Below are 288,358 nucleotides of genomic sequence, written 5' to 3'. Positions count from 1 at the left end.
AGGTAGGTAGAAAGGTTCTGTAAACAAGGATGTTATTTTAAAAATCAGTGCACTGCTTGAGCAGGAACCACAATTCCCCTTATGTGATTGCAGATTTTAAAGACACAATTCCCCATACTGGAATATCCCCAAGAGTAAAAGTGGATGAGGAAACTCCTGCTGCGTTGGACCTTGGAGACATATTTTCTTGACAATATTCAATCATCAATTCCTGATTTAGATAATTTCATTTCAATTTCGATAGGCCTGCTTTGTTAGTCTCTTCTCTTAGATGTGTTTGTTCCCAATTAAAAATAACATTGGGAATCAGATTATGATTCCTAAACTCATTTCTCCTGGAAACTTTATCCATAAACTGTTTCCATAGTAATTGGAAGACATCCATCATGTAGCAGTAGAGGTTCTGTTTTCAATGAAATAGTGTCCACAAAATGCATTGAAACTGGGCAGTTAATAACCACCACATTTTCTGTTCCTGCTTTCAAACTCAACTTCTGTAAAAATGTTCAAACAATTCATCAGTATTCCAGATGGCTGCCAGGTACACTTTAGTTTTTTTGTTCTCGCTATAACTTTGAATCCAGTTATGAAACATCACCAGATTTTTAACCATCAAAACCTTCTTCCTTTTCCAGAGTATGCCTGAGTTGAAGGTGTCCAATTGTACAGGACACCTAGTGTACCCTATTTTAATTGTCTTACTGCCCTCATGTCTTAAAACTCTTTAATTAATTAACACCAGCTATATTATGTATCACAGACTGCTGGATCATTGAAAGTTTTTCAGGACACTGTTGACTTTTGCCTAGAGATGCATTACCAGTCATCCCACACTGGTGCCAATGAACTGGCAGGAGTCAACAGATTTGTGCTTTCATTCCTTTTTTTCAAACTCACACAATGATAATATTAAAGCCTCTTCAGAGATCTGAATAGTGTATGATGGTGATGTGTCACATAAACAAACTCCAAGCAGCCTGGTATATCCATGGAGGTCTCAGCAGTTTAAGGTTTATCAGCACATCCATTAACCCAATTAGCAATGTTCGGGTAGATCCAAGGATTCCTGTACAGGACAGTTTACATGTCCCTTAAATTTCCTCTTCACATTTACTAGTAAAATACTATGACCTAAGCAGGTCAGGGTGGATTTGAGTGTAGGGCCTGGATATACTCAATCCTTGCCCCTTGGACCTCATAAAAAGGGTGAATGAACTACTAACCAAGGAAAACATCAACCATATTTATTAGCACCAGCAGCGCTGTGTGCAAGCAGTGACCCCATGTTCCTCGCAGCAGCATTACAAAGGGCCTCAGAGGGATTTCAAATTTAAAAGGCAGGTTTCCTGACTCCATCATTAATTTATTTTTATTTACTTTTTGAAACTCTTCCAGAGTCCTCCAGTCTTACCTGCCAGCTATATTAGAGTTTCCTCCTTACCACTGATGCCAGGATGATTTGCTTCTTCCAGTTTCTGCTTTGTCCAGGGTCCTTTTCCTGGACTCAATAACTGCTGCCACCATCCATGGTAGAACTTGGCATTGTCAGATGCAAGGTGTTTGCACCCAAATTGCCATTGATTTCTTTAACTCAGAGAGGAATCTGCAGCAAAGGCAACATATAATATTTTACACTGGGCCCTTAAGGCAATAGATCCCATGATAAGTAAGATTATACAACTTCAGAAGAAACGAACCTTCAGATTAACAGATGCAATGTTCTGAAACAAGTATTGTATGTGACGGGTCATAACCAAAGGAGCACACCTTTAAATTCATTCTACCTTTCAACCTCTTATATTCCTGTCCAGATAGGGTGAATGCCATTCCTTTACACACGGTCAGATGCTGCCACTCATATAATTTTAGTTCTGAGCAGGTTCAATCTAAGAAGACATTTGTGAAGATATTAACCAGAGACAGAATGGAAGCAATGACATTTTTGAGGCCTGATGACCTCTCTCCCTGGCTCTGATTTTTTTCTGTAAGTTCACTCAGAGGTTTTCCAAGCATGACTCTTTTGTGGTGGGCTTTTTGATAGTACTGTCCCTGGATTAGCTATCCTCACTGGCAGTGCTGTGCAGCTTCTGTGGGACCAAGGTGTGTTGCAAAAAGGGAGTAATCTGCCCAATGATGCAGCTAATGGACAATCTCACTGGGACATGCCCCGCTGAGGAAAACCTGCTAACACTTTCCTTTGACAACTTCAAACTGTTCCTTTACTTAACCCAGATTTGACAGATCGAGGCAGCTTGCTGCTCAATTCGAAGAGGTGATCCAAAGAGTCTTCTTCACTGCACTATGTGTAACAGAGCCTCCAAGCCATGAACTCTGTATGTGAGTTTTTTTTTCCTTTGCCCAACACTGCACAAATCTGAAACCTTCTTTTCTATTTCCTTATTAGGTTGTGCAGCAGCCCTCTTACAGCAGCTGGCGAGCCCAATTTTCCTATGCAGCCAACCAGCCTTCAGGCTTCACTCCATGCATACGTTTTCTATCTCCATTAATTAATGAGGGAATCTTAAATCAGATCATTGGACCAGGCTGCCTCACTCTCTGCTGCTGCCACAGGTGCACACAGACCCAGTTTCTTTGGGACTGGGAAATCAGGGCTTTGTATCTATATGATAATATCCCTCTTCTAAGATGCTCCTGTTCTGCTACTGTTACTGCTGCTTATCGCTGACATAACTATTTGCACAAACAATGATTTCCATATTTATTGTAGTCCCACTATTAATTACAGAAAAATAGGCTGCATGATTTTTCTGGGAATGCCTAAAAGGACATTTTCACAAACCAACTAACAACTTTGTTACATAAGCATGCAAAGAATTTCCTTTTCAGATTCTAATCCACGGATCAAATCAGCATTGCAGATAAGAGGGAAACCATTATGTAGACAACCAAGGTGAAATTATACAAACTACAGCATCATTGACCTGCTTTAAATAGTTTTTTTTACATGTTGTAAGAAACTTAACATCTGTCTCATTTATCACTTCCATCTGTTTCTATCTAGAAATGGAGAGTGCAATCACAGAAACACACCTACACCATGGGAGGTAAAAAACTCCTCAGATCAATAACATTTCAGATAATGTTACAGTTTTACAGTGTGATACTTGAAGGAATGTATCCTGCTGGGGTTAACGTTTGTGGAGCAAATTGTACTTACTGCTTTATAGCTCATTGACTAGATCTAATGAAATGGCAAATGGCAATGGGGCAACTGCTGGATAATTTGTTGTATACAATGAAATTCCAGTCTAGATCTTTGCTTCATGCAGTATCAATACCTGATTTCACCACAGTACATAACTCTAAAACTAATTCTTCATTAAAACTTAGATTAGAAAATTTTATTATATTAAATATGTTGTGAGATCCACTTTCTGTTTATTTAAGGGAAATATGTAAGCACTTCTTAAAAATACAGTTTCAGATACATGCAGTTTGTAGAAGAGGAACAATATGATAATTCATTTCATTCACACAATATTAAATGTAATTAATCTGAATTACAGTTAATCCACATAATAGTACTGTCAAAATAGTTTAACACAGAATTGGGTTCAATTGCTATTTATTCCCAGAACGAACAAAAGAGATTCCTGTTTCTATAAAGCTACATTAGCTGCAAAGGTTTTTGGAGCAGTGATTTTCTGTTTGGCTTGTGGTTTGGATGCTGGTGCAGTGTCAGCTGCTACTGTGTACCGCTCTCACTTCTGAGTCTGAAGATTAAGAGTTCAATGGAAGAGTGTGAAAAAATATATTATTGAGTACATTGTGGGCAAATGTAAAGATATTAACGTTAGTAGGGCAAATGGAAAGGCTACATATTATTTAAATGGTGACAGATCAAGAAATTTGATGATCAAAGAGATTTGGATGTTTTTATACATTGATCACTGAAAACAAACATGCAGATGCAGCAAGCAATTAAAAAGGCAAAAGATACATTGTCCTTCATAGCAAGAGGATTTAAGTATAAGAGCAACGATATCTTGCTACAATTAAACAGGACCTTGATCATGCTAGAAGGGTCAACATTGGCCTATTCCTGCTCCTATTTTCTGTTTACTTGAAACACAGAAAAGTCCCACTTCAGGGACTTGAGCACAAAAATCTAGGTTGATACGACCATGTAGTACACAGGGAGCTATGTAATCTTGGGGGTGCAGCCTTTGAAGTTGGGTGTTAAGTGAAGGCCCAATCTGCTCAGTCAAATAGGTATAAAAGATTCTAGATTATGACCTTGAAATAACAAGGGGAATTATCCCTGATTTCTTGACAATATTTTTTTCCTCATACAATGTTACTAAAATGAGCTTGGGGTCATTAGAGTCATAGTCACAGAGCAATACAGCACAGATACAGGCCCTTTGGCCCAACGAATCCATGCCAACCATATCCCTCCAGACCTCTCCATGTACCTATCCAAGTGCTTCTTAAATGATACTATTATACCTGACTCAACCACTTCCTCTGGCAGCTCGTTCCATATACACACCACTCCCTGCGTGAAAATGTTGTCCCTCAAGTCCCTTTTAAATCCTTACCATCTCACCCTAAATCTATGGCCCCCTAGTTTTGGACTGGGAAAAAGATTGCCACCGTCCACCTTATCTATGCCTCTCATAATTTTAAACACTTCTATAAATCGTCCCCTCATGCTCCAACATTCCAAGGAATCAAGACCTAGCCTGAACAACCTCTTCCTATAGCTCAGGCCCTCTAGTCCTGGCAACATCCTCGTAAATCTTTTCTGCACTCTTTCCAGTTTAACCTCATCTTTCCTATAACAGGGTGACCAAAACTGTACCCAGTACTCCAAGTGCAGCCTCACCAACAACTTATACCACTGCAACATAATGTCCCATCTCCTATACTCAGTGTCCTGACTGATGAAACCCAGCACGCTGAATGCCTTTTTCACCACACTATCTACCTGTCTACATTATGACATTGCTGGTAGTGGAAGCTTGCTATGTGCAAATTGGCTGCTGTGTTTCCTACATAACACCAGTGACTGCACTTCAAAAGCACCTAATTGGCTGTAAAGTGCTTTGAGATATTCTGCAAGGTGTATGAAAAGCTCAATATAAATACAAGTTTCTCTTTCTTTCGAAATATATGAATGTAAATAGATAAGATTCAAGATATCTTTATTAGTCATACATACATCAAAACACACAGTGAAATGTATCTTTTGCGTAGAGTTTTCTGGGGGCAGCCCACAAGTGTCACCACACTTCCGGCGCCAACATAGCATGCCCGCAACTTCCTAACCTGTACATCTTTGGAATGTGGGAGGAAACCGGAGCACCAGGAGGAAACACATGCAGACACGGGGAAAACGTACAAAGTCCTTACAGACAGCAGCCGGAATTGAATCCGGGTCGCTGGTGCTGTAAGGTGTTACGCTAACCACTACAGAAAGTGTTTGTGGAGACAGCTTTATTCTGTATTTCCTTGGCCAAGTTACATATCTTAATATCTCCTTAAGTGACTTGGCCCCAAGGTTTGTTTGATATTGCCACTGAAATGCTTAGGATTTTTAATGACAGTAAGACCATGTCCAAGTTATTGCCTCCTTTCAATATAATGAAACACTTCCTGAATTTCACCACCTTTCCTCTGGAATCCTGTGCATGTGGTCATTTGTCATTACTAATCTGTCACATATTTTAGAAGGTTATCAATGTGAGTAGTGGGATAAGCTAAAAAGAAAAGCAAAGACAGCAACAATCCATTTAAGACAGATTGACATTTTCATTAGTATATGCAGTCTAAAATATCACATCGTTGAACTGCATAACAGTAAGCCATTTTCCATGGAGCCAAGCCAATGCCAAATGCCATAGGTAACTTAAAAACATGCACAGAGAACACTGTGCTCAATAAATCACTCGGTTTTCTATGGTGATTGCACTTTTATTTACATATTCACCTATATTAAAGCTTTACTTTGCATTGCCCACAATTTCCTGCAGTCTTCTGCCGCATATTTGTTGCGACCAGACATGTGAACTTGAGCAGCCTGTTCCACAGGGGAATTGAGGAGTTTTCTTCTTTTTTATTAATGGGGCTGGATTGTGAAGACAGAGGCCCCTTCCATCATTCCTTTCCTTCCTACATTTTTTAAAAGTTCTCCTTCCCTCTCCCGGAATGGCTGATGCTTAGTATAGATTCATAAGCACAGATGAAATATAGTGCAATCATATCCCCTCTTAACCTCCTCCTCTCCAGGAAAAACAGACCTAGCCTCTCCAGTCTCTCCTCAGAACTGAAACACTCCACCCCAAGCAACACCCTGATGAATCTCCTCTGCACCCTCGCCATCACATATTTCCAGTAGCCTGCCAACATTCCTCATGGAGTTCTCCATCCTCGTGGAGGATGGCCACCTGGGTGAGATTGTTAGGCAACCATATATTCTCAGCCCAACAAGTAGTTCACTATAATCAAAGAACAGAATGGATGTGAGTAGCATATATACTAATTAATAAAAGATCTAAAAAAGAAAGCAGCTAGATGTTTTACGCATGACAAGTTCACCATACTGACCTTATGATCTCAAACATGACTTATTTTGAAAAGGCTTTACTTTCATAGAACCTGGAATATAGAACTTTACAGCACAGTACAGGCCCTTTGGCCCACAATGTTGTGCCAACATTTTATTCTACTCTAAGATCTATCTAACCCTTCCCTCCCACATAGCCCTCCATTTCTCTATCATTCATGTGTCTATCTAAGAGTCTTTTAAATGTCCCTAATGTATCTGTCCCCATAACCTCTGCTGGCAGTGCATTCTATGCACCCACCACTCTCTGTGTAAAAAACTTACCCCTGAGATCCCCCTTATATCTTCCTCCAATCACCTTAAAATTATGCCCCCTCATGTTAGCCATTGTCGCCCTGGGAAAAAGTCTCTGGCTGTCCACTCGATCTATGCCTCTTATCATCTTGTACACCTCTATCAAGTCACCTCTCATCCTCCTTGTCTCCAAAGAGAAAAGCCCCAGCTCGCTCAGCCTATTGCTGCTTTTAGTATATATCTTTTAAGACCATCATTGATCCTATTTCTGTGTTTGGATAAGCATCCACTAATGAGCGATGAATTTATCAGACTGAAAAGGCAAAAGGGATATTGTATTCATAAGTAAATATGACAGAAATCAAAAGTTCTATTGTGGTAAGTGGTCAACACATTTCTACATGCTCTCTGTGGGGTTTGGATCGCAAATGATGGGAATTGGAAGAAATATACAGCACAGTGCCCTCTACAGGTTTTGTAGGACCACAATGGATCGGTCAAACAACCATGTGTCTTCTCAACCAATCATATTGAGGAAGCACAACTGAGAAGTACAGGGGTCCATCTTCCCCAGATACACGACTCTGCTGAAGCTCATTTCCTCCTTCAGACCACAAGAGTTCTGGACAAAATCCCCATGGTTGTTTTCCCCTTCTCCTGGCTATTCCTTTAAGGTGTCTAGTATGGTGGAGCAGTCAATGCTGGTTTAGTCCACATTTATCTCAAAATGCTATCATGATAAAGGAATATCAAAAACTTTTGCCCTGACCAATTCTCCCCCACTCTCTCTCCAATTTAAATCTAACTTGTTTTCTCACAATCACAGTTCTAAATCAAAGTCGTTTCAATCTGAAACATTAAATGTGTTTCTCTTTCCGCAGTTGCTACCTAAGCTGCTGAGCATTTCCTGAATTTTCTGTTTATACATCACAATAAAGTTGTCGAAGCAGGCACAAGAAATGCAACAAACAAAGCTTTCACTGGCAATTAAATGGGCTGTAAGCATTCAGTAAGAAGGTTCAGATGCAGTGTCTTCAACCTGAAATGTTAACACTGTTTCTTTTTCACAGATGCTGCTTCATCTGCTGAGTGTTTCAAGCATTTTATGTTTTTATTTCAATAAGGAATTTGCTGCTATCACTTATTCCAACCAACAATCAGATGAACAGGATTTGGAGAGTTCTTTGTTGAGGCTTCAGACTGAATGATTTGAATGCATTTGGAGATAAATTTGAGACAGCTTTGGAGAATTTCTGAGCTACTCTCTCAAGACTTCACCAAAACATTTTGTTTCAGGAACTTTCTGAGGGCTTTACCTAAAAAGAACAAAAAAAAGCTGGAGCTGCTCTACTACTCCACCTTACTAGTTACCAGGAGTAAGCGAAGACTTAGTCGTGAGGACGTAGCTTGGATCTCTTGGGATCCAGAAGAGGCAATGAGCTTCAGTAGAGCAGCACCAGTTACTTCCGGCAGGATGGAAGGCCTGCAGAAGGAGACCCTATTCACACTGGAACCAGAGGCAGAAAGCGAGGAGGGTACTTCACAGAACACCCCCACCCAAGGCCACTGTGTAAGGAGGCTGCACTTCCCCAGTGAGGTCACCACTGAGACCTGTAACCTTGAGAGATAAAGGCTTAGAGCTAACACAGGAAACCAAACAGGAAACCATGGATGAACCGGGAGACCCACTCCCTACTGAAGGAGAGGACTGCTGCACACAAATCTGGTGATCCTGATCTGTACAAGAAATCGAGGTATGACATTTGAAAAGCTATCAGGGGTGCCAAGAGGCAACATCAACTCAAAATAGAGTCCCTGACCAGCTACCAGTTATGGCGGGGCTTACATGCTATAACAGGCTACAAGATGAAGTCGGGCTGCATAGCTAACAACAGCGCATCCATTCCTGATGAACTTAACGCATCCTATGCACGTTTTGAACAAAAAGGAAGTGGATTGTCACCATCCACCCTGACAGCCACCAACGCAGCTGAACCTGTGATCACAGTGGAGGACATAAGATCAGTCCTTCAATACAATAATTCCAAGCAAGCTTGTCACCAAACTCCAAGACCTAGGACTCAACACCTCCCTGTGAAACTGGATCCTTGACTTCTAACAAACAGACCGCTATCAGTGAGGATTGACAGCAATACCTCTGGCATGATTATTCTCAACACTGGTGCCCCACAAGGCTGCGTCCTCAGCCCTCTACTCTACTCCCTATACACTCATGACTATGTGGCCTGATTCTGCTCTAACTCCACCTACAAGTTTGCAGATGGTACCGCCGTTGTAGGCCGTATCTCAAACAGCAATGAGTCGGAGTACAGGAAGGAGATAGAGAGCTTAGTGGAATGGTGTCATAACAACAACCTTTCCCTCAATGTCAACAAGACAAAAGAGCTGGTCATTGACTTCAGGAAAGAGGGCGGTGTACATTCACCTGTCTACATCAATGGTGCTGAGGTCGAGAGGGTTGAGAGCTTCAAGTTCCTGGGAGTGAACATCACCAACAGCCTATCCTGGTTAAATCACGTAGATGCCACGGCCAAGAAAGCTCACCAGTGCCTCTACTTCCTCAGAAGGCTAAAGAAATTTGGTTTGTCCCCTTTGACTCTCACCAACTTTTACGGATGCACCATAGAAAGCATCCTATCTGGATGTATCACTGCTTGGTACAGCAACTGCTCTGCCCAGGACCGCAAGCTGCAGAGAGTTGTGGACACAGCCCAGCACATCACGGACACCAGCCTCCCCTCCTTGGACTCTGTCTTTACCTCTCATTGTCTTGGTGTAGCAGCCAGCATAATCAAAGACCCCACCCACCCGGGACATTCTCTCTTCTCTCCTGTTCCATCAGGTAGAAGATACAGGAGCCTGAGGACATGTACCACCAGACTTAAGGACAGCTTCTACCCCACTGTGATAAGACTATTGAACAGTTCCCTTATACAATGAGATGGACTATGACCTCACGATCTACCTTGTTGTGACCTTGCACCTTATTGCACTGCACTTTCTCTGTAGTTGTGACACTTTACTCTGTACTGTTATTGTTTTTACCTGTACTACATCAATGCACTCTGTACTAACTCTGTACTAACTGCACTGCGTGATGAATTGACCTGTACGATCGGTTTGTAAGACAAGCTTTTCACTGTACCTCAGTACAAGTGACAATAATAAACCAATAAACAGCACTGCCTGTGGCAGTTAAGGTCACAGCAGTTCTTAACCTTTTCGCTGCTGGAGCCTTACAGGTTGCCACCAGCTTTAGCAGTCATGTCAAAATCCTCTGTGTTGGGAGATTGTTGAGTCTCTGTACACACTGAGGAAAGATCATTTATCACCTTCTCTTGCAGAAAAGACCTGAAGCACAATGCTCTAGGATACAGTAAACCTGTGGGATTCCCCTTAGTCCAGGGACCATTATTGGTACATTGTGCCCATGTATCCCCTCATTTAAATCTTGCCCCTGGCAACATGGCATTCATGGTGACTCTTCCCCCAGGCAAAGTATGTTGGCAACTATAGAAGGCGAGACCATTTAGTGTATTTGAGTGAGGAAAGGCTTGGGGGAGCTTGGGGTTGATGCCCTCTGCAGGCTACTGTTAGGATTCCTGTCCTACCCCAGCCTATAGGTTAAAGGTGGTGCTAACCTCTGAGCTTGTGCATATGACAACAGTAGCGATTGAAGCAATGGCACCTTCTTCACTCTCCTCCTCCGCCTTGTCCTTCTCCTCCTTTAAAGCGTGAAAATGCTCTTCCTCTTCTCTTCATCCTCTGTGAGGGGTGATCATCTGATCAAAAATGAATCTTGATTTTGGGAGCCTACAATGATAAAGCTTAAAGGGTTGGGGGTGCAGTGTGTGGGGTAACTGTAGGAGGACAAGAACATGTGGTGTTTGAAAGGATAGGCTGGGGGAACTAGGAATTGGGAACAGCTGCAGATGTGTAAGGAAGCTGGAGTGGCCACATACCTATCAGTGATCTGCCACCTAATCTGCTTGTGGTCATGGCATCCACCACTTGTGAAAAAGGGACAGAAAAAAAATAAGAATATCTTTTAAATCTCCAGTAATAATTAAATCTGTTGGAATGAGGCTCAATACCCTGTGTACATTTTCAGAGCTAAAGAGTATTTTTGGCTGCAATTAAGGCTTAATAGATTATTAAAAATTCACTTCCATTTGAATGGATGCCCTAACTTTTCCCAGAGCTTTTCATAAGTTTCTCATATCTCAATGTATTTCAAGGTATCAAGCACTGTTATAGTGAAGCAGGGAAAGAACAGGCAAATTCAGAGAGCAAGTTCCTGAATTCTGAGTATACGGTATCTGCAGATGCCAGATGTTACTGTCCAATTTATTCCATAATGGCTGTGAGCATTAGTAGACTCACAATTGATATTACTACAAACCTTCAAAATAAAATGTGAAATAAGATTTATCTTCTCGGTTTGGCACCAAGAGAAGTTGTGGAATATAACTGCAAGTGTGCCACGATGTAGCAGTTGGTGAGTCATTACTTTTTTTGATTTGTTTATTTGATTTGTCAATGATTTTATAATATAGAAAATTTCCTGTAGCCTTTCTATGCATTTAGCATATGTGACACTATCAGCATTTAATCTTTGAAAATAACTCTACTGAATCATTTTCTTTAGGAATATTTAGGCATATTGCACCTGTGCTAAAATACAGTTGAGATAGTTCTGAAACAACAAGCACTGACATTTGTCAGAAAACCTTATTAAATTAGTAGACAGTCACTGTTTTAAAATTGGTGACAGCTGGACCCTGATCTCTAGGCTATAACAATTTTGTGGATGTCAAATTGTAGTCTATGAATTCTGCAAACTTCAGATGAAAAGAATATGAAGAATTCTGTACATTGTTCACAGGAGGAGCAAACCAAGCTCCTGACTTCCTGCTCAGACATAAGTTAAAGTTCCTGGAGAAGTGTGAAGCTCCCTCAAAGTCCTAAGCAATGCTTCTCCTTGCATCATTTATCACTGACATAGATAGATACATCAATTATTGATACTATGGAGATTAGCAGTGTAGTAATAGCTCAGCTTCCCAAAATTAATTTATTCCGTGAGGTTTTTGACACAATAAAAAGACATTTAATTGAATGTACAACTATTCATTGGGCCAGATCCTATTGATAGCAAGCTGGTGTTTGTGTGCATGTGACAGCATGTTTTGAACTTCCATGTCTGTGCACTATAGAGTGGAAGTATAGAATGCATTGGAGGTCAGGTGCGCAGGTGTATGACCTCTCACTGTGACCCTTAACTCATCTCTAAATACAGGGGCAGTTCCATATTATCCTGAGCTACACTTTGTAGTGAGACTGCAGCAAACTCAAGCAGTACAAAAGCTATTGGGAAGAAGAGAGATAGATGAAGAGAGATAGAGAGATACAGATAGTTTTCCACAAATGTGGGCATTGCTGGCAAAGCCAGCATTTATTGTCCATCTTTAATTGTCCCTAATTGTGAAGAGTCAGCTACATTGGTGGGTCTGAAACCTGGAGTCACACATAGGTTGGATTGGGTAACAACGGAAGATTTCCTTCCATGAAGGACATTGGTGAACCAAATGGGATGCTATAACTATACTGTGGTTTCCTGGTTGCCTTTATTAACATTTTTTAAACACAGTTCCAGATTTCTTTAAGTACTTGAATTTAAATTCCCCAGCTGCTATGGTGGGATTGAAACTCATGTTTCTGGACCAACATTCCAGACTGCTAGTCCAGCAACATAACTGAACTTTGACTGCTAGTCCAGTAAATTAACTGCTGCGCTACTGCATATAGCTGGATGATATAGACTGTTCTTGAAAAGTTAAGTCTACTGAACCTTGCCAAATTCTAGTGCACACTGAGGGAAAGAAAATGTCAATGGAAATTGACACTGGTGCTACAGTATTAGTAGTGTGTGAGCAGGAATCTATGTGACAGTGGCCAGCAAATATCAAGGTGCCATCTCAGTAGCTACACTGGGGAAAGGATTAAGGTGATAAGGATAGGTGATCTTATAGTGAGAAACAGAGAAAGTGAAGCAAAACTCCACTTTCTGATTTCTCCTGGGCAAGGATCCTATTTGGTGGGCAGCAATCGCCATCAAAGATAAAGTTGGATTGCAGAGAGATCAAGAACATCAAAGTACCCTGAGGTATTTTGTGATGAAGTTGGTTGCCTTCAAGGTATGACAGCCAAGATTCATCAAAAGTAGAATGCTGCACCTCAATTCTTCAAAGCATGAACTGTACTTTGCAGTCTAAACGAAAAGGTTAAGGCAGGACTGAAGAACCTACAGTAAGCAGGTATCATTGAAGCAGTTGAAACTTCTGATTTGGTGTCTCCTTTTATTCCTATAGTGAAGACAGGTAGCACCATTAGGATGTGTGGAAGTTATAAAGCAACAATCAACAGAGAAGCAGAGATGGCCAGATACTCTTTATTTCTGACTGCTGTTTTGTTTGTTCAGCCAGGAGAAGAGCAGATCTTTAGAACTCTTCATATGATATGCTAACTAGAAGATCAAGTTGGGTCAATAGCCACTTCCTGCCCATCTGTGGAAGAGTCTATGATCCCCATATTGGCCTCAATAGTCACCTCAGAATCCACAAAACCACAGTGGAAGAAAGTTATCCTTGATCCCAAGGGATGGCCTAAGACAACAACAAAGAAGAAGAAGAAGAAGAAGAAGAAGAAGAAGAAGAAGAAGAAGAAGAAGAAGAAAAGAAGAAGGTTACATTGAAATTTTGGAGACACAAGAGACTGCAGATGCTATAATCTGGAGCAAAAGACAGACTGATGGAGGAACTCAGCGAGTCAGGCATCATTCATGGAGGCAGAGGGATTGTTGATATTTTGATGCAGACCCTGCATCAAGAATGGGAGTGTAGAGGGAAGATAGCCAGTGTAAAGAGGAGAGAGGGAGGGTTGAGGCAGAGGCTGGCAGATGAGAGGTGGAACCAGGTGAGGAGGGGGATGATGGGCAGATGGAACCAGGTGGGAGAGGGGGAGGGTAGAGTTGTAGAGTCATAGAGCTATACAGCACAGAAATAGGCCCTTCGGCCCAACTCGTCCATGCTGACCAAGGTATCTTACTGAGCTAGTCCCATTTCCCTACATTTGGCCAATGTCCCTCAAATCCTTTGCTATCCATGCCCCATCCAAGTGTCTACTAAATGTTGTAATTGTACCCACCTCTACGGCCTCCTCTAGCACCTCGTTCCACATACCTACCACAGTCTGTGTAGAAGAAATTGCATCTCTGGCCCCCTTTAAATCTTTCTGGTCTCACCTTGAACCTATGCCCTCTAGTGTTAGACTTCCCTACCCTGGGAAAAAGGCTGTGACAATCCATCTTATTTATGCCCCTCATGATTTTGTAAATCTCTATGAGGTCACCCCTCAGCTTCCTTCGCTCCAGGGAAAACAGTCCCAGTCTATCTAATTGTCCACAATGGCCAGCATGAGCTCTCGGTTGTATGCCACTTCAACTTCCCTTCCCCTTCCCACACTGACCTATCTGTCCTTGGCATTTTCCACTGCCAGGATGAGGCTAAAAACAAACTAGAAGAACAACACCTCATATTCCTTTCTCTCTCCTTCTGATTGACCCAAGTTCTCACATTACCCCCCCATACACCTTTTCGCAACCCCCTCTCCACTGCCCCATCGTCCAGTTTTTCTCCCCTCCCCTATCTGTCTGCCTATCACCCACACATGTAACATACTGGGTCTCCCATCATAAGACCATAAGACATAGGAGCAGAATTAGGCCATTCGGCCCATCGAGTCTGCTCCACCATCTCATCATGGCTGATTTATTCTTCCCTTTAAACCCCATTCTTCTGCCTTCTCCTCGTAACCTTTGACATCCTTGCTAAACAAGAACCTATCAACCTCCACTTTAAATATACCCAATGACTTGGCCCCAACAGCCATCTGTGGCAACAAATTCCACAGATTCACCACCCTCTGGCAAAGAAATTCCTCTTCACCTTTGTTGAAAGGGATGCCCTTCTATTCTGGGGCTGTGCCCTCTGGTCCTGGACTCTCCCACTACTGGAAACATCCTCTCTACATCCACTCTGTCCAGGCCTTTCAATATTCAGTAGGTTTCAATGAGATCCCCCCTCACCCTTCCAAGCTCCATCGAGTACAGGCCCAGAACCATCAAACGCTCCTCGTATGTTAACCCTTTCATTCCTGGGATTATTCTTGTAAAATTCCTCTGGACCATCTCCAATGCCAGCACATCCTTCCTTAGATATGGGTCCCAAAACTGCTCATAATATCCCAGATGTGGTCTGACCAATGCCCTATAAAGCCTCAGCATTACATCCTTGCTTTTATATTCTAGTCCTCTCGAAGTGAATCCAAACATTGCATTTGCCTTCCTTACTACAGATTCAACTTGCAAGCTAACCCTAAGAGAATCCTGCACTAGGATTCCCAAATCCCTTTGCTCCTCCAATTTCTGAATTCACTTCCCATTTAGAAAATAGTCTACGCCTTTAGTCCTTCTACCAAAGTGCATGACCGTACACCTCCCTACACTGTATTCCATTTGCCACTTCTTTGCCCATTCTCCCAACCTGTCCAAGTCCTTCTTCAGACTCCCTGCTTTCTCAACACTACCTGCCCCTCCACCTATCTTTGTATCATTTTCAAACTTGGTCACAAAGCCATCAATTGCGTCACCCAGATAATGAACATGAAACGTGAAAGGTAGTGGACCCAACTCCAACCCCTAGGGAACACCATTAGTCACCAGCAGCCAACCAGAAAAGGCCCCCTTTATTCCCACTCTTTGCCTTCTGCCAATCAGTCAATCTTCTATCCATGCTAGTCCCTTTCCTGTAATATCACGGCTCCTATCTTGTTTAGCAGCCTCATGTGCGGCACCTTGTCAAAGACTTTCTGAAAATCCATCCACTGACTCTCCTTTGTCTATCCTGCCTGTTACTTCCTCAAAGAATTCCAACAGATTTTTCAGGTGAGATCTCCCCTTAAGGAAATCATGCTGACTTTGGCCTATTTTATCATGTGCTTCCAAGTACTCTGAAACCTCATCCTTAATACTGGACTCTAACATCTCACCAACCACTGAAGTCAGACCAACTGGCCTATGATTTCCTGCCTTTTGCCTCCCTCCCTTCTTAAAGAATGAAGTGACATTTGTGATTTACCAGTCCTCCAGAACCATTCCTGAATCTAGTGATTCTTGAAAGATTACTACAAATGTCTCCACAATCTCTTCAGCTACTTCTTTCAGAATCCTGGTGTGTAGTCCATCTGGTCCAGGTGACTTATCCACCTACAGACCTTTCATTTTCCCAAGCACCTTCGCCTTAGTAACAGCAACTACACTCACTTCTGGCCCCGACTCTTTTGAATTTCTGGCATGTTGCTGGTGTCTTCCACAGTGAAGACTGACACAAAATACTTATTCAGTTCGTCTGCCATTTCTTTGGTCCCCATTACTACCTGTCCAGTGTCATTTTCCAGTGGTTCAATGTCCACTCTTGCCTCTCTTTTACTCTTTATATATCTGAGAAAACTTTTGGTATCCTCTTTTATATTATTGGCTAGCTTACCTTCATATTTCATCTTTTCTACCCATATTGCTTTTTTTTTAGTTGCCTTCTGTAGGTTTTTAAAAGCTTTCCCAATCCTCTTGCTTCCTGCTAATTTTGCAGTATTGTATGCCCTCTCTTTTGCTTTTATGTTGTCTTTAACTTCCCTTGTCAGCTACGGTTGCCTCATCCTCCCTTCAGAATACTTCTTCTTTGTGATGAACCGATCCTGCGTCTTCTGAGTTACTCCCAGAAACTCCTGCCATTGCTGCTCTACCGTCATCCCTGCTAGGGTCCCCTTCCAATCAACTTTGTCCAGCTCCCCTCTCATGCCTCTGTAGTTACCTTTACTCATCTGTATTACTGATACATCTGATTTTATCTTCTCTCTCTCAAACTGCAGGGTGAATTCTATGATATTATGATCACTGCCTCCTATGGGTTCCTTTACCTTAAGCTCCCTAATCAAATCTGGTTCATTGCACAACACCAAATCCAGAATTGCCTTTTCCCTAGTGGGCTCGACCATAAGCTGCTCTAAAAGCCATCTCATAGGCATTCAACAAATTCCTTCTCTTGGGATCCAGTGCCAACCTGATTTTCCCAATCTACCTACATATTGAAGTCCTCCATGACCACCATAACATTGCCCTTCTTACATGCCTTTTCTATCTCCTGTTGTAATTTGTATGCCACACCCTGGCTACTATTTGGAGGCCTGTATAGAATTCCCATCAGAATCTTTTTACCCTTGCAGTTTCTTTAGAGTTAAGGATTCTACATCTTGTGATCCTATGTCACTTCTTGCTAAGGATTTGATTTCACTTTTTACCAACAGAGCCAATCCACCCACCCTGTCACCTGCCTGTCTTTTTGATATGATGTGTATCCTTGGATGTTTAGCTCCCAGCTGGGATCTTCGTTCAGCCAGGACTATGTAATGCCCACAATGCCATACCTGCCTATTTCTAAGTGCACTATAAGCTCATCTACCTTATTTTGTATACTGTGTGCATTCAAATATAACACCTTCAGTCCTGTATTGACAACCCTTCTTCTCAAATTTATCTCCATGTTGCCTGAAGTTAAATTCTTATCGCTTTCTGAACTTTCTGTCTTATTCTTTATTCTGGAGACTTCAGTAACCTCTTTTCCCTTTACTTTATCCATACTTTTCCAATCTGTTGAACCAACACCCCTACTCTTTAGTTTAAAGCCCTATCTTCCTCCAACCTGTTCAAAGGCAAAGTCAAAGTCAAGTTTATTGCCATATGCACAAGTACATGTAAGCACAGGTGCAATGAAAAACTTGCTTCCAGCTACCCATTGCCCCTCCCTTACCTGGTTCCACTTATCACCATCCTTACTTATCAGATTCCAGCATCTCCAGTTATCATCTTCCAGCTTCTGTCTATCTCCACCCTCCCTTCCTCCTACCTGGCTCCATCTGACCCTTTCATTCTCTCTCCTTATCTGTCTCTTCCTATTTATTACCCACAGGCTGCTGTCTCCCAATTCCGTCACTCCCCACCCCCATGTGGTTCAATCTGCCCATCATCTCCCTCCTGACCTGGATCCACCTATCAATTGCCAGCCCCTGCTGCACCCTCCCTCTCACCTCCTTATACTGGCTATCTCCCCTCTACATTCCCAGTCCTGATGCAGGGTCTCCACCCAAAATGTCAACCACCCCTCTACCTCCATATGGATGCTGCTCGACCTGCTGAGTTCCTCCAACGGTTCATTTTTTGATCATTGAATTTTTAGCAGGGAACAAGCCTGAGGCAAATGACATTGAACCAGCACAATTTTTCAAGATTCAGTTAGAAAGAATCTCTGCTGTGAAAGCATAGCGAAAAGTCTGGTACTTCTTACCTCTTTTGGATGTGGCGGGTGAGGGGAATGGTGAATAAGAAGGGTGAACAAAAGGATGATTAACATTTGAAAGATTAAGTAACATCTCTGAACTGAAAGAAAACTGCAGTGCTTTCAGTTTACCCTGACACCGTTGCAATTCTAGAACTATTCTCTCATTTCAACACCAAATATTTGAAATAGTCAAGGTAATTTTCATAATACCAATCGTAAGCATTGCTTCTGGGTAGTCTGCAACAAAAACCTGGGCATGCAGAGAGTACAGGTTATGAGAGGGTTTTGCTCCTGTGAGCCGTTTGTAACCCAAACAGTTCGCAAGTCACAAATGCAGTTGGAAGCTGAGTTTCTACATGCCTGCAACCCCACTGCAGCCAGCAAATCCAAACAAATGCTGGTTTGTATGTCTGGGTTGTACATAAATTGGGTGCTGTAAGCTGGGGAGGACCAGTATAAATAATTTGCTCATTTAAATTAATGCCTAGAAAACTGTGCATGCCTGAATTTCAAATCTGTTTCTGCAACGAAAATTTCCCATTTTATAACACTTTTACAAAATGTTCTCAGGCTCTTCATGAGTGCTATGATAACAAAACAGGAATGGATTAAGCAAAAAAGTAATGTCAAATCAGGTGAATGACCAAAAGCTTGGTCACAGAGGTAGGTTTTAAATTGTGTCTTAAAGGAGGAAAATGAGGTAAAGATTTTGAGGTAAAGGTTTTGGATGGGAATCCAGACTTAAGATTTTGGCAGTGAAAACATGATCATTAATGGTGAAGGGGTTATATTCATGACTATCTGTCCAGAAAGAGAAGGCCATTGGTCAAAGAGAAAGATTGGATAGAACCCATGTAGAGTGAATAAGTATGAATGGTATTGGTTTATTCTTGTCATTTATACAGTGAAAAACTTGTCTTGCATACCGATCGTACAGGTCAATTCATTACACAGTGCAGTTACATTGAGAATACAGAGTGCATTGAGATAGTACAGGTAAAAACATTAACAGGACAGAGTAAAGTGTCACAGCTACAGAGAAAGTGCAGTGCAGGTTGGCAATAAGGTGCAAGGTCACAAGGTAGATCGTGAGGTCAGAGTCCATCTCATCATGTAAGGAAACCGTTCAATGGTCTTATCACAGTGGGATAGAAGTTGTCCTTGAGCCTGCTGGTATGTGCCCTCATTGGGTTTCAATATTAGCAGAAATATCTGGAAATAACTGGAAACATGGGCTGCAAGGATAGTGTTCTTCAGGCTGATGATGTCACCAAACACTGACACCTGCATGCCTCCATGCACCCATAAAGCTGGGAGGACATTTATTTTGTTCTTTATAAATTTTAACACAGTGCTGCCTGGTTCCCAGTGCATGATATGCTGGGGAATTCTCAGGGTGAAAGGGCTTAGATATCTTGATCAGTTGAACAAATGGCTGGAAGAGAATAATTTTTCAAGAATACCATTGCTTAAGAACTTGAGTTCCAGTGGTATCCACAAATAAGGTTGACCTAATGGCGTGCAAAGACTCTTTTTGAATGAGATCATCTGCCATTGTCACACAGATACAAGTGGCTGGAAACAGAAAGATAAAGCTGACTACAATTGTTCCTGAGAGCAAGGCCGCAAGACTTTGCAGTATTTTATGTAAACTTGTGCAGCATAACCAAGGGACGATGTGTGACATTCTGGCAATATCAAACCAATCATTTTCCAAAGAACTTTCTGCTTATGGTGCAGGACAATTATCCATGCTCTATTAAATGAGATCAGCAACAAACAGTAAACACACTAAGCACACCAGAAATATTAGATATTAGCATGCTCAATTGATTGTCAGTCACATATGGGATGGTGCCATGATAGCTCACTCCTGGGATAAATTGACCTTCCTAATGCAGATCTGGAACCTTATTTCAACAAAGTCACTTGCTTACCTTTGATCATTCTGCTACCCAACTCCTCCCAAACTGCACTGGCTCCCCCATTATCCATCTGTGTTGGTCCTAACCTCTTTACCATCTGACCTCGCAATCTGTTGAGGGCCACCCCTTTGGTTTTAGTCTCCAACCACCTCACCAATTCTTATCACGTCACTGCTTCTGATCCTCAAACGTAATTAAGAACCCTGTTCCATGGAGTCCTTAGTAATCAATAGCATGATTCTTTTTCCTCATTCTCTTCTCTTCCCTTGGTGTAAATGCATAGGCTCTGACTGGACCTGCAATCACCAGCCACCTCAGCCCCAGAATATGGAAAACAAGTAATACGAAATCAGTAACGCTGGAAGAACTGATGAAGGATCTTTGACCTGGTTTCTCTTTTGCACACAAGCTCCTTGATTGGTTGAATTCTTCCAGCATTTTGACTTTCGTCCCAGAATATGGTCTCAGACCTGGCTGGTGGCACATTCCAGAAAATGGACAATGCCAATTCCCAAGGTCTCAACCACAACTGGAATTGGAATTGGAATTGGAATTAGTTATTATTGTCACATGTACTGAGATACAGTGAAAAATTTAGCTTTGAAAGCTATCCATACAGATCATTTCAAAACATAAGTAGATTGAGGTAGTACAAGAGAAAAGCGATAACAGAATGCAGAACACCATAGAAAGCATCCTATCTGGATGCATCATGGCATGGTATGACAACTGCTCTGCCCGGGACCGCAAGAAACTGCAGAGAGTTGTGGACACAGCCCAGTGCATCACAGAAACTAGACGCCACCCACCCGGGTCATTCTCTCTTCTCTCTCATCAGGCAGAAGATATAGGAGCCTGAGGGCACATACCACTAGGCTCAAGGACAGCTTCTATCCCACTGTGATAAGACTATTGGACAGTTCCCTTATACAATGAAATGGACCATGACCTCGCGATCTACCTTGTTTGACCTTGCACCTTATTGTCTACCTGCACTGCACTTCCCTGTAGCTGTGACACTTTACTCAGTATTCGGTCATCGTTTTTACCCTGTACTACCTCAATGCACTGTGTAATGAATTGATCTGTATGAACGGTATGCAAGACAAGTTTTTTGCAGTACCTTGGTACAAGTGACAATAATAAACCAATTCCAATACCAATATAATGTTACACTTACAGTTACCGAGAAAGTGCAGCTTGTAGCAATGAGTTGCATAGCTACTGGAAGATCTCGGCCTTTTTTTGTGGTTTATATTAAATATAGATTTTCTCCACAGGCTCATTACTTAATTTAATTTAGATCTTCTGCGTTACTTTTAAAAATATAACACATGTTCCAAACAGAGAACAAAATTGCTAATTGATTTGAAAGGTGAAGGACCACTTGTTTTTCTCTCTCAACTGGTGCTGCCCGACCTGCTGAGTATTCCCAACATTTCAAGTTTTTACCTTTAAGATGAGATTGAATATTGTGATCTCTGACACAAGTCTATTTACCTTACACTCAACCCAAGGAAATCTGAAATATGGAGTACTTCTGCCGGAAATCTAAAGGAGCTCTTTGGGAAAGGCCTTAGTGGAGTAAATTATGGACCTTGTTTGTTCACACAGATTTATCAGTTTAAGCAATTGATGCAAAGATGAATGATGTTGAATTTTACACATAGAGACTTTTTCATATAAATGAGGCATCTTTTTATCAATTTTAGGCGTATTATTGAATTAAAAATGCTGGAGAGCGTGTTGTTAGCATTACAATAAAAGAAAAACGAGTTTGTGGCATTTGTCCTGCAAAATATGTGTGTGGTGTTTTGTAATTAGTTATTGGATTTATAATAGTCACTTTTCTAGTGGTTACAGTATTTATGTATAATTACTTTCATATTCATTGAAATTGCAAAGTAGCTTACTAATTAACTATTTCAAATATATAATTATGCTGCATCTTTATACAAGATTTGCTTAATTATGCATTAATGCCACTCCTTTTGTGCACATGTCTTATTAAACACTCTTATAGTCACTCTTGTGCATCCTTGCAATTTATTTTTAAAATAAGAACCCAAATTAAGCAGCTTGGTCTCCAGTTAACCCAGCTGAGGAACAACAAATAAGCTTTTCTGGGGGGAAAATCACGCTTAAATGTTAAATTACATAACTTCGTATATTTTTAGTTGAGAAATTAGACAAAAAACACATTGTTACAATGGACACAGATTATTTTCTCTCATGGAAGAAATAAGAATGAGGAAAAATAATGTGTAAATTAAACATAGACCATTTAGAAATAAAACAGAAAACAGTTTTCACACAAAAGATAGTAAAGGCTTAGAATTTTAAACCAGAAATCTGTGGACTCTGGAGCAACAGGAGTTTTCGCATCTGAAATAAAAACAGAAAGTGCTGCAAATACTCAGTAGGTCAGGCAGCATTTGTAGAGAGAGAAACAGAGTTAACATCTCAGATCGATGATCTTTTATCAGAGCCACTCAGTGCATAAGGACTCCATTTTAGGAATAGCCGAATCCACAGGAAATCTAACTTTCAGAATGGCAGAGATATCCTGCTTGAACCTATTCCCGTAAGTAACAAATGATGGTACTGCTCCAGATAGTGAACCATCTGGCACATTGTGGCCACAGCTTTTCATTCCTCTCCAGAAATCAAACTTGATACATTTTTACCCACTCTCCAACAGTGCTCATCAAACTCTTGAAATGGACCTACTCACCAACCCTTATTTGACTGTTATGCATTGCTCTTTAGATGGTGGAAACCTATTTGTTCATTGTTCATTGTAAGTTGTTATTTTCAATCCCTTGAACCCATTATTCAAATCACTGCCCATTTTCCCCATAATATTAAATATTCAGATATGTGTAGTTAATGTAATCTATTGGTTAGTGTGAAGGCAAGAAGAAAACATATCTGGCTGCCTTGTTTATTCAAGAAATGAGAATAATTTCAAAGCGTTAGTTTAATCACCAGTTGTAATTTAAAATCCTCCAGAATGGTTTGTTTACTGAATGCTGAAGGACTTAAGTAAGGATTTTGATGTCAAATTCAGACTTTAATACATTATAGTTAATGCTAAAAGGTTCTAAGTCTTTGAGAGATGGAGATATAGTCCTGCCGATCAAATAAACAATGATCTTTTGACATTATACTATTCAGGCATATCTCAATTTTGTTAAGTAGTGAGCATACATATATTGTACCTAAAATAAAATCTACTTTGCCACTGTGCAATTTACCAGATTTTTTATCCAGATTATTTCTTATCGCACTGATTTAATGTGCTCAGATGCTCCTAAAGCTGAAATATCACAGGACTTTTTGATTAGCACCTGCTGCCAAGGCACCAAATCCAACAGAGGTCAGGAAAACTTAAAAGCAACGACAAAGGAAATGTCAACACATAACTTTTTTCAGTGTTTATAAACCAGCTAATAGCAGTTACTGAATGCAAGTAACATTATTTTCCCCTCACCATTACCCACTGCTAATTTCTACTTAAATACTACACTTAGTCCTTGAAACAGTTAAAATAATGAGAGTATGGCAAATTCTCAGCATTTTTCAGCATGAGTGGCTTTGCTGTTGTTTGATTGTTTCCAGCGAGTAATCACAGAAAGCTGAAAGGAAACACAGAAGGCACAGAACCCTCACAGTCCTGGCATTAGACACCCTTGGTAACACAACTACTGCCTCAGGACCAATTACCTGGTTATAACTGTCGACCAGTGCATACAGAGAGATGGTTACTAAGTTCTGTCATCTGTTAGCATCTGAACTGCAGGAGCAGTCCGCTGTGAGCACAACTCTGTCTGTGGCTCTCAAAGTGAACACAGGCTTACATTTTTTATGCTTCTGGCTCCTTCAAAGCTGCCAGGGGAATTTGACACAAATTAGCTGGTCCATTGTGCTCCAGTGCATCCACAAGGTCACTGAGGCTGTGCAGCGGCAAAAAAAGTCTCTCACTGTGCATTTTGGCACCCATTCACTGCAGCAAAGATCCAGCTCGCAAGGAGTCTTTATCCTGACAGATTCCCAAAGGTCCAGAACGTCATAAATCACTCTTTCACACACACACACACACACACACACACACACACACACACACACACACACACACACACACACACACACACACACACACACGCACATTACTAATCGTGTATTGTGTGTTACTGAGCTAAGCATGGTCCCCAGTAATGCCTGGCATCCTGGGAGCTGCAATGACTCATGTGATATCTCAATACCTTTCACAGGGATGACAAGCTGAATGGATGCCGAGTGATTTTGTCTATTATTTCCTACTTTAGTTGATAACAACAGTTATTCTTCATTATTATTCATTATCTGGAAGCCATAGGTAAAGTCGGCAATCACTACCCAGTCACCACGCTGGTGTCCTTAGAAGATGCAGCGGGCTCTTAAATCCCTCCAAAATAATGTCAGGTAGGAAGATATTCTTCGTAAATTTAGATACTGATTGCCTAGATTGCATTCTGTTGAGAGCTTATTTCTCCTGTCACAGAGAGTAATATAGGACAACAGCTCTCTCTGAGAGAACTCATCTGGCATGGTGACATGATGGCTGGGAGTGAGCACACAAGTGGGGTTAGTCATGGAAGATGGTGCATCTCCTGCTGACTGCAGGTGCACCCTCTCCAATGGTAACATGCAGCTTTGGAAATCCAAATAATTGAAACAAGCCTAACACTGAGGTTTACTCACAGAGGTCTGTGGCACATCATTTGAGGATTGCCATGTGGATATTCATTGCTAGTTGCTAGATAAGCCCAGCATGGGGATTTCCATCAGAACAGGTACTAGATTAAGGTAGTCAGGCACAACAGACATGTGGCACATAGAGAGCTGCCTAAAGCTATACAAACAAATCCATGAATCCACGGGGTCAAAACCTATGGTGTCCTGCACAAAACACCACCACATAGGGGCAACATTTTTTTACATCACTACCACACAGCTTCCTCCAGCATTTTCCAGCCTATCAAAGACAGAGACGTGCTATTTCATATAATTTCAGCTACATAATGGCAGGCACACAGCCCATAATTTTCTATCCATTAATTACCCAACCTGGGTACCCAACTGTATGCACATATATGCCCCACCCTAACTTCTCTTTACAAGATTCGTTTGCATTTTCTCTCCTTAAATAGGATGCTTTTATCCCTCTCATCTGGTTTCTTCCCTTCTCACTGCAATTCCAAAGTCCACAAATAACATCAAATGTAATTGCAACCCTTTGTACACTCCCTCCTCCTCCTTCCTGTCTTTACTGCAATCTGTGACACCATCACCTCACCAAATTTATACCCCAGTGCCCAGATTAATAAGAATCATTTGTTTGGTTTTACTTTTGCCTGGTCAAATCATGTAGATGCCATGACCAAGAAAGCTCACCAGTGCCTCTGCTTCCTCAGGAGGCTAAAGAAATTTGGTATGTCCCCTTTGACACTCACCAACTTTTATTGATGCACCATAGAAAGCATGCTATCTGAATGCATCATGGCTTGGTACGGCAACTGCTCTGCCCAGGACCGCAAGAAACTGCAGAGAGTTGTGGACACAGCCCAGCATGTCACGGAAACCAGCCTCCCCTCCTTGGGCTCTATCTATACCTCTTGCTGCCTTGGCAAAGCAACCAGCATAATCAAAGACCCCACCCACCCGGGTCATTCTCTCTTCTCTCCTCTTCCATCAGGTACAGGAGCCTGAGGGTACGTACCACCGGGCTTAAGGACAGCTTCTATCCCACTGTGATAAGACTATTAAACGGTTCCCTTATATGATGAGATGGACTCTGACCTCACGATCTACCTTGTTGCACTGCACTTTCTCTGTAGCTGTGACACTTTACTCTGTACTGTTATTGTTTTTACCTATACTACCTCAATGCACTCTGTACTAACTCAATGTAACTGCACTGTGTAATGAATTGACCTGTACAATCGGTATGCAAAACAAGTTTTTCACTGTACCGAGGTACAAGTGACAATAATAAACCAATACCAATACAAGTTATAGCCAGGGGGTGTAGTGGACAGTGGGGAAGGCTATCAAAGCTTGCAGTGTGATCTTAACCAGCCAGGAAAATGGGCTGAAAAATGGCTGATGGAATTTAATGCAGACAAGTGTGACGTGTTGCACTTTGGGAGGACAAACCAGCGTAAGACTTCTGTGTAAATGTTCGGGCACTGAGGTGTGCGGTAGACCAAAAGGACCTGGGAGTACAGGTCCATAGTTCTTTGAAAGTGGTGTCACAGGTAGATGTTGCTGGGACTTGAGGACCTGAGTTATAGGGAAAGGTTGAATAGGTTAGGACTTTATTCTCTGGAGCTCAGGAGAATGAGGGGAGATTTTACAGAGGTATATAAAATTATGAGGGGTATTGATAGGGTGAATGTATGCAGGCTTTTTCCCCTCAGGTTGGGTGAGACTAGAACTAGAGGTCATAGGTTTAGGGTGAAAGGTGAAATATTTAAAGGGAATCTGAGGGGAAACTTCTTCACTCAGAGGATGGTGCGAGTGTGGAACGAGCTACCAGTGGAAGCGGTAGATATGGGTTCAATTGTAACATTTAAGAGAAGTTTGGATAGATGCATGGATGGGAGGAGTTTGGAGGGATATGGTCCAGTGCAGGTAGATGGGACTAGGCAGAGGTTAGCATAGACTAGATGGGCCAAAGGGCATGTTTCTGTGCTGTAGTGCTCTATGACTCTATGACTCTATTACAGCGTAGTCCAACAACAGCTTTTCTTTACTCTTCCATATTATAACCTCTGGGGAAGTCTGACCAAAATCTACCATTGGCCCCTTTTTTGATCTGTCAGCAGATTACTTGGAGGTTACCAAATGCAGGAAAGGTTTTTATGTCTAGACTCTTCATCTTTGTGACGTACTGAATATAAACAACAAGCCCCTTCCTCCATTAGCTCCACCATGACCGATCCAGTAGAGGAACTCAGGTTGGTCATAAACTGCAAGTTCGCGGGTATGGGGGAAGGGAACAGTTTCAAGAGGTCCAGGAGGAGGTAAAGAAGTTGATTGATGGTGAGGCAGGGGTGGGAGAGTGGTGCTGGTGTGAAGTAGGGTCAGTCAGGTCATTGTGTCAGAGGCATCAAGATCAGCTTGAAGTGAGTGAGCTTATGATCAGCTACTGATGGAGGTGGAGAGGTTGGAGGAAGTTGTCTGGGGACCAGCAATAGGCTTACTATGAGGAAGGGATGATGGGACCAAGAAGTAAATAGAAAGCTAAAAGAGACCTAGCTGTAGGGCCAGTCTCTGAAACCTGGGATCTGATCAGACCAGACCAATCCCCTTTAAGTTGTGTTGAAACAGGCATCACACAGGCCATGGGCAGTAATTTAATTTGACCACTTTTGAAGAAAGATGTGTGCATATCCTTTATGTTGTTTGGAAGGGGGAGAGAGAAAGCACATGAGCAAGTGTATCCCTAACCCATGGTGCACCTGCCTTGGGAAGACCTGCTTCTGCACAAGTGGCCCATGGTGTTTGTGGGGCACAGATGTACAGCTGAATTTTCAGAGATAGTGTCAAAGTATGTGTGGCAATCATTTGATAGGGTGGCAGTCATTTGGTGGTCTGACACATGTCCGCTGATCTCTGTGTGGTGCATGTCACATGCTCAGGCACCTCAGAACACTTTTGCAATCTGCGCACTATAATAAGGATGAGGAATTTTACATTAAATACAATCATACAGTGCATAAAAATATTGGTCAATGCATTAAAATTTCTAGCCATCACAGTTTAACAGTTCATTTTGGGGACTAATTTTCATAAACAATCATGGTATAAATATTTAATTGCCAGTTTTACAGGTCATTTCCCTGTTTGCTCAAGTTTCTTTATTTTATATAAACTAACATGAAAAAGAAGAAATTTCTTTTGGATTAGGCTTTTTATGCAAATGCTTAGCAGCAAACAAAAAAAATTTTCATTTATTATTCTTTTGGTATATTTGCATTCACAAGCTATTTCGCTATTTACAATTGATGATGAGTTGAAATTAAGTGATCAAATTGCTTTAAGTAACTAAATTGTTCCATTGCAACATATTTGAAAACAAAAGGCAAATGTACTGAATAATGTGAGATCCAATGATGTTGCATGATCAAGTTTAAGTGTCTGGAACTTTAAGGACCAACAGTCTGCACTTATCAATACATCCGACTAAGAACCAGCCGCAAAATCTGTTGACAAGATAATGCCAGTAACGATGCCTAGAATATTGTAATACATGAATCAGCCATTCATTCCATCAAATCTGTACCCAAGCCTTCAACCAGCTAGTCTAGCCTCATTCTTCCTCCTGCTCTCAATAGCACATACTTTCTTCCAAACAATTATCTAATTATTGTCTAATTCCATTTAAAAGTGTTTATGGATTATCTTTCAACAATAATTTTAGGCAGTCAATTTTGTATTCGATCAACATAGTCGACCTTAATTGAACCTATAGCCTGATCAAGACAACCTAAACATTCAGGGACTAAGAAATGGTTAGTTAGTATCAATATTACAGTGATAAAGCTCTTCCTGACATAAGCTGTTTTATCTTTCCGATATCACAATCTTCCTCAACGTCATAATGCTACAATCCTTTTAAAATACCACCAGCTCCTGGAAGTCTTTAGACTCCAGGTGTTGACAATTTAAGGATGAATATGGAGATGATGACCTTGGAATGTATGTGCCTGTGGATTTGAACGAGGACGGTGATGGGCTCAGCTGTGAAGCCCTGCACAGTTAAATAGCCTGCCAACATACTGTCTAAACTCATTCATGAAGAATGACCACTTGGCTGAGGTACCACAGGGTAATCAGTGTGTACCCCAGCATGAGTCACTAGGAGGGACAAGAAAGATTACCACTGGCAAGAACGGAGGAAATATCTTAAAAGAAAAACCAAAGTCAAATCTTCTTCAAAAGGTTTTAGTTATTTTTTACAACCGATCATATAGATTCTTTAGTTCAATTTAAATAGGCCACAGTGTAGTCACTAAATAGTGTGAGCCCACTGAGAAATGGGAAGGATGGAGGGGATTGGTGTGTTGGAGTTGGGTGCAGGATTGTTTTGCATAATTAACCTGTGCCCAGTGATTGCATCCTAACTTCATATTGCTGCTCATTAAAATGATTTCTGCATCCAGCCAGCACTAACCACACTGCTCATTGGCAGGACACATCAGCCAATACTCTGAGTGGCCAGCTCCAGTTAAAGCTAAGCCTGCTCTTCCTAAAGCCAATAGGCAATTCTTCATTTCAGCACACTTTGTCATAGGAGTTTTGCTCAGAGCTTGGTAATCATTCTTTCCAACCTGAAAGTGGTGACCAACTCTGTAGACATAATTGTAGGTGGTCAATGGCTCAACATCCATCTCAGGCCAAGCGGCACCCAGCCTACATCTGAGTACTGTAGCAATGCTCCAAGCATTAACATGCAAGGCCTGACTGTAGCTACCATGCCTGTCAATTACAATGTGAAAGGGGTGTGCAGATTTTCACAGCAGTCAAGCAACCTGTCTTCCAACAGGTCACTAGATTTATCAATGTGACAACCTGAGGGTATGTCTGGGGCTGCAAACAAAGCCAACATTGTCCTCATGACACTGCCATTACTTGCTTCAAAGATTCCAATGCCTTTGCTGTTACCTGTTAGACAGAAGGCTGAGGCTTCTATCATGTTGAGATGATGTGGCAAACAGCTGGAGCACCTAGGCCCAGAACTGCTTGAGACCATCAGCTGTTTCCTCCACTCAGACCCAGAAACCTCCCTCCATCTATGCTGGAGGCTGACTGGGATACAATGAAGACATAAGAGACTACGGATGTGTAGGCAGAAGCGATTAGTTTAGTTGGGCATTTTATTACTAATGTAATTGGTACAGCACAACATTGTGGGCCAAAGGGCCTGTTCCTGTGCTGTACTTTTCTAGGTTCCATGTTGCATTTTGTTCACCAATAGCAATGATGTTCATATGCCACAGCTTTCACTGGGGCTGGCTATCCAATGCTAAAACAGTGAGTTTATTGAATCTGGATCTTTTATGTTTTCTCTAGACCATTGCCTACCTTGTCTCCTTGATGTTATTTCCTTCAAAAATTTAGAATGCTTACCATGAGGACTAAAATCTTAACTGTGCTCCTGAGTTCACTAAAGTTAACATGCACTTATATCTGAACAATGTTCTTGCCTTGAATTGAAAAAGGTGACTTGGCAAAGTTTTGCAGTCTGCTTTATTGCAGGACATTAAATCAAATGAGGCCCAGCAGCTAACCCAGGCGTTTTGCATGACTGTTTTAATCTTGATGACGCCCCACCTATTAATGACCATTATGTTACAGAGCTCCCTGTAATCACCAAGAGTGCTTCCATTGCTGGGTATACCTTTCATAATTCAATATCTCAAAGAGCCTTTCTGCTACACCAGACCTACAAAAATAAAACTTGACAGTCCACGGCTGGCTAAGGCATAACTCTGGGTGTAATATTTTAAGACAACATTTTGTATATAAATTTACATTACACTCAGGACTTCTGTACATTCCTGTTTGCATTACCTAAACATATGCTTTGAACAAACAAAACAATTAGATAGCACAGTACAATTATTGCCTTTAAGAGACTCTCAAGTGATCAATAAATTTGTTGGTGTGGTCACATGAAATGCTGCTAAATATGTCTCTTTAATTCTGTGAATTGACAAACAGTTAACAATGCAGATTTGTTTAGTGGTGTATGTTTCTAGCAATAAGTTAATGATCTGTATTCAGAATTCAAGAAAGGTAATTGATGGTGAGTCTGATGGAATGAAGAGTGGAGTGGAACTGGTTCCCTAAAAGGATGCTAGAGTCTTTATTATTCCCTGTGGTTGGTTGTCTCTGTGTTGTCAAATCACAGTGGCATGGTTCCACTACCACCAACTGCCACCCTTAGATACCCAACACCTGAAGTTATCTGATTTGGAAACAGTGGAGCTATTGTGCTGGTCCAAAGTCATCCGGACTCCAGGACTCTGGCCTGAACTGCGGCTGGAACTCCATAGGCATACTGAAAAAGCCTCTCCCCTTGCTATTGGGGGTGTTGAATGCCTCTGAGATTCAGAAAGATGTAGAAACTGTTGAAAATGAAGTAAGTAATTGTTTTAAAATGTGCACTATTAAAAATAATAAAATGTAAAATGTAGCTAAAATACAAAAACATAAATAATTCAAAATATTGAAGAAAACTGTAAAAACAGAACTTACCTTCCTCTTTAATTTCTTGTTTGCAGGCATATAATCCCCATTTATATCAATGAGGTCACAGATCCTGCCCAGGTACTCCAAGGAGAGCTCAACAGTCGATCATCTTAACACCCAATTTCATTCAGTAGGCTTGGGGTTTCCATGTTTAACCTTGTATATGCCTGATTTTACCCTGATTTGCTTCCATTTAAAAAGGTAAATGTTGATGGTCCCATTTAGAGGTGCCAAGCTTTACCAGCATAATTCAGGCCAGTCAATTGTTATGGAAATGCTTTTGCATTTAATTCCAGAATACTCCCGTCTGGATACAATAACTAATAAGAACAGTAGACTCTTGGGATCATAAGCTACAGTTCAACTGTTACCTCTGATGGTCAATAAACAATATTCATATGCAATGGAAGTCATTGTGAATGAAGGGAATTCATTGCGGATGTGGGTAATACCTTCCTTATAGACATATGAATAATAATAGATCTTTGGAACAAAGCTGGGATCATGTAGGAAATCCTCCAAGTTCAATTTGCCCTTGCTGTAAATAGTGTAAATAAAACAAAAAATATTCCCTTTTGCTTCCACCAGAACACTCAAAAGTGGAGGAAGAATTCCCCTTCCCTCGCCCTCCTCTCAATCACTGCTCAACTGATCAGCTTTCAAGTTATTCAGGAAGGGAAGTAGGGATAATCCAGGCCAGTGAACCTCACGTCAGTGGTAGGGAAGCATTTGGAGACAATACTGAGGTACAGGATTTATGTACATTTGGCCTGCTTAGGGACAGTCAGTATGGCTTTGTGCGGGACAGGTCATGCCTTACAAACTTAAATTTTTTGAGGAGGTGACAAAGGTGCTTGATGAGGGTAAACGCAGTGGATGTTATCTACATGGACTTCAGTAAGGCATTTGATAAGGTCCGTCACGGTAGGTTGATTCAGAAGATAAAGATGCATGGGGTCCAGGGTGAATTGCAAGTTTGGATTCAGAACTGGCTTGCCCATAGAAGACAGAGAGTAAGGGTGGAAGGCTGTTATTCTGGCTGGAGGTCCATGACCAGTGGTGTTCTACAAGGATTGGTGCTGGGAGCTCTGTTGTTTGTGATATATATCAGTGATTTGGATGAAGATGTAGGTGGGTGATTTGCAAGATTGCAGATGACACCAAGATTGGAGTTGTGGGCAGTGTAAAGGACTATAGAACATTACAGCATAATACAGGCCCTTCGGCCCACAACGTTGTGCCGACATTTTATCCTGCTCTAAGATCTATCTAACCCATCCCTCCCACATAGCCTTCCATTTTTCTATCATTCATGTGTCTATCTAAGAGTCTCTTAGATGTCCCCAATGTATCTGCCTCCACCACCTCTGCCGGCAGTGCGTTGCACGCACCCACCACTCTGTGTTAAAAAAACCTTACCCCTTATATCTTCCTCCAATCACCTTAAAATTATGGCCCCTCGATTTAGCTATTTTTGCCCTGGGAAAAAGCCTCTGACTGTCCACTCAGTCTATGCCTCTAATCATCTTGTACACCTCTATCAAGTCACCTCTCAACCTCCTTCTCTCCAAAGAGAAAAGCCCTACCTCGCTCAATCTATCCTCACAATACATGCTCTACAATCCAGGCAGCATCCTGGTAAATCTCCTCTGCAGCTTCTCTAAAAATTCCACAACCTTTCGATAATGAGGCAACCAGAACTGAACACAATACTCTTCGTGTGCTCTAACCAGAGTTTTATAGAGCTGCAACATTATCTCAGGGCTCTTGAACTCAATACCCTGACTAACGAAGGCCAACACACCATACGCCTTCTTAACAACCCTATTCAACCTGCGTGGCAACCCTGAGGGATCTATGGATGTGGACCCCAAGATCACTCTGTTCCTCCACACTGCTAAGAGTCCTGCTATTAACTTCACACTTTTCCAGCCACTTCTCAACCCAGCTCTGCATCCTATCAATGTAACCTACAGGAATCTTCTACACTATCCACAACACCACCATGTCATCTGCGAACTTACTAACCCGCTGTTCCACATCCTCATCCAAGTCATTTATAAAAATCACAAAGAGCAGGAGTCCAGAACAGTTCCCTGCAGAACACCACTTGCCACTGTCCGCCAAGCAGAATATTCTCCATCCACAACCGCCCTCTGTCTTCTATGGGCAAGCCAATTCTGAATCCACACAGCTAAGTTTCCCTGGATCCCATGCCTCCTGACTTTCTGAATGGGCCTCCCATGAGGAATCTTATCAAATGCCTTACTAAAATCCATGTACACCACATCCACTGCTCTACCTTCAACAATGTGCTTTGTCACATCCTCAAATAATTCAATGAGGCTCATGAGGCACCACCTGCCCCTCACAAAGCCATGCTGACTGTCCCTAATCAGCCTATGATTCTCCAAATGCTCATAAATACTGTCTCTGAGAATCTTCTCCAGTAATTTGCCCACCACAGCAGTAAAACTCACTGGCCTGTAATTCCCAGGGTTATCCCTACTCCCTTTCTTGAACAAAGGAACAACATTTGCCACCCTCCAATCATCGGCGCTACACCTGTGACTGGTGAGGACACAAAGATCATCACCAACGGTACAGCAATTTCTTCCCTCGTTTCCCATAATAACCTTGGATATATCCCACCCGGCCTCGGTGATCTATCTATCCTAATGTTTTTCAAAAGTACTAGCATATCCTCTTTCTTCATGTTGACATGCTCTAGCGCATCAACCTGTTGTACGCCATCCTCACAAATGACACAGTCTCTCTTACAGGTGAATACTGAAGCAAAATATTCATTAAAGACCTTCCATTACCTCTTCTGACTCCAGGCGCATGTTTTCTCTTTTATCACTGATCGGTCCTACCCTCACTCTAATCATCCTCCTATTCTTCATGTATGTGTAGAACGTCTTGGAGTTTTCCTTAATCCTTCTCACCAAGGCCTTCTCGTGCCCCCTTCTAGCTCTCCTAAGTCCATTCCTAAGCTACCTCTTGGCTACCTTGTAACTCTCCAGAGCCCTGTCTGATCCTTGCTTTCTAAACCTTAGGTAAGCTTCTTCCTTCTTAACAAGATATCCTATGTCTCTTGTTAACCATAGTTCCTTCACTGTACAATTCTTACTCTGTCTCAAAGGGACAAACCTATCCAGAAACCCATGCAAGTGCTCCCTAAAAAACCTCCACATTTCTATTGTGCACTTCCCCAAGAACATCTCTTCCCAATTTACTGTCCCAAGTTCCTGCCTAATAGCATCCTAATTCTCCCTTCCCCAATTAAATACTTTCCCATATCATCTGCTCCTATCCCTCTCCAAGGCTATGGTAAAGGTCAAGGAGCTATGGTCACTGCCTGAAAGAATACAGCAGGATATAGATCAGTTACAGATATGGGCAGAGAAGTGGCAAATAAAGTTTAAATGGGCAAGTGTGAGGTGTTCCACTTTGGGAGGTCAAATGAAAGGAGAAAGTATACAGTTAATGGTAGCCACCTTAATAGCATTGAGGTACAGAAGGATCTTGTAGTCCAGGTCTATAGTTCATTGAAAGTGGATGTGCAAGTGGATAAAGTATGGAATGCTTTCCTTCATTGGTAGGGGTGTTGAGTATAAGAGTACAGAAGTCTTGCTGCAGCTCTATAAAACTTCAGTCAGACTGCACTTGGAGTATTGTGTGCAGTTCTGGTTGCCCCATTATAGGAAGGATGTGGAGACTGTGGAAAAGGTGCAGAAGAGGTTTACCAAGATGCTGCCTGGATTAGAGGGTATAAGCTATAAAGAAAGGTTGGACAAACATGGGTTGTTCTTCCCAGAGTGTCAGAGGCTGAGGGGAGACCTGAAATTGGTTTTTAAAATTATGAGAGGCACAGTTAGGTTAGAGAGTCAGAATTTGTTCCACAGGGTAGAAATGTCAAGCACCAGAGGACATGCTGTTAAGGTTAGAGAGGGGAAGTTTAAAAGCGATGTGAGGGGCAATTATTTTTTACACAGAGGGTGGTAGGTGCCTGGAATGGGTTACCAGGGGTAGTAGTGGAAGCAGGCGGTTTGGTGGAGTTTAAGAGGCTTTTAGATAGACACATGAATATGAAGGGAATGGAGGCATATGGATGACACACAGGAGGAGGACATTTAGTATAAATTGGCGTCAAGATTGGCACAGCATCGTGGACCGAATGGCCTGTCCAGTGCTGTATTGTTCTATGTTTGATTGAAGAACAAATTATTTTTGTGGAACATTCTAGTAAGTCAATTGTAGTAAGCAAACATTTAATACATTATGTAACCAACATCCCTACAATAATACAGCAGCATTTGGACCTTACTGAGGGCTCTAATTGGAATGCCAACCATCCTCTTTGATTTTGGACTCCTCTTAGAAACTATAGGAAGAAGGACAGTTACTTACACTTTAGTTATAAGCTGGAAATGGAAATTTAGGAGATATCACAGGGTAATGTTGGAGTGATAAAGGTAATTGTACAACAAAGGCTTCCACCAGAATTAAAGTTGCTAAGAAGACCTAAAACTTTCCTAAGCTTCAGTTCTGAAATGATGGAAATATCTTTCAAACAATAGCACTTCCAAATTCTTTTATTCAGATTTTCCCTTTGTATTTGCATCCCCTCATTGCAGCTCTTGTAATTTACTCACTAAGTCATTGACTCAAGAGTTGCACAGAGGAATTACAGACTTAGGGAAAACTGTTCAAAAAACACCAGGAAAAATCTTGGAAGGTCCTCTAACTCTGTATAGTCAATGGAATTTGACTTTTCAGTTGCTCTAAATGCTTCAGAGCAATCCTGAAATCATCAGTTAAAACAAATCCCAAATACAGACGGAATACTTATTTCACTTTAACTGGCTCTAACTCCATCTATAAGTTTGCAGATGATACCACCGTTGTAAGCCGTATCTCAAACAGCAATGAGTTGGAGTACAGGAAGGAGATAGAGAGCTTAGTGGAATGGTGTCATGACAACAACCTTTCCCTCAATGTCAACAAGACAAAAGAGCTGGTCATTGACTTCAGGAAAGGGGGCAGTGTACATGCACCTGTCTACATCAATGGTGCTGAGGTCAAGAGGGTTGAGAGCTTCAAGTTCCTGGGAGTGAACATCACCAACAGCCTGTCCTGGTCAAATCACGTAGATGCCACGGCCAAGAAAGCTCACCAGCGCCTCTACTTGCTCAGGAGGGTAAAGAAATTTGGTTTGTCCCCTTTGACTCTCACCAGCTTTTACCGATGCACCATAGAAAGTATTCTATCTGGACGTATCACGGCTTGGTACGGCAACTGCTCTGACCAGGACTGCAAGAAACTGCAGAGAGGTGTGGACACAGCCCAGTGCATCACGGACACCGGCCTCCCCTCCTTGGACTCTGTCTTTACCTCTTGTTGTTCTGGTGTAACAGCCAGCATAATCAAAGGCCCCACCCACCCGGGACATTCTCTCTTCTCTCTTCTTCCATCGGGTAGAAGATACAGGAGCCTGAGGGCACGTACCACCAGACTTAAGGACAGCTTCTACCCCACTGTGATAAGACTATTGAACGGTTCCCTTATACAATAAGATGGACTATGACCTCACGAGCCATCTTGTTGTGACCTTGCACCTTATTGCACTGCACTTTCTCTGTAGCTGTGACACTTTACTCTGTACTGTTATTGTTTTTACCTGTACTACTTCAATGCACTCTGTACTAACTCAATGTAACTGCACTGTGTAATGAATTGACCTGTACGATCAGTTTGTAAGATAAGCTTTTCACTGTACCTCAGTACAAGTGACAATAATAAACCAATACCAATACAATACTTGCTTAAATGTTCCTGATCAATTCTGATACATCTTTATAAATATTTTCTTTTAAACTACAAAATGAATTACTTTGTTTGAAACCTCACAGGCTAATAGTCACAATGTAATTGCATTATATTATCAGTTACTTTCGGCAATTCTAGGTCTACAATAGTAGTGTTATCCTATGATATCTTTTAATCCTAATGCAGAGGTGCTAAACCTCTGTATTAAGATGAAGTGAATTTTGTGCACAGAAATGCATAAATTAGACTTTCAGAACAGCACACTAGCTTGTGGGAAAACTAAATTATCTCTCCTAATTTCATGCTGCTTTGTACTCATTCCAGCCGATACAAAAATCAAAGAATCTGTATTTTCTGTACTATCAACCCTGATGGAAAGCCATCAAAAGCATGATTAAAATTTTAGATCATAAAATGTTGCAGGAAAGCAATGATAGGGTCCCTGTGTGGAAGTAACAAAAGCAAACATCAAACACAAGAATGAATGAACAGAACAGTTGACAAGGAGAAGAATGGGCGTTATATAAAGCCATCTGTTTTGGAGAACACCCAAAACTTATGCTGTAGAGGCATACTTCAGCTATCCCAACATCCTCCATTCCACGACTGACCAAATGCACATATGCACAATCAGCTTTGCATCAAATGGCTTCGGCCACAGTTTTTTTGCAATTATGTAATTTATTCCTTTCTTCCTCCTCCTTACTAATGAATCCAAGCTACAAACAAGCCCCAATTGCTTCTATTCAAGGCATCTGATTGCATCTGCCAGTAATTGCTCCAAATGATGAAGAGGGAATGGGGAGGGGAGCACATTGTTGTGGGGTAATAGGTGAAGACCTGCCTCTGTTGACCTGTAATACATTAGTGTCAGGGAACATTTGGCAGCCTTCAGATGATTAGCAGTGAAGACGAGTCTACCAGAAGAGGTAGAAATCTGCCTCATCTGAATGGCCCTAACTGCATAAATTTGCATATTAAAGAGCTGTCTTTTGTCTGAAGCCTAGCTGTTGTCCTAATTATTATGACACATTATGTCTTCATCATAGAAGATTCAGCTCTCCCTTTTCAAAAATGCATACAAGAAAGCAGTTTACTGATTTAGTTGAGAACTGAGTTTTATTGCAGCAAGATTTATTAGCTTTTCTTTAATTGTACATAAATTTGAATGTTAATTGCCTTTTTGGTAACAGTTCTTTGGAATCATATTTTGTTTTAATACTGTTGATAATCAAACAGGTACGTTCAGTGCTGTGAGATGTGTAAAAAACAGATTTGTGCTGCATGCATCATCAAACATTTTGTTTATTTGCTTCTTTTCACAAATTGATAGCAAGGCCAACATTTATTAATATTCTGTTTTACCATGAGTCTTAAAAGTGGTGTATTGAATTTAATTACAAAAACTGTGTCCTAACAAATGCACAGAGCTTGAAATGATACCATTAATTGAATGTGTGATAAGTGTTTTTGTAAGTGCAATTTGCAATCAACGCTGTGTATAAATTATCCATATTCCTCATCATGATAAATATACCTGAGTGATAAACATTATTAATTTACTGAGTATCAGGATTGTCTGCAGCAGTGGGATTAAAGGTTTGATGAAGGGACACTGTTGAGAGGCCAATAGCCCTTATGTGCAAGAAGTGTGTAGTAATTTGGTGATAATATAGAAGCAGGTGAACAGTATGTTTGATTAGGAACAAGACGTAACAGTACCCTGACCCCTCAGTTTTATCTCCAATGATGAGCATATTGCTTCAATATGTCAGTCAAATCCTTTTCTTTCATTTTGCTACATTGTGAACACCTTTATCCAGAATGGGAGGAAGATGAGCTGCGATACAAATCCTGTTCTATAAGTTTATGCCGAGAAAGGCGCAGCTTTTGTTAGTGTTCATTCCAGGTGACAAAGCCAGTTGTTTCCTCTCCCAAAGGCCAGGTTTATGTTTGACACAGAACCAAATCTGCACAAAAATTTTTTGATTTTATGATTTTATATTTAAAAAATTTAACTCAGCCAGCCAATTCCTCCCTTCACCTACTCCACTGAAAAGGGGGAAGTAGTTTGATTAGTATCTGGCATTGTTAAGGAGCATCTTGTCAGCTATATTGCACAGCAAATTAAGATCAGTAAAAAAAAATTATGATTCAATGCACTCTGCATCAGGATTCATTTTGCTAACACCAAATATGCAACCAATTAAACATTTTTTGTTTGTAATCTTTGTTTGTGAATTACTTATGCCAGTTAGAATTAAAATCTTTGGGAATTAGTTGTTAAGAGCTGAAAAAAAATGTAACTACTAAGTATCAAAATCACAACATGATATTTTTATTACCTAAAAGGTGATATTCAGCATATCTAAAATCAATTGGCTCTTGAAATTAGCAGCACAAAACAGTTTGTTAGGCAACTTTCTCTCTTTGCTTGCAGAAGCCATTGACATTTTCAAATGTATATGAACTTAAATTAAATAAACCAAAAAGTGGATGGTGGATTACAATGCATGATTAACCTGCACTCGTTAAGTGGAATGAGTGGAAGACAAGTAGCTAAACTTTGTTGCCTCCACATTTCCATGATTACAGCATCCAGTCAGCTTGAACTACAGTGTTCATTGGTTGGACCCACCAGCAGCTGGCAAATATATATCTTGAGCGGTTAGCCCTAGTTAAACACAAATGGTGGAGGGATTCAGCGGGTCAGGCAGCATCTGTGGAGGGAAGTGGACAGTCGATGTTTCAGATCGAGACCCTTCATCTAGATGCAGTGCCATAGGAGGCTCACTGGCTTTGCACAAACGGTTGATGTCAGTGAAATCATAAACAAACATGAATACCACCAACTGCATAATTAGGACTCAGATACTGCTCAGTCCAACAAACACTAACCTACTAGCAATCTCTATCAATCGAGACTCCTTGCTGACATTCAAACACTGCACACTACCCTAATTAACCAGACTGGAATGTCCACACCAATATCTCACAGTTAGTGCAGAATGCCAGCCACATCACCCAAATATATTTCACAGTACTCATTAACAAACTCTTCCTTGCAGGACAAGAGGACACACATCTACAAACAACAGGAAGCTTACGTGTTCTAGCCCCCAAGGAGAAGACGTTGCTGAGCTTTCTTGAAATGCTTGTTGCTGAGGTCAGGACCAGTGAAGATGCTGCAACATCGAAGATGATGGTAGCCTTGTAGGTGGTCCTCCTTCTCACGCCCTACTGTCCTTCTACCACAATCTTTTTGTTTTAATTAGCTCCAGATGATGTAAGCATACACTTTCACCACCTCCCCACATTACTGCCTTAGATAAGATATCTTTACTAGTCACATGTACATCAAAACACACAGTAAAATACATCTTTTTGTGTAGAGTGTTCTGGGGGCAGCCCGCAAGTGTCACCACACTTCCAGTGCCAACATAGCATGCCCACAACTTCCTAACCCGTATGTCTTTTTGGAATGTGAGAGGAAACCGGAGCACCCAGAGGAAACCCATGCAGACACAGGGAGAACGTACAAACTCTTTACAGACAGCGGCCGGAATCGAACCCGGGGTCACTGGCGCTACACTACTGGGGTCCCTTTATCATTTCAGATAGCCAAAATCTGCAATCTAGCCCAACAGTTCAGTAAGAGCGTGTGGCTACAATAACGAAAATGCACCATCACTCAATTACACACTCTTGGCCACCACTTAATACAAAGGATGAGATGGGACCAAAAATTACACACATTGAGACTCCAGGTATGAGTGGCCTGTACCTGGGCAGCATTACAAAATAATGAAGGATCTTGCAAGAGGTGCTCAATGAAATGTCGGAAGCACCGGTAAGTCCGTGTTAATGAGCACAGAGGAGTCGAGGACGAACATAGCTTGGACCTTTGCATAGAGCTTGAGCTTCATCCTTTCAACACATGACCACCGACATGATGCCCCATCAGATAGCTGATGCGGCAGTTTCTGTGTGTCCACTGCAGCGTGAGCAGCAGCTGCCCAAAACCTAAGCACTGCACTCAGAGCTTGGACTGATGACGTACAAGCTCAGGCTTTTCCTGTCACGGCTGTAGATTACAGCCGAACATCCAGCAGATTGCCAGGTCCAAAAGCAAAATGTTACAGATTCCGAAAAGCTGAAATTAAAACAGAAAATGCTGGAAACACCCAGCAGGCCAGGCAGCGTCTGTGGAGATAGAACAGCATGAATATTTCAGGCCAATCAGATTACCAGGATTTCTGTTGTTTCCTCCAGATGACACAGTGGGGCACAATGTGCTGCCCTCTCTCATGATGAGGGCACTCTCAGTTCTATTCCTATCATCCTGCCTTTTTACTAATGATTTTCAGCCAACTGGTCTGAAGGCTGTCACTCAAGCTGACACACAGCAGCCGGTAACTGGATTTTCTAGGCCCAGAGTGGCCCAATTTGTCAGGAGATTCTGTAGGTAGCTTCCTCCACTGAAAGTCATCAAGCTTCCACCAGCCATGCTAAAGTACTGGGAGAGCACTGCCCAGTACCCCAATAGGACAGGCTGATTTGTGTAGCAGCCTTAAAATCATCAAAAAGTCTTTCTCTACCTATAGGGAGTAGAAATAAATTGGGAACGAGCCCGTAGGTGGGTGAAGAGCTTAAGTAGATTTGGTGAGCTGTTCCTTTCTGCTGCCCAATGAATGTTTAGCCTCTTGAAGTTAAGTGAGTTAATTTGGTTGCACCTGTCAAGTCAGCTCAGTACACCATTAACTCCATAATCTGTCTATTCTGCATATCTATGACTGACGTTCACTGCGTTCTTGTTAACACCCTTACAACAATGATATTTGGTGGTGCAATTTGCATTTAAACGGTACACCCATGCTGCAAACATCATTTCGGTAGTGAAAGGGTATAGGGAAGACCAACCAGATCCAAAGTTCTGCATTCTGGAATATTCTAAATTGGGATGACTCCAGTGACACAGAGCAACACCCTGAGAGTAAGTCAGGTCTGCCACCAACAATCAGGTGTTCATTGCAGCTCATCTGTCAAAACTCCCCACACTTGACTGATTCTAGAAGCAATTGAAGTTCTTGGCCAAAATTTCCAATGTAACCAGAAAACAGCTTTGACTGTTAAGAATGATGTTGGTAAAGTTTAGCTGTGGTTTAAAAATTAAACTAACACAAAATAAAATAACAGGTAAATATTTTTAACAAACTTTCCTTTTTGGGGTGTCTTCAATGAGCCCTTTAGCAACTACTTATTGTTTGGTTATATCTGGATATGGCTTCCTGCCTTCCACTGTTATTGCAAACATGCCTTCAAAATAAAACATAGGCTCCTTATTTGTATATCAAAATGCCTGCTTCAGGTTTAGACCTGGAACATCTATTTTTATTTGCCTGTATCAGAATAATGAGATGCAGATGACACGCAACAAGCACTTGTTGCATGCTATATTGAAGGATTGAATGCCAGTAAAATAAGGATATTACCATTGAATTACTGGGCCAAAGTATTTGACTTCTAACATCCTGCAGCAAAATTTCAAGACCAGGTGGTTTTTGATTTTGCTTAGTATCTCTGTCACAAGGGGATCTCCTTGTTTTGATGCCACAGAGTATAATGGATGATGCTAGGCCCCACTGAATAACAGGGTGATTAACATTTGTATCATTACAGTTGTTTTGTTAGGATTGCTGGGTTGCCACATATCACTCTGGAGTGAAGAATTGATCCCTTGCAGAGTTATATGGGCATCAGGGGGAAAATCTTGGAAGTTGCTATAAGTGGAACAGTGCAGATTGTTCTTTCTAGGGTTCTTCCAAAATCAAAGCAGCTGTTCCCACGGCCATCACAAAGTCTGTCTGCAGATGTACAGCAAATCCATTGACTGTACATGATGTATGGTTATTTGGCTCCGCCATAGATTTGGCATGGGTTATCACAGAACCAAACCTACTGCTTTGATGATGGTTTATGGTTGGCAGTTTGCCCTGACTACTTTGGTGAGTTCATCCAAGCTTTCTCTGCAAAGCATAGAAATCCTGAGTTTCAAAGAGGTGACTATTCACTGGTATAGTCATCACCCTCCATGAAACGTGCACAATATCCGTGTTGGTATGTGATCCTGCTCCAGAACATAAGTAATCAGTGTTGGTAAAATTAACCATGATGACAGTGGTTTGTCATTCCATCACAAGAGAAAGGACAAACTGTAATTGGAACAAAGGCCAATGGGTGAGTGAGTTCGAATTGGTTCAGGTGAAGGCATTATATCATTGGTTAAGAATGAATAAACAGGGGGAGGGTAACAATAATTGATAAAAAGTAAACATTATTTTCCAAAGTGAGTCACAAGCAAAGAATTAATGAATGTTCTTGAGTACTCTAACGTTTTGTTGCATTGCTGATGAAACATGGTTGCTTTATGATATGTTTTGGAATGACTGGGTTGTAGCATTATTTAGTCATTTAAGTGGATATGCTAATTAGCTTTTCAGAAAGGAGCCAAATGCTATCATTGTCAAAATGACCCTATATTGTTTATTTACCCTCATCCTAATCATTGTTCAACTTTACAAGTGGATAATAATGATTATGAATTTCTTATTTTTGAATCAAACTGAAGCACAATTCTTAGAACTTGTCTCATTGTATAAAGCAGTGAATTAAAATTAATTGGTGCACTCTGTTTACTAACCATACCATGTGCCTCTCTCTTGCAACCAAGAAATCATACTAAATTTAATTGTCATCATTATATTGTATGGGAGGATCAAAATTCAACAGCTATCTTATTAAAATCACATCGTATTATCAGATAGTATTTAATAAGCCCAATGTTATGAAATGAGTAGAACAGAACTCAACTGACTGGAACCATTAAGTTTGTTTTTCATATTAATGACATTGTTACTCTTCTGCAATGAACACCAAAAACCATTAGGCTCTATTAGGCTTTCTCAATAATACTGCTGTTCTATTTATAGAACAGACACAGGAACACACTGTGGTGGGTAAAGCATAATTGTTGATTTTTACCATTAAATCTCCATTAAAAGCTGGTGTCCTGGCCTAGACCAGCAGGAGTTTAACCAGCAAATGCCTGGGAACTAGTGCTGTTAACAAGTTTCTATCAAGGTTTGTATTATAGACAACTACAAAATTGCTCATTAACTGAATAGCAAGAGCAGAAGATTTAGCATCAACAGTTCAAAAAACCTGTGAAATATTCTTCTTGATATGTGAAAATGAAACTTTCACTGTCCTTTTTATATAAATTATCATAAACAAATCATCATCAAAACATTCTTTTGTCCAGAAACTATGCTTTAAGAAAATCCATTTTTAGCTGTAAACCAGAAGTCACTGTTAGAATCTTCGAGAACATTGCAGTCCTTAAATATATCTTCCCACCAACTATGTAGTCGTTAATAACACATCATGTATTAGGGTCAACATTTGAAAAAAATATATAACTAAGAGTGAATTTTAATATCAGCAGTTCTGATATGGTACTCTAATATTTATTTGGGATAATGTTTATTCCCAGGGGTTAAACCTGCATTGGACTTGAATGTTTTGTGTGCAATATTAAAAGAGAGGTGTGACAAGTAGTAAAAAGTTTCAGGAAGACATGAACAGAATGGTGTGCTTGTCAGAAAGGAAGTGACAGACAGAAATTAGTTTAGGATCTAGGAGTTCAGATATATTTCTTAATTACAAACTGAAAATACTGGAAAAACTAAGCAGCTCACACAGCATCTATGGAATGAGGAACAGTTAACATTTCAGGTCAAAGACCCTTCATCAGAACTGAGAAAGAGGGAAAATTAGTTAGAACAGAGAAGGTGGGAAAGGACAATGGGAAGAAAAAGAGGGGAATTTCTGTGATACTGTGAAATAGTATAGTTGTTCAGGAACAGTTAAGCTCCTGTGTAATGTGCTGCTAATGTTGTAAAGTCTAGGTAAAGTTAAAATATTTTATGTAAAGAAATAGACAATACTGTGTTTCATATTTCTGCTAAATTTGATAACTCAGCGGATTACTGTGCATCTGAAAATGATTTTAATAACATTGATGAAATATATGCTGCTTTTGTAAGTAAGCAAATATTTTCATCTAGTTGATGAAGCAATTACTCAGTTTTGCCAAGAAATCTGATCACCTGTCACCATTTTCTTCTGTGCTATGACATCTATGCTAAAGACCCTTGGTTAGGCCACACAGAGCAGCGTGCACAGTTATGCTCCATGTATTAATGTCTATAAGACAAAGGAATGTGTACAGACGAAAACAATGATGAATTATTGAAATGATAGATTAGAAGGAGAGCATTCAGCCTATTTAACATGTAAATGAGTTCAAAAGTCATAGGATGTTGGGAAAACCTTGACTGAGGATTAAACTTTCTTAACAAAGGTCCACAGACCCTCAGAATGGGCTGCCATCTGATGTAGTAAATACGGGCTCACTCTTGAGTTTTAAGAATAAATTGGATAGATACATGGATAGGAGCGGTCTGGAGGGTTATGGACTGGGTGCAGGTAAATGGGACTGGCAAAATAACATTTTGGTTCAGACTAGAAGGGCCGAATGGCCTGTTTTCTGTGCCGTAGTGTTCTATGGTTGTAATTCAAAGTATAGTTGATTGTTTCTCAGAACAGTAGATAAGATATCTTTATTAGTCATGTGTACATCAAAACACACAGTGAAATGCATCTTTTGCATAGAGTGTTCTGGAGTAGCCCGCAAGTGTTGCCACACTTCCAGCGCCAACATAGCATGCCCAAATCTTCCTAACCTGTACGTCTTTGGAATGTGGGAGGAAACCAGAGCACCTGGGGGAAACCCACACAGACACAGGGAGAACGTACAAAGTTCTTACAGACAGTGGCCAGAATTGAACCCAGGTCACTGGCACTGTAATAGTGTTACGCTAACTGCTACACTACTGTGCCTGATCATCCTCAGGTTACAGCAGGGTTCTGTAACCCGAACAGTTCATAAGTTGGAAATGCAGCCACAAACTGAGTTCCAACACCGCAGAAGATACCTGCGGCCAACAAATCCATACTGTCGGTCTCCCAAACTCTCGCTCATATGTATGGGCTGTACATAAGTCAGGCATTCATAGGCTGGGGATGACCTGTATTCAGAATAATCACTATAAAAAAACCTAAATATTTTTTCTTGCAATGACATTCAAAACCATCTTTTCAAAATGGAGGGGTTACTTACATAATCAATTAAACAGTTTAATGGGAGGAAAATTGTCCAAGAACATTTCCATCCTCAAAAATTGTTGGACCCAGCCTTGAGTGTGAAGATCAAGGATAAAGCAGTCACAAGCAAGTTCAGCCAGAAGAGTCAAGTGAATGATCCAAATTGCCTTCTTTCTGAGATGGCCAGCTACACAGAAGCCGATCATCATCAAATTTGAATCACACCATGTGACATCACGAAAGAGTTGAGAGCACTACATACGGCAAAAGTTATGGACCAGACAACATCCCAGCTGTGGTACTGAAGACCTGCGCTCCAGAACTAGTCAAGCTGTTCTAACACAGCTACGACACTAGCATCTACCCGATCATATGGAAAATTGCTCCAGAATGCACCGTTCACAAAAAGCAGGATGCATCCAATCCAGCTAATTACCATCCAATCAATTCACTATCAGTCACGAATAATAGGATTAATATATCATCAACAATGCTGTCAAGCAGCACTTGCTGACCAATGACCTGCTCACTGATACCAAGCAGAAGTTTCAGCTTCAGACAAGACCATTGACCTGAGACCCAAGAGCTGACTTTCAGAGGTGAGGGAAGAGTGACTACCCTTGACATCAAGATAGCATTTGACCAAGTGTGGCATCAAGGAGTCATAGTAAAAATGAAGCCAATGGACTTCAAGGGGAAAACACTCCAATGACTAGATTCAAGCTTTGCACAAAGGCTGTGGTTGTTCATCATCCCAGCTTCAGGGCACCTCTTCAGGTGTTCCTCAGGCGTTCCTCAGCTGTTTAATATATTTTTTCTATCAGAAGGTTGGAAGTGGGGTTTGCCCATTATAACATAAGGAGTGATTCCATTTGCTACTCCTCAGCAAATGAACCAGCTCATGCATGCATGCAGAAACATGGGTTGATAAAAGGCATGTGACGTTCCTGCCACACAAGTGTCAGGCAATAATGTTCTCTAACAACAGAGGATCTAACCTACCATTGATATTCAATGGCATTACCACTGCCCATCAACATCCTAGGGGGAATCATTGACCAGAAATTCAACTGGACCAGCCACATTAACATTATGGTTACAAGAGCAGGTCAGAGGCATGGTATCAAATGATAAGTGACTCACCTCCTGAGACCTACAACTCAAGATTGCAGTGAAATACTCTCTACTTGTCTGGATGAGTGCAGCTGCAACAACAACTAAGAAGCTTGACTACATTCAGGAAAGAGCAGCCTGTCTGATTGGGACCCCATCCACCACCTTAAATATTCAGTCTTATCACCACCAGTGCAGTGGCTGCAGAGTGTACCAACTACAGAATGCACTGCAGGTATTGGCCTAGGCTACTCCAACAGCATTTCCTAAACGCATGACTTCTACCTCTGAGGACACCATCACTTGCATGTTCTCCTCAAATCATGCACCATCCTGACTTGGAAATATGTCATCATTCCTTCATCGTCACTTGTCTAAATCTTAGAATTCCCTCCTCAACAGCATTGGAGGAGTACCTTACTGGAGGATCTGCAATGCTTCAAGGAGGTGGCTCACCACCACCATCTAAAGGGGATTTATGGAAGGTCAATTGTTATCTCACCATTGCCACTCCACTAGTGAGTGGCATTGCTATTGCTTGTCAGACTGAATCAGTCACTCCATGATGCTATAATGCAAAGCTGGGCTTTCTGGGACCAGATTTGTTCGAGGTCATCCTCCAAGAACACACGTGATGTTATCTACTGAAAGCCAACAGCCTTCCACCTACAGAGGGACTGGTGGAGGACCATACAAGGACAGAGACAGGTGCACAAAAGACAGACACTGAGAGAATTCATAGGGATGATTATGAGATGTTTCAACACAACATGGTATGACTTGATCCATAAATTTGGGTTGGGATGTTTATTTTGTGTTGGCTTTTACTTTTGTATTGTGGTGAGGAAAACTGTAATAGTCAGCTGCAGAGAACAGGAGTGGGACTGTTAATGAATGGAGAACTGTTAGTGAATGGAGTACTGCACTCAATAAATCCTTCAGAAGCAACCCAGCCAGAATGGGGCTGGCCACCTTGCCTCTTCCCTGCCTCTTCTTATGCCTCCTCTAGCTTCTCCTCCAGCACCAAACGCTTTTGCCATTGTGACAACAAGCTAGAAGAATTGAATGAAGTTTTAAAATAGTTGATGAGAATTTTAAATTGCACAAAATGGAGGAGTCCTTCTGAGGCAGAACCAGGGAACTAGCTGCAGCATCGAACACCAGGTTGGCTTTGCTGGTGTCAAGTCAGACTGCAGCCACAATGTGTCCACTCTGCCAACATCGCAAGAGCACCAGGAGAACAGATCCTACACGTGGCATCTGGAACACTTTGCATCACAATTGTAGGTGCACTTTGGACACCATTTTGGAACTAATCCACCACTCATTGCACTCAAAGAGGGTGAACTACTGAGCCAAATTTTGAAATCTCAGTATTTTTCTTACTATAGTACAGTAACAAGTTTGATTGAGCTGAAAAGCTGATGAAGTTTACCCTTTGTAATTTAAGATGGAGAAACTACTTTTGGTATAACTGGAGGAAAAAAAACACAGACGTTAGAAATCCAATACAAAAGCAGAAAAAATCCAGAAGCACAAACCAGGTCAGGCAGGATCTGTGGAGAGAAAAATGTTTCACATCAAACCTCCTCTATGATGAAATTTAGCCGTGGACATAATGTCTGACAGTGCACAAAAAAGGGAGAAATCTGATAAAACCCTACTGCTTTAAAGGGGATGAAAATGATAAATTTTCTGACACATGTTGGATGTACAATGCAGTCTACTCTATTTTTGAGTTGTGCTTGTAGAAATCAAACGCTATGATTTATTTCTTCCTAGAGGAACCTTTTAACTTTGCTCATTAATTTAAACTTTTTCCAATAATTTCTCTTTTCACATCACCAAACTCCCCATTTTACGATCTTGCTTAACCTTCCATTCTCATTTTCATATGACCATTTTTGTTTATTTTAAATTATCCACTAGATCTATTTAGAAATGAACATATTTGGTCTTTGATCAAGGAGCCATGATGACATCAATTATCAAAGCTATGCCCTTTCAAAGTTTCTCTAAAGTGTTCCAAAATTATATTTGAAGGATTTTAGAGTGTGAAAGAAGTAGCACTTTAAAATTATTGCTGAAATCATTGTTAGTAAAATAAGAGATATATGTAATTAGCTACACACGGATTATTTAGCTTCATTAATGTCAGTCAACTCTGGATACTATGGTCCCTGACACTAATAGGATTAAATAATTGATTAATAATCAATTAGGCCCTGTTGCTATTCACAGTTTTTGGCAGTGCATTAAATATCTGGCAACCATTTAGATTACTGAATAGAAAATTTGCTTCATTAATAATGAAAATCCCCTGAGAGTAGACTGGAGCTATTTACATTTTATAGTAAGTTAGTCTCTCAGAGGTATCCAATTTTCTGTTATTAAAGAGGGAAACTAAATAAATAAAAACAATGTCCGTTGGTTGTTTTTCTGTGGCTCATAATTAATAGCTATTTGCATATCTTAAATATTCCCTGTGTGTACTTTGAATACTAAGATATATTAATATATTCCTTCTGTATATATGAGAAAGGACTATTGTGAAATATAAAAGTCAAAACTGAGGAAAGTTACAATACTTAAAAAATCAGAATTGCAATGTGAGTAGTCACTGAGCCTGAAAAAGACTTAAACATTGGATAAATGTATTATCACTATAATTACCTCTTATAAAAAGACTGTCATATTAAAACTATTGAAAATACAAGAGAAAAGAAGTAATTATGACTAATGGATGTGAAGTGTGTCAAAATTGGGAGTTATTAACCTGTCAGTACATACTCAAAACTGGTAAAGTGTCAGGATGAGTTGTAGAAAGGCAAATTATTCCAAAAACTCAAAGCTGTTCAGGAAAAAGGGACCCACTTCTGTGGAAATTGGTGTCGTTCTGTGTCAGATTAAGAAACTTGGTGTCAAAATGAACTGGACACTCCAAGCTTTCGTTTTATTCATCATCAGCATCATATCCGTCTTTCACTCTTCAGGTTTTTGTTTACAAAAGGGCACAAATGGCTATAATGTAGCAAAAGCATCACGATGGATGGTATAATAGCTGTTAATGGCTAAATGGTGTCCATTACTACTAATAATAAACGAGCACTTATGGACAATCATGACTAAGGTACCTAAGAAATTCACAATCACTGCCAGTTACTTCCTTTAAATGCAGTGCAACGGTGTGAAAAGCAATTTTAGGAAATCTATTTCTTTATAGTAAAAGGTAAGTGGCATGTCGCATTGAACAGTGTATAATCATTGTTTTGTCCCTGTGGTTAGAAAAATCGATATCCAGTGAAAAATTAAAGCTTTTGTGTTGCAGTTCTAAGTGGAGAATTAGCAGACAAAACCAGCACAGGCTAAAATGAAATTTCAGATCTTAACAACATCACCAAGGTGCTAAATCTTTGATAACAAATTTTCAAAAGTTTGTATTAAGATGAAAATGCAATAACTATTTGTAGTGTCTGACTGGCCTGACAACAGCAAAACAATTTATATTAATGTAACACCTTTAGTGTGGTAATGTGAACCAGCCATGAATGGGGTCGTCAGACAAAATTTAACGCGAAATCAAACAAGATATTAGTGAAAGGATTATAGAGCTTCTTGAAGAAAGAAAGAACACTAAAACAGTGGCAAGATTAATCTAACTTAGAGCATTGGCAAATGAAAGGACAGTAGAATAATTCAATTTCAAGAGGTTGGAGTTGAAGAGCATTGATATCACAAGGGTTATAGGACAAAAGAAAAGTACAGAAAGAGGGAGATGTGAGGATATGACCAAGGGTTAGAATTTTAAAATTGAGGCATTGCTTAACCGAGAACTAATGTAGGTCAGAAAGCATGCAAGCATTGGGAGAGCGTGACCCGCAGCAAGTTAGGAAATAGTCATATTAGGACTTGATTTCAAATTTACAGAGGTTAAAATAAGGGAGGCTAGCCAGGAGTGCATTGGATTAGTCAAGTCCAGAGGCATGGATGAGGAAGCTGAGGCAGGGCAATGTTGGGCAATATCAAAGACAAGGAAATAGGTGGTCTTATTGATACCACAAATATATGGATCAACACTTATCAGATACAATCACAAAGTTATGAACAGTCTGGTTTCATTGACACAAGTGCCAGGGAGCAGGGTGGAGTCAGTGAGTGGTGAATGGAGTTTGTGTTTGATTCTTAAGATGATGGCTTTGGTTTTCCTAATATTTAACCAGAGGAAATTTCTCCTTACCTACAAAGCAAGATGTCAAATAGGTAGTCTTTCAATATAAAGACCAATGGAAGGGTAAAGAGAGTTGGTGGTGAGGTGGAGTTGGATCTCATCACATGCTATATTTTCAATATTTGTAATGGTCAAGGGAAAGCACGTAGCAGTATAGCATGGTGGTGCAGCTAATAGAGTTACTGCTTCACAGCTCCAGTGACTTGGGTTCAATCCTGACATTGGGTGCTGTCCATGTGAAGTTTTCATGTTTTCCCTGTGAGCATCAAGGACTGGCGCATCAGGATTAAATATATAAAACCAGCATTTGCTATTTCTCTGGAGGGAGCCTCCACACTCAGCAGCAACAGGAGTGTTTCTTACCTTTCTCCTCAGAGAGCTTCAGTATCCTCTAAGCAGCTATCTACTTTTTGAAAGCTTATGTCCAAGTACCCACTGCGAGGGAAATCTTATGGCACAGTGACCTCCACCAGCCTGAAGTCACACACCTCAAACAGTATCTTCTTCAAAAAGATGACTTACTCCCAAGATGCTGAAGCTCCAGTAGACCTCACTTGGACCTGAATAGCATTTTGAAATCCATGGTCAGGTCAAAGAGCCCTCATTGCCATGGCAAGTTAAAATTAGAATCTTTCTCCTGCCAGTGAGTACAGATTTTGATAGAATAATGAAACCCTGGCAGATCACAGCCTCTGCCCTCCTGGAACCAGCAAGTATTTTCAGGCCACATACGCCAGGGTGAAGCCAGGTCAGATGTATACTCCAAACAAACATTTGCATTCAGGTCTAATTGGGCCTGTCCCAGGACCCTGTCCAGATCGGCACAAGCCAGCCAGCATCACCATATGTGAACAGCATGCCTCAAGTCATTACACTCATGGTGATGGTAAGGTCAGATTGGATTGATCCAGGAAAAACACCACAGGTCCAAAAGCACATGGGTGGCTCAAACTCCAATTTTATTTACTGAAAGTTGCAGCACACTCTGTGGACTGTAGAAGATATCTAAACAGCTTCCATATAGTTTGAGATGTCCTGATTTCTGCAGAATGTCCCTTTAGGTGGAGAGAAATTGATCAAACAGCATGATAAATTTCTAGTTGAGCTGAGAGTCAACCAGCAAGTATTATGCTTCGCACACAATATCCAATTTGTGCCAATTTACTTTACCAAAAAATGTGTGCCAACATTTAAAAATATTCCCCAAATCATGTTTTATAGCAAATTATACACTTATACAGATGGAGTGGCCTTAAAGTAGCTCTTTCTTAATATTTAGGAAAGTAATATATACATATCTCCCCGATTACTGACAATTAATTGGCTTGGGAATCGATTTCTGTGCTACCATTCAAGTATTCATGCTGAGCTTAGTGGAACACACAAGTTGACAACCAACAGTATAACTTAAGCATGCCAACTGGACTTTGCATTTTACAGATGGTCATCTCATTGGTTTAGAAAGGACATACAGTAAAATTCCATTAATCTGGCATGCTTGGCATTTTGGTGATGTCAGACTTGCAGATAATCCAGGCCATTGGATGTTATTATTATTTTTGGTTCTTAAAGATGTTACACAGTCACACTTCAGTCATCCCCGTAGGTTTAAAGTGAACCCAGCCAACAGAACCAGGTGAATTTAAAGGGATTGTGGGGACCAGGGTCCCGGTGAATGGAAGGTGGCACAGGAACCAGACATCCAATAAGTGGATGGGGAGCACAGGAACTGGGGTACCAGAAAGTGGATGGGCAGCACACTAAACTTTACCTGGTGAGCCAGATGCTGAACCATCAAATGGTCGGATCACAGATTCCTAGAGGTTTACTGTACAGCACAGAAACCGTCCATGGCAACACTTATGCTCCACCTCAGCTCCTCCTATCTTTCCATATTTAATTCTATCAGCATAACCCTCTATTACCTTTTCCCACAGATCCTTGTTCAGCCTGCTCTTAAGTGCTTGAATCACTCCCTATGTTAGTGAATTCCACATTCTCACCACTTTCTGGGCAAAGAAGTTTCTTCTGAATACACTTTGGACCTCATGGTTAACATCTTATAATGATGGCAAATAGTTAGGATCTTCCATGCACTGAAAATATTCTCCAGCAAATCTCTCAAAAGCTTTCATCATTTAAAAGAACATTATTATGTCATCCTTCAACCTTTTTTTCCCGCAAGAGTAAAGCCACCCACTTTTTTCATCCTTTCAAACTGGCATCTGTTGTAGAGCATTAATGTTATGTACTGAGGAATTTGTCATTGTTCTCAAGTTTATCCTTTGAAAACATGGTTAGAAATGTAATACGAAGAAATACAGATAAACTGATCATATTGGATGCACAGAGCAGTAAACAGCTGAGTAAAATTCATCCTGGAGTAAGCATGAGCAATAATATTATTCAAGAGTTATCGGGTGCAGCTGTATCAAGCAGATGTACAAATTTAAATAAGGAATCTGATACTGCAGCATAGGAGGCAGAAAATTTGCATCTCTAGTGTGTAAAATCATGGCTGAGCTCTGAGTGGCTGTGCACATCTATAAATTGTTTCTTTCCTTCCCCCGTCTGCACATACAATATTAAAATGAGCATGGCACACAATAGCACTGATTGTACCTATTTTGGGAAAATGGCTGCATAAGGCAAGTGACAAAAGACAAGCTGACAAGATGAACATTCTTTTTTCATGTTTATTCACAATTTTAAAATAAACTTCATAGTGATTGGCTGAGAGCAGAACTTTGCGGGGCAGAGTTCACAGCTGAACTTACTTTCACTGGAAGGAAAGGGACAAGATCCTGGGGTTTAAAATACCAACAGTTATAAACAATGTAAATATAAACAAGACAACTTTGTCTGTGATTAGAGATCTAGAGGAGCTGGGCTCAAAGTGAGTAGGCTTCAAAAAAGACTGGGGAGCCAAGTCTTTGCTGTAACCATTGGGGAGTTGCTTGCTATCTACAGAGAGCAATCGGCCAGGGTTAAATCATACGGCTGTAGTGGGAAGATTGATGGACAGCTTTACTTGATTATATTTCAAAACCAAAGAGCATTCACTTCGGGAGATTAAATGAGTAACTGGAGTCCATGATAGAATAGATTGTACATTGTCTTGAGAAGGCATTAGATTGATGAGTTGAACTTTTTTTATCATTCCATTTTTTTCTATGTCGTTCGATTCTTCTGCTGGCAGCATGCATATTAATTTAGAAATTTAAATGCTGCCGAGTCATTCTTTCAACATGTAATTATGCAGAGAAAATAAGTCTGTGTGTTAGCTTTTACAGGCAAGCTCAATAGAGTGGAAGATATTAACATCGCACATGCACAAAATTTGAACCAGGGCTCCCAACTCTTCAAGAATATAAAAGCACTTTGGTTACGTTAACTTGGATCTGTACTGACAAGTCGATCACCCAATCAAATAGTATCCTTTGCCCAGAGAGTTGGGAGAAGTTGACTTGATTAGTTTGGATACATTTATGGGGGAACTCAATAAGCATATGGGGAGAAGAGATTAGTGAGATATGCTGATTTAGAAAAGGATGAGAGGAGACTTAAATGGAGTATAAATGCCAGCATGGTTTGAAAGGCCTTTATCTGTGCTGTAATATGTATAAATTGGATATTTGGAATGTCACCGTTTTAAAAATACAGCCATGTTGTCTCAAACTCTGCCAGATTCACTTCAGAAAAACTCATTGGCTGATTAATACAGTTGTTTAAGAGCACCTGAAAGAAGATTATTCCATTGGGAACCTAAACTACTCTGATAGATGGTTTTCCAATGTATATAGAAGTAATTAAGAGCACCTCAGTTTTAACATGAAAGTATCCATGTTATAAGAGGTAGTTAAGAAAGGGCTGATAGCAATTGTGGAAATACTGAGTTTTTTCAACTTTATTTAGTGCAAATGAATATATGAATAACATGAGCCTGTCATAACGTTCCCTGATTGCAGCCTTCCTATGATCTGTTTAGACATTAAATACTTTGTTTCCACATCCAGTTGACATGTTCTATCTTGACGACAGCCCTGGGTCCGAGAATAATCTTGGTTCACAAACAGCCACAGTTCAGCTTCTTTCCCCTTCTAACACTGGAAACAAAAACCATGAAGGCTAACAAGGTGGTGAAGAATGTCTTACATAACTCAGTGCCCGAGGTTACAGATCATCTGTATTTAAATGCCCACTTCTGTGTGTGGAACTTGACAAATATTCCTGAAGGAACCAGTGGCATTAAAATTCAATGTTGTCCTCTCTCCGGAGTTGATTGGAAGCTCCAGGAAATGACACATCTCCTTCATTGTCCTCTTCATAAATCAGGACTTCCTAAAGCAGATCACCCCTGATGAATCAGGTTAGGTTTTTACATGTTTATTGAGGATGGCTGGTGTCTGCTTACTCCATGACCTGTTTAATTGAGACTGTTCACATGCAGCATGGCCTGTTTTTGTGGCACAGATTATACCCTCTGCACCATCACAACCTGTGTGATTTTAACAAACAGCAACTTGAACACAGAATATTTCACCCCCACTGTCATCAAGCACCCAGCCTCAGGGATAATCTAGGGCAAGAAAGAACAGGTCATATTTTGAATGTGCTGATGCCACTAAATCCCCCTTTCAAAATTGCATGGCAAACCAGTGCACTCTGCAGTGTGACTCTGCCAACAGGGGTGGAAAACAAACCATACCAAATGGGATGTTACCAGGTCCCTGATCCGTCACTCCAGTGCAATTGCATGAGACTCACGTTATTGGATTCATTGTCAATAAGTCTCGGTCATTGTCATTGTTAGAGAAAGCTTGCCATTAGTTCTTTTATTTCCACTCTAACCTAATGGTTACATTTCAAGATTGACTGTAAATTGACTGTAGAGAGATTTGGAATGTGCTGAGGTTGTGACGGGTGCCATATAAATTCAATTCTTCCTTTCATATCTTTAGTCAGTGGTTAGTCCTGGAGTTATCAAATGAATACATAATAAAGGTTTCCAGCTGGGTATTACTCAAGCGTTGACAGAGGGTTGACCCTACTGGAACCTGCAAAATCAGCTTGCTTCATATAGTGACTGTGTGAGAATTAGCTGAATTTGTCCCACTTTCTGTGGACAGGACATACCCGAACAATTTCCTACATTGCTAGGTAAAGGTCAGTACTGTAACTGTCCTGAAATAGCTTGACTGGAGGTGGGCTGGCTCTGGAGCACATCTTCAATGCCATGGCTGGATTGTTATTGGTCCCATAGTCTTTGCAGTATCCAGTGCTCTCAGATTTTTTTTTCATATCACATGAAGTAAATTTAACTGCTTGAGGGATAAGGTTTGTGATAGCGGGACCTCGGAAAGGTTTTACCTGAAGATAGCTGCAAAATATTTGTCTTATCTCTGGCTCCAGCATTGTTGAGAGTGAGTTTTCAAGAGCATCTGTCTCCCATTTGTTGTTTAATTGTTCAGCAGTATTTCTTTTTCTCGGGTAGCTTCTCAGAATCAGTATTAACTTCCTTTCACTACAGTTTTGTGGGTTCTCAGGTGGTTAACAAAGCCAATGTGGGAATTTCAGAAACTTCCACGGATGGGGCAGGTGGTGCCCAATTGGGCAGGTGGGTGAGTAGTTTGTGTGGTGATGCACTCCTTCCATCGTTTACACAGGGCTTCTGTGTACTCCCAATGCGTGGACTCCAGCTTCTTAAAACCATCACAAATGCTCTGTCTCCACTTTGAGTGGTCATGGGCCAGAGATTCCCAAGAATCGATGGGAACATTGCACTTCTTCAAGGAGCCCTGAGCACATCCTTGAATCTTTTCCTCTTTCTGCCTGGTAAGCTCTTCCTTTGATAGAATTCAGATTAGGGTGTCCGCCTCAGAAGTCTGGTGTTGGCATGTGAACAATGTAGCCTGCCCAACGTGACTGACTGACTATAACTAGGGTTTCATACTGGAGATGTTGGCCTGGGAGAGGTTGCTGATGTTCCAGTGGATTTGGAGGATTTTGCAGAGACAATATGGGTGGCATCTTCCCAGCACCTGCTATACTCCAGGTCTCAGAACTGTATCGAAGGACGGGAATCACTGCTGTCAGATAGAACACAGCTGGGGCAGTGAGAGCATAATGGTGATGGTGAGTCTCTTCTTCAATGTCTACCTTCACCAAGAGTCAGCTCCTAAGATATGGGAAGTTGCCCATGTTTCGAGACTCTAGTCATAAGTCTTTATTATTGGAGAGCAGTATAGTACAGCAGGGCAGATTGGTAGAGGAACTTTGTCCAGCCAAAATTGAAGGTAAAGTCTGTCTTCTCATATGTTTCAATGAAGGAGTTGACATTGGTTTGGAGTTTGGCCTCTGAGCATGCAAAAACATCTGCATTGTCTGTATATTGCAGTTCGACGACCGCAGTTCAGGTGACCTTGGTTGTGTGGTATGTTCAGTTGAATAGTTTCTTATTAGATCTGAAGATTAGATCCATTCCCACAGGATGAAAGATCGAACAATGCAGTGAGAGAAGTGTTGGCCACTGAGCAGCCTTTTTTGACACCAGTCTTCACTGAGATTGGGTCTGTAGTAGACCCATTGGTTATGATCATGGCTGTCATGGAGTAAATGTAAGATAGAGATGAGTTTCTGTGGACAGCTGAATTTGAAGAGAGAATTGATCATTGGGAAGGATTGTGGAACGCTCTCTTCAAATTCAGTGGGGTCTACAAAGGTCATTTATTATGGTTGGTGCTGCTCCCTGCATTTCTCATGGAGTTGTCGCACAGTAAAGATCATGTCCACAGTGCCTTTGGATGGACAGATCCCACAGAGTTATTTGGGGTGCAGATCTTCAGCCACAGAGGAAATGCCTGAGAAGGAATGTGGCCCCAGCTCCTGACCCATGGACCTCTGTTCAAATCTGTAGGACGTCAGAACTTTGACCTGATTGGCTGTGGGATCAGTTGACTCTTTATCTTTCAAACATTGTACAGACATAGTCCTATGTTGCAGCTTTATTAGATTGACATTTCATTTTTAGTTACAACCTGGAACTGCCTCTGGAATGCCTGTCTATCTCTCTCATTGAACCATTACATGAGACTGATGCTTGCTTGATGATAATAATGGAGTGAAGGATATTTTGGTACATAATGTTATGAATTGTAATGGAACACAATTCTGCTGATACTGATAACCTAGAAGGTCTCACAGATGCAAAGATTTGAGCTTCTGGATCTGCTTATTTAGCATGACTGTGGTGTCACAATACACAATGGAGGTGTTCTCATTCTGAAGGTGAGTGCCTGTTAACTGAACTCACAAGCTCACTTCACCTCAGACAGGAAAAACAAAATCTCCAAAAAGGGATAAAAAAGAACATGTTTACTTTCAGCTTAAATATGGGAAGTACTAATGGAGAATTGGCTAAAGAAATAAGGAACTAGACTGAAAGCTTATCATAATGAGTTAGATTATGAGCACAGCTTCCTTAAAGACAAAAGAGAAGCAGGTTTTAAAATGATAAGAATCTCAACAGTCTAGCTTCATAAAGGTCTTTGACCTGAAACATTAACTATATTTCTTTCACCAATAATGTTGCCTGACCTGCTGGGTGTTTCCAACATTTTCTGTCTTTTTTTTTAATTTTAGCTTCATAATGTTATGCAGACTGGCTCATGTTGTCTTGTATCTCCTGTTCAAACATTATAAACCTAATATGTAGGCTCACTGCCAACAATGCAGGACACAAGATGAAACAAGTTAAGTGAATGCACTGAAAATGTTGTTACAGCTCCAGATCGAAGAAAGGTCTTTGAGAGCAAGGCCGTTATGTGATTCTAGGGTAATAGTGTTGTTCTCCACCAGCTTTCCCTGAAGAAAGGTTAATGAATGTTATGTTCTACAAAGAAACTAACTGAGTGGCTCATTCAGTTTCTAAGGTTGAGCCCAACTTTAACCTCGGGAAGCTGCCAAACACCCATGTTGTATGTACAATTTCTTCTCCTATCACAGAAATTTAGTGGGGGTGCAATCACCTTGAATTGAATTCTCCTCCCAGCTGTGCCCCACAATAGGTAGCCACTAAGCATCCTTACTCACCAACAAATTCTGTTTGTTTTTCTTCAATATCCCAGTTTTATTTTACAGAAATATGATTGTTTTGTCCTTTATTGAGCTCATATCGTAAACTTTACTGCCCGGTTAATTTGGGCTAGAACTCTGCCTTTTGCAACACCTCCAGCTCTTGTCTTCTCTTTACCCATATTTCTGACTATGTAACTGGTCAATTGTTCTACTTCCATAGAATCATAGAAACATACAGCACAGACACAGGCCCTATGGCCCAACTTGTCCATGCCAATTGTGGTGCCTTTCTACACTAGTTCCATTTGCCCATATTAGGCCTGTATCACTCTATGTCTTTCCTATCTAAGTACCTGTCCAAACACCTTTTAAACTTTGTAAGTGTATCTGCCTCCACCCGTTCCTCTGACAGCTCATTCCTGCCATTCACCATAGTTCACCATCCTCTGTGGAAAAACTTGCCCTTCAGATCTCTTTAAATTTCATTGCTATCACATTAAACCTGTCCCCTCTGGTTCTAGACTCCCCTGGGAAAAAATATTCTGATTATCTGTCTTATCTATGCCACTCATAATTTTAGAAACCTCTATAAAGTCACCCCTCGGTTCCAGTGAGAATAAACCCAGCCTATCCAATCTCTCCTTAATACTATAGTCCTCCATTCCAAGCAACACCCTGATAAATCTCTTCTGCACTCTTTCTATTGTTACTACATTTTTTCTGTGGTGCAGTGACCAGAACTGTGCACAATACTCTGCGGTCTATCCAATGTTTTCATAACAGCTACCTGCCTTACTTCATTTCTGAGAACTAATTCAACTGATGTTTCTTTCCTTATAGGACTGGCAACATTTTGATCTTGCAAGTGACGCGCAATGCACCATTACAAGAGTTCATCCATTTGGTAATACCATTACCAAGATTCAGGTCAAACCTGGATCTTCAATTCTCTCTCTTTCAAACTCAACCACACTATTTCTTGGCCTGCAATACACGAGAATTGCAATAACTCCTTTCCAATTTTTGTTCAGATCCAAGCCACATCCCCATTATAGCCAAATGCTTAGAAATTGGAATTCACCCCCTTTTTGATGTACAGTGTACAGCTCAAATGTCATACAGTTTCCTTTCAAAATATTATGAAATTCACCAAAAATACTTTGGAAATAGGATTACACCCAGAAATAAACACTAAAGTGGGACAAGCTGCTGTTCCAATGGAATGTCATTTATTTGGATGCAACTTCCAACAAGCTCTTGGGTGCCAATCAGTGAATGGCATCAGCTCGTAAAGACTCAGTCCTCACGGAAGCTAGACATCAGCAAAACACATGCACAATGATTGCTCCTTGGGAGGTAATGAGAGCCCCTAGATTTAGTGTAAGATCTGACATTCTCTTCAGTGAGATAATGCCAGGAGACAAACTCTGTTTGCTCACACCACCATAGGAAGAGCTTGGCAGTGAGTAGCTCCAGCCATTCCCTCCAAATGTGAGTAGCTCCTCTCAGTCAAGCAATGCAAAAATAAATTTCCTCACAAGTCATGTCAGGATGAGCTGCACACCACTGAAAACAGTTGTAGCAAGCTATTTCAGTAAGAAGATCAGGGATTCATTCATCAGCATGTTATGAATGAATCAGTACAATTTGTCCTGCAAAGGTTAATGTGAGGGAATATTATGCATCATCTGAATCTCTCAGCTGATAACTGGTGAACAATGTTGGTCCTTTGTCTGGATTGTAGTCTAAAATTTAGCAGGATTCTAATGAAAAACAAAAGCCACAGACTGTAGTTGCTGAAAATTTTGAAATAACAAAAAATACTGGAGATATTCATCAAATCAGGCAGCTTCTGAAAATTCATCCATCTGAAATGTTAATTCCTTTTCTCTTTCTACAAATGCTGCCTGACCTGCTGAATACTTCGAGGATTTTCTGCTTTTATTCCATCTAAAAATGTTTTTCTATCAGGGGCTCCCTCATTGCCCATGGAATCTATAGCTTCCTCCTTCGCTCTGCTGGGAGATGAGGCTGGTGGTGTTCTGCTGGAGCTTTCCCCCGACTGCCCTCCTCGTCCTCCTGCTCCTCTTCCTCCTGCTGCCCTTTAACCTGTGCTTCATGTCTCTCAGGCTCCAGGCTCTAGGTCGACACATTGCTCCTCCCCAGGCACCAGCCTCTGTCTTTTGATGCTGGGTTTTGCAGCATGCAACACACCACAGCAGAGTCTCCACACCTGCCAAGCATGTATTGCAAGCACCACCCGTCTTCCCCTTCCCCCCTCCCCACTCCCCCCTGAGGCTTTTACAGGAATAGAATGACATGTTCAGAAGACCAATGGCTCCCAATGCATCAGCATTCAGCTGCTTTGCTCGGACAGCATACAAGTGTCAGGTGCAAGGGAAGCAGAGGATAGTCCTCATCTCCCAGATCTATCCCTCTGGGCAATACCAACCACAATAAATCTCTGGCATCTTGTTTTGAAGGAGACTGAATAAATAGTGATAGCCTTGAATAAATGGGGAAATCGACGCTAAAAGCACAAAGCCTGCAAGGTAACATTGGAGGAAAATGTCATGTGTACTTCCCAGAACATGGCATTCACTGTCAGGGATATCTTTTAATCATGTATAACTATCTTCATATTTGGGGAGTGGAAACTCTTTCTGTGTCTTACAGGCATGTCGGTACAGTCACTCGTTGCCTGCATGCACAGGAAGGCAGCATAACTTCCAAATCCCTGTGTCTGAGAAGTCACCTCTTCCTCACTGAAACTAAAGCAGATGAAATCATTGTCCTGAGAATACAATGCCCAGAGGACCTCTCTGAGGCTGTGGTGAGCGGCAAAGTGTGAGTCATGTAAGAGCTCTGCCGCTGACACTTGGAACGATCCTGTTGCAAGGAAGTTGATAGTCATCGTGACCTTGCCCTACGTGGAGAGAGCCAACCAGACACAAGTGCGTGCCTGAAGGTTTTCCCATAGAAGGTCACATATCTCAATGATGAAAACCTTGTAATACCCGAGCCCATGATTACGTCGCTCATTGGAGAGGTCCACGTAGGGATTATGTTCTTTGCAGCTGGGCATGTCTTTGTCTAATGCCCCAAGGGTCCAAGCCTATCCTACATGGCAAATTATTGCCATCCCAATCCCTTCATTAATGGATTTCTGTCAGCAGTGTCACCACTGAGGGAGCCATCGAACACGCATCTCCATTCCTACCTGTTGGAGAAAAGCATTCACTGTTAGTGTAAGCACACTCGTTGGATTTGTGACGTGGCCTGCAGTCAGTTCAGGTGCCTGTTCAGACCTCCCGGTGTCAGCAGAATCTCAATAACAATAAACGCATCAAAATAATGTGATGAGTTCCTAGTTGTACTGAGACTGTTCCAGGACAGTCCGAGTTTGCGTCCTAAAGTTTCAATTCACACCAGTATGGGCAGAAATGGAAGTTGTGCAAGTAGATTTCTGATTAGGTCTATGTATAACAGTGGAAACATCACAGGCTCTCACATGTGTAGCACATGGAAGTGTGTGAGCTAGTTCCCTGATGAGCCCTACTTCACCCACACATGGTCACTGAAATAATCCCGATTAACTCATTTGCACAGTATAATTGGGTGCTACACAATCCAACTTCTGCAGAGTTGAATTTGTGTAAGGCATTGATCAGGGTACTGTTGAATATTGCTTGCATTTTTAGGTGCCTTAAGGGAATGATATTATACCCATAAATTCGAGATGCAAAATAAATGAACAACACCTTCACGTGCTTCAAAAAGAATTGTACCCCACCTTTACAATCACGCCACAACAACCTCTCGCTCTATGTCAGCAAGACTAAAGAACTGAGTGTTGACTTCAGGAAGGGGTAGGAGGGTGAACATGCACCAGTCTACATTGGTGGATCAGCAGTGGATGGGATCAACATCTTCAAATTCCTGGGCATAAACATATCAGATGACCTGTCCTGGACCCAGCATATAGATGCAATCATAAGGAAGGCATGCTAGCATCTTTACTTTCTTAAAGGGTTAAGGAGGTTCACCATGTCAACAAACACTCTACAAACTTCTACTGATGTACTATAGAAAGTATCCTGACTGATTGCATCATGGTCCAGTATGGTAGTTCAAATGTGCAAGAACGTAAGAAGCTGTGGAGAGTAGTGGACTCAACCCAATACATCACAGGCACATCCCTCCCCACCATCGGAAGTATCTACACAAGGTACTGCCTCAAGAAGGCAACATCTTTCATCAAAGATCCCCACCATCCTGGCCATGCCAGCTTCTCTCAATTACCATTGGGCAGGGGGTACAGAAATCTGAAGTGACACATCACAAGCTTCAAGAACATCTATTTTCCTTCAACCATTCAGTTCTTGAACCAATCTGCACAACCCTAATCACTACCTCAGTATAGCAACACTATGACCACCTTGACCACTTCGTACTACAATGGACTTTGTTTTTTTTGTTTTAATTGTGTTCTTTCTTGAATAATTTTGTAAAACTTATGTTTAATTTATGTTTTTCTTGTGTATGTTGTGTCCCTGATGCTATGTGACTGTCATACTGCTGCAGGTTTTTCATTACACCTTCATCACTGAGATACATACTTGTGCATATGACAATAAACTCAACTTTGACTTCAAAAACTCCATTGTATGCCTGACCCAGCAAAACACAGGGAATGTTCATTACTTATTCTTTATCTATGTAATGGACTGTTCCTTAACATTTAAGGAAGAAAAACTCCCAAAGATGTTTGACTTTAGAAAGTAATGTTTCCTCCATGTTTATATTTTCTATTGACTATGTCAAAATGAAATTAATTCAGTTTAAAAACAAACTAATTACTTTTTCATCTATCTGAACAAATGTAAAATTATTGCTAGAACTGAGGAAACTGGAGCAATGCAAAGCTTTTCATGTCTTCCTTTTCCCAGGTCAAGCTGATTGCTCTTTCCTGTACTGTTCTCAATGTAGTTAAGAAATAAGCAATCCATGAGAAAGCTGTTGTTATGGATCCGGATCCAAAATCACAACTCCAGAATGACTTTGGCATTGTCGCCTCAGTGGCTTTGTTCTTTTATCATGTGTTTCCCTATTTATTCAAAACTATCATTGTTTATTCAGTCTCCAAGAAAAAGATTGAGCAAGTCATTAGCTCATTTTATGATGTCATGCTGTATTAAAAGGTTTCCTAATGCACCTGAAAACCAGTGAACATCATAACTGTAGCTGATGATTTCAATACCAGACAGCCTGTGACTTTAAGCTGAATTAGACTGGTCCAAGTCCATTCACTGAACTGACTTGCAAAGGATTTTTCAAATGTTATTTTGTGCTAAGAAGAGTTAAGTGATTATGTCTTATTAAATGCAATAATTTCCAACAAATACTCTCTGGAATGCATCCAAAATTAACAAAGGGAGAACAAAAAGTATAGTTTAAAAAAAAATACGGCTTTCTTTCAGTGAATTCTAATGAATGCAAGATAAATATGTAGGTATCAATTGCCAGATAACTGCTTTCAAATTAAGCACTAATTATTGTCAGGATTCACAAGGAAGTTATACCTTGTCATAAAAAGGCCAGTCTAGGTTGTGCCCAGTTCTGTATCAATTAATATTCAAGCAGTAATTATCACAAACCCTATATTTTCCATGGTAATTACAATCTAATGTTACATTCATTATGCAAAAAATGGCTGGGATGAGCAAAAAGAAACATTTTAAGTTATAGAAATTAGTTAACTCTTCCAGTTTTATCATCACCGATGATGTTTGACTCCTCTCGAGCACTGAGATCAGATAGAGGAGTTGTTTGTTTATTTCTTTATTTTCTTTCGAGGTGATAAGAATATAGGCCAGGTTCTCTGGTCAACCTATATATTACCATTGAATGACTGGACCTGTTGGAGCGTATTGCTTAAGTTTTCAAATGTGCAGTTGCAAATTTAAATAAAGAGATGTTTAGCAACAGATTTGCCTCTTGTTTAGGTACCACTTTCCACTTCCCTCATGTCCAATCACTTCCACATATTTCTTCCACCTAGCCAACTCCACAAACCAGGTGAGGATACAACCTACACCATCTGGTTACAGTTATATCCATGTAGCTTGAACCCAAACCAATTTCTTCATCCTTGTTGGAGCCAGATGGCTATCTTCTAGCAGTGTTGCTGTAAGTGCTGCTGTCCCATCTTTCTATGGGATATAGAGGATTACTTACCAGATTGTCTTCAATGGTTTTATCTAAGCACAGTAAATTTATCTCATCGCACAAAACAATGCAATTTCACATCCACCTGTGATTTAGTTCTAATTTGAAAACGTAAATGTCAGATTAGAAGATTGAAATTAATTGTAATCGATTAGCTGTCCATTATTCAAAGAAAATATTAGACTGGTAAACAGATTAAATTAATATTCAAATTAAATTAGCTTTTAATATGGGTTATTTCCTCCATATCTTACATTTAGGTTTTATCTAACACAGCATTTTCTATCTTTGCAAAGGGTGATGTTGCCAAATGAATCTTTGGAGATACTGCAGAGCTTTTCATTGGATACCCTGAGCACTGTGTCCTTGAAATACGATCACGTAGAGTTGTTCATTGCAGCACCGACCAATTGGAAATGGATTTGTCCCAGACTGGAATGCGATTACAAAAATTTCCAGGATATTTTTCATCAGGATAGAAATTTAATTGGGCATTTGCTGCCATGAGTTGAACTTGAGCATTTGGGGTGATTTTCACATCAGATGTCACTATTAATGTAGCTGGGTAAATAAGTCAGTGTTGTTCTATGAGTGCTCATCACCAGCCAATACCAGGACAACTAGGTTTTATTACTTTTACACCTGGTGTATCTGCACTAAGATAAATGCTATTATTTGTCTCCTACCTTTTGAACATCCCCACTATGATGCAGACTCCTCTATCCACCGATCTTACAATTAGTTCAAGCCTGGATCATGACCTTCCCCCTGCCCCTGATCAACAACCTAGTCCCCAGACTTTCCATAAGCTGAACTCCACCATCTCCATCACTGTCCGTCTCCAACATGACATTCTCTCCCTGGTCCTGCTTCCAAGGTCCTCACTCAACCTCCTTCCACAGCCTCCATTGTGCCTCCAGAGTCTGCATCCCACCCCAATGGCACCAGTCAGATCTCTGATGGAAACACCCTCTGCATCTTGGCACAATTGCGCCCCCAACATCCACAGTCACCCCAAACCCCACCCCTGGACCCAATTGTTCCCTGAAAGTGGTAACACAGGAAGACAGGATAGTGAAGAAGGCAAATGGCAGGCTTGCCTTCACTAGCCATGACCTTGAGCACAAGAGTTGCGACATCATGATACAGCTGTACTAAACATTGACGAGGCCTCACTTGGAGTATTGTGTGCAGTTCTGGTCACCACACTACAGGAAAGATGTGATTAAGCTTGAGAGGGTGCAGAAAAGATTCACAACGGTGTTGCCTGGGTTGAAGGGCTTGAGTTATAAGGACAGATTGGATACGCTATATCTGTTTTCCTGGAGCAAAGGAGGCTAAGCGGTGACATGATTGAGGTATATAAACTTATGAGAGACATAGATAAGGTAGATAAGCAGAGTCTGTTTCACATGGCATGGGTGCCTAAAACTAGAGGGCATAGGTTTAAAGGTGAGAGGGAGGAGATTTAGAGGGAATCTGAAGGGTAAATTTTTCACACAGAGAGTAGTTGGTATCTGGAGTGAACTGCCAAAGGAGGTGATGGAGGCAGGAACACTAACAATGTTTAAGGGGCATCTGAACAGGTACTTGAATGAGCAAAGAATAGAGGGATTATGGAACTAATGCAGGCAGGTGGATAATGTTGGCATAGATGCCGTGGGCCAAAGGGCCTGTTTTTATGCTGTACAACTCTATGACTCTAATTGGACCTTTGCTATCTTTTGAGGATTGGGTCTTGGGCACAGTTAAATTTTCTTCAATAGACCCATGAAGTGTTGTTGGCATATGCTGCAATGACCATTCAGTATACTTTTCAAGTTTCAGACCATAGTTGAGTTTGGACTTCTTGTATCTTTGTTGATTGGATAGCAGACTGCAACAACAGTGGCTGTTTCACAGGGTTACCTCTTCTGATTGCTGAAAATACCTTTCTTTTCACCATGCACATAATGAATTTTTTATAACTAATTGCATATTTCAGCAATGTTATGGATCACTTCATTTTTGGATGTTCACATTTCAGTTTAAACAATAAATTGTCCTTGGGGGGTGGGAGGGGAAGGGAACATCTCCATGGCGAATGTGAAAACTATGTGATGTTTCACTACTGATCTATTGTATTGAAATTCTGAACAGATTGAACACCAAAGTGCAGTTGCCAAATATTATTCTGACATAGATAGTAAAGTCCAGCTTGAATGTTTGCTATTCCCATCATATTGTTGCATAAGGTTGAGAGCATTGCCGGATCAATCCAACAATGCAGAGGAGAGGAAAACTCGTAACTATCAGCACTAATTTCCTGCAGGACATTAAATGTGCTGGCAATGAGAAGAGATGCTGAGCTGCTTTGAAGAGCGTCAATAAATATCATATTTTTAACTATCTTTCCAGCTAACATCCGATTACAAATCAGTAGACAGGATGGAAAACATTAATCATTGACTTAAGTGTAATAGCACTGAAGACAACATAGTGAAATTGACCCTGTCAGGAAAACGCCCAGGATTACTATGCACCATTCACCATAGTACAGCTGATTGACTGTCCAGTGTCAGTCATGTACCTCGTGACATCACAAGTCACACACCACACGTGTCTTCCCTTACAGATGTAACTTGGACCTTTCGGTGGGGGTGGGGGAGGAGGTTGGGCAACAGCTGATCAGTCAAAGTGGAGCACATCACACAGGGTTCAGAGGTGAAGTTGCAACTAAAGGTCTGCACTATGACAATGATCCCTTCCACAGAGGACATGCCAGCCTCATTTTTCCATGCTTAATATTTTGGAGAAAATTCACTGGTGGGCGCTTTGGTGTTCACAGCCCTTTGCTCATGTCTGAGCTGTGTAACACATTCACTAGCTCCTTGATCAACCTGTGCCTCGCAGTGGTGTGGGGTCACTCACTGCACAGGACTCGCTTGGGCCAGACAGTAACCTGGCAATGCCTAGACTCTCACAAGAGCATTGACCTTCTGCCCTACATTTTCCCTCTCCTCCATGGCCGACTTTTCTGCACCAGTTCTGTGGCTGCTATTGGGAAGGCAGCTTAAGCTCTGTCATACTTCCCAGCACTCAGCGCAACTGTGATGTGGCAGCCAAGAGCTTTTCATGCAGTTCCCAATGGCAACCACGCAAGTCCTATTTTAGCGGGTGACGGTGTGTGCAAACTGCCGTAATGTGGCATCAACTCTATTTTTGCCCAATTTGACAAATTTTTGCAGGAGATCCAATTAGACATTGGCAGTATACACAGCACAATAGAGTGAATAATCCAATTTCCAGGCAATCATATTTCTGCTCACTTTCCACTTTATTTGTTACAGTGATTGGGTCATTAGTCATTCAGATGGAAAGCTAACCACAGAGAATAGTTACATTTCAACAAGAATGAAAAATTCCATGGGGAGGACCTACCATCTGTGGTTAACTGAAAGGTTAGAAATAGTGTCAAACTTAAAGAAAAAGCACATAATTGTTCAATGACAGGTGACAGGTCAGTAAATTGGACTGAATCTAAAAAACAGCATAGAATGACTAATAAATTAATCAGGAAGAAAAATATTGGAATACAAGATAAAGTTAGCCAGAAATGTAAAAACAGGTGACAAAAGTTTCTATAGACACTTAAAAGACGTAACATAGTGAACATTAGACATGTAGAAAGTGATTCCAGGGAATCAATATTGGAAAATAAGAAAATGGCAGATAAATTAACTGGGTATCCAGCATTGGTCATTGTTAAAGTGTATACTAATAGCACCCCAGAAAGCTGTAAATCAGTTATTGGTAGGGAGGGAATGAATCAGGAAAATCACAATCACCAGGGAAGTGGTCCTGAGCAAATTGGAGCTTCAGGCTGACAAGTCCCAGGGTACCGATGGACTTCATCCTAGGGTCTTAAAAGAAGTGGCTAGGTAGATAGTTGATGTATTGGTTTGAATTTTTTCAAGTTCTTTAGACTCAGGAAAGGTTTCAATAGATTGGAAAAGAGCAAAATTACCCCCTTTTTTCAAAATAGGAAACAGAAAATAGAAAACTACAGGTCAGTTGGCTTAACATCTGTTATGGAGAAGAAGTTAGAAGCTGCTAATAAAGACTTTCTAGCAGGACATTTCAAAAAAAATCAAGATAATCAGGTAAAGTCAACACAGTTTTGTGAAAGGAGATTCATGTTTTACCAATTGGAGTTCTTTGAAGAAGTAACGTGTGCTCTGAATAAACAGGAATTGATGGATGAGTAATACTTAGACTTCCAGAAAACATTGGAAAATGTGAAATTGTCCATTTTGGTCATAGAAATAAAAAGAATCATATAATCTAAATAGTGGTCTGAGGTACAGAGAGATCTGGGTTTCCTGGTGCATAATTTGCAAAAGCCATCATGCAGTTTCAACAAGCCAACAGAAGGGCTGCGTGTATTTGGAATGAGCTGCCAGAAATAGTGATTGAGGTGGGCACATTAGCAACATCTAAAAGCCATCTTGAAAAGTACATGGCTAGGAGGGGTTTAAAGGGCTATGGGCCAAACATGGGCAGATGGGACTAGCTCACTGGGAAACACAATCGGCATGGACGAGTTGGGCCTCAGGGCCAGTTCCTGTGCTGTATGACACTATGACTAATATCTAGAATGAATGGGTCGTCTTATGAAGAAAGATTGGACAGGCTAAGCTTGTATTTGCTGGAGCTTAGAAGAGTGAAAAATGAATTGACTGAAACACATAAGGTCCTGAAGGGCGTTGACAAGATGGACATGGAGAGAATGTCTCCTCCTGTGGGAGAATCTGGAATTTTTCTCTCAAAGGGTCGTGAGACTTTTTGGAACTCTCCTCCTCGTAGGATGGTGAAAGCAGAGTCTTTGTCTATTTTTAAGGCAGAGGTAAATAGATTTTTGAAGGAAAAAGAGGTGAAAGGTACTGCAGGTTGGGAGGGATACTCAGTTGATTTTATTGATAAAGCAGAGCAAGCTCTAGGGACAGAGTGGCCTACCCCTGCCCCTAACTCATACATTTGTATGTATAACAGGAAAAGGAATGGTAAACTAAATGCTTTCCTCTCAAGATGGTGCCCTGTAGTGCAACTCCTCACCCACCGATCCCATGTGGCGTGTCATTTACGAAACTTTAAAGCTGTGGCAGGTGCTGTACTATTTCTTTACTTGACCATAGACCTGCTTTGTGCCTTCATCTTTGTTTACTGCACTACTAATGATTGCAACTACCTCCAGTCTCACCCCCACAGACTGAAAACTTTGAACTTGATTCTTGAAGCCAAATAAAATAAAAATTGTTCCCAAATACAGGCACTTTCCTTACCAGTGTGGTTTGGATATGCCTACCTGTTTTGTGTAGCGGTTAGCAGAACGCTTTACAGCACCAGTAACCCAGGTTCAATTCCGGCTGCTGTCTGTAAGGAGTTTGTACGTTCTCCCCGTGTCTGCATAGGTTTCCTCCGGGTGCTCCGGATTCCTCCCACATTCCAAACAAAGTACAGGTTAGGAAGTTGTGGGCATGCTATGTTGGCGCTGGAAGCGTGGCGACACATGTGGAATGCCCCCAGAACACGCTATGCAAAAAAGATGCATTTCACTGTGTCTTTCGATGTACAAGTGACTAATAAAGCTATCTTACCTTATCTTATCTTATCATTGGCCTGGCTTGCTGCACAAGAACACAGTGACAATGACAACTATAAATATTTATCCAAATGACCTGAAGCATAAAATTCGTATCTGTTGATCGCTCCACTGCCTTGCCTTCTCATGAGCTGCACTGATATTAGAACTGTGACCACTTAACCTTTTTTTCCCCAGGATTGCTGAATTCCACACATCCAGAGTGAGGTGTATCCCACAGAAATAGTATGACCTCCCTTGGAAAATGATAACCTGCAGCATTAAAATGCTCAACATAATAACATAAAGATCAAAGAACCAAAGAGGGGAAGGAGTTTATGAAGCATGTTCAGGAGAAAATGAAGGAGGTGGTATTGCTGGAAGTGGTTCTGGGAAAAGAGCCAAGCCAAGTGGAGCAAATATCAGTTGGGGAACATCAAGAAAACAGTGATCATAATAGCACAAGGTATAGAATAACTATGGAAAAGGATGTAGACCACTGCAAAGTAATAACAGTTAATTGGATAATGGCTAATTTCAGTAGCATGAGAACAGATCTAGCCTGGTTAATTGGAATCCAAGCTTGGTAGGCAAAACAGTAATTAAACAATGGGAAGCCATGAAAGTGGTGATGTTTTAGCTGCTATTTCAATACATTCTCATGAGGGTGCAGAGTACAGAGATTAAAAAATCTCACAAGATGACCAAAAAGCTAGAGACTAAAGTATATTAGAAAATCATATGTCAGATGTCAAGTAATTAACACAAGTGAGAACCAGGATGATTAATTTAGAAGGGAAGTAGAAAAGGAAATAAGGGCCAAAGAGAGAGTATGAAAAGAAGCTGAAAGCTAACATAAAGAGAATCTGAAAATATTCTGTAGGCATGTCAACAGGGAGAGGATTTTAGCAGGAGAGGTGGAACCAATAAGAGACATAAAAGGAAGTATCTCATGGCAATAGGGAGCATATACAACACTCAAGAAACTTGATGCTATCCAGAACAAAGCAGCCTGCTTGATTTGCACCCTGTAACTAGCCTAAACATTGATTCCCTCCACCTCTAGCACATGGTGGCTGCAGTGTATATCATCAACCAAATGCATTTTAGTTACTCACCAAGCTACTTCGAAAGGACCGAACACATCTGCAATCTCTACCACCAAGAAGGACATGGGCAACGAGTATTTGAGAACACCACCTGTTGCAGCTTCCCTTCCAAGTACTAAATGAACACTTTACATCAGTCTGAGGGAAGCAAGGGAGGAAATTGCAGAGGCTCTGGTCATGATCTTACAAACATCAGTGGATTCAGGGATGGTACTTGAAGACTGGGAAATTGTGGCGTTACACCTTTGTTCAATAAAAAGGTGTAGGGATTTAACCTCAGTGGCAGGGCAAGTTCTAGAATATTAGCAGTCAGATTTTTTTTAAATTTAGTCAATTTTCAGGATCTGGATGTTGCCAGAAGGTGTGTCACCTCCTCAGTCCCCTGCCTCGTGCCTTTGGGTAGGATTTTGACTGAGTGACAGTGATGGTCAGACAATATATTTCCTGATCAGGGTGGTGTGTGACTTGGAGGGGGACCTGCATGCACTTCCTGCCCTAGTCCTTCTTGGTGATAGAAGTTGCAGGTTTGGGAGATGCTGTCAGAGAAACCTGAGCAAGTAATTGCAGTGCATTTGTAAATGCTGCATACTGGAGTCACGGTGTGCTGATGGTGGAGGGATGAAATGTTTTGGGTGGTTCAAGTGGGCAGGTGTCAAGCTTTTTGTTAGCTGTTGGAGCAGCACTCATCCAGGCAAGTGGAGAGTGTTCCATCATGTGCCTTGAAGATGATGGAAAGGCTTTGGCATGTCATGAGGTTAGTTACTCACTGCTGGATACCCAGCCTCCAACCTGCCCTTAAAGCTACAGTATTTATGTGGCTGGTCCAGTGGAATTACTAGTCGAAGTGACTTCCATGATGTTGATGGTGGGGGACTCAGTGATGATAATATCATTGGATGTCCAGGGTTGACGATTAGACTTTCTCTCATTGAAAATGACCATTGCCTGGCATTTCTGTGGCAAAAATGCTACCTTGTCACTTATCCACCCGCGCCTGGGTGTTTTGTTTTGGTTGGGAGAATGATAAGATGCAATATGAACTGGAGGCCATAATTCTAAAAGGTACGCATGGTTTTTTGAACAAAGTGATTAAAACTGCCTAAAGGCATGATAGAAGAACAGGGAAGTTGTGTTAAACGTTTATATGACATCGATTCGACCTCATTGAAAATATAGTGTTCATTTCCAGGTTCCACACTTCAGGAAAAACAGTAAAGGGTGCAGAAGAAACTTACTAAGGTGCTTTAATTATGTGGATATGCTGAACGAGCTGGCTTTGTTCTCCTTGAAACAAAGGGTTGCAAGGGAATCAGATAGATGGATTTAAAACACACTGAGCTTGTATTTCTCTTGTCCAACTCGGTTTTGCACTAACTCTGCACTAATTTTGTATTTTGTATATACCATTTTTTTACACTATTTGTACTTGCACTACTTTTTTTTTGATTTTTGTTTGTGTTTATTGTATGTCTTCTGTTCTATGTATGTTCTCTGTTGTGTGAGTCTAGGGGAAACGACATTTCATTCCGCCATGTGTTTTTATAGCATGGATGAATGACAATAAAGTAACTTGAACTTGAACTTGAACTTGAAAATCACAATGGGTAATAGCAGAGTAAATCGAGAGAAACTCTCCATTGGTTGAGGGATCAGAAACCATGGGAGACAGAGTGATGTGATAAGCAAAAGAACTAAAACTAACATAAAGAAGATATTTTTTCACATGGTGAGTGGATTGAGTCTGAAATGCACTGCCAAGGATGGTAATGGCGAGGATAAAGATGGATAAGTATCTGAATGTGAAGAATTTGCAGGCTATGAGGAGAGATCAGGGGAGTGGAACTGGCTACATCCCTCTAACGTAGAGCCAGTGCAGCTTCGACTAGCCAAAGGGCACCTTCTGTGCTATAACACGATAGTGACGGCAGGCAGGGTAGTGTAGCGGTTAGTGTAACGCTATTACAGCGCCAGCGACCTGGGTTCAATTCAGGCCGCTGTCTGTAAGGAGTTTGTATGTTCTCCCTGTGTCTGCGTGGGTTTCCTCTAGGTCCTCTGGTTTCCACCCACATTCCAAAGATGTATGGGTGAGGAAGTTGTGGGCATGCTATGTTGGCTTCAGAAGCATGGTGACACTTGTGGGCTACCCCCAGAACACTCTACACAAAGATACCTGTGTATTTCAATGTACATGTGACTAATAAAGATATCATCTTATCTTATCTATAACTATTATATGATTCTGTGATTTCATGCATCATTGCAATCTAGCTTACACTCCACCACAGCCTTCTCCCACTCTAGTTATCTCTTTCTCACCCACCCTGCCCTCATATCCTCTATATCCTTTTCCCTCATTTACTCATCAGCATCTCTTTATATATATAATTGCTTTCTGCCTCAGCCACTCCTTTCTTTCTTTCTTTTTCAATCTTTTTATTAGTTTTCAAATTAATACAGATTGATATATAGCATCAATATCTATACCTGTAATACAAAGAGTTCAGGATAACAATCATAGCATATAATCATAAAGAACAATAAAATATTTTTAAAAATCTGTAGATCCAACGATCTCTTAGTAAATGAATATAATATAAAATAGAGGAAAGAAAAAGATTTATTATATAAATTTAAAAGAAAACCCAAATCAATAAAAAAAATTATAAACAATATAAACTAAACAAAAAAAAACTTTTTAAAAGAAAAACAAACAACAAAAAAAAGAAAAAAAAACTGGGCTAAAATTTCTCAGTAGAAACAGAGCAATATTATGTCGTCGAGTCCGTTCCTCCAAGTTGGAAGATTATTGAAAGGGGATCTACATCATGTGAAAATATTGAATAAATGGACTCCAAATATCTTCAAATTTAAGCAAAGGATCAACAGTACCACTCCTAATCTTTTCCAAGTTTAAACATGATATAGTTTGAGACCACTCCTTTACAAATGAGTTCCACATTCTCACCGTTCACTGTGTAAAGATTCTCTCCTGTGGTTCACCATACAATTGGTTAGTGACCAGTTGATTGGATCTCTGATGGATGGTTGGAATCTGTTAGCTCCGTTTTTCTCTCCACACATGCTGCCTGACCTGCTACGTATCTTCAACATTTTCTGTTTTTAATATAGCAGATGCATCTGCTCTGAAGCTTCCTTTCATATCTTTAGAGGTAGGGCCTCTGCATCCATTAATGATCTACCAAACTTTGTCAGCAGAAGTGGGTGGTTGCCAATGGGTTTACTCAGAGCAGCCTTACACACTAAACACGCCTTTGATAGTCCTTCACTTCTTCCTCCCTGAAACACAAATGGAGGGACTTCCAGCAGAAAATTATTTGTTATCAACAAGGGCACCGGGAAGAAAGGAAAAGCAAAAGCTTTCAGAACATTTTTCACTTTCATTCTTGTGACATTGATGGGAACGGTCACAGTTTTTGTGTATTACAAGTTATCCTGAGAGGATAATAGTGAGCCTTCACCTTAAACCACAGCTTACTGGTGATGCTGCTCCCATGCCAGTGTTAGTTTGGAAATTCCAAGATAGTGACACACAGCAACAATAATGTCACAGTGATCTATGTCCATCTCAGTGACATGGAGTTTGTGAGGCTCCAAACTTTGTTGATTCTTGCTAGTGAAGATGCTACTACTGTAACATGTTGCATATCACTAGCTAAAGAGCACATTGCCTGACAATGTTGTTAATTATCTCACTGATGTGTCCTGCCCTTCTCCTCCCATGGAACAGAAGTCCTGTTTCTGCAGCTCTTAATACTCCTATTGGGGCAATTTCCAGTCCTTGACTATTAAGTCCTTGTGAGGTATCCATAGAGTAAATAGAATTTGTTTACCTTGCCTGCCCTTGATCTCCTATTTTATATTTATTCAATTTTTTCATATGCTAATTGCCCCAAATCTTTCCTCTACGTTATGCACAATAAAATCAACAGTCACAAAGCTGTGCTAGCGGAAGGCATCATACACTTGCCTTTCCAAGCTATTGACCTCATTGCTTATGTCCTAAGGCTCAACATAGTCATTTGTACAACAGACGAAAGGCAGGAATTTCCTTGTATTAATGTACAGGTTGTGGTTTTTTCAGCCAGGTAAATTACAACCATTTATTGCCCATCCCTAACTGACCACAAAAAAAATGACAATGAACATCTCGAACTGCTGCAGCCCATTCTAATGAAGGCATTCCAAAAATGCTTTTGGGTAGGGAATTCTATGACTTAGACCCAGCAATAATGAAAGAAAAGCAGAATATTTTCAAGTCAGCGTGCTATATGACTTGCAAGCAGTGGCATTCCAGTGTACATGTTCACTTTATCCATCCAGCTACAAAAGGTCACGGGCACCAATCAAATGGGCTGCTTTGTGCTGGACAGTGTTGATCTCCTTGAGTGCTGTTGAAACTGCACTCATCCAGGCAAACAGAGAGTCAGGAGATGTGTCAACATCACAGGATGACCAGCAACTGACCTGCTCTTGCAGCTGCAGTATTTATGTGGCTGTCCTGTTAAATTTCTGGTCGACTCTGTGAACTCAAGAGACAGCTTCATGACTTGCTGCATGTTCACAACTTAATTTTGTTATGACTGCCTTTTCCTCTCTATCCCTCTCTATCTAAGCAAGGTCTGTTTCTGTTCTATATGCCTCTATTTGGGGTGAAAATAACTTAAATTTCTTAGCGGTGCAGTTGGAAATTTAACATTCCCAATTTAACCCATTTGCATCAGCCACTTTCTTACCAGCACATTGTAACCTCTGCTCCAGATCTGACCCAAGACCATAAATTTGAACATCGCTAACCCAGCGGACCTCCAAACATGATGAATAAGAAAAAGGTTTGCCAGTCCACAGTCAGAAGATAACCATACGTGGATCCACAGGAACAACAGGACTCATTATCCTGCCTGAGACGATAAGCAAAAGAAATACAATAAAGTGGTGCCAAAAGTGGGGAAACAAATCAGACATTACTAAAACATAAGCAAGTGATGAGCGGGATGATGGTGGAAGGTGAAAAAGAGTGGTAAGAAGACAAATAAAAAAAAGAGGTGAGTGTAAAGAAATAAAAACAGAAAAGACTCAAAGGTCAGGCAGCATTTGTGGTAAACATAGAACATTACAGCACAGTACAGGCCCTTTGGCCCATGAGGTTGTGCCAACATTTTATCCTGCTCTAAGATCTATCTAACCCTTCCCTCCCACATAGCCCTCCATTTTTCTATCATTCATTTGTCTATCTACTGTAAGAGTCTCTTAAATATCCCTAATGCATCTTCCTCCACCACCTCTGCCGGCAGTGCATTCCACACACCCACCACTCTCTGTGTCAAAAACTTACCCCTGACATCCCCCTTATATCTTCCTCCTATCACCTTAAAATTGTGTCCCCTCATGTGAGCCATTTTCTGACCCTCCACTCCATCTATGCCTCTTATCATCTTGTACACCTCTAGCAAGTCACTTCTCATCCTCCTTCGCTCCAAAGAGAAAAGCCCTAGCTCACTCAACCTATCCTCATAAGACATGCTCTCCAATCCAGGCAGCATCCTAGTAAATCTCCTCTGCACCCTCTCTAAAGCTTCCACATCCTTCCTATAATGAGGCGACCAGAACTGAACACAATACTCCAAGTGTGGTCTAACCAGAGTTTTATAGAGCTGCAACATTACCTGGCAGCTCTTGAACTCAATACCCCAGCTAATGAAGGTCAACACACCATATGCCTTCTTAACAACCCTATCAACCTGCGCAGCATCTTTGAGGGATCTATGGACATGGACCCCAAGATCCCTCTGTTCCACCACACTGCTAAGATAAGGTAAGATAAGGTAAAGTAAGATAAGTGAGGTAAACACATTTCAGGTCAAATAAACTGGGAAAGTGAGTTCTAATGAAGAGTCTTCAATGTGAAATATTAGCTCCATTTCTCTTTGCATGGATTTTCATGAGTGTTCCCAACATTTCAGATTCCCAGCAAATACAGCATTTTTATTTTCAATGAATTTAGAGGTGTAAATGGGAATAGTAAAATCATTATCTAAAATTGTTGAACTCAATATTGTGTTCGAACGGCTTTTATATGCCCAATCAAAGGATGAGATGGTGTTTCTTAAGCTTACATTGAGATTCATTGGAATATTGTAGAAAGCTGAGGACAAAGGTGTCTGTGTGGGAGAATCAAAGTGACAGGCATCTTGGAAGCTCAGTCATCCTACAGACTGATCAGAAACCATGAGAGTCTTTGATGCACTCTATCAATTTCACAATGTTTGGCCAGACTGGGCAAATAATAAGACTAGGGGAAGAAATTCATCTATGTCACTTGTGGTGAGGAGGTGTTACAGGATTAACTGAAGGTTGCACTCTTTTTTCATTTTACTCAATAAATCCAGATGTCATGGTATGACTACATCCAGCAACTGGTAGTCCCAGTTTCATTGAGTACTAGCTACAAAAGACAGATTCCTCCCCAGGGTTCCCACCAATCAGAAATGATGTCACAGTGTAAGAAAGATAGGGAGAGGCAAGAGCAAAGTGGGAGAGAATAGAAACCAGAGAAAGGGAGACTCAAACCAAACAGCTGCAATTATATAGTAGATACAGACCTCAGATGAGTGCCTACAATCTCCATTTACAGCCAGTAGGTTTGTGACACTGCTTGGCTATGTTTCCAACTCTCAGGTCCTGAGAGGGGCTCTGCACATGCGTGTTTCTATGAATCTGCAGAGCTCCATTGCCAACCGTTTAAAAATGTAAATGTACTGACACTGTTGCCAGGCAGATCTGGACTGAATACACTGAAGTCAGCTCTAAGTCAGATTATAAAAGGATAAATTCTAGGAATCTGCTTTGCTGGCACAGGCCCAAATTGCTGATACGTGCTCCTGTCAGACAGAGCAATATGCCAGTTCATAAAATTGCCCCTAAAGTATCGCACTAACACTCTGAACACTTTGCAAACCTGCTTCGATGCAGAAATGCAGTTGTATAACATACAGGGGCAGATTTTCCCATCTGGTGTGGATTTAGGAGATGTGAGTTAATTGGAGAAAGAAAGAGGAAAGAACAAACTCATTACTTTTAAATCCTGAGGATGTCCCAGATGGCATTGAAGCAGCCCATTGGTGGGAGGCAATTTGGATGTTTTTGGGTGAAACACCACATGTGGGTTTCTACCACCTTCCCCATGAATGTCAAACAAGTGAGCTCTTCACTTGCAAAATGCCCACATCGGGAACTCATTTATTTGTGACTGGAAGATCATCGTGTTGTAGAATTACAATTCCTGTCTAGTTTTAAAGTACATTGTGATAGGTTAACAAAAAATCTAGAATAGAAGGGGTGCACATGTGATTTTGATTCCTGTCTTAAGGTGCTGCAATGATTGGAACACAATTACACAATCTCTCACAGAAATGTAGTGCAAAAAACTGATGCCAATGGTAACAGCAAAATCAAGTTAAAATGTGGTTTCAAATCTGAAGGTTGTTTAGCAACCTTGGAGGATAAATCCAAGTGCTTTTCATTACTTTCTCTGAACATGACAACCAATTGTATTCACCACTGCACATTTAAGTCCACTCTGAGACATCAGAAATGAGAGCAGCCAGCAGCTGGTACTCCTGCATGCCACCGAAGACAAAGTTTCTCTTCCACTGTGTCCTATCCAATAAGGTTTCCTTCATCCCTCAATAGCCCTGTCACAATTGTAATAAGTGAAATACTCAGCCTTTCAACCAAAAGGACAAACAATTCTTTTGTCACTTTGACACCTTGTAGGTAGCCTCACCTTTATTGTGCCATCACCTCCTTTTGCAGAAGTCTCCATGTGATCCACCCAAGTTCAGTATTTTATTACATGACATGATCATCCTCCTCATCTTTCATAGGATCATACTTTACAGGGACATGGTAATTTACCCTTTCCACCTTGACATCTTTATCTGTGCCCCGCCCCGCCTCATTTTTGCCATCCATTAATGAGACAGATCTGCAGAAAAGGAGGATGCATGTCAAGAAATGATAAGTACTATCCCTTTGACTTTAAGGAGACAAAACGTACAAATTAGGAGCAGAAATAGGCCACTCAACCCCATAAACCTGCTCCACCAACCAGTGAGATCTGATCTGATTGTAATTTCAATCCCGCATTCCTGCCTGCCCCGTCAAACTTTCACCACCATCACCACACACGCCTTGCTTATCAAGAAATCAAGGATCTACCTACCTCTGATTAAAAATATTCAAAGGCTCTGCTTCCAATGCCCTTTAAGGAAGAGAGTTCCAAAGACTCACAGCCCTCTATGAGAAAAATATTCACCGCATCTCCAAGTCAGGGAAGGGCATGGAAATCTGGAGCTTCATGCTTCTTCGTAGGATTGTCACGATCACACTGTAAATATTTAATCACTGACATGGTCTGTGTCCACAAACTTATCACCACCCCCAAGTGGGTGCCATCCCTTGAGCTGAGTGCCCTGCTCCTAGTAGACTGCTATGTTGCATACAAAGGCCTATGAGCCATTTCCTGCTGCAACAAGTTTCAGTAAATTTAAATGAAGACTACTCTTTTAATTGTATGTGACAAAAGCTTGTAAAAGCTGAAGCAGAAATTGCAGTGATATCCCCCTATCAAAATGGAGAAAAGGTCTTTATGATTGTACATAGTAATTGATATTAAGAATGTTTAATGGTTAGATGTAGTAATCAGTTGTGGATCTGTCCCTTTTACAGTCTTTTTGTTCTTGTTACCTTGCCTACTCTGGTCAGAATATTACACCCTTTCCAGTACTGATCTATTGTACTGTTGTCAATTTCAAATATTTATGGAAGCTCTCCATAAATTAATCCCTGTAATCTCACACAATGATTCTAAGTGTAAATTTATAATCAGCAAGCAATTAATGCTGAATTATTGTGACATATCTGAACTGCTTTTATGACCTCTTTTCGATGCACTCTACTCCATCTACTACATATTTCCATTCTCTCTATTTAAATGTTTCTGTTGTCAATGCTAATATAATCTGACCCGTTTCATAGTGCAGCAAGACAATTTTAGAAATCATTAACTCCTAGGCATAAATATAGAAGTAAACCTTGGGCAGCCCCGTGAAAATGAGTCAAGGTGAAGTGATAAATGATTCATCTGGTGGCTCAAATCAATACTGTAGTAATCCCAACGTTCACCTCTTTTTACATAGCTGGAGTGATCATTTTAGCAGGTTTCCTATCACTTAAAGCCACCTGCCCATTCTTTGTTCTGTTTCATCCAGCACACTTCATAGGCTAGCATCAGTTATAAGGTGGCACCTTCATTTTGCCTTGCTGCTTTCATTGCCTGCCTCAGTCAGAGTCTCCTGTGCTACTCGTTCTCGTAGCCACAAAGAACAGGCAAGGGACATACAGTCCATCTGGCTAACAGTCAAGTGAGTGATCCAGGTCTTGTTCATCACTTACCTGCTGCTGCTCCAGCCTGTTGATATGATCTCCAGCCAGAACTGGCTTTTTAAAAGCTGCAGTATAATTCTCATGCACCCCAGCTGATTATTACCATTTTACATGGGTTTTACATTAATCACTAATCCAATGAATTTGCAAATAACTTACCACTCAAAATTTTGATATAAATAGCTCACCATCAGCAAAACTCATTTTCTTTGGCATAAAAACTGCAACTCAGCATGTGGAATTTATAGGGCAATATGCAGTTATTCATTTCCTATAGCAGGTCTCACTCGCAGTACGGAATGTTCACAGACATCTGTGTTGCATTCTTTATGACGGCAAATATGAAAGACAAAAAGCATTCATACTCCCTACATCATTTGCAATAAGCTACAATTACCAGGGAAGAAACACAGGTGGGGGTTAACCCCCCCCCCCCATCCACGTGAGAAGTAATTCAGAGGAAGATGTGAAAGGTGGGAAAGGGTAAAGAGAAAGCGCCAGCTGTAATTTATCCTAAAATTTAAAGACAGCGCAAAATTCAGATCATTAGATCCTGTTTCTTGAAGGCTACAGGAGCCCTTAGCCCTGTGCAATGGGAACTGTAGTGTGGTGCACACAATTGGGAGGGATATCTGCAAAGGCATGGTCTGAAAGTAGTGCACGTCCATCAAAAAGGCGTAGAGCATAACGCTGTCATGCAGGATAGAGCGTAGTAGCTGCTGAAGGACTTGCTACTGAATTCAAGGCTTCTATACAAAGCAGTTGGTCATGAAGATGCTTCCTTCTCCAATATCACATGACTAGGAGAGTCAGCAGAGGCCATGCAGAGCAGTGTAAACCTGTATATCAGAGGAGAGTAGTAGGGTTCTCACCAAGAGTATTTCAGAAAAAAAGGGCTCACTTGAACTCAGCAAATAACAACATGATTCAATGATGATATTGTAAAATTTGCCACCTGCTACAGCCATAACTCTGAACAAAGCAAGAAATATATTGCTAGTGACTGTCAAATTAAACATTGCTATGAAAGTTTATGTTTCTGCAGATATTTGTAAGATCTTACAGTTTGTCTTCCATTGTTGTGTGAGGAAGGTCACTGAAGCTCTCAACAGAAAGAGAGTCAACTATGTTTCATTCACTCTTTCAGAAATCAGCACATGAAGGGAGCACAGGGCCCTGCTGGGATGGAAGGCTTCCTGAAGGTACAGGGTGGCATTGACTGCACGTGTCTCTTCAAATGCACTGATGTTAACTCTGAGATGTACCACAACCAAAATTAATTCCATCCCTCACCATCCAGCAGGAGTGCGACCAGAAGTATCAAGGGTACAGTTGCTCTTGAAGCTGGAAGAAAGGCCCAGACCCTCTGCACTGAAGAGCTTGAAGAGAGATGCAAGTGTACGTGTCGAGATGAAGAACAGTGGAACCAACAGCAGCAAGACGCAGTCTTATTTTACATTTTAAAAGGCGTATTTTGTGGTCTTAGGAGTTTTTTCTTTTGGAAATGATTGTTAGGGGATTGTTGAAAAACCTTACAATATGGCAACTAAACTTCTTAAAAGTTATCTTGCTGTGGAGGAAAGAAGTTCACTTCTACCACCCCAACCTACCTCACCCTTCCAGGGACTTACTAATGGATCATCTTAATAATATTTCACCAAGTCTCGACTGGCAAGCTCCATAGACCAGAGTTGTATGTTATCAGCTCTCATTAGGTTCATCTACATGAGACCCAATGATGCGTTTATCAAATGTCCTTCATCATCGTTGGACATAAATCCTGGAACAGTTTATGCCCAGCACTCTGGGATTAGCTTTACCAGAAGGACTGCAGTGGTTCAATATGATGGCTCACCACCAGCTTTTCAAGGGCATTAAGGGAAGGGCAATAAAAGATGGACTCAGCAAGTGATGCCCAGATCACAAAAAGAGGGGTAAAAAGGAAAGAAAACTGATTATGGTTTAGATTCATACTTGTCGCAGGCACTATCCATTTTGGATGCACTTCTGCATGACCAATTTCTCCACACAGTGCCATTTTATTGCATTACCTCTTATGGACCTTGTTAAACAAAAACTTTTAGCTGCGCTTTCCACACACTTCAAAATATGAAATATATTGAGATGTCCTGAGTACATTAAAGGCAGTATAGAAACACAAGTTCGTTTTTACTTAGGTCATTGCATACAATTTTATTGTAACAGAAATAATCCCATGTAATTTACTGCATCCTCTTTGATTCTTCTTCCTTCCCACTTTTTCATGAAGAAAGCATCTTTAATACAATACAAGGAAGTGGAACTACACAATGAACAAAAAGCAAAGTTACACTTTGAACCAAAATGTGGAACTTGTTTAAGCCTAGAGATATCTGGAAGACACAAAATATCACCTGCTGCTTCTTCTGCTAAACCAGATAACAATAGAAGTAATTCTTCCTTTAACTTATTTCCTCCAAATATATTTAGAGTATAACAGTTAACAAATTGAGATGACTTTAAAACACCCACAGTCTATTAAATAGTTAAATTTAAAGACAAGCTTTTGTTTTGTTTCCAAGTGTGATATTGGGTGTAAATTAGTGGCAAAGTAATGAGTTCATTGTTATCTGATTAACATGCAGATAGTAAGGAGGGAGACAAGAAGGGAGATATTTATTATTAGTTTTGCTAAGGGCACGATTAAGCAGGGCTCTGAATATTCAAGACCTGTTATTGAAAGATGATGAAGTCTCAAGGCTTTTGACATCTTTTGAATGAAAATAGCCATCAGTGGGAGAAACTAATTCAGAAAATGGCAACAGAAAAATGGATTGGGATAGGATTTCAAAGACAGATATTTTGGTATAAAATCCATTGACTTAAGTCATTTCAAGCTATAATATCAATGTATAGTTTGATATGGTACGTTTGCTTTTTATTGAAGAACAAAATACAATGAATTGATTCCTTTCATTTATTCTGATATAAACTGATTTTTTTCTACATTCTGTGTAGTTTCTCCTTACACAGGTTTTGAGGATCTAACCCTACACTTCAGAAAGTGGTCAGTAAGATATATTCTTCCTGTGAGATGGGCATACAGACACAGGAAACCAGTCAAAGACAGCAATGCCATGTTGATGTTGTTCATTCTTCAAGCTTGAGAATGACCATAACATCACTGGTTGTTTGATTTCACTGACCGTGTAACTAGTTTGTCAGGAAATATGTGTTTGAACTGTCTGTGGCACACTAAACAAGAGATGGTGTTTGGACGAATAACAGTGGACCTGCTGATATTATGAAATTTTCGAGTAATGTAACCTCCCTCAGTCATAGATGGCAACAGACTTGTTAGTAATGGTTAAAAAGATGGTTAATCAAGCTAATCTTCAAAGGCTTTCCACTGCAAAAGAGATTCTGTCACATAATGTTAGATGGACATATTCCAGCTTCTCTAATCAACATTTTTTAACAGTTGATAATCAACAGTTGAAGAGAAGTTTTACACAATTTCAGATTGTGGGTCTGGTTCGTCTGGGACAGGACAGCTTGTAGAGCTGCTGCTTCACAGCTCCAGCAACCCAGGTTCAATCCTGACCTCCAGAGCTGTCCGTGTGAAGTCTGTAATCGCGTGAGTTTCCTCCGTGCCCCCCCAGTTACCCCCCACACCCCAGAAATGTGAGCTTGGTAAGTTAATTGGCTGCTGTAAAATTGCCCCTAGTGTGTTGATGAATGAATCTGGGGGGAATTAATCACAACATGAGAAGAATAAAATAGGTTAGAGTAATATTAGAGTATTCGGGTGCTTGATGATTGGTGTAGACTCGGTGGGCCAAAGGGCCTGTTTCTGTGCTGTATCTCTCTCTGAGTCTAAGACTATACTTTTGCTACTTGAGTTTCTGTGCTGTTGCAGCAGCTTGCCTCCACGCGTTGACCATGGCTCCAGTATGGATCAGGCTTCACCGGCTGGAATAAATAATGACGAAGTTCCCCAAAGATCAATAATCGAGTGGTTCAATGATGGCTTGAGGGAGTTCTTGAAGTAGTTCTTCTGACTTGCTTGAGGGAGTTCTTGAAGTAGTTCTTCTGACTTCCTTAAGAGCCCTTTCCTGGAATGAAGATGTCTTACATACAGCTGGATGTATAAAATAGCTTTCTGGCTGACATGTGCAACTTCATCCAGTCAGTGATGGCCAAGCAGGAGGCATGGAGATGGGGAAAAGAAATGAATAAAGTGATTGATATCCAACAAGCCATGTAATGTACAACTTTCCTGATTTATGTTGCCATTACTGCCACAACCAAAGTTGAACATCATTCCCCTTGAAATCAAAGAAGAACCATCTCACACAAAATAACCTTGTAGAAACAATCTTCAGGGGAAGCCACCGAAGAGCATAATAAACTCTGCTCAAGAGACAACAAGTTACTGCCTATTAGTTGAGAGAAATGCTGGGTAAGTTGGTAGGAGCCTTGGATCAATCAAAAAGTTATTAAAATTCATATAGTTTTCTTCCATATATAAGCTATCTCAACACTATGAGCAAGAATTTTAAGTGCCTTAACTTGTGTTTTATTAAATTCTGAAAATGGCAATATCAGAGACCCTGATCCAGTGATAAACTCTAATCTGTCAGCCTTACAAATTCCCTAATTTCAAAAATACCTAATGCTGTGATTGGAGCTCCCGTGTAATTTTTACCTTTGACTTTCAGCTTTGCTCCTCTGGTCCAGAAGCCAGAAATATGATAAACTCCTTTTCAGATGAGATCAGAGAAGCACCTTCTCTCTGGGGAACGAATACCACAGTTAATATAGTCTTTGGAGTTAAAGCCGTATCACATTCTACTTACTCATCACCCCACCAACTAAAAGATGATCTATGCATTGGAGTAGAAGTACAGGAAAAAGGAGCTCACATTAATCAAATAATTATGGAAATACATTTTGAAAAACTGTGTTATAAATTCCATACAAATTGATCCTTGTGTTACTTGGTCCCAGGGAAAAAAAGTACTTGTTAAAATGCTTCACAGTGCTGATGCAAAACCCAAGGAGATTCGGATCGCTTATATATATTGTGCTGACTAGCTTGCAAAGCCTTTAGAGGTGATGGAGATAATGTTCCTATAAGTGTCTTGGGATGTTTTTACAATGCTGAAGGGGTTGTTAATATTGGGGTATATGACCACAACATGTTCCCCGCTAATATTTATTCATTGTTGAAAAATGCTTATTCCAACAAGAAATAGGCACATGTACTGTGCAAATTGCGAAAAGCTATCCCAGATCTTTCTGCTTAGAATAAAAATAACATACTTAAAGGAAATAAAAATAAGAGGTGCAGGTTCTTCAGTGACCTTTTTTAACACTGGCCGTGTGGTACGCAAGAGTCAGCAGTGCAGTGATACAACAGCTGCAATATTCTCACTGCAGCGTAAGCTGAATGACAAAACTGAATAGTGCAGCCACCGTCATGGAAATGGCTGCTTTGCATATCGGCATGAGTCACACCATCTTTGTCCTCGATCTTGCATCTGAGCTCAACAAAGGGAAAAAAGCAAACATTATTTTATGAAGAATGCACACTTTCTGCTAACTAGCTAACAATTTAACATAATTCATCATATGTGCCTTTTCAGTATCCTCAAACTTTATTTTAACTTGATTGAATGTGCAATTTTATTTGGACAAACATCGTGCTGATTGTTGTTAGTCATTCAGATGGATTCCATTGCTTTTGCATCAAATCTTCCTTTTAGAAGATTGCTCACTCTTCACTGAATTGAGTCTGTACGCTGCATCTGTCTTACCACTGGCAACAAAGTCAAGAGGCATGAGGCTTTTTGTAAGTTCTGCAATCCCAAAAGACTTTATATTACTTTGCATACTGTGAAATGTCACCTTTTGAGCAAGCTGTTGCAATGTTTTCTCTGCGCCAAAATGCGAAACCTCAGAGGACATGAATTAATCCACTGTTCTCAGTGACAGCTTTTTAAAGGCATTAGAAGCCTCAGGCATATCTGACAAACACAGTACAATGCAGAACAGAAACTGCTAGTTACAAAGAACTGAATAGTAAAGTGAGCAAAATAACACCTTTTAGATGATTGCTGTGAAGATTTCAATGCAATATAGATTACATTTTACAGGATGTTTTCGCTGTTCATCTGAAGGGCACAAGCACCATAAGAGCCAATTGCCAAAGATTTCATACAATCGTACAATTTTGCAGAAGTGAAATACTCAGTCCAAGAAGACAATTTCACTGTCCTTCTTCCCAAACTCTTAGTCTGATCCCACTCCCCCAAATATTCCTCTTTATCAAGTAACTTTCTAATCTCTTCTAATAGCATTTCTTTCAGAAAATCTTGGCACAGGGAATAACATATAATAATCTCCTCTTCATCTGTTTTTCTGATTATCTTAAATTCATCCCATTTCAGCAATTTTTAATTAATTTATCAAAGCCCTAAATAACCTTAGAAACTTTCCTCAAGCCTCAATGGCTCAGCCGTCATGATAAAGCCAGAGTAAATGAGAAACAATAGCAACTGCTAATTCTATAACATCTTTTATACTAGAAGAAAATCAACAGAATAAAATGGATGCCAGGAGAAAAGACATAGGTGGTGACCTAAACCTTGGTCACAAAGAGATGGAGTTTTAAAAATGGGGCAAGGGGACGCACAGGAGGCCAGAGTCAGAGTTCAGGCAGTGGGAGTTACTGCATGAGAGGAGGTTACATAGATTGAGTTATGGAGACATGCAAAGATTCAAAGCCAAGGATAAGTACGTCATTGAGAGGAAGGGTGATGGATGAGGGGGACCTGCAGATTTGTGGATGATCTAAAATCAGGTTAAGTATGCCCAAGAAATTCATGTAATGGCTGAAATGGGGAGGGGGGGGAATTGATAAAGGTAGATTGGTTAACCACTTCACACAATGCCTCTGTTCAGTCCACAAGGGCAACCCTGAATTTCCAGTCACCTATTACTTTAATTCTCTGACCCACTCCCACTCTTCGACCTCTTTGCCTTTGACCTCCAACAATCCCTTGTGTAAGTTTGAGGAACGAGACATTATCATCTGTCTGGGCATGTTGCAACCCTTCACATTTACGACCAAATTTAACAATTTCAGGTAACCACCCTTTTCTCCCCACAGATTGTAACTTGTAGTTTTAATCTGTTTGTTTCTTTTTCTTCATTTGTCTCTAATTGCTGGTATTTAAACTAGTTGTTACCTTGACAAATTAGGTCTGCACCCAATCACAGGCATTCCCTCCCTTCTCTCCACCCCACTCCCTCTTTGCAATTTAACATGCTTGCATCCTCACTTTTCCAGTTCTGATGAAGAGTCCTTGATCCAAAACATTGTCCTCTCTCTCTCTCTCTCTCTCTCTCTCTCTCTCTCTCTCTCTCTCTCTCTCTCTCTCTCACTCCCCCACCCCCCCCCCCCCCCCCCCCATGGCTGCTGCCTGAACTGCTGAGTGCTTCCAGCAGCTTCTGTTTCAGTGACTAACTTTGTGAAAAAAAGTTGACATTGGGCCAGAGAGAATATAAAGTATAGAATCAACTCAAAATCAGATAGAACATATATGGTTGAACCTGATGTGGTGGCTGGGAGCAAGATTGGGTCAATGGCACAGAACTTATGCCCAGCATCTGAGAGGATGGCCCCAGTATTCCTGGCATTTAGCTGAAGGAAAGCGTGAGGCAGGCAGGCAATTTGATTGTACCAAACCGGAGGAGGAATAGGTAGAGTGGACAGGTGGTGCAACTAGGTGTCACTGGTGTACATGAAGAAGCTGACCCTACCTTTATGCATGATGTAGATGAGGAAGAGACAAGGATGTATCCCTGTATGCTCCAGAGGTGTCAATTCAGGGGTATAGGTCACTAATAGGAATGTTCTGGTTGCAGTCTGATAGGTAAACGAGAGATAAGGAGTTTTAAGAAAAAGTGAGGGGCAGATTCTGATGTGAAATGAGCATAAACAGAGTGGATGCCAGATTTATCGACAGAAATCCTAGGTGTGATTCAATGGAAAGTTCTATGCTGCCACCAACGTACTTCAGGCGGGAAAGGAGGAAGAAAGTCCAAACACAGAGGAAGCTCAGAGTTGGAGTATAACACTGCCAGTCAAGAGAAAAGGTTCAGTCAAAATGAGAATGTCAGGCTAATTGTCTGAAGATATTGATCGCAGAGACCTTGGCGTTTTGGAGGCAAACTCAAAAGGGACAATGATTGACAATTCGCAAGGTGATCAGTGGTGAGCAGGATGGGAATCAGATTGGTGAAGTTATCCACTGTGGGTCTATTGGTTGGGAAGAGGGAAAAAATGATGAAGGTGAAGATGAGGGAAGAGGAGCTAGGTGGAAGGATTGCGAAAGAGAAAGATGGGCAGGGATAAGCACCTCAAAGAATGTCAATACAGATATAAAGTGGAATTATCAAAGGGCTGGATTGGCACCAGGGGTTTAGGAAGGCAGTATAAGGGAGTCTGGTGATACCTGGTGGAGTCATAATTGTGGGAAAATGCTGTCTAGGTTACAAAAAGAGACAAGGATCACTAGTGTACATGAAGGAGCTAACTTTGTGTTTGTGCATGATGTCGTCAGCAGCCAACATGTAGGTGAAGAAAAGAAGAAAGGAAGGACAAGAGTTAGAGAAGGGAGATAAAACTAATGGTCTTGGACCCTGAAAGGCAGCAAAATGGCATTCTCTGAGGCAACCGTCACTGCGTCTGGTTACATGCATTGTAGAGATTTGAGAAGAAGGCTATAAACAGAATCAAGGGGGACAGATTGGACTGGTCTGGGACAGACATTTGAGGACACCTCCTCAAACACCTATTGCTGTACACTGCTGGCCAGAGTACAACCTTGATTTTACCTATTCAGTCAGGTGGAATGGTATCATCACACTCTTAAGATGAGCCTTGTTCGATAAAGGCAAATAAAAGAAAGCTGATCCAATGATCTAAGGAACAAGTTTTTTCTAAGACCAAACCCTATAAATGTCATCTGTGAAATGCAAGTGCTGAATGGAGCATGGATGGCCCTCGTGCCTGATATCAACTTCAATAGTAAGATGGGAATTGGATCAAGCTTTAGAGGATCATAGAATTATTACACACACAGGGAAGCTCTTCAGCCCATTGAGTCTGTACCAGCTTTTAGTGGAGCAGTTCCATCAGTCTCGTTCCACAACATTTTCCTCATAACCCTACAAATTATTTTCCCCTCGTGCTTTTTCAATCCCCACCGAAAGCCCTGATTGACCCGATTTCCACCACCTTCACAGACAAGAGTTCTAAATCATTACCGCTGTCAGCATGTTACCATCTTTCCTTATGTCAACCTTGATGTTAAAACATTTTATCCTCATATTATTTTACATGCAGTGAACCAACTTGCTCAACATTTCAAATGAATGTGGAATCCTCAGTCCTCCAGAACAGAGTGTTCTGTGCACTCCTGCATCATGTGCACACCTATTTGGCCCCCAAATAGCAACAGAGGCTTCAGCCAACTGGGTCTGACTCAGGAATTCCCTCCTTTCTGGTTTTCTCCTTTAAAAGCCTCAAAGCCCTCTTCTTCCATCAATCTCCCATATTCCTTCCTTTCTTGGCTCAGTATCTAGCTGTACTTCTATCTGTGAATAAATTGTAGGATATTTTACATGAATCATGCCATACAAATCTCAGCTAGGGCATATTATTCATGATCCACAGAAGTAACTGATTCTCTGGGCAAAGTGACATTACCATATTTCACACTTTTTCTAACTACACATCCTGATGTGGAAAAAAATAGAAATTGTAGAGTCAATATTTGCTCAAGCCAAGATCTTCATAAGATCCATGAACTCAGCACAGGATTAATAAGTTGGGATAAAAACAGAAAATGCTGGAAATACTCAGCAAATCAGGCAGCCTCAGTGGGGATCCATGGCCTTTCATCAAAATTAAGGAATGTCAGAAAACAGGCATGTTTTATTCAGCAAAGTACTAGTAGTGCGGAGACACGTAGAGAAACAAAAGGACCGTCTGCGGGAGGGTGGAGACCAAGAGAAAATGACTGACACACATGGTGTTTGCACTGACTGGAAGAGCAGTGAAGGCTGATTCACCAGGGCTGATTTGTTTGGATGAGACAAATGAGATGAAGAAAAAAAGCGAGAGAAAAAGAAATGTGCTGGGACTTTAAGATGCAAAACAGTAAAATTGCTGGAACTGAAAGGAAAAGAGAATGTTGGAAATTGCCAGTAGATCAGCATCTATGGAGAGAGGAAAACAGAGCCAAGGTTTCCTCCTGATGACCCTTCACCAGAACTGGCCGGCCCTGATACAAAGTGGAAAGGCTGGTTATCTGAAATTGTTGATTTAAATGTTGAATCTTAAGGGCTGTAAGGTATTTCAGGATTCAATATTGAATTCTATTTACACTATTTGTTGTTAACAAGCCTTCACCGCCCTCTTTAAATTGGCACCACCACCTCTTGTATCATTCGTCTCTCTTGGTCTCCAAGAGTCCCTTTATTCTGTCCATTCTCCCCCTTCTCTGCAACTTCAAACAATTTTTCCTAATTCTGATGAAAGGGCATTGACCTGAAGCATTAATCCAGTTCTCCCCTACACGGGTGCTGCCTGACCTGTTGAGAGTTTCCAGCATTCTCTGTTTTTAATTCAGATTTCCGCAAAGACCATTCTTTGCTTTTTGATTAATACGCTGGGTTTGGATACAGGTTCTCTTTCTACATCACTTCAAAGTTCAACTTAGCATTTTTGGATTGCTACTTCCTTAGAACAAGGTAAAAACAAGGTTAAATCTGAAAATAAAAAACGAAACTAAGTTATCCAGTGTGAAATATTTCATGTAATATTGTTCAAATTCTTGCATATTTTGGGGATTAAAAATAAGGGCTCATGTGCAAAGAGCACTGCTCTATTCCTGCATTGTTGTTGCTGTCAGTGACTGAAGTTTCAATGAAAAAGTATACACAGAATTTCTCTTTATCATGGCTTAATGGAGTGAGAACATATTGCAAACATTTTTCTTGATTGCCGAAAGGGCTGATAAGTCCAAAGAAAATAGAGTGGACATCTAATATCTGTTAGCACATCAGTAATCGTGCTTGCATTTCTTTGGCAGTGGAGAGACATCCCTGTTCCTTGTTGCCTAGAGAAACTTGGATGTCGCCTGGCATGAGCTGCCTTAGCTGTGAGAATTCCTAGATTTTCCAACATCTGAAGCCAAAATCGAGGGGAAAAATTGCATTTGCATCTTTAATGATTCCCCTGGTATGCGTCCCTTTATTTGTGAGTCAAATATACAGTGACAGGAGCATTGTGATTGATAACATGTATACCCAATTGCACATGCAGTTGTGAAATCAATCAAATTGTTTGTTCATTCAAACTACCTAAAGGGCAGAGTGCCCATAGCAAAATGCTTTGGAGTCAAAGAATAAGGCAATCTGCTTCAGAGACAGTACAAAGATGATGCTGGGCTTAATGCTGATCCAAGATCAGTTCCTGTTATTTTCTAGCTTAACACTGCCCACATGCATGAGCCTGTGTAACAGTAAGGGAACCCACAACACTGTGGCTGAAATCTTCCAGTAATGCTGCCTATACATCACTGACCACACTGTGTTAACAACAGTTTATGAATGGTACAAGATAAATGAAAATATTTTATTTTCTTTCTGTTTACTTGCCAAGGTCTTGAATGTTCTTCAGAATTGTACATTGAAATTACTAAGATTGCGGTCATTTAAGAAAATAGCATTTAAAACACTTTGCTAATTCTAAGAAGATGGATGAAACTAAAATCTCCACAATACACTTAAGGTTGTAAGCCTTTTCGGGAAACTGACCACATGTTAACATTTGAGAAAAGTTAAAGCTTAGTGCAGGCTGTGATATTGTATTGTAAAGGTCTTTGAATTTCCAACAGAGCCATTTATAGAAGTTCAATTGTTGTACTGCCTCAGGTGTGTTCACTGTGCTGCAGTGCATCGTGCTCCTGCCTCTACATTCGAAGGTGTGGGTTCAAGCCTTACTCCAAAACTTTGAGAAGGGAAACCTAGGTTGTCTCTCCGGTGCAGTTTTGCAGCACTTTCGGAGGTACCACCTTATGGCTGAGCTGTTAAAGTGAGACCATTTCTACCTTCTCAAGTGAATGTAAAGATCACTGCCACTAATTTGAAGGGGGACTCTCTAGTCAAAATTTGTCCCTCACTCAAAAAGTAGATGATCCAATAATTATCACATCACTATTTGTGGTAGTTTGCTGTGTGCCACATTTCATACACTAATGGCAACATTTTGCAAGTTCTTCATTGACTATAGTATGCTCAAGAATACCAAAACACATCAAATCTACCCAATAGAGAGAATATGCCACAGCCACCTAATGTCAACTAATTATTTGTAGTGGTGCTGGAGTAGTACACTCTGCTACCTTTGTAGATTCATATAGAAACTTAAAACATGTTAACCAATGAAGATTAAACATAAGTTTGTAAAAAGAGCACAATAAAAAAGATTTGCAAACAAATCTGAATATACGGGCTTTTCTTAGTGTCAAGAACCAACCCCATGAGATGGGGCAATCTAAAATAATTGAAAGTGCCAATCTTAGTAATTTTTTAAGCAGAAGGATTGGCCAGTTACATTCCTGTAGAGCTCATTTTTTTTCTATTTAATAAATTTAATGCATAGGTAAGCAGCATTAGCAGTGGTGACCTGCAGCAGAAAGGAATAATTAACAATTTGTCTCTTTTTTTAGGATGGCTTTATTGTGAAAAAGCAATCTAGGGAAATAGGGGGGAGAAAAGAAAATATTCAGGCCGTGTTAAATGCTTATCAAGAACTATTCATGCTGAATTAATTAAAAAATGCTGTAAAAGTTGGAAATCTGAACTAAGAACAGAAAATGCTGGAAACAGTATGTCAGGCAGAGCATCTGTGGAGAGAAGTAACCAGATGAAGGGTTATGCCTGAAATGTTAACTGGTCACTTCTCCACAGATGCTGTGCCTGACTCACTGAGCGTTTCCAGAATTCTCTGTTTTTGTTTCATGTTGAATGACATGAGGGAGGAATAACAGAAGTGGTTAGACCTGGCACAAATGCTTAACTATGAGGGAAGATCTTGAAATATCATTACAGCTGCAGGGAAATTGGAATGATAAATAAAATACGCTAAAGTATGATGAAGAAAACCCTAAATAGTTTCTGGATTATTGGTAACACTAACAGTGCAGTGTCCGTGATACTTGTATTGTTCTCATAAACATGAAATACATACCTGCAAAATTTTAATCTTTGTTAAACATATTACTAACAATTTGATTTCCTCTCTTTTTCATTCAATGAAAAGCTTTTTAAAGTTAAAAGGCAATTCTTCAAAAAAAGTGTTTTTTTTAGGATTTGCCAGTTTTGGTACAATTAATAGAACATTTCTTTATGTTTAATTTTACAAATTTCCAGACAAGATAAATTTTAGCCAGTAATCATATTAACCAAATTACCAGAATACACTGATAGATTACCCTGTTCATTCTGGTGTGCTTAAACCTTTGGCATTAAACAAAAATTTAAAAAAATTGCTGTATTTGCTATAAATCTACTATTTAGGCCTCCTAATATTGCAATATATTTTTTAATGTGTTTTCCTGAATGATAACAGAGACACAAGAAATTCTGCAGATACTGGAATCTAGATGTGAGGTTTTACAATATTGCCCTTAGAATCATGCTTCCCAGACAATACCTTGCCAATACTAACATATATTCTCCTCCTCCTCAGTAGTGTTATGCACCACCTACCTAACTGGAACTCCTTCCCTATCATCCTTCTCTACATCCTACAGATTAAAAAGTGCTAATATCTGCAACATGACACATCCATCTTACTTGCATGAAATTTGAGACACACAGGAATTTCTTTGTGGTTTCACCTTCTTTTCTTCCATATCTTTCACTTATATTTGGCTGAAACTATCTCCACTGACCTTCTGCAGTGACAGCTAGAGAAGCTTGGCAAAAATTCCAAAGACATCCACAAGAATAAACGTATGAAATATAAGAACATAAAACATGGGAGCAAGAGTTGGCCATCTGGTTCCTCATGCCTGCTCTGCCATTCAGTAAGATTGTGGTCAATCTGAACTTTGGTCTCAATATCAGTTTCCTTCCTACTCCACTTCTGCCTCAATTTCCCTGTTGTCCATAAACCCACCTACCCAAAACTCTGATTCCCATGTCTGAAAGTTCAGAAGAACATTAAAAAATGGACAGGAGAAGCCATTCAGCTCCTTGAGTCCATTCTGCTCTTCACAAGCTGATCAACTAGCTCAGGAAACTTTCCTGCCTTATCCCAGATCCCCTGATTCCTCTAATATCCCACCTTTGTTTTTTTGAATGCAATCAATGACTGAGCCACTTCAGGTCTCCATTCTAGAGAACGACAGAGATTTACAACCCTTTGAGAGAAGAAATTTCTTTTCATATTAGCCCTGAATGGTTTCCCCCTTAATTTGAGACTGACCCCTAGTTCTAGACTCATTAGCTGGGGAAAAAGCCTGCCCGTATCGACTTTGTTGAGATCTCTAAGAATTTTGCGTATTTCACCCCAATTCTATAAATTGTAGAGAATGGAGGCCTAGTCTACTCAATCTCTCATCAAATGACAGACCTGCCATCCCAGGAACCAGTCTGGTGAATCTTTGCTGTACTCCCTCTACAGCAAGTACAGCAAGTTTTTGTTTTAGTTAAGGAGACCACAATTTTACATAATGCACCCTGTATGGTCTCACCAAGTTCCTATATAATTGTGGTAAGATATCTTTACTCTCGTACTCAACTTGTCTCATAACGAAAAACAACATAACACTCACTTTCCTAATCGCCTGATGCATCAGCATATTAGTGCTCAGTGACCTTTGTAAGAGGACACCAGGTCCCCTGAACATCAACACTTCCCAATTTCTCAGCATTTACTGAATACTCAGCCTTTCTTTTCTGAAGTGGACAACCTGACATTTTGATACTGAAAACACTGATGAACAATTTGTCCCTTTTTATTACCTCTGTCACGCTGTTGCCCATGCACTTAAGTTGTCAATAACTCTTGAAATCTCTCTGCATTCTTCTCACTACTCATATTCCCACTTACTTTTGTGTCATCAGTAAACTTGGTCCACTCAGCCAAACCATTAATATAGGTTAATAGTTGTCAGTGGAGCACCAGTCCGTGCAGTATCCCTCTAGTCCTTGGCTGCAAACCAAGGAAGATTCATTTATTCTTATCCCCAAAACCATGTGCTCTTTATTCAGAGAAAGAAAGGGCAGCAGAATCTAGATGTAAAAACAACTAGATGCTGGAGGAACTCAGCAGGCCAGGCAGCATCCATGGAGAAAAACAGACGGTCAGTGTTTCGGATCAATAGAAGGGTTCCTGAAGGGTCCTGACTCAAAACGTTGACTGTCTGTTTTTCTCCATGGATGCTGCCTGCCCTGCTGAGTTCCTCCAGCATCTTGTTGTTTTTGCACTTTATTCACCAACCTGCTGTATGAGAGGTTATAGAAAGCCTTCTGAAAATCTAAGTACATCACAGTCAATGGCATCTCCTCATTCTCTGCTAGATACATTCTCAAAGAACTCTGATAGATCAGTTGAACTTGGTTTCCCTTTCATAAGTCAAAGTTGACTTTAAATGTCTTTACTTTGCACTCTTTATTATAGTTTCCAACATTTTGCCAACTACCAATATCTGACCAATGGGTCGGTAGTTCCCTGTTTTCTCTCTCATTCTCTCTGAAACAGAGGAGTCATATTTGCTAATCTCCAACCTGCAGGAACCATTCCACATTGGAAGATGGTAACCAGCGCATTCATTATCTCTATAGCCACCTTTTTCAAAACTCTGTGATGTAGATTATCAAGTCCTTGGGATTTATCAGTTTTCAGAATCTTTAACTTTTTGTAGAATTTCTTCACTAATACACATTTATTTTATTTCCTCACATGCAGACATTTAAAAAACTTTTCCTTACATTTAATACTGTCCTTAATTCTCTTGTAATCTATGGCTGGTCTTTTCTGTAATGGTAATTAGATCATTTTCATTTACTATGATTTGTGTTGTTAACTTATCCACATTAATGTAGATGCAGCATCTATTTAGATTTGGTGGCTTTAAAGTTGACCTTGGAACATGTTTACCATACTCTGATCCAATTTACTGTTTTTCTTTGTTTCTGCAGTATAGAAGCAGTAGGCCATTCATATCCTTATGTCTTTTCTGCCAATCAATAAGATCATGGATGAACCTTTATCTCAGTGGCACTTTCCTCCACTAATCCCATATTCCTTGCCTCCGTTAATATCTAAAAATCTTTCGATCTCCTATCTTGAATATACTCACAAGACTGAACCACCATCATTTTCTCTGGTGGTGAATTCTGGAGATTCACCACACTGGAATGAACCCCTAAAAAATGAGAAACGTTTCATATTTGGTTTATGTCATTTTCTATAACCAATTATTTTCGATTTCACTTTCCAAAATAATCTATGTTTTAATTAGTTAAAAACATGGTGGTGTCAGCTAGCACATGAAAATAGATTCACTGAGGAAGCATATGATTTTGCAAATCAGGAAAACCCAAATCATACAGTAAAGCTGCGTCAGCTCCAACAGCAGTTTTTTTGAATAAAATCCCTTTATTGGTTTTCTCATTAAAGCAGAATGATCCTTTCCCCCAGAGCATAAATCAGCGACTTTTGCATTCCACTCTGAATGTACACTAAATGGGCGACTAAATGGGGTAAGAGAAGAAAGAAGCGGTAATGTAGATTAAACATCAATATTTCCTGTGCTATATTCTCAGAGGTGAAGAATAATCAAACGTTTAGCTCAAGGTTAGGGTGCAATTTGCCACGGGAATGAAATACTCTTCAACACTGACAAATGTCCTGCTTGTCACGTTGGATAATTTCTCCTTCAACTTCTGGGTAAAACCACGCTTTGGTGCTCATTAAGGTGAAATCAATGGTAAACAAAAAGTTAACGTTTCATTGGTTAGAAATTTTAAGTCAAGTGCTAAGCTGACTGACTAAGTGGGGCCAAGTGTTTTCTTTATTATCTTGATATTAAACCCTAAATATAAAGGAGAAAGGGTCATCCTGATGCTGCAGCAGAGTATTTTCATTATCGACCATGACCATCTGGCACTGAAATTGGCAAACATTTGGTGCAGGTTTTGTTGTGGATTCCTGTTCGCTGAACCGACGCTGAGTCTGGCAGCAACCAGCTCTGTGTGTAACCCCTAACAACAAGCAATGGGATATGCTGGATGAAACTCTATACTTACACAAGGCAACCTCACGCCACATGGCAAGCAACATTTGGAGTTCTTTCCAATTGCTATACAGTTTTCAGTAACATAGATTTTATTTATAATTATTACAATTCATTCAACTTGATGGAAAGTCATAAGAGGAAATTGGATTGTCCAATAAGAAAATGTTTATGTAAAATATATATTTTATTTTAATTCACTCCTAGGGTGTGAACATAATAGCATATATTAACTTATATTAAGTAGCTTTTATATTAAATACCACTGTTGTTGATAGAATCTCAGATGGCAATGAGGAGGCATACAAGAGTGAGTTAGATCGGCTGGTTGACTGGTGTCGCAACAACAACCTTGCACTCAACATCAGTAAGACCAAGGAACTGACTGTGGACTTCCAGAAGGGGAAGTTGGGAGAACACACACCAGTCCTCATTGAGGGGTCAGCGGTGGAAAGGGTGAGCAGCTTCAAGTTCCTGGGCATCAACATCTCAGAGGATCTATTCTGGGCCCAACACACTGATGCAATCACAAAGAAGGCACGCCAGCAGCTCTACTTTGTTCGGAGTTTGAGGAGATTTGGCACATCACCAAAGACTTGCAAATTTCTATAGATGTATATATCTTTAGATTTCTATAGATTCACCACCTGGTATGGAGGGTCCGATGCACAGGATCGCAGGAGGCTGCAGAGGGTTGTAGACTCAGCCAGCTCCATCACGAGCACAACCCCCCGCCCCCCCCCCCCCCCACCATCGAGAACATCTTCAAGAGGCGGTGCCTCAAGAAGGCAGCATCCATCATTAAGGACCCTCACCATCCAGGACATGCCCTCTTCACATTACTACCATCAGGGAGGAGGTACAGGAGCCTGAAAACCCACACTCAATGATTCAGGAACAGCTACTTCCCCTCCACCATCAGATTTCTGAACCATCCATGAACCCATGAACACTACCCCATTATTCCTTTCTTTGCACTATTCACTTATTTTTGTGATCTATAGATGTTTATGTCTTTGTACTGTACTGCTGCCACAAAACAAATTTCACGTCATATGTCAGTGAAAATAAATCTGATTCTGTTGTGAGGAGGTGGTATTGGACCTTTTTGAAACTGCTGCATCAGGTAGAAAGGTTGCTCCTATATTATGCTATGAGGAATACTTTCATAACCGTTTGATACCAATGAATGACCCTGCTAAGCCACGTTAGAAGACCATGCAAATAAAACTGCAAATGCTGGACATAAAAACAGAATATGCTGGAAACACAGAATCAGAATGGACAAAGAATCTTTAACCTGTAATAATAACTGTTTCTCTTTCCACAGATGCTGCCTGATCTGCTGAGTGTTTCCAGTACTGCTTTTATTTCACATTGGAGGGTGTAAAGAGCACAGAGTTACAAACAGGTCAGACTACCCCAGCAGGCCTTTCCTTCAACTTCATCCTGTCGACTCAACTTCCAACAGTCTGTCAATGTCAGTCAGTCCCGATACTGTTTCTATCTCTCTTCCTCAATGCAGTCCCATTGTACCTATTCTTACTGTAGACAAAAACCCGCTCAAGATAAATTTTCCAAAATCAGCATCCAGTGTGCAGTAATTTTCAAGCCCAGAGATCATCAGGATGGATATTGGAAATGGTGTAATACTGAATGGAGTAGCCAAAGGCTAGATAATCTTTGGAATTCACTACACAGGAAGATAATGGAGTCTCAGTTATTCAAGATTAAGATAGATTTTTGGACAGTAAGGGAATGAAGGTTTGTGGGTTTAGTGCAAGAAAGTGGTGCTGAGGTAGACGATGAGCCCTGAATAGAGTCATAGAGCATGGAAGCAGGTCCTTCATCCCAACTCATCCATGCTGACCAATCTGCCTACCTGAGCTAGTCCCATTTGCCTGCATTTGGCCCATATTCCTCTAAACCTTTCCTATCCATATACCTGTCCACATGTCTTTTAAACATTGTAATTCCACCCACCTATATCACTTCCTCTGGCAGATCATTCCATATACCCACCACCCTCTGCATGGAAAAACTTGCCTCTCTTTAAATCATTCTCCTCTCACCTTCAACCTGTGCCCTCTAGTTTTAGGCTCCCCTACCCTGGGAAAAAGACTGTGACCATGAACCTTATCTATGCCCTTTTTGATTTTATAAACGCCTCGGCCTCCTATGGTCCGGGGAAAACAGACCCAGCCTATCCAGTCTCTCCTTATACTTTGAGCCACCCAGTCCTCGCAACACTCCTGTGAAACTTGTCTGCACCCTTTCCAGCTTAATGGCTAGCTGACCAGAAATGAACGCAATACTCAAGTTATTGAATGGTGGAGTAGATGAGAGGGGCTGATTGACCTACCCCTGCTTCTGTCCCTTATGTTTCGATGTAGGAGCACCTACTGCAGAGAAGAAAGCAGGAGAACACTAGTGTGACCTGGGAGAGAAGTGCACCATGAACTGATTTACTGAAAGCTGGGCCTGTGCGAGCTAAGGATAGAATCACAGCACAGGAGGTCATTCAGCCCATCATGCCAGTGCCAGCTCTTTGCCAAAAACTACCAAGAGTCCTATTCTGCTCATTTTTCCTCATAAACCTGTAGAGCTTTATCCAATAAATTGTTCTCTGCTGTATTACCACAGAATCTTTTCTACCATTTTTTACAGGTAGTGTAATCAATCATCCATCAAAATCACAATCTACCTGCAAGAAATAAGAGATAAGGTATCTTTATTTGTCACATGTACATCGAAACACACAGTGAAATGCATCTTTTGCGTAGAGTGTTCTGGGGGCAGCCCGCAATTGTCGCCACGCTTCTGGTGCCAACATAGCATGCCCACAACTTCCTAACCTGTATGTCTTTGGAATGTGGGAGGAAACCGGAGCACCCGGAGGAAACCCACACAGACATGGGGAGAACGTACAAGCTCCTTACAGACAGTGGCCGGAATTGAACCTGGGTTGCTGGCGCTGTAAAGCATTAAGCTAACCGCTACACTACCGTGCCTGCCCATACCAAACATAGCATTATTAATGAAGTGTTGATCATACCCACAACCTCCTGCTGCACATCCTTTGTGTACTCAGTGTATATTGTAGTAGCTTTACTAAGCCTATATTCAGTGCTAGTTTTGAGATGTCAAATTTTTGTGGATTGTTAGCTTAGTTGGAGCTGTTGATCACTTTTCTCCTTTCTTCCAGAAATCAGTTATTTCTGAATGGGCAATTTAAATACTGGAGAGTAGCAGCAGAAATTGAATAAATACTGATAATCACAGAGTTGTACAGTATAGAAACAGACCCTTTGGCCCACCATGTCTATGCTGAACATCATGCCTATCTATCCTAATCCATATCACTCTATGCCCTGTTCATTCAAGTACCTGTCAAGATGCCTCTAAAAAATTGTTACTGTTCCTGTCTCTACCCACTCCTCTGGCAGCTCATTCCATTTTCCAAGCAAGTTCTAAGTTGCTTATTTGAGGTTTTTGAATTTTTTGAAAACAAAATACAGATAATACATAATCTGGGCTGAGATAGTGAGGAATGTTGCACCCTTGCAGAGTTGGTATTGATATTAGGCTGATGGGCTCCTGCCTTGTCTTAGGCAGTTCCTTGGCCTCCTGGATAATTTGCTTCGATTCCTATTTAATGGATTCTGAGGTGACCGATCAGGCCCATGTGGGGAACATAGATGGGGCAGGAGGTGACTGGGGAGCTGTGGTAGGTGGGTGGGTGGTTTGTGAGGTGGTTCTCTCCATCTGCTACTTTCTGTGTGCTCCCAGTGCATGGACTCATGGTTCCCAATACCGTCCAGAATGCTCCTCCTCTCTGAGCTGTCATGAGGCAAGGATTCCCAGGAATTGGTGAAGATATTGCATTTCTTCAAGGTGACTTTGAATTCATCCTTGAAGAATGCATTCTCAAATCTGGTTTAAGAACTGCCAGCAATACATTTAAGTGCTTAGGCAGTGAAGACACTGCCTTCTGCACCAGTTAAACATTTAATATTCAGTTACTGCAAGAGGAACACTCTGCATCTATGCAAGCAGGTACAGTATGTGTGCAGCTGTGTCCTGAGCAATAGTATCAGAGTTCCAGGCAGCAATAAATTCAAAGCTTCCTTGAAGAAATGCAACACCTTTTCCTCTCTTCGCCTGATAATCTCTTTCTATGCCAGACCTCATAAGTATCTGGTGTTGAAGCTGCCTGGAACTCTGATACTACTGCTCAGGACACAGCTGTACACATACCTACTTGCACAGATGCAGAGTGCTCCTCTTGCAGTAATTGAATATTAAATGTTTAAACAGTGCAAGAGGCAGCGTCTGCACTGCCTAAGCATTTAAATGGATTGCTGGCAGCTCTTAAATCAGATTTGAGAATACATTGGATTTAGGCTTGCTATTCTATCAAACCAACGCTGCATTAAATTACGTACTCCAGGAAGGCACACACTGATCTCTCGGAAGTCAGGTGGAGATTTACACACCAGGATGGATTGTTGGTTTAAGCCTCCTTTTGGGCCTCAACTCAGAAAAGTGAAACTAGATACATCCGACTATGAAAACCAGGGAATCAATGGAAGTTGCTTCAGCAGACACTCTGCCTCAGCAAAGACACTTGTGTCAGGCCATCTCCATCACCAGCAGCAGGTTTCATGTCAGTACCTTATGCTTGAAGAAGCCTGAGGAGAATGTGATGCCTATAATGCCTCTGCATGTACTTCATTCTTTTTTAAAACTGTTACCTACCTCTCATTGGTTGCTGTGAGAGCTGAATACTCCCGAATGGGGTAAGTTCAACGTCTGCTCCATTCATACCAGGCAATTGAGAAAAATTTACTGAGTTAAAGTCCTTGAGGCTTTTCTTAGACAATGGCCCTGCAGACCAATTTCTGCCCTGATACCTATAGTTTGGCTGCAAAGTAAAAGTAGATCTGCCTATTCCAGCAGTTCGGGTAGACTTTAAATGTCTTACAACACAATTTATTGATTGCAGATGGTTCTCTCTGCGCCTTCATCAACATTCTACCCTCAACCAATATTGGGAAGAAACAATTGCATTATTCATGAAGCTCAGGGCAATTGAGAGTTTGTGAGATGACACTAATTGAGTATGGCCATCTTTACCTATAAAGCAGCAATTCTTCAAGCTAAGGAAACACACTTTGGTCCAACAAAAGATCACCCAAGTAAATTCTATGTTCCAGTATTATTCTATAACGAGACCAGCTTTCAGTTATTTCAGTTCTGTAGGGAATTGATTGATATAGGTTATGGAGATTCCCTTCCAGTTTCCATATGTGTAGCAATGCTGTTAACAGGGTGAATCATAGAAAAAAATCCTTCTCCAATTTCCACAGGTTATTATTATTATAATCATTATTTTACTGTTCAAGGTGCAAGATGTTGGTAAAGAAATGTTCATTGAATGCCAGTGCTAGAAATGTGTTTCCAATTCGAATCAGCAGTGGAGGTCCTTCTACTCTAGCCTGGTAATCAAAAACTTTAACTCATTAAATGTTGTTGAGATTAAATTTGGATCCTGCAGGCATAGAAATCCACTTTTATCACCCTTCCAGTTTACCTGTTCTATTAGCAAACTCATGGGGAGTTGGGGAAAATCTGATAGTTTATAAAATCCTGGTATTTCCCTTAACACCATTGTATTCAAACATTGTAAATGTATGGAACTCTTACTACTGGGGAATCCCTAAGAACTGACCAAGTCCCAGAAATCACAATAGTCCATCAGTTTCCCAAAGAATATTCACAGTAGATTATTGTGTAAAAATTATTGTTCACTTTTTTTTGTGTGCTAAACAAGTGTTGGCTGTAGCCTTGACACCCAATAGGATCACTGCAACAAAAATTTATGAAAAGGAAATGTATAAAAGGCAGTAATAAATTTGCTAGTGCAGTTTTCAGCTTGAGTCAAGTGTAGGAACATTACTCGTGTATTTTCCAACAGCAACTGCCTGCAGGAGACACAGTTATTGTTTCAAAGCCACACTTACTAGTAGTCCAGCCTTAAAGAGCCATGGTTCAGCAAGATAAAGACTGCCTTGGAATGAGGAAAAAGGGGGACAGTTAGGGGACACAGTGCTCTCCAACGATTCTGGACATCCCCACATTTGATGGGCTGGCCCGATCACCCAGTGTAAGTTGTCCCAAACCACCATAAAGAACAGGCTCACCCAGGTCCCAGTGAGTGTAGCATCTGGTTCAGAGGCACATAATGTAGCAAAGCTGTGCTATGTGTGAGTTATACTTGCGGAAGCACAGAAAAATGCATCTAGGAGAGGTTGTGGGCAAAACACTTATGTCTCAGTGGGTACTCGTTAGTAGTGATATCTTTACCCACTTGCTGTGGGATTTGTCCCTAGTTTTACTGTGGATTAAAACACAGGTATCACATTGTACCTTATCAGGCAATGTCATTCAGATAACACAAAAGTAACTGCTACACACCCAAAGACATCATTAGATGCATATTGGCATTGGCCAAATGTCAGACCACTGAAGGTCCTAGGCCAGTTTCCCCAAGGGTCACTAATTGACCTGGAGTGATCATTTACTTACTTAATACAAAATAGGAGGTAGCCATTCAGCTCATTGAGGTCCTGTCTGTTCCTCAGGGAGCAATCCCATCAGTCCCAGGTCTCCCTCACCTTATTTCCCGATGGCCCTGCTACTTTATTCTTTCTTACATACCAATCAACTCCCCTCTGATTTCATTTTCTGCCACTTTCTGACCTCAGGAGGTGAGAGAAAACCAAAGCATCCAATCACAAGGACAAATGCAAAGTTTACAGACAGCACCCGAGACACAAGACACTGCAGGTGATGGAAATCTGGAGCAACACACAAAGGTGCTGGAGGAACATAGAACATAACAGCAGAGTACAGTACAGGCCCTTTGGCCCACAGTGTTGTGCCGACATTTTATCCTGCTCTAATATCTAGCTAACCCTTCCCTCTCACATAGCCCCCCATTTCTCTATCATTCATGTGGCTATCTAAGAGTCTCTTAAGTGTCCCTAATGTACCTGCCCCCACAACCTCTGCCGGCAGTGCGTTCCACGCACCCACCACTCTCTGTGTAAAAAAATTTACCCCTGACATCCCCCTTACACCTTCCTCCAATCATCTTAAAATTATGTCCCCTTGTGTTAGCCATTGCCACCCTGGGAAAAAGTCTCTGTCCACTTGATCTATGCCTCTTATCATCTTGTACACCTCTATCAAGTCACCTCTCATCCTGCTTCTCTCCAAAGAGAAAAGCCCTAGCTCGCTCAACCTATCCTCATAAGACATGTGGATCAGGCAACATCTATACAAAGAAATGGACAGTCGATCTTTCAGCTCAAGACCCTTCATCCGGACTGGAAAGGAGTGGAGGTAGCTAGTATAAAGAGGTGGAGGTAAGGGGTGGAGCAAGAGCTGGCAGGTGATAGGTAGATCTAGGTGATGGGGGTGATAGGCAGGTGGGGGAGGGAGGAGAGTGGGAATGATGCAAGAAGCTGGGAGGTGATAGGTGGAAGTGACAATGGGCTGAAGAAGATGGAACCTGATAGGAGAGGACAGTGGAGCATGGAATAAAGAGAGGAAGGTAGGAAGGAGAACCAGTGGGAGGAGGGTGTCAGTGACGGGCAGACGGAGAGTGTGGGGGGAGGGGAAAGAGATAGGGTGATAGGGGCCAGTTGGAACAGGAGGAACGAGAAAAAAAAGGGGGCGGAGAAAAGAGGGGAGCAGTTACCAGAAGTTTGAGAATTCAATGTTCATCCCATCAGGTTGGAGACTGCCCAGGTGGAATATGAGGTGTTGTTCCTCATATCTAGTGACAGCACCCAAGACTTTAATCAAACATGGGTCCCTGGGAGCTATGAGGGAATAGATTAACTGTTGCATCACAATGCCAGCACACTGTTAGTCTTTTCTAACATACAAATTGCATATCAAGCATGTGCATAAACATTTCTAATTTCTAGGCACAAGATTTTTTGCATTATAAATATCAAGCTACTAAACCATAAAGTAAAATATAATAGATAGAATATTCTGATAATCCACTTTCAATCTTTGAATTCCATTTGTGAACTCAATTTGGTAACCTCTGAATTTCTGTTTATCTTCCATGGCTGTGAAATCAAAAAGTAAATTGATTAACAAACTTAGTTACAAGTATTAAGACTTGTGAAACTAATTACAGTGAACTTGTAAATTGAATGTGACTTGTTAGATAAATGAAAATTTCATTGGCAGGCATGCCTGTGTAAAATTGCACATTGGCCAGTTACAATTTTGAAGTAGAGACTATTAACATGTTCTCCCCTCCTGAAATTGTTGCTGTCTATGGGTCATCAATAGGGTAATTACTGGTGCTAGCTCTGAAACAGAGATGCCAGGTTACCCAAGTCATGTATTTAAACAATTACATTCCTGAAATCAACAGCCAGTGAAATAAAGGGATGCAGAGATGATCTAGAAGTTGACACATATACTATCACACACGAGTGATGGCAGGAAGGAACATCTGAAGACGTAATGATGAACTTGAGAATTTTTTCTTGTGTTGCTAATAAGATTTGACTTTTTTTGAAGACAAATTAAAATATTAACTTCCATTATATCTTCATAATATGCCACTACATATATATAGAGCGAGAGAGAGAGCGAGAGAGAGACAGAGAGAGAGAGACAGAGAGAGAGAGACAGAGAGAGAGAGACAGAGAGAGAGAGACAGAGAGAGAGAGACAGACAGACAACAATTAATCCATACATTGTCATACTCGACTGAAGATCCAATAACTACTTCTGTAGGGCATGACGATACCAGTGAAAAGCTCCTATATTCCAGAGTAGAAGCCATGGCCAGTAGCTCCGATCTTAGCTGGGGAGTTCTAGGACCACCACTCTTTTGGAATATTGCAACTTCATTTTCTGGTACATACATTTGCTTCTTACTCTGCACAACACAACGTAGATTTTAAAGACTTAAAATACTTTTTAATAGGCACTTCAGTAGTTGGGACTGACTGCTGTAGCAAGTTTAAACTTGCTGTTTTACCCAAGAAGCAAACATAAGTTTAGTGGGACCAATCTCTCAACTCTTATAACCAGTGGATAGCAGTGTGAAAATGGCAGTTTAAAGCAGTACCTTGTGAGAACATTAATTCATAATCTTCCCCAGAAAGAGCCCAGGATGACTGTTTGCAAAAACAAAACCTCATTGATTCTTCCCTGAAGTTGGGGTTGAGGCTACTTTTAGATCAGGAATGGAGTTTAACATGCTGGCAAAACCACATTTGGCTGGGAATGCATGAAGTAGAAAATATTCCATTATGCCAGCTGTGATAACCCTCGGCATAATGAACACAACATTTAGAGAAACAATTTTTAGATTAAGGATATGATAGCGCTGGAAAGGATGTAGAGGAGATTCACTAGGATATTGCCTGGGATGGATGGTTTCTTAGAGAAGTGACTGGATAGGCTAGGTCTGTTTTCCCTGGAGCAGAGGAGATTAAGAGGAGTCATGATTGAGGTATATTAAATTAGCAAGGGCATATATTGGATGGACTGTAGGAAACTTTTCCCCATATCAGAGGTAGATAAAATGAGAGGACATAGCTTTAGGGCAAGAGGTAAGAGATTTAGGTGATTTGAGGGGAACCTTTTACACCAGAAAGTGGCAAGTACCTGGAACACAATGCCTGAGAGAGTTGTGGAAGCAGAGTCACTGACAACATTTAACAAGTGTCTAGACAAGGACAAGGCAAAGAAGGCTATGGGCCCAGTGCTGGAGGATGGGAATAATACAGATGGGTGTCCACTGGTTAGCACTGACATGGTGGGCCGAGTGGCCTGTTTCCATGCTATATGACTCTATGACTTACTGATGCAAAATGATACAAAAATAGGATTGTAACTAAAACTAAAGCAGTTATCCCAACTAATGTTTTAATACAAAGATCTTAGAATTATTCATTCTTAAATTGGTTCAATTGTTCATTCAAGGAATAATTTGATATTCTTGTATGAAAGCTGACAAACACAACATGGCTATTCTTAGTCTGGACCTGAAAGAAGCATAATTTCTGAAAATAAATGGCATTGATGATCTATTAAATAATCACTTCTTCAAAGGAAGTTGTGAGTTTAGACCTTGAAGCCGATAATTACTCAACTCCAGTAATTCCAGATGTGATTACATTTCTGAACTTGGTTGATGTGTGTGCATAAAGTCATACTGCCTTGTTTTGGACTGGTGCCAATAACATTCACATTTAATTTCTAAAATGTGTTTTGATCAGGAATTCATTTTCAAAATACATTGTAAAGAAAAACATTACATGTCACTCTTTAGGAAGAAGAGGTTTCCATTGCAGGTAATTTGTAAACTATTTTATTTAGTTGGTTCTAATCTATACCCTGCAATTCATTGGTTCATGTAATAAGAATAGTAATTAGTAACAATAATCAGCAGAAATTACCCTCATTAGGGATAGGCTAAATTCAATATGTTACAGCACCACAAACTATGTTCTATAAATAAATAGGAATTGTGCACATTACTGTCTTTTTTCCCAATCTGGCTGTACCTGCCTATTTTATACATTCACAGAATATAATCATTGCAGATTCTGCAGCATGATCTAAAACACAGCATCTGAATCGATTGTAATGCAGACTCAAACATAATGAAACATTCCAACAAAAATTCAATTGCTCCATCTTGCTCAACAGCAGTTACACAGTTCATGTCTTAGGTGGTTGACAGCTGGGATTTGGCATGTGGTATATTCACCTCCAAGTACAATCTTGGTTAGTGCAGTAAAATGATGAAGTCTTATTTGCATTAGTTCTTTACTTTGTTACTCTGGACCAGTCCACTGTGTGGAAGAATGGGTGCGATTTGATGTCTTCAACACCTGACACACCAGCACCAAGCCTCTCACTGGGATTATACTGCAAAAGCTAAAAGATAAGATAGACAAAAATATCAGGCACATCCTGTGGCTGAAATGATTGTTACAGATGCTATTTATCCACACACTATTTGTATAATGATTCCTCTGATCCTGCTCATAACTTAAAAAATACACATCCTTTCAATTATCAAACAAACGTCTAGCTCCAATAAGCTCAAAATTGATTGGTTCAGAGTTTTGTTTTTGAAACACCATCATCCTTTTTACTTAGGTTTGAACCTATTTCAATTCCTCTCTATCACTGATTAAAAAGTGGATATAGAACTCCAAGTGAGGCCTCGCTAATGCTTGCTCAATTTAATATTCTTAGATTTGTGCTCTAAGGATCTACCTAGACAGACATCATTTTGTCTAATTTAAAGTATTTTTAGCAATTGATCAACTTGCTGGCCCAAATCTTCTTCAATGCACTTTAATTCATTAAATTCTGCATACTCAATAATACTATAACTAGGTTTATGCATCAATTTATATTCTCAACATCATTTACCATTATGCACACAGCCATGAAGTGCCCAGTCTATCTGAAGAATACCTTGAGCAGCATCAACTTGCTTCAAAAAGCTTCACACTGCAGGACATTCGGCTTCTACTACTTCCGTTGTTGTCATTCTTAACCATGGTGGAAGGAGAGGGGAAGGGGCTGTGAAGGGGAGGTAGGTGGGTATGGCAGCTACCAAAACAAATTACTCACATGCCCATGATCTATTTAAAACTATTGTTATACTTACAGTGCACTTATTTAGCAACAGATAACATAATTCACATCTATCATCTTGGATCCATGCGCATACATCCATTATGAAAATTTCCTTGATCAATTTTACCCTGACTGGTAAAATACACAACCGCCAGCTTATTCTCATCACTATATTGGAGGTTTTATCGACTTGTTGATTACTATAATTACAATCACTTCATTCTCTACCACACTATACCCAACTTCAATACTTAATTATATGCAATGTTATAAGCAAACGATGAGTCGGAGTACAGGAAGGAGATAGAGAGCTTAGTGACATGGTGTCATGCCAACAACCTTTCCCTCAATGTCAGCAAAACAGAAGAACTGGTCATTGACTTCAGGAAGGGGGGGGGGCGGTGTACATGCACCTGTCTACACCAATGGTGCTGAGGTCAAGAGGGATGAGAGCTTCAAGTTCCTTGGACTGAACATCACCAACAGCCTGTCTTGGTCCAACCACGTAGACGCCACGGCCAAGAAAGCTCACCAGCGCCTCTACTTCCTCAGGAGGCTAAAGAAATTTGGCCCCTGACACTCACCAACTTTTATTGATGCACCATAGAAAACATCCTATCTGGATGCATCAGAGCTTGGTATGGCAACTGCTCTGCCTGGGACTGCAAGAAACTGCAGAGAGTTGTGGACACAGCCCAGTACATCACAGAAACCAGCCTCCCCTCCTTGGATTCTGTCTATACCTCTCGCTGCCTTGGTGAAGCAGCCAGCATAATCAAAGACCCCACCCACCCAGGTCATTCTCTCTTCTCCTCTCTCCCATCAGGCAGAAGATACAGGAGCCAAAACGCACATAACACCAGGCTCAAGGACAGCTTCAATCCCGCTGTTATAAGACTATTGAACTGTTCCCTTATACAATAAGATGGACTCTTGACCTCACAATCTACATTATGACCTTGCACCTGATTGTCTACCTGCAATGCACTTCCTCTGTAGCTGTGACACTTTACTCTGTATTCTGTTATTGTTTTACCCTGTACTACTTCAATGCACTGTGTAATAAATTGATCTGTTTGAACGGTATGCAAGACAAGTTTTTCACTGTACCTCGGTACATGTGACAATAATAAACCAATAACAATTCAAAGATTAGCCACGTATCATTCATCAAGTTATAACCAATTCCACTCAAGACCAAGTAGGACTTTTGGAACAGCAATCAGCCTTCTCTAGGGATAAACATTTTCACTCTTATTACTTGCTAAATTGTGTAAATTAATCTTAATTAATTAAAATAAGCAAAATATTAATTTACTTTTCTTAAATATTTGTACTTAAGTTTATAATTAAATAGGTGATAATCAAAGAGTTACACATTCTAAAAAAATGTATACAAGAATTTTTTTTATAAAGAATTGGAAAAAATCAAAAATTGATGTGATTAAATCCATACATTAAACATTAAAATTAAAGTGGAGTAAAACACAAAGAAAAACATAAACACCAAAGAAAATAGGGGGCATATCAATTCTTTTTTAATCTGGTTTCTTTATAACTATCTACAATAGCTAATTAAGTACAACTTGCTGTTTGTGATCAATCAGTTCAGTCATTTGTATGTTTTACCTGTATAAGAGTAGCCAAGACTGCCTCATCTGTCGCATTCCAGTGTGGAATTCAGTCTATTTCAGTCAGGGATATACGAGAAATATCCCTCACTTACCCAAGGCAGAGAAACCATTCCCTCAATGTGCCACAATCATTTGTAAGACACAGGGCTTTTGTGCAGGAGTTAAGATTTTAATTTGCTTTTCACTTCCGTAACAGAAAATTAGGTTTATCAATATCATTCTAATGTAGATCATCCACTAAAATTTGGATACAGCATCTGAACTAAATAATTAGAACTTTTTTATTTAATGCAAAGATTGAAAATTATAAATGGCATTACTCGAGAATATTAAATTGCAAAATGTTTCATCATAGAGTCAGTCATGGCAGCTTAACCGTCTGAGTCAGAAAGCTATCCCTTCAAGTTGCAGACACTTGAGAACAAAATATGAGATAACGTTTCGGTGCCATAATGATGGAGTCTGAAAATATATCTTTTGGATGAAATATTAAAACAAGACACCTCTGGGCTGTAAGGTGGACAGAAACTAACCAACATGTTGGTTTGAAGAAAAATTGGTGGAGCTTGCTCCTGGCCAATTTTTAACTTTAACTAATATTCACTAACACTGTGGTTGCTACTACAGGACCTTGCTGCACACCAGTTATTAACTGTATTTAGCTGCACTACAAAAGGACCATGCTTCAAAAGTATTTCATTGCATGTGATGCATTTGAAGAGATCCTTGAGTTTGCACAAGGTACTAACTGAAATTATTCCATGCCTCAAAGATGGTGTTAAACCAGTGAGGTGTTGTGCATGGATTCCCTGCAGGAGCATTCCATTCTGCAAAAGTCTTAAGGAGTCTTACACAATAGAACTCCATAGAAGAGGCCATGCTCACAAAGTGCAGACAAATGCCTTTACTTCACTCCCTCAATTGGAGAGTGAATGGGAAGAAGGGGGATTGAGAGAGGCCCAGAGCAGAGAGAAGGAACAGTGAAAAGGATTGCTCATGCACCAGACCATGTCCATAAACCAGCTCTTTCAAGTTGAACTATGCAATAAGTACCCAATCGCTCCTTGGCATTAAACTTTATTTAATTCCTTCCTTCAATAAGCATGAAAAATCATTGAGATATGCAAAATAATTTTGAGGCTGTTTTATCTTTCTAATACTTAAAGTTTACCTTCCATCTTGTTTTAGATAGATTTTTATAAATAATCTAAAATAAGGAAAACTTTTGGTAAACAATCTAATATTCGTATTAAAATGCAGTTCCTCTATCCTATGGTCCAAAGTAAAAATACACCAATATTTAAACAGGGAATCATTAATTCCCCTTCCTAACAAGCAGTGCTTGTCCCAGAATAATTAAAAGGTCAATTATAACACCTTTCTCTCTTCCCAAGTGAGACCTACTATTGGTCACAGGCTGCAGACTGATTTCTGATGACTCAATTCAACAGTGTTATGTATCCTAAAAGGGTTGTTTTCTGAATAACTGGTATGTGATTTCTTTATTGACAACGTTGCTGAGCTTGGTCAGTTGTCTTTCTTTCTTGTGCACATACATGCACACAATTGAAAAAAGCCCACTACTACTGTCGAGCTCAGGGTCAGTTAGCTATATTAGGGTCCAAACTCCATCTTTCTAAAACAAAAAAATTTTAAAAGTACAGCAATGTGAAATTTGGTTAGGTACAACTCAGCTCCAACGAGCCCTGATGGAGGGGCACAGGCCTGAAACATTAGTTTGTTTCTCTCTGTTGAGTATTTTTAGCATTTTTTTGTTTCGATTTCAGCATGCAAAACACAACACAGGGCACTAAGAGCTGTGGTTGGATTTAATTATTCCAAACTAGGATTTGTGGGGTGCTGGTGAGGGACACAAAAGTCAGCATTGATCATTACCTCCTCAGAAACATAAGAAATAGAAGGCCTTGTCCACTTTTCTCTTTCCTGCTCTCCTATTCAATACGGTCATGGCTGATTTTTACCTTGGCACCACTTTCCAGTAGTAACGCCATATCCCTCAATATCTGACAAGCTGTGTCTTGGATATAACCAGCAAGTGAGCCTCTACAGGCCTCCTGGGTGAGGAAGTTCTTTTGTTTCTGAATGGCTGACCCCTTAAGACAGCATCCCATGCTGATAGCACATAGCCAGGGGAATCATCATCCCAGCAGTTATATAATCAGGACTAACATGAATTTTGTATGTTTCACCTTGGAAATAATGGGCAGATTCTTACTCCTGCATAACAGGAAACTTTAAGAAAAAAAGCACAATTACTTTAGCGCACATACTCTCAATAAATCTATCCAGTAAAATTTCATTACAAAGGGTGATTACCTGCTGTACCACTGATCTAGCTTCCTCTGATATGTGATCTGGCAGGTTTAGAGCTGTGTGTGTATTTATTCCAGCTGGATGGCACTGAAACAGAGGCTGTAACAAAGAAAATCAATTGCCATCATCAAGTATTATTTTAACATACAAACATTTGAATATGCAATCCAGTTCATAACCTTGTTATACTCACTTTTCCAGTCAAGAGTTCAAATAAAATTGCACCTAGACTCCACCAGTCACAAGCTTCGGTTTCTTCTGCTATCCCACCAACCTCTGCAGGAAAGAATTAATTTATAGTTTAAACTAGTGCTTTAATTCAGTTACAAAATCCAATCAGTAATGGACATGTTCCTTGATGCTACATCCTAGTTTTTCCAAATGACTTTTACAACCAGCCAGCAGTTTCACAATCAGATGCTCTTGGAGTCATAGAAAGACCATGAATCCCAAGAATGAATCTGGCAAATCTTCTCTGCACTCCCTCTCAAGCAAATATTTCCTTCCTTGGATAGGGAGACTAGACCTGTACACAATATTCCAGTTGCACATTCATCAGGGTTCTATATAACTATATTATGATATCTTAACTCTTGTATTGTACTCAAATCCAACATAAAGGCCAATATACAGCATGGAAATGGGTCATTTGACCCACCGAGTACACACCAACCATCAAAAACCAATTTAAACTAATCTTATCCTAACTCATTCTCCCCACACACCCATCAACTACATCTGCTGCTCATTTACACATAAGGGGCAATTTACAGTGGCCAATGAACCTATCAGACCCACTTCTTTGGGATGCATGAGGAAACCAGAGCACCCAGAGGAAAACCACATGGTCACATGGGGAATGTACAAGCTCCACACAGACAGCACCGGAGGTCAGGATTCAACCTGGGTCGTTGGAGCTATGAGGTAGCAGGTCTACAAGTTGCACGTGTGCCACACCATGCTGATGAAAAGTGATTGAACTGAAACATCAAACTGCTTCATGTTGCACAGCCTGAACATTTCCAGCATATCCTGACTTTACTTCAGATGTGCACTATCCCAACATTTTGTTTTTGTACTTTCATGAATAGCATTACAGCTTATTATTAAACAATAGATTTGATTATTTAATTGGCTAAATTTAAATTCCAGTCCTCAATAACTTGGAAATGACTTCAAACTCAACCAGTTGCATTCTGGATTATTTGTCCAGGCCTTTATGTTATCATCCAATAGCATAAACACTACACTCCTGAACCCTCAGAAATACCTCAACAGGAAAATGTTGATGAGCACCATGATCTTTGTTAAGTGAACGGATGAAAAGAACAAGTCTGTGATTGCACCCCCAAAATAGTTGAAATATCATAGCGTGCACATCGACAATGTGATGAATCATGCATCCTATGAACATCACTTCATTACGAACAAAGATTTCAGAAGCGCACCTCAAAATTTTGAAATACATTGTGGTGAACCAATGATATTCTAAATATTCTTGTCCTTGATTCTGATAGTTGCTTTGTTAATGTTCATAATTTGTGACTAATAGAGCAGGCAGCAGAAAGGCTGTGCATGAGGTAGTTAACAGGTGGCACGCTTGGTCAGATCAGGGAATGGAGGCCCTGCTAATCTTGGGTAGTTAAATAAATCTGATTGCGACCTAAATTCACAGCCAGATTCACTTCTTGGAAGCTGGCCTCAGGATCTTGCAGGAGGGGACATGGAATGCTATCCTGGAACTCCCACCCACAGACTGCCCTTACCAGTGGGAGATTCCTTCTTTGAAATCCTACCAGCGGCTGGCAAAAGACTCCTCAATGATCAAGGTGATACTGCAGGTGTACACCCACGGACCCATAAAGAGTTCAGAAACAGGTGAAGTATTGAAACTGATCTTTGTTTTTTACTGGCCATTTGGTTTCCCTTGCAAAGCACCAAGCAACACAGGACTCTTTCTGCTTGAACCTTGTGGCTGGCACTGATGGAATTAAAGTATTAAATATTGAATGAAATGGTTTTTACTGGAAGCCTCATCAAATGTTTAATTCCCATCGACCTGAAATGTTAGCTCTGTTTCTCTACCTACAGATGTGGCATGACCTGCTGAGTATTTCTAGCATTTTGTCTTTTTATTTTAGGTTAAAACTAAGGTCTGTTAGCATGTTATTCACTCATCATTTACAGAATCCTTCAAAATCGAATTGCTTAAATTTCAGTGAGATTTATCATCAGCCCAAGAAGCTTATCTGAACATATGAAAATAGGAACAGGAAAAGACTGCCTTGCCATCAAATATGATCACGGTTACTCTACCCAGGACCCCAACTCTTCTTCTGTCAGTTCCCCATCGACCTCAATTCCCTGATCTTTGAAAGATTTATCTATTTCCTCTTCAATGATCCATCCTTCACAAATCCTTAGGGTAGAGAATTCCAGAGATTCACCACTCTCTGCAAGAAGTTGTTCCTCAGCTTTAAATGACCAGCCCCCAAATCTTGTAACTATGTGCCCTCGTTCAAGGTTCTCCAACTAAGGGAAACGTCTTGATATCTACCCTGTCATTCCACCCAAGGATCTTGTATGCTTCTGTAAGATTACGCCTCATTCTTTTAAACTTCAAAAAAAGTAGATCAAGTTTCTTTAGTCTCTGATGACATTGTTCACTCCTTACACTTTGCATTATCAGATAATATGAACGTAAGTTCATATTTATGCGCATGGGCATCTTCTATGTTGGATATGAAGTATCATGTAAATCCCCATACCCACTAAAGGTGCCCAAGATTGATGACATTGACTGACATATTACTACACCTGTGTATAAGTGGTCAGTTTCTTCATAGTGCTATATTCATTTACCTGCAGGAATCAAAGGCCTCCATGCACCATCAAAAGTCACTCTTGGCTTTACGAAACACATTTAATAATTATTATTTTAATTTATATTCATGCTGACAACAAAACACCATTTAATTAATGATTATTTTTGAATTCTCAAAGACAAAACTAGTCAATGATTCCCTGTAGAACTGGCATTTTAACACATTTCACAATTCCTCAATACTACTACAATAAAGGGCAGCCAGAATACATTTTCACATATGGGCCACAGGAAATTCTTTAACTTCTTAATGCGAATGGGTTAACCAACAGAGTCTCATTACTGAAGTACATTTGTTGGTGGGTGTATTATACAATTTGAGTGGGAGCCAAATAAATTTCAATGTCAACTCCGAAAGAGGAAGACTGTAGTTGAAGTAAAACATTTCTCAATTCTAGGCATGGTGAGGGAGGTTCCGTTTTCAGATGAAGGAGTTCCACCTGTCCTTTAAGAAAAATGTTTTCATGCAAAGGAAGAAACTACACACTTCCCACTAAGACACTGCAGCTTCCCCAAAAGTGTCCACATCAAAAGAGGTCAGAGAGACCAAGAGATCTTATTAATTATTTAGCTTAGCACACATTTCAAATGACTTATTTCATTTAATTCCAGTAAAGGAAGAACAGCTTTATTCCATTGCAGAAAACAAATCTATTGTTCTTAGGAACATAATTTTAAAGACCATCCTCTTCTCTTCACAGCAACCTCCCTGTAATCTTGACCACCGAGCAAGGCTCAACTTTTACTCCCATTTCTAAAAAAGAAAGAATTAAGCTGGTCCAGAAGTAGCATTAATTGCAATGGTTTTGTTTCAAAATGTTCCATTGAACAGGCAATTTTCCATATCATAAAATTCAGTTTTGGTATCATTATTTATACCCACTGTCAAAAGCAGAGCAATTTAAGCAGTGGATACATAGGTGATTAATTCCAGTTTTTATCTGTTGTAATTTTAACTGTGAAAATCATTACTTCTCAATGAAGGACCTTTAATTTGAATACAGAGAAAACAATCTACCAGTTGGGAGAAATTTCATGGTTGAAATTCATCCTCTTTTGCATGCACCAAATGAGCAATGTAGTGACACACATGCATTGAACTCCACTCCTGATGTTCAGTTCCACTGACAAATGGAATAGCATTTCAGAAGCATATTGCTCATTTAGCATATACAACAGAGGAGAAATTTCTTACCTTCAGCTGTTCTCTTATGTATAACCTACTGAATCACTCATGATTGATGAAGGTCATTTGCCCCACCTTAATGTTCAAATCGGCTGCCACATTTCGTACATTACAACAGTGACTATACATAAAGATACATCATTGGCTGTACATCACTTCAGCAAATCTTGAAAGAAAAATGAAAGATACTATGTAAATACAAGTTTTTTTTCTTAAATAATACTGGAGCTTAAATTCCCTCAATCTGTTCAGAAATCCATTCCAAGTATTGACCACAATGTAAAAGCAATCTCCTGAAATCAATCCCAAAGATACTCTTTATTTGCTTGGAACTAATTCTCTTCATTCTTCCAGAGCTTAATTTATTCAACTGAATAGGACTTGTTTTTGCTAATTTTGAACCACCTTTCCTTTCAGGACATGCTAGCAAACAGCTCTGACTGGCAAAGAAATGTCTTTTTGAAAAAGAAATGTCTTTCTGAATACTATTTCCTATCTTGTACCTATGCAATCTTAATCACAACTTTCTTGAACTGGTATTCTGTTATTTTGATTATGCAGTTCTACTGATTTTGTTCATTTCTGCTCTTCGTTGGCTGGAAAGGATGAGACTGAATTGACAAAGACTCTTTCAATGTCAATTGCAATTTCAAAGTTACACTTTGTATGTTTTACATTTTTCCATCCTATGGTCAACACTTAACACTGCCTGCATTAAGTTTTATCTGCGTAGTTCAGCCCAGTCATAATCTGCCAAGATCCTTCTACCCTATCCGGGCTCTGAGTTTAACCAATTTGCGTGGAGTTTCCAAGTCATCATTATAAAATTAGCAACAGCAGTTGTCCTAAAGCTGAGGTAACCCAGTAAACACAGCCCTTTCCACATACATATTGCATTACTAGTATTTAATTTTCTGCTGTTTATCCAGTTTATTTTATACATACCTAAATTTTGCTCTCAATCTTTAGTTTCATTAGTAATTTTCATAATTAAGCTTATTGAGTACCTTTTGAAAGGATAAATAAGCATCATGTTTACCATAGTTAGCTTGACTTGTCACTCCTCAACAGATCAAACAAGATCTGCTCCACTTGAAGCTTTATCAATTTTTTAAAATTAGGTTCTTATGTAAATAATCAAATTTCATTACTCGATATGGAACCAAAGCAAGCCAAAATGAGTGCATAGTTCCCTGCGACCATGCTGACAATACTATTCAATATGAGGACCATATCAAACTGTTTGCAATCCACAGGCATTTTCAAAACCATCTACCTGCATTATCATTGATTGCAAAAAAATTTGATAACACAAAATTACCTAGCAAATATCAATACATTGAGATAAAATAATATTTTATGCCTATACCCATAGAATTTTTTTTCAGCTCTTTCAGGTTGAAATGGAAATCTTGGACAGAGGCCTACTGGGTTAGATTTTTGACCCAGAAAAGAATAAATCAGCTGCTGTACGTAGATTGCTTAAGTGCAAATTTCTCTCACTAGTATTGTAAAATGGCATCTTTCCTGTTACTGGATGTCAACTTTGTAGTTCTCCGGTGATTAGAAAATTCACTAGGAACGTAAAAGCATACTGTATATCAGCAGTTCCTTCCTGCTTTGAACTTCAGCATGCAAGGTCTCCCACAATCTATTTGCAAGAGACGGAAGACCAAAATTTCTCTCACTTCAAAAGCCACGACGTAGCCAGATTAATTAGTATTTCTTTGACCTCTTCGCCCTTCCACTTGAAATAATATTCCCTTATATTTCACTACATTTCAGGCACACTAAATACTTGCTTCTTCCAGCCAAGCTTCCATATAGACCCAGGAGCCACCAAAGCCACAGGGTGCAGAGTGACCCATACTCTATTATTACTCTTATTTACATAGGTTAATGCGACTTAATCCTTTCTCTGAACAGGAGCCCTCGGTACCTCAAGATCCCTCCACCAGACAGTGGATGCTCGCACTTCAATTTTCTGACTTCTACTGGCCTGTTACAATATACAAACATGATAATAGATAGATCAAAATAAAAAGATCAAAACTGAACCTTATATTTTCATTTCATATTGATGTTGGTGGAAAAATTAGTAAAACTAGCTACATCAAATTAAAGTAGCAGCTTACGGGTAGTCACATAAATCGAACAATCAAAAGGAGCCAAATAATTGCCATGATAGGATGGCAATTTATTTGAGAGAGTTAAGTATTATGCTAAATGCACATAGATGTCAGAAGCAGAACAACATTGCTATCAGAAAAAAATCAACCTTTCAAGTTCAGTCAATGCACAAAAATAATCCACAAAAACTTCTGGGAACTTTGATATTCCAATTTTAAGATGCTTTCAAAAGGATGTTTTGCATTGTGTTTAGTAAAATAACAATCCTGTTGCCTCCCATTTTGAATGTTGGTAAAGTGATCAGACTACGTTGTTAATTTTATTTCATTTCAACCCGATTCCTTTTCCCAGGCAGCACAGGTGTCCTGTCTGCTGCTCTCTCTGATCTGCAAGCAGGATAATTGGGCTTGGCTTCTCATGAACCATTTCAAAAATATCTGGAATGTCACCTTCTAGATGGTTGAAGATGGTATACTAGTTTCCTTTTAAATCATAGTAAAACACAAATTGATGGTGTTACTTTAAAAAAAATGTGTAAAGCAGTGCTTTATAAATAGAGCAAATTTATTCAGCAGCTGAATAAGACTACATTAGGCAAAATCCTGGTTATGAGGATACATGCCTCTGAAACAAGAGTCATATCAGTCTATTCTCAGTTTTTATAATGGGCTGATAACACACATCTGAAGGTATTTGTTACATGAATGTGGGTCACTAACAAGTTATTAATAGCACACACTACAAGACAAAAGGGTACAAGGTCACCTTAGATTACTGAGATGTGCTGTCATCTGAAAAATAATAATTTAAAGGGGAGGAGCAGAAACATATTTAGAAACTAGTAATGTGCAAGAAGCTAATGTCAAAATCCATAAATAGAGCAAACTTGATCTTATAAAAATACAGCTTTTATTCGCTTCCACTGTTGTACAGTTCCACTGTTATACCCTCTCCAATCTATGTATTTCAAATGCTTAAATGCTATACAAAAAATGATTATATAAAGCTACCAGATGGATTTGTACACCATTCCTTCAAGTTTCAATGGATTTGGATTTTGTTGCATATCGGCATTTTTAAATATATAACACTGCGGGAACAAGAATTAATGCTCCAACTGGGACCTTTCAATATTCTCATATTGGAAAGTCAGAGATAATGGGCTTTCTGCACTTAAGTATTTAATCCTGAGTCAATCTGTAACATCTTCTGTCCAGTTAATAATTTACTTCAAGGCTGTTATGCCAACTGTTCTTTTCTGTGATCACCAGTTATGTGCTTTGCTGACAGTAATTTCACTAGTGGTGCATGACATCTCCTGCAGGTTCCTTGCTGTTATTACAGCTCTTTCCATAAAAACTATATGACTGCCTATTCTGATTCTTGCTGGCATACCATCGTAGGTGACAGAAAGAAAAACCTTCATTTAGCCGTCTACATCAGTTGTTTAAAAAATTGTTGAAGTCTGTTCTGATCCAAACATTCCAACAGAAGTGAAAATGTACCACCTCTTGGATAATAATTAGACCACATAGTCTGAACACTTAACTGTGAATGATAAATCTAGTAACTCTAAATGGTAAATCTCTTAATTAATCTATCAACCAATTATCAGGTTGGCATACCTGGGACCACAACAGTTATAGAGTCAGAGTCATCCAGCACAGAAGCAGACCTATAGCCCACCATGTCCATGCCATACGTTGGACCCATCTACACTAACCACATTTACCCACATTAGATCCATAGCCTTCTATGCCCTAGAGATTCAAGTATTTGTCTAGATGCTTCTTAAATGCCATGAGAGTATCTGCTTCCACCACTTCTTCAGGCAGTACATTCCAGATCACCCTCTGTGTGAAAAAATCTCCCCTCAGACCTCCTCTAAACATAGAAGACAGAGAGTAGTGGTAGGGATGTTTCTCTGATTGGAGGTGTGTGACTAGTAGTATTCTACAAGAATCAGCTGGCACCTCTGTTGTTTATACACACATATATATTAGATGAAATTGTAGGTGGTCTGATTAGTAAATTTGCAGATGACAAGAAAATTTGTGGTGGAGTTGTGGATAGAGAGGGAGGGTGTCAAAGGATACAGCTGGATATAGACCAGTTGGAAATATGGGCAGAAAATTAGCAGGTGGAGTTTAATCTGGACAAATGTGAGGTGTTGCACTTTGGGAGGTCAAATGCAAAAAAAAGCATGGAGTAAATGACAGGACCATTAGGATCATTGATGTACAGAGATCTTGGGGTACAAATCCACAGCTCCCTGTGGAAAGGGTGGTAAAGGCGGAATACAGCATGCCTACCTTCATCAATCGAGGCATTGAGTCAGGAGGTCATGTTGCAGCTGTATAAAACTTTAGTTAGACCACATTTGGAGTATTGTGTGCAGTTCTGGCCACCGCATTACAGGAAGCATGTGGAGGCTTTGGAGAGGGTACAGAAGAGACTCAACAGGATTTTGACTGGATTAGAGTATTAGCTAAAAGGAGAAGTTAGACAAACTTGGATTGTTTTCACAGGAGCATCGGAGGTTGAGGGGTGACCTGATAGAGGTACATAAAATAATGAGAGGCATAGATAGGATAGATAGTCGGAGTCCTTTTCCTGGGATAGAAGTGTCAAAACCAGGAGGGCATAGATTTAACGTGAGAGGGGAATTTGTGAGACAAACTTTTTTCTTTTACATGGAGTGTGATAGATGCCTGGGACACACTGTCAGGGGAAGTGGAAGAAGAGATACAACAGCAACATTTAAGAGGCATTTAGACAGACACATGAACAGGCAGGGGATAGAGGGTTACGAATCACGTGCAGGCAGATAGGATTAGTTAGATTGGCATCATAGCTGATGCAGACATTCATGTGCTGTATTGTTCTATGTTCTAAGCTTCCTGCCTCTCACGTTAAATCTTGCCCTTCCGTCTTTAACACCCCACCCTACCCATCCCCTCATAATTTTATATCCCTCGGTCAGATTAACCCTTCAGGTCTTCCACTCCATGGAAAACAAAACCAGCCTATCTGGTCTCCCCTTAGAACCGAAATGCTCCAATCCAGGCAATATCCTGATGAATCTCCTGTGTACCCGCTCAAGTGCAATCATATATTTCCTATAGTGTGGCGAGCAGAACTGCACACAATAGTCCAGGTATGGCCTACCCAATGTTTTCAAAAGTCCCAGCTCTTATACTGTGTGTCACAGGGAATGAAGTCAAGTATCCCACGTCTTCTTCACCACCTTATCCACTTGTTGCTGCTGCTTTCCAGGATCTAGGGACTTGTACGCAAGGTCCCTCTGTTCATCAATGCTCCCTGGGCCCTATCATTTTCTGTTTTTGCCCTCCTAAAATGCATTACCTTGCACTCATCTGGATTCAATTTCATTTGCATTGCTCTGCCCAACTTTCCAGCTGGATATATAGAGGAAGGAAACAAATGTCCAGTAACCAAGTTTGTAGACTACACAAAAATAAGTGGGAGGACAGGGTACAAGGAGGATACAAGCCATTTACAGAGAGAAATTGATAGGTTAGGTGAGTGGGCAAAAAACTTGACAGAAGGAGTATAATATGGGAAAATGTGGAATTGTTCATTTTGTAAGGAAAGGATAGAGTAGTACGTAAATGGAGAAAAGCTACAGAGGGATTTGGGGAAGTTCTTGTGCACGAAACACAAAGCTAGCACAAAGTGCAGCAGATAATAGGGAAGGCTAATGGAATGTTGGTCCTTATTTCAAAGGGATTGGAGGCACTAGTGAGACAACATCTGGAATACTGCAAATAATTTAGTCCCCCTATTTAAGGAATGACATTTCATTGGAGGCGGTTCATACAAGGTTCAATATGGTGTTCTCAGCTACAGAGGGGGTATCCTACGGGGAAAGGTTAAACAGTTCGAGACTCTGCTCAATGGAGTTTAGAAGAATAAGAAGTGAACTTATTGAAACATGAAAGATTCTTAGAGGGCTAGACAAGGAAGAATTCTGAGGGAATGCTTCCTCTCATGGTCGAGTCCAGGACCAGAGAGCATGGTCTCAGAATAAGGGGAGCCCATTTATGACTGAAATTAGGAAGAATTTCTTCCCTCGAAGGATTGTGCATCTTTGGAACTTCTTGCCACAAACACCAATGGGACCCGAGTCTTTGTGTATATTTAAGGCTAGATTGCTAATTAGTAACTGAATCAAGGATTACGAGGAAAGGTTGGGAAAGTAGAAGGGAAATGTCAGATCAGTCATGATCCTATTGAATGGGGGAGCAGGCTCAAGAAGCCAAATGGTCTACTCCCGTTCCTTCTTCTACGGACTAAAAAGAGTCCAAATTACTGTCAATACAATCATTCCTGAATTACTTTATAATCCATTTTATGTTACTCAGCCTTCCTACTGATGATCAGAATCTGTGCATTTGAAAGAAGACAACAGCACTAAATATAACAAATCAAGAATAGTGGGGGGAAAAAGTGAGGGGATGAGATATAACTCAACTGGAATGAAAAGAATGAAAAATAATGCTGAAAGTGTAACCGATGTCTTACTGATAATACATAGTAACCAAAATGGTACTGTGAATATGAGCTTGCTTGCTATACCACTAGAAAACAAATAAAGACTAAATTAAGGTCAAACTGGTCAGAGAAACTGTTCTTACTCTAATTTTTAGATTATACACTGAACAATTCATGGAAACAGTGATGAGAAGCAGTGTCATGTTTCCGGGTTTTATTTGGTTTAACATTTGTATTTAAAGAATCCAATGAAAGGATAAACAAATTAAATTACTTTAAAGTACAGTAAATTATTTCAACAATGTGAGGAAAACACTGCTGCAAATGTGAAATTCATGTCTGAAAACAGTTATTCTAAACCATGGAGGACTGAAGAAATGCATTAGATAAATTAAAGCATGTTCTTTTTCACCTCAATACCATAAAGAAAAATCAAAAAGCAAAATCCACAGATGCCAGAGATCTGGAACAAAAACAACTGGAAACATTCAGCAAGTCAGGCACCATTTGTGGAGAGAGAAATAAAAATAAATTAATGTTTCATACATGCAAACAGTCAAGTATTGGTCAGTCTATGATGTCTGAATTCCTTAATATTACCAGCATTTTCCACTTTTGCACCATAAAATCTCTCTTTTTATCTCTTTCCTCAAGCACAGTATAAAAAATTTATACAAAATTAAAGACTGCAACTCTTCCCAATTTCTGTATGTTGATATCAGATTTTATTTTATAACTCATCTCAAATCATATTTCCTCTGAAAAAGGTAATGTATCCATTAAATATTTTCTTTAATTCACTCTGTTACAATTAAAAGTAGATTTATCATTGTTATCGTATGATAAGTAATTCAAGAAATGGTTAATAGAGAACACATAGTACAAATGTAGAAATGATTCCGATTACGTGGTAATGTACAAAAAACAGCAGCATTGTAAGTTAAAACATTGCAGATCAAATTGGCTGATTGATAAACTGCTCAATCACAAAATGTCTTCCTGCTTTATTGGAAGGTAAATTCTACTTTTCAAACCATTAATTTGCTTTTTTTATGCCAGTTGCATATCAATCAATTTTAAAGCCCTGCACCTACAAAGATATGTATAAAAACACAAAGATATCTAACAAAATCAGAAAGTAAGATGAGAAAAATTGCACACTTTTTGCCAGAGAGCCATTTAATAAGTTTTCCTGCACGCAGTCAGGGACTCACGGCTTGTTATGTACCTGAGCGTCATAGAGGCATACAGCTCTACAGCACAGAAACAGGCCCTTTGGCCCATCTAGTCCATGCCAGCCTGGTTTTCTGTCCAGTCCCATCTACCTAGACACAAACCACAGCCCTCCATACCTCTCTCATTCATGCAACTATCCAAACTTCTTCTAAATCTTACAATTGAACCCACATCTACCACTTCATGCTAGCAGCTCATTGCAAACGCGCACCACCTTCTGAGTGAAGTAGTTCCCCCTCAGAAATATTTCACCTTTCACCTTAAACCTATGTTCTCTAGTTCTAGTCTCACCCAACCTGAGGAGAAAATGCCTGCATGGATTCACCCTATCTATACCCCTCATAATTTCATGTATCTCTATAAGATCTCCCCTCATTCTCCTGCACTAGAGGGAAAGAAGACCTAACCTATTCAACCTTTCCCCATAACACACGTCCTCAAGTCCTGTGTGAATTTTCTCTGCCCTCTTTCAAGCTTATTGATATCTTTCCTGTAGGCAGGTGACCAGAACTGCACACAATACTCCAAGTATGGCCTCACCAACGTCTTAAACAACTTCAACATAACATCCCAACTCCTGTACTCAATGCCCTGATTTATGAAGGCCAATGCACTAAAAACTCTCTTTATGACTGTATCTACCTGTGATGTCACTTTCAAGGAATTATGGACCTGTATTCCAGGTCCCTTTGTTCCACCGCACACCTCAGTGCCCTTCCATTCACTGTGCAAGTCTTCCCCTGGTTTATCTTCCCAAAGTGCATCTCCTCACAGTTGCCTGTATTAAATTCCATCTGCCATCTTATAGCCCATTTTCCCAGCTGTCCAGATCACTTTGCAAGCTTTGATGAAACCTTGACAGGCTTCTGCTGGGGTTTCTGCTTAATTTTCTCCCAACACATTTGAGCCCAGTCCACTTATTACAAGCCTTCCACACACCTTTATGTTTTCTTCCTTTCAACCCAGTTTGCTTTCAGACTCATCGTGAAATTTCCAAACGGTTTCTCATGGGCCAGCCCAGCTCACCTTGAATGCTTCCCCTCCTGGTTTAGCTCAGCCAATAGCAGCCCCACATAACCCAAATAGAGTCATAGAGTCATACAGCATGGAAATCTTCTCTTGTTCTGGCTTTCTCCTAGCTTTGTTATTATGGTCAAATCTAAGAACCATCAACTTTATAGTTGCAACTTCCAGCCCCTGGATCCACCTTTTCCCACCCAAATTTAAATGCTTTTGACAAGCTCCCAGCAACTGACACCTGTACTGATTGCCTGCAAGCAATACCATTGGAAATTTGCTAGTCTAAACATAATATCAAGTGGGTTCATCCGAAAAACTTCTGAAAAGAATTTAAAGAGTAACTTTAGTCATTTCCTTCCATGTTCTGGTATATGGACAGAAAAGAACAAGCTTTATTTCCTGTGTATTTATTTCATTAATGAAACACACCAAAATTGATCTAAAAACAGTTGGAATAAAAAAAGTTATAGATATACAGTGATGAAAACATTGCAGGTTTTTTTTTAAAACACAGCTGGCTGGCTTAGGAACTGAAAGGATTGGGTTACCATTCCTAATTTGCAGCCTCCCCTTATGCACTCCAACTGCCTTTGGCTACTACTTTCTATTGTTTGGCCTTTATGTTCTCAAGAAGAGCCCCTGTCACAGGCTCTCTGAAAGTCAATGTACACCACATTCATTTCCTCTTCAAAATGCTTACAAGTATGTTCTCTTCAACCAGATATATTTAACATCATTTTAATTAACTTATCCCTCTTTAAGTTTTGCAACTTCCTTTTCAGGGAAACTAGGAGTAAACAAAGTTTTTTAAAATATAAAATTTCTAGTCAATATAAATTTACATAAGTAAATGCTTTTTAGAAAATTATAAATTCAACCCATGTCACACTTTTTAATTACAAAAAAATGCTTTGCATACCAAATGGACTACACACATAAAGAAAGGTATGTGGTTTGCATAATACACAGAAGACAAGGAGAACAGCGTACTTTATATGCAACTAAGTGTTCTAACCTGGGGCGCAGTACATTTTCTCTATGGCACTGCTGTCATAGGAATCGTCAACCTCACTCCATCTGCTAAAATATGTTAGTTGAATGTGTCCTAAAAACAAAATGACACGAGAAATCAAAACAATTTTTTCCTACATTTTCTGTAGAAGTGAACTGTAATTATTCTTTTGTAGCTAAAAAACAGTATCATTAAGAATAATGGCATCATTAAGCACTAGAAGCTATTACTGTGGGTGAATTCACTGCACTGGAATTGAAGCTTCAGACAGGAAATGAAGATACTAATTATAGGATAAAACGCCTACTCATTTAATTGGAGGCAAGTAAGCAACAGAAAAAGATATTAGGGAAAAAAAATGCATTTGCAAAAGTTCCTGACCTTTGTCGTCCAGCAAGATGTTGTTTGGGTTCAAATCATGGCATATGATTCCTTCTCGATGAAGTGCATCAAGGGCGACAACCATCTCTGCTGCCCAATGCTGAATACAACTCTCTGGAATACGAGCATTGGAAGCTCGCATGAAACTTTCTTCTAGCTCTTTAAACATGTGCGATACTAATGTATCCCCATTTGTCCTTGTGGCAATATGGCTTTCTGCCACTGGTGCTTCACTGGTGCTCTCTGAATGTGAAACACTGTCCTGTGTTCCTTGGTCACAGCTGCCTATGTGTTCTCCAAATGCTAGCTCCTCATCTGAACCTCCTTTGTCTGTAACCTCTTCTTTCATTGTTCGGCCAAGTTCTTTGTTATTAGAATAATCTTCACCTGAAACAGCATCATAATTACTGATTGGATCATGTAATTGAGGGACAGGGCTCAGATTTTGATTGGTGTGTGTCATATCTAAGGCGCTATATGATGCAACATTCAAAACTGATGACGTATTTTCAGTTTGGCTGACAGGGAGTAAGAAATTAAATTCTACTTCTTCCTCAACAGGCATGCTGGTATCGAGTTGTTCAATTAGATCTTGTTCCTTTCTATTCTCAGAAAGTTGCAAATGATGTTTTGAGACTTTGTCTATGTTTCCATCACTAGAGGCTTCTTCATCTAGTAAAATCAGTTCCAGTGTTCCTTGAGAATTCATGCAATGATCAATATTATAATTAACTTGTAAAACGTCAGGTTTTTCATATAGCCTATTCTCTGAATTATCACCGTTGGTCACGCTGCATTTATCAGATAAAAACACTCCAGCTGCCTCACCGTCCTGTGAAACACCTGGTAAATTCACTAATAGATCAGGCCTACCCTCTTCACAGCTGCTTGTATCCCCACCTGCTGCATCCTGGAAGGAGATAACTGGTACACAATCATTGGAGGATCCTCTGCTGTAATTATCTGGGAATAATAAGGCAGTGGAATCCAGTTTAATGTCACTAGCATCAAAATTACTCTTAGTATCTGTTTCAGGTACCAGATTAAAATTTGGTTCCCAGTCACTTTTTTCAGTTTGGATTTTTTCTCCTAGATCAAGACTTACCAATTCATTTGTACTGTCCTTGCTATCAATTCTGAAAAATTCCATTGGACTATTTTTAGACAGATTTAGTGATTCAGAGGTCTTTGTAGGACTAAAGGCTTCTACGTTAATATCATCAGTGAAAAATCGAAGCTCTTGAATTGTGGTAGGGGAACAAAGACTGTCATTACTGAGAAGGGAATGTGATCTGGTGGTCATTCCGATTTCTGCAGAACTTCCAGGTACATCCTCATAAACTGTTGGAAAAGTTTCAGATGACAGACTGTCAGGCTCTGTCTTCTCTTGTTCATATTCATGGCACAAAGTAAGATAGCTGCTAGTGCACCCTTCGACATCTGCTTCAGAATCTGATGACGGTGGCCCTAACAAGTCATGTGAATTGTCCTGCGCATCTTCATCTGGGACGCTGCTATCATCCTGTGAACTTGAAGTCAGATTGCTATTCATAGGCTGGTCCTGAAGCATATTTCCAAGGTCACTTGCCCCAGAGCCGATACTGCTGCCCAAGCCTTCGGTGCTCAATTGGTCCACAGTAAAATCATCTTGTACAGTAAGTGTCTTGGAGCTATGTTTGCCTGGATCTGGTGCTTTAAAGCTTTCCTCAGACATTTTCTGGAGGAACTTGCAAACGTGCGACCACAGTTTACCCCCTAAGTTAACAAAATAAAAACATTTAATTAACATTTAAAGAATGAAAACTTCTAGACTATTCATTTCACAAACATTTTTTTTGATCCACCATCCTTGAATTGGAACCTTGCTTTCTTATTTATACAATCAAACAAAATATCAACATGGTGCTAGTCCAGACATTTTACAATATCATTTGGAGAAACACAAGTAATATAATATTTTATTAACTAGAGAGAATGCTAATTTCAAGCAATAACTTCTGGGCAAAATCACACTACTGGAAAGAGCATGCTGGGGAATCATCCAGCCATTTAGGTTGCAGAATGTTTTGCTGGAGCTGTGGGTGGGAGAGCTTTTTGCAGCTGCAGTCTGATCAACTTTCTCAATAAATGGCAGAAATAAGCATCTAATATCCACGGTTATATTGTCACACGAAAGAAACCAATCTGCAAACTTCAAAAATAACATTTTAAATGCTCCTTTAATAATGACCAAGAGAACCAACATTAAACACTCTTTTAGAATATTGTGTCTTGCCTCCACTACAATATATTGAAGGAGCCTTGTTCTCAGAAATATTCTGAAGAATCATGGGTTCACACAAATCAACATCATTTACGTATGAAATCCAAGTGCAAGCAATGTTCTTACTTTAATCCTGTTAATGTACCTAAAATATTTTGTTATGGAAAGCCTATTATTATCTGCTTCACTAAGGCACTAAAATTATGCTGAGCATCTGCACAAATAACAGCAGCCCACATGAGCATCTAGGGCCATTATCATGTTCAATTGATCGTGTTTACTGTGCCAGATTGGAATGCAGGTATAAGCTGGCAGCCTTTACTTAATACTCCTCTAAGTGCTCGAATTGTAATGATTTAATTGCTACTTTAAACCCAAGTGCACATCACAGCTTCCAGCATATCAAACAGTGCCTTTGTAATAAGGTTTTACTAAAACTAAAGATGTCATTCCAAATGTCCAGGTCCTCATGCAAAGTACTTATAATATTAGATAGTTTTATCAGAGGAGACATTAGGAGTTGCTATTTCTTTTTAAATTGTATTTATCCCTTCAAAGCTTTTCTGTCTCTCCATGGTTCTAATTGGAAACCAACAGAGCAGCCCATCCTGGGCCGAGTGCTTTTCCTGGGCACCATCAACAAGGTTCCATATCTGACAACAGCCAAAGACAAAAGAATGGTTCATGCTGGAAAATTAACAACACACACTTCAAATCGGACACCAAGTCCAAGGAATTAAGAGACATATGCGAGTTCCAGAACTCAAGAGACTACAGATGCTGGAATCTGGAGCAACACACAATGTAGCCCAGATAAAGGGTCTTGACCCTAAATGTTGACTGCCCGCTTCCCTCCATAGATGCTGCCTGACCCACTGAGTTCCTCCAGCACTTTGCATGTTGCTCCTGAACTCAAGAACGATTTACACCACATCAACATCTACACCATATCAATGGCACCTTGGTCTTAGCCTTAGTTTTAAGAACTTTCCAGATTTGCACATTAGATTGTCCATTAAATTCAACACAGAAAGTTACAATTGTTAATGTAAGGCAATCAACAACTCTTGTGCACAGACTGAATGACTTAAACTATCCCAACTTATTTCTTCAGATGGTAAATTGTCATTGGAACCTTGAAATAAAAAATATTTGTTAATATTTTCCCTATGCCTCTTTTAGCTCTCCATTTCTTTTTTCCCCCAAATACAATTTTATTTTAATTCACCCTCCTCTTCCATCATGCGTAACTCTCTCCCAAGCTCATTAGTAAAGGAGATGGACCATTGGTCCCACCTTCATTGAGGTCCCAGAATCATGCTGCCAGCTGCCTGTGCTGTGTCGTTATCAGTAAAAATTCCAACAATAGACAACCCCCTACTCCTTGGTCCACACCCGCACACCTCACCCCCAGCTCCCTAGGTCCTACCTCACCCACCCAGTGGCCCGCCTCACTTCTTTCAATGTTGGTTATTGTACCACACAGCAAGATGACAATCAATAAATTAGATCTGCAGTTTGCAATTTATTTCTTTAAAATACTCCTACTTTAATAAATTTGCTCTCTTATTGACAAGAAACAGTCAGCTGAAATAAGCAATTATGGAATTCAAGTCATTCTAACACACTAAAGAAGATTGTTAACATTCCCTAACATTCCCTGATGAAAGCACAGGCTTGGATGTAGGTAAACAGAGTTGACTTTACATGAATGGCACTGTTGCAATTCACACGTGAATAACAGAAATTGTGAAAACACCAGAAGCATGCTCCAGCAAGGTTTCAGGAGGGAAAAGAAAACGAGACAGATTTTAAACTTTATCAAATGTTAGGCGTTCAACTTTTAGAACATAGAACACTACAACACAGTACAGGGCCTTCGGCCCACAATGTTGTGCTGACATTTTATCCTGCTCTAAGATCTATCTAACCCTTCCCTCCCACATAGCCCCCTATTTTTCTATCATTCATGTGTCTATCTAAGAGTTTCTTAAACGTCCCTAATGTATCTGCCCCCACAACCTCTGCAGGCAGTGCATTCCACGCAACCACCACTCTCTGTGTAAAGAAAACTTACCCCTGACATCCCCCTTATATCTTCCTCCAATCACCTTAAAATTATGTCCCCTCATGTTAGCCATTGTCACACTGTGAAAATAGCATTGCTCTGTGAAAGCACAGTGATTGTCAGTGATTCACAGTGATTTTAATTCTAACCCCACCCCCCCCCAACCCACTCCCTCCTCAAAACATGAAAACAGGGTATTGAAGGAACAAATGATGTAAAGGTCAAAACTTAAATCTTGCATGCTGTAGGGAATATCAATGACCAATAGTACTTAATTGGAATGCAAAGGTTAAAGTTACACATTTAATATGATAGTGATCCAATCCATCAGAATTAACATTCCCAGTACATAATGCTATTGCATTTCACTTGGGAATATTTGGTGCTGCATCCACAAATGATCAGTAGAAAATTCCGTGTATACAAGTGGGATCCAACTTTCCTGTGATAAGCAGAAAACTTATGAACAAAGATTCTTAATTTATCACATGAATTAGGTAAGCATCATTATGATCTTTCCTACTGACAGTAAAGTTCCCACAAAACTTAGTACTGCTGAAGCATTTACATGTTGCTTATGGGTGGGATTTATTGAATGAATGAATGAATAAATAAATAAATAGAACAGAAAAAAGGCCTCTTCTATACTCAATTTATTAGCCAGGCTTCAAATGCTGAACAACCAGCATTTCTAGATTAGACATCTCGGTACAAGATGCCGGGATTAATGACCCAGTAACTGGGGCAATTCACAACACAGGGACTCGTCAATCCAGATCATTACACAGCGGGGCAGCATTTCTCTCTCCTCACTGTCCCCACCCACCTTTTCCTTCACCTCCATTGCAGCGTTTTCTGCTGTAGAATGGAGCTGCCATGAAGAAAGTTCTTTAAGAACTGACTTGCTTCCAGTGGTTCACGTGTTTCTCAAGAAGCAGCTGAGAGCTCTGTAGGCAGATGCCACTAGTAATCATGCAGGTAATGTTTCTCCACATATTCCTCAATGCATTTATGCCTTTGAAAATCTACTAACATAAGTCTTGTAACTTCAATTAACCCAACATCTTTATAACTTTGATGATAGATTCATTTCTTCATTCTCAGGAGGAAGGTGTTGCCATATAGACCAGCATTTATTGCCCATTCTTAATTGCCCCAAAATAACTATGCAAGAAACCTGTGCTCAGAAATTGGAATTTGTCCTTCTTTTTGGTGCTGCGTACGGCACCTGCATCCAATCAGGTGGCTGCCAAAGAAAGAATCCCTGAAAGTTTCATAAGATTTAAACTCATGTCAAAACATGGACATCTCAGTTGGCACCTCCTTGATGACTTGCAGAGAGGTTTACCCCTTTGTTTTTTTACGGTGGGTGAATAACACTGGACATGAGTTTTCGACCTGAAACATTAACTGTTTCTCTTTCCACAGATGCTGCCTGACCTGCTGAGGGTTTACAACATTTTCTGCTTTCGTTCCAGATTTCCAGCACCGGCAGTTTTTACGATTTACACATAGATGTCACTTTTGTTTTTAAGAAAGCAGCCAGTATCTGGTGGTAGATGTGGAAATAGCTGCTATGCACCAGATATCATCATTGATCATGACTGATGCCAGGCACATGACAGACACACTAGGGCAAATCACGCCTGGAAGTACCTGGATTTCTCAATGGTTGCTAATCAATCTGGCATTTCTAGGCACCGGTTTCTTCCACATGAAACACTCAACAGAGTCATTTTGAAAACAAACCTACTTGATTGGACGATAAAGTTAAAAGTGAGTTAGCGAATGATCTCAAGATTAATGGAACAAAGATCAATACCCACCTTCGGCATGCTGCAGCAAAAGAAAGATGGAGTCATCAGAGACTATTTGCTTCTTCAGTTGTACCATGTTAGGCACACAGTGGGGAACAATGGTTTTTTTGTTCCTGATGCACTCGCTGCTTTTCCTTAGACTCTGACAGAGAACAGAAAGGTCAGTTGTTCCCTCTGCTGCTTTAGAACATGCTGTGCTCTGCACTTATCCACTAGACAAATCTATTTGTGCTACCCTGTGCTTTTGGAAAACCAGTTAGTCCTCTTCATCTTCTCTTCAGTGCCCTAAGCTCCCCAAGGCATAACTGATGGCACTTGGCTGCTCTCCAACACACAGAGGATGGCACTGAGCTGCCATTAAAATCAATTACATGGGTCAATGTTTTTATTTGCCTCTCTCTGAACTAAGTCATCAGAATAATACTTTATTTTCGTCAGAACAAATGCCAACAGTAAATTATACAGAAAACTGTACAAGCTAATCAGAGGGTTGTGTACTTTTTTCAGGCTGTGCACAGATGACCAAGTTTTATCCATGTAAGTTAGTTAATACACTGAAGCGTTGATCACAAGATTCTTAAAGGCTGTTTCATTTTTAAAAATGGACTATTTCACAGGTTGGATAATTAGCCGTGAGTAGGCTGCTAAACATTCTTAAAACTAAATAAATAATAGCCTATTTGCCTCCTCATGACAAAATCCATCCTCAACCTTCAAAGTGGGGTGATGGGTTAGGCTGGTGATGAATTGAGATATTGCAGGCCATGAGATCCTGTGAGCCAGGAAATGAAGATACTGGAGGGCCAGAAACCAGGAATCAGGAGCAAAGGACACCAAGGGTTAGGTGGATATCAGCAAAGTGCCTGAATGTGGGGTTGGAAGGAGTGCTCTTTCCTCTGGCTCACTTGCCATGGCAATGGCTGCTTCAGAGCAAACCAATCATTGAGAATTATAGTGTGACTTTCAGCCCCTTATTTGCACATCCAAAGATCTTTGTGTGCTCCAATGTTCCTGCTCTCATAGTCCTTCTCGGGGATAAAGGTCAAAGTTTTGGAAAGTACAGCCATAAATATTTGGAGTGTTACTGCAGTGCATTTCGTCATTGATACAGCCTGTAGCCATGCTTCAGCTGGTGAACTGCATGTCAATCGAACAGCTACTGTATCCTAGTTGGGACTGAACTTAATGAGTGTTTTGGAGCTGCACATAGTCACACATGTAGAGAGCATCTTATCACAGTCCTGATATGTCTTGTAGATAGTGGAAAGAGTTGGGGAAATGGATACAAATTACGTGCCACAGGATACCCAGTCATTTTGCAGTTATCTATAATCAATAACTTCGTGGCTGATGCAACATTTGTTGCTGAGGAACTGGTGTTGATAGTAGCACTGAATGCCAAGAGGAGTCGATTTTGACTTTGATCCCACTGATCAATATCCAGCCCATGGGTGGTATATGTGACAGCCCAAACATGAATGCTGTTCGGGTCTTGCTGCATGGAGACATGAATTATCTCATTATCTGAGGAGATGCAAATGGAATTGAACATTGCAAATTATCAGAAACATCACCACCTGCTCCTGAAGGTTGGAAGCAGCTGAAATGGTTGGGCCTATGACCATCTCAAGGATGTGGTACAGTGATATCCTGTGGCAACATGTTTAAACTTTAACTACCTTCCTTTGGGCTGGGTATGACTCCTGCCATTGGAAATTTTTCTCCTCAATTCCCATTGTTTTCTCATTGACGAGAGTATCTGTGAACCAATGCTATAACTTGGCTGCTATCTCAAAGGGAGAACAAATATTCAATCTTCCTTCATTAAATCAAAGAAAAATGGTTTCAACTCGAAATTAGTCCTTTATTTGAAAATACAAGCCACGATCTGTAAACATTTTTAAGGATCTTTGCAAAGTATAATTGAATAGGCTTTCTCAGTCTATACTGTGCTAGGTATCAGAGGATTCTGTTCACATGCTCTGCAGAAAAGCCCCAATTGCCTACCCCGTCTGCTTTCAGATAGCTGATCTCAGCTAAGGCATCAAAAGAAGCAAAACAAATGGTAACTATGTCAAATCCTATAGTCCTAGGTTATGGATAGCAAAACAAAATACTTGGGTTCCTTTTGTTAATTGCAAAAAACTGAGTGCATTGACACTCAGTCTAAGCTAACACACGATGAATATCTAACTAAGTCAGAATCCCTGCTACCTATTAATCAATGGTCAGGCTTCCCTGTGTTTATTGATTGAACTATGAAGGAAATTTCTTAGGAAATGGTTTCACTGGCTTCTGACTCTCCCTCTACTTGCAAGGATTTTGGACTTTACATTACTGGGACACACAATATGTTTGCTTATTTAGGCCAGCGGTGTTATTATCTATGCAAATAGCAGAATTACTTCAAGCTCAGTGCAATTCCTGTTCAAAATTTAAAAGAATTTTTGTTTTGGCCAGCCAAGGCCACCAGCCAAGTTGATTGCAAATCATGCCACAGTCTTTTTTCACGCCCTACTCTCACCAGATGAGCTCTCTAGTAAAAACCAGGGAACATGCCAAGACTATGCAGTGCCCTATCTCCAGAAAATCTGCAGCTGGTGTAACTCCCAACATAGCAGCTCTGCTGGTTGAAATGCAGTGTGAGTAAAATCTAAATCAACATCTTTAGGAAATGCGAACCACAGGATACTGGGGATAAATACAACGATAAATGTATCTGTATTCACAGAGGTGTTGGGGGTACAAGGTAACCAAGAGTACAGGAAACCAACTTCGAAGTATACTGGAAAGCCACAACGACTGTAAATAGTTAATCAACTGAATCTCTAAACAAAGAACTATTTTGACTAAGATGCTGCAATACAAATTAAAATTGATCTAACCAACTTATTTCATTTTTTTGCTGCCAAATTGGAAATTCATTACAAAATTAAAATGTTATCTAGAATAAGTTACCAAGACCAAGAATGGACAGTAGGAAGATGATTTTTCTTTCAGTTTTACTGTAGTGCAGCTCAGGCTGAAGAGAGTTTGTGGCAGAAACACACCAAATTCAGAACTCCCTACTTCATGTATATGATATTTCCACTACTCAAAACAGCCATCCTTATAGCAACTTAGTGTGAGATTGCCCAATTAATGTCAATTAGTGATGAATTATGGGCAGTTTTGTGCTGCTGGGAATGAGTTGAGACTGTCCAGGCTAATTTCACTTAGGATAACAGCTGTTAAGAAGAGAGACACAGACAAAGCTTCTATCCCATCTGCCAAGCTGTATTTAGACATCTTCTACAGGTGAAAGAATAATACTTCAACCAGGCATCACTTTCATCTTTCCCCACACAAATTGTATGCACATTTGGATTATCTGAACGTTTATGCCAATTGCCTTTCTAATAAGCATGACAAGAAACATTAAATGTGTAATATAGAAAAAAAATTACTTTAAACATCCCTAGTTCAGTATACCAATTTTCTCACCTTTCAAAGCAAAACATAACGAAATGAAACTTATGACTTTTAAAAAAATAAATACACATATAATTTACAAGGTATATAAAGCTAAGACTTATGCCTATATAGCACCTTGCACAACTAGTAGCTGTTCCAAAGTGCTTTATGGGTAATGAACTATCTTTGAAGTATGTTCACTATTATAATGCCTAGACGTGTGGCATCCAATTTGCACAGACAAGGTGCACAGAAATCAGTCATAAAAATCCCTGATAATGTGTTCCAGTAACCTTAGATGGAAAGTAAATATTGGACAGTTCTCTGGGACAACTTCCACTCTCTTCAAAATAATGGGTGTGGAAATTTTATGTCCATCTGAGGGGACAGGCAAGACCTCAATAGACAAATTCAGTACTGAAATTTCAACCTGGATTACGTGCTTAAATTTATAGCAACAGGAGAAGGCCATTTTGCCTCTCAAGTATATTCCACCATTTTGGTTGATCAATGACTCAAATCCACATATTCACCTTTGACCCTTATTCCCTAGGACTTCTGATTAACAGAAATCTATCACTCTCAGATTTATTACTTAAAAAGTGATCTGGCATCAATTACAGTCTGGAGAATAACTCTCCCATACTTTTCCAGAAGAAACTCTTCTTTATTTCATTTCCAAAATTCCTGAATCTAGTTTTTAAGACTATGGCCCTGATTGCCAACTACTTCCCCTACCCCTTGCCCACGTCCAAAACTCCGCAACCAGAAAAGTTTTTCAAACCAAGCAGTTTTTATTCTTTTTATGCTCTGCATTACCCTGCTGATCTTGAGAACTTCTGATCAAATCACCTCTTGACCTTCTAAATTATCAAGAGTACAAATCTTTTTGTTTGTAATCTCTCCTCACAGTTTATCCCTTGGAGTGCAGATATCATTCTGGCAAGTCTGTCATGCAGTTTTTTCAGAGCCAATATATCCTTCTTAAAATATGGTGCTCAGAATTGCTCACAGAATTGCTCCAGGTGTAGTCTAACCATGGTTTTGTATAGCTGCAGTATCATGCCCACTCTAGGCCAGCATTCCATTAGCCTCTTTATTATTTGGAGTGGGACTTGACATAAATCAAACAGCAAGACCATCTATGGGATTGTCCATCTGTTCTCATCTGGGCTATTAAGGGAACAAGTGACTATAGGATGGCAAAGTTGCAAACATTCTGGCTTCAACATTGTATGTCATTGGGCAAAGAGGTTCTCATTAACCATCAGCTTAAGCAAGCACTGGTGCAGTTTCTCTCACTTACTTTCAACATTACAGCAGGATAATTAAGACTAGGCTTGTTTTTGAGAAGGGGTAGTAGTGGAGGGAAGGGTAAGATTTTGAAGAAGGATATATTGAGAATACACAAATAAAAAATTAAATAACAGCACAATTTTAGAATTCAGCCACTAAGTTGCAATGAATTAAAATTTTAGAAAGTTGCTTACTTTTAAAATGAAGGTTTCCTGTGTTCTGGAATCCAACACGAGCAAAACCTTCAAAAGCAAATAAACGTAGGTCAAAAATACAGTTTCCATCAACACTGAATGGAGAGTGCATGCATACATACTTATCCCAATGTCAAATCTCAGTTTGAAAGTTGCATTTAAAATGAATTCAGTTAGAATAAAGCACAATTGCTACTAGAACCATGAAAAACCCAAATTTGATTCCCAGAAAATTATGTTAAATAAGGATCGGGGGGGGGGGGGGGGGGGGGGAGATGAGGGGTGTGTGGGAGGGTGGCTGGACAAACGTTTACCATCTCCTCACCTCTCTCCTCTTCTTACTTATATTTACAGTGTGCTGACACGAAGAAAGCACATCTGTGAATTTTTTTTGCTTTAAATTGGCCATCGGCAGATAGTTTTCCCAAACAGGTGTTTTATAAATGACTGTAAATCAGCCCCTGGAAACACCACCTCCAAGGCAGGCGAAACCAACGATAATATAATTAGAGCCAGATACATCAGGCGAGTAGATAGTCTCCATCTGTTCAATGTCATATTTAATCACTTTTACTTCTTTAAATCTACAGCAACCGAGCTTTCATAAACTTACTTACTAAAACATGAATATTTGTGCTGCCAAGTCCTGTGGTAGCAGAGTTATAACAGCATGGAATACAGCTGGGTTGTATCTAACCCAACTGGTGGTCTATGATGTAAACAGAAATGCAATATTTTGCATTTTAATTATTTATCATCCTCAGTAAACGCTTTCTACAGGGGGTGACAAATGTCTTTACAAAACCTGCTAACGTTTTACCACTACTTGATTTTCTTCCTTCATCATTCTGGCATGATGCAAAAATGTTTTTCTCTGTCCAATAGATCTGCTATTTTCAATGGTGATATTTTACATACAATCCTTAAGAGCATAAATATGCAGATCCTAAATTTTAGTTTTGGCTTCCCATACTTGAGGAATATGTCTTAATATCATATTCCAAGATAAAATGAAAAAGGTTTTAGGTGGAAAATAGTGCTTTTAGAGTTACGAATGTTGTTATTTTAAAGCTGCTTCAGTTACTTTAGAATAACTGGGAGACAGAAGGGCAAAAGATGCTTCCCCAATATACATCAACAGACATATTCAATGGGGGTTGCTATCTCAGCAGTTGTGCATTTTAATTGCTTCCACTATTTTCTTTGCAATACAATGAAAATTTACTGGGAAGGTACTACATATCCAATTTGGTTTCATGAGAGAGATTGTTCTCCGCCCAGCCCGCTGCCTGGACTTGGCTTTTGAGGTTCCAGCCCACACACACTTAACTTTTCTGTTCGCGGAGGACTGGAAGAGTTGTTCCTCTGCACCTAAAAGGTATCCAGCGAGGCTGGGCAGCAAGGAGGCCCCAAGACCCACTGGGCATTTAAATATTTTTGAAAGTCAGTGAGCTATCAATGTTTCTTAACGTGTCTCATAATCAGAGATTTCTAAGAACTAGTTTTAATAATGAAAAAAAAATTACAATTGAAAGCACATTGAAACAATAATAATTAAAAACATTACAATAAGGCGAGATCATTTATCTTCTATACTGTTCCTATACCAGTCATCCCTGACCTAAAGCCAAGGGACATGTATGAAGTGCATCCAGACCCTCTTCAGAGAGGCACCACAGCTCCACCAAGGGGCTCATTAGTGAGACTAACAGTGGAGGAGAGAGTCAGATGCGCCAGGATCTGACTTCCACCTTCCACTGCCCACATGCAGAAGCTGAAGGCACGCTGAGCCATGAACGGCAGATAGCCAGCTATCAGTCAACATTTGGGCCAGTGAATGCAGTTATAAGGAGTTACAGTTATCCTGGGTGCCTCTCAATTCAGACAGCCACAGCATTCCATGGTTTAGTTTTCCTTTCCTGATGATTTTCTGCATTTTCAACAGTAAAAACACTATTACTGATTATCAAAAAGAAAAATTTTGATTATTGGTATTGGTTTGTTATTGTCACTTGTACTGAGGTACAGTGAAAAAACTGTCTTGCATACCGTTCATACAGATCAATTCATTACACAGTACATTGAGCTAGTACAGGTAAAAACAATAACAGAATACAGAGTAAAGTGTCACAGCTACAGGGAAGTGCATTGCAGATAGACAATAAGGTGCAAGGTTATAACAATTGTGAGGTCAAGAGTCCATCTCATTGTATAAGGGAACCGTTCCATAGTCTTATCACAGTGGGATAGAAGCTGTCCTTGAGCCTGGTGATACGTGCCCTCAGGCTCCTGTATCTTCTGCCTGATGAGAGAGGAGAGAAGAGAGAATGACCCAGGTGGATGGGGTCTTTGATTATGCTGGCTGCTTCATAAGGCAGCAAGAGGTATAGACAGAGTCCATGGAGGGGAGGCTGGTTTCTGTGATGTGCTGGGCTGGCTTTCTTGATTAGGTTTTACTACTTATTTATATAGACATGAAATTTCTTCTTCTTTTTCTTCTTCAGCAGTCTGATCTTGTGGGTTCCGAGGTGACCAACAAGGCTACTGTGGAAATTGTGTTCTCTTTCACATTAATCAGGTGAGTTGATGGTCTGCATGCACCTGATGCATGACCTCGAGGTTCTCAATACCATCCCAAAATGAACAGCCTGAGGTTCCAAGGAATCAGTGGGAATTTGTGGGTGGTCAGTGGGCAGTGCGGTAGCGTAGCAGTTAGCGTGATGCTATTACAGTGCCAGTGATCGGGGTTCAATTCCTGTCGCTGTCTGTAAGGAGTTTGTATGTTCTCCCTGTGTCTGCGTGGATTTCCTCCGGGTGCTCCAGTTTCCTCCCACATTCCAAAGACGCAAGGGTAGGTTAACATGGGGTTAAATAGGCAGCACGGACTCATTGGGCTGGAAGGGCCTGTTACCGTGCTGTATAAATAAAGTTTATTTTTAGAGGTTTGAACAATTCTATCAGGAAAACTCAGACCCCAAACTTAAATGTTAAAATTTACCAAGAATGTCAAAGGTCGTTGTTTCAAGTTCAATTTATAAGATCATCACTAATTTCAGTTATGTTCTTGAATTTCAAAAGATATCCACACTTTATCCCAACTGCATGTTGATAGAATATGGACAATATCATATAAAAAATCAAAACTGTATAATTGTAAGCCATTAATAAGAGAAACCCTGAATGTGGATTTTGATTGAAATATTCACAGAAAGTTGTACAAGTTGAGTGCACGCTCCTTAAGTGACTTTCTGAAATTGATCCCTGTGAAGGTCCCAAGACTGAGGTTAGTAGCTTTAAGTGATCAACACCTCAAACTTGTGATCTGTTTTCATAACAAATTTCATGCACTTTCCAATTTATTTTGACTCTTTTTCTTTCAGCGGTTCTGCTAGAAGCATAACTGCATAATGGGTGATTAACTGCTCAATCACCCAACCCTACCCTCAACTCTGCCATTTGGAGCATCATCACTGCAGGGGACTCAGCTCAGTCATATTACGGACCAATTGGGTGCACTGACTTTAATTACCGGGGGCACTCATTAGTCTCTGCTGGTATTCAGTGACCTCTGCTCACCAAGTCTGTCTATGGTTTCCATTCCTAACAATCACTGCCCAGGCAGCCACACAAAACTAGCTACTTAGGCAAATATCAGTAGATAGCTGGTTACCAATGCCCATGTCACATTCATTTCTACAGAGGAAGAGATGGTGGGAAAGTTGTAGTTTTTGATAAACTTAACAGAAAAGCAAAACTGAGTGCAGGGAAACATAGTTCTTAACAACATGAACAACAAAAAAATTGTTTTTTATTAAATTTATTGCTATCAACACAATGAAACATCCCAAGGCACTTATATGAATAGTTTGGATTGCAGAATTACTGCTGTACCACTAGGATGTTGTGTGATTACTCTTACAATAAAATAACAGGAATCAATGGTCCTTTAAGTTGTTGTCCCCATCTGGATGGCTATCTAATGCTTACCAATATACACCAACTCCCTCTGTAAGTTACAGTCAGAAGATACATTTGAAAATGCAACAAAGAAGATGCTTGAATAAATTTGCTTATGTGTGCTACTGACTTTTAATCCAATGTCCTAACCAACTACCAGCATAATGTAGCTACCCCCAAGGGTCTACCATCTGCTCTTATCCAAAACCCCTGTCAGGCATTTTCAATGCATTGGTGTTCAGTGGAGAAGAGGCATAATTAACTAATAGGAGAAACTGAAATACAGTAGTGAAAAACTTACCAAGGCTGGTTTAATAGATCATAGATGACAGCAAACATAAATGACAATAAAGACTGAGAGAAAAATTGCAAAACTTGCAGAACATTCATAACTTAAAATATTCCAAATAAAAATGTGGTCAAGTCACATTTGATTCTGATAGAATTAAAAAAACTGGCATAACACTTTACATTTTACAGTATATTTTAAGGAACTAAATAGTCAAAGTTATTGGAAAGGTCAAAGGACAAAGAAATGTGGAAAAGCCACATGAATTCTAACAATAATCAGGAAAAACAAAGGTAGTAGACAGAATTAAAGAAAGCAAAGTGTGCAATACCCTGGGGGGAGTTACCATAGAACAATACAACACAATGCAGGCCCTTCGGCCCACCATGTTGTGCCGACCTTCAAACCACTCCTAAGCCTATCTAACCCCTTCCTCCCACATATCCCTCTATTTTAAATTCCTCCATATGCTTATCTAACAATCTCTTGAACTTGACCAATGTAGCAGCCTCCACCACCACCCCAGGCAACGCATTCCATGCACCAACCACCCTCTGGGTGAAAAACCTCCCTCTGACAACTCCCTTGAACTTCCCACCCATTACCTTAAAGCCATGCCCTCTTGTATTGAGGCGCTGGCTGTCCACTCTATCTATTCCTCTTAATATTTTGTATACCTCTATCATATCTCCCCTCATCCTCCTCCTCTCCAATGAGTACAGCCCTAGCTCCCTTAGTCTCTCCTCATAATCCATACTCTCTAATCCAGGCAGCATCCTGGTAAATCTCCTCTGCACCCTCTCCAACGCCTCCACATCCTTCCTATAATGAGGCAACCAGAACTAGACACAGTACTCTAAGTGTGGTCTAACCAGAGTTTTGTAAAGCTGCATCATTACTTCGTGGCTCTTAAACTCAATCCCACGATTTATGAAAGCTAACATCCCATAAGCTTTCTTAACCATCCTATCCACCTGTGAGGCAACTTTCAGTGATCTGTGAATATGAACCCCAGATCCCTCTGCTCCTCCACACTACCAAGAATCCTGCCATTAACTTTGTACTCTGCCTTGGAGTTTGTCCTTCCAAAGTGTACCACCTCACACTTCTCCAGATTGAACTCCATCTGCCACTTCTCAGCCCAGATCTGCATCCTATCAATATCCCTCTGTAAGCTTCGACAGCCCTCCACACTATCCACAACACCACCGACCTTTGTGTCGTCTGCAAACTTGCTAACCCACTCTTCCACCCCCTCATCTAAGTCATTAATAAATATCACAAAAAGTAGAGGTCCCAGAAACGATCCCTATGGGACACCACTAGTCACATCCCTCCAATCCGAATGCACTCCCTCCACCACAACCCTCTGCTTTCTACTGGCAAGCCAATTCGGAATCCACACGGCCAAGCCTCCCTGGATCCCTTGGCCTCTCACCTTCTGAAGAAGCCTACCATGCAGACCCTTGTCAAACGCCTAATAAAATCCATGTCGACCACATCTACTACACTACCCTCATCAGTCTTCCTGGTCACCTCCTCAAAGAACCCCTATCAGGCTTGTGAGGCAAGATCCTCCCTTCACAAAGCCATGCTGGCTGTCCCTAATCAGTGCATGATTCTCTAAATGATCATAGATCCTATCTCTTACAATCCTTTCTAGCAGCTTACCCACCACAGACGTAAGGCTTACTGGTCTGTAATTCCCTGGACTATCCCTACTACCTTTTTTGAACAAGGGGACAACATTCGCCATCCTCCAATCCTCCAGTACCAGTTGTTGCCAATACATCTCCTAGCCGCAACGATATAGTGATTGGGTACTTCAAAAACTGACCAGAGAAGCATTCAGTAAAAACCATCTTGAACAATTAAGGGAATAAACCTAAATGGAAGTTTAATAGGGAATAACCATAGAAAGCATCCTATCTGGATATATCACGGTTTGGTACAGCAACTACTCTGCCCAGGACCGCAAGAAACTGCAGAGAGTTGTGGACACAGCCCAGAGCATTACGGACACCAGCCTCCCCTCCTTGGACTCTGTCATTACCTCTCACTGTCTTGGTGAAGCAGCCAGCATAATCAAAGACCCCACCCACCCGGGTCACTCTCTCTTCTCTCCTCTTCCATAGGCACGTACCACCAGACTTAAGGACAGCTTCTACCCCACTGTGATAAGACTATTGAACAGTTCCCTTTTACAATGAAATGGACTATGACCTCACGATCTACCTTGTTGTGACCTCGCACCTTATTGCACTGCACTTTCTCTGTAGCTGTGACACTTTACTCTGTACTGTTATTGTTTTTACCTGTACTACATCAATGCACTCTGTACTAACCCAATGTAACTGCACTGTGTAATGAATTGACCCATATGATCGGTTTGTAAGACAAGCTTTTCACTGTACCTTGGTACGTGACAATAATAAACCAATACTAAATGTGATGAATAACAAACCAATCAATAATCTGTTAGTAAGGAGAAAAAACAGTGGACATAATATGGTTAATTTAGATAAAAAGCTATTAGATGTGAGAGGTAAACAAGAAAGACTCAAATCAAGATTTCTAATTAATTTAGAGCAAATTTGGAAAGCATGAAAATGAATTTATCATAATAAATTGGGATGACATTTTAATGGATAAAGCTACAGATTCAGTGATAAATGTTCAAAGCAGTAATACATTGGGAGCACACAGAAAACCTGCATAAGTAGAAGAGTGTACCATCTCACAAACTGCACACCCACCCTCCTGCCCCATCACTGGAGCATCCAGCCAATGCTAAAGAACACTTTTCGATGTAAAAATGCAAGTTGCAATCTCACTGAAACACAAGATGGTGAGAGGCTTGAGAGAGTAGATACTGCAAGGATTCTTCAACACTAAAAGAGCCAAAAACCATTGGGCATAGCGTCAGGATAGGGGTTAGGTACAGGACTAAGATGAGGAGAATATTTTTCTTTGAGACTTCCAAATCTTCAATCACCTCTCCAAAGGATGTGGTGATTGAGAAGTAAATTCAAGGCTGGGGCAGGTAAAATTACAGGGGAAACAAGGGTATTAGGGAGTGAGCAAAAAGGAAGGATTGAGGCAAAAGATCAGATTGACCATGATCTTCAATAATACAGCAGGCTTGGGCACCACGTGGCCTACACCTACTCCTATTTCTTATGTTCTTATCCTACTGCTGAATACAGCTGGAGTGCTCGAGCTCCAAGCACTGGAGTGAAATCAGCAACAATTGCTTTCATGGCCTGCCTCCTTTAAATATGTCTAAGGGATGTTCAGTATGTGTGTGATAACATACTCGCTAATATGATGCCTGGTGTGATATGAGCCACAAGTCTGCATTTGCATAACAGATTCCATTTCTCACCTCGAATGTTTTTTCATAAATATGGTACCAAGTCTACCTCATCCCGTGTTATGGAGGGGAGGTGAACCAAATAAAAGTCAATGTTGTAGGCTTGGAGTAGGATAGGGCAAAGAGAGCAGATCTTCTTCCCTGAAATATACTAATGAACACTAAATGGAACTTTATAACTGTCAAGAAGTTTCATGGGCACTATTAATGATAATAGCTTTTTTAATTAACTGAATTTAATACCCATGTTAGCACAGTGGGATTTGAACTCCAGATATTTAGCCTAGGCCTCCAGGTTACTAGCTCAGTAATGTATCCATCATTCTACTGTCCTGCTGAATTTAATTACCTCCTGTAGACATCAACTTCCATCTTCAGTTTGCTGCAAATTTTTAAGAAAAAAAATTAAAATCAGGCATCAATTATTCCATTAATGGAGCCTGGTTTCTAACTGTTAACAAAGCATCCTTCTTCTCCAAAATGGAATCTGTGTGCAGAACACAACCTGCTGCTGCGAAAACGACAAGGAGTTTGGACTGTATTTTGTTTCACTGCATCTGACCCACCAACCCTCAACTTACATCCTCCTGCCTGTCATAGAGTTGATGGGAATAGAATATAGAGGGTTTAACTAATATGACAGAATAACTATCTATATATCAAACAAGCACTACACCTTCAAGGCCAGAATGACCAAATACTTGAATGACTTTAAGCTCATCTAGAGGAGTCAACATCAATTAATAAAGGGCACATCTGATTGGAGCTCACTAGGATGGGGATTGGTCCAAGAGATTATCAGAAATGAAAGTTCACAGAATTAGAGGTAATCTTGTGGCATGGGCAATGAACAAATTCTCAAATTAGGTCAGGTGATAAAGCCATGGCCCCCAGGATATGTATCTAGACTTTTCCTTTTCATTACTGTTTCAATGACTTGGATAAAGGAATAGAGACTAGAATATAAATGCTTCCACAAAGAATTTAATTTAGGGGCCAGAGTATGGTGTATTGAAATAGCAGTGGGAATAGATGAAAAAGTTACACGTGGATGTAAATAAAGTGAGTGAACAATATATGGATAGTTAGCATTCAGTGAGAAGCGTATGGTTAACAGTTTTCAATCCAATCAAAAGAAATCAGATTATTTTCTCAAGTGAGGGATTAGGAGCTTTGGAGGAACAAAATAAATTTGGATGTCCATGTATATATCCTGCATCTGTAGTGCCTAAACAGTCAAAAGAAGAAATATTGATCTTCATCTCAAGGATATTGGATTACAAACAGAAGGAAGCAATCCTTAAGTTGTACAAAGCCTTGGTCACGTACCATTTGGACCAGCTGATACACCAAAATGATACCGGAGCTTGAATTATGAGTATGGATTTCACAGAAACCTGGTTTCTATTTTCTCATATTTAAGGTGATCTTACTGGGGTGTGTAAAAAGATAATTCCATGGGATAGGTTCAATGCAATGAGTTGTATCTTATCGTGGCAGACAGGAGTGAAATCTAGAAAAAGGAGATAATCTTAAAATTAGAGTGGTTTTGGAATGATGCATTTCCCTTCCCTACCCCCCATCCAAGGCCCTGTACAAAGATTAACACGATCACTCTCAAGTTTCACCATATGACAACCAAATTACCATTCTCAATATTCAACAATACAAGTAAAATTCTGCGCTGATCATTATGCTTATGTCACAACTGAATTGACATGACAAAGTTTTATTAAGCTGTAAATATGCTCTCCAAATCACTAACCAGGGTTTCCTCGGTATTGGAAATTTTTGCAATTTTATTGTGTCCACTTGTACTCAGATTTTGCATATCTAAGATGTTTGTTATTCTAGTTATCATTACACTAAACTGCATTACATTGATGGAAATATTCAGATTTAATAATTATCCCATGTTACCATTGAGTCTGGTCAAACTGCATTAAAATTGTTCCAAAAAACAAGTTACAGGAAGTTCCCAACTTACGAACACCCATACTTACGGGCCCGGCCCCCAATCCTAACACGGCGGCGGTACACCTTCTTTGGCCCAAATCTGGGCCAAGTGCGCATATGCAGCCGGGTAACCCTGGACCAAGTGCGCATGGGCGGCCATGATCCCTGGCCCAAGTGCGCATGCGCGGATACTGTTCCGAGTTACATACAAAATCGGGTTACAAACAAGTCTCAAAAACTGAACTCGTTTGTAACCCGGGGACTTCCTGTAATTTTTTTCAAGCTGTATTGTGTTTTTGTGGGGTGCTTAAAGACATTTAATTTTGAATCTGATCACTAAACCCAACCAGGTCCTTTATGCCTAATTTCTGAAACACTGCGAGTCCTCAGTGTGGTATGGTGAGTACACAGGGCCATTTCCAGCCAGAACACCATGGGCTCAAGCATAATGGAGTTCTGCTGCTGGAAGATCATGCACAGAACTGGCCCACATCAGCCCTTTAGAGGCATTAAAGATTCTAAAAGCCATTGCTTTCCCTTGCTGGATTAAGAAGAAACAAAATCAACAATGATGTACGTAAGCCGATTCAAAGAAAATACCAATATTTTACATTAAGCCCCAATTACAAATAAGAAAATTGGAAAAGAGACACGGGGAGACCCAAATCTACCTTCAACTGGTAATTTAATCAGGGTTTTGCCTTGTAATTTACTCTCACTCCCAGTGTAGTCTGCAAAAGGAAGCTGCTAAAAATGATTCACTGTGATAGTTACAATAACCCATCAGTATTATGTTTAGTCTTCACAAAGAATATAATATGTGAAATTGCTTAAGAAAATTAATACTCCTTGGCTCAACCATATCTGTTTAATACAAGGTCACTAAATAAAATCTCCTTTGAAGAAGTGATTGAGATGTCAAAAGGTTCTCATTAATTCTCTCTGTATAATATTAGTTTCTGCCTTGGTATCAATTCTCTTTGCAAACATGAACGCAGGGATTAAGATAAACACTATCTCTCACTCATGCATAGATATGAGAGAAAAAGAGAGCATAGTAATAATTCAGAAAAAATAAACCTAGTCATATAATATTGTGGTGTTATACGGTGCTGTATACTTTCACCTCTCAGATCATCACAGACTCTGACCCACACAATGTTCAATGCGAAAGCTACTTGGCAGCAAATGAAACAAAAAGTTGCTTAAACAGAAAGAATAAATGCCCAGAAGTGAATTCAAGATTTTAGTTTAATTTCAGTTTACGCTTAACCACAGAAAACTAATGTTAATATTTAAAAAGACCAGTGTTTAAATCTCCTCTCATAATATGTAATATACCTATATAATCTTACAACTGCCTTTCTCCCTGTGAAAAAAACAACAAACCAAGTCATTTTTCTTTTGTTTCCTGTCAAAACCAATAGCTTCAAAGCTCCAATCTCAGCTGGTGGTTGATTTATGGTTGAACCCTTGAAGTGATACTGAAGAATTACCTTGTCAATCACCCCAAGGACTCTGAAGGCCTTCAGCTCCTCTGCAGGACTCCTCAGGTTCCAAGCAGGCCTTGAACTTAGCGGTCCTGGAGGCTAATGGAAGATATCAAAGATAACACATCAATCACAGCAACACTTAAAGGAAGATGGCCTACTGGAGCAAATGCCAAGTTACAGAAAACTAAATTTGTCACACAACAGTTGTGGGCAAGATCAAAAGGCAATTTCTTTCCGCTTCAAATCTGCATCAAGCACCAAGGAGAACCCCCATAGAAGATATTTATTGGTCAGGATACAGTCATTGTTAAGTTTAGAGTGTGACAGCTGTTCACAAATATCAGCAATGTAATAGTCACAAGTGTATTTAGTATTGTGTAACAAAAGAACAGTTATCACCAGTCAACAAAATTTTTGCAACCTAAATATAAAACAAGTACCACATGTAAAAGTAACTACGAGGAGGAGCTATAGCAGATTAGAACACCAAAGAAGCTATACACATTCCAGCAAATTCCTACTCTAACAACAGTGGAGCTGGTAATTATAGAAGCAATACAACAAAGGAGGAAGCTATTCAGCCCAATAAGTCAGTGTCTGCTACTGGTAGAGCAAATCTGTAAATTCCATTGGCCTGCTCTTTCCCCAAAACTCAATTTACCTACCATTGTTTATGTAACTCTCTTATGAAAGCCTTATTAACCTTTTCTCCCAATAGGCAGGGAGTTCCTGAGAGAAGTATTTACCTCACATTCCCCTTTATCTTTTGCCAAAGTAATTTAGTTTATCCATTCTAACTACATAGCTAAGATCTCTCAGCCTAGATCCATTCCAGTACATCTCTTCTGCATGCTCTATTGGGCCTTCATATCCATTCTAAAGTGAAGTGACCAGAATTGGACACAATCAAAACCACTTCCCTGACCACTGGTGGCAGGGTGGCTGCCTGAAGGAAAAGTTCAAAATGTAAATGTAAACCATTTTGTAAGGAAGAAGCTGTGTTCTGTTTTTGGTGGGGTGGGTAGGGACGGCTGGGAGTTAGGTAAGGGAGAAAGGGAATCAGCAATGGGCAGAAGCGGAGTATATCTACTTATATCTTTAGATCTAATGGGGAATAATTTCTAACTGCTGGACATCCCGTTCTCACTTGGAACCCAGTGAGGAGGGAGGCCTCTTTCAGTGCAACTGATGATCAAGGTCCAGCTATCCTGCCTATTTCTGGTAGGAATATTTCACTGGCCAATTTTTTTTTTGGGAAGTCTCCTTCTGCTGCCTAGACTACTAAACATCTTGTACAAATGGGCAGCACACAAACAGTGCAGGCCCAATGACTTAATCTCCATGCTACCATCATTTTGGTTTTTTTTGAAACTTTATAAAATATCTCGCCTTTCACGATACAGTAGTTTGTTCCATCACAACCTCCATAGAGTCATAAGAGTTATACAGCACCTGAGCTAGTCCCATTTGCCTGCACTTGGCCCCAATGCCTTGAAACCTTGCCTATCCATGTACCCATCCAAATATCAATTAAATGTTGTAATTGTACCTGCCTCTAACACTTCCTCTGGCAATTCATTCCACTAACCACCACTCTCTGTGTGAAAAACTTACTCCTCAGATCTTCTTTTAAATATTTTCCCTCTCACCTTAAACCTATGCACTTCAGTTCTAGACACCTTTACTCTGGGAAAAAGATTGTGACTATCTACCCTATTTATACTCCTCTATAAGGTCACCCCTCTGCCTCCAGGAGAAACAGTACCAGCCTATCCAGTCTCTCCTTATAATTCAAGTCCAGTGCACTCTGCTATTGAGCTCTCTTTTTAAAGATTTTAAAAGTGCTCAGTAACAATTGGAAATAGGCAGCACAACTTTACTAATTATAAAATGACAAACTCTACAAATGGAGGTTTCTCCAGGTGGACAAACTACCCCAACACCTTCCCTGCAGCAAGAGAGGGATCAGCACTGTGAAAGGTCCAGGAGCAGTTCACCAGCCCATCGGTCAGCCAAGGAACATAGAAGGGAGCAGACTGGTAAATGGTAGCAAGAACCCGACTAAAAACACTAAATTTCACTTAAATATTTGTCCACAGAGTTAACACACCTGGTTCATTTAATCATCATAAACTGTAGTCTGCATGTTTTGTAAAAGCAGCGATCACTGGGAACATACTTTTATGCATTTTAAGAATGCATTTTATCCATGCATTTTTGTAGTGAAGCCACTTATAATTGCTGCCTTCAGGCAGGAGATACAGGAGCCTGAAGACCCACACCTCAAGGTTCAACAACATCTTTGTCCCCCACTGCCATTAGATTCTTGAACCGACCTGAAAAGCCCTAGTTCTACCTCAGACTACATTTCCCTCAACTTGCGCTAATGTCACTATGTTATTGTTGTTTATTGTGTCGTGAAAGATACAGTATGTCTAACATGTTAATTTAAGTTCATGTAATTTATGTTTGTCATGTTTGTAATGTGCTGTCCTGCTGCTGCACAAAGCTAATTTTCATGGCACTTATACCCTGAGTATATATGCCCATAACAATAAACTTGAACTTGAAGCAAAAGTGAAACACAACAAAAGTGTGGACATACCCACGATTGAAGAGGACCACTGCCCATGGATGTCCCGAGACACTGGGCAGAGATCTGTTCTGCACGCATTAGATACTCCGCAGTCTTCTTTTTTACCGCTTCTCGGCGACTCGGGCTTGCTTCACCTAGAAATACCAAAGATATTAAATTTATTGAACTGATATCCCACAACAGCTTGAAAAAATTATACACTTTCGGCAACTGCAAATTAGTGAAGTGTCTTATACAATGGATTATATGGTAGGCAGTTTTCAAATTGAAACTAATGTCACAAATGGCACAAGTAATTACCATCTGTGAAAACAATATACTTTTTGGCTACATCACCACATATTGGCTACAGTATTTAGATTTATTAATGCAAAATACAATGGTTTCATCTGTCAGTCATTGGAGTGAGGCTTTCAGCCACACTGCCTCATTTCAATCATGGTCTCAAATGGTAAAAATATCAATCATTTCTTGTGATTAAATATTTCAAACCAATTTCTAATGTATACCAAAAGCCAATACTCAAAATGTGTTATTTTCTTGCCCAATAACTCTACACAGTAGTTTCAAAACAAAGTCTATATATGAATTACATACAAATCAATCTAGAGCATATACTGTAAAAGGGTAAACCTAGTGACTCCCAATTATTATCATTTGCCATGTGCTGTGTATGTGAATGATGGAAAGGTATCATTCATCTGAACATATTTTCTGTGTAAACTCTTGTAATTAAACCCTTCACTCACAGGAGCGGACGCATACAATGTTCAATGTTTATTCAGGTAGCTTCCAATGCAACAGTGAATGATGTTTTTTTTTAAAAACACATTTCCTTTATTAATTAAGGCCAGATATGTGGGACTGAATTATGTTTGTGCACCTAGTTATTCCTCTGGCTCCAACTCTACCTAAAGGTACATAACTAAAGAACCATTAATGAAATTAGAACCATTTGCTCACCAACAAAGACCGGTTGGACTGAGTGGCCCACTTCCAGGTTGTTATTTTAAGCAATTCTAGGAAATGTATTTAAAGAAAAATATTTTATAAGCCAGTCCAACCAAATTTTCCTTTGGCAAATTCCTTAAAAATATAAACCGATTGCATTCCTGAAAATACAGTAAATCCATAGAACATAAAAGTCACTTGACTTGTAAACATTATTTGACATCAAACTGACAATGGCACTCCATAAATAGCAATAGAAAGACTGAATTCATACAAAAAGGTAAATCAATTTAACTAAAAGTATCCATAAATATTCTATAGCATTGACCAATAAAGAGCAGGTGGCAAATTACAAAACCTAATCAACCCAAACTAAACTGCTTGATTGGAAAATTGATTTCTGGACCAGAATATTCCATTTTATTATACAATACTGGATGTGGGTAACTCACTAAGTTGCGTCAATGCTGTAATTCCCACTAAATGATTTAAAATAAGGATTTTCACCTACACCCATAAAGCTCATCTGAAGGTTATGCAACCAGTTTTGATCCCTCTCAACCCCCATACACTCTGCCAGATAAAAACATGTTTGGTTTAACCAAACAAGCCAGATATTCCCCACTTATGCATACACCCCTGTAGGGCCATGGAGTGGAAAGCCTGAAATAGCAATAATGGCAATTAGTAATGGACTGTCCACAAACAGCAGATAGGGGGTCTTCAGCCTTGACCCTCAGTCTGTTGGATTGGAAAGAGGTTTTGATCTTTTGACTTTAGATCCTCTTATCAGTGATGTTTACTTGACCAAGACTCTACTTTCCAGGAATCCTAAAGTAAAGAAATGCCCCAACAGGGAAGTATGAGGCAAGGCAACACTCCCTCATTTCAATGTCTCTTAAGGGAAGAGTCAGACTCCCAGAAACACAAAGGCATTGCAAGTCTCCATTTCCTTTCCCACTGCACAGTGACCAGCCACCAAGAGAAAATCAAGGATGATGTCACTAAAAGACAATTCCACAAATGCAGTTTTTGGGTGAAAGTATGAGCAAAAACTGTGTTGTAATTTATAATACAACATATAAGATTCAATTTGCTTCATATGTCACCTCAGTAACTGTAGCCTTGAATGTGAATTGCAACTTTAGATAAGATATCTTATCTTTCTTATCTTTGGTAGAATCAGCATGCACTAGAAACCATGCTAAATTCTATCAAGAACATCTTCAAAAAAAAAATTGGCCAAAAATATATTAGAAATAGCACTATGATAGTTTGTTTCCAGAACAATGTGGTAAAATGGACCAGCACAGTTCCAGGTAGGATTTCACCCAAATTAGCATAACTGGAATGACACTGCAGCATAACAATCAGAGAAGGGCATTAGCCCTTAAGAACGTTCTTCCCAATGCAGCAAAAATATTATGGTTGTCATGAAGGAGGCAGTAGGAGAGAGGGACAGTGCTCCATGTTTCACTCACAGGGAATAGAAATTCCAAGGTAAAGGCTACGAAATCCAGCAGAGTTCTTCCTGAGATTGACAGATTTTTAAATGTTGAAGGTTTTAATGTGAGAAAGTGAAACTGAGGGAAAAGATCAGCCAAACTCTGAATGAATGACAAAGTAGACATGAGGGGCTACTGCCTACTACTGCCCTTGTTTGTTATGTTCTTACGTGACAACAGGTGGCTATAGTGGTCTCCTCCAGAAATGCTGGAAGGGATTGCATGAGCTCACAAGTGAAGGTGAGCTCTAGACTGACTGAAATACACAGTCCTTATTATCAGCAAGGGAAAGGCATATGGACTTCCCACAGATAACAAAATCATGAATATCTCTAAGGCCCTCTCCTATGTAACCAATACACTATCAAATAGACATATATATGTCCTATAATGGTCTAAAAGCACTAATATGCATTAATAAAAACATGTCAGCTATTATTATTTTCTTTTAGATACTTAAACAAAATATGAAAAATGTCATAAACATGCCCATGGCCTTTAATAAAGTAATCTGACAATATTAAACTTCAACTGCAATTGAATGCACAATGTTTACAGAAAGATCGTCTGTGGAAATGAGCGAGACAATGGGTTGCAGATGCTCACACCCAGATGGCATGGGAGATGTGTGTACAGGAATACATCTGTAAGAGTCCCCATTCTCTTGGAGTGGCTCAGACCTCTGGGAAAAATAAATCAAGATGAGGTCTGAGGCCAACCTTGCATGTACAATAAAACTCTGATAATCCGCAGTCCCACTATTCAGTGGCACCTCACCAAGCACGGTAGTGTAGCGGTTAGCATAACTCTTATTACAGCGCCAGCGACCCGGGTTCAATTCCAGCCGCTGTCTGTATGGAGTTTGTACGCTCTCCCCGTGTCTGCGTGGGTTTCCTCTGGGTGCTCTGGTTTCCTCCCACATTCCAAAGGTGTACAGATTAGGAAGTTGTGGGCATGCTATGTTGGCACCAGAAGCGTGGCGACACTTGCGGGCTGCCCCCAGAACACTCTACGCAAAAAGATGCATTTCACTGTGTGTTTTGATGTACATGTGACTAATAAAGATATCTTCTCTTATTTTGCCTTACTTGCTGCACTCTCTTGAAACTCAGTTGGACCCCAGTCCCAAGCACCCTTCAAACTCAACAGGATCCCATTTCCTGCGCTCTCTTTAATATGGGATTCTGAAAAAATTCATTATAATACTATGTACCATCTAACAAAAAGTGAATTAAGTGTGTTGGGATATTAATGGGAATAAGATCCAATAGTCCAGAAAATCTCCACTTCAACATCAAAGTCACTTTTCTGAAGGAGCAAAAAAATGGCACACAGCAACTTGGCTCTCTTTCTGCAGGAGCAGAATCAATCCCACCTCACCCACATACGACTTCATCGTGAGCTGAGTTCTGCTCAGGTTGCCTAGGAAGCCAACTCCAAGCAGTGGTTGCAGACAGCAAATACGTGTGACTAGGGGTAGTTCAGCCAGATCACATTTAGATCTGTAGGATGAAACAATGGTAAAGCAGTCCAGGTGCCAGCAGATCACTGCACCATTGTCTACCCAGTTCTTCCGAGTGATCGCCTGGTATGCAGGTTTGGTTTTCAGGCTCATTAACTTCTTCAGTACTATTTCTTTAACAATACTTATTTCCTTACTTGCACTGGATTTACCATTATTTCTGGATTTTTTTTTTGTTCTCTTCCACGAAGACAAACTCACAACTTCTGTTTAAATCCTCTGCCATTTATTTTTCTACAATTATAAAATCTTTCATTTCTGTCAGTGAGGGGGCCACATTTACCCTTGCCATTCTTTTCCTTCTCAGACATCTGTAGATGCTTGTCGTCTGTTTTTATATTTCTAACCAGTTTAGAATTCAGCGAAGGGTGACCAAGAAGTTGATAAAGAAAGGGAAAATGGAACCAAATAGATCTAGAACGATTTTGCCTTTCTTTATCCATTTCCTGGTTATCCTCTGCTGAATTCTAAAATGCTCCCAATCTTCAGGTTTACTGTATTTATGACAACCTTATAAGCCTTTTCTATAGATTTATTATCTTTAATATTTCTCCTATGGTTGAATCACTTTTACTGTTGTGCCTTTTGTGCATCAAAAGGAATATCATGTCTTGGTATGGCAACTGCTCTGCCCGTGACTGCAAGCAACTGCAGAGAGTTGTGGACACAGCTCAACACATCACGGAAACCAGCCTCCCCTCCATGGACTCTATCTAAACTTCTCACTGCCTCGGTAAAGCAACCAGCACAATCAAAGATCCCACCCACCCCGGATGTTTTCTCTTCTCTGCCCTCCCATTGGGTAGAAGATACAAAAGCCTGAAAGCTTGTACCACTAGGCTCAAGGACAGATTCTATCCCTCTGTTATAAGACTATTGAATGGTTCCCTAATACTCTAAAATGGACTCTTGACCTCACAATCTACCTCATTATGACCTTGCACCTTATAGTCTACCTGCACTGCACTTTCTCTATAACTGTGACACTTTATTCTCCATTCTGTTATTGTTTTACCTTGTACTACTTCAATTCACTGTGTAATGAATTAATCTGTATGAACAGTATGCAAGACAAGTTTTTCACTGTAGCTCAGTATGTGTGACAATAATAAACCAATTTACCAATTTATTGAAACGGACAGAATATTTTACAAAAATCACAAAAAATTCAATGAAAGACTAATAAAGATAGAGTTTGAAATAATGCTAGCCAGAAATATAAAAAGAGATAGTGAGAGTTTTTATAGCTACTTAAAAAAAGTCTAAAACTGTTTGTCCTGTAGAAAGCAAGTCTGGGAATTAATAATGGAACCAAAGAGACAGCAGATGAATTAAACAGGCATTCTGCATCAGTCAGCACTACAGAGGAATCAATTAACATTGCAGAGATTAATGTAAATCATGAATTTGGAAGGCGGAACTTAGGAAAATTACAATCACCAGGGAAGTGAGTAGACAAACCCCATATCCTGATGGATTTCATCTGAGGGCCTTGAAAAATACAGCTTGTGAGATGGTTGATGAGTTGGTTTATTTTATTTCCCCAGTATACATGTAGATTAAAGTACTGCACAATTGTTAAATGATCCCTTTCACATTTATATGATGCCATACATCATTACTACTATTTGGAGGCCTATAAACTAATCCCACCAATGTTTTCTGCTCCCTTCTCTTCATAGCTCCATCCAAACAGATTTTAATTCTATACTATGATCCAACCAGCCAATATCCTTTCTAACCACTACTGATGTCATCCCTTATTAACAGGACTAACATAACTCCTTACACTTTTTCTTGTCATTCTTAAACCTTGAATACGCTGGAATATTCCCAACTTTGGTCACCCTGCAGCCACATTTCTGTAATGGTATTTAAATCATAGATATTTACAACAATTTGTAATGGTAAATCTATCACCCTGTTGCAGATACAGTGTGCACTAAATCTCGAGCCTTTAAATTTGTCCTATTAACATTTTTCCACATGCTGATACTGTTTTCTGCTTGCCTTTCTTTCCACTGCCTATTTATTTTGCTGAATATATTTCTACCTTCCAGCTTTCTCTCTCAATTTATTGTTCAGTCCTCAAGGGGACTCTGAACTTCTAGTTATCTGTCACTTTAATTCTCTGTCCCACTCTGACTTCCATCCTCAGCCTGCATTGATCCAACAATGCCCATCATGAGCCTGAGGCATAGCACCTCATCTTCTCTTTAGCTACACTGAAGCCCTCCGGACATAATATTGAACTCAACAATTTCAGGTAACCACCATTTTTTATTCCTCTCCACAGATGTGGCTGTAGCTTTAGGTTTCAATTTGTTTGCTAACTCTTCTGTCTCTAACTTCTGGTATTTAAAGTAATTGATACCTTGATAACTTTCGTCTACACCCTATCAGCTTTCCTTCTACTATGAACACCTCTCACCCTCTCTGCTATTTAATACTGCTTATCTTCCAACTTTTCCAGTTCTGCTGAAGGGTCCTTGACCTGAAGTGTCGACCACTGTTCACTCCTCACAGGTGCTGGATGACCTGCTGAGTGCTTCCTGCAATTTTTTAATCTTTGTTTCATATTTCCAGCTTTTCTCTCCCTGTTGACTTTCCCCTCAGATTCCCATCTTCCCCCGTACCCTCTGCGCCCAAGCTCACTTAACCCCTCTCCCCAACATCTCTTTAAATAAACACAAACAGAAGAAAGTTGGATAGTAGGATGATGTACTCCGAGAAGTATGCTCAGTGTTCAATGAAGATTGAGGGCTGCACACAAAAAGCCCCTGGTTATGCCATCAATGAAGGAAACATGTAATGTGTGACTTATGAATTCATAGGCCAATGACTGAGGCCAAGTAAACACCAGCCCCACTAAAATGCCCAGGCTGATTTCCCCAAAAGGCACAATTTCATCCACAGTGTGGTAAAACCATTCCTATGCAGGATTTGCCCTTGGAAAAGCAGGCACTTAATGGTTCTGATTTCTAGGTTATTACATATATCCTGGATGGATTGTCAATTTCTAAATTAATCTAAATTTACAGGACTGCACAAAATTATATTTCTTAGAATGGAAAGAACTTGGGAAATTAAGAGGGCCAAAAGGGGCCATGTAGTATTCTTGGCAAGTAGGATTAAGGAAAATCCAAAGGCACTTTGAAACCGAGCTAGGAAAAGGGTAGGACCACTCAAGGTCAAAAGAGGGAATTTATGTCTGGAGCCAGAGGAAGTGGCTGAGGTAATAAAGGAGTACTTTGCATTGATATTCACCAAAGAGAAGGACACGGTGGATAGTGAGATCAGGGAGGGGTATGCTGATATTCTAGGGCATGTTGATATTAAGAACGAAGAGGTGTTGTGGCTCTTGAAGAGCAATAAGGTGCATGAATCCTAAGGGCCTGATGGAATCTATCCCAGGTTATCGAGAGAGGCAAGAATCTAGAATTATCAACACAATTACACCAACTTTTCTACCTCACCTGTGCTGTTTAATATCATTAGTGAGCATATTTATGGTCTCAGCTGGCAACAAACTTCAAGTATATTGTAAGCATTTCACTCTGCACACGTTGTACTCTTCCACTATCACTTGCTTGATGCAATTCTGCTATATGCCTCCTTTGAATTATAAAATTCACGTGTCAATGAGACCTGGATACTGATACGTTTGCTGACGTCACAATGGTAACATGACATCACACAGAATTTTGGTGCTGGTCAGACCACAGAGGTTCACAACTCTGAAGGCAAATGGGATGGCAGATGCTGGACTCTAGAACAAAAAACAAGTGATGGAAGAACTCAGCAGGTAAAGCAGCATCTGGGGGGGCAAAATGCGTAAGGCAATGTTTCAGGTCGAGATAAATACAGAACTAAGGGGAACAGTTCAGCATGCAGGACTGCTGTTACTACTCCACTATCACATCTAAAGATCTTTTGGAAGGACCACGGCTTCAAAGTGTTGAAAAAGTACTAGATATCTCAAAAATTCTCTGCAAATGATAAAACCAATCACCAACCATCCTCCAAATCCAAAAATTAACAATGCAGCTGAGCTTGCCCCTCCCCTCAAAAATGTCTAAACCTACCATTACAAAAATTGTCTTCTTTTCCTCCCCAATCTAGAACACACCTGATGTACTAACAAACCACAGCAATAGCTTCAAGTACTCGATCATGGCCCAGTGCATTTCCCTCTACATTAATTGTTTTCATGGGTGACAAAGAGACCATCAGCTTTCAGTCTTCTTCGAACAAAATTCGGTAGTGTGGCGGTTAGCGCAATGCTATTACAGTGCTAGCGATCGGGGTTCGATTCCCGTCGCTGTCTGTAAGGAGTTTGTACGTTCTCCCATGTCTGCGTGGGTTTCCTCCAGGTGCTCTGGTTTCCTCCCACATTTCAAAGATGTACGGGTAGGTTAATATGGGGGTTTAAAATGGGCGGCACAGACTCGTTGGGCCGGAAGGGCCTGTTACCCCGCTGTAAATAAATTTTTTTTAAAAATTCCAGAATGTGACTGTTCCCAACTCATCAATACTGCAATTTAATGCATTGTAAGAGTTTGACGCAAAAGACCTGATCAACAGCCACTGTTTTTCCACAAATTGAATGCTGTTTATTTGCATTCACCAGTTTTATGACTGTTTGTCAGCATAAGTTTTGTAGGTTGGCATATATTATCAAGAGGCATCTATTCACAACAGGATTTGAAAAGATTGCAAATTCCGTGGTATGTGGACCACACAATATGACCAACACAATATATTTATGTTTGTTCCAGTAGTCACTTTTACTAGTTCAAATTCTGAAAACAAAGATCAACCTTCTCTGTAAGTGACAGTACAAGGGAAGCACTGACTGATTATAGACTTGTTACTGCCATCCACAGGAATATTTGGCTCAATGCACACTTGCTGAACAGAAAGACAGACATCATTTTTTTTAAAGTAATATCATTCTCCACAAATTGTTTCCAACACCACCACTCTTCTATTTCTAACTAAGGTGTATTGTATTTTATTTCATTGCAATCTGCATCACTAACACCAATGTTCCAAATCTTTTCTTGCCCTGCTTTCCTTCCCTGCTTCAGCAGCCACAATTCCTTGGAGGATACTTCAAACAAACAATTTTGATTTTACATCTGTCCAAAAATTCAGAGATCCAAATTTAAAAATTCAACACGTGGAAAGCTAACGGCAAGACAGCAAGCTCTGAGCGCTTTCAACTTCAATTTTTACATTGGTGGCCTTCGCACAGTTGCACTGATAAAAACAGTCAGATGAGCAGCTGGGATCAGCCAAACAGCCAAAAGATAACACATCTCTAATGCATGGATTCTAATCTCCAATGCAAATTCCAATACCCCTCTAATCAGACAATGATATTTACCAAGAGTTTTGGTTAATTTTATTGCATAAGGAGATGGCATGGTAACACTTAAAAGTTGTCATACATTAAAATACTACTTGGTAGGAGGAATTTTCTCATTCACAGCTAAAAGTCAGATTAGTTCAGCCACAAGTGAATAATAGTTTTTGCCTGATTATAACTCTATAAATATAAAAATGAATTCAAAGTTTTTCTCAATATATAGTGTATTTGTATTTTTCATTGTATGGCAGTTTAGTTAGCAAAACACTAAATCTGCATGAACTTTATCCAGCTAACTATAACATCACTAATTAATAGGCAACTGAAATCTTGAAAGGAAATAAACTTTCATAAGCATCAGTAAACTAACAAGTAAAGATCCAAAATGAATAAATAGTGCAGTTATGTATGTAGCCCCAAAGCTGCATTCCTTTTCATACTAAGAGTAGATGCAACTAAATAGTCTTCATAATTTTAGGAAAAAAAGTCTGTCAGAACTATCAACCTGGCAAGAGTAAGTTATGTGCTTACATCCATCTCATCACTTATATACGGGAGAATCATTACCTTGATAACTGCAGAAGTGAGTGGATGAGGATCTTTTCTAAACTGGACATCTCCATCTAAACTGGGCACCATTCATCCTTGGTCGCATAAAAGCTGCTTCTGAAATTTGCCTCCACTGACTTCAATGGAACAGAATTTCAGAAGAGAGCACAATACACATATGCTGCTACATTGAGAGTTTAGCAAATTATAAATTTCCACCCCCATGCACTTTAGCTTATGGAGATACAAGTGTATAAATGCAACATTTGCTGAAATCAGAATATATTATGAACATATCAAAATAACAACTGGGGGAGTGCCGATTTCAAATTTTATTCAAGGCCACAGCTGGGAGACTCAAACCATTTTCAGATTCTAGCCTCATTTGAATTTTATCAGTGAGCTGCAGATGTCAAGCAGAATGCTAAACACATTCTCAAACTGGAGCACACCATCCTCATAAAAATCCTCTAACCACACAGAAACTGACCCAGAAGCAAATAGAGGGAAAAAATAATTACTGCCAAGAGAGAAAACCAAGTGGTCAGCAGAAACAGTTTTCAAGATTCTCCACAGAAACCTGCCTCTATTTTTTTTAAACTGATCTGATAAGTAGCTGATACTCTGCACTATTTAAATAACTAAGATGATGGGTTGGAGAGTCATCTATTGAAGATGGCAATGACACAAAGATAAGCATCAAACGTGGCAGTACTAAATTACAAAAAGTTATTAATAGATTAAACAAAATGGCCCAAATTCTTGCAAATGGATTGTATTGCATGCAAACGAGAGGGCATCTGCTCAACCTAAAATGAATAAATATTTTCATATGTCCAAGAACGGTGTCATAGCTGGATGTTAACATTAGTAATCCATGCAACAGATTCAAATGAGGCAGTTAAGTGGATGTGCTGCTTCCAGACTTGGCCCTCTCAAGGCAGGAATTCAGAATATGGGTGATGGTCTGACTTGGGTAGCCGGGTCACAATTTGTGGTGTTCCTCATTATGCACTTCTGGGGCAAGTAGTCACATCTTCACTGGCCTGTGCTCAAGCAGCTAAGTGTTGTCCAGATTTTCCTTGAAAGATTAAACCCCAAGACTTCATCATTCAGGTCAGTTACAAGGTTGTGGTTGGTGATGTTTATGTCAGCGAGGAGGTGTGCCATCAAGAGGTGGGGCCGTCATTAATCAGTCGAACTTGGAATGTTTTCTCATAGCACATTAATGTCCTTTGTCAAGTGGGTACAATTCACTGGCCATCAGTCAGAATCATTTTTTTTTAAGGAAAATGTTTTCCGCCACCTTTGAGTGGCAGCCCCTGACCAGATTAAGTAGCAGCATTCTACTATTGGGTAGGTGAAGTTCCATATGAGATTCATTCCAGTATTGACCTGAGCTCCTATGTTCTGGAGGTATCGTCAGTCAAACAACAGAAGTGATGCCAAGGTATTCTGGGTTCAGATCTTGGGGGAAAGGCTGCTGGTCACACAGGTAGACACAAAGTTCTTTCCCAGCTTTCAACTTGTTCAGATGGAAGGCTGAAACATCAATTACAACAGCATTTGGCCCAAGTTTCCTTCTTCTGATGTACATATCCAAAGAATATAGATCTTCTGTGAATGTTTGTTCAATGCCCTGAAGTTCATTAGCCTGGGCTACGTCACCAGCGCTTGCAAAGATCTGTAACTACGTCGAAGGGAGTTCACTAGTATAAATGTTGAAGAGTGCCAGTGACAGGTCTAACACCAAGGGCAAAGTTTAAAAATAAAAAGCAATGCTAGGAAATACCTTTACATACAGAGTGGTAGAATTTGAACTCTTTCCTGAATGATATTTATGCCAGATCAATTTAAATCTCATATAGATAGATTTTTGGTTTAAGTTATAAGGAGTTAGCCATGATCTTATTGAATGATAAACACAAAGGGATAAAGAGCATATTCTTCTTCTTGTTACTTTAAGCAATTCATATGTTTTGCTTAAAAAGATGTAATTCTAATAATTTAAATTTAAAATAAATTTGAAGTAATTTAAGGTTGTTAGTAATTCTTGCCCTGGTTCAGGCATAGTTAGATGCTTGGGGAAAGTGCAAAAATATGGAGTAAAGAACACATAATCCAAAGACTCTGTAATTAACCAGTATTTTACAAATATTCTAAACAGTTGAATTGCTGAACAGAAATAGTGACTCAAAAAAGTATGGTTTAGAGAAGAAAAAAGCCAGGATTATCATAGATGCAAAATTGGTTTACTTCTGTTTACAACACATCCTTTTAAAAAATAATCAATTGAAACAAAGGAAGTTATCAATAATGTTGGAAAATATATATAAAGCAAATAAAGGATATTTAAATCCTAAAAGTAAAACCTACTCTTTCCCTGTGTTTATTCAGTTACCTGACTTCCTTCAAATCGATTAATTAACTCAATCTTGTTTGCTATGAACTTGTAACCAAAAAAGAAATTGATGGAAAATATGAGAACTGCGAGGAAAAGTGTTAATAGTTTGAACAATTATTTGGAGGATCCACCTGCTACATTAACCTGTTCATTATTTCATGCCAGTACCTTGCACACAACATCAATCCCTCATACTTTCTGTCCACCAGCAGGAATGACCTCCCAGAGATAACAGGACCCAATATACAGATGCCAAAAGTTGGCCCTGGAAACCTCAACATTGACTCCAGACCTCATGAAATTTCAGAGATTCAAATCAAAAATAGGCAAGGAAAATTCCTCCTGATTACCACCTCAAAGCCTCCCTTTTCCATATTGGAAGAATACTTGGGAGAAGCATTGAAAATAGCAGAGGCACAGACAGGTTCTCTGGGTGGGGATTTCAATGTTCATGACCAAGAGTGGCTTGGTAACACCACCACTGACCCATCCCCAAAAGACATTTCTGCTAGACTGGATCTGCAGCAGTTGTGAGCAAACTTGACCTCAAGCTCACTGATCTACCTGTTTCACATGCATTTGTCCACTATTGTATTGTAAAAGTGACTTTCGCACAGCCTTTCAAGACAATGTTTGATATTCACCATGAAAGCACCCTCCACTGTGTTGTGTGGCACTAGAATCGTGGTCAATGTAATAGACCTGGAACAGGTTTGGAAGCTTAAAACTAAGTACCCATGTGGACTTTCAACAGAAGCATAAATGTATACCACCACAATCAGTGACCCTCCTGTCTTAGTACATCCTTCACTATCATTATACTTACATCAAGGGATCAACCTCACTTCAATGAAGAAGAGCACACCAAAAGCAGCATCTGAAAACAAGATGCCAACTTGATGAAATCATAATACAAAAATAAATGCATTCTAAACTACAAACTCAACATGCAATAGACACAGGAAGCCCATTAAACCACAGATCAGATTGAAGCTCTGTAGTCCTGCCACATCTAGGTACGAATGATGATGGACAATTAAGCAGTTAACTGTAGAAGGCTCCAAACATCCCCATTCTCATTAACAGCAGGACCAAAAACAAGGCTGATGCATTTGCAACCATTATTCAGACAGACATGGTATACGAATGTTCAATCTCTGCTTCCCCCTGAGGACCACAGAAGCCAATCTTTAACCAATTTGATTTGCTCCACATAATGATCAAGAAACAGCTAAGAGCACTGGATACAGCCAAGGCTAAAGGGCCAGACAATATCCCAACTATAATATTGAAGGCCTGCACTTCAGAGCTGCCTACACCTCTAACTAAGCTGTTCCAGTACTTGTGTCTTCTGGAAAATTGTCCACATATGTCCTGTTCACAAAAAGCAGCATAGATCCCATCTGGCATTACCAGACAGCCTATCTCCTCTTAAAGTGATGGACGATGTTGTCAACAGTACTATAAAGTAGCACTATTCCTCAATTACCTGCGCAATCATGCTCAGTTTTGGTTTTACATGGATCACCCAGTAACAGACTTGATCACTTCCTTCATCCAAACATGGACCAAAGAAGAGGATTCCCAAGGCAAGGTGAGAGTGACAGTCCTTGATATCAAGGCAGCATTTCACCAAGAGTGACATCAAGGATTCCTGGTAAAACAAGGCATCATGATGAAAAAAAAATCACTTCAGTGGTCAAAACCACAAAGAAAGACGTTATGTCTGTTTCAAGTCAATCATTCCCAGCCTCAGAACATCATGGCTTGTTCCTCAGGGCAGTATCTAAGGTCCAACCACCTTCAGCTCCTTCACTGATCATTTCCATCAGAAGGCTGGAAGTGGGAACATTCACTGATTGTTGAACAATGTTCAATTCTAGATATCTTTATTGGTCACATATACATCAAAACACACAGTGAAATGCATCATTTTGCATAGCGTTTCGGGGGCAGCCCACAAGTGTCGCCACGCTTCCAGCGCCAACATAACATGCCCACAACTTCCTAACCTGTATGTCTTTGGAATGTGGGAGGAAACCCGAGCACCCAGAGGAAACCCATGCAGACACGGGGAGAACGTACAAACTCCTTACAGACAGTGGCCAGAATTGAACCCGGATCACTGGCGCTGTAAAGCATTGCGCACTTGCAACTTTTCAGAAAATGAAGCAGCCCAGGCCTGCAAGCAGCAAAACCTAGACAACATTTAGTCATGAGATAAAAAGTGGCAAATAATATCTGTGCCACACAACTGCCAGCCAGAAACCACCTCCAAGCACCTACTTTTGATAGTCAAATGCATAACCATTGCCAAGTCCGCAACATTGACCAGCCACATAAGCATCATGGCTACAAGATCAGGTCAGAGGCTGGGTATCCTGTGGCATAATCTCATCCCTTAACACAACAAAGCCTATCCACTATCTACAAGGCAAATATCAGGAGTATAATGGAATACTCTTCGTGTGTGGATGAGTGCATCTCCAATAAACACTCAAGAAGCTTAACGTCTCTCAGAACAACGAGACCCACATGATTGGCACTTCATCCACCTCTGGGGCACAGTGGCTGCAGTGCATCATCTTGGAAATGTATTGCACTCACTTTCCAATGCTACTTCAACAACACCTCCCAAACCCACAATCCCTACCACCACAAAGGCAGTGGGCACAAAGCGACACTACACCTGTGGGTTTACCCTCCAAGTCACAGGCCATGCTAACTGTTCCTTCACTATCCAACTGTACTGTTGGAGTAGCTTCACCAGAAGGACTTGAGCAGTTCAAAGCAGTGGCTCGCCTTCTTATGGATAATTGGGGATAGGCAATAATCGCTAGCCTAGGCAGATACCCACATCCCAAAATATAAACTAAAAAAATCAGCTGCTACATATTTCAAACGCACTTCCATTTTCAGTTCAAGTATATCCAATAAAAATTAACTGTAAATGTCTGCTCATCTAAAATTCTGTTCTTTGAAACATTCTATGGTGCCAACCCTCCTCATATCTGCAACCAGAAAGCCACTTTAACTGGCCCTTCCTCACAAATTATGTGCATTTCCTCCTTACCTTTCCAAGGGCAGCCATTCCTTCCGTCTCCCTAATCCCCACATTCAGGAGTTCTCACGTCATCTTTTCTGTTTTGTCATCACCATTTCCCCCACCCCACCCTCTTCACCTTTAATGCTTATATTAAAAGCCAACCTCTTGAACTACCTTTCTAATCTCTCCTCCTTTGCCTATGTCTATTTTCCCGATGCCTTTGAAGCACAATGGAACCTTTTTCCCCTACATAAAGGAGCTGTACGAATCATCTGCATGGCCATTATTGAAGCAAATAAATTTCTTTATTTACTAAAAAACAAAAATAGAGTTAGAAAATCCTGGGGAAGAAATGCCCATCACTCATAATGCAATTAAAATACCCAAACTGTGGAATGGCAAACTTATACTGCAGAGAGTACAAACCAGGCAAGGTCACAGGTGCAATGGCCTAGTGTGCAGATGCTGGTACAGCTCATCTTATATTCTAGACTCCAATAAGAAAATCAGCAGGATCAAGTGCCTTAGTATATTCAAACAAAGTTACTGCAGGGCAAATTAATGTTTGCCTATGCTGTGTTTGCTGACACAATGTTCAAGGCACCACTGGCTTCTGGCTTGGTGGACAGTGCACCACATCATGTAATATAATGTAATCTAGATCAAAGGCCATAGATACAATTCCCAGCCAGAATCGAATTTGGCCTTTGAGTCTGCTAGGAAGAGGAGGAATCAGCTCAAGTACCTACTCCACATTGCATTCCAGTGACCGCTTCTGATGTTGGAAATGGGCCAAGCTCAGCTTGCTTGTGATTCACTCCATTGTCAAACATCCATACAGGATGCCCACTGAATACTTATTATACCTATATAACTAACTTGCACATTAAACTATAAGAGCCATTTATTGTTTAAAGAATACTTATTGGAAAATAAAATATTTTAGGATTAGTTTACCATTTACATCACCTTTTTTTTCTTACTATTCATTCCATGAAATGGGCAACTTAATAGCATACAAATCTTAGAGAGCAGGCTTGCAGGTTGTAATTTATTTTTCAAACCAAAATAAACATATTATATTGGTTCCAAATGTTGCTGTTTTTATCCCCCAACAAACCTAGTATTTTGCAGAAAACAGAATCAGAGCAGAAACAAAGTCTTTGAAATTGTTTCAGGGAGTAGCAATGATGGTGGGATTAAAGCAAATGTATGATAGGAGAAAATCAGCTGGAAACACATTTGGACAAAAGCCTCCTAATGGCAACCTTTGTTGTTTCTGTAACCATTCACTTGCATTAACGTTGCTGCAGCTGCGACTCATACAGTTTCACTTGAATGAAAATATTAAGGCAAGAAACCACTCGCTTATTTTATTTTCATTCAACTTTACTGCAATTATTTTGTAAACTGCGTGCACAACAATACACTAAACATCTGGAGAAGCAGGTAATTAACGTGTCATACCAAATTAACACATTTAATACTAAGCCCATGCATGCGATCATAATTATAGCTGTTTTCTTCTAAATGATGATACTGTAGCTTAATGTTTGATAGTGCACAAGTAGTGATTTTCGGCATATTCAGTACAAAAAAAGGGCAGCCATAACTTGCCATGGTTCAACCAACGTAGTTCTCTTGCAACTCAAATTTCATAAAGTGCACACCACAATGTTTCCCTCTGTCATTATTACACATCGAATTACAAAAAGCTCCAGCAAATTCTATGAAAGTGTTCCTTTTACTTCCAAGCAGTTATAGTAATGATTACAATTAGTCTATTGATTGAAAAACATTTTCTGTAATGTACTGTACTGCCTGGTGCTCCTGCTAAAATTGACTAACTTAGTTCATTTACATGCAGAGTAAGATCATATTTGCAAATAGCATATTTAAATCAATTTTTAAAGAGTCACAATCAGATATTCTATTTGCAAGTGAAATTAAAGCATCGCAGTCACATTTTTCTTTCACGTATGGAAAAACATTAAATGCAACTAATAAATCTTCGATTCTAGAAACCAGTCCGTTAAAGAGTTAGATACCTACGAGTGGCATACACAACCACTGTGCTTACTCAAACATAACAATGTGACTTACATCATTGCACTACAGCACTGCAAATTTATTCAACAAGTGATAAAAATATGTAAAGGAAGTAAAGATGCAGCAACCATATCACAAAATCCCATCAATTTCTTAAACATACTGAACTGGTTTATTATTGTGCATTCCCCTCCGGCATATTTGAAAAGTCTTCAGCCATCATGACTGCCAACTTTGAAATTTTCTCTCAAGGTTCTCCAAATCTAACCTATTCATCCTATGTGAAGACCCCTCAAAATGTACCCCCTTGAATCTCATCTTTGGACTTCTTTTCCTTTTTTCTCACCACCTGCTCAGCACAATTTTCCTTTCACTCATGTAAAATGTCTTGGAAGTTCTGCTTATGTTAAAGGTGCTTTTCAACTTTACATTGTTGCTGCCTGTACTGTAAAAGAAACTTTACTTTGACAGCTATCATTAACACCGAGAAACCATATTTGCCTGAAGACTCCTTGTTATTGCCACATAACTAAAGTGCCCGTTACTTCAATTTTTAAAATTTCAGTAAATAATGGTCATGAGTTATGAATATAAAAGGGTTAGATGTGCTATGAAGTTGGGAGGTCAACCCAATTCTATCTTCACAGAACACTCATTTAACCTGAGCTGAAGTATGGCAAATGCACTAAACTGAAGCTTGATGTTTGCCACTGAATTATACAGTACCAAAACAGGCCCTCTGGCCCACCACGTCTATGTCACCTTTATATCCCTTTACACAAGTCTCATTTTCCTGCATTAGCTCCACAGCCTTCTATGCCTCACCAATTCAAGTACTTGTCCAGTTGTTTCTTAAATGTTGTGAGAATATCTGCCTCCACCCCTCTTTAGGCAATGAATTTCAGACTCCAACCACCATGTGTTAAAAAAAAATCCTCCTCCCCCCCCCCCCACCCCCACAACACCCCCAGGTCCCCCCAAACCTCCTACATCCCACTTAAATCTACGCTCACTGGATGCAGTGGAATTCTGAATGGGATGAATGGCTTCATTCTATGCTGCAACTGTTATGCAACCCTTATCAAAAATAACTAAAGCCTTCTTTGGAATTCAGTACCAAGTCCACTGGAATCTAGCTTCCCAATTCCACAAACACTGCCTATGCGGAAACTCATCCTGGGTACTGTTTCAGACATGTGACTTGTAGCTTCGCATATAATGAGGTGAGCATTGAGCTTTTTATATATTAATTGCTCTTTACATCACAATATTCATGAAGCGCAGGGAAATCACCGTGGTCTCATTGGAGTTCCTACATCAACAAAAATCTACTGGGAGTGCAAAATTGCATGTTGGCATCTTATACTTGGAATATTCTAAACAAAGAGACAATCCCAGGTTAGGCAAAGCCTTACTTCACTCAGGCTGTCATACCTGAACTAACTGTCTCTGCCAAGAAACCAATAAATACACATAATCAACGAAATAACAACGCACTGCAATCACACTGGGAGTTCTTCCTCCTCATCAACCAAAGACCTCAGACTCAGGACCTGTCCTCTCTCCACTTCTGAGGGACATCAGCAATCTGTCAAACTAACTTAAACCTCCTTAGTTGATGGCCATGGCAAAGCTCAGCCCTTTCTTCTGCCAAAATCAGATTCCTCTCTCAGTCTGAAAACAAGTCAAAGAACCCCCTTCAGATTCCAGTGGTGCCGATCTTCAGCAACCCTACTGCAATATCACTGCAGTCCACGACCACCGGTCCATGTGATGTCTAAACCCCAAGATTAGTCCGCAGTAGAAACAAGCTCAGATTTCAGATTTAGATTTAGATTTATTATCCTGACTCCTATGTTGTGAAATTTGTTGTTTTGCGGTAGCAGTGCAGTGCAAAGATATACAATTCTAAAAATTACAAAAATAAATAAATAGTGCAAAAAAAGGAAAAAACGAGGTAGGGTTCATGGGTTTCATGGACCATTCATAAATCCTCCCGCACTACTACATAACTTAAAAATAAAATGCACACTAAATGATAATTCAGTCAAAATGCTAACAATTTCTACTTCATTTCAAAGTCAAATTTTGTCTTCACAACCCAACGGTGGCTCAAATGCATCAGAAGGTCCAAAAATAATTCCAAGCAAACTCATCACCAAACTCCAAGACCTGGGACTCAACACCTCCCTCTGCAACTGGATTCCTTGACTTTCTGACCAACAGGACCGCAATCAGTGAAGGATAGGCAGCAAACACCTCCAGCACGATTATTCTCAACACTGGTGCCCCACAAGGCTGTGTCCTCAGCCACCTACCTCTACTCCCTATATACTCATGACTGCGTGGCCAGATTCTGCTCTAACTCCATCTGGAAGTTTGCATGATGGTACCAGCGTAGTGGGGCCGTAACTCAAATAACAATGAGTCGGAGTACAGGAAGGAGATAGAGACTTAGTGACGTGGGTGTCATGACAACAACCTTTCCCTCAATGTCAGTCAAATAAAAGAAACTGGTCATTGACTTCAGGAAGGGGGGCAGTGCACATGCCACCTGTCTACATCAATGGTGTTGATGGTCGAGGAGGGTTGAGAGCTTCAAGTTCCTTGGAGTGAACATCACCAATAGCTTGTCCTGGTTCAACCATTTAGACACCATGGCCAAGAAAGTTTCACGGAGTACCTCTACTTCCTCAGGAGGCTAAAGAAATTTGGCATGTCCCCTATGACACTCACCCAACTTTTATCAATGCACCATAGAAAGCATCCTATCTGGATGCATCGCAGCTTGGTATGGCAACTGCTCCGCCCGGGACCACAAGAAACTGCAGACAGTTATGGACACAGCCCAGCACATCACAGAAACCAGCCTCCGCTCCATGGACTCTATCTATACTTGTCTGGCTGCCTCGGTGAAGCAGCCAGTATAATCAAAAGACCCCACCCACTCAGGACATTAGGACATTCTCTCTTCTCCCATCTTCCATCAGGCAGAAGATACAGGAGCCTGAGAGCACGTACCACCAGGCTCAAGGACAACTTCTATCCCACTGTTATAAGAGTTATTGAACAGTTCCCTTATACAATAAGATGACTCTTGACCTCACAATCTACCTTGATGACCTTGCACCTTATTATCTACTTGCACTGCACTTCCTCTGTAGCTGTGACACTTTACTCTGTATTCTGTTATTGTTTTTACCCTGTACTACCTCAAGGCACTGTGTAATAAATTGATCTGTACGAACAGTATGCAAGACAAGTTTTTCCACTGTACCTGGGTACAAGTGACAATAATAAACCAAATACCAAATCTATCGTAATTTCAAACATATAGGACCTAGAAAATGTAACATATGTAACATTCATAAGATGCTACACAGGAAGATCGAGCCAGTGTCTACAAGCTCCCAAGCATAGATGTTCTATCGAAGCTCAGACTCACCTTGAACTCCTTGAAGCAACAAATCAACTCCAGCCCGGTAGAATTGAAGGCACTTTCATAATCCTGTTCTGCCTCCTTTTGCAATGCAGCTTTATCTGCTCTCCTGCCTTTACCAAGTAGTCACCTCTCCCAGTTCTGTTGCTTCAGACTTCCAAATGGTTGTGACCACAAGACTTTGCTTCCTTCTGCTCCATCTTTGCTCATATCCTGATGAGGAGAGGTAGCAAGTCTTGCAGTAGGTTCAGGGACCCTCTAAGTCTTTCTATATTCTGCTTGGTGAGCTTCTATTTGATGCCATTCCATCATCACATTCAGTGAGAGAATCCACATCTACTGTCAGTGACAAGACATCACTATCACTGGACAAGCCTGGTTGTTCTTGTTCTGTGAAGGAGGAGGAAAGGGGAGAAAATTAAAGGTAAGTGAAAGCAGTCCAGTAAATGCATGAGGAAATGATGTTTCACTTTCACAATATTGAACACAGTAAGAGTAGCATAGGACACATCTGATGAAATGACTTTCACGAATTCCTTGAGTGAAGTTAAATGACTGAGCAAGAAGTGGCAGATGGACTACAATGTGGAAAATGAGTTATTCACTTTAGAATGAAGAATGAAAAAGCAAATAATTATTTGACTACAAGATTACAGTGGCATGCAAAAGTCTGGGACCCCCAGTCAAAATTTCTGTTACTGTGAAGCTAAGCGAGTAAAAGATGACCTGATTTCCAAAAGGCATAAAGTTAAAGATGACACATTTCTTTAATATTTTAAGCAAGATTACTTTTTTATTTCCATCTTTTACAGTTTCAAAATAACAAAAAAGGAAAAGGGCCCCGAAGACAAAGTTTGGGGCACTCTGCATGGTCCAGTACTTAGCTAACACCCCCTTTTGGCAAGCATCACAGCTTGTAAACACTTTCTGTAGCCAGCTAAGAGTCTTTCAATCCTGTTTGGGGGATTTTCGCCCATTCTTTCCTTGCAAAAGCCTTCTAGTTCTGTGAGATTTTTCGGCCGTCTTGCATGCACTGCTCTTTTGAGGTCTATCCACAGATTTTTGATGATGTTTAGGTCGGGGGACTGTGAGGGGCCATGGCAAAACCTTCAGCTTGTGCCTCTCAGGTAGCCCATTGTGGATTTTGAGGTGTGTTTAGGATAGTTATCCTGTTGTAGAAGCCATCCTCTTTTCATCTTCAGCTTTTTTACAGATGGTGTGATGTTTGCTTCAGAATTTGCTAGTATTTATTAAATTCATTCTTCCCTCTACCAGTGAAATGTGTCCCCCTGCCACTGGCTGCAACATAAGATCCAAAGCATGATCGATCCACCCCCGTGCTTAACAGTTGGAGGAGGTCTTCTTTTCATGAAATCAGCACCCTTTTATCTCCAAACATACCTTTGCTCATTGCGGCCAAATTTTAACTTCATCAGTCCACAGGACTTGTTTCCAAAATGCATCAAGGCTTGTTTAGATGTTCCTTTGCAAACTTCTGACGCTGAATTTTGTGGTGAGGACGCAGGAAAAGTTTTCTTCTGATGACTCTTCCATGAAGCTCATATTTGTGCAGGTGTCGCTACACAATAGAACAGAGTCTGCTAAATCTTCCTGAAGGTCTTTTGCGGTCAAGCAGGGGTTTTGATTTGCTTTCTAGCAATCCTACGAGCAGTTCTCTCGTAAGTTTTCTTGGTCTTTGGTAGGGCACTGGGAGGTTAATGGAACAGAGGGGACCCAGGGGTACAAGTGCAATAGTTCATTGAAAGCAACGTGCACAGGTAGACAGAGGTGAAAAAGGCATTTAGCACGCTGGCCTTCCTCATCAGGGCGGTGAGTACAGGAGTTGGGACATTATGTTGCAGTTGTATGTTGTTGGTGAAGCTGCACTTGGGAGTACTGTGTACAGGTTTGGTCGTCCTGTTATAGGAAAGATGTGGTTAAACTGGAAAAGAGCGCAGAAAAGATTTACAAGGACTATTGCCAGAACTAGAGGCCTGAGTTACAGGAGAGGTTGGCCAGGCTATGTCTTTATTCCTTGGACAAACTGAGGAACAACTTCTTCACCCAGAGGGTGGTGAGGTATATGGAACGAGCTGCCAGAGGAAGTGGGTGAGGCAGGTACAATAGCATCAGTTAAGAAACACTTGGGATAGGTACGTGGAGGGGCGGGGCTTAGAGCGATTTGGGCCGAACACAGGAAATTGGGACTAGCTGGGTGGGTACCGTCGTCAGCATGGACCCGTTGGGCCGAAGGGCTTGTATCTGTGTGGTATTACTCTGCGTGACTTCAACTTGACCTCCACCGTTCCTGTTAACTGCCATTTCTTAATTACATTACGAACTGAGGAAATGGCTACCTGAAAACGTTTTGCTATCTTCTTATAGCCTTCTCCTGCTTTGTGGGCATCATTTATTTTAATTTTCAGAGTGCTAGGCAGCTGCTTAGAGGAGCCCATGGCTGCTGATTGTTGGGACAAGGTTTGAGGAGCTTTATAAAGCTTTGAAATTTGCATCACCTGGCCTTTCCTAACGATGACTGTGAACAAGCCATAGCCCTAACAAGCTAATGAAGGTATGAGACCTTGGTAAAAGTTATCTGAGAGCTCAAATCTCTTGGCGTGCCCAAACTTTTGCATGGTGCTCCTTTCCTTTTTTCACTCTAAAATTGTACAAAACAAAAACAATACACTAATCTTGCTTAAGATGTTGAAAGGAATGTTTCATCTTTAACTTTATGACTTTTGAAGATCAGTTCATCTTCTACTCACTTAACTATTCACAGTAACAGAACTTTTGACCAGAGGTGCCCAAACTTTTGCACACCACTGTACAAAGAAGTTGTGGTACAAAGAGATCCAAGGGTCCTGTTACATGAAACATGAGTTAGCATACAGCTACGAGTAATTAGAAAGATTAGTGGAATAACATGGGGGGGTTGGGGGGGTATATTAGGGAAGTTTTGATGCTGTTTTTACAGGGCACTGATAAGACTACACTTGGAGTAACTCATATAGTTTTGGTCTCCATATTTTAGGAATGATATACTCGCATTGGAAGGTGTGCAGAGAATGTTCACTGGGATGATTCCTAGGATGGAGGGGTTGACGCATGAAAAATTGTGCAGCTTAGGCCCATACTCAATTAGCTTTAGAAGAATGAGGCGTGACCTTATTGAAATATAGGACTGAGGGGGATTGGCAAAGAATGTTTCCCCTTGCGGGGTTATCTGGAACTAGAGGACATTGTTTCAGAATTGATAACACCCATTTTAGACTGTGATGAGGAGGAATTTCATTTCTCAGAGGGTCATGAATCTTTGGAATACATTACTTCAGTGAGCTGTAGAGGAAGGGTTCAAGGCAAAGATTGATAGCTATTAAAACTATAGGGGAGATGAAGAGTATGGGAACAGATCAGAAAAGTGTTGAGGCCAAGAATGGATTAGCCTTGATCTTATTGAATATTGAAGCAGACTCAATGGGCAAACTGGACTACTTCTGCTCCTTAGATTCTTGTGTTCTTAAAGAATTAGAATGCTAAATCTTAATTACAATTCAAGTACAGTTAGCATATTTATCAAGGGTTCTCTGGAACCCGTATATGAAACAATGCACATCGGCACGAAGAGGTATTAGTATGGCTACTTCCTTCCACTATCTGCTGATATCGATCTTTCAGTGATAATTGCAAATGTAAGCAAGCCTGATGAGGCCATATGTTTTCCATGCCAATACGATTACAACCTAAAGATCACATGCAATCTGGCAGACGGTTAGGCCACCGCACCAATAATGTCACAACCTGAGCTCTCTACAGTCTCCATTGTGAAGTAAGGAGAAAAACTGCCTCAGATATCACATTCCAACTTGCAGGATCATCAGTTGCAGCACATTTTTAAACTATTGTTCCTGTCTTCAAGTTTACATTATGCACCAGTAGGAAATGAGGTCCTGGAATTGTGTATATAAATCACAATATTTTTTAACAATTATTTTGGAGTTTGTATTATCTCCCTCTGATCATGTGGGTTTCCTCCAGGTACTCATTTCCTCCAACATCCCATAAACGTGCATGTTGGTGGGCTAATTTGCTACTGTAACTTGCTCCTGGTGTGTGGCTGAGTGGTAGAATCTGGGGAGAATAAAATAGGATTAGTGTAAAATTAGTGTAAAAAGATGCTTGATACTCAGTATGGACTCTGGGCTGAAAGCCTTGCTTCCATGCTTGTATTACTAAGTTCTGAGACTTCTTGGTATTAACCACTTATAATTCAGGTTTTACACAAATCTTGCATTTTGGTTTCTCTATATTTGGAGCATTTATTCTTAGTCTATCAATTTAGCAACCTCTATCACATACTGTTCTGATGGAAAGTCAATGGCCTGAAACAGCAACTTTCGTTTTGCTCTCCAGATCTGACGGATCACTACCTCCATCACATTACACAAACTTCTATGCACAGTCAACATACAGATTAAAAGCAAAGTAAACATTGTTAAATCACCTCAATGCAGTTGCAGGCTGACACCAAAGATCAACATGTGGCAGGCCACTTTCTAGACCGTGGGAATGTTTGAGTGAAGAAAACTGGTCTATACCCCAAACGCAGCAAATGCAGCTGCCTGTGCTTATACTTGGCATCACTCTCCTGTCAAATGGAATCACCCGACACATATTCCAGTCTGCCCTCCAGTCTTTCTAACCCATGCAACATTCACTCACAGCGAACTACACTTCTGCCAAAGCCAGGTGCCATTTATACCAATGTTCACAAACCACAAACCCTTCATTGTCCCAAATTCCCCAATCCCATTATTTCGCTGAAATCTTAGCAAATGTTCTATAAACTCCGGAATGTCAAAGGCAAGCCCACAACCACCTGCGATGCTCTCTAACCCAATCATTCACTAGTACCACCACAAGATCTTTACTAGCATATTTCTTCTCTTTCAAAAAGGTAAAGTAATTAAATGATAGATAAATAAACAAACATTTAATAAAAAGTGGTTCATATTACAATGTGTAAATTTTCTGTTAATCACAAAATTACCAGTGTAGGCCTGTTGGGCCAATGGCCTTTAGCTCTGCTCTGCTGGCAAATGATATGTAACAGAGTTTTCAAAAAACAATACCGTTTAATATAGCTGCAATGAGCTCAATAACTGTGTAACTAAGTGATCCCCAAAAAATATCTTTGGGAGCCATCAGTCCGATCCAATGCAAGGTGGGAAGTGAAGAGTTGAGCTAGTTTCCCAGAGGGTCTCGTTGTTTGGCTCATGCCCTGTGATTTTTTTCCCATGAGCAGATTTAACTTTAATTTATTGTATTTGCCTACTACAGCCAACCAGACTGTGACATAGGTTGGCTAGTAGCTGCAGTGCACAAGTGGAAGACAGATGAATGCGATGTGAAAGGGCGGGGACAGTCCAGCCCCCTCTGCAGGATTTCTAAGACATGGGTGAACTGAGAGCAACACATGTCACCTCATCCAAGCAGGTTGAAAAAAAAACAAAAAGTAAACCAGCAGCACATTTAAAACATGCCTTGTCTTCTTTTCAATTGAAGGAAAAAGGAAGTCAGACACAACATTTAGCTACTAGTACTGAGCCAGTTCATGTTTTGACCACATTAGACTCATGATGCAGAGCATACAACTAAGAATTGCAAATTTGAATTTTTAATTCATAGAAAACTATGTACAGAAAGCAAAATAAGCCAAAAGATGGAGTTGAGAAAGATTAATTTTTTTTAAAAAACTACTTTTAAAATCGCCAGTGCTAGTATAACTGCATTTTCAGTGCCATGGAATTAATTATCACACAATTAAAGTAATCACCTACACCTCAAATAGATAAGCTCAAGGCTTCTTTTGGCTCATATAATGGTTATCCAGAGGTTGAGCAACTTCTTCCGTCCCAAACCTCTTGGTGATGTGGTGGTGTTTGCGAAAGCTCCTGGAGCAGAGGAACTTGCACAACTCCCTAATTTCTGCATTTTGCTATGCACAAAGTTGCAGTTCGATTTACTCCATCATACTGACAAGTGCTGATACCCTCAACATTATTACTGCAAAATCCAAGCCCTTCTATTCATCAGTTTATTGTAGGCAATCATATCGGAAGTTTAAAGCAGAAATACAGATATAAATAATGGGACAGATCTTCTATTGTCCTGAATTTATTGGCTGCCTGCTCCTGATCCATCACTGGGACCCTAGCTACCAACACCTTGGTATGGTTCAGTGCAGCACAGGGGCTGTCTCTGCACAGTGAGCCTGCTGGATTACTAGAAACCACCAACAGGCAGTGGGACCCCACACCCCAAACTCAAGGATTGTGAAAACCATCAGTGTGTTGGAACCTTTAAATGTGAACATCAAAAATCTTGTTTAAAAATGCGAACACATTAGAACAACTCCTTACAATTAAGAAAATAGTTCAAATCATTAAAACTAAGTGAAATAAAATAATAAAAGCACAACTACTACTCTTTCCCCTTGAGCGATATCTTCCATTCATTTGAGTTTAACCCATGCAGACTCAGCAGATTTCCATGCCCTTGAGCTGCCTCACTGAACTCTGTGGTGTCCACTGAGCAGCCCATAGTGTTGACAGCAGAGTGGAAGAAACACTAGCAATGGAAACTGGCACTAACACAGGAATCCACGGGCTAGACCTGACATTAGCACTGGCATCAAGGCAGAAGATCTACCTCACTGTGTGGCTGCACAAGTCCCTCCTAAAAAGATACTTCTTTTCCCCTTATATTTTCAGCCGACCCATGTTGCATACAATTTCCAGCCAAGGGAGTGACTTCACTTGGATGCCAATGTTACCGTTAAATTGGACACAAACAAGCAGCCTGGGATAACACTTCCTCTTTAGTGGAATGTATTTACATTGACCTCTGGGTTTTTTGATGTCATTTTCATAAGGTGCAAGGCTGGAAGCTGAAGCAACCAAACATTTCCCTCTATTCTTTGGCAAGGACAGTGATACTACTTCTAGGAGTGAAAGATTGATCCATCTAAGCGCGCAGTATTCTCATAGAAAAAGGACTTTGCAGTCTTTCTAATGAAAATGCGGGAATACCTCACAAAAAAGTGAGAAAAAAAGTCTTTTGAAACAATTTTTAAGGACACGCAAAATCGTAAAAAAATACTGTTCTCAGTCAGCACATACAACACCAGGCTGGCTACAGAGTGCCTAAAAGATTTTTACCATCACCTTCACTTCTCTGCTCGCCGTTATTACTATGCTTGTGAAGTTTAATCATCTTAGCTTTGGCCTTTCAAGTGGCATTTTCAAGCTGGAGTTCATGCCGTCATCATGCAAAAAATATCAAAAAAATTAGTCACACCCACATACACATTCACCAGTTCAATCTTTTTTGCAATAGCAAATACAGTCACTGTCTGCTAACTAAATTATCAGAGCAAGTGATGGTCACTTAGGCTAGAAGTCTGCAGGATGCATCACTGGATGTCAATAATGCAACAACTATTGCTCTGGTTTAATAGCCAGTATTATATTATTCTCTGTACACAGCATACTCCAAATTATAACCAGCTGTTGTGCTTTGATCAGACAATGGCATGCTCAGATTGAAACACATTTTAAGCATAAAGTCAAAGAATCCATGAAATTCAGACAGAGTGCTGGCCATCTTGCTCTCCACACTCAGTTCTGATGCAGGGTTCGACCCAAAACTCAACAATTTCTTTCCACTCACAGGGTACTGCCTCGCCCTGCTGAGTTTCTCCAGCAGATTGTTTGTTGCTCCATAAATTTAGATAACTGTGCTGCCCTTTAATTTTCCTACAGCAAACATATTCTGATTATCATTTTAAGTCAATCTGATACCATCTAACACGAATACTATTTATTACTACCACATGGTTAATGTAGTAAACCATCTCAAGTTGTATCAGGAGGAAAATTAGCAAACTCATGCCACACAAAGGATGTACAAGGGCAGGTGACCAAAAGGCCTATACTTTAAAGGAGAGAGAACTAGAAGTAGCGAGGTTTAAGGAGGGTATTCTAGAATCCAAGACCTTGAAAGGATTGATCAAGAGCTTAAGCATGCATGAACATATAATAAAGAGTTAGAGCAGGTTACAGGGACAAGGTAGCTTAGTGGACTAGAACACAAGAATATAGAAACAAGCAGGAGTAGACTATTCAGCCCTCTAGCATGCTTCACCACTCAATAAGAATGTAAGATCACAACTGATCTTCCACCCTCAGTGCCTATATCTTGTAGTAAACTATATCCCTCAATACCCTTAATATCTAAGAATGTATCAGTCTCTATCTTGAATATACTCAGCAACAAAGCCTCCACAGCCCTCCTGGGTACAGAATTCCAAAGATTCACCACCCTCTGATGAAGAAATTTCTTCTTATCTCTGCCATGAATGGTCAATCCTTTATTCTGACACTGCGACCTTTGGTTCTAAGAATCCCAGCCAGAGGAAACATCAACTCTGCATTTACGCTGTGAAGTCCCATAAGAATTTTGTATTTTGCAATTAGGTCACTTTCCATTCCACTAAAACTCAAGAGCGTACAGGTTTAATCTGCTTAAACTTCTTTTCAGACAACAAATCTGCCATCCCATGAATCATCTGGCGAACCTTTGTTGAACCCCGCCCCCCCCCCCCCCCCCATTACAAATACAGTACATGCCTCCTTGGGTAGGGGGACCAGACCTATACACAGTATTCTATATAACTGGAGTGAGGTCTCTCTTTTCCTGAACTCAAGTCCTCTTGCAATGATAGCCTAATGAACCTAAAGATTAACTTCCAGTGATTTGCACGCGAGAACACCCAGTTATCTCTGAACACCAACACTTCCATTTTCTCACTATTTTAAAGAATATTAATATTCGAAGACCTGCACCAATCAACCCAAGGACACTAGTTCAATTCCCATCGCAGCAGCTGGTGCATTTGAATTCAAGCAGATAAATCAATTCAGAAGTAAAGGCTAGTATCAATAATGGTAACCATTACACAGGATTGACATTAAGGGATGGACACATGGACAAACAGAGACAGATAGAATAAGGGAGGCTGGCCAGGAATGCATTAGGAATGGTTAAATCCTGAGGCAAACGAATGCATAGATGAACGTTCTCGAAGCTGATAAGATGAACCATTTTCTAGTCGGAAGTAAACTACTTGAATTGCAAAATTCTTGAATTGTTTAATTTAACTAATTTATGTGGTCAAGTCTCGAATGACTCTCAAGGCCATAACCTTTTAATTCAGAACAGAGCAGAGATGACATGAGGAGGCAAGATGATCAGCCTGCACTTTATCCTGTAAACCACATGGCTGACAGTGACCAAAGGTCAACTGGGAGGTTCAACTGGGAGCTCTCAGGATGTGCAAACAGTCCTGGTTAGCATAGTATAGAAATCTGGTTTCAAGCACATCGCAGGGGTCCTATCTAGCAACAAAGTGCAGCGTGTAGCTCAATTGCCGGGAGAGGAATGGAGTCAGGGACCAGGGATCAGAGAATGAAGACCTGCTATTTCCAGCATTTTCTCTTTTCAGCTTCATTAATATAATCACTTCCCTCCCACTGATCACCAGTCCTAATGGAATCCAGGTTATGAATGGTAAACAGTAAGAAAAGGCTGTAGGTTGTACAAGGGTTGGGACTGAATCAAAACAAAGCAATGACAAGTTGAGAGGTAACACTTATATCAAAAACACTTGGGCCATGTAAAATAATGCCACTGGATAGTTTTATCTTGGCAGATTGTTTTCTACAACTATTCTCAGAACCTGCAGGCACTATACGTAGTGCTAACTCTGACTGCCACCTACTGCCAGGGATACAGTACTGCTGACCAAATAAGGATATTTCTTTCACATACATAAAGCAGCACTTCCATTTTGCCAGATAGCTAACAAGCACAGTTCAAATCACCAATGCAAAAACTCGGTGTCTGCCTCCATATTCACCAGTTTTGCCAGTTACTCCAATATTAAAGAGACAACTATCAAAAAGTTCTACTAGCATTTACTGTTGCTTAACAACACAAATATTACAAAAGAGCAAAAGCAAACTGAGGGCAAGTTCCAAGGGTATATTCCAATGGAAAGCCTTTCTACTCTACTGCAACGCTTTCAGCGTCAGCCACTGAAATTTCATACAGCCAACAGTACAGTTCAATAAACTACCAGTGACTTTCCAACTTGCAAGTGGATGTTAAAGATCTTGTGGTATTACTTAAAACAAATATATCTACAGTGTCTGCAACTAGAGAAACCTGGGATTTGAGTTGTTGGGCTTGAGTCCCTGCTGGCCACAGGAAAGGGAAGAGCTACCTGGAGTGTCTGATCCTGGAGACAGTCACATTCCTTAAGTTATGTTATATTTCTCATATTCCTTACGCTACAGGAAACCATTTGGCCATTAAGTTGTTGACGGCTCTCAGAGCATTCCTATCAGTCACATTCTCCCCATTTTATCATAAACCTAATGTGTATGCATGCAGGTGAGGAAATTTTAGGAATTAAAACAACAGTGACATAGTGGGTTATGACAAGCAGAGTGTGGCAGGGTGGAACAAAGTGCAACAACGTGGAGCAGAGTGAAAGTCAGTAAAAGTGCAGTATCAAACAATGTCAAAAAGTAGGGAAGAATGAAGACAAGTCAAAATGAAAGACTTGAGTAGAATACACAAAGCATTCAGCACAGGATTGATGAATTAGTAACATAAACAGAGACTGATTTTTCTAAAAGCCATTGCAAAGATATGAACAAGAACCACGGTTTCTTAGAACAGAAGGCTATGGATCCAGATGTAAACAGCCTGGTTCACATCTGGTCACATGTAATAATAAAGGAATAATCTGTTATCTTATTTTAAAAGATCCTCTGAAGAGGAGTCATCATAATGTGATAAACTTCACTTTCAATTTGAAAGTGACAAACTCAAGTATGGAATTAAGGTCTTAAATAAATAAAAAGCAATTGCATAGATATGAAACAAAAGTTGGTGAAAGTAGGTGAGAAAATAGCTTAAAAGGAATAAAAGTAGAGAAGCAGTGGCAGATGTTTAAAGAAATATTTCATAATATACATCCCACTGAAAAATAATGTCACAGGAAAAAGTAATCCATCCATGGCTAACTGAAGGAGGTTGCTATTAAATTGATAGAAGAGACTCAGGGTTGCAATTATAGCAGCCTCAAGGATTAGAAGAATTTTAGAAATGGACAAAGGAGAGCTAAAAACTTCCAACAGAAGAAAGAGGAAATAAAACTTTAGTGTAAACTAGCAAAAAATCAAAGCATTGCACAGCTATAGTATGTAAAGAGAAATGACAGTAACAAAAACATGTGGTCCCTCAAAAGCTGATAAAGCAAAATATTTGTCAAGTTTGATGTTCGTAAATTCCTATTTCTAAGGAGTTTATCGCAAAAGATTTCAAATTTATATCAATGAAAGAATGGCATGGTGCATTATTCGATCTGGTTTACTGCATTTACAGACAGATGCAGGTTTGATTCACCATTTGTGTGTTAAATGGCTCTACTACCCTACCTACCCGCATTCGATAAGGTGCCACATAAAAGACCTATCCATACGATAAGGATGCATGGAGTTGGGGATAATGTATTAGCATGGATAGAGCATTGGTTAACTAATAGAAGGCAGAGAGTTGAGATAAATGGGTGTTTCTCTGGTTGGCAACCAGTGGTGAGCGGAGTGCCCCAGGGATCGGTGCTGAGCCTGCAACTGTTCACGATATATATTAACGATTTGGAAGAGGGGACCGAGTGTAGCATATCTAAGTTTGCTGATGACACTAAATTGAGTGGAAAAGCAAATTGTGCAGAGGATGCAGAGACATATAGATAGGTTAAGTGAGTGGGCAGGGGTCTGGCAGATGGTGTACAATGTTGGTAAATACGAGGTCATCCACTTTGGAAGGAAAAATAGAAGATCAGATTATTATTTAAATGGTGAAAGATTGCAGCATGCTGTTGTGCAGAGGGACTTGGGAGTGCTTGTGCATGAATCGCAAAAGGTTGGTTTGCAAGTGCAACAGGTTACCAAGAAGGCAAATGGAATGCTGGCCTTCATTGCTAGAGGGATATAATTTAAGAGCAGGGAGGTTATGCTGCAACAGTACAAGGTACCTGGTGAGGTCGCATCTGGGTATTGCTTGCAGTTCTGGTCCCCTTACTTGAGGAAAGATATACTGGCTTTGGAGGCAGTGCAGAGGAGGTTCACCAGGTTTGATTCTGGAGATGAGGGGGGTCGGCCTATGAGGAAAGATTGAGTCATCTGGGACTATACTTGCTGGAAATCAGAAGAATGAGAGGAGATCTTATAGAAACATATAAAATATGAAAGGGAAAGATGAGATAGAGGAAGAAGGTTGTTTCCACGGTAGGTGAGACTAGAACTAGGGGACACAACCTCAAGATTCGGGGGAGTAGATTTAGGACAGAGATGAGGAGAAACTGCTTTTCCCAGAGAGTAGTGAATCTATGGAATTCTCTGCCCAAACAAAGCAGTGGAGGCTACCTCATTAAATATATTTAGACACACTTGGATAGATTTTTGCATAGTAAGGGAATTAAGGTTTATGGAAAAAAGGCAGGTAGGTGGATCCGAGTCCACCACAGATCAGCCATGATCTATTGAATGGCGGAGCAGGCTCGACGGACCAGGTGGCCTACATCTGCTCTTATCTCTTATGTTCTTTTCATATCCTGTTTAGAACCACCCATATCCTTGAGGCAGCTGAAACCCAAACAGCCTTACTATTTTACCTCAAATGACTTCTTCATTTTAGACCGTGGTTTAGGTCTAAGCTTCACTGCATTATCATTGCTGTTGAAATTGATGGGACAAGCGTCATAGGGCCTCCTTGAGACCATGTGGAAAATTGGGCTTCAAGGTGATTGGTGGTGCAGAATTATCGACTCCATCAACTAAACCACAGTGCAAGAGCGGTCCATAGTGCCCTTGTAGAATACCAATGAAGCTGAATATAGCAAACAATACCATTAAATTGTGACCAAATATAAAGAGACCTCCAAGACAGGCAATAGAGCAACCCTTGAACAGGGAAATTAAAAAAGGGGTAAATAAGGAAATGGGAGAGACTTTAAACAAACATCTGGCATCTGTCTTTGTAGAGAAGAGCCAAAAGGAATACCAAAAATAATTGGTGATTAAGGGACAAAGGAAAATGAGGAACTTCAAGCTATTAATATCAGAGTGAAAGTTCTTGGCAAGATCATGGCTTTAAGGATTAAACACATCCTCTGAAACTGGGTTCTAAAAGTAGATACACATTGGACACCATCTTCCAAAACACCCAAGATGCCAGAAAGATTCCAGCAGATTGGAAAACAGCAAATGTCAAGAAAGGAGGAAGAGAGTAACCAAGGAAGGACTGGCATGTTTGCCTAATGTCAAAAGCCAGGAAAATGCTGGAATCAATTGTTTATGGACGTAGTAAAAGAACACTTTGAAAAGCACTGCACAGCCATTACGCAGGGTCAAAAAAGTCATGAGAAAATGTATATAACTAATTTAATTGGAAATCTTTGAGGTTGTAACTAGCAGGAAAGATAAAGAAGATGCAGTGTATTTGGGTTTCCAGAATGCAATCAAATAAGGTTGTCACAAAAGATTATTGCACAAGGGCTCAAGAAATTAACTGTAACATATTACAAACAGAGGATTGAGTTAAAAGAGAAAATAAATACCCTATGATCAAAACCATTAGGTTCTAGCAAGTTGTCCACCTTACTACAAAATAGTTTTAAACAAAAACCAGTTCACGAAGATTCTCCTTTTAATATTTTTAGGTTAGTAAAAATTCAACATCAGGCAGTATCTGTGGAGAGAGAGAGAAGTAGAGTTAGTGGGAGTTTATTCAAGCTGGCAAGTTACAAATAGTTGAGCGGTGGGCCTCAGTTTCTTATAATCTGTATTAGTGACTGAGATCAAGGGTCCAAGTGAAATGTATCCAAAATGGCTGAGATACAAAGAGGTGAGAAAATAAATTGCGGGGCCTCAAAGTGACTGCAGAGGCTAAATGAGTGGTAAATGGAATAATATAGAATCATAAAGATACAGAACAGAAACAGGTTCTATGGTCCCACAACGATTGCGCCAACCATCAATCATCCATTTATGCAAATCATATATTAATTCTTTTTTTTAAATTCTCTCATATTTTCATGAACTCCTCCCCAGATTCTACAACTTACCCGACACTAAGGAGCAATTTACAGTGGCCAATTGACACACAAACCTGCACTTCTTTACTTCTTTGGGATGTGGGAGGAAACCGGAGCACCAGAGGAAAGCCATGTGGTTATAGGAAGAATGTGCAAACTGCACACAGACAGCATGGGAGGTCAGGATTGAACTCGGGTCTCTGGCACTGTGAAGCAGCAGCTCTACCAACTGTGCCAGTGTGTTGGGAAATACAGTGGGAATATGAGATTATCCACTTTAGTAGGAAGGAATATTTATATGTTATTTGGAGAGTTATAGAGGTACAGAAACAAAGATAGTGTGCGGGTACAGAATGTCAATAGGAAAGCAAATGGAACGTTGCTCTTCCTTGCAAAGGGGATTAACTGCAAAGAGCAACAAAGTCTTATTGCAACTATACAACATGAGTAAAACCAAGCAACAATGTCAAAAAACAGCCCCTCCATAAAATGGTTATTTTTTGTTGAGCTTGTCTTCTAGGTTACCTTCTGTTTGTAACTACCGATCAGGAGTATTACATTGTCCTGAATATAGAAGTTCCACTAATTTGTAGTATGCTTTGGGAATTGTTACTGAATGATAAGATTACCTCAAGTTAGTCATAAAACTAACACATTTGATTACTGAGGAATTCATGGGCCGACCCAACCAAATTTTTTTTATATTTTTTTGTGTTTGCAGGCCTAAGTTCACAAATCCTGAATCTGCCGGTAAGTGCTTGCCAGTTTTTGACTGTGCTCAGATGCCACACTCAAGTCCAATGTCAGAGCGCAAGGTTAGGTCAATTTCCCATCATTCATCCAAGAGAATCTGTTTGAAAATCTTACAGACTGGTTTCATTAATGTGAATGGAGAGGGCTGTTAGAACAAAGGTATATTTTAATCAATTTCAAATGACAAGGTTAATTAAATGCTTCTTATTGTTTTAGGTTTTTAAAACAAATTTTTAATTCTTTTTAATTGTTTTTGAATTTCTTTAAACACTTCTGATACTAAGTGCATGTGTGCATCAATCTTTCAAAATGGCAAGGTTGGGAAAACAGTAAAGCACATGGGATTCTGGGATTTATAAATGGAGGCAAAAGGTACAAAAACAGGGAGGCCTACTAATGATGGACTGCATCCAATTCTGGCTATCTAATTGTAAGAAGGACTTAACAGGGTGCAGAAAAGATCAGAATGATTTTAAGAATAAGGGATTTGGTTTCAAGGTTAGACTGAAGAAGCTGGGGCTGTTCTCCTTACAGCAAAGAAGGCTGAGAGGAGATTTGATACAGGTGTCGAGGGTTATTACTGATTAAGGTACTGATTAAGGTGGAGTGAATAGAAGGAAGGTATCCACATCAACAATAGATTCAAAGACCAGAGGGTGGAGATTTAAATTTTCAGTTAAAAGATACAAGGGGGCAGGAATGCAAGTAGTTTGATTTGCCTGCAGGGATGGAGGATACAGAATGAATTATGACTTTCAGAAGAGAATTCAAGAAGAGGCATTTGAGAGACAGTAATTGGCAAGGCTGTGGGGAAAGGGCAGGGGAATGAGACTGATAGGAATGTTCTATTAGATACTGACATAAGCATAAAGGGCCGAATGTCCTCCCTCCATACCATGACAATTCTGTGGATCAAACATAATCCCTGTCAATCTTTATTGCCTGACTAACTCCTTCAATGATGTTCTGCACTGTTCACAGGAATAGTTTAATTGCTTCATTAAAGTCAAACTGCCTTCACGTGCTGTACATGTACTTTGAAAATTATGTGATTATTGAGTCACATTACAAATATCACAGATTTGTCACATCGATTCAAAGAGTCATGGGTCATCATGATATTAGTGCTGCCGACTGTGAACAATGCACTGGTGTTGAAAAAAAAAAATTGGCAAAAAGAAAATTACCATTTATTGGATGTTGTTTTACTCACCATAATGAAGAAGATAGTGTTAGGGTGAAGTTTTTGTTACAGATTTGTGGGAATCTAAGTTATACTGTTGGCTGCAATGGAGCTCATCTTAAAGAAATTCTGCTGAAGCATGTTTGGATATAACATGCACCTCGGCAATACCAATGTCCCATTTCAAACACAGAAAAATGTTCTATATGTGGTAATAAATCAAATCTACCTACGGCACCCTGAAATTTTGCAACAGATAATGGTGATAAGCCATTATTTGGACTTTTTTTATATTATAATTTATCAAAACAATACTTTTAAATTTTAGAGTTAACTTACTTTTGCAAATATATGGTCACCTAGTTTCTGTGCACCACCCTCTGCTTTTATACACTTATCCACCTATTTATGATAACTACAAAAAAAGTTAAATGGCAGACAAGTCTTTTTATATTAACTCAACAAATTATGATCTGGAAACATAGGGGAAGCAAACTTAAGAAGTACTTTTCAGAAAGGAAACTAAAGTACAATTGAAAATGATAAAAATTGCATGGATATGGGATCTAATTAGATAGGTCTTTAAAGTGCCAGCGCAGACATCGGCGAAATGGTCACCTCCTATGGTATCCTATCAGATTCTTTTAATTTCTCTCTGGTTCAAAAAGATTAATGAGAAACCATATCTTTGTTACCCTGAAGTTGATGGCCCACTGATCTAATTAAGTGAAGCAATTTGCGTTCTAGGTAATAATACATTCCATTGGGGTCATCAAGGTCTTTGGTTTCAAAGTTTACTTCTTGTGTGATTCCTTGTACTATAAGCTCTAGGGAGTTAGGGCCATCAAGAAATCCACTAAAAGCAAGGTAACAAAACATTAATGATGGCAGAATTCAGAATTGATCCATTACCCTTAAATACACAGTAAGCTATGCAGGCAAAAAAATTAAGTGACTTGCTTGCTGTTCTCTGGCAAGATGAGCAAGAGGCACAGGAAATGGGTCAGGACAGAGAAGCTGAAAACAGCTGCAGTAAAAATGAGGATTAAAGTGATTAAAAAAAACTCTAAAACTGAACAATATTCACCTATATTGAATTAAGGACAGCCAGCAAATAATTTAAGATCAGCTCAAATTTATGCAGACTAATTGGCCATCAGTTACTCGAATCAAGCTCAGTCCATCAATATGGATACACACTGCTTTCTCAATTAGATGGGTGTAATTATGAGTCAAGGTCTTCTGCTCCATATGCTCATTAATAGGAAACGAAGAAGATGCCCATGCAATATTCTCAAGCACACTGATGCAACCGAGAGCAGCAAGATATTCTGACATTTAACTGGGAAACAGCAGTATTTTTTATTTACTTGATGCTGAGAGCATTAGAGGTTAAAACTGCTGAAATAATCCTATAGACAGGAAAGGAAGAATTCTAGAGCTTATAGCTGAATGGACACGTTTGAGGAGATATGCAATTAATTTGGTCCTGATGTACTTACTCTGCTGGTTAAGATAAATAAACACTGATGTTTTCTGCATTAGAAATTGTTTTGACACATCTGGAAGTGCCAGGTGCACACACCACTCAACTATTAGCAGAAATGCCTGGACAAGGTGACTTTAAAAGTAATTTGCATTCCTAATATGCTGTGAGCATGGAATTTCTCTCCAACGAACAATTCCTGAACCAACAAGTACTTGTCTTCTCTTAAAAGTTCCTGTCCTTGACTATATTTTACACTCATCTTCCTGCCTTCTCTGAAACAGAGTCATGCTAATCAGGTAAAAACCTGGCTCCAGCATCTGAGAAATTATGACCATATCAAGTTCTTCTGAAATTGCTAGTAACAGTTCATCACTAATCAAAATGTCAAAGCTTCCCCATAATGCACAAAATATCCTACATCTCAACCTTTTCATTGCGTACTTTTCACACTGAATGTTCAATGCTTTCATAAGAAAACACAAAAGAAGCAAGAATAGGCCATGTGGCCCCTCATGCCTGCTCCACCATTCAACACGATCATGGCTGATCTTCTACCTCAGCACTACTTTCCTGTACGGAACCCATAAAACTCAAATCACTTACTAGCCAAAGATCTATCACTGGAGACGCAAGAGAGTGTAGATACGGAATCTGGACCAACAAACAAAATCTGGAGGAATGCAGTGGGTCAGGCAGCATCTATGGAGTGAAATGGACAGTCGAGACCCTTCATCTGGACAGATCTAGCAAACAGAGATCTATCAATCTCTGTCTTGGACAGAATCAGCAACTGAACCTCCACTGCCCTCTGGGGCAGTGAATTCCAAAGATTCACTTCCCTCTGGAGGAACAGTGAACAGCACAGGAACAGGCCCTTTGGCCCATGATGTCTGTGCTGAACACAATGCCTCAACGGTTGACCCCCTATTTTGAGATTGTGATCCCTGGTTTTAGATACCCCAGCTCAGGGGAAAACGCTGCTTCACTCCATAAAGGTCCGTTAAGGATTGTATAAGTTTCAAAGAGATCATTTCTCATTTTTCTGAACTCAACAGAGTCTCGGCTTAGACTACTAGATCTCTCCTCGGATGATAAAGAAGTCATCCCATGAATTTTTCTTGTGAACCTACATTGCATTCCCTCTATTTGCAGCAGGACCAGGCTTTTACATAATATTCCAGGTGCGGTCTCACCAAGGCTCTATATAATTAGAGAAAGATGTCTGTACACTTGTACTAAAATCCTTTTGCAATAAAGGCCAACATGGCATTTGCTTTCCCAATTTATTGCACATATTTACTTTCAGTGATTCATATACAAGGGCATCAACTGCTTTCATTTTTATAACATTTGAAAAAAAAATCAGCCTTTTTTTTCTACCATAATAGATAACCTCATATTTAGATTCTAGAATCTATGGAATCTTGAAAGCTGACAACCAGTGCATCCAATATCACCAGAACTACCTCCTTCAAATTCCTTTGATGTAGGTCATCAAGTCCTGGAGATTATTGCTTTTCAATTCCACTAATTTCTCCAATACTAACATTTTAACTAATTCTAATTTCATTGAGCTCCTCAACCTATACTTCTCCACTATTTCTGAAAGGTTTTCTGTGTCTTGCTTCTTGAAGATAGACAAGATATTTTAAAATTTTCTGCCATTTTCTCATTCCCTAATATAATTTCTCCTCAATCTGTAAGAGATCTACATTAGCATGAACTGGAGACATAGAGTAATACAACACAGAAATAGGCCCTTCGGTCCAACTCTTCCATGCCAACTGAACCCATTTACTAGTGTTTGGCCCAAATCCATCTAAACTTTTCCTATCCATGTACCTGTCCAAATGTCTTTTAAATGTTGTAATTGTACCTGCCTAAACCATTTTCTCTGGCAGCTAGTTCCATATACGCACCACCCTCTTGTGAAGAAGTTGCCCCTCAGGACCCATTTAAATCTTTCACCTCTCACCTTAAAGTTATGCCCTCTAGTTTTTGTTTCCCTTTCCCTGGGAAAAAGACTGTGTGCATTCACCTTATCTATGCTCCTTGTGATTTTATATACTTCTATAAAGGTCACCCTTCAGTCTCCTACACTTCAAGGAATAAAGTCCTAGCCTGCCCAATCTCTCCCCATAACTCAGGCCCTCAAGTCCTGGCAACATTCTTGTAACTCTTCTTTGCACTCTTTTCAGCTTAATAACGTCTCTCCTAATAACAGGATAACCAAATCTGTACACACTGCTCCAGGTGTGGCCTCACCAAAGTCTTGTACAATTACAACACAACATCCCAACTCCTAAACTCAGTACCCTGACTGATGAAGGCCAACGTGCCAAGCAGCTTCTTCCCTATCCGGTCTATTTGTGATGCCACTTTCAGGGAATAATTTACTTGTACTACTAGCTCCCTCTGTTCTACAATGCTCCCCAAGACCCTTCTGTTTACAGTGAAAGTCCTACTCTGGTTTGACTTCCCAAAATGCAAACCTTCACACTTATCTGAATTAGATGCCATTTCCAATCCTTAAGGTGTTCTTATGAAAGCATTGAATATTCAGTCTGCAGTTCCAATTACAGAAGGTTTTACAGTTCATTCTTATGTTGTTACTAGCTTTCTCCTGTATTCTACTTTCCCTTTCCTTATCAGTGGCATGGTTCCCCTTTGCTATGTTCTTAAGTTTTCCCCAATCGGTTCATTATCTTTTTTTGGCAGCTTTATAACACATCAGAGTAAATGTGGCTAGGCTGTTTCCCTTGGTGGGTGAGTCCAGGACCAGAGGGCACAATCTTAGAATTAGAGGGTACAGTTTCAAAACAGAGATGAGGAAAAATTTCTTTAGCCAGAGGGTGGTGAATTTGTGGAACTCCTTGCCACGTACAGCAGTGGAAGCCAGATCAGTGGGGGCGTTCAAGGAGGAGATAGATAGGTATCTAAATAGTCAGGATATCAAGGGATATGGGGATAAGGCCGGTAATTGGGATTAGAATAGTTTTTTTTCTTCTTCTTCTTCCCTCATTCCCCATTTCTCATTTCTATTTCCCTTTCCTTGGAGCAGACTCGATGGGCCGAATGGCCTGCTTCTGCTCCCTTGTCTTGTGATCTTGTGATTTTCCTTTGAGTTAACCTGAGAGCCACTACTAGTCCACCTTTCTTGTTGGGTTTTCACAATGTGTGAAATATCACTACCATGACTAAAATATAGTGATCCAAACATTATCAATTCTCATGACACTGTAATTTATCAATTACACATACAAAGCCTGTAAGGCAAGTCATTAACTGCTTTTGCGACTGATCACAGCTCGTTACCCTCCCCAAGCATTTTCCACAGGCCAATCAGCAATAAGTTCTATTTGAGACTGTCCTCACAAAGTCCTCCTACATGTCCCAATGTAAGCAGAAGAAATAGTTTCTTCTTCCAGTCCTGACAATCACTTACCTCAAAAAGGTTTTTGCTTTACACCACATTATCCGTGGAATAAAGTCTATTTCCATTCTTATCCAGATACCAGTTAGCTCTCTCACTATATCAGCAGCCTAAAATGCAACCTTTCCATTTGCTCCCATTTACTTGTAGCTTAATCCTAATAGACTCCCATAGTTTCAGAAATAAAGTTTGCTCTAGGCATACCATGTTAAATTAAATCAAGTGCTAAAGTTAAAAAATAAGAAAATTCTTCAGCAAGGAGTGGTGATGCACATATGTGATTACTAGACTTTGCTATATTTAGGTTATAGATGAGTCAAAATGTCTTACAATTAAACACTGTGACTATACCACCCTCTTCAATAACTGCTGTAAAAATCCTGACTTCATTCCCCTCAGGCTGAAATAAATGATGGAAAATATCAATATTCCAACTATCCCACAATGCATAAATAATCTAGAATCAGGCTCATTCACTTTCATAATGTACCTCTACTCTTCCCTAAATCACAGAAATCTACATCCACATTTTTGTTACCTTCTGACTACTTCCTCACTGACCTCCCAGGATCCACACTAACATTCTTTTCTAAAAACCTACTGACCTCCATTATCTTGCTTTAGTCCCAGTGCTCCCTGCCAACTAATCCAATGAATTACACATCCCTGGCTTCATTTTGAAACCCCTCCATGTATTTGTGGTCTACCACACCCTCTTTGTAACTTTCTCCCTAAACTGCCCTGCCTAACTATTTAATCTCTTCCGGCCTGTAACAAAAAACTCCTCAAAACTATGCTCTCAGTCATCTCTCAGATCCCTTTTATCACTGTTGGCCTCTGACACACCCCACTCCCTTCCCCATTTCCAATTGGATAGTTTTCTTCCTCGACATAAGAATAATGCTCTATACACAAGGACAGCTCTGGTAATCACATCTGTAAAACAAGTCATTACCAGTCCCCACTTAAGTATTATCATATTTTTATTTTAGCACCAGGTTGAATTTAACCTGCCGGAATAAGGAGTTAAACTTGCAGGTAGTTTCTGAAACTATCTGCATGCCTATTAAAATTAAACTTTAAAGCAGTCCGAACAAATGAAAATGTTACAACATCCTCAATGTTAATCATGACAATGCGGTCTCCACTAAACAATACTGTCTATCTCTTAAAAATTAAAAATTATCCAGAATATTTTTAAAACATATATGGAACTCTGTAAACAATTAGTGTTTCACCTCCATGTTGTTCTTTCAGCAGTTCAGCAACATAAAATACATTTATTAATACACATAATGTTCATCTAGCATAAAAAAGACTTAGTATGTAAAAAGAATTGAAACATTCCTTGTCCTTTCAAGTAATGGGTCATTTTTCTCTGTTGTCCTATCTTTAACTAAATTACATTTTAGGAATTCCAGATGGCTCTTTATTATGCTCATATAACAAAACTGATGACTTGGAGAAGCAATCCAGCACCATTAACATTCACAGGGTGAATGGTTATTGTGATGGGCAGTTTACTTGTTAAATGTACAATAATTAAGGTTTTGGTTCATCTCTGTTTCATAATACAATATGGCAATCAAAATGGGTGTACCTCAAATTTTAATCACGATCCTGTTAATTATGAGATAATGCCATTAACCAGCTAGGTGATCTGCAGATTGGTCTAAATTAGCATAAAGGACAACAATAAAATTTAAATAACGATTATGTTTCAGATGTTACATGTGTCAACATACACTTAGCAAAAGGCCCATAGGAAACGGCGTATTTCCTGTACCCTTCAACGCAGTGGGGAGAAGCAGGAATTAAAAGACTGTAAAGCCAAACACTTCTTGCTGATGCTGGAAATCTTAACAATAAAAATGTTGGAAACCAGCATGTGGAAAGAGAAACAAAATTAGTGCCTGTAATCATTGGCCGCTCTCAAACCTCTGATAAAAGGTCACCAACAAGAAGTGTTAATTCTGCGGATGCCACCTGCCCTGCAGAGGATTTCCGATATTTTTTTTATTTCCAACTATGAATGATTTATCCTGTCCCCATCACCAACTCCTGCCTATTAGGCAATGTTGAAATGTATTGCTATGTTTGCTAATGCCCCTTTCTAAGAACTTGCCATGTCTCTGGTGACAAATAACAGTAAACTATGCCTGCTACTCATAATAATCTCAAATTCATTAAGGAAACCAGTGAAACGTAAAGAAACAAATAATTACATGATACACAGCTTAAAAATGGATTTTAAAGTAATGGTTTCACCCAAGCAAATAAGAGAAGAATTTAGTTCCTTCACTTCATCCAGGCAAGCTTCTACAGTATTAGTGTCCCAAAATTCAACTTATTTCTCTCACCTTCACTTTTTCAGGCTTCAAGTCACACCTTGTCTCCTTGTCCTGTTGTTCCCCAACTCCAATGCACAGAGTCCCCAATTATAAACTCCCAAACGCTGCCCCACCCTGCCCAAAAAACCTCAAGCCCTACACCTTGCCCTGCTTTCTTCATTTGTCCAATAAAGGGTTCCCCTTCCTTTCCCTCCATCACAGTTTGCAGAACTTTCAGCCACTACATTCTGGACTTCCTTTCCCAAACTTCTTCAGCTTGTTATATTTCACTTCAGATACCAACCTCCTTTATTTCCCCTTCAGTCATCTTTCCAGCCTCTTTCTTAAAGACCAATTACAGACTCCCAGCCATACACCAACATTTCATGTCACTTTCAACATTTAAAGAATTTATGTGCAAGGTGGTTGTACGCTTTCCATTTTAAGAATAAACATCCAAGGGAGCAGAGTTTTGCCTGCATACCATGGCATACAAAAAAATAAATTCCACTGTTACTACACCTGGACTCTCATGAGGATGCAGCAATTACAGTCAAGTCATAAACTGAAATGGAACTTCAGCTTGAATTGCAATTCTATGGGGAGGAAGAAATCACTCCTCATGCTAAGTGTTTCCTATCTCTGGTCATTCGATTTTAAAAATTCTAGCTGCCCTCCCATGGAGGTGTTCATTGTAAATAAGATAATGATCCTATTCTTATAAAATTGTCTATTATCAGCTTCAAGTCAGCTTGTAACACTTCTGACACAGAAGGTTAAGCCCCAATGCGAACACAAAATCCGCACTGACACTCCAGTGCACTGCATCAATAGAGTTGCAGCCTTTCTCAATGAAATAGCAAACCCCATCTGTCCTCTCAGATGAATGTAAAAGCTTCATTGGCTCTTCAAGAGCAGAGGAGTTATCCCTCGTGCCCCGACCATCATTTCTCTCTCAATCAGCATCCTTTCTCAATTCGTTATGGCATTTCTGATGTGAGTTTGCCCTGTACAGATTCGACATCACAACTCTAACATTATAGGATTGACCATAGTTCAAGGAACAACTGCACAAGTGTAAGGTACGAGATATCTAAGGTTATGAAAGGCACTGTATAAGAGCAAGCTTTTTCTGTTCTAGATATAGGACAACACATCATACATTATAAAACAACAGCTGTCTTGTATCACATGGCCCAGCTGATGCGTGATCACATTCAGATCAATTATAGGATAATTAAAGACAAAAGAAAAACAATGTCTGGCAACTTACCACCACATTCTGATTGACTACTAAGAGTGACATCATCAAAGAAGTCTCTTCGGGCTAAAAGGAATACAAGAGGCAGTAAGAATCTTATTCACTGTGAAATTTAATGCACTTTTAAACACTGGTAGATAAAACACTATTATTTCCTCCAATTTTCCCTCTTCCCAGCCTTTCTTTTTGAAAAAAACTCTTCGTGACCACTTCCTACAAAATTGCGAAGTGCAAGTAACCTGACCATCCTTAAGTCTCTGCTGCTCCAAATCATTTGACAATCATTCACACCTCCGAACAATTGTGTACCCCAATCTGGAAGGAAAGCCTGGCACTGTAGGAGACCTTCCAGATTCTCCCAAAATAAACAAGAGGGCTCAACCATGTGATAAAGAGAAATACATTTCATATACAATCACATAATACTTTTCTTTTAAAAGATCTTAATAAACCAGGTCCCTAGAAGAGCAGAGTACTGATGTTTTGCTATCATTATCATAAAAACCTCTGCAATCCAGAAAATTGTAGACCTTAACCCACCCACCTCTTCCCAAAAACATTAGTAAGCATCTTAAAATAAAAAGTGATAGTAGGGAGGAAAAGCAGCTTGGTACGAGGCTTTGTATTCTCCAAATGGACAAGGAAGCTAGACTGGACTAATTAAGTAGTAGCTCTAAAGGAAGAAAATGATAAGTAGAAAATTCTTATTCCAGTTTACTGATGGTAAAATCTTTCTGAAGCTCAACTCCCTCACGAGCAAAGTTTTCTTTTGAATTATTGGTCCTCAAGATAAAATGAACATAAAGGAACCACATAAGAAATCATAACTCATCTGCCTTCTCTGCCTTAGCTGGAATATTCCAACAATAATTTGGATTTGTATGGCCCCCTTAATGCATTAAAGCATCACAGATGGCTTCATAGGACCTTTATCAACCTGAAAAACGAAGACGATACCAGGTGAACCAAGTTTAGTTTTCAGTAACATCTTAAAAGGAGGGAAAAAGAAAAGAAGCTGAAGAACACATCACAGGATGTGGCACATCCACCTACAATGGAGCAAAGAAAATGAGAAACATGTAGGAGGTCAGAAATGGCAGAGATTTGCAGGTTATAGTACTGGCAGAGGTTGCAGAGACAGGGAGGGACAAGGTCAGTGGTTTCAAAAAAATTAAAATTTCAAAATCAAGACAGCACCATGAACCATAGTGATGATGGGTGAAGAGGAGTCGGTGCAAGTTAGAATGGTGCAGCAGTTTAAGTTTACAGCAAGTGAAAGGCGAGATGACAACCAGAATATTGGAAGAATCAAACCTAACATAGTGGCATGGATGAGACTATCATGTATGGATTATTGTATTAATAATTACCATTACCAATGGTAGCTATTAGAAAATGAGCTGAGAAACCAGCAATATTATAACAGAAGCGGGCAATGCTACAGATAGTGTCCATATGGATCAGAACTGTATCATAACCAAGGGTCTGGTTATGCCTCAGGTAGTGGCCAGGTAGAGTGTGACATGTTAAGGCAAAGGCTTTGGGCATCCCAGCACTTAGTTGGAAGAAATTTCTACTCATCCAAGGCTGGTTGTTGAAAAGCAGTGTGACAAATCAGAAGCATTGAACAGGTCAAAAAGAGGTGAGGTGTTGCCAGCATGGTTGTGGAAAAAGATGTTTATTCAGATATGTCACCAAGGGGCAACATGTAGATAAGAAATGGGAGAGGGCCAAAGGATAGATCCTTGAGGTATCCCAAAGATAAGGTAGCAGGAAGAAAAGCCATTGGCGGCGTTTCCCTTGCAGTAACTGGATGGATAAGAGTAGAAGAGACCTAATGCCCCATGCTGCTGAAGAATGGAGTGAAGAAGGAAAGGACCAACCACATCAGAGGCTACAGACAGTTTGAAGGGCAGGATAGAATAGTTTACCATGTTTACAATCTTATTGAATATGGTTTGTGACCTGTAAAGTACTGTGTCGGTGCAGTTTCTTCACTTCAGAATTTTAATGTCGTGTTTCTGTTAAAATTAATTTTGGGTGTTTACTGTTGACAAATGAAAGAATCACTCACCACAGTCTAACTCTGAATTATCGCCAGAAGTTAAAGACAGCATTACTCAGCACAGACCAGAGGAGACTACCTAAAGTGATCTTCAAGTGGTCGCCCAAAGCTGATGGTATATTAGCAAGAAGTGCTCTGGGTCAAAACAAGTGGGAGCCAAACAGAAATGAAGGATTCAAGCCAAGTCATTTGCTGAGCCTCACCTCCAATTTTTAGTGCTAACATGTTCATGTATAACATCCAGTTGTAACAGGAATAGAGTGGTTGAACCAACAGCCATTAAAAAGAAAGCTATCCAGGCTGCAGGAAATCTCAGGTGGATGTTATTTGAGACAAGTAGAGAGACAAAGTGAATTGCAACTTTCGTATCAAAGTTTGCTGTAAAAATAAACACAACTCTGACCCCACCAAAAGTTCAAAGTTTTAGTGTTCCAGCTTTTGAGTTGTGCCCCTGCATACCTTCAGTACTGCCATCCGATAAACTATCATTCAGCGACTCTGATGAGGGATCTACTGGACCAATGAGTTCCGATCCATCGTAAACTTCGCCATCCTAAAAGAAAACTTGTAAATGTAATAAGGCCAAACAAGAATCCAAATTTCCCCCATGAGACCTTTTTAGAGCCTCCAGGAAGTTATTTTATATATGTGCACAAACTGCACCCTGATCAGGACAGTGGGCTCTCCATCTGTACTCTCCTGAGCTGGTGGGGAGGCTAACATGTCTTCTGAATGCTCCAAAATAAAAAAGGCTGCACAGTGACAGACTGCAGATAATCTTAAATCCTATAATAAATTAAACACCTTTTTAAAGACCAAAGAACATTACAAATGAAATCTATGTGTTGAAGGATTTGACGCAAGCTTCACAATCTTCACATAGGTACTTTTAGTTCCTCACCCAAACTCTCAAATACCCTGGTCCGACCCTTTCCTTATGTAAAAGGGAAAAGTTTAGCTGAAGTTAATATGGGTCACGTTTAGAACGAGAAAGGAGAAATAAAATTAAGGTACAAAAAAATGACAGAAATCAAACAAATGTTTTGTTTCTGTCCTCATAGAAGACCTCTCCAAAATGTCCTCTCCAAAATGGTGGAGAACTACAGTTTCAAAGTGAATGAGGAATGAGATGGGACCTCTTTGAAACATGCAAATGTCTTACTGAGCTTGACAGAGCAGATGAGAGGAGGAGGATTCCTTTAGCCAGGATGTCCAGATCTAGGGGTCACAGGTCTTAAAATAAAGAGTTGGCCATTCCAGACTAAGCTGAGGAAGAAAATTTCACCCAATGTGCAGTAATTCTCTACCAAGAGAGATATGGAGGTTCAATCACAGGGTACACTCAAGACAGACTCCATAGACTTTAAGATATTAATGGAAGCAAGGAATGCGGGATTAGTGCAGGAAAGTGGCACCGAAGTAAAACATAGCCACAATCTTACTGAATGACAGAGCAAGCATATTGGCAAATGTCCTAACCATACCTTTAATGTCTTAGATTCCTATGTTCATTTGCTGAAGAAACCTATTTCATTTACACAAAGTTCCAAGGTACAATTTAGGGATTCTCAGTGCAGACTGCCTCAAGTGCACTCAGTACAACCAAAACTAGTACCCAGGTACAAATACCTTTCATTCTTAAAAAAAACTCAAGTTCCAAAGTGATTTAAAGTCAATTAAATATTTTGATTTGTATTAACAGTTATAATATAGGAAAGCAAAAACCAATTTGTACACAGCAGAGTTCCACAAACAGCAAACCAGATAAAAAAAACCTGACAAGGTTTTTTGTATTGTGATGGAGGTTTAAAGATAGATATTGGTGTCCCTGGATCTTTTCTGTGCAACTAAGAGGTAAATAAGGCACTTCATTTTAGACATTTAAAAAGCCAAAAAGGTTCTTCCTCAGTGTAGTTGACTACTTCACACGCAAACCACAAGCTAGCCTACAGAGGAAGTTCCAATTATGCTGTGTGCCATTAACAACATCCCTTCAACAACTTGTGCTTGCAGCCATTCCATGACTAAATATCAATAACTGTTTAAATTGCTGGAATAATCTTTAAATGCCAATATTCTCAGAGAAACTGCTAATGATGTTATGAATTTTGTAACTACTGGCACTACAAAAGGGACACTCGGGAATATCTGGAAAGCAAACTTGTTCATTCTAACTCAAAAGAAACTTGCAGAGGAGCTTGTACTTCCACATAAATGGAAATGTCCATCGCACTGGAGAACAATGGAAAACATTTTTTTTTGTTCACCTTTTCATTGATTAACTAGCAGGCTCTAAAAATAAACATTCAGAAAACTGCACCAAAACTTTGCTACCTGCAATAATTTCCCCAGTCACTTGGTGGCACCCAAGTATTTCCCACTGACTGGACCAAGGCAGGAACCACAGGCCAGTTCTCAAACCTGCCGGAGTTGTTTACCAAAAATATCTTCTATCATGGAGGTAGCTTGATTACCAGTGTATTATTGACTCTATCAATTGTTTTTCCTGAAATAGTCATTCACTTTTCTGTTAATTTAACTCCCTGATCAGGCAAAATAGCTATCAGCCAGATTCACACTGTCAAACAAGCACCCTTCCAATGCATTTATTTTGTATAAAGTGCTAAAAAAGAACAAGAATGTAAAATGTCAATTATTATATTTTTAAACAATATTGGCGACTTTTCCTCCCGTCAGCACAATGTGCAGACTTTAGAATGCATTTCACTATTCCTTGTTCTTAAATCAACAGTTTACAAGTGATAGACAAACTTGCAACTCGCTGGTGCTACACAAGAAGTTTCAGCAAGTAGATGATTGCAATGACAAATCCAAAGCATCATCTCCAACTTCCTAGTAGTGTAGACTTGACTCAAGTGATTGCATCTTTAATTTTGAGCCAGGTTACAGGATCAAGCCCCATTCCCAAGTACTGTACATATACCGTGAAATTCTTCTGCAGCAGGTTCCAAGGACTTTTTGAATCACTGGCATTCCAGTGAAAAACCCAAGTATGTTCAGCACCAAAAATGTGTCCCTAGTTCTCTTTTCAGAGTTCAGGCTCGGTGATGATGGAATTTATGATGCTGTTGGTCAGATCACAGATCATTTATGACTTTGTTGGTGGCGAGGGGCAGGGAAGAAAAAGAGAAAGAAAAAAATTAAAATACAACCAAATCAATGATCAGGATTGTGGGGTCCAGGAGAAGACTGAAGATCATGGGGGTGTGGGTACAGAACCGTGACCAATAGGACAGTGGCAAGTGATTGCCTAGTAGTTAACCAGTGTGACACTCAGCTGGGCAGACTGGGTTGTTCCAGGAGTGTATCCAAGGCCCCAAAAGGAGTATTGTACAGAGAATGTCACTGCATGGATTAAGGGCACTGGGATGATCCCCATGCAGAATTACCCTAAAAAAATTTCAAGAGTATTACAGAACAATCTCAGCTGACTAGAGTGCTGTGCTGAGGTTTTGCTGGACTATTGGAAAAGTTAGAATGAAATTTTATTTATTCATTCTTTGAGATCTGGGCATAGTTGGCAGGCCATCATTTATTTGCCATATTAAAGTGCCTTCAGTTTGCCGCCCCTTGAATGGACGGTAGCTTTGACCCAGTAACAATAAAGAACCAGTGATACATTTCTAACTTGGGACTGTGTGCAACTTTAGAGGGGAACCTGCAACTGCTGTACCTTCCATGTGCCTGCTGCCCTTGCCCTTTGTGGTGGAGGCCACGTGTTTGGAAGTGCTATCATTGTAGCCTGTGAGAGTAACTGACGTACCTTTTGCAAATGATGCACACTGCAGGCACTGTGCACTGTAGGTGGAGGGAATGAATGTTTTGGTTGGTAGTGAAGGGAATGAATGCTTAGGATGGTGGACAGGTACCTACGAGGCCAGCTACTTTGTCCTAGATGACGTGGAGCTTGGAGAGTTGTTGGAGCTCCACTGACAAGGTAAATGAAGAGTACTTCATCATATTCCTGACTTGGAACTTGCAGATGATAGAATAACTTTAGGGTATCAGGGACAACTCACTTGCTGCATACCTGATCTCCAATCTGCTCTCATGGGCAGAGTATTTATCTACGTGGTTCAGCTGAGTTTCTGGTCAATGCTCAACCCCCAAGACTGTTTGCAGTTGGGAGCCAATGTGTTGTGAGTAGGCAATTAGATCCTCCCTTGGAAATAATCAATGCCTATTTTGTGACACAAATGTTACTTGCCACTCTTCGTCCCAGGTCTGAGTGTTAATGAGGCCACACTGCATGCAGGTATGGACTGGCTCATTTGTTGAGTAGCAAATGGAATGGAACACTCAACAAATTTCTCAGTGCTAGATGCAAGTGTGAATGGGGATGTTCCAGGACTTCCTCCTCCCATTAGCTATTTAATTCACCTTCATCATTCACAACCAAATACGGTCGCACTGGAGAGTTTCAATCTGATCCACTGGTTCAATTCCTTTCAGCGCATATGTAGTCCTGTGTTGCAGCTTCACTAGGCTTGCACCTCATCATTTTTAGGTATGCCCAATCTTGTTCCCAGCATTCCCTTCTGCACTCATTGAACCAGGGTTGATCCCCAGGTTAACAGCAATGGTACTGTAAGGGATATTAACAGCCCAGAAAATTACAGATTGCAGTGATGTACCTAACTGCTATTTATAGTTCATAGTATCTCATGGATTCCCAGTTGATTTGTCAAGTCTGTTCTGAGATTATCCCATTTAGTGCTGGAGTATTGCCATGCAACATTGAGATGTCTTCTTTATAAAGATGGGACTGTGCCTTCACAGACTGGGTGGTGGCCACTTCCACCAAAACTATTGTGGTGTACATTTGCCACAGGCAGACTGGCAATGTTGAGGTCAAGTAGTTTTATTCCCTCATATTGATTCTCTGCCTACCACAGACACAGCTTAGCAGCCTTCAGGACTCAGCCAGCTTAATCAGTGGTGCTGGATAGTGAAATCTCCCAACCAGAATACATTTGGTACTCTTCCTTCTTTTGATGAACATGGAATGGCACCAGAGCCTCAAGTCTGCACCTCAGAAGCACACTAAAGCTCAACGTAATTGGCTAAAGGAGTGCACCATCTCAAACTACCCACTGACCCAGCACATCCTGCCCTTGTATGGAAGAGAGTGCAGGTCCTACATTAGCCTCAATCACCTTTGAACTGAAATAGAAACAAGTAATCCTCAAAATCAAGAGACTACCTAATGTGACCACATAAAAAGGAAAGCTAACCAAATTGGAGGGTCATGGAATTGGAAGATCAGCAGCTTGGATAAAATAATTTGCTCCAGGACATAAAACAGCAAGTTATGATCTTCAATGTGAAGGATAGTAGACAGGAGTGTTCCCAAGACCACTTTTTGTATTTAAATACCCATCATAATATAGAGGAAAATTTCATTGTTTACCAGTTATATTAAACTGGAGGTGTGGCAAATAAATGGTGATATCAATTAACTGCAGCAGTACATGGATAGTCGAGCAAATTAGGCTGAAAGCGACAGATGGAATTTAATACAACAACAATACAGTAAAAGTGAAGCATTTTGTATAAGCAATAGGGAGAGGCAATATAGACAGTGGCATTGTTGCAAGGACTGCAGATCTTAATGGTTTACATGCATAGATCTTCAGAAGTTACAGGACATATCAAGAGAACTGTTAGAAAGCCATATGGGATTTGGGGTGCCAGTGTACATGGTTAAGTTAATTGGTTACTGTAAATTGCCCCTAGTGTAGGTGGCTGATAGGAGAAACAGGATGAAGTTGATAGGTATGTGTGAGAGTGAATTAGTTGCAAGGGAAATAAATGGGGGAAGTGCCCCAAGATCCTGCATGGACTCAATGGACCAAATAGTATCCCATGTCATGAGAAAATACGAAAGGCAGTGAAGTTATGTCAGACTTTTAAAGCTCTGATTAGGCTAAAGCTAGAGTATTAAGTCTAGTCTGGTCATACACTTTTGGAAGGAATATGAAGGTTCTTGAGATTTAGCAGAACACTTCCTAGAGTGAGGGATTTTAGTTGAAAGGTTGAATTGAACAAGTGGCCTATTCTCCTTGGAACATAGGAGATTGTGGTGTAATAGAGATGTACAAGATTATGACAGGTATAGGCAAGTTACAAAAAATATATATATTCCTATTAGCTAATGATACAATGACTGGAGGGGACATAAATTTGAGGTTCTGGGCAAAGGGTATTCATAATGACCTGGAATTTGCTGCCCACAAGGGTGATGGAAGCAGAGCTGATCAATGATTTCAACAGGAAATTGGACAGGCACACGAGGGGCTATGGCCATAGAGCAGGGAGATGGTACTGATAACAGGAGAGCTAATATGGACTCAATAGCTTCATTGGCCTTCTATGTCTCTAGCTGTAAAATTACAAAGTAGTAAGCATTCATAATATTAACAGGACTAAAACATTTTAAATGTTAATTATTCACAAAACAATTACACTACAGGATGAGAACAAAAAACCTTTAAAATTTGTACTCTGCACATTATCACTTAATGAAAATTATATATTCAAGTCAATCCATTCAGACAAACCAGAGTCCATAGGACCGTATCCAAACCAGAGGTCTCGGCCTTTCACTGACTCAAATACACACATCCAAAACCATAATGCATTAAAAGAAGCCTACAAACCAACCCCATGTGTACTTGTAGATTGAAAGCTGCCATACACTGTTCTTTCAGAGAATATTAATTAATTTCTGCCTTAACGTGTGTGTGTGCATGCACAAGTGGGTGCGTGGGAGGCAGGGAGGGGAAGTTACTTTCTCCTCCTCCCACAATTTTAAATGACTTTTAATAGGATCTCACTGAAATCACTTCTGAATATTCCCAAGATTACGTACCAGAACAGAAGTAACTCTTCAAACGTGGTTTTAAAAAGTACATTTATAAACAACTCTGGGGATGTTTGGTAAAATACACTTTAATAGCAACTTCAAGGATCTGACAAACTTTGCAAGTTGATTAACTCCAGCACTTGGTGCTCTCCTTGAAGCCTAATGCTAGATGAGAAACTACTATGGGGAAACCAAAATGGGGAAGCACTTTCCTTTTCAGGCATCTTCAGTATTTTGCAATCTTCCTAAAAGCAGGATTCTTCTCAAGGCTGCTTCACCTCAAAATATCTCAGCTGTTCTTTGGTGCCCATTTTGAGGGGAAAAAATCTTTCTCCACTCTAATCAAATAAAAAGAGTTAATGGCATTCCTGGATCAGTTAGCAACTTGACTAAAATCTTGCATTTAATTAGGGCTATTAACATTCCTTTCTTGAGTACATCTTAAAGTACTTCACAACTAATGAAATGTAGTTTCTTGCACTACAGTGCCATCAATTTGCACAAAGAAGTTCCCACAAATTGATGTGTTAGAATGAACAGGTATTTTTCTTTTATGTAGGGTTGGACACTGGAGCATCTCCCCCATTTTTCTTTATAAAATGCCATGGGATCTGAAAGAGCAGATGGGTCCTCAGTTTCAAATGCAATAACAATACAACATTCCATTTGCACTGCATTAAAGTGCACATCCAGATTTTTGTGTTCACCTCCATAATGGAACTTTAACCTGGAATGTGACTCAGAGGCGAGAGTGCTCCAGTACAGCTATAGCTGACATTTGGCAATAATATACAATCTCTGTTGAAAGATTTCTGCCCCAATTTGTATACAATGTTTCTTAAAAATCAAATTAAGAATATTTGAAATAAAGGGAATTGAAATCTTATGAAAGTTTGATAATTACTTAATTCAAAACAATAAATAATCTGATTTTTCTAATAATAAAGAAAAACCTGCTTTGAATTAAGAGGTTGCCTATTCTAAAAAGGTCGATTGGAGGAAAGATTTCCATTTCAGAAAGGAGCAAGAAAATATAAAATAGGGAATGACAGATCATTTAGTCTGACATCAGTAATAGAGAAAGTGCTGAAATCTATTATTAAGGAAGTGCTAACAGGATGCTTGGAAAATAATACGATTGGGCAAAGTCAACACGGATCTGTAGGAAAACACCATTTTGAACAAATCTATTGGAACCTTTGAAGTTGTAACTAGTAGAATAAATGATAAACCAATTGATGGCACTTTTAGACGTTCAGAAGGTTTTCAATAAGATGCCACAAGACTATTAAACAAAATTGGCACTTGGTATTGTGGGTAATGTACCTGCATGGATTGAGGATTGGTCGACACATAGAAGAGGGAACAAACAGGTCCTTCTCAGGTTGACTAGAGGGGTGTGCCACAGGACTTGATGCCAAGGCCCTGGCTATTCACAATCTACAGCAATAAGGTGTAATATACCCATATTAGCTGATGGTACAAAGTTGGACAGTAACGTGGGTTAAGGAGGAGAATGCACAAGGGCTTCAGGGGATTTAGATAAAAGGTCATGGCAGATGGAATATACTGTGGGAAAAATGTGAAATCATTTATTTGATTAAAAAAAGATTTTTTTATATAAATGGCACAATGGGTTGACATTCAGAGTGGCCTAGGTTTCCTTGGAAACAAATTACTGAAAGGAACTACATGTGATAAAGGGAGTGCAGCAAAGATTACCAGATTGACTCCTGGGGTAGCAGGTTGAAGAGGAGAGAATAGGCAGACTGGGCCTATTCTCTGTTGAGTTTAGAGGAACAAAAGGTAAATCACATTGAAATATACAAACTCAGGATACATACAGGATTGATGTTTCCCCCAGCTGGATTGTTAGAAGCAGGGATCAATCTCAGAATAAAGAGATCAGCCATTCAGAGCAAGGATAAAAACAACAAAAAAAAAATCACCCAAAGAATGAATCTTTAGAATTCTCTAACCAGGAGGACTGTGGACTTTCAGTCATTGAGTATATACTCAAGTCAGATTGGTAGATTTTTTAGATATCAAGGGATATGAATTAATGCAAGAAAGTGGCAGCAAGGCAAAAGATCAGCCATGTTCTTATTGAATGGAGGAGCAGACACAAAGAGCTGAATGGCCAACTCTGCTTCTGTTTCCTATGGAGGTTGCGTATGCAATAGCAGGATTTTCACATCCAAATCTTGAATGTTAGACTCAACAAAAAAAGGCCAATTTTTGTGGTTTTTAAAAACATGCAACAATACTTATAGCAGATAACCCTATTTAAAGATAGAGTCATAACATGTGGAAAAAGGCCCTCCAGCTCACCAAGCCCGTATAAACCATCATGCATCCATTTACACTAGTCCATTTTTATTCCCCTCACATTCCCATCAACTATCCCTAGATTCTACTTCTTACCTATACACCAAGCAATTTACAGTAAGCAATTAACCTCCAATTTGCACCTTGTATTATGTTAATATGGGCAAGTTTTGAAAGTTGGGATATGGGAGGAAACCAGAGCACCTAGAGGAAACTCACCTGATCATAGAGATAACATGCAAACTCCATACAGACAGGTCTGGATTGTACCCAGGTAAATGGAGTGGAGGCAGCAGCTCTACTAGCTACACCATTATTCCACCCATAATACTCAAGACAACTTGAAATATGAAAATTCATACAAAAATATCACCGCTTCATTCTTCTCTAAACTATGCACAGTTTACTTCTTTAAGTCTAAGATAAGAATTGCAAATGCTCAAGCCCACAACTCTTTAAGTGATCTATTCTACAGACAAAGGTTGAAAAGAACAGCAAAGTGTTAATTTGCAATGACTTTTCCCTCAGTATCAAATACAAAAAGTGATAATTTAAATTACAGAAGGCTGTAAGTATTTTACAGCCATCATTGTCAGGAGCAATGCACCCATTCTGAAACTGAAATTGCAGACACAAGAGACTGCAGATGCTGGAATCTGGATTGAAAAAAAAACAAACTGCTTGAAGAACACAGCAGATCAGGTAGCATCTGTGGAGGGAGATGGACAGTTGGCGTTTTGGGTCAAGACCCTTCAACTGGACTGAATCTGGATAGACAGTTGATAAAGCACACACTCCAGCAGTCTCGCACCAGTGCCCATTAAGGTTCTTTACCTCACTAATGTTCTTTTTACCTTGTCAATGGCAACTATGCTCCTGATAACTTGTCCTACTCTTAATGATTCTCTACCAAAATATCTCTTCACCTCCATTCACCCCTTTAAGACCCTCCTGAAAACCCACCTCTAAAATTTAACTACATTAACAGTACTTCTGCAATATATACATTAAGATGCAGCATCTCTCCCCTCTCCCTCCATTTTGTTTCTGTAAAAGTGTTTGGATAAAAGCATAAAGGCCATGTACCTTAAAGAAATCTTCCAGCTGTTTACTATTATACAAGGCTGGGACATTAGCTGAGAACTGCAGGAGATCTTCAGCACACTGTCTTCTCTCTTCAATCACAGACTTGTCAAAACGGCCTACAATAAAATATGTAGCAATTAAATAGGAAATTAAACTCTCATGTAACCAGTATATTTAAAGTTGAAATAAATATCTTGTAGGCAGCTGGTCAGAAAACAGTACATTGCCCATAGCAGAAAGATATCAAACAAAAAGTACTTCCCAAGATGGAGCAAAGTGATAATTAGCAAGACTACTTGGGCTAGGTTTATTACAAAACTAAGCTGTGCTTTAGCTCATTGAAACAAATAGCGTGATTCACGAGAGACCATTTTGCCCAGAAAGCCGAAAGCATTGGTTCACGTGATTAAATAGCACATCAACAAACACTAATTCTTTTGTTTGTAGACAGGCTGCAGGTTGTGTACAGTTCACAGGAACATAACCACTGTCTATTACACAAATGCTTAAAAATCTTTATTACAATCTTCATACAACTTCCAATTCAAAATAGGTAGCATTATTTTCTTCATATTGATTTCTATTATTCAATCGTGACATGTTGCCTAGGTACTCCATATGATTGTACCTATCAGGGATGTTGGAGAATCTCCTCTTTGCAGTTATGTGGTGGGAAATTCAAGTGTGACCAGAAAATGGAAATCTACTTTTACAGAGCAATATCCCCTGGGGAATTCCCAGACATTGTTTGAAGGACAAGAATATTGGCCACTGGATGAGCCTCAATACAAACTAGTTAATATTTAGTTCTCCATCACAATTACAAACTGATTAAAGACAGTCCTTACTGGATTAAGGTTTCAAAAGTATCCCAAACATCCACAATGAATGTTTAAGTAAGCAAGCTAGTTTTTTTTTTAAAGAAATATTTTTATAACATTAACTAATTTGCTTCATTGAATAATAGCTTATTTCACTTTGTTTGCAAAGTTATCATATTCTAAACTTAAGTTAATCAGTGTTTGTTTTATTGGTGCATAACATCCAAATCAGGTGGTCATAAATTTCTGGTCTGCCAAAGAACAAGCTCCATCCACAACACTCTGCAAAAAAAAAACTAACAGCTGGCTAAGCCACATACAAATTATTAAGTGGCTGTCAAAATAATAAATCTTTCTGATGGCCAGAATAAAAGGTTAAAAATTAAGAAACCTAAAAGAAAATATATTCAAATAAACTCAGTGAAAAGAAAACACTTTAGTCCACTGCAGCTGTCCTCTTCCATTGAGATCAATGGAATAAAAGTTCTTGCACCAGATCCAACCTGGTGTGTCTGCTTGAGTAGATTCCCATAATAAAATGTTGGGAAATTGCTGCAATAATCGTATTCCGTTGCTGGACTCCAGAAAGAATCCATCATTGGAGTGCAGTCATAGGTCATTCCAACAAAGCAAATCAATAATTGTTCATGTTAGATTTCAATAGCGATATACAAATATAGACTCATTACAGAAACAGGCCACATAACCTACAGAGTCCATGCTGACCACTAATCTCTTAATCTTAAATAGAACTGCATTTGATTCACAAAATGTACTGTTTATATAATGGATTAGAAATAGTCATAATTGATTGTGATCCACAATATTGTCCTTTTTTAACCAAGTTACCATTTTACTTTAGATTAAGCACCCTGTCACCCAGAAGAAAAGTAAGATCACAAACAGCAACAGATAAATGTTGATAGAACTTTCTTTCAAAAAAAAGAGCAGAGATAGCATACCAAGACACATCATGTGTAGAGCTTTATATTATATATACATGTATATATAAAAAAAATCAAAAGGATAATGGATTGTTCACCTCTTGGCCAAACACATCGTAATCAGCAAATCATATTGATCTGAAATGCATCCTTTTAAAGAGGAGCATTGTACATCAAGAATCACTATTCTAATTTTAACATGCAAATTCACTGCAAATGCATGCATGATTTAGTACAAAATAGACGATAATAAATAACACTTTCATTAATAATTTCAACAGCCTTAAACCACATCACCAAAATGGCTTTACTGCACAATTCAAACTGTCCTGCAATTTGATATGGTGCAGAATCTGCATTGATCATTGGGGTCACAGTGGAGAGACAACAGACAGCATGCAGTACTGCATGCTTGTAAAGAACATGCATAATTTACAATAGACCATGAAGTAATGACAGAATGTTGTTTCAGAAGGTAATCATTAAATATAGCTTTACGTCACAAAAATAAGCAGTTTAGGTAAAGAAAATTACTTAAGAGCAAATCCCAAAGTACATTTCACCCCAATATGTTAGTTAAACTCATTTTAACCTCAGTTAACATCCAAAGAGATTTAAATCAATATAGAGTGAAACAAATTAGCAGATCTTTAAAATTCCTTATTTAAGCTGGGAAGATGATAACAAAAGTTAGTTGTGTCTTTGAGTGGTATAACCTGCATAAACTTTTATTTTAGCATAAAATTAGGGCAATCTAGTATTATCTAAAAAAAATAATCGATTTAATCTAAGTTTAATATTGTAATTAATAATAAAATGCAAATATTTTTGAATTGCCCAAAGAAAAACACTTCACATTAATAGCCTCTACATCATATTTAAAATTCTCACCACATTCATATCCCTCTGTGTGCTTGCCCCCGCCTCTAACCTGCTCTGGTCCTGTAACCATCAGATCGCAGCTTTCCTCCACTTCCGGTTACTTGTACGTCCCCAATTTACTTAACGTTAACCACTACTTGGCCTATTATCAAACAGCCTGGTCATATCTATTGTGAAAAGTTTGGTGTGCAAATTTAATGAGGGAGAAGAGCAAGGAGCCAAATAAATGGGGTCAGCAACCGGTGTTCTATACATTTATAACCAAGCCCAACTTTAATTAACTGGGGTCAGTTTGGGGAAGGGGAAGTAGAATGAAAAGGAAGAAGAAGAGGCAGAGTTCCAGCTTAGCTGGTGAGTGAGAGAGACAGGTTGAATCTTTATAAAGCTAGCTGGTTCAATTATAACCAGAATACTGTGCCCAATTCTGGGCAGCACCTTTTAAAAAAGATGCAAAGATGTTGGAGCAAGTGAAGAACAGTTTTAGTTGAATGATGCCAGGAATGAATGCCTTTAGTTATATGGAGAGGCTGGGTTATTCTTCTTGGAAAAGAGAAAAGTTTGCAAGGAGATCTGATAGAAGCATTTCAACTCCAGAAGGTTGTAGGTAAAGTGAAATTATTCCCATTGACAGAAAGGTCAAATCTAGAGGATAAGGATTGAAGACAGTTTCCAAAGTAATCAAAATCATCAAGAATAGAAACTCATCTACTAAATCATCAATGATAGGGTTCAGAATGCATTAACAGAGATGGTAGTGGAGACAGATTCTAAAAGAACTTGGAAGGCCATGGTGGAGGTGGGCATGGCGGGGGGGGGGACGGGGGGGGGACGGTGGAAATAAGAGAGGCGGGAGCGATCAAAGAAAGTGAAAGGAAATTAAAAGGTTTCTGTTAGAGACATGTAGACTAAAATATCCTCTTTCGCTGTAACCATTCTGTAGTTCTGAAGGCAGATGAGAAAAGAAAGGAGGGGAGATCAGGGAAGGCGGTTAGTCAGAGAGGTCTGGCTGTGGCAGAGTTTGGGCTCCAAGATGAAAGGCAGAAGGCCCAGAAATGCTATTAGGAAAGACTTAAATGTTAGTTGAAAAACTAATCACACAATTAACATAATAATTTGAGATTACTCTAACAGCAATTAAGTGTCTTTTTTTTAAAAAAAGAATGGATAACCTACAAAGTCTCATTCATTCTGTTGGAATTACTTTTGAACATTGAGTTAGATCAATGAGATGGTAGCAAATTAAAACTTGAAAATCAAATCTAAAAAGTTATTGATTTTTCTACTCCAAACATCAGCAGCCATTGCTAGGAAGCTGATGCTTGGTGCTACTGAAGAACTAAAGACCACCTTGAACAAGGCCGCTTACTGGACTAAAACATGCATTACAGATCTCCGACTACTCTGCAAAATAAAAATGTAGCAGATGGCAAAACGGACAGGAGAAACAGAACAGTTGAAACAAGGAAACAAAGCTAAGTTCGAGGTGAAAGAAATCTTTAATCAATTGACATTGATTTTCTTTTAAACGTTATCTGAAGCTCAGGAATCAACACAGGTCTACCACTGAGATATTAGGAAGATTTTTATTAATAAAGAAATGACAGTTCACTTAGTTATTAACTTTTTATTTTAATAATCACACAATAAATAATTTGTTCTTTCCACCAGCAGAGGCAAAATTAAAGCTTCAAACATAACTATAAACTAGACTGAACAAGCTTCCATTCCTATTTCCAGCTCCTTTTAACTTTCACATTCATTGGAATTGAACAAGTTCTCCCAATTATTGTACTAGGCCCATACATCATTAGAGTAGTAGCACAAACCACCACAGCAGCATATAATTATATACATCACACCCATGTATTTAACTCCTAAGAGAAGTTTAAAAACAAGCTCACCAATTCTCAAAATATAATTAAGTAATTCTCCAGAATGTGGATGGAAAAATACTGTGGATGGAGATTTCCCTTTTCCCTAACTGTGGCTTCCCCTCCAATACAATTGACCATTTCTCCCTTCTGCTCTCACCCTTCTCTTCATAGCCAGAGCAATAAGGCTTCTCTTGTCCTCAACTTCCATCCTACCAATCTCCCTAGTCTGTACATCATCCTCCATAATTTCCACCACCTCCAACACGATTCCACCATCAGACACATCTCCCCCTCCCCTCCGTGCTCAGCATTCTAAAAAGGGACAGATTTTCTCTGTGATTCCCTGGTTCAACCTCATTTCACCCATTTCCCTTCTCAAGGAACTCTCCCATGCAACTCTTCCACCTCATCTCTTCTTACCATTCCAAGACTCAAACAGTCCGTCCATGCAAAGCATCTATTCACTTGCATTTTTAATTTAGTGTACTATATTCAGTGCTCATGATATGGTCTCCTCTGCATTGGAGATTTCTCAGGGATGACCACTAGCTTCCAGTCACATTAATTCACTATCCCACTCCCCTTGTGCACCCACCCACCCCAACTTCTGTCTTTGGCCTCTTGCGCTGTTCCAACCAAGCACCATGCAAGTTAGAGGAAATACAGTCATCCTTCACAGAGACTGTTGCAGCCCTCAGGACCTAATAGAGAATTCAACAAATTCAGATTACCAACCTTTCCTGTTTGTGTCACAACTGACCCTTGCAAGGTCATCAACTCAGTTTTTCTTCTCTTCACAGATACAACCTGATCAATTGGGAATTTCCAACACTCTCATTTCAGATTTCCTACAATTGCTGTGTTCTGCATCTCACAGTACCCGCACAATTGTTGGGCTTCTTTCCAACTGCCTTCATTCATCTTCCTCCATTTACATTGACAGATCACTCCATCTCTTGGATGGCACTGAATGCCTTGCACCTGGGCAACCTTGGATTCCACCCCATCACACAAATGAAGAAATGTCTTGCCACCCCTTCCCCTCTCCAACTTTAATCACTCTGGTTTTCTCATCTTCCCCCATTCTGAAGAAGGGTCATTGAGCTGAAGTGTTAACTTCCATTTCTCTCTCCACAAATACAGCCTGACCTGCTGAGTAACCAAAGCATTTTGTTTTATTTCTGCAGAATTTTGCTTTTCCAGACAATGGGAACACACTGGGTATAACTAGCCAACTGATCAGCAATGAACAAAAGGCACACGACCATGAAAAGCATCTTATAAATAAAAGTTTGTTATCCTTTTGTCATTTTGAAGCTTCATTAAAAATACAGAAACAGAAAAACCACAAGACAGAACAAGTAATGATTTCAGATCAACATGGGGAAATAAATACCTCAACATCACAAGGCAAATATCCAGGAATAAAATCAAGCCAGAGACACAAAAGCAAAACAAGCACACACAAAGAAAAAAATAAATCAGATTCTAAAATGCCCACCACTTTGATAAAATGCATACAGGTTTGACTTGAATTTCTTGTGAGTAACCTGTGCATATGTTTAGCATGAATTGGAAAACTGGCAAAGGGCAGCAACAGCTGTCTTGGCAGAGAAACCTGAAGAAGTGACAGAACATCAATCCTGATGCTTTACTAATCCGATGCCAGCACTACCAGACTGAACCATGACAACCCAGCTATTCCCATGACTCAAGAGACATTTAAGTACAAATCTGAAGTGAAAAACTAGAAAGGAACAGGAAACTTAATTAAATGGCTGGTGTAAAGCTGGGAAGATACTAAGTGCAACTCGCTCCTCTGCTTGGAAAGTTCCAGAGCTGCCAGTGGAATTAATGCTAAGTGCAAGCAGATATACAGGTCAGCTGCATTTTACATTTTCATGCTGCAGTGCGCAGATGTGGAAGTGGAACATCTGTACAAGTATATAGATGGGCAGCATTTCTGCTCAGCCCACTGTTTCCCAGAAAAGCAAAGTCTCATTCACTTTTGTTTTTAAAAAAGCCCCTCAGCAGTCATACCTCTCCCACTTTCTGTATTCTTATCTGCCTTCAGATATCTACACCCCTCCCAACTGTCCACTAATTTAGTTGCTCCAGTATTAACTTTCAATCATCTAGGACTCAGGTTACAGGTCTTCCTCCCTAGTCTCTCCCTCCTTAAAACTTCTCTGACCCAACTTTTAAAATCACATCTTGGTGTCTCAGTGTCAAATCTTGTTTGATTACACTTTTGTTTTGGGATGATTTTGCTTTTAACTATTGTTGTTTCTCTGCATAAACAAAGAAATGGAGAAACACAAAAATCAAGCAGAGTATTTGATCACTGTTCTGACAAAGATTTTCAAAATGCTGGCCTGCTAAGACCACCACTGGAAGCACGTGAAGGGGCAAGGAGGGTAAGTAGCTGGTAAGTAGGTAAAGGTAAGGTTTACCTGTTGTCTATTATGGATTTGTAGGTGGGATTAACTAGGGGGGAGAAAAAAGGTAGTCAGGTGGAGGACATGGTCATATACTGCAGCTGTTTGATGTGGGAACTCGTGGACCTTGCTGTGGTCCAAGATGGCCACATCTGCAGTAAGTGCTTGAGGCTGGAGGAACTTCGGCTCAGAGTTGATGAGCTGGAGTCACAGCTACAAACACTGCGCAGCATAAGGGAGGGAGAGAGTTATGTAGACACGGTCCATCAGGTGACAGTCACCCCCCTTAGAGCAGGTACATCTGAGGTTCAGGATGCAGATAGAATGGTGACTGTCAGGGGAGGGAAGAGGAAGAAGTCAGGCAGGCAGGCAGACAGAGCAGGGAACCCCGGAGGCTGTTCTCCTCAGTAACAGGTTTTCCGCCTTGGAGGCTGTTAAGGGGGATGACCTGCAGGGGCCCAGCTGCAGTAACCAGGTCTCTGGCACTGGGACTGGTACTGCTGCTCAGAAGGGAAGGGTGGGAAAGAGACATGTGGTAGTGATAGGGGACTCGATAGTCAGGGAAACTGATAGGAGGTTCTGTGGCAGTGAGCATGAATCCCGGATGGTATGTTGCCTCCCAGGTGCCAGGGTCCAGGATGTCACTGATCGGGTCCACAGGATTCTTGAGCGGGAGGGAGAGCAGCCAGAAGTTGTGGTCCATGTTGGCACCAATGACACAGGTAGGAAGGGGGATGAGGTCCTGAAGAGCGAGTTCAGGGAGCTAGGCAGAAGACTGAGGAACAGGACAAGGGTAGCAATCTCAGGATTGCTGCCAGTGCCACGCAATAGTGAAGGCAGGAACAGGAGGAGGTGGCAGATAAATGCGTGGCTGAGAAGTTGGTGCAGGAGTGAGGGTTTTAGATTTCTGGTTCATTGGGATCTCTTCTCGGGAAGGTGGGACCTGTACAGAGAGGACGGGTTACACCTGAACCAGAAGGGGGCCAATATCCTTGCGGCTAGGTTTAAACTTCAGGAGGGTTTAAACTAGTTTGCAAGGGGGAAGGGAACCAGAGGAGTAGGTCAGAGGAAGAAGGGGATAGGGAAAAGTTAGATCAAACAGGTAGAGAGGCTTTGGGGAAGGAGAAGCAGAATACAGGCTATAAAAGTGGTAAGGTAGATGGACTGAATTGTGTTTACTTAAATGCAAGAAGCGTCAGGAATAAGGGAGATGAACTGAGGGCTTGGATAAGTATGGGGGACTATGATATTGTGGCTATTACTGAGACGTGGCTGACGTCAGGGCAGGAGTGGATATTGAATATTCCTGGTTTTCAGTGTTTTAAGAGGGATAGGGAAGGGGGGAAAAGAGGAGGAGGGGTGGCGATACTGGTCAGGGACACTGCTACTACGGCTGTGGAAAGGATGGATGTTGTAGAAGGATCATCTCTAGAGTCCGTATGGGTGGAAGTAAGGAACAAGAAAGGAGCAGTTACTCTACTAGGAGTATTCTATAGGCCCCCCGGTAGCAGTAGAGATATAGAGGAGCGGATTGGCAGGCAGTGTTTGGAGAGAAGCAAAAGTAACAGGGTTGTTATAATGGGAGACTTCAATTTCCCAAATATAGACTGGAACCTGCTTAGTGCCAAAGGTTTAGATGGGACGGAATTTGTTAAATGTGTCCAGGAGGAATTCCTGATGCAGTATGTCGACGGGCCGACTAGAGGGAATGCCATGCTAGATCTAGTTTTAGGAAATGAACCAGGACAGGTGAAGGATCTATTGGTGGGTGAGCATTTGGGGGACAGTGACTATTGCTCCATAACCTTTAAAATTGTCATGGACAGGGACAGGTGCAGAGAGGACAAGAAGATATTTAATTGGGGAAGGGCGAACTATGAGGCTATAAGGAGAGAACTTGGGAATGTAAATTGGGATGTCTTTTTTGAAGGGAAATGTACCATGGAGATGTGGTCGATGTTCAGGGATCTTATGCAGGATGTTAGGGATAAATACGTCCCGGTGAGGCAGAGAAGGAATGGCAGGGTGAAGGAATCATGGGTGATGAGAGAGGTGGAACGACTAGTTAGGGAGAAGAAGGTAGCATACATAAGGTATAAGCAGCAAGGTTCAGACAGGGCCCATGAGGAATATAGAGTAGAGAGGAAGGAACTTAAGAAAGGGCTGAGGAGAGCTAGAAGGGGACATGAAAAGGCGTTGGCTAGTAGGGTTAAGGAAAATCCCAAGGCCTTTTTCACGTACATGAAGGGTAGGAGGATGGCTAGGGTAAAGGTAGGTCCGATTAAAGACAAAGCTGGGAGAATGTGCCTGGAGGCAGCAGAAGTGGGAGAAGTTCTCAATGAATACTTCTCTTCGGTATTCACCAAGGAGAGGGGTCTTGATGACACGGAAGGGAGTGCTGCTAAGGGTAATGTTCTCGAGGTTGTAGATATCAAGAGAGAGGATGTGTTGAAGTTGTTAAATAATATCAAGACATATAAATCTCCGGGGCCTGACGGGATTTTCCCCAGGCTACTTCAAGAGGCGAGGGAGAAGATTGTTGAACCGCTGGTAAGGATCTTTGAGTCCTCGTTGTCCATGGGGATGGTGCCGGAGGATTGGAGGGTGGCGAATGTTGTCCCCTTGTTCAAAAAAGGTAGTAGGGATAGTCCAGGGAATTACAGACCAGTGAGTCTCACGTCTGTGGTGGGTAAGCTGTTAGAAAGGATTCTAAGGGATAGGATCTAGGAACACCTAGAGAATCATGGACTGATTAGGGACACCAGCATGTCTTTGTGAAGGGAAGATCTTGCCTCACAAGCCTGATAGAGTTCTTTGAGGAGGTGACCAGGAAGATTGATGAGGGTAGTGCAGTGGATGTGGTCTATATGGATCTTAGTAAGGAGTTTGATAAGGTTCCTCATGGTAGGCTTCTTCAGAAGGTCAGAGGTCAAGGGATCCAGGGAAGCTTGGCTGTGTGGATTAGGAATTGGCTTGCCTGTAGAAAGCAGAGGGTTGTGGTGGAGGGAGTTCCCTCGGATTGGAGGGCAATGACTAGTGGCGTCCCGCAGGGATCGGTTCTGGGACCTCTACTTTTTGTGATATTTATAGATGACTTAGATGAGGGGGTGGAAGGCTGGGTTAGTAAGTTTGCGGACGACACTAAGATCGGCGGTGTCGTGGATAGTGTGAAGGGCTGTCGGAGCTTACAGAGGGATATTGATAGGATGCAGAGCTGGGCTGACAAGTGGCAGATGGAGTTCAATCCGGAGAAGTGTGAGGTGGTACACTTTGGAAGGACAAACTCCAGGGCAGAGTACAAGGTAAATGGCAAGGTACTTGGCAGTGTGGAGGAGCAGAGGGATCTGGGGGTTCATATTCACAGTTCACTGAAAGTTGCTTCACAGGTGGATAGAGCAGTTAAGAAGGCCTATGGGATGTTAGCTTTCATAAATCGTGGGATTGAGTTTAAGAGCTGCGAAGTGATGATGCAGCTTTACAAAACTCTAGTTAGACCAAACTTAGAGTACTGTGTTCAGTTCTGGTCGCCGCATAATAGGAAGGATGTGGAGGCGTTGGAGAGGGTGCAGAGGAGATTTACCAGGATGCTGCCTGGATTAGAGCATATGGAATATGAGGAGAGGCTTAAGGTGCTAGGGCTTTATTCACTGGAAAGGAGGAGGATGAGAGGAGACATGATAGAGGTATATAAAATATTGAGAGGAATAGATAGAGTAGACAGTCAGCACCTCCTTCCCAGGGCACCAATGCTCAAGACAAGAGGACATGGCTTTAAGGTTATGGGTGGGAGGTTCAGGGGAGATGTCAGGGGGAAGTTTTTCCACCCAGAGAGTGGTTGGTGCATGGAATGCACTGCCTGGGGTGGTGGTGGAGGCAGATACATTGGACAGGTTCAAGAGTTTGTTGGATAGGCATATGGAGGAATGTGAGATAGAGGGATATGCAGGAGGAAAGGGTTAGATAGTGTGAGGGTGGTTTGATGGATGGCACAACATGGTGGGCCGAAGGGCCTGTTTTGTGCTGTATGGTTCTATGGTTCTATGGATGTTCCTTCCCAACACCCTCACATGAATAGCTCATCCTATTTTTTCAGTCCATGTTACCTCAAGAGGCGATTGGTGATAGCAGATTCTGAGGAGCGATGATAAAGATCCAGGCTCTCCCACTGGAGAGAACTTGAGATTAATCTGCTTCAAATTAAGGATGTGATCTAATGTCCACTTCTCCATATCCTAAACATTTTGACAACCAAGTTCTCTAGAAATAAAAATGCAGCAGTAGAGCTTACGTAAACAAATCTCTTCTTTAAATTCCATCCCATCTCAGATTCCAGACCACCATAAGGAATCCTGTGCTCCAGATAGGTGCCTCACCAACCCAGAGTCAATTTCCCTCAATTAAAAACTTTGTCCAAACTGTAAATTTTATTTGCTTACTGATGTTAAAATGACAATGTCAACAACCTGTCCAACAAAACTGCCGAATTTCTTGCCCAAACTTATTTCTTACACACAGCCACTTAATATGCTAGTACATCCCCTCCACACAAAGTAATCTCATGGCTTCTACACTTGCAATAACTCAGATCCAATCTGAATTGCCACACATTGACCAACAACACTCTCTAGTGCATAGATTTGTGATTGGCATAAAATCTAAGACATCGTGGGCTATAACCCATCTTCCCAGTCATTTAAAATATTATAAAGAATGGTGACCACCCCCCCCCCACCTTCAATAGTGATTGGTGATCAATGGAGAGGTAGACAAATTGGCCCCAATTAGGACCATGATATCATCATCATCATCAATACTCATCTCAATGTGGTCATCCAAGATCTCCAATGCAAGCCATGCCTCATCTGGAGGGACAAAATAGGTCTGAAACTTCCCAAAAGCAATGGAGAGTTGCAGTAGGCAAGCGCACGTTGCTCAGCAGCCTCAGAAAGCACAAGTATGCTGTCTATGCGCGAACATTTGTACCCCACCTGTACATCAATCTACTCATCAACTCTTCCCCTACTGGCAGCCCATGATGTCAAGATCCTCCTGCGTGGATGTGTGCTTTATTTTTGGGTGGGAGCAGAACTGGGTGATTGTCAGTAAGAGAGAATATTTCTTTTTGTATAAATGTCCATTTAAATGAAAGAAAAAAGTGTTTAGAGAATCCAATCTCCATGCACAAATCCCTTTCTCTTTTGTACCATCACTATAGAATGAATAATTTAAATTGAATTGTAAAATGATTAATCCATACATTGAAATGCCTCACTATAAATCATTTTGTCAATCTGTGTGAGAAACTCATTACAAGTTTTTTTTGACCAGAAAAGAAAAATCACTTTGATCAATTCAGTGCTACTCCAGGGATTTCTACACATCAGGTGCCAATGATGCATGGTCTAGTGTTTTTCCCAATTTCCTTTTTATTTAAAAAAAGAACAGGAACATTTATATGAGGCATCTCAGATTATCACTAGAATGCTTTGAAGTCAATGAAATACCTTAAGTATGGTCATTGTATGATGTAGGGAAAACTAATAGCAAGGTCCTACAATTAGTAAATTAGGCAAGTTATAAACAATAGTAACTTTGTGGTCGGACAGAGAACCTATTTCTTAATGTAGATTTTTCACTTAAATGAATTGCCAGATCTGTACAAATAACATAGCCCCTACTACAAAATATGTTACAATACTAGTTAAATTTAAATGTGGTTAGTTTCATTGGAGTATACAATCAAAATATCTCAATAGTAAAATCTGTAATAACGTTGCACATTATTTCTGATACTATAATAATATTCATGCTGTAAAAGGCGAGAACACAAACATTTTCACTGATACTCTGAGACAAAAATAGTGGCTCATTGCCCAATTATTCTAGTCCAACAAGTATCCAACAGGGTTTTGAAAAATCTGTACGAGATACTTGATAAATTAAGTAAGTTCTAGATCAACAACTGCCCTTAACCTACATACACATATCAACAGAAGTAGATCGTACAAATGTCAAACCCAAACTGCCATTCAGAAAGAATGTGGCCTATCTTGTGACAAAGAAATAACCATTATCATCACAAATTCTAAATAGTTCAGAATTAAAAGTATACCAACTGTTAAAAAGGAGGACAAATACAAAGAACAATACTGCAAACTTATTAGTTCAGCAGCATAGAAACTGTTGACAATCGATATAGAAATGGTCAAATAAAATGACTGCCCGCATATAGATTTGGGAATAGAAGCTCCTCTGAGGCAGACCTCATTTTTAGGAATTTATAATAGTTTGGGAAATCCTGCACAAGATTATTTGTACTTCTAGAAACCTTTGACAAGATCACCTGCAGGAGAACAAGAATGAATTGACACAACATCTGAACATCATTGCAAGGGCATCTCATTTTACACCAACATTGCAGTTTTAGTAGATAGACGATTGGAATCCATAGACAAGGTCTGCTCAGACCTCAGAATGAAAAAGGAGCCATACTTCAATTTTTTGAAAGCCAAGAGGTTTCACGTTTGTTCAAGAGATACTTTGAAAGGACATTATCCTTGCAGTACAAATTTGAGTACCAGACCCAAGATAAAAAGGAAAAGGAGCAAAGTCACTTATCAAGGATGGATCTCAAAAACAATTTAAAAGAAAGCAAGGGCAAGAAAGCAAGCAAGAAATTCCCATATAGCTCTTTTCACAAATGCCAGGGTCCGAAAGTTCTTCACCCACCTTTTTTGTTCAGATTACATTGTGAAATGCTGAAGATGAAAGATGAAACACTGTTCCTCAAGCTTATACTGGTCTAATTAAGTAAAATGTAGGAGGTGAAAAGGCAGAGGGATCAGAATGGGAATGGAGAATTTAAGTTACAGACAACTGTAAATTCATGGTCACCCTTGGACTGAACAGAGGTGTTCTGCAAATCAGTCACCTTTGTGGGCTGTATTTGGCTTCCCCAGTGTACAAGAGACTATATTGTGTGCATCCAATACAAAATATTAGATTGGAAGTGCAAGTATATTGCTGTTTCAGTTGGAAGGATTATTTGGGACCTTAGATGATGTGAAGAGACAAGGGAAAAGGACAGCGCTTGCATAGGAAAGTTTGAGAGAAAGGGAGATGAAAGAGTGGGCCAGTGAATCACAAAATTCTAAAAAGTGAGGGGGATGGGAGGGGAAGTTTCTCTCCCCACAGATGCTACTCAGCATGCCAACTGCTTCCTGCACGTCCCATTATTGTAACCTTATTAAATTTCTCAATAATTTTCAAGTGACTGCAGTAGGGATAGATGGCTGAGACAATGCACAATTTGAGAATAGTTTTACAACTGAAACTCACTAGCAATTGGTTGCTTGTAGACTCTTCCAGGCTCAAGAGATTATGGATTTGGGCTCTAGATGGTGCACTCAATTGGATGCTGCCGTGCCTGCTATAGGTCACACCAGAGTGGCAGTCTTGTTGCACCTGCTGCACTTGAAGGTGGACATGCCATTTGATCTTTCTGAAAATTCTGTTTAAAATGTAACTGACACCAAAAATGTGAAAAATCCAATTATTTAGTTTATTCATTTAATATTTTGGGTGTGAGGCCAATAATTTGACTATTAATTAAATTTTGGAATTGGAATATTATGGTCACGTACCGAGGTACAGTGAAAAACTTGTATGAACAGGGAGACATTTCCTCAACAAAACATAATTGAAGGTCCCATTGCTATAGTGGCTCCATCCAGTCTGTTGTCACTGGATGGCGTCTCTGCCAAATCCTGTAGGTATTAAATCTGAGATTCCCATTTCTCCCTGACATGGTCACACTGCCCACCCATCCTCCCATTGTGATTTTTCTGTCCATTTGCTGCCGTTGTTTGTATTTTTAAACCTTTAAGTCATTAAAAAAGTAATCATTTTGTAGTAACCCATCAAAGAATGCACTCCAAACTCAACAATACTTCAGTAAGCACCACTTGAAGTGATTGGAACCTTTAACCATTTGTTAAAAATAACACAGAAGATGAATAAGCAATTACAGTGGAACAGCTATTCACTGGAAATTGAAGAGTTTTATGTAAAACTCACTTCCATATTTTGGAGGATGTCAAATGAGAAATAAAAAGCAAAGCTGGGGAAAAGGGAACGTTAATGGATTTTGCTGTTTTTCTAAACCCAACCTCTAGATAGATTGTGAAAGAAATTACAATTTTTGTATAGCCCTCTCAAACCCTTTGCCCCTTTAAACTCTTGGTTTCTAGGTGAAGTTAGCTTCCTTATTCTTCCTACCAAAATGCAGCATCTTGTAATTTCTGTCTTGAAGTTTACTCATTTATACATCAATTCTGCAAGCTTATCGACATCATGCATTTTATTGCCGTCTAATTCGGTATTTGCAATGCCCCAAAATTTGCAAATTTTGAAACTGTAAATCCAATTCCAGTTTAATTTTATGTACATGGCAAACAGCAGCATGAAGCTTTGCAGAGTGCCACTTTTCATTTTTTTCTAGTCGAAGTAACCAACTTTAACCCTTAAATATACTTTGTTTTGTGCTTCTTATCTATCCACTCTGCAACTAGTCTCCTCATTTCAATTCCCCAGACTTCAGTTAACACTGTACTCGCAAGTCAAATAAATCAAATTTTGGAATAAAAGCACGTCATGTTTTTACTGAAATCCAAAATTAATGTATTTTATGTGAACACAGCAAAATTTATTCCCCATTACAAACCATTCTAGTTGGCATCACTGCAATTTTTGCAGGGAAAAAAAGAATTCTGATACTGCATTTTTGCAAAGTTAGAAATAAAAATATAACTGCCTTACCAAAAACTTTTCCTTTAGCAAAAGGTGGAAATAATTCTGGATGCCTGTATAAAGTTTTATGAAGCTGCCAGAACTCTTTGTGAAGTTTCTTAAAATCATTGTAACGTTTCCAAACTACTATCTGAAACAAGGGGGGGGGAAAGTCAAAAATTAGCAAACCAATATTATTATTTGCACATTGTACTACAGAAGCTATGTTGACAGAAAAAAGAAATTGTTCTAATACAATGTTCTATAATTTCTAACAGTTAAGAGACAAAATGTACCATTGTATTAAACTATTCTATATAGAGCCCCTGGTCAGAAGTTCAATTCCTAATCTGTGATGGGTCAGTTTGTCATTAATAGGCCATCTGCCACAATAAATCTCATGGTGTGAACATCAGGAATAAAACTGCTGGGCGCTTGGTTATCAGTCCTTTTTAAACAGGTTCGCTCATGGAAGTCAGGTAAAAATAGAAAAAAATTTAACCAAAATGTTCTCCAATTCACAATAGTTCATTTACCAGGTTCATACATGAAAAGTGGTCAGAGCCCAATGAATAGCATCCCAGAAGAATTAATGCCTTGAGGGAAAAAAATAAATGGCAACATTCAGGGAACACTTCCCCCCCCCCCCCCCAACCCACTGAATGGTGCTTAATGTAAATAGTGGTGCAATGATCTTAAAACAACCTAATCTGTTGTACTAGAACCAAAGTTAAATTTTTTAAAAACTTAAAAAAAGTTAACATTGCTGCTAAAAGCTTAAGTGCAAATACCCACTGTTTCACCAAATGCTTCCCACCCACGTTCTCCCCATGTCTGCGTGGGTTTCCTCCAGGTGCTCCTGTTTCCTCCTACATTCCAAAGCCATTCGGGTTAGGAAGTTGTGGGCATGCTATGTTGGTGCCAGAAGCATGGCGACACTTGAGGGCTGCCCCCCAGAACACTCTATGCAAAAGATGCATTTCACTGTGTGTTTCGATGTACATGTGACTAATAAAGATACCTTATGTGGCAAGAATGTTCTTAGTCATATTGCATAATTTACTCGAGTATTGTCTCATTAATGAGAATCTGTTCTTTTGTTTTAATGATGGTGTTATAAAAAAGTTAATCTCATTCAGTGTAATTTTAGAACTACAATACCTAGTACATGGGAAATAATGGGTCAGAACTTTGAAACAGAAAACTTCAAAAGTCAATTTTGTATTACTTTAAAAGTCCATATTATAATTGCACATGATGTACATCAGCAGGCAAAATAGCTAAAAATTCCAGCACATTAGTGAATCTCCTGCAACAATCTGAACACAATTGAGTTGATAGCAGTTTTCATATTAGAGGTGGATTATTAATATTAACTGGCCATTTTTAAAGAAATCACAATAAGTGAAATGTTTCATAAAACCCATTCTTTCCCCCCCTTACCTAATTAGAACAGTAATGCTACTTAAATTTCATGTACAATATATGCACCGTACTGTCACAGTGCAGCAAGGCTATATCATTGAAATGGGCCAGATTTTTCTTTCCTTCACTCCCTGCAAGCAGAGTTTTAGATTTCAATAAAATTGGGAAGTAGAGGAACCCAAGCACTACTAAGTGCGCTTCATACTGAAAATACAGTAAATTGTCTTTCAATGCACAATGTGCACCTTCCATCATGTGCTGCTGGCTTTACAAAGATGCAAAACCCTTCTGTCAGCCCGGTCCTCTTGATGGCTTCCATCAATGTATTTTCCTTCCCCCACCCCAAATGGGGAGATCAGGAGCACCCAGTAACTCAGATACCAGAACATCTCACCTTCTGCTCCACTGCTGGACTTGGCACCAAGTCCAATGGCAGAGTATAAACCTATTGAGCTAGATGCACTGTTTTTGGCCCCTCAACATCACAGCCATGTCTGGCATAAAAATAGGTAGAGCAGTAGCTTGAATAGAATTGGTAATCAGGATTGAAAAAGTGAGTACAGGCAAGTTTTTTTCCCCCATCTTTGCATTAATTTCTAAATACTGACACATCTAACATTTTTAATTAGTTAAATCTATTTCAACTTTTTCCTTTTTAAACATCTGATTATCAGAGAATTGTAATGGCAGAGACAGGCAGACCCTCAACAGGGCTAGAACTTGATTAGATCAAGCACCCAGGATGAGTACAGTGGCAGGCTGGCCGGAGCATAATTTGGCCCAGTCCCTCATCCAAAGGCATCTTGGATAACTTAATAATTTGTAGGTTAATAGACAAGAAACTAAAAACAGGGTGTATGAAAAGGGGAAAAAAAAATTATAAATGTCAGAAATCTGAAATTAACTTTCAGACCACACTTGGAGTATTGTGTTCAGTTCTGGTCGCCTCATTACAGGAAGGATGTGGAAGTTTTAGAGAGGGTGCAGAGGAGATTTACCAGGATGTTGCCTGGACTGGAGAGCATGTCTTATGAGGATAGGTTGAGTGAGCTAGGGCTTTTCTCTTTGGAGAGAAGGAGGATGAGAGGTGACTTGATAGAGGTGTACAAGGTGATAAGAGGCATAGATCAAGTGGACAGTCAGAGACTTTTTCCCAGTGCAACAATGGCTAACATGAGGGGACATAATTTTAAAGTGATTGGAGGAAGGTATAAGGGGGATGTCAGGGGTAAACTTTTTTTTAAAAAAGACTCAGAGTGGTGGGTGTGTGGAACGCACTGCCTGCAGAGATTGTGGGGGCAGATACATTAGGGACATTTAAAAGACTCAGATAGACACATGAATGATAGAAAAATGGGGGCTATGTGGGAGGGAAGGATGGGATAGATCTTAGAGCAGGATAAAATGTCGGCACAACATTGTGGGCTGAATGACCTGTACTGTTCTGTAGCATTCTATGTTCTGTGTTGTAACCATGCCCATTAGCCCAATGGGTACATCTTAATCCATTCAAAAGCAACCCCCAGCAAAAAGTTAGACCATCCAGCTGATCTTTGAAAAACTACAAAATATTTACATCTAGAAAGCCATTCCACAAGCTGATTGGTCTTTGAAAGAACTTTGTTTTCTTTACAATATTATTACTATAATGTATACTTATAGCAATTACCTTCACAATTAGCTTGTTCCAAAGTTAAAGCCCAAATCAATTCAAGTTATCAGTTGCCACCTCCAAGATTTAACAGTCTATTTTGTGAACAGGTCAGCATTAGAAATGTGAGTGGATCAAACTCTTTATTTTCAAGTAAAACTGCCTCTGCCTTGAACTTCACGATTTTCATGGTTTTATTTGGAGCAGCTATGCAAGTCAACAAGTCAATCTACTTCAACTTCAGGTATTTTTATGTCATAGCAAATTATGTTCACATCCCATTTTCTTTTGTCACGTAATACTTCATATTTGTCTCCACGAGATGCAAGACACTAGAACTCCACCGACTTTTTCCCTCAAGATCTTTTGGCCACTTCCTTTGAATCAAATATCCATCCCAATGCAACTCCTCCCCCTCCCCCCAACATAAACATTCAAAAGATCAGATTGAATCTAGATTCTAAATAAAATTTGTTGACAATTTATTTGTAAAAATTTCCTAGGCACCAATATTCACCCATTTGCTCTAACATTAAATTTTCCACTAATATTACACTTAACAGATTTTTAAAGTTACCCTTTATTTACAGCCCCACCCTCCCCTTCCCTACCCCCCCCCACCCCATTCCTGGCCAGGACAGTGAACACAGGTGATTCGCCCCTCACTCTGCTACCATTGGCCACTTGCAAAGGTACTTCCATTAACCAAATACATCCTATTTCCCCACAAATGTCACAGCCAAGATCTGTATTCATACTTATTTTGTAACATTCCATTAATAATTTTAAAACTCAATATTGTAAAATGTCACTAATCTATTCCAATTTTTCACTAATAATCTGCATTTTAACCAAATGGAATAAAGCAACCTATAAACTTCTTACTTTAGTAAAGAAATTCTATGCACCCCTAAAGATTAGGTTTGTGTGTTGGATCTCAGCAGTGTATCTTATTGAACAGGTTTGGTACAACTCCTTCAATAATTGACATCCACCGATTTCTAAAATTTGCAATATTTACTGAAGGGCAAAACTCCATAAAAAGTCTGATTTAAATTACAAACAGAACCCAAGATCTTGGAATACCAAGATGAACCCAAGATAGGAGTGCCTCCAAAGGAACAGGATAAGCTCATTGAAGTTGGGACCAGGATAACATGGTCAGAATAAACAACTCCATTTGTGCTTCAAAGCACAAAATAAAACTCCCAGAATGGAGATACTTCTTACATTAAGAGTTTAGATCATAAATGAGCTAGTAGAGTTCAGAACTTTCACCAGTAATGGAAGCCACATTCTGGAAGAATGCTTGTATTCACATTGGTTAGATTTTTTAAAAAGTAAATGAAGACCATCTCAGAGTGTTGGCATACATACAAGTTGATTAGGAGATAATTAATTTCAGTACACATATTAGAGACTTCATGCACCTTGTAATTAAAGTTATGAACAACTCAAGGGCCTGCCAACTTCATTCTTTGAAGAGGTACGCAATTTTTGCAATCTTACAAAGCTGTATTGTTTCATGAGAAAATAAACTCTTCAACAAAAGCATGCAGGATATTCAATATTGTGGATAATATAGTGAAAGGGGTACAGAGGACATAAGATGGCATTTAATTCACCCAGATATAATAATGAGTGTTTCCTCTGAATATATTCCACTAGTATTATACCCAAGTAGGCAGTCAAGAATGAAATATCAGAGATGACAATGCTGAAGGATTAATGTTACTTTGAACAGTTTGGCAATGCTGCACTCTCAGATAATGTTGCACATTTGTGGCAATATGTGACATACTGCTGAGATCCAATAAACACGCAATTTTTTTTTAGTGGGAAAATATCAAAAAATATTAGTTTTAAATAACTTGCTTTCAAGAAGAAGATATAAGTTATTGCATCAATTTTAGGGAGGTTTTGTGAAATCTGTCTTCAAGGAAATTGCCTTCCTCATACTTAGCTCGATGGGAAGTTGCTATCCTATTTTCAGCTGCTTACACAAAAAACATTTGTGGTCTCTAAGATTTTATATGATTCACTTCTTCAAAAACAATATTAAATTCCTCACTCATTGAAGGCAATTGCAGCAGTTCAAGAAGGCAGCTCACCACCTTCTCAAAGACAATTGCGGATGGGCAATTAATGCTGGCCTTGCCAACAATGCCCAGATACTAAAAGAAGTTATTTCCAACTTTTAATGTAAAAGTCACTCTATAACAGATGCACTAGTTATTTTTTAAATGTCAGTTACAAAATCTAACTCAACAATGATCAACATTTAATAGCTGGTTACCTCTTGGACCTCCTCAGGGCTTCTCCTTGAAACGACCTATTTTTAAAAATATATACAATTAGTGTGAAAAGCCAACGCTATCAACAGTAAACTCAATGTGTTCAAAATACATTAGTCATAAATATGGGGTCTTTCGGTGCAACCTCTTCTGGATCAACTTCAACAATCAGATGGATGAAACTAATCTTAACCCAGCTCTGGAAATTGAATATTACGTAATGAAGAAATGCAAATTACGGGATAAAGTGACATGGAAACACCAACCCAAAACAACAAATACTCGGCACGAAACACAGATACTAGTTTGATCTTTCAAACCATAAATACTCGACTTTTATCGGAAACTTCTCAAAATTCCTCATTTGCAAACAGGGTGCCAGTACAACGAACGTCGGTCTACCAGCAATGAATGGCTGGGTTCTCACTGACCCCTCTCCAAGAGGTTGCCCAGGGTTCGTGTCCCAGTTGTCATGGGCTCCTTCTTTAACTGGAACCAGGGCGGAGCTCGGCTCCAGCCTCACAACGTTGGGGCTACCTCGATGGGCGGCAGTTCGATGCTCCTCTCCGCACAAAAGCTCTGCAACGACAGCATCAAAACCTCCTCCCGTCGCGATGCACTGCAACGCACCACTCACCCGCGCTGTCACTTTATAGACCGTGTAGCCCTTTCTGTGTCTTTTTGGATCGGTTACCGTATAAAAGCGAGCCAAGTCCCCTTTGTGTCTCTGTGACAACATGATCTGTCAAGCCCTCGCCCGCTCGCAATACCCCAAGATACAAACACTTTCCCTCTTTACATCATTTCCTAATCGGCGAGCTCCCTGCCGCTGACTTCCTGTACGTCCACTCTCTGACCCACCCTCTTCCTTCAGCCTCTGAGCGTCAGCTGCTGTGTTTTTATTTTGCATGGAGGTAGTTTTTTTAAAAAAAAATTAGAGTTCGTAATCGAGATTTACACCAATTATTGTATGTGATGGAAACAGTTCCGACTTGATCTTGGGGTTCGTGTGCCTCTTTATAATGAATGGCTCAACTAATGGACGCCGCAGTGCTTTCCACATGATGTTGCCCCGAGAGGCAGCTCAGCGGAAAGCGAGAAAATAGAAAGTGCGCCACAGCAGCAAGTACTGGAATCCCAGTGTGCAGAATGAAGTGGTAACTTGTAATTGAGGTTACAAGTCGAGAGGCGGAAGTTTGGGGCCTTTGCCCACGGAGCAAAACTTTCCAAATGGATTGAGATGGGACAGAATTATTCCGTATCCCTATTTCACGTTGATGCCCCCGATAATGAAGTAATGGGAAGTGGGATTCAGATGTTTATGTGGATATGTTCAATGCTAGTATGTTATACAACAATTTTTTTGTCTATATATTTGAACTAAAGGCATACATTAATCTCAAATCAGCAATTGTTGCCAAACTAGGACCCAGCTCATCACAAAGCTGCGGTTCTGAAATTTTGGTTTCAGTCCTGGAATCATACATAAGCTCGAGAACACTCCAGATATACCCTAGTGCCATGAACAGGTATTCTGGGTCACTGTTGAAGAGCATTCAGAATCAGGTTTATTATCACTGATTTATATGTAGTGAGATTTGTTGTTTTACAGCAGCAGTACAGTGCAAATATATAAATAAATAGTGCAAAAAAATAACGAAGTAGTAGTCATGAGTTCATGGACCATTCAGAACCTGATGGCAGAGAGGAAGAAGCTGTTCCTAAATCATTGAGTGTGGGTCTTCAGGCTCCTGTGCTTCCTACCCGATGGTAGTAATGAAAAGAGGGCATGTCCCAGATGGTGTGGGTCCTTAATGATGGATGCCACCTTCTTGAGGCTCCACCTCTTGAAGGTGTCCTCAGTGGTGGGGAGGGTTGTGCCCGTGATGGAGCTGACTGAGTCTACAAACTACTGCAGCCTCTTGTGATCCTGTGCATTGGAGCCTCCATACCAGTCAGACTGCTCTCCACCGTACATCTATGGAAATTTGCAAGGCTGTTTGATGACATATGAAATCTTCTCAAATTCCCTAACGAGGTAGAGCCCCTGGCATGCCTTCTTTGTGATTGCGTCAATGTGTTGAGTCCAGGATAAATCCTCCGAGATGTTGACACCGAGGAACTTGAAGCTGCTCACCCTTTTCACTGCTGACTCCTCAATGAAGACTAGTATGCTCCCACCTTCCCCTTCCTGAAATCCACAATCAATTCCTTGGTCTTGCTGATGTTGAGTGGGAAGTTGTCGTTGAGACATTACTCGACCAGCCGATCTATCTCACTCCTGTATGCTTCCTCATCACCATCTGAGGTTTTACCAACAACAGTGGTGTCATCAGCCAATTTATATATGGCATTTCAGCTGTGCTTAGCCACAGTGTCATGAATGTAAAGAGAGTAGAGCAATGGGCTAAGTATGCATCCTTGAGGTGCACCTGTGTTGATTGTCAGCGAGGAGGAGATGTTATTACCGATCTGCACTGACTGCTCTTTCCCGATAAGGAAGTCGAGGATCCAGTTGCAGAGGGAGGTACAGAGGCCCAAATTTTCAAGCTTGTTGATTAATACGGAGAGGATGATGGTATTGAATGCTGAGCTGTAATAGATAAACAGCAGCCTGATGTATGTTTTGCTGTTGTCTAGGTGTCCCAAAGCAGAGTGGAGAGCCAGTGAGATTGCATCCACTGTATACCTCTTGTAGCAGTAGGCAAATTGCAGCAAGTCCAGGTCCTTGCTCAGGCAGGAGTTAATTCTAGCCATAACCAACCTCTCGAAGCACTTCATCGTGATAGATGTGAGTGCTACTGGGTGAAAGTCATTGGGGCAGCTCATCCTGCTCTTCTTGGGCACCGGTATGATTGCTAATTCATATAAATACAAAACATCCCAACATGGCATGTCACTCAGAGCCAACATGATCTCACCATTATCCTCCTCCTGCGCCAAGGGTATGAAAAGTTGTCAGTGATGGGCGAAGAGGTGATAAAGGCTGCTTTCCTGAAGACCAGGTGGGAGTGGGAGATTCCTGATGGTGAAGGGTGGGGAGGAGGAGATCACAGGGAGTTAAGCGCAGGATATTCGAAGCATAACCCTTTGACCCTCTCCTTTGACAAGATCCTACATGGGAGACTGGTCCAAAAGATTAGGATCTGCATTTAAGGCAGATCTGCATAATGCATGCATTTTTGGTGAGAGGGGGTAGGTTCAGAACAGACGTGAGGGTACATTTTTTAGTGAGAGAGTGGTGGATGTCTGGAATGCATTGCCTGATAGGGTGGTGGAGGCAAATTCATTGGGGGCTTTTAAGAGGGCTTGGATGAGCACATGAATGAGAGGAAAATAGAGGGATATGGGCATTCTGTAGATTTGAGGGAATAGCTATGTCGGCACAACATTGTGGGCTGAAGGGCCTGTTCTGTGCTCTACTGTTCTATGTTCTATTTCATCAAACGGATTTCCATCAAAAGCACCATTAAAATGAAACATTTATCTTGGAGCAGTTTTCTTCTCGCTGCTTTGTAAAAATGTCTAACCAATGTCTTTGTGAAAATGTCTAACCATGCTAGGATCAAAGTGCTGCCATTCTCCCTTATGAAAATCTCTCAGCAGATGGCTATAGTGCCAATGTGAAATGGCTGCCCATGATCACTGGTGCAGCTTTATCCTCAGTGTATTGTGGGAGTTGTCCCTGTCCGTACCCACATCCCCAACACTTTATCCTTCTTTCATATCCATACACCAAAGTCAAGGGGCTTGTAATTGCTTTGTTACATTGTAATACTATTGTATATATAATACTTTGACTGTCACTCTAATGCTGCTTTGAAAATACCCATAAAAATCATGATCTTTAATTGTGAGGTTCCCTGAACAGCAATGTTGAGTTTCCTTGTTGAGTTTCAGCATGCATTGTTGTATTGATCTACTTGAAAGATCATGCAGCCTCCAGCGCTTCTCCTTAAGAGCTCAACTGAAGAAGCCAAGCCTTAGAAGGCTATATACACATGATAAGCAGCACTCTTCCTGCTTTTGGGGAGTGTTGCTGATTAATGAATGGATGCCACAACGATGGATGGAGGTAGGAGAGTGCCCTCAAGTGGGGCTAGGGACACGAACAGGCTGGTACAGTATCTTCAAGTCTTCAATGCATGGAAGACACAAAGAACATCCAGGGCTAAGCCAGATGTACCTGTCAGTAGGTTGCAGACTGAGTACTTGCACTTTTGGCAGCCTGCAATGTTAGCAAATCCCCTTCTTTCTCCTGTTGAGTAGAGGAAAAGTAGATGAAGTCTTCTTTCTTTGTCTATGGAGTCTGGGTGACCTCCCTAAGGCACCAGTAAATTGTGTAATGTGGCAGATTAGCAATCTGGAATAACTCTAGGCTATGAAGTTGAGGGTGACAGAGACCTTGATCACAATGGCCAAAGCAGAGCCAGGACATGTGGATGTGGCTTCACTTGAGGTAATAGGAGGTCACTAATTTCAATGAGGACAAAGAATGCATTTTGAACATTAGCCCTTTAAATAGCATCGTTTCAGGGGAGACAGGGTTCCTCAAATTCAGTTGATCTGTGATTAAATAAGAACTGTTGCTTTTCATGCTAATAAGGCTGAAAATCACACCAGACATGAATTTAGGGTATTAGCATTAATGTCATCTAATAGAGTTTAATGCCAGGAAAGTGTTTCATAAGCAAATGAAAATCCAGCTAGAAAGTCAGCTGTTGAATTTTTCATTAAGTACAATATTGTTCTACTCTGTATTAGGCCCAATTTTCAACCATAGAGCACCATTTTATTTGACATTGGGTGAAGAAATTCCTAGGCCATACTTCTTTCCTGTGGCAAGCACTTTTTCCATTGCCCACAGATTGGCCCCAGCAATATTTTGTACAGGGAATTTAGCTATGTTGAAAGTGCTTTATAAATGACAACTATTATTGAAACACCTGACCAGCAACTAGAGGAAATAGTTTTACCCAATCAATTTTATCACATTTTGTACATAGGTCAATCATTTCAGCACAGTAAAAAATGATGGATCAATCCCATGAATTGTTTACACTAGATGTGCATTGATCAATTTGCTGTTCAATTATCCCAGTTTAGCACTTTGAAAATTTCTTGCAGCTAATCTGATCTGAGTAATCACTTTATCTAGTTTTATTCAATGTCTGTGGCTTTAGTCAGGTCTTCTAAGTGGATGACTCCACAGTGAATGACATTGCCAGCAAGATAAATTATTTAGTGGAGAGGCTGATCCACAAAAATGCAAGGGGGTATCAAATTGTTTTTTTCCCTCTCTCTATGACAGAGATACCTTGCACATGAAATGTCTGATTGGTACTTTTTTTTAGCTTGGTGTTCAGTTATTTTGTCAGAAATGTTGTATTCCACAACTGAGACAATATATTAAAACAGGGCTCAGGTTCTTTTGGGTTCCATTTGAATGACAGAATTGGTAATGAAAGACACCATAATTTCACAAAAAGTTTGAGTAACTTTAATCAACACAACTAAAAACAACTAAACACAAAGGAAACTACAGCTCTAACCACAAATCTAATCAAACCCAAATTCAAAGAAACAAGACCAAAAACCCAAACTCTCTCACTTCCTGGTAAAATTGAGCTGCATGCAGTTCTCAGTGATACTTATCTGCATCCTGTTACGGACTCAGTGAAAGTCCCTTTAAGATAGAGAGCGTGTGTGTATGTGTGTGTGGGGCGTGCTTACGTCAATAGAAGATAAAGGACGTAATGACGTTGTTGAAGAGGTTAGAAGAAGCAGGAGAGAGAGAGAGAAGGGAGAGAGACACCAGCCTGCTTGTTTTCTCTATCGATGGATGAGAAACAATAACTGTGTTTGCCACTGAAATCCATGTATGGAAGTTGGAAGTAATCCGGTGGAGTTCACTTTGTTGCTGACCTGTAGAAGGAAACAGGTATTTGTGTGTGGACGACCACGGTTCGGATGCTTTTCGGGGTGAGGAAGTCACTACCGAGTAAACACTGGAGTGTCGTTTGGGTTCCATCGTGGAACATTTGGATTTCGTATGTACTCTCTCTATGTTTTTCTACATCTACATCTTATCTTCAGACAACGGTGGTTGTTGAAGAAGCCCTTGCTCATGTTTCACCTTATGGCTTGCGGAACTGAACTTTAAGAACCATTCCGGAACTGGGAGTTTTGGACTTTGCCACACACACACACGACGGGTTTAGTTTTGGGGTTAACGTTCGAGGTTTAACATTTTTGAATTCTAACATACTAACATTTTTACTTTTATTTTACGTATTATCATAAGTAGTGATTAATAAAATAGTTTTTAACACTAAATCATGCTCAGTGTGTTTCTTTTGTTGCTGGTTCGTGACAATCCAGTACTTCGCAACATTGCATTCTCTGCCACTCAGTCTATCGCCGAAGGGGAGCCCCGGGGTACTTCAGCAAGACGTGAAGGGGCTTGACAGTCGCCAGACGTTGGCCACGAACCAACCCATGGAGAAGCTCCGAAGGACTCCCTTGCGGGGCACATCATTATAGTTAAGGAGGGCTTTGTGCCCTGTTTGGTCCTAGCATAACAAAGGATTCCACACCTTTGCTAAACCTTCCCGTTGTTTTCAAGAGTCTATTCAGTTATTACTGCAGAAAAATTCCACTGTATGAACAGATAAAAATTCCGGTCTTCTAGAGGGCGGGTGGCTCCATGAATGCGCAGCCGAGAAAGGTTTCTGAGGAACTCAAACAAAGCCCCGGGATCTTGTCTGATGGGACATATTAACACCCCCCATTGTCTCGCTTGACTGAAGTATACCCTGATTGTTTTGCAAAGCTGCCCGTTTAACTGCACCCGAATAATGCTTGGGGCTACCTTCCACATAGATGTCTTGCTGTTTCACATGGTTTCAGTAACACCTGGGAAAAACAAATAGTCCTAACAGAGAAAGATGCTTCTTTTAACCCTTTAGTTACATCCAACCATTGCTAGCTGTTGCAACAGGGAAATCATTGATTGTTTCTCATCATAACTCAGACGATGAAGTTTTTCACATGTAATTATATCATTGCTGTGGTTCATTCATAGTTTAACAAGAGTAATTGCTCATTATTTATATCACAATTAAGGTCCTGTTCTTAGAGATTGAGCATTCCAAAACTGTTTGTTTCCACCATTTCATTAACATATTTTAATTATGATGGAAAATGTGCATTTTTCCATTTTCCTTTCAAGGAAAACATCTAGCCCAACTGAAGACAAAATGTGGACACACAAGAAAGACTGCAGATGCTGGAAATCTGGAGCAACACAAAAATTGCTGGAGGAACTCAGCAGGTCAGGCAGCATCTATGGAGGGAAATGAACAGGAAATAAATGAATAGTGCATACATTCTTCTTGAGAAAATTATCTTGAGTATTAAGTCTATTATTTTACTCTTAAGATAAAAAAGTAATTACTAATAACAAAATCATAGAAATAGCAGTTTTCTTGGAGTGACAAGACAAACCATGATAAGTAGCAAAGGCTATCATTTATACCATTACAAAAGGTAAAGGTAATCAGGAGACATCAGAATGAATCTTAATAACACTTCTAAAACAGGTCCCAATATCTTCATTAACAAAGTCATTCACGAATCTGATGTCCATTTCCTAGTGCTCATCATGTTCCCCCCTTCACTCCTGTGCTTGCTGACATAATTAGAACTCCAGAAAACAGGAGCAGGAGTAGACCACCAGCCCCTCAAGCCTGTCCCACTACTCAATATGTTCATGGCTGATCTTTACTGCTTTCATCCTGGGCATTAACATATCAGATGCCTTATCCTGGGGCCAGCAATCACAAGGAAGGTGCGCTAGCATCTTTACTTTCTTAGAAGGTTAAGAAGGTTCAGCTTGTCACCAAACACTCTAACAAACTTCTACAGATGTGCTGTTGAAAGTATCCTGACTGCATCATGGTCTGGTACAGCAAATTCAAATGTGCAGGAATGTAAGAAGCTGGACATAAGCGAACGTAAGAAGCTACCACATAAGTGGTAGTGGGCTCAGCCCAATACATCACGGGCACACCACTCCCCATCATCAATAGTATCTACAGGAGGCGCTGTAGATACATCCATCATCAAAGGCCATGCCATCTTCTTGCAGCTGCCATCGGGCAGGAGGTACAGAAGCCTCAAGTCCCACACCACCATGTTCAAGAACAACTACTTCCCTTCAACTATTTGGTTCTTGAACCAACCAGCACGACCCTAATCACTACAGTTTAGCAACACTGACCACATTGATCACTTTGCACTAAAATAAACTTTGTGTTTCTTTTGTTCTAATTGTGTTCTTTCTTGTAAAAATTGTATATAATTTATATCTATGTTTTTCTTGTGAATCCTGCTTATATGATGCTATGTGCTTGTGATACTGCTGCAAGTTTTCATTGCACCTGTGTATACATGTGCATATGACAATAAATTTGACTTAGACTTTCATCTCCTTTTCTCTGCCAGTTCCCCATAACCCTCAATTTCTCGATCTTTCAAATATTTATCTATCTCCACCTTAAAGAATATCTAATGATCTGGCTTACACCACCCTCAAGGGCAGCGAATCCCAGAGGTTCACTACCATCTGAGACAAGAAATTTCTATGTACCTCAGTTTTAAATGACAGGCCCTTTATTGTGTAACCATATCTCCCTTCTGTTAATTAAATAAAATTGTTTTATAATCCTCCCTCCTGTTTTCAAATTCTTGACTCTACCTACATATGCAATCTCCTCCAGAATCTGCAGACGTCTAAGCTACCAAGACCTTTCTATCTCTCCAACTAGCAGAACCCCTTTGAATATTCATACTAGTGGCTGGTCTGAGAACTGCTGAGCACAAAGTCCAGACAACCAAAATATACCTCCCTGAATATATAACTAGCCAGAATGTTAAGTGACAAAACAGACCTGTCCTGAACTGTGCATTAAGTGGCAGGGATACACTTCTAACAATGTGATAATTCAGGAGATAGCCACTTAATGCCTTCCCTGATCTCATCCTGAAGGTTTTCAATGACCATTAATGAACATAAACATTCATCTATTGTCTATCCCTGCATAGTCTCAATGGTACAGAATCAGAATGTCCTATGCCCAATGATTGGTTTCAATAGCCTTAAGGTATCAGTTTTATTTCCTGAAGACTGGTTTTCATTTTAATTAATATCTGCTATCCATAATTTCATAACTCCAGAATAATCCCGAACACTTCCTATCTCTCTTTCCTCCTTTGGGCCACATCTTAAAACAAGCTCTTTGACCAAACCATGGTCATCTGTCCAATGTCTCCTTTGTGGAGCAGTGTAAAACTTTGTTTGGTACTACCACTGCAAAGAACCTTGGAATATTTTGCTATTTAAAAGCACCCTATAAATGCAAGTTGCTTTTTTATTATTGGTAGTAGGGTACTGTTACTGTTGCCACAGCAGTCTATCTCGGATCCTGTGCTATTTAAAAATATGCAAAATTCCTATGATGCTATTGATGAGACATAGAAAAATTAATTTATACTTCTGTAAATAGTTGAAACAAGCAATTGGTAGTGTTCATCCACTAATTTTCAGTTCAAGGGTGTTGTTACATAAGCACTGTACCTTTGCATTCTTAAGTTTGGTTAAAATTTCTTTAATCTGTGCATGAATGGAAAGTGAGCCAAATATCAAAAATAATTTTTGCACTTTTGGCTCTATTGTCGTGCTCCTGAGATACAATTGTGAGTGTGTACATGAACAACCCAGGCTCTCCTCTCGGCCACACTCCAGGTCTCCATTTGAGGCTGCTTTGGGGTCACTTAAGGGTTGGATGTCTTTTGTCCAGAGTCTCTGCATCTTATAATATATTTTCTGAATATTATTGTTCCTTTCTATAGTTCCTGGCTCTTCTAATAACACTTTTCTATGTAGCTGTGACACTTTGTACTGTTATTTTTTTTACCTGTACTACATCAATGCACTCTGTACTAACTTGATGTAACTGCACTGTGTAATGAATTGACCTGTAAGATCAGTTTGTAAGACAAGTTTTTCACTGTACTTCAGTACAAGTGACGGTAATAAACCAATATCAATATCAGGTAGACCCCTTTAATAGTTCTTTTGATGTCACCTCAGCTAAGCTGAAGATCCTACTGAGTTTGCCTAGAAGATTCCTATTTAGGCATTCTGTTTATCAGCAACAAATAATTCTTCCTGATTAGACTGAAACTATAATATCAAGAATCATGTGATTGCTGGAAATAAGCGTTATCTTCTGGATTTCACTTTGGAAATATTAACACATTCATCATTTTTCATATTTGCTAGTCTTCCTTAGAGAAACAGCAAAATAAAATTCCAGTGATTAAGATAAGATTCTTATTAGTCACATGTACATCGAAACACACAGTGAAATGCATCTTTTTGCATTATTGAGAATGTGCTGGGGGCAGCCTGCAAGTGTCGCCACTCTTCCAGCGCCGACATAGCATGCCCACAGCCCCTAACCTGTACGTCTTTGGAATGTGGGAGGAAACCGGAGCACCCGGAGGAAACCCACGCAGCCCTTTATAGGAGCTGGGAGAGGTGGTGGATGAGGTACATCACTGTCCACCTCCAGGACAAGTGTTACACCTCCTACTACTGCAGGGAAAAGTGCCAGGGGTCAGGAAGGGGTGGGTGGGCAGGGATAAGTGGACCAGAGAGTCACAGAGGGAGTGCTCCCTGTGGAAGGTGAAAGGGTAGGGAGGACAACATGTGGCTGGTGGTGGGATCTCCTCACACTGGTTTAGCCACAATTGGCCTGTTCTGGGGCACACACTTTAGGAAAGATGTAAAGGCTTTAGAAAAAGTGCAGATGAGATTTACGAAAATGATTCTGGGGATGAGGGATTTTCGTTATGTAGGAAGACTGGAGAAGATGGTTTTGTTCTTTTTTGAACAGTGGAGGTTGTGAGAGAGATGTTTTAAATCATAAAGGGTGTAGACAGAGATAAACTACTCTCTTTGGGAAAAGAATCAAGAACTAGGGTACATGAAATAAGGGTGAGTGGCCAAAGAACCAAAACTAACATGGGGGGGGGAGGGTTAGGATCTGGAAAAGACTGCCGAGGTAGTAATGCTGGCAGATTCAGTTGTAGTATTCAAATGAGTTTTGGCTAAATATCTTACAAGCAATAATTTGTGGGGGTCTGGGGAGAAGGCAGGGGAGTAGTACATTATGGACCTCTTTTACATTGAGCCTGAATAGCCTCTTTTGTGCTGTAACTATTTGTGAATCTGTGACTGTAATAACTTTGTAAAACGAACGGGCTTTGACCAAATATTGAAATATACCACACCTTCACATTGATTTCACCCAATGTTACATAAACTTTTACAGATATTATTGATTCACTGACAGGTTTTAATACAACAGTATTAATACTGTGTTACTCCAGTAACCTTTATTATTCATTAAGTGTTACTTCACCAGCCTTTGTTATGCATTAAGCGTCATGCCAAAGTGAGATTGTCGGGGGTATGGGCATTAAAGACACAGGTTAAAATCAACATGTTTTATTGGAAGCGTTGATGAGAGTGGCTAAGCATTTTAAACGTCTAGTTTTAACACTATTTAAGTTAATGTGCTTTTTTGAGGAGAGTTGTTTCAATCCGGCATAAATGCACCCACAGCAGATATAACTCAATTTCAGGGTTGCATCTTTAAAAAATGAGTCGTGATGGTGCTTCACTGTGACCGAATGGACGAATTAACGAAAACGAGTCTACGGAATGATTGCAAACGTTTTATTTCTTGTAATTCTTTTGTGGGATCAGTTTTACCTAGGTATGGATTAGTTTAATCCTGCCATCTAACAAAAGGTGCATTTTCAGTACACGTATCATTTCTTGGGAAGGCATTCTCTAACATTATGGAATAGACTCGCCCGTTTGCTACCGGCCGGAACAGAACGGAGTTGGATACAGCAACAACACTACAGTAGCAACTATGGACGTCTGCATGTAAGTTAATGTAATTTACAACTTGTGTTTTTTTGCGGGGGGGGATCCCTTATTGCGACTTGGACGAAAGCCTGAATTTACTACAATTTTTTTTATTGCTCTGTAATTTGGAGGATGCATTTTTGTTAAATCGGATGCTGAAGTGTGCGGGGGTGCGTTGGGGGGGAGGAGGATTAGCGCGCATGCGAACGGTGTAGTTTTCTGGTGGCGCCGTCTCTCTGCGTTGAAGTGGTGTCTCGGTCGGAGGACTACAACTCCCAGAATGCCCGGGGCCGCAGCCATTGTGTTCTGCGGCCTAGCGGGAGGCCTGGACTCGGCAGGAAAGAACTGCCAAATCTCAGGCCTTCGTTTTTTAGTTGTTGAGTGGATGCCCACCACTGGTAACATGCTCTTTGGACCGAACTCCATAACTTTGCGCTGGCGATTCCGTAAGTGGCAGTTATTGTCTTTAATGTGCATTCCTTCAATCACTTTCCATTCCAAGTAGCTCAGTTCCGCGTGAACTGTAAACAATAACGTTTTTCCTTAAAAGTTCAATGAGAAAACGAGGATTATCAAAACTATTTTGTTAATTTATGGTACATGATGTGGAATTACGTTCTTGTCGTGAGAGAATGTCGCTGATTTTGCTTTAAGTTAAATTATATCTTCATTGCTTTTGCACGAAAATAAGTTCATCTCTACGCTAAAATATATTTTGCCCACTTCAGTGGCGATAGTCATACTTCAGTGAACCATTCAACAATAAAAATATGAAATTGGATTAAATGATTGATGTGTAAAACACCGACATCTTTGTTTTAATGCTTTTACGTATTGTTTTGTGAGTTTGACTTGATAGATACTGGAAGAACAGTTTGGGAAGCAATTCTTGAAGAATGAATGGCCACAGATTTGTACCTTTTGGGTACTCTGCTGGGCTGAATACACAGGATTTAAGAGGGTAGGAATTCACTTGGTATTCTTATCCACATCAGCAAATATAATTTACAAGTGGAAAGATTTTACGTTAATTTAGCACACTAGGCCACACACTTATTCATGACAAAGTTGTCCACATTTTTCTTCCTCCTCCCACCAACACCACCATCGTTATCATACGGATTCAGTCTGGGTAGCATATATTTGTAATGTGTGAAATTAATATGATGCAACAAAGAACATTTCCCTTTTAGTAAAATTGAATTTCCAGGTTAAAGAAATGTTTGTGACAACTTGACACGTCGTTAAAGTACTAAGGAGTTGATGTAAATACATCATGGCATTGCAAATACAATTTAGAATTTTGTAAAACAGCAGATGATTATGCCCTATTTAAACATAGTTCATCTTTCCTCTCAATGTGATCACATCTCACGTACAATATTAAATGTTCTCTTATTGTAGATATGTTCACCCAGCATGAAACTAAGTATTTTCTGCAGAAGTACAGAACCTGCCCTTTAGTTGGAAGTATACCCTCCTGGTAACTTTATCAAAGTGATCTCAAGGGTGGCCTGATTTTTGAAAGCCCTGCAAAGCTAAGCTAGCCGTTACCAAAAACATTTAACTTGGATGAAAGTGTATTTGCACATGCAGAGAAATTTTTTAATGAATTTTTGTTGTATATAGTGCCTTTCACAGCTTCAGATTGTTCCAAAATGATTTTAGCCATCTGGGAACTTTACAAGTATGGTTATTGTTGTAAAATAAGAAATATGGGCACCAACTTGCACAAACCAAGATCCTACAAACAAGAAAGTGATAAAGGAGCAGCTCACCTTTTGAACATTTTGGTTGTATTTGTAAAACCATTTTAATTTTGCATCCTTACAATTTAGATTCAAATGCCCAGCATGGATCAAACAAACCAGAAGGGATTATCATGGCATTGCGATGCACAAAGCTTCTGGGTATATGGTTATGTTCCATATCTGGTATCTTTTCCACATGAGCTTCAGACATTTTACTTACAATGCAATTTTGTGAAGGTCACAACTGAGCTCTATACATCATACAGATGCTCTATTTCCTTTGGGGCCCTGGGAGTATTGAGCTGGTAAATTGATAGGTTGTCTTGGGTTTAAAAGAAAGTAGTAGCAGTCAAACCAAAAATGTTGAATGGTTACCTAAAACTTGTGTTTTAATTCTTAAAAAGATGTAAAAATGGGCAAAGTTTATTTTTGCTTGGCTTTTTAAGAGTTTTGCTAAGTCTTTATAAGTGTGTGCAATCTTGCTGTGTTCAGACGCATTGAGCTTGGCCACCAAGTGGTCAGCCTTTCTGCATTTTCTTTTCCATTGCTATTAATGCCAGTACCATGAAACATTTTAAAACAAATTTGTAGATACTTCCAGGAAAATTGTGGAAATGACTCCCTACTTCCTAAAGAAACTGCATAATTTGTGGCAACACATTTGATGCTGGAAGAACTCAGCAAGTCTGGCAGTATCTATTGGAGGGAAATAAACAGTTGATGTTTCGGGTCTAGACCCTTCATCACGACTGAAAAGGAAGAGGGCAGAAGCCAGAATAAGAAGGTCGGGGAGGGGGAGGAGCACAGGCTGGCAGGTGATAGGTGAGTCCACGTGGGTGGGGGAAATTTCTACAGATGTACGGTGGAGAGCATTCTGACTGGTTGTATCACCGCCTGGTATGGAGGCGCCAATGTGCAGGATTAAAAGAGGCTGCAGAGGGTTGTAGGCTCAGCCAGCTCCATCAGGGGCACAATCCTTCCCGCCATCGAAGACATCTTCAAGAGGTGGTGCTTCAAGAAGACAGCATCCATCATTAAGGACCCTCACCACCTGGGACATGCCCTCTTCACATTACTACCATTGGGGAGGAGGTACAGGAGCCTGAAGACCATCAGGTTTCTGAACGCTCCATGAACACTACCTCATTATTCTTTTTTTACACTATTTATTTTCGTAACTTACAGTAATTTTTATGTCTTTGTCTTGCACTGTACTGCTGCCACAAATCAACAAATTTCATGACATATGTCAGTGATGATAAACCTGATTCTGAGTCTGGGAGGAGGGGTGGGGGGAGATGTAAGAAGTTGAGAGGTGATATGTAGAAGAGGCAAAGGGCTAAAGAAGGAATTCCGGTAGGAGAGGGCAACAGACCACGGAAAAAAGGAATAAAGGGAATGACTTGGGGAATAGATGGGCAGGTCATTAGGGTGGGGGAAGGGGAAAGAGGTGGTGTGAGGGGGCCACAGGAATGAGGGAAGGATTGGGGGGGCGGGGGACCTGCTGAGTTCCTCCAGCATCTTGTGCTCCAGATTCCAGCATCTGCAGAATCTCTTGTGCATAATTGTAGTGCTTTATTTTAATTTGATTCTTGCATCTTCACTTTTCTTGTATTATTTCTATAGTAATATATGATCCTTGTATATTTTAAACTCTCTTTCTTTTTAAACCTACACGAACGAATGCTTGAAGTCAACATTTGTCATGCGTTCCCTGAAGAAATAGAAAGTTTTGAAGAAAGAATGTAGTAAATTAATTCAAAATTTTATCCTGCTCTATGGTACAAGCTGCTGTACAAATTTTTACAAATAACCAGGTTAGCTAGAGGCAACCCCTGCAGTAAAAGGAGGGGCGGGCGGGGGGCGCGGCACAGCACAGGGAAGGCTTGTGTTCCTAGGAAGCAGTCCACGTCGAAGTTTTCTGTAACATGAAGCCGTGCCATCTGCGCATGTGTCAAGAAATGCAAGTTGAAACAAGTAAATTCCATGTTGATTTATTTACCTTTTTTTTGTCCCCACACACGTTTGGCGACCCACACATTATGGGCAGATGGGTTATGGAAGTTCACGTTTACAAATTCATAAAACACTACCCAAAATTTTGAGATACAGCAACCCACCCCTGTAAAGGTGGGGGGTGGTGGGTCAACCCACCCCTGTAAAGGTGGGGGATGGTGGGTCACTTGTAGTTACATTTAAAATATACATATTTTATTGAAATATCTGCTCATCTGCTGTATTATACTTAGAAGTAAATTGGACTGTTCATTGTGATAAAGAAGTATTTGGTGTTTTCTAGCCACCACATGATTACTCGTCATCTGCAGAACTTGGGCAGGAACAGTATTGTCCGCTTATCAGCTCCTCGGTGGTTTTGTAACATTCCAAACTTCTCCTGTCCTTGTCGGGTCTCCAGTTTTTCTCCTTGGGTAATAACTCCACATGGTTTTGGGAGTCCTCTCCCCTTCCATTGGACTAGATCCTTCTACCGGAATCCCTCTTCCCAGCAGAGACCACCATCGTTCTTTTATGGTCATTCATGGACAAGGGGTAGTTCTTTACAACAAACTTTTAATTCTTACCCAAGTCGACCATCAGGTTATCACATGGAGACACATGTAGGTGCACCTCAAGTTAAACGAAGAAAGCATGATCCAGCAAATAAGAAGGAACTGAATCTTTTGGAATTAAATGACACAAATCATGCAGCACAGGACAAAACTGACTGTGTTGCTTTGCGGGACAGTGAATTGGAAAATTCACGTAGCTCCAGCGTGGTGGAAGGTCAAGAAAACAGAAACATAAAAGGTAAAAAATAATTAATACTTGATCCTATTTAATCAGTTTTGGTGTTAAAAACCTCATTTATGAAGATGATATATCCCTGTAATTGTCTAATCTTACGATGGTGCATGCTTTTAACATCCATGATTGAAGTTATATTATGCTGTTCCGTCCTACAATCAGAATGAGAAAGCTATACTCGTTGGCAGATGGTTCATGCACCAGAGAGACCACAGATATTTGGGCAAAAGGTGTAAAGGGAAATATGATTTTTTTTTAATGAAAGAAATAATGATATGGAATTCATTGCTTCTAATACTGATGGAAAAGTGTCAAAAATGGCTTTCAGAAGGGAATTGCAGGCAGGCAATTGACAAAATGGGCAAGGTGACATGACTAATGAAATAATTTCACAAGAATTGAGCAGAGATCCAGTGGGTTGAATTGCCTTGTATTCCATAACATTTCTACAATCACTGCATACCTATCTTAGAAACCCTTCATTTCTTGATTGATTGTACAATGGAGTAGCTCCTAGGGGAGAAACTATTGACTATATACTTTTTTTCATATTTTCTTTCTTTCTTTAGAAGGAAGCCATTCAGCCTGTTGAATCTATGCCGGCTTTCAGAGCATTCACCCATTTCCCTGTAACTTATTTTTTCTCACCTAATCATCAATTCCACCAGCACCCTCTTTTCTACCTTCCCACCCCACCCCCACCCCCCCCCCCCCCCCCCCACCCCCCCCCCCCCCCCCCCACCATTTACACTAATGGTAATTTACAGTAGCTACTTAACCTACCAACTTGTACATCTTTAGGATGTGGGAAGAAACTGGAGCATCCTGGGGAAACCCACACAGTCACAGGAAGAATGTGCAAACTCCATGGAACCAGTGCCGAGTTGGTATCAAACCAGAATCAGAGCTATGTAGCAGCAGCCACAGCTGCAGTGCTGTCTTACCACCAGCTCTTGTTGTCTCCTTTTCTCCACCCAAACTGATTGCATTTACTGATCTTCTGAGCTAAAATCCTTTCTCACTACTGTCCTACTGTCATTCTTCATTTTCAGAGCCACCCCTGTGCCTTTTCCACTCTGCCATTGTTAACAAAATGTCAATTATCCTGAAATATTAAGTCCCATCATTATGTATTATTAGCTTTATCAGGATGTTTAATGAGAATGAATCAAAGAACTCTCTTTCACTAGAAGTGCTTGTCCTGCTGGCTGTTATCATTAAAGAATAATTTCCTCTCTCTGGCGAGGAGAGAAAACGCCAGCCATAAGACATCCCATCCATCTGCACCATTACCACAACGTTCAAACATGTGCAACTCGGGTATCTATCCAACAAAATGGAAAATTCCTCATTTGCATCATGCACACAAAAAAAAGGACAAATCCAGTCTAGCTAATTGTCATCCAATCAACCTGTTCTCAATCATCAGCAAAATTTCAGAAAATGTCAGCAATACTATTAAACATCATTTGCTCACCGATGCCCATTTTCGCCACTTGGCTCCATTGCAGCCTTGGTTCAAAAATAGGACCAAAGAGCTAAATACCAGAGTTGAGGTGGAAATGACTGCTCTAGGCATCAAAATAGCATTTGCTGAGTTTGGAATCGAGGAGCTCCCTAAAACTGGAGTCAGTTAGCAGGGGCAAATGCTTCAGTGGTTGGAGTCCAAGGAAGTTGGTTGTGTTTTTGCAGGTCAAGCATCCCAGCCAAAGGACATCATTGCAGGAATTGTTCAGAGCAATGTCCTAGGCCCTGCCATCAGCTGCTTCACTAATGATCTTCCTTCGATCATAAGGCAAGAAGTGGGGATGTTTGTATAATTTTCAATTCAGCAAATGAATCTGCATGCAGCAAGACCAAGACGACATTTGGGCATGGATTGATAAATGACAAGTGACATTCATGCCACAAATGTGCCTGGCAATGACCATCTCCAATAAGAAAGTTTAACTACCCATCCTTGATATTCAATGGCAGTACCATTGCCAAGTCCCCAGCCATCAACATTTTGTAGGGAGAGTGTTGAACAGAATAAATACACTGGCTACAAGGGCAGGTCAAAAGCTGGGTATCCTTTGGCAAATGACTGGTTTGTTAACACCATCTCCGAGGCACAGATCAGGAATGTAATGGAATACTCTTCAGCTGCCTGGATGAGTGGAGCTCCAGCAACTCGCAAAAAGCTGTCCAAGGTGAAGCAGCACACTTGATCAGTACCCCATCCACTTCATGCCGACACCACTGGCGTACAGTGACCGTGGCATGTACCATTTGCAAAATACACTGCATTTACTTTCTGGCCTACTCTAACAATGCCCCACAAACCTAAGGAATTGAGGGCTATGGAGAATGGCACAGAAGAGGAGTTGAGGCTAGTATATAACCGCTATGATCATAGGTAGGGCAGGTTTGTTGGGGGGGGGGGGGGGGGGGGGGGGGAGGGGGAGGTCAGATAGCACCTATTTTATTGTGTTCTTGTAACCTATATCCCCAGGGAGGACAAAGGCAGCATAGCATGCACATGGGGACACCACTACCTGCAGGTTCCTGTCCCAAGTTGCACATCATTGTGACTTAGATTAATAGTTTTGCTTTAGTTCTGGCACACTTGAGACTTTGGTGGTATTGGTTTATTATTGTCACTTGTACTGAGGTACAGTGAAAAACTTGTTTTGCATACCATTCGCACAGATCAATTTATTACACAGTGCAGATACATTGAGTTAGTACAGAGTACATTGAAATAGTACAGGCAAAAACAATGACAGAGTACAGAGTAAAGTGTCACAGCTACAGGGAAGTGCATTGCAGATAGACAATAAGATGCAAGGTCATAACAAGGTAGATTGTGAAGTCAAGAGTCCATCTCATCGTATAAGGGAACTGTTCAATAGTCTTATCACCATGGGATAGAAGCTGTCTTTGAGCCCTGGTGGTATGTGCCCTCAGGATCCTGTATCTTCTGCCTGATGGGAGAGGGGAGAAGAGAGAATAATCCAGGTGGGTGGGGTCTTTGATTATGCTGGCTGCTTCACCAAGGCAGCGAGAGATATAGACAGAGTCCATGGAGGGGAGGCTGGTTTCCGTGACGTGCTGGGATGTGTCCACAACTCTCTGCAGTTTCTTGCAGTCCTGGGCAGAGCAGTTGCCGTACCAAGCTGTGATGCATCCAGATAGGGTGCTTTCTAAGGTGCATCGATAAAAATTGGTGAGTGTCAAAGGGGACATGCCAAATTTCTCTAACCTCCTGAGGCGCTGGTAAGCTTTCTTGGCCATGGCATCTACATGGTTGGACCAGGACAGGCTATTGGTGATGTTCACTCCCAGTGGTGCCAGACTAGCAGGTTTTCTAGACTATGGGATTTTATTCATATTAGTATTCCAGCACACTTTTAATTCACTTTTTTTGAGATGTTACACACCAGAAATGATAAACGTAAGTTTAAAGGGAGTGTGGGGGATAAAAAGACCCTGGTAAATTTCATTTGAGCATGGAAAATAGAGAACCAGGTGAGTTTAAAGTGAGGGAATTGGATGAGTGGGAAGGGAGCATGGGAACCAGGGCACAGGTGAGTTGCAAGGAAGTGTGGGAACCAGGTCCCCAGTGAGTCAAAAGGGAATGCAGCAAGCATAACCCACTGAGTCAGATGCTGAACCATCAGGTTTTCTGAATAGTCAGATAGCATATTTTCTGAGTTTTACTGTATGTTGATATTAGTTCTTCACTCAACCTAAGTCCTAGAACTCATTACCAATCAGCATGGCTAGAGCACCTGAAGCATATGGCCATAGCAGTTTAAATGAGGCTCAACCCACCATCTCAAAGACAATTAGGGATGGGCAATAAATGCTGGCCTTGCCATAATACCCGGATCCCAAAAATAATAAACAGAAAATGATCCCAACCTTACTTTTAGCCAACAGATCTGTACCAAACTAAATTACACTACCAAAATATGTTTCTGCCTGAAATCCTGAGACTTTGCAAGGTGATTTTGGAATTCTGGAAAGTTGTTAAACATGCATTTCACCACCTAACTGGTCATTAATTCTGAGTGCAAGGGGGATACTACCACAATAGATGAATAATAACTACAGAAAACATGCTGTGTTCTTTTAGTTCTGATACTAATGGATGATAATGACTTGTAAATGAAAGCTGAGCTAGCTGCATAATATAATGTCTGAAAGTAAGCACCTACTGAGTTGTTGTAGCCAATCTCTAGAATGTGTTAGGTGAATTAATGGTAGGATGTAGTTACCATCTTAAACTTGTTTTAGAATGCATTTCATTCCTTATGTCCAATGTGGGGTGGACATAAGGAAGTAAAATGTATTCCACTCATTGGGCTCCATGAGTTAATATCAGTATAATCATGTCATTTACTGTCTGGATGGGTATTTGCCCTCCAGCCATGTTTACCATAAGGTTTTCTAACTAGAGAATTTATTCTGGAAAAAAGAATTGCCATAATTAATTGGGTGAATTTGTCGTTAACATCTTTAAGAAATTCTTCTAGCTACTAGAACTGTCCAAGGGTTTAAAAAAAACAAGTTGGTGCTGCAGTTCCCAGCTGAATTGAACTATACCTTCTAGCTAAGCAGAATTCCAATAAATATATGCTTAGATCCTAAATCCAATGCATGAACCATCTAGGCATGCCTAATCCTAAATTAATGGATTTTCACATGTTGAAAAGAAGTGTCCATGGAATAGCTATAAACCTGGCAAATAACTAATATTTTGTAGCCCTGAGATGGCAAAGATGTAACATGATTTGAGATTCCTGGCAAGCATCTTGTGAGCATTTCCTGCCACCTAGATTGACCATACTTTTGGTTTTTGCGTTCTGGCATCTTATGGCCAATGAAATGAGTAATCGGTTTTCCATATTGACTCTTTACAAGGGATGTGGGCATCGCAGACTGAGCCAGCATTTAATTGCCCATCCCTAGTTGCCCTTGAGAAGGTGGTGATAAGCTGCTTTCTTGACTGCAGTCCTTGAGGTGTAGGTATGCCCACCATGCTGTTAGGGAAAGAGTTCCGGGATTTTGACTCAATGATGTTGAAGGAACTGCTCTATATTTCCAAGTCAGGATGATGTGTGGCTTGGAAGGCAACTTCTAGATGGTGGTGTTCCCATGCTTCTGCTGCCCTTGTCCTTCTATCTGGTAGAGGTCATGGGTTTGGAATGTGCTGTCTAAGGAGTCTTGGTGAGTTGCTGCAGTGCATCCTGTAGATGGTACAAACTGCTGCTACTGTGCGTCAGTGGTGGAGTAAGTGAACGGATGTGCATGGGGTGCCTATCAAGAAGGCTGCTATGTCCTGTATGTTGTCGAACTTCTTGAATGTTGAAGCAGCACTTATCCAGGCAAGTAGAGAGTATTGCATCATACACTTGATTTGAGCCTTGTAGGTGATGCACAGGCTTTCAGGAGTTAGGTGAGTTACTGCAGAGTTTCTTGCCTCTGACCTGCTCTAGTATCACATTGTGTATATGACTACTCCAGTTCAGTTCTGGTCAATGGTAACCACCCTGAATATCAATAGTGGGGGATTCGGTGATGGTAATGCCATAGAATGTCAGGGGTGATAGCTAGATTTTCTCTTGTTGGATATTGTCATTAAATGTTACTTGCCACCTGTCAGCCAAGGCCTAGACATTGTCCAGGTCTTTGCTGAATTTGGTTGTGGACTGCTTCAGTATCTGAGGAGTTGCAAATGATGTTGAACATTGTGCAATCATCAGCGAACATCCCTACTTCTGACCTTACGATTGAAGGAAGGTCTTTGATGAAGCAGCTAAAGATGGTTGGGCCTAGGACACCACCCTTGAGAACTCCTGCAGAGATGTCCTGTGGCTGAGATGATTGACCTCCAGCCACCATAACCATCTTCCTTATTGTGCTAGGTATGATTCTAATTAGCGGAGGGTTCACCCCCAATTCCCATTGACTCCAATTTAGCAAGGGCTCCTCCTTGATACCATACTTGATCAAATACTGCCTTGATGTCAAGGGAAGTTATTCTCACTTCACCTCTGTAGTTAAGCTCTTTTGTCCATGTTTGGACCAAGGCTGTAATGAGGTCAGGAGCTGAATGACTGTCAGAATCCAAGCTGAGCTTCTGTGAGCGTGTTGTTGCTAAGCAAGTGCTGCTTGATAGCACTATTTATTATCCTTTCTATCGCTTTGCTGATGATCGGGAATAGACTAATAGCAGATAATATGGATGGTTCATAATTTGAAGAACCAACCCAGGGTGTGATGGAAGGACTCTTCTTAATGTCAGTGAATTCTACAGATCTACAGTTTTATCTTAGTTTTCTTAAGATCAATGACTATTGCTATGTAAGGTGGTACATGTGAAGAATTGTAAACTCTACCTGTTTAGAAATACAAAGAAATTGCTTTCAGATTCCCTAGAATGAACATCATTGAAACTTGATTTATAAGCTTTAATATCCCAAATAATTTAAAGAAATGCATGGCAAATAACAGAGAGAAAAATTGTCACAGTCCATTTCTTATAAAGGCTTCACCATTATTACTGGGATTAAAACATGGAAAGAAAGGAATGAATTAAACATGAATTGTTATGTTTGAGTCAGGTAAAAACCATTGGAGTTTTAAACAGTCTATTTTACATGTAATACAATGAGAATGTGAAGTCATTGAGGACAAGGGACTGACTTCATATGTCATTGGATAGGACTGATATTTCTGTCAGGCCTGAAGTAGTTCTGAGGTACTAATGTGGACATGAAAGCTATGAGAGGAATATGTCAAATGATGTGGAGTGGGTGAAAGGAAGTGAAGATTTTTGAGCAGCAAAGATAAATGTAGTATTTTTGTATTAAACATGCAGAACTGTGGAAACCAGTCAGAACAATACATGGTCTGGATATCTTTTTTTTGCTTCGCTAAGATCTTGTATGTCTAAAACAGTTAATTCAACTTTGTGTTTATTAAATAAAACCACAGTTAGCTGAGACTGGTATCTATCGATATCAGTAATATGCATGATATTTTTACTTTGTGGCCTGTAATACTGCTTCAGTCGATTTACTATATTACCAAGCTCCTTTCACATTTAAGTTCTTGCAGTTCATCCAAAACGAAGTTCCAGGTACCAGAATATAATTGAGAAACACTATAAGAGAGCTTATGACTTTTTAATACAAAATACTTCTGTAACACTTGCTATAAGAAAGGAAACCAGCTTCCTTGCCTTCATATTCTATAGCTGCCAGCTAAGAAGTATGAGTGCATTGCCCAACATAGCTATTGTTTTTTCCTATCTGTGTAAGAAATGACAAACGCTTGGCTTTCACTACCTATTGGAACATGTCTATAGCCACAAGTTAATTATGTGAAATATTTGAAGTCGTACAAAATGCAAAGTGGTACAGCAAAAATATGAGCATTTTTAACTGTGGTTATTAAGATGCTACATCAGAAAATGTCTCATGAAAAACAACCACATAACACTGCTGTGTAATTATACTGTGGAATACATACCTTTTTCAATTTTCTCATATTTAATCTCTTTCCAGTAGGGGCAGTACACAGAAAATGGGAGGATTTTACATCATTATGCAAGAGCAGCCAAGGTACTAGTGAATCAAAAGAAACTTCAAATGAAAAACAAAAGGAAGTTTTTGATTTTTCAGTACTGTCGTATAATATTCTGGCACAGGATTTACTGGAGGACAATAGTCACTTATACAGACATTGCAGTCAGCCATTATTGCAGTGGGGATTCCGATTTCCTAACATCCTTAAGGAGCTGAAGCAGTTGGATGCAGATGTAAGTAGTTCACTTAAGTGCACACCTGTGCATCCTGCTAGTGGTTCAATGCATAAATGCATTTCATGGTATACTATGCAGATCAGGAGATTCCGAAGGCTGGGTCTCAACCAAGGAATTGGGAAGCAGGAAAAAGCATATCTGTCCATCATCCAGAGTTCTTGCTCATAGTTGCTTGTTCATTTGTACTGAAAATGTATTTGAAGAAGAGCCAATTTTTAAGCAGCATCATTTTATGTCATTAATGTTGAAATTCACACTTGTGAAAATAGTCAGATGGGCAAATTGGATTCTTGTGCTTGTGAAGTTGTATCTCATCATAGATGATGAGTTAAGGAGAGAAGGGAGAAAGTGGAAATTTGATGAGGTGCTATGTAAAAGGATGGCACACAAGAGGTCACAACATTGGGGCACTGTGTTAATGTGGATTGAAGAGTAGTTATCAAATAGAAGAGAGAGTTGGAATAATGGGATCTTTTTCAGATTAGTAGGATATAACCAGTGGAATGCCAAAAGGATCAGTAATTGATCCTCTTTCATATATCTATATTAATGACTTGGAGGACAGGGCAGATTGGGGGGGGGGGTGTGGAGGGTGAGGAATTTGCTGATGAAGATATTTGGATTCTGCAGCAGGATATAAATTGGTTGAGTGAATAGGCAAAAATTTGATATATGGAGTTTAATGTAGGAATGTTTGAGGTCATGTACTTTGGTAAGAGGAATCTAAACAGACTATTGTCTAAGTGGAGAGAGATTGCAAATGTGTGCTGTATAGAGGGATCCAAAGTTTGCGTGCAGGTGCAATAAATAGTTAGGAAGGGAAGTGGCACATTGGCCTTTATTGCAAGGAGGCTGGAGTTTAGTAATAGAGAAGTATTGTTGCAAGTGTACAGGGTATTGATGAGGCTGCTCCTGGAGTACTATGTAAAGTTTTGGTTCCCCAATTTGAGAAAGGATATATTAGTATTTGAGGTGGTCCAGAAGAGATTCACTAGGCTAATACATGGGATGATAGGACTGACCTATCATGAATGACTCAAAAAGATAGATCTTCATTCTTTGGCGTTTAGAAAAATAATCATATTGAAACATGGAAGATCCTAAGGGAGCGTAACAAGATAGATGTTGAGATATTTCCACAAGTGGGAGAACCTCAAACAAGGGGACATCGTTAAAAGATAATAGGGTGGTAACTTAAAACTGATGTGCGTCAGAATTTCTTCTCACAGAGAGTGGTCTTTGGGATTCTCTTTCCTGGAGTGTTGTGGAAATTAGATCAGTGGAGCTATTTAAAGAGGACATAAATTCATTTCTGAAAGTTTAGGGAATTGAAGGCAATGTGGAGCTGATACAGAAGAGTTGAGGCCTAGGACAGGTCAGCCATGATCATATTGAATGGTGGGACAGGTTTGAGGATTAGGTGATCCTCTGCTGCTCTTGTCAGTGGGTGAATGGGAGGGGAGGTAAGAAGAAATAAGCACCTGTCAATGATGATCACTAAATTCCATTCTAAGAAGTTGAGAGAGATTATAATAAGTTTGAAAGAAAAAACAGAAACATTAAGCAGGGCTGGCAGTATCTGTGGAAAGAGAAAGAGTTAAGGGTTTGAACCTTTCACTGGAAATGATAAATTTGAAGGATGCAATGATTAAACCACAGTTAAAGATACTCTCTAATTTTGAGCAACCACTACATAAGAATATGAAAGGTATCATAGAACATAGAGAAAACTCACCAAGAGGAAGATTTCATTTATGTGGTGAGACTAGATGGTTGTGCTCTAAGTAAAAAGCACAACCATTTCTCTAGACTCACCACACAATTGAAATCTTTCAGTCTCTCAGTACATTCTCCCCTCATGACTGTAATTTCTCATCCCATCTAGATGAATCTTCTGTTCTGTTATCTTTCATATTCTTGTAATAGTTCTTCAAAATTAGAGAGCATCTTTAACTGTGGATTAATCATTGCTTGCTTCAATTCATGTCTATCCTCTTTCATCGTATGTTGTTACATATACAAAATATTTGTTCACTTTCAAGGTAGTAAGTAGTATGCACTTGCACCAAGAGGTGGCTCTGTTGCTCCACATGTATATGCTTCCAAAAGGAGTCTTTCAATACTTTGCTGCAAGGTTTAGCATTGGTTACCTGGCTGACCATTATTGAAATTTCCATGTTTTTTTGAAGTCTGTTGGATGGTAATAACATTTTTGCAGCCAAGAAATGTGATCTGTTATTTTGAAAATTTATTTGCTTAATCCCATTCCTCTGCCTTTAGACTTCAATTTTAAAGGCTGATATTGACTTGATTCCAGTATTGTTTCTTGTCATTCATTCCATATTGTAATGATCCTCTGTATTAAAAACCTCCCTTCATTGCTTCAGTATTCTCAAGATTGAGGAATAATTAAAGCAATATGCATAAGATTATTAAAAGAAAAATTCTATTGTGTGCAAGCAGAGACACCGTTTCTTGTCCCCTTAATCTGGATTCTACTTCGTGGTCCATTTAGGAACGAAATCGGAAAGAGTATTTTTCACCCAAAGAGTGGTGATAGCCTGGTGACCTTCACACCTCACTTCTCTCCTTCCCCACACAGGGATGATTGAAGTTTTCAAATTCAAGATGCAGTGTTTTTTGTTAGGTGAGGTAGGCAAGGGAGAATAAGCAGAATTGAGTATGGATCAATTATGATTTAACTAAATATCAAAATATGCTGTAACTACTGAAAAGGCCAACTTGTGCTCATATGATAAATGGATAAATTTGTTTTTGACTCACTAGCTCAACTTGCTGTCCAGTAGGAATGGTTGTTCCTGATTGACTTTGCCACCATCCCTCATAACTTTTAACACTTCTTTTACATATTCTTTCTTTGAAAGTAAAATATCCCATTTGTCCCACTGTTATTGCACAGTGCCAAACTTTCTACTTGGCATCAAATTTCCTTGCACCCATTTAAAATTGTCCATTATGATATAATCAATGCTGTCTTTCCCAGTCTGGTAATGCATAGCATATTTTTGTGGGGAGGGTCGGATTGACAATCCAAATTACTTCTGGGGGCCACTCACTTGAAACATGCTATTAATTTTAATAATGCATAACCAGATGTTATGTAAGAAATAGAAGCAGGATTAGGCCAATCAGCCCTTGTACCTGCTCCTTAATTAACTGAGATCATGGTTGAACTTCTGCCCTTGGCAGCATTTTCTTGCACTAACCCCATATCTTTAGATTACCTAAATATCTAAAAATCTATCAATCTCTGCTATTGTTATTTTTAGTCATACACATGAAGACAAATGCAAGAACTTATCAATAGTTAGGTTTCTGTATGAATTGCTACCAAACAGCAGAGAAAAGTTAAGAACCACGAAATACACGCAGGGCTGCTGTTGGGACTTGTAGAATTGTTATGGCACAGAAGAGCAGCATTAGTTCCATGTACTCTCTGCCAGCTCCTATTGAACAAACGTGTGAGCCACATTATCCTGCTCTTCCCAGAGGCCTACTAATAATTTTCTCTCAAGTGCCTATCCAATCCCTTTGAAAGGAATTGATTCTTGTTTCCAGCTCCCCAGTAGGCATGAGTTGCAGATTTTTTTTTACTCGTATGTCTTGAATTTATATTATCTGTGCTCTCTGTTTCTTGAACCATTCGCCAATGGAGACAGTTTTGTTCAATTTACCAAACTAAACCATTTGTTGTCCACCTCTATCAAATCTCCGTTGAATCTTACTTGCTCTAAAGAGAAGCCCTGCTGCTCCAGCCTAATCTAACAGTAGTAATCTCCCTTCCCACTTGTCATTCTGTTAAACCATTGCCCTCTCCAGTACTTTATATCCTTCCTAAAGTGAAATGTCTGTACTGTGTGCAGTCACTATTTGTAACCTGTCACTCACTCCCTTATCAAGTATCTATCTACCTTTACCTTTAAAAAAAAATTCAAACATTGCTTCCACCACCCTTTGAGGAAGGAAGTTCCTAAAACTGGTTACTCTTTGAAAGGAAAAAAGATTGTATTGGTTCTGACGTATATGGCAACCTTTTTTTAAATATATAAAAGGTGACTCCTAGTTCAAGAAACATCCACTCCACATCCATCTTGTCAGTGTGGTAAAACAACTCAGGCTGCTTCATGTGAAAGTCATCAAGGAAATATTAACAGCAGAAAAAATAAAAGAACAAAGTGTCCAAAACGTTCCTCAAAAGGAATAGATTCTAGGTAGCATCATAAAGGAGATGAGAATAACAAGGAGGAATTAGGAAGGATTTCCAGAGTTTGGGCCTCAACTGAAGCATGGCCATCAGTGACTGGAGTGTATAAAGTTACCAATATACAAGAGGCTGAAATTAGAAGAACTGAATTGTCATAGGGATGAAGCAGTTGCAAAGATGGGACAAAGCCAATGAGAAATTTAAAACAAAATTGAAATTATTTAATGTAAGGTATTGATGCCCTGGGAATTGGTGCAAGGTTCTCTTTTTCCCTTCTGTCCTCAACCCTTCCTAAAATTTCTTCTGTTCTGCTGTCCCCCTCTTTCCCTCCCCCCGCCTTCTGTCAATTCAAAATGTTTAATGCACTCCACTGTTGCCCCAATGCTTCCCTGACTCATGTGTAACTCAGAATGACTAAGAGAGGTGGCAGCAATTTAAAAGAAAATTGGTATGACTCAAGACATGAGCAGCTTGCTGAAGAGAGAAGCATTCAGCCTTCAGGAGAAAATGAGGTAAGTGGCTGAATATGGAAGAGTTTTAATCTCTGAAATGGCTTTAAACTTTTTCTATGTCAAGAGGTAAATGAAGTGAATTGAAAATTTCATCACTAGCGGCTTTTTTGTTGAGGCACACAAAACCTGTAAGAATTAAAATATAATTGAAATTCATATGGACTTCTTCACAGAGGCAGCCACAGGAGTATAGTAAAATCAAATTTTGGCTCTTTTGACTGTATGGTATAAAACTGCAGCAATCCTCTTTGCTTCCTGTCAGCACCCATTTACCATTTGTTCCTGCACCTCCAATTCTTCTGGCTCTGTGCTTGGGCAGAACTAACTGTTGCGTAATCTTGGCATTCTGCTGCATTCAGTGCACTTGAATAAAGACTGATTTTTTTTTTCTCTCTACATTGACCCTTGCTTCTATGTGTCTATTCTCGCTCTTCCCCTCTGACAGAGTTTCTATGCCTCCCCTTCTTCCTTGAATTAACATTAAATATTTAAATCAAAAGGTTTTCATAATGTCATTATACTTTTATACATTTGTTTTTTTTTCTTAAACATCTTTATTAAGATAATCTTTTTTCTGGAGTATCCAAAGTCTGTTTTTGATGATATAGCCAATGCATAACAACTGGCCTGTTTTGCATTAATGCTAAGCATTGGAATGTGTGTGTGCTTTTAATGTGTCTGCCAATTATATGATAATTGATCAGAATGCAAGAGACTGGTACAAAAGTTCTAAATTTTCTACAAACATTCATTGTATAAAACTATAGTTTCTCAAAATTATCATTATGCATGGATGAAATGTTAAATCTTCCTTTGTCTCTTAAAACATAGAGTGCAGCTTCATGGTGTTACCTTCAGATGGCAGTGTTGTATCTCTGAGATTCATTTATCACATCAGAACTGTTGAACTCAGTCTTTCCTTTCATGTCTTTCCCACTTCTAAATAGGTTGTAGATCCTTTGAAAAGGAGCAATAACTTTTCATTAAGTTAAGGATCTGTACCAATCCTGTAGAAAGCTGATGCAAGATAAACTGTCTGGAATCTTGCTTTCTTGCCACATGTTCTTCATATATGTTCATTTATCACAAAACAGTTAATTCATTAACACTTGCAAATAAAGTTACATTCACATGGCACTGTTAATTGCCTTTACACAAGAGTTAATATTTTATTCCAGGATGACTTGTTGGGTTCCATTTGACAGCATCCATATTGGGTGCTGTTCTGAAATATTCCCCTGAATGATGAAAGTTGTAATACTCCTTGTTACTGTTTCTCTCCATTTGGGAACCTCTCAGAATAGTTCATAATATGGATTCCAAGTCAAAGGAGTCCCAAGCATATCCAAGGAAACCTAGTAGTCTAGGGAGTTTTGTTTTGTGGGAAGCCCCCGCCAACCCTGTCTTCCATGAACTAGCAAGTAAACAAAACAAAATCAAGCAGGCATTAGCATAAGAGGAAGAACAAACAGAATTTACACTCATCATACTAAGTGTGTTCCAAGGAGGACTGTGGTCAAAACTGACCAAGGAAACACTTAAAGGCATCTGAGCTTTCACAATTGTCGCTAGATGCTTGTTTTGTTTATTTGCTGGTTATGGCAGATAGGGTTAGAAGGGGCTCCCCAACAAAAAAAAAGTCTTTGAATGGGATGCCTATGGCCCTGACTTAAAATACAGTGTAAAAAGCATTAGCATGGTGACAAGTCACATATATTAATGATTATTGAATAAAATTATTTTGGCATAGCAGAATTCTGTGATTTGCCAATAAGTAGACAAGAAAATCTGTAACTAAATTAAATTATAAATAGTTCCCCCCCCCCCCCCTTCGATGAGTAGTTGTAAATCTGCTGGACAAGCTTTCTTGCTCATAGGGGTTCTCCATAAGAAAAGTTCCCAATAGAACTTCTGAAATTCCACAATTGGTTTCAATCTGCTGCATTTGGAGAATGCTTGGGGGGATGTCCAAATTGTAAAAAAAAGTATGTTTAAACAAAACCATTCAATAAGGTCACGGTTGATCCTTTGTATGGTGTCACTTTCCTGTGCTAACCCTGTATCCCTTGATTCAGTTACTATTTTTAAAAAAATACTATCAACTCAGCAAATAAGCCTCCAGAATCCTCCTCCATAGAGATTCCATATATTATTTGGGGTAAAACAATTTCTTCTCATCTCAGTTTTAAATGATCCACCCTTTCTTTTAAGATAGTCCCTGGTTTTAGATATCCCAGTCAGGGGAAACCTCATTTCTGCCTCTGTCCTGTTAAGCCTCAAAAGAACTTTGTATGCTGTATTGAGATTAGAGTTTCGGAGAATGAGAGATTGAGGCCCACTCTGCTTAATCTCTCCTTTTGAGGCAAGCTGGGTTTTTTTTCATTGTTGCATTCCCTCTATTGCAAGTATATCTTTCCTTTTGAGAGGGGGACCATTCCTCATTCAGTCTGTATTTGTTCACTGTTTCTGAAAGCTTTTTTTGTGCTGCCTTCCGTACATATTTGTGGGCAATCAACTATCATCTTACAGATATGGCACCAGTGCAAGTAAAGCGATTACAGTTAATGGTATTTTTGCCTGTGCTCTGTGGGACTGCAGATGGCGGCTTGTTCAGAAAAATATGCATGAATTAGTGTTTGTGTAGTGTCTCCAGATCATTGCGACAATCTACTTTTGAGGCAGCGATTCCTTGGAGAGATTAGATAGAACTTACAGTACGGAAACAGATAATCATTCACTCCACTGGTATGTTTATGCTTCACATATTCCTTCTCAAATCTCATTTCATTAGTTTCAATAGTATATCCTTGTACTACTTTGTTCCTCATATGACCTTCAGAGCAACAGTAATAATCACTGCATCAGTGCACATTCTAACCACTCTGAGTGAAGGAGTTTTGCCAGAATTCTTTATCGGATGTATTAGCAACTTAATCATGTGTGGAAACATCTTTTCTATCTTGTTATATGATTTCATTATTTAAAAGACCCCATTTAAGTCAGATTTTTTTCCAGGCTTATTTGCTGATTATAACTTCCCTGTTATGAAATTATCCCTTTTTATTTTGCATCTTCTCCATCGCCTCCAAATCTTTTAGAAATTTGGAGACCAGAACTGACTCTGCTTTTGAAAAGCCCAACAACATTAAATAGTGCACGCATAAAGAAGATTAATGAAATTGTGGAATGCAATTTTGCACACAATTTTTTGTTGGCAGACTTTGTTAGGCAAGTAAAATTACATTCTTATACCTGATCAAAATGGGCTGGATCAAGAGTTCTTTCTTTCCATCTTAATTGGGGGCTATCATACATGCTTTAGAAAGATTTTGATCTCACAATTTCTAACATCCTGAATTTGTCTTTGCTTTTCTTCTCTTGCCTTTCTTCAATGGTGTCTTGCTGCTAAAATTGTTAGGAGAACAATTTTGGAAGTTGATGCCGGCTTGGCATTCTTCCAGAAGCTTTGTATAATTAAATTATCTATCATAATTAGGTAATCAATTGCTTTGATAAGTAGAGCAAAACCTATACTTGCATCCATTTCTGTGTCCTAAGACAGCAACTACTTGAGGCTCTGGTTGAGAGCCTCCTATTATGCAAAGGCTCTTTTTCAGATAACGTTTTCCTGATTAGGGAATTTTTAGGTGATTGGCCCTGGCTACTGTCAAGCTTATTGAGTGTTGTTAGAGCTGCAATCATCCAGGCAAGTGGAGAGTATTTCATTATGCTCCTGACTTATGCTGTGTTAATTACTTTAAACTATCACAATATGAATTGCACATTGCAGGATACCCAATTTTTGACCTGCTCTTGTAGTATTCATTTGGCTAGTCTAATTGAATTTCTGGTCAATGTTGACTCCCAAGATATTAATGTTGTGGAGATTCAGTGATCATAATGCCAATGAATGTCAAATGTAAGTGGTGGACTCTTTCTTTGGAGATGATCACTTGTGTGGCAGAAATGTGTACCAGGAGAAAAATCTTGTCTCAGTGTGTGAAGAGTATCAAAAAATCTTCATTGGATACCTCTGATGACCACATTGCTTTGAGCTTGATCTATCCCAAGAAACAATAAGACAAAATCATATTTTTGTGCATGGGCCTTCTTGGTTATAATAGGATTCACAGTCTCAGTAAATGCTCTAGGAGAGGAAATATTCCTCCAAATACATGGGTTTTATCAAGTATGCATTTCTGAAGGGTGCGTTCCTCTAAACTGAGGTCAGAACAATATGATCCATGCATGTCAATTGTTCGATTGAAATGCTGAAATATAATAATCAAATGAAATTAAAGGGTCTCTGCTTAGTACACCAATTGCAGATTTTGTAGCCATAAGTCAGATTCTCCTACTTATGAAATCCCTTGCAAAGGAAAATAATACCATTAACTACAACTTAAGATCAATGAATATACTAAGCTAATTAATATATGAATTATCAAATAATATTTGGGCAGAAATGTGGTTTTGAAGTATGCGATCAGCCACAGCCTGATAGAATTACAGGACTGACTCAGAGCCAATTGACCACCAAGTGGTAGCCAGATGTGCTACCAGCTCTTTTGGTCAGAGTCCACCAAATAGCTGCACAACTCCATGTGGTTGCTGAAGCAGATTGAGATCTCTTTATGGCCCATTCTGGGAACAAGTTGGAAGAATTTAACTGTAAAAGGAGAATGCCAGAGTTGGAAATGAGATCTATAACTTTAGTATTGCAGACTGAATCTATACAGTGATAGTTTCAAGGAGGTTATGGAGATCTCACAGGTCTGTCATGCTACCACTTTTTTTTTTAGGTATCATATGCATCAGGGCAAAAGGGAGCTCTCTGCAGAAATCCACGGGCATGAAGAAAAAGAAATCACAACAGAGCCAGTTTGCAGGGGCTCTTTCTGTGATGCAATACAGGATGCTTTTTGAAATTCCAGGGCTCCCAATTATTCACAAGTTGTATCAATGGTTAGGCTGCAGGGACTGAGCTTGCTGTTGACACAAATTTAAGGGGGATTTTGAGTTGTGAGGATGATGCAAAGAGGCTTCAAGAGGATAAAGACAAGCAATATGAGTGGCATCAGTGTGGTAGATGGAGTAAAATGTAGAAAAATGTGAGGTTTTTTACTTCAGTTTAAAAACAAATAAAAATACTGAGTACTTATAACTGTTAAGAAATTGGGTGATGTTGATGTTCAAAGGGACCTGGAAGTTCTTGTACATGTCACTGAGAGCTAATGTGCAGGTCCAGTGAGCAATTAGGAAGGTATGTAGGCCTTTATTGCAGGAGGTTTTGAGTACAACAATAAAAGTGTCTTGCTGCAGTTATGTAGGTATGAGACCACACCTGAAATAATGTGTACTCCCTAAAAAAAAACGTACTCTACTTACAAATGGAGTGCAGCCTTGGTTTACCAGACTGGTTCCTGAGATTGAGAGTCTGTCACATGAGAAGAAATGGAATAGGCTAAGCTGCTATTTTAGAGTTTAGAGGAATAAGAGATGACTTCATTGAAGCATACTAGAAGAGATTTTGTTTTACTATGAGTATAATGAATCTTTGGAACTCTAGCCCAGAGGAATGTGGAGGCTTAATAGTTGATTGTATTCAAAACTGAGATGGATAAATTTCTGGATATTAGAGTAATCGGTGGATATGGGGAAAGAGCAGAAAAATCTTGAGATAGAAGGTCATGATTTTGTCAATGTGGAGCAGGCTTGGGGAGTTAAATGGCCCTTTCCTTCTATTTATGTTCTTAATTCAAATTTATTTAGACAAAGATTTTTTTTTCTTGTCCCTCTGAACTTGTGCCTTTCCTAATTAACTCATTACTTGGGATAGGACCACCTCCTTTCCCATAGCTATTTTAAACATATTTTGACTGTTGTTTCCCCAATAATACTTGCTCAATTTAGCCTGGCTCTTTTCCCAAAAACAAGTTCAGCAAAGCTACCTCTTTGTTGTGCCAGTAATGTAGAGACCAAGAAAGTTCTGAACATCAGAAAATTCTCCCCATGTTTGCCCTTTGTGTTATTGCTATTCCAGTCTATATTTGGATAGTGTAAATCCACAATTATCACTACCGACTCTTGCACATCTCTAAATTCCCTGCAAATTTGCTCCTACAGCCCTTCCTAAAAGTTGGTAGCCCATTGAATAATCTTTGGTGATGTTGCACCTCAGTTGTTTCTTAACTCTAAGCAGCTTTTGTTCTTGATTGTTTCAGTATATCCTCTCAGCACTGAAATATGCTCCTTTATCAAACTGTCAATTCTCCTTCTTTTTCCCTTCCCCCAACATACCTAAACAATTTCTATGCAGGAATAATTAGAACCCATTCCTGCCCTTTTTTTGTCAAGCCAGGCAGCATCCGTGGAGAAAAGCAGGCAGTCAATGTTTCAGGTCAGGGCCCTTTTTCAGGACTGAAGATATGAAAAGGGGAAGCCTAATACATAGAAGGGAGAAGCAGAGCAGTGATAAGTGGACAACTTGTTCCCAGTGATAGGCCTCCTCTACATTGGTGAGACCAAACGCAAACTAGCTGGACCGTTTCGCAGAACACCTGCGCTCCGTCCATAGCTGCAACCTGCAATCTCCCTGTTGCTAGTCACTTCAACTCCCCCTCCCACTCCATCACAGATATATCAGTCCTCAGTCTCCTCCACTGCCAGGAGAATTCCAAGCGCAAACCGGAGGAACAGTACTTTATTTTCATCTTGGAACCTTGCAGCCTAACGGCATGAACATTTGAATTCTTCCACTTTAAGTAACCCTACCCCTCAACACCCACCATGCCTCTTCTTTTCTTCCCTTTCCTAGTCTATCTCTTTTTTTTCTACCTCTCCTTACCTTTGACCCATTCCCCTGGTGGATCTGCTCTCCCCATCTTCCCCGCACCTGCCTATCACTGTCTCTACCTATCACCACCTTGTGCCCACCCTGCCTCCCCTCTTATGTCCTCCTGTCACTGCTCTGCTTTTCCCTCCTATATATTGGGGCTTCCCCTTTTCCTATCTTCAGCCTTGAAGAAGGGTCCTGACACGAAACATTGACTGTTTTTCTCCACAGATGCTGCCTGGCCTGCTGAGTTCCTTCAGCATCATAGTGTTTTTCATCTAGATTCCAGCATCTGCAGTCCTTTGTTTCTCTTTTATTGTCAAGTCTCTGTTGCTGCCATAAGTTGTAATCTCAAGTGGTTAATTATGTCAGAAGCTCTCCAACCTTGTTTAATATGCTTCTTAGGTTTACAGCATGTGGACATAAACACATCTTAGACCTTTAACACTCACTCTCTCCCTATCTGAAAAATTTATATTTCTTGTTCTGATCATTGCCTCTCCTAATCTTTTTATGCATTTTTTCTCCCATTCAGTGCTACCTTTTCAATTTAGTTCAAACCATTGTGGTCCCCTTCTCAATGCTAACCCCCACATGTGGCACTAGTGAACCACCCTGTGAGGACATTTGTCCCAGATGTGTTGAGGTGCAATCCATCAGATGCCAACCCCACCTCCCCCCAAAGAACTGGTCCCATTGCCCCAAGAACCTAAAGCACTCCCTTGTGTGCTGCCCCTTCAGCCATGTATTCATCACTGCTATGCTTCTCACTGGCCATGGTTTGAGCCACCCATGGTTTGGCTAAACTCCGTTGGAGAAACTGCTCCCCCATCAGCACTTGGAAGTGAACACTGGTTAGAGGATAAGGTGTGGTCAGGTCTTCCTGAACAACCTGTATTCTCTTTTGTTGATTGTATGGCAATCACCTATTCTCCCTCTGTCTGCACTCTCCTAAGCTATGTGTGATCATCTCCTGAAGTCTGCTGTCCACAAAATACTCAGTCTTTTGGATGAAACTTAGTGATGCCAGCTGTTGCTCAAGCTCCGAAGCCAGAGCGCAAGCTCCTCCATTTGAGAATGTTTCTTGCACCTGTTGTTATCCAGGATGTGGGAAGTGTTCTGGAGTTCCCAGATGGCATAGCATGTACATTCCACTGGTCTGAGGTACCCTGGTTTACCTTTGTTGGATTAACTTAACTGACAGATAAAGAATATGTTAAAACACTATTTATTAAATTGCATACTGGAGCAACAAACAAAATGCTGGAGGAAGTCAGCAGGCCAGTCAGCATCTATGGAGGGAAGTAGTCAACTTTTCAGGTCGAGACCCTTCATCTGGGCCATTTCACTCCACCAATGCTGCCTGACCTGCTGAGTTCCTCCAGCATCTTATTTGTTGCTCCAGATTCCAGCATCTGCAGTCTCTTGTGTCCCTCTTTAAATTGCTTACTGTTTTATTTACTCTGAACTTTTTAAATTCCATGACTCTTTGTTCAAATCAACTGTTTAAACTCAATGAAGCTCTGTCTCCTGCAATCATTTACTCAACTGGAAATCTGTCTTCTATGCTCCTTTTACTCACTAAGACACTTGTTTTCCTTTTAAACTCCATCAAAATTCTGCTTTCTTCACATAATTAAAACTAAGGAGTTTACTTTTAAACAAATGAAGACTGTATTGCAAAGTTACTCCTATATTGCTTTTATAGTGAGTTTCTGGATTTTAACAGAGCAATAATGAAGGAATTATGACGCAATTCCCAATCAGTAATAATGTGTGACTTGGAGGTGGTAGTCTTCGCTTGTGCCTGTTATCCTTGTCTCTCTGTGTGGTAGAGGTCAGAGGTTTGGGGGATTTTGTGGAAGAATCTTTGGCGACTTGCTACAGTGCCTCTTGCACTTGGTGTTCACTGCAGCCTTATGGCACTGATGTGCAGGAGTGCACTATCCTGGACATTTTCAAGCCTCTTTTAACTGTTATGTTTCATGCAAGTGGAGAAATACTTCAACCAGGAATGGGCATGGATAAAGCATGGCATTTTCAAAGAATGGCTCAACAGGATGCTTGTTCCACATGTCCAGATAAACGATTGAAGGACTGTTCTGTTGGAGGAGAGTGCCCCTTCTCATCTTTTCAAGAACGTCCCACATTGGAGGACGGAAAGAAAAGGATGCCAGGAAGACCTGATTCCATGGCATCAGGTTTTTCCACAGTGCAGCCCTCACCTATGTTGAGACACTGCTTGACTATGTAAGATAGCAGGGGTGGGGGAAGAAATCTGAGGCATGCAGCCTCATTTAAATATTGAAAAGATGAATTTGTACCTTACACCTATCTGGTTGCCTGCCACCCTGCATGTCTATTATCCAAGCAGTTGTGTTTAGTTTTGAAACATTTTACTTTTCACTTCCCGTGACCCAAACTTGCTCACTTTCAAGGATTTAAAATTCCTCCTATTGTTTCTGCTAGATGCATATGGGCAAGCATGTTTTGTCTCTCATGGGGGTATTTAAAAAAAATCTGAATTAGTAGCTAATCAGCAGATTGCTTGATGCCATGCATGCTGCTCACTCTAGCAATAGACAGAGCTCGTGTTCAAAGTCATTCAGTAGTTACACTGGCATCTTTTTATTAGTTTTTGATTTATAGTTCTGTAGGACAGTCACTTAACAAGTACATTTTGTTTTAATTTTTAAAAATAATATAGGTCCTGGAATTTATTGCATTATTTTTGCTTTCTCTTGTAGTGTATGGGGAAATAAAAGTAATGAGCAAGGAAGTTGGATTACTGTCTAATTAATGACTAATGTCAATGTGCACTACATTATTTCACCCATCTCAGTGCACCAATCCCTCTCTCCCACCATCCACCTACCCACCCATACACAAATGCACACATAGTACTTACTAGCACTAATGTGTGGGAGTATTTTCATAGGGAGAAAAAGCTACAGGTCCATTATAAGTTTGAGTTTAACTTCAAAACAATATATAGATACCAAGCTTTATCGGACACTACAGAAGGGGCCCGTTAGTGACATTACTCATTTGCAGAAAAAAATTATTTACAGGTTGAGTTTATCAGATGGTCAAACTAGATTTTATTCTGAACAGCATTTAAAGGATGAAAAACATTTAATATCGTACATTAGTGTAGTGGTTAGCATAACACTATTACAGCGCCAGCGACCCGGGTTCAATTCCAGCCACTGTCTGTAAGTAGTTTGTACGTCCTCCCAGTGACTGCGTGGGTTTCCTCCAGGTGCTCTGGTTTCCTCCCACATTGCAAAGGCGTACGGGTTAGTAGGTTAACATGGGTTTAATTGGCGGCGTGGGCCAGAAGGGCTTGTTACTGTGTTGTATAAATTTTTAAAGTTTTAAGAAAATCTGCAGCGGGTATGCAATTTGTTTTTGTTTAATAAAATTATTTCAGTGCTGTACAAATAGGAATAATTGTGAATAATGGTAGGAAATTGGCTATGCTTTTCAAGCAGCTGCCTCTGTTACAGCTTTGTTGTAGCTTCAAAGAAGCAATTGTAACATTCTTTTAAAATGAAGCAAAATTATTTTTGTATGTACAAATTTTAATTTATACGGGATAAATGTTTCTGATAAACTAATTGCTAATTGCCATCTTGTTGTAAGTGAAATCACTGCAGCTTGCGTTCATTGATCTTTTCTAGATCATGTGTTTACAAGAAGTACAGAACAACCACTATGGAAAGCAGCTGAAGCCAATATTGGAATCACTGGGTAAGAGGTTGTTGTATGGTGGTACTCCACTGGCCTTAACACAGGGCTTTTATTTTGCATAATCCTAAATTTATTGGCCAATCTCGGACTTCATTCAGATTTTTTTTAATGCTGCTTGATTGAAGAAGATTAAGGTTGTTTTCCATGATCCTTTCAATGGGATCATCCTGGAGATCTTGCAGTAAGCCCTCTCATTTGCCAATGAAAGAAACAAGAATATAAGGGTTTGTTTTAAGAAATCATTCTCATGAACTACTTATTGTCAGTTAAATAGATTAAATTGGCCTCTTTATGTCTCATTTTGTGGGTTAATCAATTTTGTACCTTCATTCTATGATTCAGAAATACATTCTAACAAGTTTTAAAACATGTGCCAATTGTTATAATGAAAACACCTTTTAATGTGTTTATTCTACAGGTTATCATTGCGAATACAAAATGCGGACCGGAAACAAGAGAGATGGGTGTGCTATTTGTTTTAAACGCTCAAAGTTTTCACTAATCTCTGCTAGCCCAGTGGAGTTTTATCGTCCTATGATCCAAATACTAGACAGAGACAATGTTGGACTTGTGGTACTACTACAACCAGCTCTTTCACAATCTGATGTTCGTGTATGTGTGGCAAATACTCATCTCTTGTATAATCCACGTCGAGGAGACATCAAGCTGGCTCAGCTTGCAATACTCCTGGCTGAAATTAACAAACTGGCATCTGATGGGAAAGGAGGTCACTGGCCGATTATTCTGTGTGGAGACTTCAACTCTGTCCCTGATTCCCCGTTGTACAACTTTATTCGTAGTGGGAAACTTATTTACGATGGACTTCCAATTGGAAAGGTAGAGCTAATAACTTATCGAAAAATACTTCACAATATTTATTTAAAAACAGTTGATAGTGGATTATCTTTTGTAGAAGACAAGAACAATGTAGCATTCAGATTAGATTAATAACAGTTTGTAACTCTTGAGATGATTTCTCCAGAGGGAAATATGACTTTAGGATGACAAAAACAAAACACTGATATTCAAATAAAATTTTTAGAAAGCCTTGTTTTTAACTGTAATAAGAAACTGCAGTCAATTGTGGTGGCAGCCTTTCAGACGCTAAAGTGACTAATTGGAAGCACAAGTTACTGATAACCACAACCAATTAGATTGGAAGCAAGGGAATTATAACTTTGCTTGTGGTTCGATTTATCCATGTAGATTAATAAAAGAAAATTCACTTAAATGGCCAATGAAATTGCCGGTAATAGGTCAGTTAAAATGAAAACCGAATCTGCAAGATATATATCTTCTCAATTTTTATAGCTGAACTTCAGTGATACTGTCATTTTCACTTGTTATTAGGGAAGTCGCATGGCTTGTTGCATATTAATTTTTTGCTAATGTTTTTACACAGTAAAGCCATTGAGAGCTTCATAAAAGAGGCCCATTGTTTGAATTAATATATTCTCCTGATTTTTTTTTTTGTTTTACTCCCAAATGATGATGCATTGCCCTTGGTTCTCTTCAGCTCAGTGGTTCTGGAAAAATTGAGATTGGATGATAGTAATTAAACTTCCAAATGTATAAGTATTCCTTCTGGGGATATTTGCTGTTATTGTAATATGCCATATACATATGTAAATCGGAGTTTTATTCTATCTGAACTAGTACAGACCAATATTTTTTAATTAGCCTGATATGTATTGAACCACTAATGTATATTTTCTTTTTACATTATTACCCAACTGGCATGCCTCTTCCAAGACACTACCTAAATTCTCTATTAGACCTATTACTATCCGTATGATTACAAGATTACTATACAGCAAAATGCTTTTCTTTTTTAACAAGTTAGTAAACAAAAATGCAGTTGATCCTCTCTTTCTCATTTTAACCAGTATTCTCTCTGATGTCGTGACAATTAAATAGTAACTCTTGCAGTCTGGCTTCTGCTACAGATTTTAAATGTGCTCTCCCTATGGACGTTCTCCAGTTTTAAATCAACAGCAGAAGTCCCTGGTGAAATCAGAAATGGGAGGGGAATTCGTCAATAACAAACTTGCATTTATGTCATACACTTAATGTTTACGAGAAAACTTGTGGGATTTAACTGGAAAAGGAAGGAAATTACAAACATTTGTTAAATGGTTGGACTTCGAGGAGATTCTAGATAAAAGAATGTTTATGAAGCAGAGAATTTTGGGACAATTCAGTATTAAACATCTGTGCCTCCTTTCAATTACAATCCACTTTGAAACTTATCCCATTGGCCCAGATTTTTGTGGTGTGTACTTCTTATAACTTCCTATCATTCATATAGGTGTCAGGTCAGGAGCAGAGTCACAGGGGCCAGAGAGCTTTGTCAAAACCACTTTGGCCATCAAGTCTTGGAATTTCATCAGAGTGTCAGTATGAAACAATGAAAGATGCAGGTATGATTTCTATTTGTTCTTGTTGTCAAAGAACCACCTGAAATGTATGCACAGAGCCTGTTTTCAGTATAGTTCTGTGGACTGTGGAATTCCTGTTTCAAACTACCTAATGGTTTGTTTAAAAATGCTTACATCGGTTTAAGGACATTACTGTTTTTCACTTCAAACTATGTTTAAATCTAAATTCTATTTATAATTCCCATTCAATTTAAAGAATATCCTGTAGATGCTCTGGACAATTCAGAAGAGCTAAAAGATGCTACGACTAAGAAGAATCATCCTATGGATCAACTGTGAGTTAACCCTTTGTTTAAAAATTCAGGGGGATTCAGTGAGAAGGCAAATGTTGGTTTGAAGCCCAAACTTGTTTTGTTCCCTACTCTAGCCATAAATATATTAAGATTATATAGAAGAACATTTTTGAAGAAGACATTGTTTTTGCAATTAAATTTGAAGATACATTACTCTTTAAAGGAGGGACGGGCTGCATTTCAAGACCAGGAATGTGCAGGTCCTGAATATGCTAACAGTTAGCCTCACTATTAAAACTGGAGGAGAGGTAACCATTTACAAAGAAAGCTGATGTGAAAATCAGAATAGGAATTTTGAAGCTAGTCATCATTAGTGTTAAGGGAGCAAGTTGCATGTTTTCCTGGATATGGATTGTGTGTGCTTGGAAAGGAATTAAAGAAGAATTTTCAGCATAGAGGGTAAACTTGGCAGGGGAGTTTGGTTTAGAAAGAAAGTAACAGGATGAATTGAACAAATGGTTTCATCCATGTGAGCACCTCACATTTTGTTTGGAGGTAAGCAAGGAAGAGCAGGTGAAATGAGTACAAAGAGGCAGTAGGTAACAGAGACCAAGGATTACCTATTCTCTGGTTTTGAAGAGGAGATTAAGTATCCATAATGTTTTGTGATCCAGAAAAGTTGATAATTGACAGCTAAAGCAGTTGTGCTGCAAATATATTTGATGAAGCAAAGTTGGCACTTGTTAGGAAAAACTAATCGGGAAGGGGAAAAGATTTTTACAGCAGGTAAGGGCATAAAAGGTGGAGGAGGTATACCAATAATGTAAATTTTAAATTATTACATTCTGCATATTATTTGGTCCATTTATACTCAGATGCCTCAAATATGATCAATTTTTTCTTATCCAAATGAAGTAATTAAGTATTGATTATCTGATACATTAGAAATTAATGTGTATTCACCCTTCTCTTTATTATAGGTTGCCATGATTGGGATTGTTTGTTAATGTGTTCCTCACGTATTAACAGAAAAACAGCTATGGGGTTAAGTTCTTGTTTTTTGAGACATGGAATCTATTATTTGTCAAATGGTTTTGGTTCCAAATGAAATGTTACATTTCACAAGACTTTATAAGCGTGCAGTAGCAGACCTTGTGATGCTGCACCACTCTGCAACATTTTTATATTTGTTTTTATAAACTAATCAAATTTATTACAAAATCAAAACTATAGAAGTCAGGTCATCTACGTTTGGTGTTGATAATGCTTGTTGCTATATTTGAGCAAATCTTTATCAATACATGCTCAGAATTAACTGAAAGTATATTTGATAAACAAAAATTTGACCAAATTGTTTTTTCCCCTTGTTGTTTGACCAGAGATACTTCATAAATAGAGTTTTGAAACTTGTCTGTAGATCTGGCTATTGACTAAACTATGATATTAAATTCAAACAATGTGACATACCTGTATTCTAAACATTTTTTATATTATTTAATATGTATAGCAATCTTGAATGAACCAGTCAATTAAAAACCAGTAACACAATTATTAATTATTTTCTAGGACTCCTTCTGCTATTCAGCACAAATTCAAGCTACTTTCTGTGTACTCCCATTATCTGCCTGGGACTAATAAAACTGAGGTCACCACTTGTCATTCCAAATCTGCTGTCACTGTGGATTATATTTTTTATTCAGCAGCAAAGAATAATGGCACTCCAGATTCAGGTAATGAAAACCAAAAGATCTTTTTTTTCATTTATTCCAAAATCATATGTTACAAAATTTACCAAGATATTAACTTAAACTGGGAACATAGGTATTTTAAAATGAATCTTTAGTTTACTGCATATGTCAAGTACAAGGAAGAGGGCTTCAAATTGTTTTGCAATATACTGGAATCATTACTATTTAAAAAAGTGGTGTTAAAGAAGGTTTACACCCCTCTTAGAATAAATGTTATATTTTATCAATAGGAAGTATAAAACATAGAACTTCCCGGTTTTAAAAAAAAATGCCAACAGGTCAGGTAGCATCTGGAAAGAGAAAACAGATTTAATATTTCAGGTCTGAGACCATTCGTCAGAACTGGAAAAGAGAAAACAAGTTAGTTTTCAAAAAGCTGAGAAGAGTGGGGTAGGAATGGGTAGAACAAAGGGGATTATCTCTGATAGAGTGAGACCAAATGTGTTAACATAGCAGTTAGAATCAGATCTTTGTCTATGTTATTGTGGTTAATGGGGAGGCTGAGGGACATGCCAGCGGACCAGAATATACTCTAGAAAGAAAAACCAGCCAAAATGATAACAGTCCCGATAGAAACAAAGAAAGAACAAGTTTCCTAAAGTTGGCAAATTCAATATAGGGCTGTATGGCTGCAACATGCCCATACAGAAGCTGAGGTGTTATTCCTCAAGCTTTTATTGTGTCTCGTTGTAGCAGGACAGGACGCAAAACTAGAGTGGAAATGGGATGGGTAATTAAAATAGACTTTATATCAAATTCTCCTGCTGGAGATAATTCACTTTGTCAGAGTACAGAGGATATAACTTTGTGGTTAAATTCATTGATTTAATCATGGACATGGGCTTGGGTCCTAATGGTCCATTGGTACTACTGCAGTCTAGCCACAGATGGCAAAATGTAAAGGTGGGTGACCCCTTTCAAATGAATGGGACTGTAGTTATGGTTGGCATAAAGCTGAGGGGCTGGATACTAAGTATATAAGGGCACTTAACTCAGCAAATTAATGGAACATCTCAATGCTAAGTCTGAGGCAAGGTGCACTGCAAGAGGAACATGCACCTGACCTTGCCCATAGCAGCCAGGCCACAATTCTTTGCAGACCTACTAGCTAGCTTTTTGCCAGTTCTTGCCTATTGTATTAAGGAATGCACTATTTTTATTTGGGAAAGATTCCCAACTTCCAATACAAGCAAATTTTCATATGGTAAACTAACAATTGTACTATACCAATGCTTCTGAATATTAATTGATGTTTCAAACATGTTTGCTTAATTATTGCTGGAAGAAACTTTATCTTCCTTGCCAAGCTAAACTTATACAACTATAAACCACTGTTCTGGAGGTAGTCTTGCCTAACCAGCAATCCTCAGTGACATTGAGTTTCAAGGAGCGCAGTAGCACAGAATTAGGCTCCCACCCCCATAAAAATAGTGTTTCCCTCCAGCTCCCCCTCAGTCACCTTTTAAAGGTTTAACTTCAGGTTAGACTTGAGAGCACCTGCCAGATTCCACTACTATCGAGGACTCAATCAGGAGCATCTGTGATGCCAACAGCATCCTAGACAGGCACTTTAGTGAGGTGGTCACACTCTAGGAGACAAGACAGTTAGAGGGACAGATAGGAGATTCAGTGGCTACGAGCGATACTCCAGGATGATGCATTGCCTCCCAGGTGCCAGGATCAAGGATGTCTCTGAGCAGTTGCAGAATACTCTCAAGGGGGAGGGGGAGAACAAGCAGCCAGAGGTCATTGTACACATTGGTACCAACACCATAGTTAGAAAAAGAGATGACGTCCCGCAGAGTGAATATAGGAAGTTAGACAGAGGATAGTAAAGAGGACCTCAAAGGCTGTAATATCTGGATTACTCCCAGTGCCAAGTGATGGTGAAGTTAGGAATAGGAGGATAGGGCAGATGAGTGAGTCGCTGAGGGGCAGGTACAGGAGTGAAGGGTTCAGGTTCTTGGACCATTGAGATCTCTTCTGGGTCCTTGTACAAGAGGGACAGGTTGCACCTGAACTAGTGGGACCAATATCCTAGTGGGGAGATTTGCTAGTGCTTCTCAGGAGGGTTTAAACTAATCTGGCAGGGGTGGGGGGGGGGTGGTGGTGGCGGGGGGTGTGGAACCCAAAACATTAGTGTGGCAGATGGGCAAGTTGAGGAAAATATAAATGTTAAAGTGAACAAGTTTAGTAGACAGGACAGGGAGCAAGGAAGATCTGATAGACTAAACTGCATTCACATTGGTTCAAGAAGCCTAACAGGAAAGGCAGATGAACTCTGCTTGGATTGGTACGTGGGCCTGGGATATTATAGCCATAACAGAAACATGGTTGAGGAATTCTGTGCTACTGGGCTCCTCCAAAAATCAATGTCACTGAGGATTGTCGGTTAGTCAGGGTATTGAGTTCAAGAGCCGCGAGGTGATGTTGCAGCTCTATGGAACTCTGGTTAGACCACACTTGGAGTATTGTGTTCAGTTCTGATTGCCTCATTATAGAAAGGATGTGGAAGCTTTAGAGAGGGTGCAGAGGAGATTTACCAGGATGCTGCCTGGATTGGAGAGCATGTCTTATGAGGATAGGTTGAGTGAGCTAGGGCTTTTTCTCTTTGGAGAGGAAGAGGATGAGAGGTGTCTTGATAGAGGTGTACAAGATGATAAGTGGCATAGATTGAGTGGACAGTCAGGGACTTTTTCCCAGGTCAAAAATGGCTAACACGAGAGGGTATAATTTTAAGGTGATTGGAGGAAGGTATAAGGGGGATGTAAGAGTTAAGTTTTTTTTTGCAGAGTGGTGGGTACATGGAACACACTGCCAGCAGAGGTTGTGGGTGCAGATACATTAGGGACATATTTAGGAGACTCTTAGATAGACACGTGAATGACAGAAAAATGGAGGGCTATGTGAGAGGGAAGGGTTAGATAGATATTGGCGCAGGATAAAATGTTGGCACAACATTGTGGGCCAAAGGGCCTGTACTGTGCTGTAATGTTCTATGAATGGGCAGGACTAGCAGTTCATTGTTCCAGGGTACAGATGCTATAGGCATGATAGAGATGAAGATAAGAGAGGGGGAGATGCATTTTGATTAGGGAGAACATCATGGCAGCACTTAAAGAGGATATTCTTGGGGGATCTCCCAATGAGGCAATATGGGTAGAACTTAGAAATAAGAGGGGAGTGATTACTTTGGGATTATATTACAGTATGTGGATGGCCCTGCTGACGAGGGGGCAACACTTAGCCTCCTATTGAGAAATGAGGCTGGGCAAGTGTCAGTGGGGAGCACTTTGGGACCAGTGCCATAATTCTATTAGTTTCAAGATAGTTATGGAAAAAGGTAGGATGCTCCACAAATTGGAGAGATTTAAGAGGGAAATCGGAGGGGGTGGGAGAAGGGGATGAGAGAGAGCTTTGGCAGATAATGTAAAGGAGGATCCTAAGAGATTCTACAAGTCTATTAGGAGCAAAAGGGTAACTAGGGAAAGAATAAATCCCCTTAAGAATCAATGTGGTTGTCTACCTGTGGAGCTGCAGGAAATAGGCAAGCTGTTAAATGAATATTTCTCATCTGTATTTACTGTGGAGAAGGTTAGGGAAACTAAGGAATTAAGGGAAATGAATAGTGATGTCTTGGAACATATCCACATGACAAAAGAGCAGGTGTTGGTGATCTTAAGGCATAGTAAGGTCGATAAAGCACCAGGGCCTGATCAAATGTGTCCTAGGACATTGTGGGAATTAGGGAGGAAATTGTAGGGGCCCTGGCAGAGACATTTGCAGCATCTTTAGCCGTGAGTGAGGTACTAGAAGACTGAAGGGTGGTAAATGTCTTACCTATATTTAGGAAGGGCTGCAAAGACAAACCAGGGAACTACAGGCCAGTGATCTTCATAATATGAGATTATTAAGATTATTATGAGTGGTGCGAAAGGTACTGGAGGGGATTCTGAGGGACAGAATTTATCAGCATTTGGAAAGGCAAGGACTGATAAGGGATAGACAGCATTACTTTGTTCATGGGAAATCGTGTCTCACAAATTTGATCGAGTATTTTGAGGAGGTGATGAAGAGGATTGATGAGGGTGGGGTGGTAGATAACATCTACATGCACTTTAGCAAGACCTGTGACAATGTCCCACAAAGTAGGCTAGTCTGGAAGGTTAGATCGCATGGGATCTAGAGTGAGCAGGCCAATTGGATACAAAATCAGCTTGGTGGAAGGAAATAGAGGGTGGTAGTGGATGGGTTGTTATTCAACCTGGAGGCCTATGGTCAGTGGTGTGCCGCAGGGGTCAGTGCTGAGTCCACTGTTGTTTGTCATCTGTATTAATGATTTGGATGAGAATGTCAATGGCACATTTAGTAGTTAGCGAATGACACCAGAATTGGTGGTGTAGTGGACAGTGAAGAAGGTTGTCTAAGATTACTACAGGATCTAGGTGAACTGGGTAAATGGGCCAAGGTATGGCAGATGAAATTTAACTGACAAGTGTAAGGTGTTGCATTTTGGCAAGTTAAACCAGGGCAGGACTTGCACAGTAAATGGTAGGGCTCTGGAGTGTGCTGTAGAACAGGGAGACCTAGGGCTACAGGTACATAGTTCCCTGAAAGAGGCAATATGGGTAGACAGGGTGGTAAAAGAAGGCATATGGCACGCTTGCCTTCGTCGGTCAGGACGTTGAGTACAGGAATTGGAATGTCATGTTGCAACTCTACAAGTTGTGGAAAGACCACACTTGAAGCATTGTTCTCAATTCTGGTTGTCCAACTATAGGAAGGATCTCGCAAAGCTGGAAAGGGTGCAGAAAAAATTCACGAGGATGTTACTGGACTGGAGGGCTTGAGTTATACAGATAGGCTGGGACTTTTTTCACTGAAGCATAGGAGGCTGAGGGGTGACCTTATGGAGGTATATAAAACCGTAGGAGACATAAGGTGCAAGGGGAAAGATTTAAAAGGGACCCAAGGGGCAACTTTTTCCACACAGTGTGGTGGGTATCTGAAACAAGCTGCCAGAGGAAGTGGTAGAGGCAGATACACTGTTTAAAAGGCACATGGATGGGTACATAGAAAAGCAGGCAAATGGGACGAGCTCAAGCAGGCATTTTGGTTGGCTTGGATGAGTGGGTCAAAGGGCCTGTTTCCGTGCTGTATGACTGATTCTATAACTCACTTTGACTGCAACCCGACTGAGCACTCAAAGTATTTACAACATCTGTAATCAATTTAAAATGAACCCTCTGCAAAATTTGTTCTCTGTCGGTAGTACCATTATGCAAGTGGTAAACCTGCACAAAATTCTTCATAACTGAAAAGCAAAACCATTGATTTCCAAAGAGAAACATTATTTACGTATATTCTGAAATTTCAGTTAAAGATAGTACATGAACCGAAATGAGAATCTTACCAGAAAAATGGGCAGTACCTCATTTGTTCAAAATTATTTCTGCATGGTCAGAAATGACAATAAGTGACTCACAAGGCGAGTTCACGTGGTGATTGAATGCTGCAGTCTGCTCTCAAAATGCGAATTGGAATCCACAGCTTATCTGTCTGGCAGACTCTGATCCATCAAGGAAGCCAAATGCTATGCTGACAAAGATGGAAGGTAAGTTAGCAGATGGGCCATTTGGCAAAATGATAATAGTATAGGAGGCAGAATGCATAATTAAGCAAACAAAAAAATCTCCATGAATGATTCTTTTATATACTGGGAGAATATTGTTTTTCAAACTTCGGTTCAAACTGTTTATAATTCAGTTGTTAATATTAACTTGCTTACCTCATAACATTACATTATTTTTCTTTCTATAGGAGATGGTGGTCACTTGCAGCTTCTTGGGAAACTTGCACTACTTACAGAACAAGATCTTTGGACTGTAAATAGATTACCCAATGAAAGTAACTCTTCAGATCATCTGCCTTTATTAGCTAAATTCAGACATAAACTTTGATATTAAGAAAGTTGCCAGTAATTTCTTCCCTCTATTCAGTATTTGATCAAAAATTGTGCATTTTAGAACCATAGAACAATACAGCACAATACAGGCCCTTTGGCCTACCATGTTGTGCCGACTTTCAAACCACTCCTAAGACTATCTAACCCCTTCCTCCCACATATCCCTCTACCTTAAGTTCCTCCATCTGCTTATCTAATAATCTCTTGAACTTTACCAACGTATCAGCCTCCACCACCACCCCAGGCAGCACATTCCATGCACCAACCACTCTCTGGGTGAAAAATCCCCCTCTGACGTCTCCCTTGAACTTCCCACCCATTACCTTAAAGCCATGCCCTCTCGTATTGGGCATTGGTGCCCTGGGAAAGAGGCGCTGGCTGTCTATCTATTCCTCTTAATATTTTGTATACCTCTATCATGTCTCCCCTCCTCCTCTCCAATGAGTAAAGCCCTAGCTCCTTTAGTTTCTCCTCATAATCCATACTCTCTAATCCAGGCAGCATCCTGGTAAATCTCCTCTGCACCCTTTCCAACGCCTCCACATCCTTCGTATAATGAGGCGACCAGAACTGGACACAGTACTCTAAGTTGGGTCTAACCAGAGTTTTGTAAAGCTGCATCATTACTTCACGGCTCTTAAACTCTATCCCACGACTTATGAAAACTAACATCCCATAAGCTTTCTTAACTACCCTATCCACCTGTGTGGCAGCTTTCAGTGATCTGTGGATATGAACCCCCAGATCCCTCTGCTCCTCTACACTGCCCAGAATCCTGCCATTTACCTTGTATTCTGCCTTAGAGTTTGTCCTTCCAAAGTGTACCACCTCACACTTCTCCGGATTGAACTCCATCTGCCACTTCTCAGCCCAGCTCTGCATCCTATCAATGTCCCTCTGTAAGCTTCGACAGCCCTCCACACTATCCACAACACCACCGATCTTTGTGTCATCTGCAAACTTGCTAACCCACCCTTCCACCTCCTCATCTAAGTCATTAATAAATATCACAATAAGTAGAGGTCCCAGAACCGATCCCTGTGGGACACCATTAGTCACATCCCTCCAATCCAAATGCACCCCCTCCACCACAACCCTCTGCTTTCTACAGGCAAGTCAATTCTGAATCCACACGGCCAAGCCTCCCTGGATCCCTTGGCCTCTGACCTTCTGAAGAAGCCTACCATGCGGAACCTTGTCAAACGCCTTACTAAGATCCATGTAGATCACATCTACTACACTACCCTCATCAATCTTCCTGGTCACCTCCTCAAAGAACTCTTATCAGGCTAGTGAGGCAAGATCTTCCCTTCACAAAGACATGCTGGCTGTCCTTAATCAGTCCGATTCTCTAAATGATCATAGATCCTATCTCTTAGAATCCTAGCAGCTTACCCACCACAGACGTAAGGCTCACTGGTCTGTAATTCCTTGGACTATCCCTACTACCTTTTTTGAATAAGGGGACAACATTCACCACCCTCCAATCTTCCAGTACCATCCCCATGGACAACAAGGACTCAAAGATCCTAGCCAACGGTTCAGCAATCTCCTCCTTCGCCTCCCGAAGCAGGCTGGGGACTATTCAGTTAGGCCTCGGGGACTTATCTGTCCTAATATTTTCTAACAGCTCCAACACATCCTCTCTCTTGACATCTACATACTCTAGCACATTACCCTTACCAACACTGTCCTCAGCATCATCAAGACCCCCCTCCTTGGTGAATACTGAAGAGAAGTATTCATTGAGAACCTCACCCACTTCCACAGCTTCCAGGCACATCTTCCCACCTTTGTCTTTAATCGGACCTACCTTTACTCTAGCCATCCTTCTGTTCTTCACGTACGGGTAAAAAGCCTTGGGATTCTCCTTAACCCTACTCACCAAAGCCTTTTCATGTCCCCTTCTTGCTCTCCTCAGCCCCTGCTTAAGTTCCTTCCTTGCTACTCTATATTCCTCACGAGCCCTATATAATCCTTGCTGCTTACACCTTATGTATACTGCCTTCTGCTTCCTAATTAGTTGTTCCACCTCTCTTGTCACCCGTGGTTCCTTCACCCTGCTATTCCTTCTCTGTCTCACCAGGACAAATTTATCCCTAACATCCTGCAAGAGATCCCTGAACAACGACCACATCTCCACAGTACATTTCCCTTCAAAAATGTCATCCCAATTTACACTCTCAAGTTCTCGCCTTATAGCCTCATAATTCGCCTTTCCCCAATTAAATATCTTCCCATCCTCTTTGCTCCTACCCTGTCCATGACAATGCTAAAGGTTATTGAGCAGTGGTCGCTGTCCCCCAGATGCTCACCCACTGATAGATCTGTCACCTGACCCGGTTCATTACCTTAAACTAGATCTAATATGGCATCCCCCTCTCGTCGGCCTGTCAACATACTGTGACAGGAATCCATCCTGGATACACTTAACAAACTCCGCCCCCTCTGAACCTTTGGCACTAAGCAGGTGCCAATCAATATTTGGGAAGTTGAAGTCTCCCACGATAATAACCCTGTTATTTTTGCATCTTTCCAAAATCTGCCTCCCAGTCTGCTCCTCAGTATCCCTACTGCTACCAGGGGGCTTATAGAATACTCCCAGTAGAGTAACTGCTCCTTTCTTCTTCCTGACTTCCACCCATATTGAATCTAGAGAGGATCCTTCTACATTATCCACCCTTTCTGCAGCTGTAATAGTGTCCCTGACCAGTATCGCCACCCCTCCTCCTCTTCTCCCCCCCTCCCCCTCTTCTTGCCCCCCCCATCCCTTTTAAAACACTGAAAACTAGGAATATTCAATATCCATTCCTGCCGTGGTGTCAGCCATGTCTCTGTAATAGCCACAATATCATAGTCCCATATACTTATCCAAGCTCTCAGTTCATCTCCCTCGTTCCTGATGCTTCTTGCATTTAAGTAAATGCACTTTAGCCCATCCATCTTACTACTTTTATAGCCTGTACTCTGCTTCTCCTTCCTCAAAGCCTCTCTATCTGTTAGATCTGACTTTTCCCCATCCCCTTCTTCCTCTGACCTACTCCTCCAGTTCCCATCCCCCTCGCAAGCTAGTTTAAACCCTCCCGAACCACCCTAGCAAACCTGGCTGCAAGGATATTGGCCCCCCCCCTCAGGTTCAGGTGTAACCCATCCTCTCTGTACAGGTCCAACCTTCCCCAGAAGATGGGGAAGGTGTTTTCTGGGGTACAACATTTTTATGGATCATTTTGGGCTTTGATAAATTTCTGCAAGATTTTAAATATTATGTCCAAAAATAAAGTTTTTTTATATCTCTAGTTATACTCTTGTACAAATATTTACAGCTGTTGTTAGAATTGGTGGAAATGTATAACCACAGATACTAGGAGATACATTTCTGTCCAAAGTCAGACAAATGCAAATAATAAGATTAAGATTTCTTTTTGTCACACGTACATCGAAACACACAGTGAAATGCATCTTTTTGTGTAGAACATTCTGGAGCAGCCCACAAATGTCGCCATGTTTCTGGTGCCAACATAGAATGCCCACAACTTCCTAACCTGTATGTCTTTGGAATGTGGGAGGAAACCGGAGCACCCAGGAAGACATTACGCTAACTGCTGCACTACCATGCAAGAGGTTGCTGGATTCCTTTTGCGTTAGGAACCAGGAGTAGACAGGCAACACAGATTTGCATTCAGATTAACAAAAAAAAAGCAGTGGGTAAGAGAGATCAGCAGTTTAGGGATGATAACAGGATCCTGAGAGGAGTTGGGATGGGAAGATTAAAGCTTAGGAACAACCTGGATGTAAATAAAATAATGCAAACGTGAAGCTAATTGAAAGAAGGAACAGAAGCTGAGCAAGATGGTGCAGTATAATTTGCCTACACACAGGAAGCACACCAGGCCATTCTCTTCCACCATCCACCTGCCATCAAATCACAGCAGTTACTCATCCAGTTATCATTTAGTCTTCCAATCATTAAATTGAAAAGTAAGCGTTTTTAAATCTCCTGTAGCAGTAATGTATAGATGATGTCACTCTCAGTTACTTTAATAAAAATATGGTGACTGTTCCAAGGGAAGATGTTATATGTTAAAACCAGCTTATAAACCCTTATCTTTGGGGATTTCACAGTTCTACCAGAAATATTATGGTGGATGCACAGGAAAATCTTTGCTGTAAAAATGGATATGAGAAAATGATCAGGTTTTAATAGAAATGTAGGAAATTCAGGTCCTTTTTTAAATAATTTCTTGGATGTGGGATTCGCAGGCTGAGCCAGCCTTCAATTGCTCTCGAAGGTGGTGGTAGTGAGCTGCCTTCTTGAACCACTGCAGTCCTTGAGGTCTGGGTATGCCCACAATGCTGTTAGGGAGAGTGTTCCAGGACTTTGACCAGGTGACAGTGAGGGAATGGCAATATTGATCAAGTTGTGTGTTACGGGAGGGGGGGGGGAGGTGGGTGTAGAGGAACTTAAGGAACATGAAAAAAGGCAAAATCACTGGCAAGAGCAGCATTAATTATCCTTCACTAATTGCCCCTGACTAAAGGAAATAAGCAAGCGTAAACTATATTTAGGAATCGGAGTTGCATTTACGCTAGACCAGCTAAGCATGATAGGTGTGCTTGCCTAAATCATAAGATAAGAAATTAAAGTGCAGACAGAATCCAAGGATAGATGGAATTAAATAAAAATGAAAATTCAGCTAGTGTTCTTATCGCCTGC

The 288,358-nt window shown here is 40.1% G+C and overlaps 2 protein-coding genes across 3 annotated transcripts; one reads left to right on the top strand and one right to left on the bottom strand.

The window, feature by feature from the left end:
- Positions 1–110,126: 110,126 nt before the first annotated feature.
- On the bottom strand, positions 110,127–234,378 carry rps6kc1 (ribosomal protein S6 kinase polypeptide 1). Its single transcript, XM_052011928.1, is given in 19 exon segments — positions 110,127–110,768; positions 115,454–115,549; positions 115,644–115,726; positions 129,437–129,526; positions 129,815–131,569; positions 135,972–136,104; positions 140,906–140,953; positions 151,977–152,069; positions 154,579–154,703; positions 175,412–175,456; positions 175,459–175,503; positions 175,506–175,680; positions 175,683–175,795; positions 200,094–200,147; positions 202,606–202,699; positions 212,447–212,562; positions 228,223–228,343; positions 233,565–233,600; positions 234,200–234,378. Coding segments are annotated over 19 exon segments (3,435 nt in total). The 5' UTR covers positions 234,302–234,378; the 3' UTR covers positions 110,127–110,657.
- Positions 234,379–245,873: 11,495 nt separating this feature from the next.
- On the top strand, positions 245,874–287,565 carry angel2 (angel homolog 2 (Drosophila)). Of its 2 annotated transcripts, XM_052012616.1 has the most exons (10): positions 245,874–246,012; positions 246,413–246,527; positions 249,617–250,125; positions 257,679–257,932; positions 273,191–273,260; positions 273,679–274,097; positions 275,569–275,680; positions 275,895–275,973; positions 277,498–277,661; positions 283,500–287,565. In XM_052012616.1, exons 2-10 carry the CDS (start codon positions 246,463–246,465, stop codon positions 283,637–283,639), a joined length of 1,812 nt encoding a protein of 603 aa, XP_051868576.1. In that variant the 5' UTR covers positions 245,874–246,012; positions 246,413–246,462; the 3' UTR covers positions 283,640–287,565. The 2 variants fall into 2 exon arrangements, with proteins under 2 accessions (XP_051868576.1, XP_051868577.1); XM_052012617.1 differs by lacking the exon at positions 246,413–246,527.
- Positions 287,566–288,358: the final 793 nt, after the last annotated feature.

The sequence above is a fragment of the Pristis pectinata genome, chromosome 3 (genome assembly GCF_009764475.1).
Source record: "Pristis pectinata isolate sPriPec2 chromosome 3, sPriPec2.1.pri, whole genome shotgun sequence".
In the NCBI taxonomy this organism is placed as follows: Eukaryota; Metazoa; Chordata; class Chondrichthyes; order Rhinopristiformes; family Pristidae; genus Pristis; species Pristis pectinata.
Note: the sequence above shows the minus strand (reverse complement) of the source record. Positions and strands in the feature narration are given on the sequence as shown.

Excerpts from the sequence above, each read along its gene's own strand:
- angel2 (XM_052012616.1), top strand. The coding sequence starts at position 246,463 with ATGAATGGCCACAGATTTGTACCTTTTGGGTACTCTGCTGGGCTGAAT. Across the intron at positions 250,126-257,678 it reads AGAAAACAGAAACATAAAAG|TAGGGGCAGTACACAGAAAA; the intron begins GTAAAAAATAAT and ends ATCTCTTTCCAG. Across the intron at positions 257,933-273,190 it reads TGAAGCAGTTGGATGCAGAT|ATCATGTGTTTACAAGAAGT; the intron begins GTAAGTAGTTCA and ends GATCTTTTCTAG.